The sequence below is a fragment of the Cygnus atratus genome, chromosome Z, assembly GCF_013377495.2.
Source record: "Cygnus atratus isolate AKBS03 ecotype Queensland, Australia chromosome Z, CAtr_DNAZoo_HiC_assembly, whole genome shotgun sequence".
Lineage (NCBI taxonomy): Eukaryota > Metazoa > Chordata > Aves > Anseriformes > Anatidae > Cygnus > Cygnus atratus.
Genome location: NC_066396.1, coordinates 74,851,472 through 75,083,968, shown reverse-complemented (window position 1 = coordinate 75,083,968; position 232,497 = coordinate 74,851,472). Strand labels below are relative to the sequence as shown.

Below are 232,497 nucleotides of genomic sequence, written 5' to 3'. Positions count from 1 at the left end.
ATACACAGGAAGAAAGAAAATGTCACATCTGACACCACAGTCACATCCATGGCTCTAACAGTATAAAGGGATCACAATGGTTTACTTGACATTAAGGCTCTCCTGCATTGGTAAATCAATGTAAAACAGAAGAGCCATTGATGAAGGCACACGAAGGCTGTGTTTCTAGATATACAACAGGTTTATTCATCTATGTGTACTGCCATCTTAAATTTTTGAATCTCCATTTTTATCAATTTTTTTGAATCTCTATTTTGTGGCTTTAATCATTTTGAATCCTGTTTACATTAGGCGACTTTACTTCGTAATCTCAGCTTTTTCCATCTATGGGAAACCAGCATCCAGGTTTAAACCTCAAATAAAATGCCAACCTGATCTGCCGCAATAGCACTCAATACCAGAAAGCAATATAATTCAGTAAGAAGCAAACATGAAAGAGACATGACTGTACTGTTTTTCCTTCTAGGATATGGTATTGGTCTTCCCCCTAACTCTCCGCTCACCTCCAACATCTCTGAACTGATAAGTCAGTACAAGTCCCACGGATTCATGGATGTTCTGCATGACAAATGGTACAAGGTGGTTCCGTGTGGGAAAAGAAGCTTTGCTGTCACAGAGGTAAGCGATGATCAATTGGTCACATAACTGAAGGTGCTGAGGATTTGCCCAAGTTGCCAGTCATTTCCCCTCCTACACAACGTGCAATAGACTTAGACACATGACAGTGATGGGCTGCAGCTGAAGGGAAGCATTAAGCTTCAGAAGCAAGAGACGTTACACCCAGCAGTGTTCACGTCAGAGCACAAGAAAAACATCAGCAAGACAGTGCTGCTAAGTTAGGCTTGCAGTGCATGCAACCAGAGAGCACTTCTGGAGACAAACAGGGTATGTAATGGTGCATTAAAAAAGTGATCTGCCCACTGCACAACAAATCTGTCTGATTCCACTCCATTACGCGTATCACCAGCAACAGAACCAGCCAGGGACTTTGGACTCACAGGAGTGATTGCTGAAGTAGCCCACACAAAGAATGACAAAAGCAAAAGAAACAGAGACAGCAGGAATTTAATACATCCCAAATTACTAATGTAACCCCGACCACTTCCTAACATGGGTCACAGGTGTCTGCACCAAAGACAGGACTGCAGCCTAGGAACAGCTCACCAAGATACCCTGCTAAGAACTGATGAGCAGCAGGTCTCAAGTCTAAGTACGGTTACAGGAAATGGAGGCAAATCCTCATGGATTTATGGCCTGGTATTAAATCAGAGGAGTTATACCAGCTCGTAGCAGCTGAAGATATAGGCATTATTTATGAGAAAAAAGAGTGCTCTTATCAGAATAGCAGTGTTTGCTCAAGTTCTCAAGACTGTCTAGTGAAAAAAGATAAAGTACTGAGGAATCAAAAGATCTAGCATGCCTGCAGATTTTTAACTCAAGGTGTTCCAAAACACATCAGTTACATGTTCTCACTGGTACAAAACACACAGCTGAGAGTGTGCTGTCTCCTCTTCAGAGCAGGTTCAGCCAAACATCAAACCAACCCTCCATGTTCCCCAAGGAAGTGGTAGCGTGGCTGTTCTCCCCTGAAAGGGAAGCCCAGTTTCCCAGAGCTCTGATTCCTGCTCTTTAGTGGCCACCTGAACCTCTTGTCTGCAACCTCTCATTGCTGACCATATCGCTAGAAAATTAGCATTTTCTATTTTCTAGAGGTCAGATGAAGAAAAACTTTGACTGCTTTAATACCTTGATTATTGGGGTATTTCTGCTTCTTCTATTACGTTTTTAACTTTTTCATTAAGATTATGTCAATATGAAATAAAATAAATTCTAACAGTGGGCATTTGTATAAGAAAATCCAATTTATTTTTATTCAACTTATTCAATTTTTTGTGATTGCTTCAACACAAGAAAGCACAGCTAAATAAAAACGTATTCACTGCTATTTTTGATCTGTATGATCGGAAGATTAAACTATCATCTAACAAGAAAGGTACAGGGGGAACATTCTTTTAAATGTAGCTTGCAGATCCGTTCCTGAGAAGCACTTTACTCAATGACCCTTTGTCACTCTACACTTTAACACAATCTTTTGAATTAAATCTCATGAAAATTACCAGATCATAACAGTATTAATTACCCCAACTGTTTTAAAACTGAAAACTTCCTTATAGCAGAGACAAACTTACCATATTAGTAATTCCCCAGTGAAACAATTAAATACTTTATTATATATTATATTTATTATATATTAAGTATTTGCATTTTAAAACAGGGAAAAAAGATAAAAAATTTGCCTGAAAAGTATCTTTTGAAACAATCCGCAGTCATAGCAAGGGACAGCATCATTTCTTTTGAATTAAAAGTGACCTTGCATTAAATGTGAAGCTGTAATCAGAAGCCTCATGAAAACCAGCTTCCTCTGTGGCTCGCAGGATTTAATCACATGAAAAGGTAGCTTTATCATTGTTAGTGTCACTTATGTTAATATGTCATACTGATACCCAAAAGCCTAACCATAGTATCCCCCAAATGATGCTGTCTGAAGTTTCAATTAAATGTGTCAAGGGCATAACAATGCTTAATATCACATCAGAGACACCTGAGCAGTCACACAGCAGCCATTAAGAGAATGCTCACAAGCCTGTGTCTTTTCCCAACCTCTTGCCTTCTAGGTACCTACAAAATCTCACATGCTGATTCAAACTCCAGCCTCACTCCACTGTTATTCCCAGTATCACCATGTCAGCGGGAACCAAACTTCGAGGACTTTCCTATCCAGCACATTAGCTCCACCCAAGCTTAGGAGAGACTGCAAATTCCTTTTTTTTTTTCTTTTTTTTTTTTTTTTGCATTTTGCATTTTTGCAAACCAAAATAGAGCGAATTGGTAGCTTTGCAACTTCCCACTCATGGTAGCAGAACAGCTAGGGACACTATGACTGCAGGCAGGATGGATAACAAGAATGGACAAGTTGCCTATCACTGAGCACTGTTACTGTTACTGTTAGGCCAAGCAGTAATGATCAGGGTAGAGTGTTTAGGAGATGAGCCAGCACAGAGAGGTTTCTCACCACAGTATGAAAGAGAAGGGCCCATTGTAATTCAGGGGCTAGACACTCTTTGTAAAGAGCTAGCTGTACATACAGAACTGGCAGTTCAATTAGATAGCAACCAATACAAGGAGTAAAAAGTTACACTTTTCTATATTGATACACGGCAGTAAAATTAAACAACTTATTGATACTTCATAGTAATACACAAACAGTATCTAACCTGACATTTACAACAGCAATATATGCAGACACATAGGTGATGCTGGCACAGACTGACCTGTTACAGCAGATCCACTGCTTTCCACTGGGGAAGCCACGTTGTTGTGCATGCCACATGCTGCTGGTGGTGGGGATCTGCCATTCACCATGAGTTCCTGTCTGATCCAGACCAGGAATGCAGTGAAGGCAAGGGTCCTTTCATCCTGTCTTCTCTCATTGGTGGTGGAATCCACCCATGGCTCTTCTCTGGAGTCTGTGAGGGAACTTGGTCAAACTTGACCTGCCGTAGCTTGTGCCTACGTTGGTGATCTTTGGCCTCAGTATCACACGGGATGCACAATCAGACAGTACTTTGTTCGGTACCGTGCCGTTCATCCTGAAATAATTTTACCCAGTTATCATCTGGCAAACTGCCTTTGTGCTCTTAGTTTTGACTAGTTTCCTTAAGGGTCAACAGTTACGTTCAATTTTTGTTATACCAGTAACATGACAACTCAACAGTTGGGTTTCTGTCCATCATCGTGAAGCCGTGGTTTGGCTGCTTGTCTCTGGTGCACTGCAGGTGTCAAGGGAAGGCCACACAGACTCCTCCACAAGGGAAGCACTACCCTGTGACAGACACTGCATTGCAAGGGGGTTGTCACAATGCAGGAAGATGCAGTGGCACCTTCCACTCAAGGGGCATCACTTGCTCTATGAGGAAAAATACTTTCCACCATAGTCCTGAAGAAAGGGATATATGAGTCTGGATTCTGACAGCATAGTCTGGAGAAGCACTTTTTGAGTATCCTGGAAAATGAATACCAGATTTAGATTCACCTGTCCAAACTGAGAAAAAAAAATAGTTCTCTATCTGAGGAGACAAAACTGTTATTCCCAATTCACCAGCCTGTAATATCAAAGAAAAGAACAACTCACCACCTAATTCCAATGGTATGTGTATTGTTCTTCCTGCTGCAGACAGGGCTTAGATAATGGATGAGCCTTAAGAAAAAGATTTACAACAAAAGAGAGTTTTTTCCAGTCCTGTGCAAAACTCTTCACAAGAACAGAAGGAAACTTGTCTTGTTAATGTGAGACAAAATGATTTACAGTATCTCAAAATTTAGCACTTGAAATCCTAAAGCCATAGTCACCGGTCTTTGCCAAAGATAATAATCTCGCTAAAGAAATTAAATACAGTGCTGCCATTTCTTTGAGAGCACACAAAGCCATAAGAAAGAATAAAAAAATAAATAAAAGCTAGTCTGCAGCTACAAGAAATGCCTCAATCTGAGGACAGGGACTGCTTTTTAATACTGTTTAGTTACCTAAATATATGCATCAGTGTCAGCGGCATTTTGAAAATCTACTGAGATACCCAAATGGCTTTAAAAATCTGCCTTTCATATCCATTTATCCCTAGTAAAGCTGGAAATAATTCCTTCTTCACAGAGGTGCTGCAAAATTTAACTTCCTGATCTTGGTAAAGCTTTTTAAAATCCTTGTGGGGAAAATGCTATCAAAAAGGGTAGCTTATTTTATTATTATAGCTAATACACACATGACATCCCTCCTTAGAGCTTGAGTTCAGCAGTGTACAGCATTAATAGCTGTGTGGTGCTGCCAACCTGCAAGGAATCCACAGAAATCTTTAGAGGCTTCTGATTAGTCAAAGCTGGACCACAAATGTATTTAATGGCCTATTCACAGCTCTCAGTACAACGAGGTAGAGTAAACTATTTGCAGTGTCTCAAAGCACAGAGTAAAGCAGGATTTTTGGACTTGAAATCCAATAATTAAACACTGAGTGCTGTTTTTGTCTCTGCTCTCCCCTTCAAACAGAACACAAACTCTTCTCTGCATCCTCCACCTTCTCTTAAGTGCCCAAAGAAAAAGCACGTAACTCTGGATGGAACGGACAGCAGGAAATGTTTAGGTGGCAATTGGAGATAAGGGCTGGTAAATCAGAAATGTCTTTCCAAGGGTATATAAAAAGGCAGATACCTCCATGTCTGCTCTTGTATCTGTTAGTTTTCACAAATTGCCAATTTGCCCATTTGTAAGCGGCAAATGACTCAGAGGCTGTTGCCACTGTGTCCTTGCCACCCTATCAGCTGTAATCATCAGAGGATTGACTGTGCTTGCTTATTGCTTCAGAACCACCACATGGACAAAACTGAGTTCCTTCTAAAATGCAGGGAGCTACCTCCTGAATTTATGATTACAAATTTGGAGCAAGAACTCTATCCTGGGTTAATAGAAGCTCACCAGACTGTGAGCTTTTATTCCTTAATAAGGACAAGATATTGCACTAAAGAAGTCATCTGTTGCTTTTATATTGTCAGCAAAGGACTAGCATACAAACCTGACCCACATCACTTCAGCAGCCAGGAAAGCACTGGGTGTACAGAGAATATAGTCTATTGCTGCTCTTTCACAATATAACCTGTATGCACACCTACAAATACATACACAAATGACAAAGTAAGGATTGGAGTTTGCTGCTGTGATACTGATCATCAGGATACTATGAAAATGAGAGATGCCTCTATCAGATGCTTGCCTTTATTATTTAATGTGTATGTGTCTTGAGTAATTATGAACAGCTGATAATCTGCCTTCTTACAAGGGTATGTACATCTGCTGACTTTACTACAGATAATAACTCCATACACTGTAACACAGACTGAGCTAATTACTTCTCCTCTACCTCTTTGCCATGCAATTTATTCTCAAGATTCCCCTTTAATGTGTAGCCTTTATCAGGTAGCTCTTGCAACGCATTATCTTCTTTATTGCTAGATGAAATACTGTTGAAGCTTTGTTTTGGCACGGCCTTTCCCAGTGAAAGATGTCTTGTTTGGGACAATTTCAAAAGCTATCCATTACAAGTGAAAAACATATCTGGGATGCCACTGCTGGAATTTCTTTCACCTGTTTCCAGGGAAGGTAGAAAACTATTCTATAGAGCTGACAGGACAGTGAGCCAGATTCTCATCAGCATAAATCAGCACAACTTTACTGAAGACAAGGGAGATATTTTTCATGCAAGGAGCTGGCCAATTGTTCTTTCTGCAGCCAGTGCTAGAATGGCATCAATCACCAACCTCAGGCTGGAGGAGACATCTCAGGTGTGCAGGAATCCCCAGTGCAACTGCCACTATGTCTCCTTTATCTTTTTGTCTTTCCTTCCTTTTTTTTTTCTCTTTGAATTGCTAGAGTTTTATCATATTCCATTAAACCTAGTCTCTACTCTCAAAGAAATATAAATGCTCCCTGGCATACAGCAACCTAACACTGGCAGATCAGCCTCTTTACTGATCTCCCATGCTTTTGGGGATTTCTTTGTTACTTCCCATGTAGTTAAGGAAAAGGACCTTTGCCCAGCTGATTCACGGTTTCCTGTCCCCAGGGAAATCTATGGCAAGCTCAGTGTCCTTCTGTAGACACCTCTGTGTGACACCAAACAGCAGCAGCCTGGGAGCATATATATAGGTGTGTTCTTAAGATGACTGAGCAAGTCCATTCCTTATCAATTATTTTTCTATTTCTCATTCAATTTATTCTTGTAGTTACTGTTAAGTCTACAGCTCTAAAGATGTTGTTTCATACTGGTCCTTGAACTTCCTATTTTGGGAAGCAAGTGATGCTTGATCTTGTTAATGCTTTGTGAAGGATTAACAAGAGTGAATGTCCTATTCAGCTAGCACAGATAGCAGCACTTTGGCTTCTTATAAGTACTTTTTTATGCTGAATTCAGAGATGGGCCATATTCAGGTCTACAGACTGAGAAAAAGATCAGATGCAGGGCCTCAATCTGCTTTTATGCTATGTAGGCTAAAACTTGTGCTTTACTGCTAATTAAAAGCAAACAAACAAACAAACAAAAACAGGCCAGTAACACAGAGCTCCAATGAAAGAATTTGTTTTTTCAGTGGTCTGGAGTATTACCACCTGTGATTTTTGTAACACTGTTTTTGCTAGAAGCCCTGTTTTGTAATCCTGTTCCCCTCACAAGAAGGACAAACTATAGGACAACAGATTCTTGCCAACAAGAAATTCCAGTGCTGAGTGGGAGTTTTGGTTTTAGGTTGAACTGATGAACTGTCAACGTGAGCAAAACCTTGTTTCAAGATTCTGACTCTTCTACCCCGAAGTCATTATCTTGTATTTTTCTTCTTTCCTTTCCTTTCCTGGCTGCAGTAGTTTTCTTTAGAAACTGTTTTTACACCCCCATTACAGCCCTTGAAGTGTTGATTCATTAGTAAAAGAATTCTCTTTTCAAGAATTCTGCTTGGGTCAAGAAGGGTCCTCAAAATGACGTTTCATTGCCATTTCTACATACAAGTGTTCACACTCTGCTTGACTGCTGAAGCTTTGTTCTTAAAAACCTGTGATATGCTGCCTCATATCATTGTGTTCTAAAGAGAAACCAAATAAAGAAACCGAGAGGGAAATACTATCAGTAACCTAGTAAAAGTATATAAAGAGACTTTAGAGTCTTCAACTTCAGTAGATTCATCACAAATCAATTCTGGCTTAAAATGACCACATAATAAGATCTATCCAAAAATGTGATTTATCTAACTCTCAACTAGATCTGGTTTCTTTTGTGGGTTCCACAGCTATAGTCATAACAGAGCACTCTCCACCCCCATGACAAAAACAACAAACTCAAGGCACACAAAGGTCAAATATTCATGGTGATAGCATCCCAGATGGCATCTCCTGACACGTAACCCTACCCAAGCAATTTTCTAATGTCATGGTGAGTAACATTCTTTAATAGAAAGACAGGGGTAGAATCTGTATTCTTGGAAATATTTCCCAAGAAGTCTGTGGGCAATAATTATTAGGAAGAGTTTTTAGTTGTTGATGAATTCATAACTGAGTTACAGGCGCATGACAATAAGTGTACTGAGACTTTGCATAACAGGCACGCCTGACCTATAAATTGGAGAGCAGGTTTTTGTGGTATAGACTGCTGCTGTACATAGTTCCTCAGTCTTCAGACATGATTAATGCCAATAAGAGATTCAAATTAATAAATGGCTCCTAAACTACATGAAAGGAGTGGGTCAGGGGAAGCCAAGGTGAGTGTTCATTTTTCATAATGGCGGTGATGATTCCTAAAAAACACAGTTTTAGTCGCGTTAACGTAGGGAGCAGAGAGACGCCATGTTTGTGCTACTACTTCAAAACACTTTCTCCACGACCTTCCATCAAGGGTAAAGCACAAAAAGAGAAAGTTAATGATCAGTTCTCAGAAAATATGAGCAGTCTTAGCTCACTGCTGATGAAAGATTCGCTCTACAGTTCATTGAGTATATTCTGTCAAGCAGTATGTCCTTTTACAAATGCAAATGCAAAGATACCCCAAGTACTGGATTCTCAAGTGCTCAGCACTTCATCTCATTAGGGAAATAGCACAGCAAAAAAATAAAAATAAAAAAAATCCCTGGTCTATGCCTGAATCTCACTCTCATTACAGGTCTTTCGCTCTGACTGAACACCAAGCTCTCCAGTGGCCACACAGCACAGAAAGGTTTTGCTGTGACCAAGATCCAGACTATTCTGCAATACTTCACTGCTGCGTCAGACCACATTTCCAAATGATGAAACAGAAGCATCTATTAAAATAAACTAACAGTCTCCTTCATTAACTTCCCCTTTTGATTTTATTCACAGACACTGCAAATGGGCATCAAGCATTTTTCTGGGCTCTTTGTGATGTTGTGCATTGGGTTTGTCTTGTCCATTCTCACAACTATTGGGGAACACATTGTGTACAGATTGGTTCTACCACGGATCAAGAAGAAATCCAAGATGAAGTACTGGCTCCATACAAGTCAGGTATGTATTCAGTAGTAACCCTATGAAAATAATGTCAGGGTGATTAGGAAAGCCTGGACAAGAGTAACGTATAAAAGGCTGTAAGAAGAGCACCACCAAGTGGCATTTGAAGTGTGACAGCAGCTACTGGAATTTGAAAAGTCTTACTTAAGGATAAAATCAAAAGCAAAAGGAAATACTTTCAAATATTTATTTACTTTATATTTATTTATTTTCAGATTTATAAGTGTTCAATCTTTCTTTCTTGGCCCTAGCAATAATATGTGAGTTTCCTGGTTCTATAAGTCACACAGAAAATGTTTCTTTATTCTCCTTCTAGGAACGAGGAAATTTTCTTTAAGCGTATTTCCATGTAATTCTAATTCAAAAATAATAATAATAATAATAATAAAGAAAGAAAGAAAAGTAAGAAAGGGAAAAAAAAATCAAGACCTCAAAAGCCTGAATGATACATCATGAGTTTTACTCCTTTAGCTTCTAACTCCTCTAAACTTCTAAACCTGGTCCGGAGGTGTTCAAGACCAGGTTGGATGAGGCCCTGAGCAATCTGATCCAGTGGGTGGCATCCCTTCCCATGGCAGGGGGGTTGGAGCTGGATGATTTCTGAGGTCCCTTCCAAAAGCCATTCTATGAATCTATGAAATGTTCACAGCTGCAAAGTCTACAGAAGGGGCCTTTCCATTTGTACTTTTAACCATACCACTCTTTTGGACACCAACAGCGTTATTAATTTGGCCTAGATAGCCCAAAGATTTTATCTTATTATAATGGGCTCCTAAGCTTTTTCATGCATGCACTAAGTGCTGGGTAATTTCCTCCATTACTCTAAGGAAAAAATGGAAGAAAATTGCTCTGCATGTTTGCGTTAAAGGAAGAGGTTACTTTGCAGCAAAAGGCAAAAAAAAAAGTAATAATAATAAAAGCTTCTACTGCTTTCAAGCAGTACAGTGAAAGAGATTTTTTAGAAAATAATGTAGTTTGCTAAGATCCACCTTTGTTCTCTGGAATTCTAACACCAGGGATTGCTAGCAAACTACTTCTCCACCTTTCAGATTGCCCTTCTTCAGGGAAGTATGGGAACATACATTTGTTGTAATGGCAAAGCACAGACATTGCTTGTATCCTTGAACAAGCAAAATAATTTATACTCAAGTCCATCACACAAAGCCCAAATTGTTTATGTATTTATGGAGCTATTTTTAATCTTGCTTTTAGTAATTTATTTTCTTCTTTTCCCTCTAGAGATTACATCGTGCTCTGAACAGTTCATTTATTGAAGACAAATGCCAGCCTAAGACAAAACGAGTAGAAAAGAGGTAGGAATTTTTGCATGCCTTAAAAACCAAAGTACAGAAATTACTTTTAAATGAAGTGCAGTGTGTCTGGATATCTACTTATGGGTCTAATACACTCCAAAGATAACAGAACAGGAAGAAAAAAAAAAAGGGGGGAAACAATAGAAATGACAAGAGGGAAGCAGAAATGAGCTGGTTACAATAGAAAGCATTAAACCCAGAAATCTTGTTCTTTCATGATTTCCCTTACAGCTAAATAAAGCGCTCCATTCTAAACACACGCATTGCAGATTTTAAAGTTTGCTGCCTTGTTTTTACTTATATATTAATGAACTGGCAGATGTGTAGGGCCCTGTGAGACAGCTTTGCAGTGAATAACTGATCAGGTGGTATATGTTTATTTTTTTTTTCAGCTTTCTTATTTTTCAGAATAAGAACTAAGCTGAAAAAAGGAAAATGCAGTCCTTTCAAAAACCTTTGTCTCTTGTTGGAGAAAAATGTAGGTAACAAACTTGCCTTGTGCTCTGAAGAGCAAACAGTCTGACTTATCTATGACCCTTGGGAACACAAGGCACTCTCTTAAAACTAAACACTTGCTCAGTAACTTAAAACTACTGATGCAGGCAACCGCTTTTATACCCGAGTAGAAAATGAGTAGAGACATGTAGAAAAGAAACATCTTCCTGACTGCTGCTGTGTATTTGGCATGACTGAAACTGCGTGTAACTTCAGTGTGGCCAGAACATGTAAATGAATGTCTTGCTCAGTTTGTTAGTCCTGCACCAATGTCAGCAAATATAAGAAATAAACACTTACAGGCTTCTACACTGCCTATATGTAAATGAGTTCATAAAAATGCATGCAGCTAATTTCCTCTGTTCGTTCCTTCATTTATTGCCCCAATAAATCCTCAGTGTAGCACCTCCTTGCCACAGCAGCTCCTTGCTTTTGATCTCTAAACGGCAGTAACAAGTGCTGCCTGCCGCAAAACATTTCTTCCTCCCACATCGCCCTTGCAGGGGCAGTAGCAGTCCAAGGGCAAAGGAGTCCTTCCAAGTGGGGGGACTCTGCATCTCTGATAATAATAAAAAAAAAAAAAAAAAAGCACTGGCTGAATTATTTGACAGAAACTGATCTGTGCAAAAACTTCATAACACAAGGAATGGTCACAAGCCTTACACTGTGGCTTAGAAAAAGAAGTACACAAATATTCTTTAATAATTCAGAGTGAAGATGTGCTGCTGCCAAAAAATCCTGCTTGTGCAACACCCAGCTCATGTGTGTGTTTCTGCATGCCCACCTACAGTCTTTGCTCTTCACGTGGTCTAAGCTGCCATTTGCACAGAATTGTGGTGAATTTAACTCAAGACACCCAGTAACATGGTGCCCAGCTTGTAATGAATAATAATGCAGCAAGATAGGACCGAGGGCTCTCAAATCAATTATATTACTGCACTTCATTTTATTCCTGCTGAGGACTGTGGAATTACTGAAAGCACCAAGATACAGAAAAGAGGTAGAAAGAATTTGTATTACGGTACTGCTATTTTCCTCAGGGAGGAAACTCCGCTGTTTTTTTCAGGTCTTAACTGTCCAAAACTCTTTAAACTCCATACTAGGAAAACTTCTCAACATCAGTAGCCAAACTCCATAGGATTTCACTTACTCGATGAAACACAAGTGTTGACTGCGGACTTGGGCCTCTGTTACATTCACCTCCCCAGATCACCTGAGCCACAAGCAGTAGAAGCTGTGGCAGTCACGAAAGCTTTATCAAAGAGCTGTGCTTTAAACTGTGAAATAAAAAATAATCTGAAATGACAGGTTAGCGATAATGACACTGATGTCTGTTGGGAAGCTCACATTTCTACACTGCAAGGTTTGGATAAACCATGTCATCATGTCCACTCCCCCAAAGGACTAATGCTGTAAAGAACTCTAGATGTTGCAGCCACAAAGGCTTTCAGAAAGCTTTGGAAGCAGTCCTAAATCTTTCTGAGCTGGAGTAGAGAGGACTATAATTCAATAACTAAAAAATAAAAATGTGGGGAACTTGAATTTTAGGATTCTGTTCGATTCTTTGGTATGGTTTACCACAGACATTTGGCCATCTGTGTTTATAATTTGTACTTCTGAGGAAAAATAATTCCAAAGATAAAGGAATCGTATTTAAATGTAATTGATAGCAGCAGCAGCATATTTTTCCAGTAGGATGACTCCCAGGGAGGGGTTGCATACTCACATGAGAAGACTATGATTTTGTATTAACTCTCACACCTCTGTTCAGGTCCCATGTAGGGAACAGCCAGCATGCTGTGTGGAATACAGCCAACACGGGCAACTGTCACCGGAAAAAATACGTTTGCACCAACGAGGGGCAAAATGAGGTGGTGATCCAACAGCACCAAGACATCCCACTGCCGCAGGTGAGGAGAGAGACTCCGGCTTGTTTAACGACCAACGGGAAAGCAGACTCCCTCAGCATTGCCAGGACCTCGGTGACGCAAGAGCTCACAGAGCTGGAGAAGCAGATCCAAATCATCAAGCAGGAGCTGCAGCTAGCCATGGACAGGAAATCAGAGCTGGAAGAGTATCAGAGAACAAACAGGACTGCAGAGCCCTAGGACAGCATACTCGGGCCCTTTCCCCTTTTCTCCCTTTCTCCCCTCCTCTGTAAAATTTTTAACGTGCTTTTGTAATGCCGGGAAGAGGCATGAAAATAAAGCAGGCAATATGCTCTTCATGAGAGCAGAGTTGCAGCAGCCCACAGCCACTGCCACCCTCCTGGGTCCTCCTCCTTTCCTAACAAGTTTTGCATTCTCCCAGCCAACTTCAGCCATTCCCAAGGGACTAGAGAAACAAGAACTGTCTGAACAGCAGGAGTTCCTGTTTCCTTCACTTGGCACTACAGTGAAGTTCCCTCTTTTTTAGCCCTCTCTGTGCATTAATTCAAAAAGAAAAGGCAAAAAAAAAAGAACAAGGAAATCTAAACTGCTCATTGGAAGCATGTCCCTTGTTGGTATGTTTTTGTTGTGGTACCTATGGGTTTAGTCTCTGTTTATGCTAAGGCTCCTTATGGTTGCCTCATTACACCAGGTGCTAGTTTCTATGTTGGCAACCCCTTCCCTCCTGGCACAGGCTGTGGCTCACGAGACAAATTCTTGGTGGCAGTCCCAGTACACACTGTTCCCTTAGCTCTGTCAGCACAAATGCAGATGTGGCTGCTCTGTGACTGTGATAAAGGAACTCAACCAGCTTAGAAATAACTTGGCAAAAAAACAAACCACCACCTCTGTCTGCTTCTGAGCCTGGGTTCACTTTGCACTCCCACCCAGAGAGAAGCCATGCAAAACCAGCTGCACTGGCAGATGTGAGGGGATGGGTTCACAGTGGCACAAGACAAGGATGAGGGGAGGGGAGAGGGCAGCAGTGCTGCAGACCATTATCTACGACCAAAGGTGAGGTATCTCCTCTGTGAAACCACTCCCTTAACATTTTCTGTCTACAATTGATGTTAAGGTTCTTTCTCACAGCCAAAGTAACATAAAGGGGATCTGGTCCACTGATTTATTCTGACACCAAACTCCCACCGAAGTCAAAGGGAATTTGGCACCAAAACCTCCTGGTGGACCAATGCTTACTGTAAAGGGGATTGAGATTTGCTGTTTCAAAGGCAATGTACTGAGTGGAGCTCCCTCCAACCTGGATGATGAGTAGAGTGGAAGGAAGGGTAAGCTGTTCAGCATCTGAATAAATAATACATCAATCCAAGTGACTGTGTTGTTAATACAGGATTTCCATGAGTTTTCAAACAACACTTCACAACACATCCTGTATTACAAAGAATGTTTGTCAGAATTAACTCTGGTCTCCCAGATACATCACTAAAATCATCTTTACCCTCCCTGTACCTCCAGCCAACTGTGTAAATGTTGCCAAGGGTGACAGTCCTAGCAGGCATGGTTAAATACGCAAGTCGATGGGGCCGGATGGGATCCACCCGAGGGTACTGAGAGAACTGGCGGAGGAGCTGGCCAAGCCACTTTCCATCATTTATCAGCAGTCCTGGCTATCAGGAGAGGTCCCAGTCGACTGGCGGCTAGCAAACGTGACGCCCATCTACAAGAGGGGACGGAGGGTAGACCCGGGGAACTATAGGCCTGTCAGTTTGACCTCAGTGCCTGGGAAGCTCATGGAGCAGATTATCTTCAGTGTCATCACGCGGCACTTGCAAGGCAACCAGGCGATCAGGCCCAGTCAGCATGGGTTTATGAAAGGCAGGTCCTGCTTGACGAACCTGATCTCCTTCTATGACCAAGTGACGCGCTTGGTGGATGAGGGGAAGGCTGTGGATGTGGTCTACCTTGACTTCAGTAAGGTTTTTGACACCCTTTCCCACAACGTTCTCCTCAAGAAACTGGCTGCTCGTGGCTTGGACTGGCATATGCTTCGTTGGGTTAAAAACTGGCTGGATGGCTGAGCCCAAAGAGTTGTGGTGAATGGAGCCAAATCCAGTTGGAGGCCGGTTACTAGTGGAGTCCCCCAGGGCTCAGTGCTGGGGCCGGTCCTCTTTAATATCTTTATCGATGATCTGGACGAGGGGATCGAGTGCACCCTCAGTAAGTTTGCAGATGACACCCAGTTAGGTGCGTGTGTCGATCTGCTCGAGGGAAGGAAGGCTCTGCAGGAGGATCTGGATAGGCTGGACCGATGGGCTGAGGCCAACTGTATGAAGTTCAACAAGGCCAAGTGCTGGGTCCTGCACCTGGGGCGCAACAACCCCAAGCAGCGCTACAGGCTGGGAGATGAGTGGTTGGAAAGCTGCCTGGCCGAGAAGGACCTGGGAATGCTGGTTGATAGGCAGCTGAATATGAGCCAGCAGTGTGCTCAGGTGGCCAAGAAGGCCAACAGCATCCTGGCTTGTATAAGAAGCAGTGTGGCCAGCAGGGCTAGGGAAGTGATTGTCCCCCTGTACTCGGCTCTGGTGAGGCTGCACCTCGAGTACTGTGTTCAGTTTTGGGCCCCTCGCCCAAAGGACATGGAGGTGCTCGAGCGAGTCCAGAGAAGGGCAACGAAGCTGGTGAGGGGTCTGGAGAACAAGTCTTACGAGGAGCGGCTGAGGGAGCTGGGATTGTTCAGCCTGGAGAAGAAGAGGCTCAGGGGCGACCTTATCGCTCTCTACGGGTACCTTAAAGGAGGCGGTAGCGAGGTGGGGGTTGGTCTATTCTCCCACGTGCCTGGTGACAGGACGAGGGGGAATGGGCTAAAGTTGCGCGAGGGGAGGTTTAGGTTGGATATTAGGAAGAACTTCTTTACCAAAAGGCATTAGAATGGATTGCCCAGGGAAGTGGTTGAGTCACCATCCCTGGAGGTCTTTAAAAGACGTTTAGATGTAGAGCTTAGTGATATGGTTTAGTGGAGGTCTTGTTAGTGTTGGACAGAGGTTGGACTAGATGATCTTGGAGGTCTCTTCCAACCTATACAATTCTGTGATTCTGTGAAAGGCTTCAGCCAGACATGAAAATGTATTATGGGGTTTGAATAAGGCATGCTACCTTTTTTTTTTTTTCTCCCACCTTTAAGCTTTCAAAAACACTTGCAAATGAAAAGCTTTGCACTGACTACTTAATGCTGATAGCAGCAATACCCAGATCAATTAGTCCCAGTAAGAGGAGCTCATATTCTACTCCCTGATCAGTCAGTCTTTGGCCTCTGCTTTTGGGCAGCAAGCACGGCTGCTTCTTTAAATAGTCTGTTACCCAGAAAAGAGTGGATTAAGACATAAAACAGGAATGTGGGGCCAGGTGACGTGACACCTGCACATCAGAGAGGTCTGAAACACCCAGGAGGTCCCTTCTTTCCCTGCACCTAAAAAACTACATGACCCAGATCAAGTCACTCAATTTGCATTTGTTGCCTTCCCTTACCCTCCCTCACTCATTTAGATAACCAGCTTCTTCTGAAAAGCTTTTTATCTGTGTAATATCCAGTATCTTCCAACCTCTGACTTCATTTGGTTAGAACAAATGAACACTATTTTTTTCATTATTACGAGACAAACACTAGGAAAGAAATATTCCAAGCCAATTTTATCAGTAGGTTTATCAAGTTTGTTACTTCCATATCTCTACATGTATTATGAGTCCAGGGAAAGTTGATCAATATTAGCTTTAAAAGATGTGAAATTAAAAATCGTAACGAAATCTTAACTGTGCATGTTCTGGTTCAAAGTCCAATCCAAACATCCAATCCTTCAACAAACCACTCTTTAAAGACAAAAACACAAATGAAGAAATGTCAGCCACCTAATAATTAATGGTAAACAAAAATCTGTGTTTCTGCTGGGTGTCTTAGGGGCTACTCACATGTCAAATGCAAAACAGGGATTGCTCTGAATTACCACAGTATTAACCAGAGGCCTTTTGGTTGAGGGTTGAAGTTATTGCCCAGCAGAGACAGGTTTTGCCAATAGGCAGCACTGAATGAGGATGTTCCTTTAAACAAAAGCATTCTGTAACGCTATCACGATGGTTTCAAATAGTCATGCAACCACGAAACAAATCTGAAGGCTACGTCAGTTTAAGGTAATCTGAACTTAATTGCTAAAGGTGCACAGTTTCCCTATCAAAACATCAACCTGGCAAAGAAAAAAGGGAAAAATGAAAGGTTCTTGCAATTTGCCTTTTTCACCAGACCTCAAACACACTACACGGAAGAGTGGGTTAACCCCACATGCAAAAAGTACACGACTTAGGGATGTAGAGGAGGTCAGCTCACACACATCTGACCAGCTGCTTGGTCCTTAGATTTCTCAACTCTGTACCAAGACCCAGAAAAAAAGAAAAACACAAGGATTTTTTTCAATCAGGTCTGCATTTCCATAGCCATGTTATTCTATTGTCTCTCATCTGAGAGAGAACCCAGCCTGATCCCACAGGGAACAATGTTTGCCATGGCTTTCAGGATGTTTGCCCATAATAGAATGAGGAGTATTGCACACAAGCCAATGCCTGCAGGCTGCATGGAGAGGTGGGGATTGGCTGTGTCAAGAGGCTGTACATGGTTCTGTCTCGTGCCTCAAGTTTAATTCCTCCCTCTCTCGGGACTCAAGTTTAATTCCCCCCTCCTCAGACTGAGGGAGGAACTTTAATTCCTCAAGGACTTCATCCTGTCTGGATTCCACAAAGCCCTACACATATTTACAAAGGCCACAGAGGAGAAAGCAGAAGTAGATTACAGCCAATGGACTGGAAACAGAGAGCTATCCTTAGGACTAACTTGATGTTATAGAAGAGGCAGACAGAAGATTTATAGGACAGCAGTCAGTTCAAACACTTTTTGAGCTTCTATTATCACAAGCAGAGAGTAACTTCAGTCAACAGATTTGAAGAACGGATGGCATCTGGACTGAGTAAGAACACAGATGACGGTTTTCCTGCTTGACACAGGGTCAAGCTAATGATATAAGTGACCTGTGATGTGTCCTGACATTTTTACACTCTGTATAAGATTGGTGGAAGGAAGGAAAATCAAAGAAAATTTCCAGACTTTGCAGCTGTACTTCTTTCTGACCTCATCTATTTTGAATGGGATTTTTTGTTTTTAAATTGTAATACTTTCAATTCATCATTCCACGCTGATTTATTTTGCCCATGACATACAACTGTCACCTTTATAGGCGACCTTCTTGATGGCAGTGCTCCTCAGAAACCATACCGTGAGCTCTTGCAAACTCTTTACACTCCCCCAAATCCACTCCACACACACACACATCACCCTTCCCCACCTCGTTAATGCTACAGAGGCTTTTTCTTTATTTACATTTGATTACTCTGGTTCAGTTACTGAATGTGGACAGACTTTCTCTAAAGAATATTTGTACCCCTTCCTTTTCAACAGAATTATTTTTAGCCTTGATATACTTTTTAATCATTTTCACTCATTCAGACAAGCCAAAACAGACTATCTAAAATATTCACTGTTTCTCAGTGTTTAAATTATAAGCACAGAAAGATGATTAATAGCTTCCACAATAATCTTCAAGGACTTACTCAGCTTAAACTAAAATATTATTTTATAATAAGAAGATATTTTTATCTTGGGGAGGAAAGAGAAAACGAGTGTCTCCAAACATCATCTGTGAAACAAATCCAGAGTGCTTCAAATGTTTGTTTGCTACTGTGACCAGACTAAACCCAACACTAACAGTATATGCACAGAAGTTTCCAGCTTGACTTAAAGTAGAAATGCAGAGTGACTTCATGACTTTAGGACTTTGTAAATCTATAAAGGCTGTATAATTCAGGTTTTTCACAGCTGCAAAAAAGTGTGCTGTTACAGCAAAGCTGTTCAAAGATCCAGGCAATGTTTGCTGGTGACCAAAGTCCTGCTTCTGATGAGCAGGCATTTGTACCACGAAATCTCCCGTAAGTATTATTATTCCTAACACATCCTCTCCTTTCTCTGACATGAAGTCACGAACTGTAATCCAAACAGCAACTTCTAATGAAAGTGAAGGTTCTGCTTTCATTCCTTCTGCACACACTAAGACAGCATATAAGCCATAACACAAACTCTCAGCACCCCAGCTTCCCCTTGCAAAGTCAGGGACATGTTCCTTCTCAATTTTGAGGATTCACAGTAATTTACATGGTTCACAGGGCTTAATTCATATTTTTGAGTCTTTTGGAAAGCTAAAAATAGCAATGCATACTACAAGATAGTGTGTGATTAATTACTTTCACTTCACTATTGTTTTTGTTGTTTTTGGTATAAGCACATACAGGAAGATAATTCAGATTTTACGATTCAATGAAGGTGCATGGATGAGACAAACCTCTGGCAGTTCCAAGAGGAACTTCCAAGAAAATTAAGTGTTACAGGAAAAACACCACACCTTATGAAAGAATGTTGTAAATAAGTGACTTACCTTTCATTTTTAGCAGCAGACTTCAAACGTAGCCTTACAGTACAGGGAGTATAGAGGCTACAATGTATAGTGTGTCTTTTCACAAAATTTCTATCAACAATGACAGAACGGATGCACAAATAGTCCAGCACTTTGGTACTTCTGTTGTGTTAGGAATAAAGTTGTGAATGTATAGCCAAAAGGACAAAACTTGTTCCAGATAACTATTTTTGAAGACAGAAGAAGTTCACCACTCTGCTTTACAAGCTGAAGGCTTTGGAAAAAAAAGTTTCCAATAACCCTGCAAAAGACAGAAGCATATCTAGATACTACCAAAGTCAAGAAAAAACAGACAAATAACCCAATCCACAGCTTTTATTATAGCTTGTGCATTACAAGATTAATCCTTGTGGCAAAACTGCACCAAAGAAACCTCTACAAAGTATTTTCTGGAACCTAAGGACAATGACAGCAATGTCAGCCTAGAAGATGTCCACATCAACCAGGGTCATCAGTGGTATGCTATTTTCAAAGATTTACCAACAGCTTCTTTCTTCCCTGATGAATATAAAGATGTGCGTATGCTTTTGGGTACAGACGACGTTTACTAATGCACCAGTCTTCACAGATTTTTGGCCTGACTCAGGAAGATACATGCCTAAGGAGTCACTCCACTGAGCTCTACAAATGTACCAGTTCATTCCTTATTTGGCCTTTCAATGGGAAGAGCTTCCCATTCACACCCAGTAATGCCACCATACTTTCACGGCATTTAATACTTGACAACCAGAGTAAAGTCCTGAAATAAAGGAGGGCAGACTTTGAGCTGTTCAGGACACTGCTTGGCAGAGTCCCTTAGGAGGAGGTTCTGAAGGGCAGAGGAGTCCAGGAAGGCTGGGCACTCCTCAAGAAGGAAATCTTAATGGCTCAGGAGCGGTCTGTCCCCACGTGCCCAAAGACGAGCTGGCGTGGAAGAAGACCAGCCTGGCTGAACAGAGAGTTGTGGTTAGAGCTTAGGGGAAAAAAAAGAGGGTTTATGATCTCTGGAAAAGAGGGCGGGCCACTTGGAAGGATTATAAGGATGCTGTAAGGCTGTGCAGGGACAAAATTAGAAAGGCCAAAGCTCATCTGGAGCTCAATCTGGCTACTGCTGTTACAGATAAAAAATGTTTTTATAAATATGTAAACACAAAAAGGAGGACTCAGGAGAATCTCCATCCTTTACTGGATGCGGGGGGAAACTTAGTTACAAAAGATGAGGAGAAGGCTGAGGTGCTTAATGCCTTCTTTGCCTCAGTCTTTAGCAGCAAAACCAGTTGTTCCCTGGATAGCCAGTACCCTGACCTGGTGGAAAGGGGTCAGGAGCAGATTGTGGCCCTCACAATCCACGAGGAAATGGTTGGCGACCTGCTACAGCACTTGGATATACGCAAGTCGATGGGGCCGGATGGGATCCACCCGAGGGTACTTAGAGAACTGGCAAAGAGCTGACCAAGCCACCTTCCATCATTTATCAGCAGTCCTGGCTATCAGGGGAGGTCCCACTCAACTGGCAGCTAGCAAACGTGACGCCCATCTACAAGAGGGGACGGAGGGTAGACCCAGGAAACTATAGGCCTGTTAGTTTGACCTCAGTGCCAGGGAAGCTCATGGAGCAGATTATCTTGAGTGTCATCACGCGGCACTTGAAGGGCAACCAGGCAATCAGGCCTAGTCAGCATGGGTTTATGAAAGGCAGGTCCTGCTTGACGAACCTGATCTCCTTCTATGACCAAGTGACGCGCTTGGTGGATGAGGGGAAGGCTGTGGATGTGGTCTACCTTGACTTCAGTAAGGCTTTTGACACCGATTCCAACAGCATTCTCCTCAAGAAACTGGCCGCTTGGACTGCCGTACACTTCGTTGGGTTAGAAACTGGCTGGGTAGCCGGGCCCAAAGAGTTGTGGTGAATGGAGCCAAATCCAGTTGGAGGCCGGTTACTAGTGGAGTCCCCCAGGGCTCAGTGCTGGGGCCGGTCCTCTTTAATATCTTTATCAATGACCTGGATGAGGGGATCGAGTGCACCCTCAGTAAGTTTGCAGATGACACCCAGTTAGGTGCGTGTGTCGATCTGCTCGAGGGCAGGAAGGCTCTGCAGGAGGATCTGGATAGGCTGGACCGATGGGCTGAGGCCAACTGTATGAAGTTCAACAAGGCCAAGTGCCGGGTCCTGCACCTGGGGCGCAACAACCCCAAGCAGCGCTACAGGCTGGGAGATGAGTGGCTGGAAAGCTGCCTGGCAGAGAAGGACCTGGGAATGCTGGTTGATAGGCAGCTGAATATGAGCCAGCAGTGTGCTCAGGTGGCCAAGAAGGCCAACAGCATCCTGGCTTGCATAAGAAGCAGTGTGGCCAGCAGGGCTAGGGAAGTGATTGTCCCCCTGTACTCGGCTCTGGTGAGGCTGCACCTCGAGTACTGTGTTCAGTTTTGGGCCCCTCGCTACAAGAAGGACATGGAGGTGCTCGAGCGAGTCCAGAGAAGGGCAACGAAGCTGGTGAGGGGTCTGGAGAACAAGTCTTACGAGGAGTGGCTGAGGGAGCTGGGATTGTTTAGCCTGGAGAAGAAGAGGCTCAGGGGAGACCTCATCGCTCTCTACAGGTACCTTAAAGGAGGCGGTAGCAAGGTGGGGGTTGGTCTGTTCTCCCACGTGCCTGGTGACAGGACGAGGGAGAATGGGCTAAAGTTGCGCCAGGGGAGGTTTAGGTTGGATATTAGGAAGAACTTTACCAAAAGGGTTGTTAGGCACTGGAATGGGCTGCCCAGGGAAGTGGTTGAGTCACCATCCCTGGAGGTCTTTAAGAGACATTTAGATGTAGAGCTTAGTGATACGGTTTAGTGGAGGACTTGTTAGTGTTGGGTCTGGACTGGGTGATCTTGTAGGTCTCTTCCAACGTAGATGATTCTGTGATTCTGTGAAGGCCTCATTTCTTTCTGCAGGACCACAGACAGCTCTCATCCAACCAAGCCAGGACTTCACTTAGATATTTTCCAACTTGACAGTGTGAAATTGATAGATGGAAAACATCCTCTGAGGCATCAAAAAAATCCACAAAAAAATGAAGGCGAGAATAAAAGAATATGGACAAGAACAGAACTAAAATCTACAATCTATTTCTTTCCATTCCCCAACCACACTGCCCAGAAGAGACCGTAGATGAACAGACAGAAGCACTGACTGCCCCACAGGTGACAATAAGAGAAAGTGAGGGAGGCTGGGTGGTCACGACAAGCAGCAACTTCCTGTGACTCCAGTGGAAAGAATCAACCGATGTAGATCCTGTGGAAGTCATTGGCTCCAAAGGCAGCATTGCACTTGGGGCACTTACGCTGCCGGGTGTCATAGCGTGTTTTCACACACTCAAAGCAGAAGACATGAAAACACTTTGTGAGGACAGCATCCTTTTTGCGCATGTTACAGCACGGGCAGGTCAGGCGGGCCTGCAAGACAGAATCATTATAGAGAGGGCTCACTGCATTGCACTAGATACAATAAAATGTGACTGAAGATGAAGGTCTTTCCACTCCTTATATAGAAAGGGTGCTTTCTTCTATGCAAAATAGGTCTACAGTGCCAAAGTCTAGACAAATAATATATACTGAAAGCATGACTACACAGCCTTTTGGTTAAAGCAGAGCTAAGAGGGAAGCAGGAGACAGCTACGCACCTTGTAATCCTTGATTTCTTCCATCAATATCTCATCACAGTTGGGAACCATGTCAGGCTTCTTAGTGGTCTCCAGCTTCCTGCGTAACCTAGAAATGTCTTCCTGTATGAAAACAAGAGGGCAAATAGATGAGCAGTGTCTTCTGTCACAACTAATCCAAGGAAGAAACAGAGGTAGCACCTGCCCAACAGTGCACCTAGCTAAGTCACTCCACCTATACTTTTATTGCTGATAGACCAAAAGAATTACGAGAGATGACATCATCATCTGGTGCCACTTGTATTGTCAATAATATCAAAACCTACACAGCCAAGAGGCTATTTCAATAGATTGAGCTGAAATCCAAGCGAATGGACAACAACAACAACAAAAAGTTTTAGCTAGGAAACAGTAAGGAAACTCATGTGGTTGGAATCTGCTCTGAGTTCAATGCAAAAGGAGACAGATACTGAAGGATTGATTGTGTACAAACTGCATACCTCAGCCCTTTTGAAGTTGAACATCTCTTTCTCTCTAGTTACTCTGTTTTCCACTATCTCATCCTGGAAGTCATGTAGCTTCTTCTGAGCCAGCTCTAGCTGGGTTTTCAGGTCATCTGCAAGCTGGGCTGCATCCATGGCCTGAAAAAGTAAACCAGTATAGAAGTAACAGACACAGAAAAAGTTCTAGTGATTTCTAGTCCCTCCACCAGACAATTCATTACTGCCCATAGAATACTTCCAGGGCCACTGGAGATTTACTTTTTTCAATCTGATTATGGCATTTTCAAATGGAAGACCTAAATTTATTCCCTAAACTTTACAAGAACAACAAATTATCTTCTTGTCAACAAGCTCTAATCATTTAGCTTGAACACTCCTCTTTGTTAAAGATAAGCCCTATTACACTGTAATGCAACTTGATTAGAAAAACATCAATGCCCCCACAATTCTTTTCTCATTCAAGTGTTTTCAGCCCTCCACTCCTACACTTTCTCAACTAAATTTACAGGCAGGCCTAAAGCTAAGCTAGAGAGAACTGCAAGATGAGTTCTGTTGTGGTTTTGTTTGTTTTTAATCTGTTTTCTCTCTTCACAAGTTTCTTAGTGTTCTCTAACTAGTATTAGCCAAGTTCTCTTAGTACTTCAGAACATATTACACACAAGTGATTGCACAGAAATCCCCCATCTCTTCAAAGTGCTATTCCTGCCTTCCTGTCTGTTATGTCATTCCTGTATTTCTACTAAAGACTCGATAACAACGGCAGGATCAGCCATGACACTCAGTTTTATTCCACTCTACAGGCCTACTTTGTTTTATGATCTTACACATTTAACAAGTGTCTCAACGTTCCCCAACCATAATTTTCTTTTATTTATCTCGTATTTCCTATGAAAGCTTTACTTGGTGCCAGTTAACTTAATCTGGCTGTTGCGTCTTTCATGATAGTCTGAGCTAAGGTGCCTTTTACAGGAAACCTATCACAGAAACAACTACACCTTGCTCATCTTTATCAAAGGAAACATCAGTCTACCACACCTTAATTAGAACTCTCTTTAGAACTCCTCAGCATTCTGGTATACTAGTCCAAAAGGAGGGAATATCAGGTACCATAACACCAATGAAAGACAGGAGCCTTCTATGCTTCCCTCAAGACCACCCCATCTTATAATCCAAGAGGAAATCAAGCAACTGCTCACCTTGCGTTTGTTCATTTCCAGGGCCTGTGTTCGGAGGCCTAGCTCCTTCTCCCCTGTTCCAATACTGCTTTGCAGTAAGTGTTCCTTCTCCTCCAGTTTACGTACAACTTGCAGCTGGGCATCCACCTTGGAAAGGGAGAGAGGAGGTACAGAAGGACTGAAATGCGTGCTCTGCAGGTCTTCAGAGATGGCAGAATATATACGTAGAACCGTTAACATAGGAAAATGACTACTGTGTTCAGCTCTAGGGCCCCCAGCACAAGAAGGACACGGACATATTAGAGTGAGTCCAGAGGAGGGCCATGAGGATGATCAGAGGGCTGGAGCACCTCTCCTATGAGGACCAGCTGAGGGAGTTGGGGTTGTTCAGCCTGGAGGAGAGAAGGCTCTTTGGAGACCTTATAGAGGCCTTCAGTACTTAAAAGGGGCCTACAGGGAAGATGGGGAGGGACTCTTTGTCAGGGAGTGTAGTGATAGGACAAGGGGTAATGGCTTTAAATCAAAAGACGGTAGATTTAGATTAGGTAGTCATTTCCAACCCAAACTATTCTATGATTCTGTGATTCCCAGTTTTCTCCTTCCTCTTGCTGTCCATAGCAATGAACCTGTAGGAGTTTATACTCATACAGCAGTCCCTTACTAAGACAGACCCCTTCAAAGTCTGACATGGTATACCTAGGATGATTAGGGGAACATTCCTTCCTGTACTCATTTTGGCTGAGATAGAGTTAATTGTCTTTATAGCAACGCGCATGGCACTATGTCTCAAATTTGTGACCAAAGCAGCATTGACAACACACTCCTGTTTTAGTTGCTGCTGAACAGTGATGAAACAGCATCAAGACCTCTGTTTCTCACCAGTGTGTAGGCTGCACAAGAATTTGGGAAGGGACACAGCTGGGACAACTGACTCGGGCTGGGCAAAAAGGTATTCCATACCATACGACATCATGCTCAGCAATAAAAGCTGGGGAAAGAAGGAGAAACAGGGGCGCATGTTCAGAGTTACGGTGTTTGTCTTCCCAGGCAACCATTATGCGTGACGAAGCCCTGCTTTCCTGGAAATGACTAAACGTCTGCAGGCCAATGGGAAGCAGTGAATGAATTCCTTATTTTGCTTTGCTTTTACATGCGGGTTTTGCTTTACTTGGTAAACTGCCTTCATCCCAACCCACTGGACTTCTCACTTTTACCCTTCTCTCTCGCATCCCACAGGGGGATTGTGGGTAAGCAGCTGTGTGTGGCTTGGCTGCCTACCGTGGCTAACCCACACCACCTCCACCTTCCTGTGAGTTTGGTTGTCCTCTCTACTTCTCGCAGGTTACCTGTGTCTTCAGTGTTAAAACTTGGTCTGCCAGCTCCTCCTTCTCCTCTTTCAGCAGCTTGTGGATCTGGTTGGACTTGATGCGTTCTGACATCAGCTTGAAGTTGGCATCATCCTTCTCCCGCAGCTGCTGCATCAGGCGGATGTTCTGTTCCTGCATGTCTTCAAAGGCTTGGCCTGTGACATCCATTTCTGACAGCAGAGCCTCCTCCTCCTGCAAGAGGATTACAGGCTCTGGCAGAACTGTTCCCTGTACCCCAATGGTTACCCTGAAAATTGTACTCATAGACACCAAAACTAGCACAGACCAAAGACGACTTGGTATCTTCCCAGCAACCACACAAAAGTACTCCCTAGAAGTCTGCATCACAGCAGAGATGCCCTGAACTAGAAGATGTACAAAAAAAGACTCATCTTGACAGGAATTCACAGACTCTAGCTTGTATCTGCTGGGGGGGGAAAAAAAAAAAAAAAAAAATCAGATGTGGCACAGGCCACCTCCTAGCTTCTGGCAGCTAGCTAAATAGCTGCCATATAAACTAGGCCAATAACACTATATATGGACAACTCAACAGTTTCCACATAGAATGATGACAAGGCCTTTATACTCACTTAGGCTGCTTCAACATTAATGGTGTAAATGACAAGACAGTGCAGTTCTGTACAATAAGAAAAAAAATCAATTCTAAAAGAGTACACATCAAATGATTGGCTTGCCTCTCCCCTGCTCAACTGGTCCCACCCTGTTAACATTAGATTAAGCCCTTTTTTGTGGAAAAAGACTTAAAGGGAAGGTATGTCACAGCACCACGCACATGCATGAATTGTATGAACTGTGCCAATAAAAATACTTCTAAAAAGAAATTACAACTTCCTCCTGTAGAGGCTGACCCAGCCACTTCTCTGTGCTCTTCACCTAAGCCACATGGACAACTAAGTTTCCCTACCACACCTGACATGAGCTTTGTGACAGCTGGTGCTGGGATTTTTTGTTTCTTTTTTGCTTCAATAAACAGGGACACAACTTGCACATCACTGGAATGAATATACAGAAACAGAAATTCATTCCCTCAGGTAATCTTCCTGGCTGTAAACTGAAGGCACCTACTTCCAATACGCTCAAACTGTGACAGAGCTTACCAGAAATTTCTCACCTGTTTAGCCATCGCTAGTTTCTTCTGTAAATACTCAATCTGTTCCTCTACTGCTCGAATCTTGCGGAGGGCATCCTCATCAGCCATCTTTTTACTCTCCTTTTTCTCCTTGTCTTCCAATTCTTTCACCCTTTGCCTTAGTTCTTCCAGCTAGAAGACAGACAAGACAGAAATGACACTAAACACAAGAATGTGGCCTGAACATTGTTAAGAGCTGTTTTTCCCCAGAATTATTCAAAGCTTCAGAAAAACTACCCTCAAAGTATGGGAAAATAAAACCCATCTCACTTCTACAAGACATTGTATTACTGGCAGAGAAAGCATTAAGTCAGGCTGTAAGACTGAAATCTTGATTTCAAAACTTCTGAAAACTCCATAGCACCTCTTACCAGAGTACATTAGTTATCTCTTGCAGTTGCATATATAAGGCTAAGCAGAAGAAGAATATCTGCTCCTTTAAAGCATCTGGTCAAGCATTGTTTTCAGTGCAAAAAGGGATGATTAAAAAGGAAGAAGCCATACACAAAACACACAAAGACACAACCTGACTGACAAAACACAGGAGGCAGCAATAGTGTGACTGACCAGGTTTGGTTCCTTACTGATGTGAGAACAGAAGTGTGTTTATCCCAGGAAGGTTATCTGGCTGGGGACCTTGTCAACTAGGGCAGCAAAGAGGAAAAAAAAAAAAGTGGGGGAGAAACCAGAAATAAATATGCAAAGGTGCAGACCTGACAAAACAGACATGGAGATAATGACAAGAAACAAACCTTGTCAGTCACACTAACTGTTGGGCTGTAAACAAACTACAGGTGCCATTTCCAGGAAGATCAACCTGGGCTTTGCAACCGAACAGACTAAACCAGAGGGGACACCAAACTAGAAGGGGTTAAGGAAATCAATAGAGTTCTGCAAACCCATGAAAAGATGTGCACTGAGAAGGGGAGCAAGGATCACCGAAGAGGTTTACAGACAGAAAGGGGTACAAAAGGATCTGGTTGCAGGTGAAATACAGCTGGTCAGTATGGTCATCTGCCTGATCATGGCAGTCTGGCTTCTCTACTTATACCTTCTTTGCAAATCTTTTCTTAACCACCTCTGTGTAACCTCATGCACGTGTATGTGTGCTGCAGGGACTAAGTGCCAGATACTGGTAAACTGGTTTGTGAGTTAGGTATGGGGCCGAGGACACAGTCAGAGGTACTGGGTGGACTTGAGGGATCTGCAAATGTGTACACACTTGTGAACCTGGATGGTGCTGTGTGCACACACACCTTCAATAGTGAACTTTCATCTCTACCAGTGGAAGAAGAGGAGGTAGACTTGGCTATTCATGTCTATGTTTCATTTGAGTCCTATGTGTAGGTGCTGTTGAAGGCAGTGGCTTCCAAGTGGCAATCTGTCTGATAGGCTGTGTCAGCATCCTGTGTCCTCTGCATATGTCTCGGATATGTGCTCAGTGTCACTACTGTTGAACCCATAAAAAAAGAAAGTAGCAGCCACACCCCTCAACCTAGGCAGAGATCCTGAGTTCCAGGCTGAGCTCCAGCGGCTGGACAGGAGGAAGTCCTGAACCAGAGGGGCTGGAGACGGCAGCCATGCTCACTAACATCACTTAATATCACAGTGTAACTCTTCAGTGAATCTGCTGCACATTCACTCAGATGCAACATTTTAAAATTTTATTCTCAAATCATTGTTCAAGCCTCATTTTAAATACATCAGGTGATGGTTCTTTGCCATGTCCACTGAGAAATCTGAGACCACACTGTCAAAATATTCCTGAAAGCATAGTTTAATTTTTGTCTAATTTGCTGCCTATCCCTCTTTGTCTTCAGGTCTTTCTAAATCTTGTTAATGATGTAAAGCTAACAACCTACATGTTACAGCAATGGAGAACTAAAAACAGCTTTGAAAGAACCACCGCCTTTAACACTGACAATGAAAATATTACCCCTCAAAAGGACATCCTGTAATCTCTCTTTTCATCTCCAGACTATTCCAATCTCTCTTGTAAGTAACAAACACAGGAAGAGAAACCACCTCCAGCCTGAAGACAAAAGCACCATAGTGCAGGTGCAGAGTACTTGAACTAGCATGCAAAAGTAAAAGAGGGAAGAGAAATGAAGTTTACCTCAGCTTTTGCTTTCTTCTCAGCTGCCATCAGCTGCACTTTGTCTCTCTGTTCTTTGGGGGCAGAGCGGTACATATCTAACAACAGCTTCATCTCCTTCTGGCTCTCCTGGGCCTTCCTGGAAACACAGAGATAGACAACTGCTGAGAACTTGGCAGAAAAGCTACACTTGTTGTATAACTAGCATGAGAGCCAGACCAGTATTTGCTCCATCTCCCACACTGCACATATACGGAGCTCTCCCTGGCTCTTCTCACTCTAGTAAATGCAAAACAGTCAAGGAGTACAAGATGGAGACTGAAAAGAAACAGGTTCAGGCACATATAGGTTGAAAAACTTAGAGAAGGCAGAGGGTGACAGAAGTATGTACCTAATGGAACATGGATAGCAACAGCTATCCATCTCTGCTTTGGTACTGTCTAAGACAGGGAAGACCACTGTGCTCTTCACTAACAATCTGCTGCTGTAAAGCTTTACACAATTGTAATGACAGCAGCAAAGATTACTTGACCCACATTAAGAAGTACCTGGTTTGGTATTCACGGTTTAGGCTATTGTAGAAGTGTTACTATGTTGTCCAAACCATTATCAGACAGAGAGGGTGCTAGAAACCTCTCACTTCAGTAGCCAATCTCTTAAGAGCTGCAAGTTATCTCACACAATCACTCAAGCTAGCTCAACTCACACAGGAAAGAGAGGATCAGCAACTCTTACTTGAGCTCAGCCTTCAGCTGCTTGATCACTTCAGCCTCTTTCTTTCTTCCATCTTCATGTTTCCCTTTCTCCTTCTCTTTGGACTCTCTTTCCTTCTCAGATTCCTTCTGCTTCTGTTTTTCCCGCTCCCGCTCCTTTTCCTTTTCCTTCTCTTTCTCTCGCTCCCTCTCTTTCTCCTTTTCCTTCTCTCGTTCCCTCTCCCTCTCACGTCTTTCCCGCTCCCGTTCCTCTTCATCTCGCCTGGCCTTAACTTCACTCGCATCTTCAGAAGCAGCCTTGGGCACAGGTACTTGGGCAGAAGGATCATCTGGCTCCTGTTTGATCTCTGGAGGCTCCTCCTTTGTGTCTTCAGTGCTGGACTGGGACTGTAAGATAGTACTACCACTGCGAGAGCGGATCTGTCATGCAACAGAAAGAGGGAAGACACAGAAGGAAATTAACCATTAAGTATTTAGCCAGAAACCTGTATCACAGTTATCACAGAATATCCAAGTTAGAAGAGACCCACAAGAATCATCAAGTCCATCTCTTGGGGCCCCCAAAGAACCACCCAAAAATCAGACCCTGTGTCTGAGAGCGATGTCAAAACGCTTCTTGAACTCCGGCACGCCTGGTGCCATGACCACTGCCCTGGGGATTTTGCTCCAGTGCCCGACCACCCTCTCAGTGAAGAGCCTCTTCCTGAAGGAACCTTATCCCTCTTCCCTCATTGTCCCAGATATCAGCTTGTGTGCTTTTACTGAAATTGCTAATACTTTTCACAGAGAACTGCATAACTACGAAAGGAAGGCAATTAATTTGTAAGTGGAAAGCAGGAGAATGTGGTTCTCCATCAGAAATTACACTACATACATACTGCATGCTGTAATAGAAAGGCTGATATTAAAAGCAAGGATGTGATATTACAAATAAGGAAGTGATTAATGACAGCCAACATGGCTTCACTAAGGGCAGATTGTGCCAAACAAATCTGGTGGGGTTACAGGACTGGTAGATAGGGGAAGAGCAACGGACATCATCTATCTGGACTTTTGCAAAGCATTTGACACTGTCCCCCATCATATCCTTATCTCTAAACTGGAGAAACATGGATTTGGTGGATTGACCACTTGGTGGGTAAGGAGATGGCTGGATGGTTGCACTCAAAACGTTGTGGTCAACGTTGTCCAAGTGTCCCATTGCTCAACGTTCAAGTGGAGATCAGTGACCAGACGTGCTCCTCTGAGGTCAGTATTGGGACCAGTGCTGTTTAATATCTTTCTGGGTGACATGGACAGTGAAATTGAGTGCACTGTGCATCAGCAAGTTTGCCAATGACACCAAGCCATGTGGTGCAGTCAACACGCTGGAGGGAAGAGATGCCATCCAGAGGGACCTGACAGGCGTGCCCATGCGAACCTCATGAGGTTTGACAAGGCCACGTGAAAGGTCCTGCATCTGGGCTGGGACAATCCCAAGCACAGATACAGGCTGGGTAGAGAATGGATTAAGAGCAGCCCTGAGTAGAAGGACCTGGGTGTGCTGGTGGATGAGAAGCTCAACATGAGCCAACAATGTGCGCTTGCAGCCCAGAAAGCCAACCGTGTCCTGGGCTGCACCAAAAGTAGCATGGCCAGCAGGTCAAGCGAGGTGATTCTTCCCCTCTGCTCTGCTCTCGTGAGACCCCACCTGAAGTGCTCCGTCCAGCTCTGGAGCCCCCAGCACAAGAACAACATGGAAGTATTAGAACAAGTCCAGAGGAGGGACACAAAGGTGATCAAGCAGCTGGAGCACCTCTCTTATGGAGACAGGCTGAGGGAATTGGGGATGTTCAGACTGGAGAAGAGAAGGCTCCGGGGAGACCTTACAGCACCCTTCCAGTACCTAAAGGGGGCCTACAAAAAAGCTGGGGAGGGACTCTGTGTCAGGGAGTGTAGTGATAGGACAAGGAGTCATGGCTTTAAACCAAAAGACGGCAGATTTAGATTAGATATACGTAAGACATTCTTCACTCAGAGGGTGGTGATGCACTGGAACAGGCTGCCCAGAGAAACTGTGGATGCCCCATCCCTGGAAGTGTTCAACACCAGGTTGGATGGGGCTTTGGGCAATCTGGTCTGGTGGGTGGCAACCCTGCCCATAGCAGGGGGATTGGAACTAGATGATCTTTAAGGTCCCTTCCAACCCAATCCACTCTGTGATTCTACAAAGGACTGACCAGTGTTCACCATTCCACTAAGCATTCCGTGCTCCCCTCTCCCATTTCCCACTCTGATACCTTGCTCAAGTCAGATTGGGCCTCTCTCAGTTTGCGCTTGTATCTCAACACCTCTCCCTTCAGCTGGTGGTTGTGATTTTGGAGGCTGCTGATGAGATGACGCATCTCTCGATTAATTGGACCTACAAAAGCAGAAACACACTACTGTTAACAACACACTTTTGCTGATCTTCTGTTAAGACTTTCATAGAGATGGAGAACAAGCTGAATGATAGTGACAAGGGATCAAAACAAGACTATAATAATTCTACTGCACAACAGAGCATTTAGAGAAAAAAAAATCAGGCTAGCTTTACAAGCTACCATAAGTCCGGGCAAATTCCCAGCCCTAGTTTTCCTTTAATATTACTCTTCCTTTAAGGTATGTGGGGGAAAAATATAATTGTACTGGGTCTGGCTGGGATGGAGCTAGTTTTCTTCATAGCAGCTCACTCGGTTCTGTTTTTAGATTTAGGACCAAAACAATGCTGGTAACACACTGATGTTTTGGTTATTGCTGAACAGTGCTTGCTGCTTCAAGGTCTTCTCTGTTTCTCACTCTGCCTCCACAGTGAGTAGAAAAGATGTGCACAAGAGGGTGAGAGGGGGCACAACCAAGCAGATGACCCAAACAAACCAAAGAGATACTCTAAGCTATGTAACATCAGGCTTAGCAATAAACAAGTGAAAAAGGAGGTGGTTAGCCATCTTCTGCTTGGGAACTGGCTGAATATTAACCCACAGCAGTCACGCTATAAAAAATCTCTATAATTTAAAGGCTACTTTAAGAACAACTTATTTCTTTCTTTTGGATAGAATTTGAGCATTACCAGCAGTCCTGTCTAGGTTGTTATCCCAGATTTGTAAATTAATCCTCCCAAAAGTAATTTTTTAACAATGCAAAATGCTCTGTCATAAACCAAATTATTAGCAAAATGCAGTATTTTGCAACACCTACAAGGAAGTCAGATTGCATGGAACTGGCCTGCCCTGAAACATGAGAAGAGCTTTGTTTTTGAAACCTGACAGAACAGGTATTTAATAGTGGAAAAGGAATGATATTGAAGTGTTGTGCTGCAATGCAGCCTTCTAATTTTATATTTTTTTAACATAGCAGAAAAGTTCCATACCTGCTTGTTCATTGGCAGCAAGCGTCTGTTCAAACTCAATCCTCAACATCTCATACTCTTTGCGGACTTGTGCTAGCGTGTCCTCTAGCTGAATAACTTCTGTGCGTAGTTTCTTGTGAAGGCTGACCTCATCCCTCTGTGGAATAAGAAATGGACAGAACTTGGTGCAGTGACCCTGGAGTATCTCTCACCTCATCAGTAGGAGGTACAAGAACAGATAAATTATCACCAGGAAGAAGTTTCCCAAACATCTCCAGAGCCACCCAAATCAGTGATAGTTGATGGGATGATAACGTTCCCCAGTCTGACAGAGCACAGGTGTTACCTCGATCAGTTCCACCTGGCGCTGGTGTGTGGTGCGGGTGCCATGAAGCAGAGTGCGGGCCTCATCAAGATGTGCCTTCAGCTGGAGACTCTCATTATACAAAACAGAAAATTGGGACTGCATGCAGCGGTATTCTGGAGTCTCCTTCACAGCCTCCTCCACTGCTCGTCGCAGCTCAACCTGGTCAGGACACAAGAAGATGCCACAGAAAATGACATCACGTCCCTGTCTTCGGCATCCATTTTGCAAGGCAGAATAACAGTGAATTAAGCTGCCACAAGCAACTTGACAGTGGCAACAGCACAAGTATCTTAAAAAGCAGAACTTTAACAGCATTGCTGTGAAGTAGATGCATATGATATGCTTAAGTATCAGCTAAAAAAAAAAGTCTGTACTTTCTCTCTACTGGTATATACTAGACTGTTTCTCTTACGTAGTCACTTTTTTTTTTTTTTCCTTTTCAGGTTTTGCAACAGTTTACCTCAAAGATACAAATTTGGGAAATACAATAAAACTTTTAAACTGATTTACTATAAAACCATAATACCTAAACCAATCACCACAGAAACACTAAAAAGCATGGCTGGGCACTAGAGAAACTAGGTGCAACTAGGCATTGTTAACTTTCTAAGAAAAAGAGATATAATGACAGAAAGCAAATGAAAGAAAGCATAGCATGTGAATTTTACTATAGAAAAGTTAGCAAATGGATGTGACTACCAGCAGTGAAGCAGATACACATATACACACATAAAGCTCAACACTAATTAAGAGAAAAGAGTTGTACACCAAATGGTCTCAAAGCAAACTCATGTGAATAAATATAATTTATATGTGCCTCAAGACAGCTTTTGGAATGTCATCTCTGAAACTTGACTAATCAGCTCAGGTGATCCTTGCAACAAGCTATGTTAAGTATATGATATATAGAATTAACTAAATTTTATCTACTATAGATTCACCACTTTTTGTGTTACTACCATTAAGATAGGAAATAGCATATGCTATTTCCTATCTAACCACTCTAACACCCGGAAAAGATTTAAGTTCATATACTCTAAGAGTCTAGACTCTCCTACACAAGTTCCCCAGTTCTACTCACGTGGGGTGAAAGGAAAGTGAAAGGGGTCAATCCAGAGATGTGGAATTAAATAACCAGACATCGTTAAAATATACCAAAGAAATGCATCAGAATGAAGAATGGAAATAAGAAACTAGTATAATTTCCACTAACGACCACATGGTTATCACTAATGCACTGAACTGTAAGCTTAAGTCGCACAAACGTGCAGAAGTCCAGTACACAACCCACCTAAATCATAGAATAGTTTGGGTTGGAAAGAACCCTTAAAGATCACTTAGTCCAACGTCCCTGCCATAGACAAAGCTTTCTTTCACTAGATCAGGCTTCTGAAAGCCCTGTCCATTGTGACTTTAAACACTTCCAGTGATGGGGCATTTACAATTTATCTGAGCAACCTGTTCCGGTCATAAAAAATTCTTCCTCAAATACAATCTAAATCTGCTGTCTTTCAGTTTAAAACTCTTGTCCTGTTACTACTAGTAAAAAGTATTTCTCGACCTTTCTTGTAAGCTCCTTTTGGGTACTGAAATGCTGCAATATGGTCTCCCCAAAAATTTCTCTTCTCCAGCCCTAAACAACCCCAGCCACCTCAGCATTTTTTCATAGGAGAGGTATTCTACCACTCTGGTCACTTTTATGGCCCTCCTCTGGACCCACTCTAACAGGTTCTTTCTTGCCTTTCAGATGCTGGGGACCCCAGAGCTGGATGCAGTACTCCAAGTGGTGATCACAATAGCGGAGTAGAGGCATAGAATCGTATCCCAGGATGTGAAAAGGAAGCACAGAATAGAGGAATACAATAAGGATTCCCAGAGACACGGTACAGCACAACAAACTGGACCTGACCACAGAGAACACCTTCATCACCACACAGGTACAGATATCACACCTTAAGTTTTTCATTCTGCGTTGTTACTTCCGCAAGATCCTGGCGCAGTTCCTCCAACTCATTGAGGCGGTTCCCAGCAAGCTCTTTATTCTCTTCCAGTTCTGCATTCATCTCCTCAAACTGTTGGGGATAAAATACTTTTAAATTCTACCATTAATATATTTACTGATGGTACTAATTAAGTGACTACTTCAAAAGTAATCGGCTGGTAACAACACCAACTGAGACAGAGTCTATTTCCCTCAGGTCTGTTTCACAGCAGGAAACTTTTATACAAACAAAATAGTTTGCCCAAGGTCACCCAGGAGATTTGTGGTAAAGAAGGTATTTAAATTCTGTTCCAACCTAAGGTTCTATATACTATCTGTCCTTGACTTTATCCTTCCCTCTGCACATGACCAAGTCCTTGAGATTACCTTGCGGGCATTAATAGTGATTGTGCCCCCATAGAGACTGCTCCCAGCTCCATACACCTTGTAGCCTTTGGAATTTACCTGCAAAAGAAGCAACAGGTTTCATAAACACTCAATTAAGCCCCAAGAATATGCTGCTACAGCATATTCAGAATCAAAGACGGTATAGTAGAGATTCTAATTTCTCATAGCAAGGTACCCTAGGAAGATGTTGTGCATCTCAAAACCACACCCATTTATCTGGATTCCTGGTAAAGATGATAGTGCTTACCCGTTCGAGAACATCTGCTAAGTGCCGGTTAAGACGCTGCTCTCTCTTGCGGATCTTGTCAATATTCCATTGAAGGTCATCAATCATAGTCTCCAGAACAGACACACGAGACTCTGCTGTCTCCACTCTCTCTTGCAGCTTGGAGAACTGCAATCAAAAGAGTATTTTAGACAGCAATACTAGATAGAATCAACAGTTTTTCAGAGTGCTAAATATTTATTTTTCTTCTGTTTTGATGTATGAATACATCATAGCCTGGATTCATGTCCTTTGCACCTTTTGCTATTGCCTTTTGCTACTGAGACAGATTAGTCTCAGTATCCAAATTTTGAACTATCCAAATTTTACACTGACTAAAAACAGTAATGAAAAAAAAAAGTACCTAAAACAGCAATGAAAATAAGATAAAACTGATAATGGAAAAAGGGCAAGAAGTTGGGGATATCTGGCAGAGTGTAAAAGCAGCCACCTCACCTTATTCAAAGGCACTTTTTTTTTTTTTTAATCTTTTAAATCCGTACAGTCACCTACTCTACAAACCACTGAAGTGCCTTTGGACAAACACTGAACAAGGCCATGGTTAACCCAAACAGGTATTAAAAGAACTGATGCCTCTGAAGCAAATACTGCCAATCTGAATTCCTTAATTCCTTAATTAATCCCTTAATTAATGACTGTGTTGATCTTGTAATTAAGGCTTTTACACTTTCATACGTGACCCAGAGAAACCAAGAAGGTGAAAATGACAGGGATATCAAGTCAAGCGTCTCATCTCAGATATTTACACAGTCATCTTAACATCACCTTACCATTTCCTCTGCTCTGCTTTCTAAAATCAAAACCACTCAACTCACTGATCCAGTTATTCTCTTTCCTTCAGCAATCAGCAATAGAAAAAGCAAATGAATCTGAATCACACAGAAAAACCTACATACAACCACCTATTCCATAACCTTTGTTCAGAATCTGTCTTTCAAATTCCATTGCTCCTGCCCCTCTCCAGAGCAATAACCTGTCTTCCAAACAATTTTTACCACAAATTATTCTAAGTGGGAAATAATCAAGCACAGAACCCAAAACAAAATTTCTCTCTCCTTTTCATACCTCCTGAGACATGATTCGATGTTTTTCCTGAAGAAGATCAGCCAGCTCCTGCAGCCGTCCATTTTCATGTGACAGGTAGGAATTAAGCTCCAGGACTGCTTCTTCCATCAGTGTAATATCTGAGAGAGGCACAAGAAAAGGAAATGAACAGAAATCAAAGAAGGCTGTTTTTAATTCTTAAACAGCAGAGAAAGGGAAAAAAAAAGTTTCTACTGTTAACTTGTGCTTACTACATCCCTCCAGCAGGTGGTTCCTTATCTCCATCCACACAGAGCACTCACTAAGCAAAAGGTTTTACAGTTTAACATACCACACATTCCCGACTGTCAGTTACTATCTCCTAATGCCAGAAATCATTCCAATCGTGTCAGCATCAGCAATATAGAACATGTATCCCACTGACACCCTACTGCAGGCCAAATTCACATGCAAACCTCCTTCAACAGGTGGTTTAAGCTAATATACCAAATGACAAATTATAACAACTGAGTCCAGGCTCACATGATAGCATTGGCACTACTTCAACAGAGTCTGAGACTGCCAACTAAGAATAGTAATACTCTAGCACACCAATGCTAGATTTGCAGAGCTCTTCAATCAGACCATATAAAACACTCCAGAAACTAGGAAAACCAAAGATGACTTGGTACTTCCATGTAAATTTGCATTCACATCTCTAAAAAGACTAGAATTCTAACCTTCAGCCAAGTTTTTCAAATATTCATCTGAGTGTAAAGTGAATCTTCTACACTAATTTTCAGATGCTAGTCATTTAGGTTTCCTCTGCAAAACTCTGCTTTTTGCATCCAAAAGACATTGGATGGGTACCATTTGGCTCAAAACCCAGAGGAAACTGAGCAGTCAGTTATTCCTAAGCCTTTTACTCAGCTGCAAGGGAAAAGTTCAGCATCAGTTTGCAATACTTGTTTGAATTCCTTACTTGAAACCTTGAACTTGGTGGCTAGGAATAGCTGGGTGATAAGGTTCAACTGCAATCTGTAACTTCTTGTGGTGCAGAAGCACACGGCAGGCAGTAACAGACCTCTCCTTAGCCCAACACTGGGCAGAGCTCTCAGCATTCAAAGTTAGAGGCAATTATCATATACTTCTTACATGCAGAACTTGGAGGTTTTGATTATTAGGAGTTTGGAAAGCTAGGCAAACTTATTTTGGAAACTAAATGAGATTACAACCTAGTCATTCTTAATGCTTACAATGCAGCATCATGTCTATGCTGGAGGCCAATGGGGGTCCTTGAGTATCAGCCAGTGATCAGCCTACCAGGTCATACCTCCACTATTCAGCTTGTGGGACAGCACATCCACTTTTTCCTGCAGCTTGTCATACATTGTGACGATCTGGGCAACAGCACGCCGGGAGGACTCTACACGTTCTTGCAGCTGAGACTCTATCTCCTCACTAGTGCTGCTGGCTAGGGTGGCTAGGAAGGAGAACGCTGGCTCCAGTCCTTCACCTAGGAACAGAAAGATATGCAAAAAGTAAATGTGCTCTGGCAGAAAAATAATGCTAGTCTTCATAATCAGAAAGCTAGGGACAGCCTTTAGAAAGAGAAACCAACATTGTCCACAGCTAAAAAACATCTTTTCCACTGTTCCCAGCCAGGTGCCTCACCTCGCTCTCTCTCATCTTTGCGCTCCTGATTACTGTCTGAGTCTGGTTCAGGTTCTGGTACCACCAGTGCTTTTCTTTCAGACAGGAGATCTCCAAGACCTTGGTCCAGGTCAAAGCGTTTAAGGATAATGCGGATGTTTTCATCAAACTGAATAACACAACAGGCAAGACAAGACAAAGTACAGACATGAATTAATGAAGAACAGGGGAATAGAAGAAAAGTGCAAGAAAGCAGTATTAACCAAGCATGTTGCTAACCTGATTCCAGTAACGATTGATGATCAGCAAAGAGGCATCATCAGTGGCCTGCCGACGCTCCAGCTTCTCTATGTGCTCCCGCAGCTCATCCTCAATGGCTTGCCGCTGGTCAAGCATCTCTGCTAGTTTCCGGTTCTTCGTCTGCAGCGTCCGAATGTCCATCTCCTCCTGTGCAGAAACACAAGTTAGTGGCACATTCCACACAAGCCAGATCACTAGATCAGGCTCAGCAAGGAAGAGAGATGTTCCCAGATAAAAAATAAAAAATAAAAAAAAATAACGAGAGGTTGAGTGGCAATACACAAGAAAGACATACCGTTGAAGAAACGCCACCGAGTTTAATAGTCTCCACTGTGGTTCCCGAGTCTTCAACCCCAGCCTTCTTCTCTGGAGGTGCAGAAGGGCCAGGGTCTCCAGCTGCCCTTTTATTGCCAATTCCAGACATGGTGACTGAGACATACAAGGTCCCCTCTTCTCCAAATTCTGCCTAAGTGTTAAAGAACACCATTAAAAACCAGCAAACACATGGACATAACCAGCTCCATTTAGGGGTTTTTATGTACCGACCCATCATGGCTAACAAGATGCCCAACACAATACAGACCGCGTAACTCAGAAGGTTTGGTCAAATACTGATCAAAAATCTTAAAAGACACCACTGGGGTTAGCACAGTGAACAGCAATATGATGGAAAAAAATATCCATCATTATTACCACTGATCTGTAATGTTCAAGCAGAAGCACTTTATTTTATCATGCTCTTCAGAAAGAAAACTTAATGCAGATTCAGTCTCTTTTTCTCTTGCTCTTTTATTAAAAGTGATTTGGGTTAGGATTCAGCAGGCTGCCATGTATGTCTGAGACTTCCTAAGACTGTGCGTACATGGCACCTGTCCACTTCACACCAACCAAACTGTTGTTACATCAACATTCGATCAGTCAAAGTCAACGGCTGCAACACTTCAAAGATGAGCCCTCTAAGTTTGCAAAACGATCCTACAAATCCTACTGAACTGAGCAGCAATTCCAAGGAAAGATTTGCAAAGACCCATTTAAAGAGTTTTCCTACATTTTAGCAGAGAGACAGGCACATTTGGAGTGGACTTATAACCAAATTAATGCAATTTTAAAAGTTCAGGACTGCTAGTTAGAAAATCACAGAGTAGCTGAGGCTGTAAGGCACTTCTGAAGATCATCTGTTCAGTGCTCTTGAATAAATCAGGGTCAGCTACAGCAGGCTGCCAAGGGCCTTGTCCGCTTCAGTTTTTGTTATCTCCAGACTCTACAGTCACCCTGTGCAACCTGATCCAGTGCTTGACAACCCACACTGTTAAAATATTTTCATCCCTCATATTTAAACAGTATTTCTTGCATTTTCCTAACGTGTTATTTAGCAATGCAACAATTATTTCCTTGAAGGGTTTCCAAACAAATATAGTGGTTAATGCTGGAAATCAAAACTAGAGTCTTCATTAGACATAAGCAGCATTCTTTCCAATATTCACAGGTCTTTTGCCCATTCAATCCACAGATCTCCCTACCTCTAAACTAAATGAAACCCAGAAATAAATGAAATGCAGAATGTACAAACAGCATTTGCATTGTTCCATTTTATTCTATAATAACATTTACAGAACAACTATGTTTTTCTTTTTGTAGAACAAACTAAACCAGCCAGTTCTCATGTATTTGCTTTACTTGAAAACTTCTACTGAAAGTAATAAGGTTATTGTATTTTTAAGATAAAGCTGGTACACTGACTGCTTTACCAAATCTTATTGTTCAACAAACATTTTATTATGACAACAGCTTCCACCATATACAGAATGGTGGCCGTTTTCTAAATGAGTTGCTGAAATGACACACATCTCATCCACCATTCCTGTAATCTCTCTTGAAATATAAGTATGAAATACATCTCAAAATTAAAAAATAAACAAAAATAACTTCCATTTAACTGTTTTCCCCGTTAGCAACGTAATTTGGTGGGCACTGATTTTTATCTAGAATGACTAAGCCATTGGGAAGGGCAGGGGGAGGAAGAACACCTCCTGATAAACGCATCTACTACCTATCAGCCCAGTGAGACACACGTGACTACCCCCTTCCAGCTGTTTTATCCAGACAAAGTATTTCTTTCATTGCCAACACCAAACCCTACAGCTGTAGCTCTCCTGTACACTACTCACTTCCTCACATACTGCATGCCACTAAGCATTCATGACCACAGACCCTCTCTTTTCTTCACCTCGATCCCAGCCTATTTATATTCAACCCTCCACAACAGACCGCCCTGACCAAAGACTGACAGACCTCCCACACCAGGGACTCCACTTCACCTTACTCTCACTCTTACTCCTAAAAGCCTCTTACAGAGACACATAATTCTACTTGGCGCTCCCCACACTGGCCCAAAGTCATCTATCCCAACCACCACCAGCCACCTGCTGAAAGCAAACTTCCCCATGCCTAATATTTAGCTCGGTCTGATCCAAACAAGCCCAGCCCCTCAAAACTTCTCCTCGATCACGTAAGTAATTCAGGCATCCTCCATAATTGTTGTTTATGTCAGTTCCCCCTGCATCCCCGCTATATGCCTCTGCTCCCTGCCCTGCCCTCCACACGCAGCAGGTACCCCAAATTGCTGCCACCGACCCCTCGCACCCCCGGGGGCCGCCCTCAGCGAGCCGAGGCCCCGCTGCCCGCCCGCCCCCCGGGCACCTACCGACCCGCGGCCGCCCTCCCGCTCCCCCGCACCGGTCCTGTCACGGGATCGCCCTCACACGGACCGGCCCCGAGGCCCGGCCCCAACACCAGCGGCCTCCGCCACCGCCCTCCAACCCGCAGGAAGCCGCCAGCCCCCGCGCCGCGACCCGAGGCGGGGCCGAGCAGCCGTCCCCCCCCACCCCCTTCCGGCGGCCATTTCGCCCTCACCCGTCATGGATGCTGCGCGGGAGGCCGCTTGCCCGCGCCTAAGATGGCCGCCGTTGCCATGGTGCTGCCGCCGCACCTGAAGCCGGCGCCCGTGCCCTTAAGCAAAATGGCGTTCGCCGGCCCGCCAGCTGGTGGCGAGGGGGCGCTGGTCACCAAATTTTTCGCCCGGTTCCCAAATGCTTCAAAGCTTGAAGTACTACCTAAACTAAAATTAAGATTTGGGGGTTAAACAGATCATGTTTTAGATAGGCACTCAAACTGGTCTTTTAGCTGTTCTTTTATACAGCTCATTACCAGATACAATTTGGGGTGTGCCCTAAAATGGGATTTAAATGGGAAAATTATTTTAGCCAGCCAGATTACAGTGCTAATAAAGGGATGCTGTCCTTCAAGATACATTGCACACAGCCTGCAAATTAGACGAAGATTGCCCTCCTCCCTTGTCCTCTTCTCCATTTACACTCTAATCTTGAACAACTCTTGAAAGCCACATAACTTTCATCTGGGCACTCAGACACTTACCTCCTTTAGAAGAAATGTGCTAATTTCCTTAGTGGTATTTATAGATTAACTGTCACATTCTTGTGAATTGTTATGCGCAGACAGTACAGCAGATGTGGGTGAGAATGCAAGCTTAAGTACTGGTGCTAAGGAAAGAGGAAGAGAGGGTGACTTAATACATGAGAAACTTTTGTGAAGAAACTGGGAGAACTGAGCAATCCATTGTCAGTGAAGAGGAACAGCAGAGAATGTTCTGCAGCAATTTGTAATTTTCAGTCTGTTAGAAAAGTTGGAGGTAGAGTTGCTCCTTCCTGAAACTGGCAAATTCAGCCACAGTCCTCCATTTGCAATTTCTGTAAGAGGGTTAAGCACATAATTCACTCAAAACTACAGCTGCTTAACCACTGGAATGGCAGAGAGTTTCTTGGAAAGGGTGTGCACTTGTGTTTATATGAGCAGAAGGGGAGACCGATATGAAGAAACATGCCAGAAACCCAGAGATTAACTGAATAAATAAAACTCTGTAAGGAACAGCCTACAGAGGGCAATTCTGAGCTCCTCGTGCCAGTGTGCTAAGGCTGTGACCACAAAAGGACTCCCAGAGTGACTGATTCTCCCTGCATAAGCAAGAGCTGCAGTCCTGTGCCCAGGGTTGTGCTGAGGATGCTTAAACCTGATGCCAGTTAATCTCTGTTCCAAATCAAAAGGACCCACAAAAGCCCCAATGTTGGCTCTCCCTCAAATTGCAATAGGAGTAGTGTATACCAAAATTGGTATGAAAGTCTTAGAAATTGACTTAAAATACTTCTGCTTCAACCAGCCAAGATGCTGAGACAAAGCGTTGTGAATTATTCAAACATTACCGAGATGTGTCTAGACAGGCAGTAGATAGATAGGTAAAATAATAAGCAAGAAAGATGTCATTTTAAGCAACTACTGTGAAAGAGATTAACTGCCCTAACAGAGCTAACCAGAGGCCAAAATTAAATCACCCATGGCATAAACCATTATGTGGAAAAAGTTTTTTTTTGTGTCAGCACACATCAGCTTTTCATCTGCTAGGTTGTAAACTGGAAGCACAGCAGTTACTTCATAGCGACGCTAACAATTCTAACCCTAACAATTCTAACAGATAGAGGGTACAAAGCACAACCCTTAGTGTGTCCTGCGGTGGTTTACATGTGTGCTCAGAGCCTACTAGTTTGGGTCACACGTGCTCCGGAAAAGTACGGGAAGTCTCAACAAGGGAAAAAAAAAAGGAAGATGAACAGCATTGGGACATACTTCCAAATAGAAGTGCCAGATCCTGTCTTATGTTTGTGCAGATCTTAGGTTTCAAATGAAATGTAGTTCTTTCCTTGGAAAAAAAAACTGCAATCAATAAATAAATGGGATGTGGGGCTTAGGCAGATCTCACCAACAGCTGCTCATTTCCTCATACACTGATTACACTCCAAGATTATTCCATCTTATTCTGCTATTTTGATCATTAGATTTTGAAGCAGAAATAGAAACATCAGCGCATTAAAAGACATCCCTTTCTGATTGGCTGATTTGTGTAACAGCTACTTTCATGTTACCAAAGTGTGATAAACAATAAGAAAATTACCATCTTATGTTTTAAATATGACATTTAAAGCACAAAGCTTCACTCAGTCCTTGATCAAAATTGTTCCAGCATCCTATCTTGTTGCATCTCTTTAAGGATGTGCTTTAAAAATAGGACATTTTTTGTTTTTCTCTCACAAATGTTGACAAGCAACTAACATTGTTGCTGTGGGCATGAAATGAAATGAAAAGGTAATGATGCAGTGTGCTGTGCTGGGTTTACATTTTTAGGGACTGCAGTAGAAGTGTATTTAATAACATCATGGGTACTGTACCTGATATCCATCCAATGCAGAATGTGCATCAGATCACACAAAAATGTACCACTGTACAGCATCCTGGATGTATGCAACAATTACTGTTTATATAATTTAAGATGCTACAATTTTCTTAGAAAAGCTGAACAGAGAAAGTTAACACAACTGCAAGTTGGTAGCCAACGCACTTTGACTTACTAAGTGGGTTCTTGCTTTACTACAATAAGGGTTTTTACTTTAAAAAAAAAAAAGTTGTTAGTTACAATTTATCTAAGTTTGTTCTACAGCATACAGCTCTAACACTAGAATACTTATGATGCATCTGGGACGGGATATACAAATGATATTTTACCTTGATTAAGGAATAAAAGTCCACTTTCACCTAACTAGAACTGATTTGGACAGAAATGTCTGTGAAACATGCCTTACTTACTTCCTGCTCCTGTTTAGTTACTCACAAGGATGGCCCTCTGTGTATTTTCCAGACATGAGTTTTCCATACGATCTAACTATATAGTCACAGCAGTAGCTTCTACACTGCTCAGTAAGTCATAAATACGATCGCCAATAGTAGCACTAACACTGTTTGCTCATACCACTCACTGGCGGTGCCTGAAGTACCGGACAACCCTGGAGCTATAAGGAGATAAATGCTGGAATCAGATCAATTAAAAGTCGGAAGAAAAGTGCACATAGCAGACCTTTGGTTCTAGAAGTGCAAACCTAAACATTTGCCATGAATATATATATATATATATATATATATATATATTACTTGTGCTCAGTGCTTTCTCACACAGGTATATATATATATATATATATATTACTTGTGCTCAGTGCTTTCTCACACAGGCATAGAATTTGTTAGTGAAATATGCCCAGCGACCATTCAAAAAAACTTGATTCCAGTTTGCAAGGGAAAATTAAAATCTTTCCAGAAGTCTGTGTGAGATAATTCCCATCTGATCCTCAGTTTGGAGTCTTGCCACTTGTGTCTTGTGTCTTGCCACTTCACCCCATTCTCTCTTTTTGCATTATGAAGGGTAACACTGTTCCAGACTGTTCTCCTGTGTTACAATGCAGAGCAAGTAAATGAAAGTCAGTGTGTTCTAACAGACAGGTTGGAGAGCTGTGTGGTTCCAATTCCAAGTTAAAACCTTTGTCCCTGTCTTTTGAAATACTCAGTTTGTGGACTGCAAGAGTCAGAATGTTGGAGCAAGATAGCTAGGAAGTTGGATCACTAGAGCATTACACTTAAGCTGATAAGATCCATACCTCTAAGTGTGATCACACCTGTAGTCCTTCTGAAATTCTGCCATCATTTAACACGTTAGCTTATGTCAATATATATATATATATTTTTTGCTATAAGCAGCCCCACCTAATGATTTGATCAGAGAAGCAAAGGAAGCATAGAAGAGCTCTGTGTGTGTGATATGCAGTAGCCTCTAAAAAGAAATGGGTTACGTTTGGCAATAATTGTGTTTCTGTCATCTTCATATGTGTACAGTGTAGGTACAAGAGCTTACACTAATGGTGTATTATAGTATATCTTCAAGATGAGTTAGTTATAGAAATAAGCCTGAAAAGTCTGAAATGCACTTATTTATAAAAGGCTGCACAGAGTGAAGGCTTGGGAAGTACTTGAAGTGTGCTTAGTCCTAAATAGATAACCAAATGTACAAACCATGGTGAAAAGAAGATCAGAAGATTCCAGCCCTTTCAGAGAACATTAATGTACCCTAGACAGCTAAGCCAGCATGAGTTCATCTGCTTTGGAGCTGTATTTCATCTCACCACTGTTGTCTAAAGTCAAACACAATAGCCCGGACAATGTGAGCTCGCTGCCTCCAGTATACAACAAAGGACTTTAAATTCTTTTTGTCCCCAGTGATTGATACTGGGTCTAAAAGGAAAACAGAGAAAGCCACTGTATGTAATTTGGTTTTCATCAATACTGCATTTCTATTGAAAACAGTGATCAAAAATGTTTGCTGCTTCCTACGAAGCAGATTGTAAGTAGGAAATATTTATTGATTTACTTTGTGATTTTTTTTTCTTTAAGTAAGAGGCAAAAGAAGAAAATGATTTTAAAAGTTAGCTTTAGAAGCGAGCAGCAGATATGTACAAGAAGATACCTATTGTGAAGTTACGGGAATAGCTGGATAATTATTATCATCTGCTAACTAAACGTAAATGAATAACACAGTCACCACACTGAAGACGTTCACAACCTTTACAACTGACCAGGTTATACACATACTGGTACAACGTGTAGTGCTAAACATACCATTCATTCCTTCTTTGGATTTTTCCTGAGGACATTAGCTTACAATATCTCTCTCTCTCTTTCTCTCTCTCTCTCTCTCTCTCTCTCTCTTCCTTCCTTTCCTCCCTCCTTTTCTCCCTGCTTCCCTTCCTTCCTCTCTCTCTGTCCATCTGGTCCATCTCTCTTTTTCTTGTCTTTTCACAGCTATCTCCCTGACCATAATACATTTTGAATACATTTGTCAAATGTCATTGCAGCTGGCTGAAGGAGGTAAGTTTCACATGTAAGTTTGCTACTTTATACCTCACGTAGTCCTGTGCAGAGCAGAGACCCACATCTCTGTCCTGCTGAACAAAAGCCTTCAGCATACCCTGAAGAGGTGCCTGTACGGATAATCAGCACATGAAGCTCAAAATCAACTGGAGCTAAGTGTGCATACACGCACACATGCACTGTTGCCTATGGCAGAAACATGAACAAGCAGGGCTTGCTGTGTGGGAGGAAAGCTAAAGAATGCAAGCTCAGGGGGGACAAGGAACATGAGACAGGAGCTAAGGGCATTTCTGAAAGTGATGCACAGGGCACAAATGACACATCCATCATAAACCAGGGTTCTCAATTCAGCTACCCCCAAGGCCACGAATTTCTGCTCTTTTTCTGCACATTCTATAAAAAGCAAGAGCTGTACCTGATCTCAAGCAAACCAAATAAAATATTAATTCAATTCCCTTGCGCAAATGCTTGGTGCTGTGAGAGCCGTTACACTAGCCAGCTGGATGGCACAGAGAAGACTCCTTTGGCAACAGAAAATACTTGTATCTGCATGGCTTCCCTGCTGAGACAATTCTCACCGTAGGCCTTTTTGCCAATTAAAACTTGAAGGATTGTCCTGTTGTTGCAGAAGATGAGTAGTTTCAGACGTAACTACTTGTGCGCATTTCAGGTTGCATTTAGGTTACTGTGGGAGTGTTCACGTCCCCAGAGGTTCATTTCTGCTCTCCAGACCCCTCCATGTTGTGCTGACATAGTCATTTGGCAGGGTGGGCTGACGAGAAAAAGATACAGGTAAGAAATAATCCACCAGAACAAAAGGTTTATTTTTCAGCCAGACCAGGCTCCCTTATGCTAGCAGGCATCAGGGGACAGACAACACTATGATAAGGATGCGCAGTCAGACATGACAGACTTCATTAGAACATGGTACTGCCCCAAAATTACTGGTGACTTTTCTCCTTCAGTCTTTCAGATCTAACAGGAGCTGTTTTACAGGAATAAGCCTTTAAGGGTGGATGTTTTTATTCCCCAAAAAGCAGGCAACTGAGCAAGCTAGCAGCAGAGAAGACTGTAAAGAAAGGCTCCACACACAAATACAATTACCTAAACATTTATCCCTGAAGAAAAGGCCTTGTGGCCCGTTCCTGTTAATTTGCTACTGCCAAATTGTTCTGCTAGCTGAAACCCCATCTGAAATGTAATACTGGGTGCAATGTGACATGTGTTTCTGCTGATGTCACTCAGTAGCTCTCCCACACACATGCTGTCACAGGAAGGAATAAATATTTTTTTGTTTCTCACAAATTCTGCAGTTCTCATCCTGCTAAGAGCACATTAATGGTCTTCCAAGGGATGTATAACTCTCTTTCTCACCCTCCTACTCTCGCGTGCCCTTTTGCCTCTGTTCTGTGCTAGGATCTGTCATGTTTCCAGTGCACCAACACTTGAGGCCTGATGACATCTAAGTGGAAGGTGAAGTATGAATCACTGTCATTAAAGAGTGGCAGGCAAAGAAAGAGGTGGAGATAAAAGAAGGATTTGGGAAAACAAATAATCTGAAAAATGTCTTCTATTGTCCTTCCTTGCTATTTCATGTATTAACATGCATCTGGGCAAGTGCCTCACATTTCACTGGCAGAGCAAGTCACTACAGCAACCAAAGCCTGATGCTACGATGCTCGTAGTACGAGCATTACTGTACCTTTGGCTTTTTGCCCCTTCACCCACATGGTCTCCACAATAAAAAGCCTTTCAGCTTTTGCCAGCCATATGAAGCGAGGCCCATAGGCACCCCTAACCAAACTGCTTATTAGGGGGAACGAAATAAGCTGATTAATTAAATAACAAAAAAGTACATTGCGCTAGAAGCATCCAACCAGAGGACTGAGCTCCAGCAAAATGCAAGCTGTGCTTAACTAGGGAGCCAATATTACAGTGAAGGACAGAAAACTTCCTCAGTGGCACGTTTGAGGTGTCTGCAGCTATTTCCAGCATGACGGGCACAACGTGAAGGCTGCGCACAACGGGACCGCGGGGAGAAGCGGGAAGCGATGCCATGCTGCCTCCTCTCCTATCCATTTTCTTTTTTTCTCCTTTTTTCTCCCCTCTCCCTCGAAGCCAGGCAGCCTGACTCGGCCAAAAGCCTGGGCGAGGGGCCGGGGGCTCGAAGAACGAGGAGGAAACGAGAAAAGGACCCGGGCTGCGCCGCACGGGCGGCGGCCGTGCCGCAGAGGCGGGGTCTCGGGGTCCGAGCTCCCCACCCGGCTCTCCGGGGCAGGGCTCCGGGCAGGTTTTGGGCAGCCGTAGAGGACGACGCAGCTCCGGCAGCGGCCAGGGTAACATTTCTTTCCTCGCTTCTTGCGAGAGCAGCAGGAGGAGGGGACCCCCCCTGCGGGGCAGCTCCCCCCGGGCACTTCGGCTTTCCGTTCACACGCGTTGCTGCGCCGCTTCGGTTCATCCCTCTCTCGTCCTTCCCCTCTTTCCGAGCATCTCTGTGCCGGCGCAGTCACATGTTTGGGCTCAGATGCCTTTAATCCCACCCTCACTTGCCCGAGAGGGAGGAGAAGAGGGAGGAAGGAATAAATAAATAAAAAAAAAAAAAAGAAGGAAAAAGAAATTGCGGGAGCGAAGTGAGCAACAAGCGGAGCGGCGGAGAGCGGGGCCGGACGGCTGCCCCGGGCGGGGGCAGGGTAATTAATGAATTAATTAATTGGTCGGTCCTCGTCACGATGCCTTTTGCTGCTGGAGGCGGGGGGGGGGTGTCCAGGTGGAAGGTGGGCCGGGGGTGTCGCGGAGGTGTCACTCCGCGCAAGTGCCGCGCATCCCTGGGTCAGCGCACAGGGGGATGCGTGGCCGGCGGGGAGGGCTTGGGGTGCCCGGAGACCCCCAGAAAAGTGTCCTTCCCCCCAGGGAAAGAGTGGGAGGGCACCAAAAAACCGGCACCGTGTTACGGAAACAACAAGAAAAAAAAATAGCCAGCTTCCTTCCTGTGGTGGGTGTCAGCTAAAGGAGCCCTCGGCATAAGTTTATTTTGGGGCAAAAATCAGGGCGAGGGGGGCGTCGGGACGGGGTGCGGTGGGATGCCGTCGGTGCGTTTTGGTGCTGAGGGCAGGGAGCTGGGGGGGGCTCTGCTCTGCTTATCCAACGCCCCCTCTGCTGTGACCATCCCAGTAAGGTAACTGCTGTAATCCCAGTGCTTTGCGGGTCACCTTGTGCTGCTACCTGGCAGCTCTCCCTAAAGGAAAGGGGGGCAGCTAGGAAGACTAAGGGCTGAAGCCACTGGCACCTAAAAGCATAGGTTTTGGAAGAAATGTGCAGCCGAGCTGACGGTGCAGCAAAATGTGAAGTCACACCAGTTTGAACTGCAGGTTCACAGGCTTGCTTGCTCTCATGCAGCTGCTGAGAAAACAACTTCGTGTACACCCAATGGCTGCCATAAAGACACACCAGGTTCAGCAAGCACAAAAAACAACTACCCTCCTGCCCGTGTGAAATGTGCTGCTTTCTGGTCAGCCCAACAAGGGCAGTACTAATTATATAACAGAATATTTTCCAGCTTCTGTATTTAGCCCATTTTCTTCCTGTGGGGATCAGACACAGCACTTTCCAGAACCGGGACATCACACTTAACAGGCCTTTCAGGAAAAGCAGCCTGTTTTATACATGGGGAGAGGAGGAGGAAAATGCTGAATACCTTGGTGTCAAGTGAATACAGAGGAAAAGGCTGTAGTATTTTTAACATTAGTAGATGGTGTCTCCCTAAAAAGAGAAGTGATGTTTATCAGAATGACTAAACAGTTTTGCTTTCAAACACCGGTCAGAATCAAAATGTCATGGTAGTCACCTGGTACAGTTTTGCATTTTCATTGTTACACAGGTGTGTCCCAACAGGAAACATACAGCCTTATCAGCAAAGGCCTTTGCTCGCAGAAGTAGTGTCACATTTCCTTATTACCGGGTTTTTATTCTTTGCAGTCATAAATGAAGAACAGTAAAGCTGCAACGTTCTCTGAGTGGTACAGCCACCACCACATGCATTTGCTTTTCTTTTCCCTGTCTGTGTCCATACACCCACACCCCCAGCCCTGTCCAAATCCCAGGTACTTGGGGATCTGTCTATCCATCTAACTGGCATGTTGCTCTTCCAGGCACTGTGAAATGTGGCTGGTTTCCTAGCAAGCCCCAGGGGTGCAACTGCACGTAGAAATTGCACAGAAAAGCTGTGGGGGATGAGCTATTCCGCAATGGCTGCAGTGGGATATCTCATTCCTGTCCCTTCTGTAATAGCTCCTGCTGGACAGACTTCTCCAGGAATGAGAATTCTCCTTGCTGATCTGTTCAGGTTGTTTTCATTTGCATGGAGTTGCTTTTACTTCAGAATGCCATATTTAGTAGCTGCTTTTTCAATAGTTACCTTAGATAACTTACCTGTGTGGGTTACCAATGTGATTAAAATATAAAATACCATTTGTGCGTGACAACAAAACCAGACTGATCTCTTACATTTCTGGGAAAAACAGATTCTCTCTTGCCTTTTATATGTGTAGGCTGAGGATCCACTATGGTAGAAATCACCTCTTGTTGTATTTATGTTCAGTATCTTGCATGCAGAGGCCATGGTCTCATTTTAATAAAAGACTGTGACATACAGAGAGTTAAAATAAAAAATACCTGTAGCACCTCTGGTGACTCAAATAATATTTAGCTTTGAGATTCCAAGAACTGATAGCAAAAGGTAATAGCTGGTGCCATTAATAGCAGCACCTTTGTTTAATACCATTTCTTTTTTAACAAATAGGGATGTAAATTTTATGATAAAGCACGAGTGGGCTGAAACCAAAAGCCATGTCTCAGATTTTGGAGGGCGCCAGGCAGATCTCTGTGACAAAATGCAACAGTTTTTATGCAGACTATCAAATTCTGTAACAATGTTGGGGGGTTTGTTTGTTTTTGTTTTGTTTCATTTTGTTTTACCTCTGTCACTGAAAAAAATGTAAATTTAGATGGATACAGATTGCATAATTAATTTTAAAGCCACATAAACGTTTGGTGCCATCTTCTAAAACACAGTTCCTCACAAAACCCGTTGCCTCAAACCTCTATGTGAAGCTATTATTTTGCAGAACTCGCTTCTCCAGACTGCTTTTTACTCCCACTTGCTCTTAATACTGACTGATGTTGCTGCTCAATAGCAACAGGGGAATACATTGCTTTCCCATGACTTTGCACAGCACCGAGGTGGCCAGCTGAAAGTCGACAGGTGTTGAAAATGGGCACTCTTCAGCTTTGTGTGGCAAAGGAAAAGTAACGTAACTAAGAAGGAAGAGAAAAGCTGGGGAAATAATTAATTAAAATACATTCAGTTCATAGCCTGGTTCACTGATGTTCCACAGTTTTACTATCTTAATTCAAGGAATATGGAGAAAGTGTTTTCCAGCTGCCACACCCACGTACCTTGTCTTGTAGTTCAGTAGCTTCCAAACTGAAGTCCCCCTATATCCAGGGATTTCTGAACAACTTGTGAAGTGAACTACAATTAGTAGACAAGAGCCAGCCAGCCTATCAGCAAATATACCTTCAAGATGGAATTCCAGAGTTTCTGAGGTTTACCAACAGGATAGAGTTACAAACCACTGCCTGTAGATCAGTGTATATATATATATATATATATAAAATAATGCTTAAATTCCAGCTTTCTGGACCAAAGAAGTTTTACTGTTCCTTGGCAGGCTGTGGGGAATGGCAGATCAGAACAGACTGCTGTGTCCTTGATTTCTATCTCTCATGCCATGTAACTCCTGCAGAGGACCACATCCAAACCCTTTCCATCTTCCTAACCACCCCTCTTACTCTTCCAGCTACCACTAATATGTTAGACCAAAACAGTGTTATGCCTTTAGTACATAGACAAAAAAAAAATAATAAGTTTTCAGAGAGAACAGAGAAGTCACATGTATCACCAGTAAGCATGCTCTTTGCCATAGCAAGGAGCATTTTAGATGAAAGCTTAATGAAACAGCCTGGCTTATTTGACATCCATTGTGTTAAAGAAAGAAAGGCAAGCAGAACCTTTAATGACTTCCATAGCAAATGGCTGCTTCATTATAAATTTGTTTGTTACTGGCTATTAGCCATTCTGGCCAACTGTTGGCACTAGCATGCTCTGCGTTCGTCTGCAAACAACATAAAGGCAACTGCCTTAAGCAGTGCTTGATAGAAGACATAAGAGATATATGTGGTACCTGCTAATAAATACTAAGAACAACTGCTGAGCTCCTTCCATTAGCATTCTGCTGAATGTTTTCAGTAGCACAGCTCTGGCCAAGTTGCTTTGTATTTTCCAGGGAGCCCAGCTCCCAGTTTTGTATTTAAATACAATGGTCAGATCTGCAAACACTTGGCTTCTACTTTTGACACTGCTGTTTTCAATGCAAGTCTGAACACATTGCAGAAACATTATCTGGCAACTGACTTACTGAAAACTGTCAGAAAACAGGGAAAGAACTGTTGCACGATGAATTGCAGATGAAAAAAGCAGGCCATCTGGTCCAGTGATACTGATCAGCTGGTGGTGGGGACCTCACTTTTCAGAAGATACAAGTATCCATACAGCATTGTGAGCTGACAGCATGAGTGTATGAAGCAGAAGGAAATTTCTGTGGCTCTTTATGACTTCGTGGAGCTTCAATCAGCTTCCCTCAGATTCAAGCGGGACTGTTTGCTGGTGCACTAACAATGCCATCCTCAAGACAAAGCTCTTGTCTCTCTGCCAGAGGAAATCAGTCGGTAGAGAGACTTGGTCCTGAGGGTGCAGTGAGGCTGGGGAGGCGTTTTTTTGCTCAAAGGTTTCAACTGGGGATGCCTCCGTGGGAAGAACACAGAAACCAAAGCTACAGCTTTGTATGGACGCTGCTGCTACTACCACAGTGGCCAAGGTGGGGACTTGAACCACAAACACGTTACTGTCCCTGTTTCATACAGCAAGGACGCTGTGGCATCTGACAACGTGATTTCTTACAGCTGTTCCTTATGTTAGAAAAGTCCTGTTTTTTTCCATTGATAATGATCAGAACTTCAGTTAGGCAAAGGATCATTTAAGACGTAATCATGAGGGAGTAATTATGGCCTTATCTCACAGAGGAGGCAGCAGAGGACGGAGATGCCCTCTCTTGCCTCAGCAATCCAGGAGCCTCCTAGAATTTCTCAGCTTTGAGACCCGTGGGAGGCTTTGTTCCAGGAATACCTGCCATTAGGACACCTCGAAGAGGAGTCTGGAGTAGGCAGAAAATCAGCTTTCTCTTTTAAAGCACCAGAACAGGTAACAGTATTCTGCATCCCAAAGAGGAAATTGGGTGTTTTTCTACTCTTCCTTGGTGTATGCAGAGGTAACATTTTCCTGAACAGTACAATTCAGCCAAGTAATTAGGAGGCTAATGAAGATGGGGATGTAGATTTTGGATGTGAATCAGGTGTTCTTGGAAGGAATCTGCATCATCAGGATCTAAATAAAGAAAAAAAAAAAAAAAAACAAAGCTTTGTATCACCACAGCTGTATGTTTAAGTGATGGCTCAGTTCTACACAGACCAGGTATAAAAATGTCTTCCCCTGCAAGCATTCACATGGCTGTGAAGTAACTATTTGTGAGTCATGCAGTTTGTTTTTAAAACACTGTAAAACCCCATTCCGATCTCTTTCTTTTCATCTCACACTTCATTTTGCTGTCTGAAATGCCACTTGAAAAAGAACGAACCCTGTAAAATGGTGAAAAGAAAGGAAGTGACAGTACTGACAGCTTCTGAAAAAAGAACATCTTCAGTAAACTCGGAACCATCCTAGTGGTTAGAAAACAGCCTGATGAGAAACTCCAGTCTCAAGTCCTGCATGTAAGATCAAATGTTATCTCTGTGAAAGCAAGAGTTTGTTGTCTCGATCTGGAGCTCCTGGTTCCCAGTGTTACAGCCAAGAAGTGGAGAGGAGGCCAATGCAGCATCCGCCTTCTTTTCTAAATCTTTCACCACATTTTTTTTTTGCATGAACTAGAGTATTCGGCCTGTCTTAGTATGGTCTTGACCATCGTTAGGCTCCTTGGCCATTCTGCTACCCAGTGAAAGCACCCTTTTCCTCTGGAGGTAAGCTGCCATTTGGCATGGCAGCCAATGTGCATGCTAACAGCATAGGCGGCAGAGGAAGTCTGGAGGAGAGGCACAAGTGCCTGTTAGATGGTTGTGCCTTCCTCGAGTTGCAAAACCAGTGCAAGTCCCTTAGCAAGATTGTGAATTTTGTTACTGTGGAGGCAAAGCAAAGCCAGGTTCATTCGGGAAGGCCAGTGAATAGGGACAACCCAGCAAGGTGCCCGCCTGCTCCTCCTTGTGTCAGGAGCCCGGAGCTGGGCAGGTGGAGTCCCAGGGCTGGGGTAGGACCAGCTGGAGCAGCAGACTTGGGGAGCCCCCCCCGGCACCTGGCCAGCACCATCCTGTGCTGCCACTGATCCTGCACCTGGAGCAGCTGTGGAGGAGCAGGACCCCAGGCGAGTCGCTCTGTGGTTCATAGGAGAGGCTGAAGCCTGTGGAGCTCAGCCAGCTGCCAGGCAGCTGCTCCCAGTGCTGCAGGGAGGATGCAAGATCCTCTTTTCTGTGTGAGAAAAAAAAATATGAAAAAATGAGGATTCCTGCTTGGGTGAGGGTTATTAATGCACAAATGTATATCCCAGAACCTACAGAGCTCACCACAGGCTCACAGCTCCCGTAGCGCAGATCACTGGCAGAGCTGGCAGATGAAAAGTCAGTTTCTTTACCACCTGGGAACTAAACTATCTTTTAGCTCTTCTGCATCTCCTTTGTATTTTCCCATTGTGGTCATCACTTTCACATTTGGAGCCTGACTTAGTCACAGTGCCAACAGTACTGCTTACATCACGAGGAGGCTTAAAAGTATGCCAGTGTGAGTTGGGACTTGTAGTTGTGTGTTCCTTTAGCATTTGCTATTGGTTAGCAGAAAAAGAGAACAGGAACAGCCCTGGGTTTTGGATGAATTAGTGAATTTAAATGTGAGATCTTTACATCTGATGGATTTCAGGTTTGCATACTGTGGATCACGATGGCTTGGATCTGGTGGCTGAAATGCAACCATCACCTTTAAGGCCTTTACAAGGTCCACTGGTGCAATACAATACACTGTGTATGAAACAAGATTGTGTAATCAGGAAGCAAAAAAAAAAACACCTATGGGAACACAACTGTAGTTTCCCGTGCATCGATGTGCAGATTCGTTATTTGTTATCTTTACTTACATTAATCTTTGAAATCTTGTGTTTTCATGACTCATGAGATAGCACAACACTGATGTCACAATCTATCCATGGACTATTTGAAGTGTCACAGTATGAAGGACCTGGTCTCTGACAAAGATTTGGAGTAAATCTCTTATATTATCCATTTATCTTAGTAAAAGGCCTTTGATATAAGATCACCAGATTGCCACACAGCAATAGGAAGTAGTTCTCTTAATAGTAAATATGCCAAATCTGTGACTCCAGTAATGAAAGCAGTTCTGAAGTAGTCCCAGATTCAAACACCGTTTACTGTTCTGAGTCATTCCTTCTTTAAGAAGCGTTTGGACTGTGCACTTAGTCACATGGTCTGAATTTTTGGATAGACCTGTGTGGTGCCAAGAGTTGGACTCGATGGTCCTTATGGGTCCCTTCCAACTTGGGATATTCTATGATTCTATGATTCTGTGTGGTGGCCCTTTCTTCTGAGATAGAGTAGAAATGTCATGGCACTGATTTCTTTCCATCCACACATCATTCCTCAGGATGCTTCAGAAAACAGGATAGAAGGAAAATGGGTAAAATTTTGGTCTGGGAGCACCATTTAATGGTTAGAACTTTGTGAAGGCAGAAGGTTAAAAATGGGAGAAACTCTCCACTAAATGGGGGACGGAGTCAGTCAACTGGGGGGCATGAATAACTCATTTCATAAGGGGAGGGAGTGGAAAGTAAAAAGGAAAGGCAAACGGCAGACTAAAAAGGGAAATTACTGGCACAGGATAATTTATATGAATAGCCTAAATGCCACAGTTTTTTGTAAGCCTGGCAGTTAGTTGTCCATAGCAGCCCAGAGAAGAACAGAAAAGCCGAAATGGCAAAATCTCATTTCTGTGAAGGTGGGTGCTTGGTTGAAGTGTGTGTGCGCATATGTGCATATAAACATATATAAATGCTGCAGATTCAAATGAAAGGCATAAGCTTTTAAGTTATAAATATGAGTAACTGGCTCAATTGCAAGTTGTTAATCCTGCTGCTACCATGTATTTCGCAGTGTCTAGGGAGGAGGAGACATTTGAGACACATTACACCTAGTGTACACATGCCTGTAGTGAAGTAAATTGGTATGTTTGTTATCTAACTTCACACTCTGTGGAGTAAAGTATAAACACATGCACGCTTTTGGAAGTGTGTGAGCAACAGAAGGGAAGCATGTGTCACTCCACAGAGGTAAAAGTTTGTCTTTCAAATATGTGCTAGGCGGAGATACCAGAGATCTGGCTTTGGTTCTTGGCTACAACCCAAATTTTACTGTGTCACTGCGACCAAAGAACGGTATCTCTGCTTTTAACATGAAGTTCTCTGTCTTTAACAGAAAAGGATTTCTTTGTCCAAACCTCCTGCACCCCTGTTGCCTGTTTGTTATACATTTCAAGCACAGTAACAAACAGCAAAGTCCTATCTCGGCTAACTCAGGTCGGAGCTCCTATGTGCTGAAAAGGCCGTGGGGCACTTTGCAGGTAACCAAGTTTGGCTCATCTTTCCTTGGCCTCCTGCAACAATTCTGTGATGCCCCCACCGCAAAGGACTCCTCAGCAGCCTTTTCTTTTGACCTACTCAGTGACTAGCCTCAGCTTTCCATTTTCTTGAATCGTGGTCTTCCCACTCTGACTGTTCCTATTTCACTAACCACCTTTTTTCTTCCTCTCTAGGAAGAAAAACTTTGGCAGCCACTGCTGCAGTGATGTCTTGCAATCCAGAGAAGAGGCAGTGAAGTGAAGGAGAGAGGGCATGAGTAGAGCAGGAGTGCCCCCCTTCTGCAGCAGCGATGTTACACCACGCCTGGCAGCTCTATGGGAGGTGGTGCCGTTGGTCCAGTCCTTTTGTCCACCTCCTCACACTGACTGTAGTGACATTCGGTGTGCTGGCTCCTTTGATTTGCCACCGGCTCCTCCACTCCTATTTTTATTTGCGGCGCTGGCACCTGAATCCCATGAGCCAGGAGTTCCTGAAGCAGAACCAGCAGGAGGGCCAGGCTGCCCTCCATTACTTTGAGAAGCTGCAGATACCAAACATCTCCAAGACCTCTGGCAGCGAGACCTTCCGGCCCTTGTTGCTGGTCACCATTATCACTGTGCAGAGGAGGAATGATTTCCACTACGTCTTGCAGGTGGCCTCTCGCTTCCACCACCTCCTCCAGCAATGTGGTGCACGCTGCCAGAGCCACCGTGTCCTCCTCTGTAACGTGGAGTCAGACCCCAGCCGCCACCAGGATGTCAGGCTGCTGAGCAGCTTCTTTCCAATGGTCAGTCGTGACAAAACTGGGGAGGACCCTGACCCTGGATTGAACCAGTTTGAGAAGGAGAAGCAGGACTATGTTTTCTGCCTTGAGCAGTCACTCTTGGCATATAACCCAGAATATGTCCTGGTAGTGGAAGATGACGCTGTGCCAGAAGACGAGATATTCCCTGTCTTGCAGCACCTCTTGTTGGCCCGATTCTCCAAACCGTACCTCAGAGATGCACTCTACTTCAAGCTTTACCATCCTGAGAGGCTTCAGCACTATGTCAACCCCGAGCCCATGCGAATCCTCGAGTGGCTGGGCCTGGGCATGTTTCTGGGGCCTGTGCTGAACTGTGGGTACTCCTGGGCAACTGGTCGCCCAGGCCTGAGCTGGCCCATCATCTTGTTCTTTGCTTTGTACAGCATGGCTTTGTCAGAGCTGGTGGGACGGCACTACTTGCTGGAGCTGCGTCGGCTGGCCCCCATGCTGTATAACGTCGTGCCGGTCACTGAGTGCTGCACGCCTGCCATGCTCTTCTCTGCTCCTTCTGCCCAACGTGCCTTAGGTTACCTGAAGGGGCTGCACTGCCGACAGGGTTTTGCGAAGGACATCGCCCTCTACTCGCTGCTGCACGCTAAGGGGGAGAATGCCTACGTGGTGGAACCCAATCTGGTCCGGCACGTGGGAATGTATTCCAGCCTTCGTCTAAATGACAACCCCAAACTGCTGTGATGGGTTCACGCCTTTCGTGACTCAAAGCCCTGAGAGCCTTGCCTCTGGGCTGAGAGATGCCGTGCAAGCTCAGATGCTGTGCCACTCACGACAAACATCAAGTGTCTCCAAGTGGCCAAAGAACACCCTTATTGCACAAAAAAAAAAAAAAAGTTAAAAAAAAATCATGTACACGGGGACCTTGTTTAATACATACTTTGAACTAATCACCGTACACCGTGGGGAGGGAAGTAGAGGCTTTCAGCTGAAGGTGTGGATTATCTGCTCTCCGCCATTCTTAGCAAAAAGCTCTCACAACAATATAAACAGCTATACAGCATACTCTCCACTGGTGACAGAAATCTTCAACTTAGGGCAACAACAATGCTGGACAAAGTGAATGTTTCAAATTCAACCTAGTGAGGAGGAAGAGCCTTTATTTGTCCATCCTCACTAAGGTCTGATGTGTGACCTTTCTGCTTCAAAGCTGTGTTTTTGAGCAGATCTTTCAGAGGTACCGTGGTTATAATGAGAACTTTCCCTGAAATTTCACGTAGATTCCACAAATTTCACTAAGCCTCTATTTCTTACTGTCTCACCGTACAGATCCTGTCCGTACTGCTACCATTCCCACTCCTTTTTCTTGGAACAGAGGCTCCTAAAAGCTTAAGTCTCTGCTTCTTTGTTAAAGGTCAACTCTGAGGGTAGGAATAGGAAAACGTAATGACAGCCATTAGTCACAAATGCACACTCTCATGGATACATTTCCAGATGTTATAAATAATACAGGGTGACTAACATGTTGCTTGGTATCACCGCTAGCTGTAGTGGATCCAGGTCATTAAAAGAGGCCTTATCAGTTGCTGATTGGACTTAGACATTCAACATGAATTTACCTTGACTTCCTATCAGCACAAAGTCAAAGGGGAGATTACATCAGCTGCCATGGTGCAGGATCCTTTATTTCATTTTGGAGCTACAGTTCCCAGCTCTGCTTAAATGGTTTGTTCACTGTTCCTGGCAACAAACAAAATGTCCATAAGCAGCAAAGCTATCTGCTCCTAAAACCAAGCAACAGTACCACAATAGATCAGGTTGCCACTCTTACACCAACCCACTAACTTACTGTGGTTGTTGGGCATTTGGAATGGGTATTTTGTACCCCAGCTGCGAGCACAGTTAAATATAAAACTGTGGGGATGGCAGAAATCTCATATAAGCTCAAAACTGTCACTTAAATGTTTCTGTCTGAAAATAACACACCCAGACTTCAGTGAGCTTTGAATCAAATTCACTTACTGGTGGAGTTTGGTTGAACTACATTTGAAACCATTTTCCTAGCTTCAGAATGAACCAAGTACAATATTTTCACAGAGTTTTGATGGGATTGTTTGTGTTGAGTGTTGTTTTTTTCTTTGTTTTTGGTGAAGGAAGAGCTCTACTTTGAATTTTACTTCCCCCAGTCTCTCCTGGGTGTTAAACCTTTAGCTTTTAACAAGTCTCGTTGCAGGTTGGAAAGGCATACAGCTCCTGAGAGATGAAACTAAAGAAAATATTTTCAGACCTCCAGCCGTCAGTCCACGATGGGTGCTGAACACACAAAACACGTGCATAATGCAAGCTAGCCAGTGAGGAACGTCCTCACCGCCCTGAGCAGTGCATGCTCAGGCACGTGAACTTTGCTGTCTCAGTAGATCAGCTGGGACACTTTGATGACATCTTTGGAAATCAGACGGGAGTAAGGGTTGCTTGTGGATTTCATGTCATTCCAACGGCAAAACATTTCTTCTGTCAGAAGACGAAGGAAAAATTGCACAGGCAGAACTAAGCCATTAATCTTTATGCACTGAAAACCCCAAAGATATCAAAGCGGTCACACAGAACCACCAGCGGCAGGGGTGCAAACCTGTTCTCAGGCTTCTCTATAACATGGCAGGATTTGATGGCAGGAATTGAGTGTCACTGTCTATTTATTCCACTAAGTGCCTGCACCTGCAAATACAAGTTGTTTGCTTATGCTCCTTCAGCTGTGAATGTTTCAGTGTGCTGTGCTTTGTCTTCACTCTTTTTTTATCTTTGTACTGTACAAATCCAGAACAATGCCCTGTTCTTTTGTGAGGGCCCACTTGTTATCACAGTGAAAATCTCACAGTAAGGTACAGTAAGTGGGATAGGAAAAGGAAAAAGGAGGGAAGGAAAAGGAAGAAAGGAATGTTAGAAAAGAAACCAACTGACTATATGGTGTTAATAAATGTTTTGATGTGGGAAATGATTAATCTGTTTGTCTTCACGTTATTTTCCTTTTTTTTTTAATTTAATTAAATTTAATTTTTTTCCCAGTAGTACATAATCTGTGCTCCAGAAGTCAATAATTTCACTGAACCTCATATCTGAAAATTGAGAACATGAACTTGAGGCATCCATTCTAAATTAGGAAACAATTTTCAGGGCAAAAGAGCCATGGGAAGTTGGCTAGGAGAATCATTTGCAAACAACATTTAGAGGGGCTACAGCTTTGCCTTGCCAGTGACGGAGTTCCTGATAAACCTGTCAGGAAAGAGACCCCTTCTGAAGGAACAGGCTAACAGAGGTTTCCGGTCCTTCTGGAGTTATTACCTTAAGTGCTCAATTCACCTTTAAAACAGAGGTGGGTCTTCTCACTGAGCCATCTGGGAGCTTCTGAGTCATTTAGGTACTTAGCACCCACCATGACACTGTGACAGCTCGGACAAGCATGCTCTCTGCTGCTCCTGAACTCTGAAAAGTGTATATATAATTTTTTGTTAATGTTTTCTTTACTACAAGTTTTATAAAAAATGACAAGCCGGAGAATTATACTTTGCCCTTGGAACAAAAATGGGTGGTTAGTTATTAATGTGGTTTTGTTCCATGGTTTGGGCTACAAATACCATTTTGGCTACAAATGCAGTTTCAAACACACAAATCTTTTACTTCTCTTTTGCATTAAGAGAGTGGAGCTGAGCTGCCATATCTCAGGCTATGTAAGTTCAAGGGTTCAAGGCTAGCATAAACTCCTTGAAACACAGCCTTGAGATTATTTTTACATTCAAAAAAATCAGGCTGACAATTTCTGAAATAAACAATACAGGTTTTTCCGGGTGTTGATTCATTCCCAGTAGTTCTGAGACTATTTTTCAGTGCAGCAGCTATTGTTTGCACAAGAGGATTCTTGCTTGACAGGACAGATCTCAGGACTCAAAATGCAAAATTATTCAATTAAACAAAAAACTACCTCTGTTTCCAAAGCATATCCAACATAAGCATGATTCCGGGCAGAACATAAAGCATAAATTGATAGGTCTTTCTTACACTGTAAGACCAAGCAGATTTTCTAACTATAACAGGTATCAATGTCTTAGTGAGAAGGCATTACATTTGAAGAGAGAAGGAAAAACACTTCCTCTCAGTTTTGAGGAGCTGTGAATAGCCAGACTGGATATTTCAAAAGCAGTATGTCTGGACGCAGGGTGTTTTTGTTTTAAATCTAGGAGTTTAGTTTTCTAAAGATATTTGCAAGCAAACTTTCTACAAAATAAACAATGTTTCTATTAAAACTCCATTGTCTCTGCTTTCTGTATGTCACTGTTAGTCTTCCTGACTGGCAGGTCTATCTCTTTTCCTACTATATTTGACTGAAGAAAGATACTTCTCCGTCTGACCACTTCATGCATATGCACGGACATAATAACTTGTCACTTAATCCTAGGATAATTCAGGTTGAAAAGGACCTCCAAAGGCTTCTGGTTCCATTCCCCACTCGAAAGAGGTCTTACTACACCAGGTTACTCAGGCCCTTCTCCAATCAAGTACTGGGGGAACCTGAGATGAAATCTAAGGACCTGAGATAAAACCAAGCTCAAAGTGCTGGTATTTAACTTCTGGTATAATTTTGTATAGTAAGGCTACATATTTCACAAAATAAAAAAGGGAATTTTGTGTGGGAGCAACTGTAGTTACAAATGCACTGGCAGTTTTTCTTGAGGAGTTGAGTTTCTTTTCATGTATTTCCACACCAGCTTTATAGATGTTGTATCCAAATTCAGCAGATGCTAGGGTACAGCATATGGTTCTGAATAATTTTCAGTGTAACATACATCTGCCAAAACTGCATATGGAATTAGGCACTCTGTTGCCTGTACTTCTTTGCTTCATGTGTTCCTCCATTTCTCCAAACCGCCTCCTGACCTGACAGCTCAGGCTTTGAGTTGTCCCCATCAGTCAGTTTATTCGTGCACCTACAGGCAAAGGGACAGGAAGGTCCATTTCCAAGGCTATGTCCTGCATGGCAAGCTATGAGTGCCACATTCCCAGCTGTGTACCTACTCATGATTTTTAAATGTTGGTGAAGAAAAGTAGTGTTGTATTTTCTTGCATTGTTAGTGAGCCTCTGGCCGGCTATGCATTTTTCAGTGCCCGTTTTCTCTTCTAATTTCTGTCATGGTGTGCAATGTGCCTCCTGCACAGTAAAAACCACAATTATAATGGGCTTTTCAGCAAATAAGTCCACTTCAGACTTCTGCTGTACTTGGTATTTTGCAAACTTTTTATCAACATCATCAAACAGCACATTTAAGTGTGCTTTTTGGGGACTATGTGCCACTTAGATAAACTGTTAATAAACAGGTAAGTGTCCCATTCTAGCAGCCAGTTATTTACCTACTTTCTTTTTAAAAAACAAAATGTCAGCAGAAAGGCACAGAGACCAGTGTCATTACTGCATTTTTCTTCACGTCCTGTACTCTACAAGTGGAAGAAGACCTGCAACAGCTATTTTGCACAGTCCAGAAATGTCACTGCTGACAGTTTGATTTGAAGTTGTATCCTCGTTTGCTGTCAGCAGCACTGAAATCATTACAAAATTTGTGTTTTGATAATAATCACCATACGTGCTCTCCTGTATTTCACTGCGAGTCATGATGTTTGCTGCAGCCTGGTTTTAAGCCAGAGGACTGAAGAGTGAGCAGACCCTCCCTGTGCAATCTTCTCAGTGCACATGTGGGCTCGCGCCAGTCCTGCCCAGCACCCTCCATGCACAACGTGTCTGCAGACACGGCTGAATACTGCAGAGCTAGAAATATGGGTGATTTCTTTCACCAGGGCTAAAGGCCAGGCTCTCTACATTGGGGGTTAGGAGGAGAGGTGAATGAGGAAAACAAACCACTTAATAAACAATACCTCTGATTAGATAGGGATGAACAAGCTGGACTTTGAGACAGTTAAGCAAGACTGCAGAGTACAGAAAACAGGAAACATCCAGCACAGTGCAGAGAGGTGAAGAGGAGGCAGAATCCACTCAGCCCAAGTCCGTCCTGATTAGACTTTAACCCCATCACGCAGGCAGCACTCACTTGGGGCACACAGAGGCAGGTGCTTATCATGTGGATGAATATTATGCTCAGACATTCTTTCAACTTTTTTCCACCCGTTGTTTTTTTCCATCTCATTTCAAATCTTTTCACAGGCCTGATCTTGCACACAAGTTTTGATAAGATTAATACTAAGTCATTTATTGAAGTGCAGAGGAAAGCTTTAACTTTGTTATGTTTTTGATTTTTCACTTGATTGTCAATTATGTAACCTCTGGAATTGCTTAATCCATTTCTTTCTTCTGTGTCTTTCTCAGGGGTACTACAATTTGTCTTTTTTCTCCATTTAAAAAGCATGCTACGATGAGGCCAAAATCAGTATCAGAATGATGCTGGTAGAAACACATATAAAAATACAATTAGCAACCTGAAGAACTGTTATGCAATTCTATTGTTTTTACCTGATGTCTTTAAACCAGGCTTTCCATTAAAGCAGGCTTTCCAATGACTTTAAAGTACTTCATCTATCAACACTCTTCACTCAAAACCTTGATGCAGAATTGAGAGATCCTTTGACAGCACGGATAATACAGGCATATTCCAAGGACATCTATTAAATTATCTTCTGCTATAAAAATCCAGTACTTGCAGATGATATATTGGGCATAGTCAAACTCAAGAAAGCAAAACCACAAATTAAAACCTAAATAATAACCCAAGCCACCTGTAAATATGGATTTCGATGGTCTTTGAACTTCTTTAATGTATTGAATAATTCAGTAAGCTTTTGCATTGGTAATGTCGGACTGAAAAATCGACATTAGCAAAACCTTCAAGCCATTCAAATATAAAATTCACTTACGTTATACTGCATTTGTGAGAGAGGAAATGCTAAATACTTGTGTTTTAATATCATCCATGGAGGGTGGCAACACAACTGACAATGGATGCAAGAAAAGGGCACCTGTTTCAGTCCATTACCTAGCCACCTTGTCACAAAGTTGTTATCTGTACCCGCTTAACATTCATCTGCATGCTTGTCTTTGCCTCCTGCCTCCTGTTTTCCTGAAGCCCTCAAATCTTCCCAACCTCTGTCCTTATACCTCTGAAGCCATTTCCCCCCAGGGCTTCAGTTCTCCTCCCCGTCCCCATCCACCACTGGTCTCCCAGCCTTCCTGTATTGTGGTGCATGTTTTGAAGTCTTGCTGTCCATGGCCACAAATTCAATCTCTTTCGAAGCAGATGTAGGCACCTCTACCATGGGTGTTCATGCCAGCAGACAGCCATCTTGCTAGCCACAGCCCTACGGCAGCGTTATGTTACTCTGAATAAGGCTTGAGCAAACAAACAAAAACAAACAACAATAGAAATCCAAAACAAGTTAGGTGACTAGAAAGCTGAAAGAGGTGCAGGCAATGCTATGATTTCAAACAACAGTTTAATGAAACACATTTAAATCTTGGCTAATACACCGATTTTGCTGTAGAAGCGTTAGTGCAGGCAACAATATCTTTTATGGGGAAGGTTAGTTTCTGGGTTGAATGCAAGTACACTGCATTCCCCTCACCATGTAAGCCTATTCCTCTTACTATCTATGGAGATACAATACCACTATAACTTAGTCTTTGGTGGTACAGGTATCCCTAAACTATGATTACAGAGCTCTGAAGATGACAGTACCTACTCTTTTCCAGTAAGTGTCTTTTAAATGTTGCTCCACTACTAATTTCTGCAGATCATAGTCTGCATTGTGGTTCTGCATGTTAATAGTACTGAATCTTACTTACAGGGACGCTATCTAGAGTGATCACTCATTCCACATGAAAAGGCTCCCATTCCTAAAATAAGTGAAAGTCAGCCATAATGTTTTCTCACTTCTTTTCCCCCTCAGAGCTCAGAATCTCTGCTAGGACCTGTAATCCAAGTGCTACAAGGGCTGGATTTTCACTCAGAAGAAATGGAAAGCCATAAACTAGTCACTTCCCATATGGAAATATATATATATATATATATATATATATATATTTCTGAAAGAATTAAGAATACAAAGTGAGTTGCATGGGATTATCTAAAGTGTTTTCCAAATATCAGAAAAGATTATTTTTCATGAAGACTCTCCTCCAGCTTTTCTCTAAAAGACACCCAATCCGTATCACAGACAGAACTGGGAAAGAAACACTTCCAAGCACTTTCCTACCTATGACAGCTTCTAACCAAATCAGGAATGGTAGGATTCATACTTGGATTTTCAATGGGGACCTGAAGAAGACTATCATTATAACACCTTATTTGTCCCAAAAGGGTCTTAGATTAAATATTTCAATAAAAACACTTTTAACCCATACAAGACACCTCTATGTTTGTGCTGGCAAAACTTCAATATGCCATTGGTTCCCCTTTCTGCTAAGGTGGGAGAAATGGAATATAAAGCAAACATTAGAAAGCAGCAACAGCTTTCTATCGGTGTCATGTGCCACGGCATCCTTCAGCAAAAAGGGATGATGGATCAGGGAGGAGAAAGTTAAAGAAAACAAAACATTACAAGCACAAGGCCCTCAGTTAGAAGCAGTTAGACTGTCCCTCGGCTTTCTGAGAGGCTTCTCTACTGACTGTGAGGGAGGGCTAACTGTGGCAGTGTGTTAGCTGTTGAGATGTCCTGCAGGCACTGACCTTGGCACACAGCTCTAGGACAGGCTCAGGGAGGAAGAGACCTAACGAAGATAGTGCTGCTCAGTGAGAGGAGAAATCAGTCATCTCACCGTGTCCATGTAAAGGCTAAAGGTGTCACCACTCGAGCCAAACAAATGGAGAAACTACGTCATTCTTCAGGCAAACACTGGGTCTTCGGGGTAAAGACATACTAATGTCCAAGGTCATAGAGTGTACTCTTGCTGAGGGTATGATGTTTGCCTGAAAGTCCTCACATTGTATTTCTCTCCGGGAATACAGACCTGCACTATGAAGAAAACAACATGAAAAAAATAAAAAAGAGGTCTATGTACTTGGATTTGGTGAATAGCTGTGGTGTGATTTGATATAAAATGGAATGCTGATGTATCATATATAGAGCTTTCGTATTTTTCAAAGAAAAACTGCACTAAGCAACTGAAAAGTCTGCATGTCATTGTAACATGGGAAGAAGGTGTTTCAATGGGATTTTGATGGAGAATTTGACTTGCACTTGTGCGTCTCTAAGTGGGCATATTTCTTCTTATAATCATCTTTCTCACACATACAGTATGTGAATCACACACATTAAAGGAAATCAGAACTTGCTGTTTCATTATCCCTGCTACCAAAGGATTGCATTTAGTCAATGTGTATACTAATTAGGAAGTAAAATATGTTTCTGTGCTAAATTTTCAACTCAGTAAAATCAGTTTAATACCTATAAAGCCACAGGAATGATAGTAAGGATCAGTCAAGGATCTGCCCCAGAGGTTCTGCATTTTGTTTCTTACTCTTCCTTCCTGAGCAGTGTAGTTTCCTAAGTATAAGCTTCCAGAAGATCTAAACCTAAACTGAAAGCATTATCCCAGATCCCTGTAACCAATTGCCATGCTTTAACTTGTAAATATTTGCAGTATGTTTTAGAAAGAGGAATAATTTGAAAAAAAATTGGAAAAGTCTCAGTTTCACAGCATCATAAATTGTGTTATATATACGGGGGAGGAGAAGTGGGCGGAAAAGTAGGGAGAGCGAATAGGTCCAATAATTGGTTGTGTGTGTGTTGTCTGGCAGCCAATCAATGATCCTGTGCAGTGACATTCCCCAACCAGCCTGGAGAGGAGGGAGAAAAAAGGAGTGAAAAAAAAAAAAAGAAAAAAAACCACACCTGTCAAGAATTTTATAAAAGTTAGTGACTGGAAGGGCTGGGTCTCTTTGCCTGCAGCCACCTCACCAGAAGCTTGGAGCAGCGGAGGCACTGTCCACAAGCAAGTAAGTATAATCATTTCCTTTCTAACTTGTAAAGGTGGTAATGCGAATCAGCAGCTGTGACACAATGTGTTTATCTACAGAGGGTGGCGGTGGGGGGTGTTTCTGTTTGTGTTTTTATTTTATTTTCCAGGAAAAGCTTGCAAGGAATAAGCATACAGCCATTCTGCAGTGATCTGCCAATGTGACCCATTTGCTGCTAACACTGGCTTTCTAACTTAGTTTAGTAATTCAAAACTCCTAGAGTAAGTGAATCCTTAGTCTGCGAGAATAGAGCAATAACATACCTGCATTGCTTTCTACCGCTTCATTTTCTTATGTGTTTATTTATGCTCGTGGAGTACATAAATTTTTGTTTTGCAAGGAGAAGAAAGAATCTCTGGAGAATGCAGTTGGTCCTGACAAGTGCCAGTGCTGACAAAAGCGTAATTATCTGTGTTCACTGTGTAGTTCTTCTGAAGCATTAGTGCAGTAGTGCCGATAAGATTCTTCAGCAGGGTATGTAAGATATAGTCTGCAATGCAGAAAACTAATAAATGGGGAAAGAGAGGCTTGGGAATATCATTTTTATGCCCTTGCAACAGGCTGTAACCTTTCTAGATGTGAACAGCTGGCTTCAGGAAATTGCTTGTCAAGTAATTTAGATCCTGACTGAGCCTGTGATCCTCCATCGCTTTCTCAACTATCCCATGTGCCTAGCACCCAAAACTATGTAGCCCACCTGAAAATGTCACCTCCACTTCCCTCAATCTCCCCTGCTGCCAGGCAAGTTTTTCTCAGGCAAGTCTGACAGCAATTTTTTACCTTTTCTAAGAAGAGCCCAGCCCTGAGATATAAGAACCTTCACCCTAATGAGCATGCTTACTTCCAACTAATTAGTGTTTGTGGCCACCTCAGCCATCTCTAGCCATCACGAGCTCTCCAGGAGTGCTGTACACCACATGCAGAGGCTAGGTCCCTGAAAACATATCTTCCTTTCTCAGTTGCTAGAGAGGGGAAACTGGGCGTACATTCACTCAGGTTCTCAACCTCTTAAGAGTCAGCAAAATCTACCAAGCAATTTGCCTTTAAATATGCCCCCAAAGACCTGTCAAAATGGTGAAATCTATTTTTTCAGAGTTTTCACAATAATTAATATGACAATCAAAAACATCTGCTGTTTTTTCTGGGTGAAATAGGTCTGAATATCTTTTTGTCTCACTTCTTAGCACCCAGAAGTGAAACATTTTGCTGTATTAAAACCTTTACTCCTACCACAAACATGAGGGGAGAAACATCCTGTTTTTCCCTCACAGCTCCTTCACCATACATACAGAAGTCACTGCTTTCTTTTCAGCTTCCAAAAGCAAGTACTCCCATACGGAGTCTCAGGATAATTCAGTCTGAAAGGGACGTTAGGAGGTCTGTAGCCCAACCTCCTGCTCAAGCAGGGAGTCAGATCTGTCTGCTCACGATTTCAGGCTGGTCTTGACAGCCTCCAAGGATGAAGACAGCACAGCCTCTCTGCCAACCTGCTCTACTGCTTGGCTGTCCCAGTAGTGAAGAAAATTTCTTATATCCATTCTGAACCTCTCTACTTTTAACTTATGCCTGTTGTCTCACCTTCCTGCCACACACTGCTGTGAAGAGTCTGGCTTTGTCTGCAGATCACCTCTGTAGGTACCAGTGGCTGATGTGAGGTGCCCCTGAAGCCATCTCTGCATGAGGCTGAACTAGCCCCAGCCTTCTTCTCTCAGGGTAAGCGCTCCAACCACCAACCTTCTTGGTGGCATCTGCTGAACTCACTCCAGTTTGTTGATGCCTTTCCTGTACCACAGAGGCACAAAAGTAGATACAGTTAGACATGGCATAACCAGTCCTGGGCAGAGGGGGATAATCTCTGTCCTCCCCTGGCTCTCTGGCCATAGCCCTACTTGCACAGGATGCTGCTGGTCCTTGTTGCTGGACCCTGCTCAGCTCGCTGCCTGATGGGCTCAGTCTCCCAAGAGCTGTTCCCCAGCCTCAACGGCCCTGGTGGGATCGCTGCTCTCCCAGGACACGGCTGGGCATCTGTCCTGCTGAACTTCATGGTGTTCCTGCTGGCACCCTCACTCCCTGACCTGGCTGCCCTGAACAGTCACCCTGCAACGGAGCGTATCAGCTACTGGTGCCAGCTGAGTGTCTTCGGCAGGCTGGGTAGGAATGCACTCTGTCAGCAAGATGGTGCCAGGCCTGTCCAACCATTTGTACCTCTGTTTTGCCCAGTGGCCAAGGAACCAAACATACTTAGACAAAGGTTTTTAACAGAGCTGCATGGTGAAGTGAGGCCAATAGATCTGCTGGCTATAAAGAGCATATCAGGTGTGTACCACGTTATGGGACTGACCCTCCCACGCATACATCTGTGAATGAGGAGCAAACCCAGTCAGGTTAATACTATGCCCAAATGTGACAGCCTAAATTTTTGAACACATTTCATTCTCCCTATCAACACCATGTATTTATCTGTATCTGCAACTTTTGCTTCTTCGAACCCTGTAATGTGCGCTGGCCTGAAGCAGAATTTCCTGAGTGCACAGTGCAATGATATGCACATGTGCTTCGTATTGCTAACTGTCAAAGATGGTGTTGAAGGACTGTGTTTACCAGTAGCTGAACAGCCAAAGCTACATGCGTTGGATACAAACTGTATTTTGAGAGTTTGGTCCAGCACATTTGGAACCAGTTTTATAAAAGATGGCAATGAAGAGACCAAGAGAAAACAGACACTAATCTGATCCCTCCCCATCTGCTAACCAGGACTCAGGTGAGATTTTCTGTAAGATTAGAAGATGCCAGTCACTTCAGGTGGCTGGAAATAAAAGAAGCTGAAGAATATTAATTTTTACAAGATGACCTGATGTGGCATTTAACAGTTTGTTTCTTCTGCTCTTCAGCTTGTCTCTGCCCTTTGGTTCTCACTATTAATATTAACAGGATGCAGTGTTTGTGCTGATATCCATGAAGATATTTCCCCTGCAGTCCTCCATTACAGTGGCTGAGAAAAACTTGAGACGTCAGCAACACAATATTTACTTTTAGAACTGTGCCATTCTCTTTCTCCCCAGCCCTATCCCCTGCTGGTCACAGGCTGTGGACTGAACAAAGAACTTGGTTTGTTTAAGTTGCTGCTGAAGCCTAACAAACACTCCAGGTAGACATAAACCTGTTGTTATGCATTCTGTGCAGTTCCATTTTTTTGTTTGTTCTTCCACTTTTTAAAAATACATTACGGGAGAGGTTAACACAAAAAGAATAATTGCTGTCCTGTACTTATATAAATCAATGTGAAATGACTTGAGCTTATGATACTTAGGACACTAGCCCACAGCTTAAAATGGGTAAATACAAATAAAACTTCTTGAAAAACTTTATTGGTGGGAAAACTTCTAGACACTGTTACTCAGAACAAAGTTCCTTTGAGCTTTTCCCTGCCTGGAAAAGTGGACAAATTAAATAAAGCAGAGTGATATGGCAAAGAGGCTTCATTCATGGAAAAATGAAGTAAGCTGCCTGCCTGGGTGCAAATGTTTTTCCTCAGGACATCTGTGGTGACACATCCGGAGAGACTGCACTGTCTCTTTAAAGGGTCATTAATGTTTCAGTGGATGTGCTGGGAGGTTAATCTTTAAAAGGCAGCTCTAAGAAGCGTTACTGAATTGTAAGCGTTCTCCAGCCCCCTTGATATGCTCAGATCCGTACCTTACAGCAGGGACACCCATTCCAGAATCCAGCAGGGAAGTTCCTTAGTGGTTATGCTCCTCATGAGAGATTTACAGGAAAATAAAACCCTAAACAAAGGGTCCTTGAACATCTTGGGCCTTGAGCTATCACTCCCCTTACAAGTGCTCTTTTGCACTCATGTATTCTCCATTTCAGTTAGACACACTGTGTGTTTTATTGCTCCTTGTAGCTCGGCAGAGCAGCTGGGAACCACTCACCACAGTCTTACAGATCACAGGCTTTGGGGAGCCCTTTGTCAAGTCTCCATCTACTTCTTCACACTTTATGGGAAACTTGCATGAAAACTGGAACAAACTTACTGTCTTCCAATTCATCTCTGACTTGTGGAACTACGCTTTATTGTTTTGGTCTCCCTGCGCACACAGTTGGACCACTATTATCCACTAAAATCTCGTATTTCCATGTTTCAGCAATTTGCATTGCGGGCTGGTTTTGGGTGATAACTGTCTTTGTTATCTTTCTGCAAGCACAAGTAACATGCAAAATACAAAAGACATTAGCATCATTGTTTAATGCATTACTGGAGAGAATGCATACCTGTAATAATGTAACCAGAGTGACTGATGATCTTGTACCTCAGCTAGCTGGATTAAAGATTATCTGGATACACCTGCTTATGCTGTAACACACCTCCAAACTGCAACTCTGAAATCCCTTTACTGGTTTAGCGATTCATTAATTCAACCTTGGACTAGGTCACATTCCCTAAAAATTTGGCAGTCTTTTCCACTGAGACTGTGAACTACTAGAGCTGTTCCTCATCATTTTGCACAGCAATTTACTGGTTTGGCTGAAGTGCTTACAATATTAACTATTATAGTAATCACAGTAAAAAGGTAGTTACCTTTTTCTATGAGTTCTCCAAGAGACGTATCAGACACAGAAAGCAGGTGATGAGGAAGGTTAGAGGTCTACTTTATAGCTGTGTAGCACAAACCATAGTTCTTCAAATTCTTTTAGGTGGGCCAAACGGGATAAAAACCAGGAGTGATGGAGTTGCAGCCATCATAGTAGAAGGGTGCTTCCCAAAGCTCTGGCCACAGAAAATTCAGCAAAGGCTGCTTTTGCAAGACCCCAGCAATGCACTTCAGCACTTGGGAGAGGAGGGAACCCCCTTCATTTAGCATACTCTTCATCACACCCTCTCTCAAAATTCTTCTAAACCTAGAATAACTCAGTGCTGCTAAGTCACATAGGATAAATTCTAGCCTCAAAAGACTCACAAAATGGTAAAAGCAAAACATCTGGATACTGACCAGCCTGTACTGACAGACAATACCAATTAAACCTTGAACAGTAACAATACAAACACCTTCAACTTTAAACGAGAGACACACGAGCAGTCAGAGCACTGTGACAGCATTGTTTCTAGGAAATTTGGGCAGCACTTGGCATGGCATGGTGCACAGAACTCCACTGATGTCAGCATCTACCACACCATTAGTAGCAGCCAGACCCCTGTTACTGTCTATTATGCTCTTCAATGGGGAAGGCTACACAGGGATCCTGGCAATGTAGTAGCTGTTTGCAGACAGAAAGGATGGAGGACTTGGCTGCATGTATGCTTATATGGGGGGTTGTACGTGCCTCCTGCCCCTGTAGGGCTGAATTAGGGAAACAGAAGGTGCAGATGCTACCCAGAGGCCTGTTCCTCTGGAATAAAACTTGTTATTGGAGATATTTGGTGTTGTTTTTAAGGATTCATCTCATGGATGTACCACTTGCTGATACTTGCACTGGTGGTCCTCTAGGTATAGAAGATGATGAACAGACAACAGAGTCTTCACAGGTCAAACTCACAGGTGCTTACATATAGTGAAGTATTGTGGACTATTCAGATGATAAATTATAATTTAATCTCATTTAATGAGAACTTTAATAAGATCAAACATGTTGTCAAAACAAGACAGAACCTGGATTTCAGGTGCAGGATACATGCAGCTGGTAAGCCTCTGCCAGAGCTGAGAAGACAGAAATGGATGGTGAATCCTTCTAAACTCCCACATCTTGTCCAGAGCAAGCAACATGGTACAGTTCTGAGAGCAGCCATGGGGGAGGAGAGAACTACAGAGCAAGGCAGGACAGAAGAGGCGAAAAGGCAAGCAGACAAAGTAGCAAATACTGCCAACACAGGCCAGGGAATGGGAGAATGGGCACTGTTAGGAAGAGAGGAAAAGCAAGCTATGTGATAACTGGCAGTCTTCTGATTAGGACCAACAGGTTGCAAGTGCTTTGCAAAGAAGTTTGCAGTGTCTGCAGTTAGCATACTTGTTAGTTTGGCACACATTTTTTTGACACACTGACCTTCCTTTAGTCTCTGAGCAAATCCATGCAAAATGCAGGCTTTCCCACTTCTGTAGTAGAAGGGTGTGTTGGGATGTGGCTCCTGCATTTCCCTCTTCTACTTTCGCCAGAAATACCAAACCAAGAAGGACTCACACTGGATTTCTGGGCATGTGTCTATGACAACGTGGACCGGACAAGCACCAAGAGGCCTCCAATAGGAATACTCAAACCTGGTGCCTCAGGCTGGTGGTTTCTGCATATAGTCTCCCATCAGCTTGTAACTGTAATTCTCTCCCACAGATAAGTCACCATGACTCACCAGTTCCCAGCACTGTCTCCAGAGCAGAAGAAAGCTCTTTCAGACATTGCTCAGCGGATTGTGGCTTCAGGAAAGGGGATCCTAGCTGCAGATGAATCAGTGGGTGAGTTCTGGATAGCAATCAATTAGCAATACCCAAACTTTTGTCCTCGTTTTGCTTCATCTTTGAATTCAGTGAAGTAAAAACAAAAAAAAGTTAAAATTCATTGACTGAGCAGGAACATCTCTGCCAACAGGGCTGCAAATGCTGACAAACTATGCACTTCTGCACTGAAGCCCCAGTTCTTTCTAATTAGTACATTTTGGATCCAGGAGAGCAGCCAGCCTAACACCTTTCTGCCTGCCCTTTGGCCACCTTTCTAGGTACCATGGGGAACAGGCTGCAGAGGATCAATGTGGAGAACACAGAGGAGAATCGCCGTGCTTTTCGAGAGATACTCTTCTCTTCCGATACTTCCATCAACCAGAGCATTGGGGGAGTGATACTTTTCCATGAGACCCTCTATCAGAAAGACAGCAGTGGAAAGCCGTTTCCAGCTATCATCAAAGAAAAAGGCATTGTGGTGGGAATAAAAGTGAGTATCTGTACATGTGTGGGGGCTATACTCATTCCCAACAACAACTTTTGTTTGTTTTGTGGTTTTGAAATCCCTAGAATGTCTCTGCCACCATTCTCTGCATTGCTTTTGTACAACTAACCAGGGAAACATTTGCACCCAATGCAGGACCCTTTCATCCAACAACACCCATCTATTCACTATTCACTGCAGTTAACATCCTTCCATGCAATAACCTAATTAAATCCTTTCTGCAGCTAACAGAGCTGTTGATCCACTCCCCACAGCCACCTGCATGTTGCCCCCATTACCCAATTCCCTCCTGTTCTTCCCCTTTGCTGCAACCCTTCTCTTCCTTCCACTAGCAGTCTGTTCAGCCCTATACTTTACTCACAGTCAATCTGCAAAGGCAGACTAGGTCTGGGGTGCAAGGTTCAGACTGACCTCCCTCACTCTGTAACTCCTTCTGTTTCTGCTGTCTCTTCAGCTGGATAAAGGAACATCGCCCCTAGCAGGAACAAATGGAGAAACCACCATTGAAGGTAAGGAGAGATCTCAGCTATGACTGGTATAGTGAAAGTCATGGGGTGACTCAACAGGAATTGCAGCCTTGGCTGGTGTCATGATACTTTTCAGAGGTATTTCTGAAAGAGCTGTTCTCACTGAAGCACTGTTCTTTCACCTGCAGGACTGGATGGACTGTCTGAGCGCTGCGCCCAGTACAAGAAAGATGGTGTTGACTTTGGCAAGTGGCGTGCAGTGTTGAGGATCACCAGCACAACACCCTCTCAACTTGCCATCCAAGAGAATGCCAATGCACTGGCACGCTATGCCAGCATCTGCCAGCAGGTATCTACCCTCCTGCAGCCTTTCTTGAAATGTTGTTGTCCCTTCTTCACTGTTCCCTCTGATAATAGACTAGGTATCGTGAACCGCAGATCTCTGTGAGGGCCTTGGGAAATGTGGAGAAAGGGCAGTGCAGCAAGCAGGCATGCCACCAAAGACTGTAGAGACAGCCTGGACAGTTTTTCTTCCACACCTCCAAAGACTTCCTTGTTTTTCCTTCCTTAGAATGGCTTGGTGCCCATTGTGGAACCAGAAGTCTTACCTGATGGAGACCACGATCTCCAGCACTGCCAGTATGTCACAGAAAAGGTAAGAGATTCTTCATCTCTGTCCCCTCACAAATCAGTAGTTAATCTTATGCAGCTTTTGCACTGGCAGATCTCAAGGAGTTTTGACCAAAAAGGTCCTCCATAACTGTATCACAGAAATGGGTCACTCATAGTCAAATAATTAGCTGGTAGCAAATGTGAGAGCAGAATCCCTGTTTTTGGATTTCCTATCAAACCGTCAATATAAGCATTCCTGAGCTCAAAAGGATACATTGGTGATAAAGGCATTTACTCCTTGTTCAGTATGTCAGTTTGTAAGGACAAACCCAATAAAAAAGGAAAGCAGTGTCCTAGTCATCACAAAAGTAGTGGTGCCTTCAGGGCTGCAACCCGTGACAAATTTCAAGAAATTCAGTTTGATCTTCTCCCACTCCCAAGGAATAAGCTGTCTTTCCACAGCAGGTTGAGGGAAAGCTTTGAGCACAGATGTGTATTCAATCCTCCTATTCACCCCCCAGGTTCTGGCTGCTGTCTACAAGGCCTTGAACGATCATCATGTCTACCTGGAGGGGACACTGCTGAAACCCAACATGGTGACAGCCGGGCATGCCTGCCCCAAGAAGTACACCCCTCAGGATGTAGCTGCAGCAACCGTCACTACTCTCCTCCGCACCGTTCCTGCTGCTGTTCCTGGTGATTCTTGATTTGTTCCCGTATATCCCTTCACACTGTCACTCTTACTTAACTGGCCTTGCTCCTCCATCTGACATGCTCACTCCTCTGGCACGCAGAGGTCAGGGATGGTGGCTTGGTGTCTGGAGCACACCAGTTTCTAAGTTCTGAGATCTCTTTCTTGTAGGAATCTGCTTCCTGTCTGGAGGTCAAAGTGAAGAGGAGGCTTCTCTCAACCTGAATGCCATGAATCAGTCCTCTCTGCCTAAACCTTGGAAACTGACCTTTTCATATGGAAGGGCTCTGCAGGCCTCTGCCCTGGCAGCATGGCTGGGCAAATCAGAGAACAAGAAGGCTGCACAGGAGGCTTTCCGCAAGCGGGCGCAGGTACAAGGCCTTCCCCTTGATGCCAAGAGGAGCTGCTCCCTCCTTTCCGTGTCAGAGAGAAGTCATACGTCTCTGTGTCATTTGGGAGATGTTGTCACCTTCCTAAGGTTCCTCTTATTCCTGCCCTTCCTGGTGCTTCATGTACACCGAGGACATTATTCTAGTTGGCATGACAGAAGTCTAATGCAAGAAACAGCAGAGGTTGTTACTAGTCACAGCTGGATAATTTTCTTTTGTAATGTAGACTTACATCCACGGTGTGTTTGTCTGAAGAAAAGTGCTCCCCTTGCTGTCAACCAGCTAGTGACTATCAAACAGGCCTTGACAGTGTCACAAAACTAAGCTCATAAATATTATCAGTGAATTCAGAAGCTGACTCCTTTTTCCACAATTTTGCACTTTGTTCACTGCTACTGTCTTTCTACAGTTGTCTTTCTTACTCCAAGCTAATATGATCCCCTCCTTTTTTGTTTCTTTTTCAGATTAATAGTTTAGCTTGCAGAGGACAGTATGTTGTGTCTGGGAAGACTGATGCAGCTGCCACGCAGTCACTTTTCACTGCCAGCTACACCTATTGAAAGCACAGGAATCTGCCTTTGTCCTGTCCTGCTTCATCTGGTGAAAGGTGCTCGGAAAGGAAAGAAAAACAAAGAAACCTAATTTTCCTTACTGTGAACAAAACTGGAAATGGATTAGCTTACTCTTCTAGCCTTGACTTTCACAATTTACAGAGGGGATATTCTTTTTTCATCTACACTTTCTAAAAATGAAGAATTATTTCCATATAATAAACAATAACTAACACTGAATCATGAATCCACTCTCCCTTTGGTTTAAACTTAGTCCCTAGAGTAGTAGGCATATTAAGTAGTTACCACTAGATACCCTTGCCCATTACCACATTTTTGCAGCCAAAATCTTAAAACCTGTATTTAATTATGTGAATAAAACAGTAATTCAAAACCAGTCTCTGTCTCACGAATATTTATTCTGTATAAACTTTTCAGTCTCTTTCACACCTCCGTGGTTCTCAGTCGCCGATGCAAAAATTAAGTTGAAGTGCTATTGTTGGTGAGTTTGGGAAATCCTGAGGAGATCTAAGTGAAATAATCCAATAGTGATAAAACTGGAGATGTTAATTCTGCTAAATGAAGTCAGAAACTGAAAAAAAGTTCAGAGATGAATGTGACAAGCACTACACTGTACTCCAGACTGTTAAACAACATTACCACAAAAAAACTTTTGGTCCTCTGCAGAATCATTCACTTGGTTCAGCTCAGCAAGGTTGCCATACACTGACTTAGGGTTGCACAGGCTGAGTTAGTGCTGTCCGAAGCCTACTTATCTTGGTGCTTATATTGTGGCATTTTCATGGTAATTAACATTAAACGTGCAGGGAAGGATCTTGGCCTACCCAGCTGGCATAACTTGAATAATTAGTTTGATGTTGAAGGCCCACATTTTGACCTTTGATATGTTGCCAACTAGTTGTTCGTGATGCTAAGCTCTGTTAGAAAAAGCACTGTCAGGCAGTTATGAAAAAATGCAGCTTTGCCATAAATGGCAGAAAAAGCAGAACTAAAGTCATATCAGGATATTCACTGGTTGACATGCTACACTAACCACCTGGTAAAGCCTTGGAGCAGCCCACCAAGCAGTAAAGACCATAAAATCCTGAAGATGCTATGTGCTCCGTCTCAGAAACCTCATACAACTCACCTGGAAGAGAGGCAGTATGACTTTAACTCCAGGGTCACCTGAACATGAAGGCCCTCTAGGGCCACGGAGGACTGAGCTTGTGCAGCCACAGCCACCAAGTGCAGCACTCGACTCCTCACTACCACTGACACCCGCTGCTCCTGCCAGCAAGGAAAGGGAAAGCAGGGAGAATCCATTTCTCATAACTTTGATGGTGGTGGTGGTTTTGTGTGTGTGTGTTAGCAACCACTGTGTTAGAGAGGCAATACATAACGAAACTCTTTCACAAAGGTCCAATCCTTGGGTAATCAGTGTGTGTGTGCATTTAGTCTGTCCTGATGTAACCATGAAGGAAGATCGAGTGACTTGCCAAAAAGCACTCCAGGAGCCCATAGCAGAGCCATGAACACCTCTTTTTTGGTTCATTTGTTGTCCTGTAGGTCTCCATACACCTGAGTTCAAATAAACTCCTGTTCCTGCTATGTATTTCATTGCTGTGCCATGTATCAGTGTGATGCGTCTCTTAAGGGTGGAAAAGAGTTTTCCCTGAACCTCTCACTTCAGCAAGAGAAAGCTGTGTCTTGGCTAAAGATTTCCTGCTCCTTTGCAGGACACCTGTCACCAACGCTGTGCTAGATGCTGCTGGAGGCTGTGCCTGGCCCCGACATTTATTTGTGTTTTGTGGCCAGGGCAAAGAGATGTACACTACATGGGAATCAAAGCACGGGTGTGTCTTTTGGCTGAGTTTTATGGCATCACCCCTCACTGTGTAAAACGAATTTATTTAATTAAATAAAATAGGAAAACGGGTCTTAAACTCTCGTGCCCATCTTTTATTGACAGAAGCAGCACCTCCCCTTGTTTCCATCACACCCGGCACTACAACTCCCATCAGGCAGGGCGGGAGCGGGCAGAAGTGGCGTCACGGCGGGCCGCCGGGAGGGAAGGGGAAGGGGAAGGGCTCCGCGAAATGGCGGCGACCGCCAGGGGGCTGATGGCGGCGGCGGGGCGGCGGCTGAGCTGCGGCTGGGGCCGGGGCCTGGTGTCGGTGCCGCGGCGGCTCTTCTGGGGCGCCCGCAGGTATCAGCTGGTGGGGGGCGCTGGCCGCCGGGGCTGCAGGGTTTGTCGTGGGCACCGGGGGGCGTTTGGGACCCAATAGCTGGGGGTAGGCTTTGTTTTCTGGTTGAAACCGATTTGCTTATTTATTTATTTATAAGCATATAGGAATTGTTTTTTCCTGTGGTAGCACTTACTGTTTTTGAGTTATCATCTTCACAGTCCACTAGAAAATTGAGCTGGGGCTGTGTAACAAGTCAGTAAGCTGGTTAGGATTTTTACTTGCTTATTTTAATAAAATAAAGGAGGCAAGTGATTTCTATTTAGAAAAAAACAAAACAAAACAAAAAAAAAAACATCTGCCAAGCAGCAGCTGGGGCAAAATCAATAGTCTAGCTTAGGCACTTTTGTTCTTCTGGACCTTTGTGGCACTTTGTTCATAGTGGACCTGCTGTGTCTGTAGGATGTGTAAACTCTTGTCAGACTATCATTTTAAGTGATTAGGAATAGAAACATGCTCTGATTTCAGCTTAAGTAGCCAAGAAACTGAAAATACTTATGTCTGATGTCAACAGGAAGGACGAAAAAGAAGTAGAAGCAAGAGCAGATGCAATCATTGAAGAGAAGACTGAACCCAGTGTGATCTGTCCCCCACCACGCAGCAGAAATTATGTTCCTCCAGAGGATATACAGAGCTTACTCGAGTCTCATGTCAGGAAGATTTTCGGACCCTCGCTTCCTGATCAGTGGCAGCAGGCGTCCCTAAAAGAAAACAAGCTAAAGTTTCGGCTCCTGGCTCAGCTGGCAGCAGAACTTGGTCATGCTGTCCCCAATTCACAGCTCCACCTGATGTGCAGTGCCCAGGATGTCTTGACTTTCTATAGCACTCCTGTGAAGGAGGGGTCCAAGTTTGATGAACTGCGTGCCTCAGAGCTACCCCCAAACCTGAAGATTTCGTGGGAGCAGTGAGTGCTGCTGTGAAGCACTGCTTTGTTTTGGTTGTGCTCTTAAGGCAGAGCTGCAGAGCTGAAACAGCCCTCTCACTGTGATATCAACCGAGTATACGAGTATCACCAATAAAACTTCATCTAGTTGTCATGAGATTTCATTGTTTCTGTTTGTTATATACTGAAAAAGCAGAAGTTCTTTATGAAACAGTGACACAGTGTGGTCAGTAAAGGTAAAAATGTCTGCTTTATGGCCTCTGGCCTGCTGCCTAACAGCTACAGAGCCTAGTGGGCATACATGGAGAGGACCAGCTCCTGCATTTCTTCCCTGCGCCTCATAAATGTCTTGCCTTTGGCTCTGAACTGTGTAATGGGATTTTACAAAGTGTGTATTACTGTATTTTGCTGTGGTGTTCAACTCAGCTACCAAGACTAGCCTGGCAGACTTTGGTAGGGGAACGTGTGGGGAGGTATGCCAGCATTCTCCCCCTGCCTTTTGAGACTCAAAATCATATCAGAAATGTTTCTAAAACCCATCACAGACATAGTCTTAAAATAAAACTCCACTTTTTCTACTACAAATTACTACATGGCCATAGTGGGTACCAAGTAGAACTCTGAAATCTATGAGCTCGTTAATGGTGAACTCTTTAACAGTCCCATTAGGGTGACTGCCATCAAAGCAGCTTGTAGCATTCTCTGGCTGTATTTTCATATTTCTGAATTCTGTTGATCCTTGCAATAACTATTACTTAATGTTGTTTTTTAATTCCTTTGGTACTGATTATGTAGGCTTGTAATCAGAGAAGACAGCAGTGGAATTAGGAGAAATGTGCTGGATTATACTGTTCACTCCTCTGAACCCCATCTCCACTTGAAACGTTTAGAAACTGCAGCTTTTGTCTTATGGTGCTCAGTTTCATTATTCAGCAAACTTCTTGCACTGCTTCTTTAGCTCTGAAGAAATTTAAGAAACCCGTTCTTGTATCCTTTAGAGTCCTGTGGAATTGCAGAGTGGTTTTAGCATGCTAAATGCTTGCTGTCAGGGTGAAAAAGGGGACAGGGTGTTTTCATTGGCACTGCAGAATGCTCTCTGTTAACAAGTCCCTTCCCTGTAGCTTGTGGAAGAACACAGTGTGATAAATAGATAAATCTGTGTGCAGAGAGGTAGTTGAGCACCAATTGTGCATTAAATCTGTGGTGTGTATGCCCTACACTAGGACATTTTCTACAATATTTAGTGTGCATATGGCCCATGTTGGGAGAGAAGAGACCTCTTCAGAGAAGCATTATGAGGTTGGTATATGTAACATCTCTAAATGTTTTTAAGTACCACATAATTTATATAACAACATAATTTATAATAAACCACAACACCGTTTCCCACAACATTCTCCTCAAGAAACTGGCTACTCATGGCTTGGACTGGCGTACGCTTTGTTGGGTTAAAAACTGGCTGGATGGCCGAGCCCAAATTGTTGTGGTGAATGGAGCCAAATCCAGCTGGAGGCCGGTTACTAGTGGAGTCCCCCAGGGCTCAGTGCTGGGGCCGGTCCTCTTTAATATCTTTATCGATGACCTGGATGAGGGGATCGAGTGCACCCTCAGTAAGTTTGCAGATGACACCAAGGTAGGTGCGTGTGTCGATCTGCTCGAGGGTAGGAAGGCTCTGCAGGAGGATCTGGATAGGCTGGACCGATGGGCTGAGGCCAACTGTATGAAGTTCAACAAGGCCAAGTGCCGGGTCCTGCACCTGGGGCACAACAACCCCAAGCAGCGCTACAGGCTGGGAGATGAGTGGTTGGAAAGCTGCCTGGCAGAGAAGGACCTGGGAGTACTGGTTGATAGGCAGCTGAATATGAGCCAGCAGTGTGCTCAGGTGGCCAAGAAGGCCAACAGTATCCTGGCTTGCATAAGAAGCAGTGTGGCCAGCAGGGCTAGGGAAGTGATTGTTCCTTCTCGGCGGCTCTGGTGAGGCTGCACCTCGAGTACTGTGTTCAGTTTTGGGCCTCTCACTACAAGAAGGACATGGAGGTGCTCGAGCGAGTCCAGAGAAGGGCAACGAAGCTGGTGAGGGGTCTGGAGAACAAGTCTTACGAGGAGCGGCTGAGGGAGCTGGGCTTGTTCAGCCTGGAGAAGAGGAGGCTCAGGGGCGACCTTATCGCTCTCTACAGGTACCTTAAAGGAGGCGGTAGCGAGGTGGGGGTTGGTCTGTTCTCCCACATGCCTGGTGACAGGATGAGGGAGAATGGGCTAAAGCTGCGCGAGGGGAGGTTTAGGTTGGATATTAGGAAGAACTTCTTTACCAAAAGGGTTGTTAGGCACTGGAATGGGCTGCCCAGGGAAGTGGTTGAGTCACCATCCCTGGAGGTCTTTAAAAGACGTTTAGATGTAGAGCTTAGTGATATGGTTTAGTGGAGGTCTTGTTAGTGTTGGACAGAGGTTGGACTGGGTGATCTTGGAGGTCTCTTTCAACCTAGACGATTCTGTGATTCTGTGATTCTGTAATAAAAATGAAGCAGTTGAGCAGCACAAAACTGAAAATTAGCAGTGGGTTTAGATGGACACACCAAAAGCAAGTATTAGCTGAGAATCACAGCCTGTGCCATAAAATTTTCTGTAGTTTTGAGTTTTGTTTTTTGAAGATCCATTTGGGGTAAAACTGGGGGGTTCAGCTGGTAAGGAAGTCTAAGCTTTCTGTGAACTGAAGCATACTGAACTGCTCTGCTATCTCCTCTGGGTAGAGGAACACTTCTACATGCTGTTTTTTTTCACTTTGATGGGTTTGGATGTAGTAAGAAGGTATGTAACACGCATCTGCTTTATGGGCTATCTGGGAGCAATGCATTGGAAATTACCATGAAATTATGTCTTTCTATCAAAGGAAAGATACTATTGTCTCCTTGTACATGCGTCTCCTCTGAGGTCTAAGCCTCACTCTTCCACCAGCACACTAGAGCAAGAAGCTGCAAGGACTAATATGAAAGGAAGAACGATCAAATGTGGGCATTTGAATTGAAGACTTTAAGGGAGGATCTGTAAATACGGCTTTCTGAGAAAAAAAGAACTGTTCACCAGGGAAGAAAAGCCAGAAAGTGAAAACATACAGTTGCCTTTTTGTGCCAAGCCATTGTAAACTGAAGTAACTGGCTTTATAGTAGTAGTTTTGTATTTTGCAGGAGTGCTAAAACAAATAACATTTATAACACATAGGAAACTAAGGTGGAGAACATGGTAAAATGAGGTACCAGAAGTTTCTTTCCAAAAGTACGCTTTAGGTCCAAATGTTGCTTGGCTGACCTAATTCAAGCTCATGCTCTTAGTAAAAGTAGACCGACATATTTCAGACACCAAAGGTGTTTCACAATAACATTGTACTATTTTCCATCTCCTGCAGAGATAGGTTTGATGGGAACTTATGATTTTGTTCTAGAAAGCTTCAGTCACTGAATTGCCCAAGTACTGCTATACTTCATGGTAAGAAGTCATTTTTGTAAAACAAGTGTTAATTTTGTGTAATGCAGTCACATTAAACTCCTATTATTAAACACAACCTACTTCGTTATCTCCTCTTCCTTTTGACAATGGAGTCCTCTTCCAGTACGGAAACAAACTTAAAATGGAATTATTTTTATTTTATTTATTTATTTCTTTCTTTGATGAAGAATTCCCCCAGGCTCTAGTTGATTTCACAATTTATTGAACTGTTCTGTCTTTTCGAAGATCCTGAGCCCTTTCAAGCCTTTATTCAGTGTTGCCTTCCTAATTCCTGCTGCAAAGTCTGAGCAAAACACAGACTTACGCTATGGAAATGTTCCCCATCCTGCACAACTTCACTCAGCTACTGCAATGTCTCTGTCTGTAGTACCGTGGTATGTCAGTAAATAGGTTGGATACCTGATTTTATGAGACTCTTTTATTCTGTGATTTTATTTTTATTATTTTTAATGCAGGTTTCACTCCATTCTATTTAAGTGTTTCCTGTTCCTCTTGTCCTTTTCTGCACTCTGTTTCACCTGCCACAAAGTGTATTTCTGCAGTGGTCATGCTTGCATTCATCCTCAAAGCTCTGTGACTGGTGGAGAAAGGGTGCTGAGTCCATGCCTTCTGTAAGTACAGTGCTGCTGAGGAGGACGTGGAACAGGCTGCTGCCCCATGGGGACGGAAATAAAAGGCTACACTGCTGTGCAGGGTGTGTGCTTGTTCCATAGCCTGAAACCAAGCTTTCACCCTTAGAAGAGAAAATAGCTGGCCTTACAGTAGCAGCATAAAGACAACCTGACAGAATCTTACAGCAGGGAAGCTGCTCCACTGGCTAGTAAAATAGGATGTGACTGTGAGTACCTTGCACATCCATCTGGACTTGACTCTGCCACTTGTTCACTACACACCATTAGCCTGCAGCCACCCAAAGCACAGAGAGGTAATAGGCAGCTCTGAAAACACAGGTTGGCATAACCTGCTCCAGGGGGCCCTCTGCTCACCTGTGAAGGTAGCATCAACGAGATGTCAAACACAGTGACACCATGTCAAATGCAGTGACACGTCAAATGCAGTGACATGTTAAATACAGTGCCAATGACTGACTTGAGTAAGTAGTGTCAATCTTTCATCCTCCTCCCAGGAATCATTTTCTTGCTAATGAAAACCTTTCTCTGTATCCCAGTTGGCAGTCAGTTAGCCTTCCTAAATTAAAACACATCAACTGTTATGAGTGCATTTTATAACTAGTGGTGGCTGATTCACTTATGCAACATGTAAAGCCTATTTTCCAAAACGGTGGAACAATCATTATCCAGAGGAAGAATCTTTTCATGATATTCAGGGGCAACATTAAAAGCAACATTAATTCAGGTGAATTAAACCTGAGGGCTTCCTTCCTTAGATAGGAATAAATATGAATTTACTCTATTAAACAGTTACAGTTTTAACATGTAGAATTGGTACAAGCTCTTGAGGTCTCAGCCCTTGCCCTAGAGTATTAAAGTTTGCATTTCTGGCTTCTGTAAGAACTTGGTTTTTTGTAGATAGGTAGTAGATGGAGGAAAACAAATGGGACCTGATCAGATGGTATGCAGTCCATAACTGCATAGCACGTATCATTGATCTTCAAAGCTTTCATGTGATTATTCTCTTTGCTTTGGCTCAACATCTGTCCTAAGCCTTAGGTTTGTGCCTCAAGTGAGCTTGGAAGAAGTAATGATGCTCTTCTTACCAAGAGGTGCAAGGTTGCAAACCAGGCAGGCCTTGTTTGTATCCATTTGAAATGCGGTCTGAGTTGTCCGTAGCATAAGATGCTGACCAACACCTGAGGCTTTTCAGTGAGAGCAGTTTTGTAGAACATGCCCATTCAAGTCTAGGGGAGGACAAACACTTTATTTGTACTGGTTTTGGTGAAATGTGCCAGTTTTCCCTTCGCACAGGTACTCAACCAAAGCAGAAGAAGGCTGTTACTGATACCGAGTCATGTTCCAAAGCCTTTGCACAGCACAAGACACAGCTTACATGCCGGGAGGAGCCAGAACAACAGTTGTGGGTACAGCAGGAGTGCTGCCTGGGGGACAGAGAGAGGCCACAGCCCTCCAGAAGGGTCTCTTCTGCCCAAACGGGCAGTTCAGGCACTGCTGCCAGTATTTATTTTAGACAATATGTTTTTACAGTAGATTGCAGAAGCCACTGTTGAGTGCCTGTACAGAAGCTGCCTAAACTCGCTGTACACGGCACATTGAGATAACTCTTCCTCAGAACAGGAACTGAAAAAAATAAAAATCCAAAGGCTATTTAGAGACTGATTTTTCACTGGGTCATAGGTTCCAGGAGGTGGATATGTTGTTCCTGAAGGGAGAGATACACATGGAAATAAAATGTACTGTTAGGTTTCAACTGTCCATAAAGGGGGGCATCTGTCAACTGGAAAAGGCTGAGGGCACTGTAAATCTAACGTGAGACAGGCCCAGCTTCATCTCTCCAGTCATCCGGAACGTAGGTATAAGCGTGCTCATGCTTATGGACCTGCATCTACCTGCAGACTTCTCCAGGAGGAGGCATCCCTACACATCAGAGAACAGAGCAGGGCTCGCTTGTTTCATGGTGGAGAGCGGGGGGCTTCTTACCACCCTGCACGTTAACTGTAAGGATAAAGCACTCCTTCAGGAAGTGGAAAATCCTGATTCAAATAATTCTTCATCCTCAGGGATGAGGAGGAAATTCAAAAACATGTTTTCCACCTTCAGGAAGACTGTCCATGCCATCGTGCTAGCGGCTAAACAGTGGGGGATAGCGTCACTACTAATTTTGTCGATGCCATTAACCAAGAATGCAAGATGCACGCTGTGCTAACAGCACACTGAGAAGACCCATAATGCTGGGCACTATGGCTGTGAAAACTAGGCTACAGGATATAAAGGGCTACAGAACAGAAAGAGTATTTACAGAATATAAAGAATATAAAGGATGTAATATATTTTTTATTTTAGAATTTAATCCCACTGATAACCTCTTGCAGTATGAATGGACTAGGTGCTGCTGACTGGGCATATTAAATGGAGTGTTCATTGCTGATGAGCTTTCCTAATGTTATTACCTTCCTAAAGCAACAGGACAAGGACCGGCTCCAAAGCCAAATTTATTCAGCAGCAGTCTTCTCCCAGCTTCAGTGGAATTTGGATCAAAGTTGTAGTGGGTGACCCAGCACACAATCAGTGATTCGTCGTGGCTGCAGAAAGCTTGCATGGTCCAAGTCTGATCTTTGTATTCCTAAGACTGAACCAGACATCAGTAGAGTTACAAGAAAATACCAACCTAGAAGAATCACTGCACTGTGTCAAGACACAGACATCCCACATTTTCTTTGTGTCACAGGCAAATAACTGAGACCAGGCTACACTTTTTTTTTTTTGATTTTTCTTTTCATCTGTTTTGGAAAAAATATACAAAAAAAGCCAAGAAGAACCAAAATGGAAATGTGAGGTAAACATTCCAGTAAAAGTACAGACAGAAGCTCCATTCTTTAAGGGAGACACACAGCAGTTATCACCATGCTAGAAGAATGAGATGCAGGAAAAGCCTAGAAACAGTGAAAAGTCATGTAATGAAGCCTTTGCCCCGGTACTAGCCATGGCATATGCGCTCTTTTTTTCTTTTCCCCTCTGCATGTCCCCTCCCACCCCCCATTATCTTTTTATTCCTTGAACAATGTTTCTGAATTTTAAAATAGCAGTATTGATATAAATTCTGTATGGCAGGATTTACAAAATATGCAGACTGCTATATTACAGACTGTGTCAGTTTTAGTATTTTTTGTTTGTTTGTTTGTTTTTATTTTTGATTTGCCAAAGCCCCTTGGTGAAAACTACAATGTCGGGGCAAAATTGGCTTCTTGGTCATGCCAATCTGAATGCCCAGTAATGCCACTTCAGCGAAGAAGTGGTATCACTTTTCCTTTGCACCAGTGTTACTAGTTACCCCACAAATCTATGATGAAGTTATGAAACACTTAAAGCGCAGCCTCTGCTCCACAGTGATGGCTGTATATCCCCATAGTCAATTCCTGAAGCCAGGTTTCACTGGGAGCTTTAGCTGGGCCTCAGGGAGGAACAGAGATCTAGTGACATGATATAGTCAGCTCACATGCTATCAGCTACTACTATAAATTTTCACGTCCAGTCTGTCTATATTGCAGACCGAGTATGTCATTTTAGTTATTCTTCAATAACTAGCACAATCACCCACACCAGAACAATCAGGCTCTGATTCAGTAAGATGCTTAAGGATACACTTCCGATCCTGCCAATTAGTCTGGAAACTGCACAGCTAACTGAAGTCCATAATGCTAAGGAATGTTTAAGCAGCTCACTGAATCAAGGCTGGATGCTTATTACTTGTTGATAGTATCATTTTCATTTGGGTTAGATTCCTGATCACCATTATTTTCATCTGAATTAAATGTACGCAATTACTTCAGATCTATGCTGAGCTTACTAAGATCAGAATCTGACCCACCTGTAGAAGCACTTTTTATGGTAAGAAAAGGTAAAAGTGATTTTTTTTTCTCAAGATATATAAATTCAAAAATGAAAAAAATCTGTGTACAAATATCACATAACAACACCAACAATTCCATAGATGTAGTTCCTCAGTGCACACTTTAAACAAGAAAAGTTTTTTTTTTTTCTTTTTTTCTTTTTCTATTTTGCTTTTAAATTCTGGCATAATAATATTAAAGCTGACAAAAAATCAGGGCAAGCTACATCACTTCCTCATACAAAAAATGTACAAAACATTAGCCTCTAACTAGACATAACATAATACTGGTCTTCACAGTTTGACATTTAGTAACTGTGTGTCTTGAAGTATTGTACTGGAGGGTAATAAAAAATAGCTTCTGTTGCCAGTTGTCCATCTCAGGTTACTTCAGTCATAGAGGCAGAGTGGTTCTGCAAAGAGGAAAATGCATACACATGAACATTTGTATATTTTGTCACTTACGTATACTAGTGTGTGAAATGGATGCAAAAACCCTTTGCTAAATGCAAAGATAAAATCTGTTGTCCAACTAACAAAACACCTTAAAAGCAAGAAATGACTGCAAACATGAAGTCTGTTCTGAGCTCATGGTGGGAAAGACTGAAGTTGAGCCTTGCTTCTGAGCTATGAGCGCTCACTAGAGGGCTTGAAAAAGAAGGTGCCACTTTTTCACCAGGGATTTTCGAACTGGACTGAATTCTGTCCAAATAAATGTGCCAGTATAGGCTCAAAATACTACATGGTCACACAACTGATGCCATCTAGTGTGTGTCCTTGTTCAGAAAGAGTCTAAAAAGTACACAATATAGCTTCACGTAGTTTGGCTTCCTGTGATGTGTGCATGTAGTTCCTATGTAGTTTGAGACTAGGCAACATACAGAGTTTAAAATCATACATAGGTGGGGAATTATGCCAAAACACAGGCAGACACAGATATATTGCAACACAGAAGTCCTCTCTGGATGGAAACTGTGTTGATTCTTGGAAGCTGAAGTCCAGGACTTCAGTGGCAGCACAGGGACATCCCTGGATCATGCTGCACCTGCAGTATGTGTGTGTACAACGTAAAACAAGAGTGGGAACAGATGGATAAATCTGCACAAAGAAGGACAGTGCGTCTCCATTATATCTGAAGATACAATAATGAGCAGCCACTCACAAGGACTTATTTATAATGGCTTATTTATAACAGTAGGATCACTCTTTTCCTACTCCCGCATGGTAGATTTATGGCCATTTAGAAACTGATACCCTGAATCAGACAAAATCATATTCTTGATTATAGAAGACATCAACACTTCAGGCCTAGTTCCCACCTGCACCTTACAGTTCAGAAGCTTTAAACAGCTGACTAGACAAAAAATTTCTGTGTGTCAATATTTTTACCTCTTCAGCTCTTTTGTCATACACAATGCAATGCGAATGCATAAGTAGGATTTAGTTTCTGGACTCTAAGTCCACCAAGAGAACCGTTAATGTGCACAGTTAAGCAGGATCATTTAAAAATCTTCCACCAAATCTTTGCTGGAAATCAATCAAAACTGACTCTTCAATTAAGCAAAGTATTTCCAGGTGTTAGAAACAACATCTTCTCCATTTTTTTTAAAATGCCCGTTTTCATTTAATTTGTCGAAGGTTGTTACAAAAGTTAGTATTAACCCTGCCATGCTCAAGTACACAGCAATGACATGCCACCTAACACAGGAAGTATAACTTAAAGGAAAAACAAATTACACCAGGGCATTTCAGACAACTCCTCCTTGTTCCCAGAAATTCTTGGCAGGTGGCATTTGCTTTTTTTTGTTTTGGGTACAGTTCAGTTGTGCCAACACAAACCATTCAAGATTAGTAGTTTTACAAAAACACCATCAACAATGATGCTCATGGTAGCTTACCTTTTTGCAAACTTCAGAGAACGTTATTAGCATCTTCTCTGATGGCTTAGAGAGTAGTTAGTATATGATTTCTTCTTACAGAAGATACTGAACAGTAATAAGGATAAAAAACTAATTTCTATCCTAATTTTTTGGGCGGCATAGTTTATCCTCAGGATAACAAATCTTAGGGTAAATCTTTAAGACATCTCCAAAGCATTCTTAAGTGTAAATACACAGAATTATATTCACTTTTCTCTTAATTTTCTGTTCTTCTAAGCCAAACTTTGTTATTGCACAGGACACCTGAAATCCTACAGATTTAGCTTTGGAAGTTCAGAGGGGCAGGAGGTCAACAGAATTTGTTGGTTTAAAAGACAAATGCCTTTAAAAAAAATCTCCCCGTTGTATCATTTCTGTTCAATGGGTTTAATGTTGGGAATGAAACCAGCTCCCCGTGTAGTTATGTATACAACTAATTTTTAGCCTGTCATAACAGAAAATGTGTTTTGGTGATGGCATGGGTGAGTGAATTTACCGTACCTGTGCACTCAGTGTCTCCAGCGGACTTTCCACCCTTGGAAAAGCCATTAGTGGCATTCCGCGTGGGTCTTCAGGCTTCGGTTTAGAAGGAGCTCCATGGGTGCCTTTAAAGTTATGGACAACACATATCCCCTGTGTAATGCAGAAGAAAAAAAAAAAAAAAAAAAGAAAAGTGAGGTCAGCACGTTCTGTCCACAGGAGTAACTCAAAGCAATTCCCACCAGGGTCTCTCAGCTGCCAGTTTTGGCAAAGAACTTCACCTGGGGTTTTGGTTAAAGACATCACCTGTCTCAGCCTTGGGCAACACAGGATTTACTGACACAGCTGGGTGTGCCAGGCAATCTTAGTAAAAGGGTTCATCTTTCCTGGCTGAACCATCCTCAGCTTTCTTATGTTTTATATAGCAGAGCATCTCACGCTGCTCACTTTTGCGTGACAGAAACATGGACCATCCTTTTGCCACATTTTCTTGGCCAAAAATTCCCTTGAGACTCTGACCAACATTTCCAAACAATGAAAAGAGCTCATTCAGTGGCTTAATCTACCTCACATCGGGATGCCACCAAGCTCCTTCAGTATCATTCCCGCATGCTTCCAGCACAACTTGTGCAGAGTTTATCCCACAAGGCCTTCCCCTGTGCGTGACCAGACTCACTGCACCCACCTGGTAATGCTGGTATGATCATACCCTGCACATACCTTCTAGGAGGCTGGGAACAAAGTGAAAACAAGGCATGCAGGAGCTCACACATCAGCTGTCAGAGCAATTCCTGCAGCCAGTTCCTTGCTGGCTCTTCCCCTTTACTGCTTTTCACACCTGAGCAAGGAGAAGGCTGCAGCCTGGGTGAGTTTTGTGCTGAGAGCAGCCATCTCACAGCAGCCCTCCCCTCCATGCTCTGGGGAGACCCCTTCCTCTGCTTGGCAGGGGAGCTTATGCCACTTGCTGGTGGCAGAAGGGTTGCAGGGCCAAATTGTGGCTACGAGTAGGTTCCTAGAAAGAGGTACTGGGAACACATACATCCTGATCAGATGTATGGGGTGACTGCCTATCATATTACATGGGCTACTTCTAAACTGACTTTCCCAGTGGGAATCAGACAAACTGCTCACATTAAAGCCATGGAGATTCATGTTACAGTTTGGAGACAGCTTTTTATTTAAAGGGAACAGGGGAATAAATGATTTGTGAAGGCTTTTTTTTGGACAAAATCCAAGGAGTTTTATCCTGATCTTCCTTTCTATTGAACATCTTTTGTAGCTTGAAACAAAATGGAGAATGAAGACCATAGCTTAGAGATGCAGACAACACCCTGTATCCTACATTTTTGCCCCCTGCTAGGCAGCCAGTGGGGTTTTGCAATACAGGGATGTTGGAGAACATCAGTCTCAAGCATTCCTCCCTTCTGACATTAATTAAAATCTACATCATATTTAAAGCATTTTTTCAGGACAGGTCAAGTAAGAGTATGGACAGTAATTAAAATAAAATAATCTTGAAATACACATGATAGAAAAAATGTCACCATACTAGCCTTATTAATTAATATCAACCTGATTTTATATTAGGATTTTCTCTGATGATACATCTATTAGATGGGGCTAGAATTAGTTCTTAGCAACTGGGTTAACTAGCTGCAGTAGGACACAAGAGAGGAGTAATTTTATTTTCTATCTTTTTAACGTGTACTTTTAAAAGGAATGGGGAAGGACTGATAGGCTTACCAGAAACAAAGCTACCGCACTTCCCAAGATGAAGCCCGCGATCACGTCTGAACAGTGGTTCCGATACTCAGAAACTCGGTTTAGCCCAGTGAGGAAGGCAGCACACAGGGTACCCAGACACAGCACAGGTTTGGCTAGCCTGCTACTCTTTGTTTTAATTGTGCTTGTGATGTACATCTGAAAAAAAAAGGCAAATCAAAAATGAAAAGAGATCTGCCAGAAACAAATCTTTTGCTATCCAGACATATCATAAGTCAGCAAGGATGTGTTTCACAGTTCATGAAAAAAAATAAATTGAGAAATGGAGGAAGAGGTTTAAGGTAGCTCAGAGAATATTTCTAGGTGAATAAAACAGGTACTGGAAAGTGATGTTTCAGGGTATCAAATATCCAATCAACTGCACTTACACTGGACTTTCTGAGCTGCTATATACAGGCTCAGTTTTACTGACTTCCTAACTTCTGCAAGTGCTTGCTCATATGCCAGCAAACACACGCACCAAATGTAAATGACTAAATGTTTTCAAAGGGAGTCAAGTATTTGTGTTTGTACTCCTGCAGAAACTAATGTGCATATGATGGAGTACCTAGCATCCATATGAACTGCAGCTACTCCAGCCTCCTAAGCAGCATTCAGATTAAGAAACAGATTGTTGGCCTTAAGAGAAACCACTACAGATGTCCTCTCTTCAAGGTAAAATGAAGTACAGAATGTGAGGAAGATTTCTTTCAAAACAAAGTTGATTATGAAAATGTCATTCTAAATCATGAGGTTTCATGGTGCTCACAATACTATTTAATGAACTTTACATGTTTTTGGCAGTTCATGTTTTATTTTAAATGCATTTTGTCAAAAAGAGTAAAACCATGTGGGTTACAATTAACAGCTATTAGTTATTAATTCCAGAGCCAAAAATACTGAAGATCAAGCAAACCAAGTCTGATGACAAAATAATACAATAAAATACTTTTCATCAAGTATAGATGCCTGTAAGCATTCCCAAGCTTTGATAAGCAAAGCAAATACATCAAACCACAGTCATTTTTTTTTCCCAATATTGTCTTCAACATGCACAAAGATGACACATCACCTCCCATACATGAATTTTCAAATTTTCCTCGCCCATACTTATTTTCCCTTCTCATTGACTGGGCCATCCAATGACCCTGTTGCTGGCTTCCCCTCTCTGGCTCATGTTAATAATGTCATCCCCCAAACCAGTGCAATACATTTGCTCTGGAGAAAGGGATGGGATGCAGCAATAACCTCCTGGTAGGTGAAGTGGTAGGCCAGAGCAACTGGCCAGGGGCCAGCAGGTAAGCTTGCCTCCTGGCCTGTACTGAGGCAAAATTACATGTTCACCTGCCAAGCCACTGCAGTACTACTTTTAACAGCTGAATTTGCTAGGTCTCTGCCTGGGGAAGTGAAGTCTTCACCCCTAAATGTTCTGGAGAGCACACGATTTAAAGGTGAATTCAATTCATGAATTGGAATATTATGGTGTGTCATAGCACTGGGAATGGGACTCAGCTACTCTAGAGGTTCCTGCATGCTTTTTATTTTTTCCTCTCCCCCTCTTCCCCCCATCCCACCCCCAATATGTGAATGCAGTACACGCCTTGAAAACACAACAAGCAACTGAGCACTAGGCGGCAATGTTGCCCCAGTCATTGCTGCTACGTTGGGCTGCACCTATCACGAAAATTCGGCAAGGTTTTTCTCTGCAAACAATAGGAAAAAAAATACCGAAGTGAGGTGCCACAATGTGAATAACTACTGCCCATCCTTTGTCTCCTATACATTTCTTCTCGCAGACGCCTATGGAGACGAGCAATACAGAGAAGGATTGCGCTCCCATTCCCCACAAAAGCACTGCTGTAATTTACAACACCCAAAGGAAAACCAAAATGTCCTTAAAGTAACAGTGCATTACGGCTGTGACAGCTGCAAACCCTAGCTACAGACTGTAGCATCCACTTATGCTTGTTTTCTTAGAGGTATGAGATGGAACTGGATCTTTGGGTTTCTCATGTGGGAGAACTCTCCTTATTACAGATGGGATGTTACCTAATGCATTTGAAGCTTCACACATCTCGGCAAGCAAATGTAAACTTGTAGTAAAGAGAACATTTTTAGCAATGAGGGTAATTAACCATGAAAACAGATTGCCAAGGGAAGTGATAGATTCTCTAGCATGAGGAGGGTTTAAAACAAGACAGGCTGTTTTTCCAGAATGTATGCTCCAGTTCATCCATAAATTACAAACTGAGCTCAGAAATAACTGGGTGAGATTCTTCTTTCTGGTCAGACCTCCTGATCACTGTGGTTTTTGATCTTCATTGCTTTAGTCCCTAAAGCAAAGACATTTTTGAAGATTCTCACAATATGTTTGCCCCTGCACATACAGGACATTTTCAGAGTCTTGTGTAAGAGCCCGAAATCCCAGTGAAAGTCACTTATATTTGATTTCCAGTGCTCTGCAGATGTTTTTGGAAATTTCCTATGTTGCTATTCATGGGGTAAATGTATTTACAGAATTCTAAGTGTCAAAACCAGTTGTTTGATGGCTGGGAGAGGGAGGGACGAAGTGAATATAAAAAGATGTGAGAAACAGAGAATAAGTCATTACAAAAATAAACTACATAAGATTTATCTATATAAATAATCTATTTGGCTTCTTTACTGCACTCTTATCAGTACACTCAAGCAGTGTGTTTAGCAATGTGCAATGTGTGATAGTAGCACACATCCTGTGTGTAACTCCTCTTCCATCTATTTCAGACAAGTAAGGAGTCAAGGAAGCTTTTTCGTTTGCAAGTTTAAAATAGCCAGACATATATATATATATATATGCTCGTATATATATGTGTGTGCAAACATATGCTTACATGTATTTATAATGTATACTATATCTATGTTGAGGAAGGCAGAGTGAAAGAAGTCTGTTCAGTCCTTTCAGTAGAAGGGGAAGATTTATTTTCACTGGAAAGATCACAATTTCAGCCCGGAACTGGAAAATTCTGTGTCCTACAATTTGTATAGATCTTTTCCTTTTCCATAGAGATTTCTACAGTAAGAGCCACTGACAACAATCTGTGTTGCAGAACATGATGCAGCCTCCTAGATGCTCAGTGAACCTTCCTGAGGTGCCAAAGCCTTTAATTTCGTCAATTAGTCTGGCAGGTGTTAACGTAGAAATGGAGGAAATTGACAGTGGGGTCACAGTGACCTGGGTTGCAGAAGGGACTTGCTGTAGTGTTCTGTGCTATTCAGAACTTCCCATATGTTGAAAGTTTCATGTCTAGGTATATTGTATCGTTGTACTCTAGCCAAGAAGCAACCCAGGTGTAAACAACAGATGCCAGGTCATGATCAACTGTCATGAGGCAGAGGCTTCTAGCCAGATGGAGGTGACAGAAAGCATTACTTGTGGATACTGCTAGGCTAGTGCTCAGCTTAACAATCCTAAAAATATTACTAAACTGTCAATGAGAGTGCCTAGTTGTAGCTTTTAGCCATAGAGATCCTCTTGTAACTGTATAAGAGTTCTCCTTGCTTTCAGCCCAGAGGCAAGCAGGAGGATCAGCAAGGCTGTCTCCCTTCACTCTACAGTAAGAGGTCATTTAGTTGTACTTACGAAATACTTCGGTTTGGCATGTTCAGGTTGAATATCACCACCTGTTAGATGCCCTTGTCATCGGCTTTTATGTGACCTTTCTCACAAGAGCATGATGTAACAATTGTTTGAAGACATGTAACTAGGATACCCAGCTATAACACATGATTTTATCTTTTCTTTTTTTTTTTTTGACAGAAATGTTAATAAATTAAAGAATGTTTCCAGCCTATCATTATCTCCCCTTGGGCAGTGTCTTAGGAGCACATTTTCTAACTGTACAGCAGCTTGTACAGTGCACAGAGACTGCACTGCTTCTGGGAGAGTAATAAAATTGCATTAGATATCATTCTAATTTTGATGTAAGCATGGAAACCAGGGTTGCTGCCTTTTTTTTTTTTTTTTCCTTCCCCTGTTTTAGACATACAAGTTTCATCACTGCCTGAAGAGATCACAAAAGTCATGCTTTGGGTTCCCAACTTATTTGGCAAGTGACAAGAAAAAGCCTAGCTGATTAAATATAAAACCTAGATTATAGAAAAAAAATCAAATAAAAACAAAACAAAACCAAAAACAAACAAACAAAGCCAAACCAACCACCATGGGAGCACTGTCACTAGCAGAGTAATGAACAATGTACAGAGACATCTCTACAGGATACTTGAGGATCAGTGATTTGACAACACATTTAGTGCCAGAGGGTGTTTTCAGGCAGAGACCCGGGGTAAAATTGTACTGCAGACTGAAAACTTGTGGCTCAAAAAGAACTGCATATCCTGGCTCCTCATGATATTTTCCTCTGTGGCCCTTTACAGTCCCCCTGCAATCTCCAGCATTGGCTGAGTTGCAGGGGCTACTGTAGCAGAGAGTGGACATGAAGTGGGTGTAAGGGCTGTGCCTTAAACATTAAATGCAGTCCTCTGATTTACACATCTGTCCCACTGGGGCTCAGGGGTCTCATATCTTTGTGTGCCATTCGCTGTCCACCCGAGCCATGGAGAAAGCATCAGAAGTACTCTTGAAAGCCTAGGGCTGAGAAACATTTAACTATTAGGGCCTTAAGCCCAGGAAGTAGAAGTGTTATTCCCCTTCTGTAGGAATCAGCTGTTTGTAGAAGACATGGCTTCCTAGGAACCAAAGGAGGTTGGGCAGGGGAAGTCCCTGGAAGGATTACCAAGCCTGGTTCTGGAGCAGCTATCTTAGAGTTCATCATGATGGAAACAGCTTCTACAACAATGCTGACTTTATTGGGAACTGTATTTCACATATGGTTGCTTATTGTTCAGAAGTAATGCATGCAAAACATGATGGGCTTTCCAAGCACTTCTGAACAATTCCTGATCAAAGGAGTTAACAGTTTATATCTCTATCATTATTCACACAAAATTCAATGCAAACAGATGGTAAAAGAAACAGCAGTGGGTGGCCTCTTCTTTTCATAGCAATAATGTGGTGTTTTTTCATCTGGTACCCAAATCAGGGTAAATACCCTGTCATTAATAAGTTTGAGGCTTTTCTCCAATTCTGGTGACCTACAGAGAGACTCTGCCAGTCATTTGGGTCAGGCTATGGAGGGAAAATATCCCTAGTTAAGCCACTTTAATGTTGATGAGATAGGCACAGAGAGAAGAAGTGGTTAAACGCTTACTCCGTGACCTCTGGGAAAATCAGCAACAAAAACAAGATTAGGACCTCATGCCTCTATATCACATAATGCTGCAAAAGCAATGAGAATTTGATTTGCTTATACTAGTGTATTGGGTTTAAGTGGCAAGGTTTTGGTAGCGGGGGCAGTAGGGGTGGTCTCTGTGAGAAGAGTCCAGCAGCTGCCCCATGTTAGATAAGGGCCAGTTTCATCTGGCTCCAAAAGGACCTGCTTCTGGCCAGAGCTGGGCCAATAAGCAATGCTGTTTGTGCCTCTGGGTGAGCAGATTTAAGGAAGGGAGAAAAAACTGCTGCAAAACAGCAGCTGGGAGAGTGATGAGTGAGAAGCAGCCCTGCAGCCCCCAAGGTCAGTGCAGCAGGAGGGCAGGAGGTGCTCCAGACACACAGCAGCAGTTCCCCTGCAGCCTGTGGAGAGGCCCCTGGTGGAGCAGGCTGTCCCCCTGCAGCCCATGGGTCCCACACGGAGCAGATCTCCACGCTGCAGCCCGTGGAGGAGCCCCCGGTGGAGCAGGTGGATGTGGCCTGGAGGAGGCTGCGGCCCATGGAGAGCCCCCGCAGGAGCAGGCCCCGGGCTGGAGCTGCAGCCCATGGAGAGGAGCCCACGCAGGAGCAGGGGGCCTGGGAGGACCCCCCCATGGGGGACCCGTGCTGGAGCAGTTTGCTCCTGGGGGATGGATGGACCCCGTGGTACGGAGCCGTGTGGGAGCAGTTCCTGAAGAGCTGCTGCCTGTGGGCAGCCCCCACAGGCTCAGTTCGGGAAGGACGGCATCCCGTGGGAGGGATCCCATGTGGAGCAGGGGAAGAGAGTGACCGTGAAGAAGCGGTGGAGACAAGGTGCTATAGACTGACCACAGCCTGCATTCCCTGTTCCCCTGTGCTGCTCAGGGATAGGAGGTAGAAAAGGGTGGATGGGGGAAAGGTGTTTTTAGTTTTTCTTTGTTTTTCACTTCTCTAGCTTGTTAGTAATAGGTAATAAATTTCTGTAATCTCTCTAGGCTGAGTCTGTTTTGCCTGTGACAATAATTGTTGAGTGATCTCCCTGTGCTTGTCTCAACCCTTGAGCCCTTTGCATCGTAATTTCTTCCCCTTTCCCTTTGAGGAGGTGGAGTGAGAGAGTGGTTGTGGTGGAGCTCAGCTGCTCAGCTGAGTAAAACCACCACAGCTAGCAGTTGTAAAATAGGGAGAGAGTGAAGGGGATTTTCCTCTACAGGAAAGGATGAAAGCCGTTCCTGAAACAAACCTATTATTCTTAAAAAAGACATTGTAAGACAAATAACCTCGTCTAGATGTACAGGCAGAAACCAGTGATACATATCAGCAATCATCAGTCGTGCTCACCGTGGCATATAAAGCTGAGTAGATGCTCAAAGCAGCATGTTTGGATGGAAAGGATCTCCTTGCCTTTTCAATCACCTCCACATCACCGGTGCAGATGTTGCCATTGTTTATGAACTGGTGGTGGGTCCGACAGTCGTTTCCAGTGTAGTTGGGTTTACACACAGTCAGGAAGTATGGAGCCAAGTTCCCAGTCACAACCTGGCCAGCATTTACAAATATGTCAGTAGCAAAAAGTCCAAACGCAAACACTCCTGTGAAGAAAGTTTAAAAATAAGTATTATTCAAAGAAGTTTAAAACAGTCTTGGTACCTGGAAGGAAGAAACATAATGAGAGATAAAGGACAAAACCCTGCTGTCATTACCTGGAAAAAGCCCCTGTTGACACCAGCAGAGCCCTGCGTGGAATGTATCGCATGGAAGAGTGTGTGCTCAACTATGGCAGGTGCTTAACTCAGTGTCTCCAGAAGGACTCAGAAAAAAGGCTGAAAGTGGTAAGTATATGCATAGGTACTTTTGTGATTCAAGCTCTGAACAGAACTGCGAGCTACAGGTTTCACTGCAAACCCTGCATCTGTATTACGCCTGCAAAGTTTCAACTCTGACAAGGGCTTGCAGCCTGCAATCAAATGCCATGCACATGAGCTGTTAAGATGTTTATGAATTTTTACTAGATCTGAGCCAAAAATGTTAATATAATAGCTCTGAGCTACAAAAGAAAAATGTGAGGAGCAGTGTAGCGCTGAGACACAATTAACCTTACCTTAGCATGTCACGTATCTTTTGGATTGTGACTATTCAGTATTCTGATGTTCTGATTAAGATTCTGATCCAGCAATATTTGCCAGGTCCTTTGGGATACATCCTCAATACTTCTGTCCGAAAGACCTTTCCATACAGTTGCAGTTCAGATTATGCCAGTGGGAGCACATACCCTCGTACACTACAGCTGAAAGCATGCACTTGAACCCAGGAGCTTTTGCAAGGTTGTGGAGCATCCCTTGCTTGAAACTGCAGTTGTCACATCCTCCATTGACTCCCCATGAGCGTTATCAGTATCTGCTATGGCTGCTATGAACATATATGTGGATCTTTGCTTGCAAGTGTTCCCTACACACCAAAGGAACAGAAGCGCAGGTTTGCAGTAATGCCAAACCCAAATGTTTCAAAAGACTAAATCACCTCAGTTTTCCTCCTACCCATCACTAAACTGGTCTCGAAATGTTGGGGGTCATATATTTTTGCCTCCTCTCTCCTATAGCTTTGTAGGCAAAAGTCATTTAAACTCTAACTGAACTGAGATTCCCACGTATTTAAGTACAACCAAAATTCGGATATCAACTTATCTTAGGAGAGCTGTAAGGGTTGCAGTATCTGTACTGCTTATCTGTACTGAGTTATAAAAGGAAAGAAAGATTGATGTATTCTGAGAAACAAAAATATCAGGGAGTCAGGAATACAATGCAACTGAAAATGCCTTACATCAAATTAAGAAGAATCAAAGATAGTCCTGCAGATACTGTAACCCTCCATGTAGAAAACAAAAGCAGCAGGGCCATAACTGACAGAGTTTGGTCCTTTCAAACATGTAGGGCCTGTCTTTACAAAGGACGGTGACATGAAATAAAACCCTTAACTACAAATGGATTAATTGTACACATGTGCAGTGGTACTTCCTAGCGCTGCTCACTCACAAAGATGGTGTGACTGATACAGCTATGCTGCAGCACAAAACCATCGCTGGGATATTAATGGAAAGTGCCTTCTACTTGGGTATCAGCCTGGAGATGCTGCAGGAGTGTGGTGGTTTGCACTCAGAATGCATCCATAAGGTCAGGAATGAGTGTTACCACAGTGAAGGGGATTTTGAGGACTGAGTTTATTACCAAATCTCTGGGACATGGGTTAGAACTGAGCACTCAAGAAAAGGCACACCAAATCCATGGTGCTGCCTCAATGAACTGGTGTGTGCTCATGGGTTTAAGGAGACAGTGGTGGTCAAGGAAGACAGTAGCTTCCTCCCTTTTATCATGACTTGCTTTAAACAGTATTGTTTTGATGTGCTGTGCAAATCACGGGGAATGCAGTGAGGATTATTTCCCAGCCCTTTTCAATGCTTAGAGGAAATCCAAGAGCCAGACTGTTGTCTGGCCCATGGTCTTTATTGCAAAGTCAGTACAAGTCAAAAACTGAAGTATTTCAGAAAAAGCTCCCAGGTTTCATAAAGTTATTTCAATCTCTATGCAGTGCACAGGTACAAAGGCAGTCTGGTGTTTTGCTCTGAAAGAAAGAAATTTCAACACCTCTATTTTCTCAATATTTGGAGGCACTGAAAGTGCTGGCCCAGAGTCAGTGCTGAGGGCTGCCATTGTCTGCAGAACAAGCCATGGTTGAAACCTTTATCATGTTCTCCATTATGATGTATATAGATCACTGTAATTCCCCTCTTGCAGCTCTGCCAAAATGCACCTTATGAAAATTACAGCGATGTGCAGCAACAAATTCAGCTAGCAGGAATTTAGCCTTGCAGACTGATTACACATCACCTACTCTCTGGAGACTTTGAAACAGGGTTGGTTGTAACTGATTTAAAGGCTATAACACCAGTGAGCCTTGGTAGCGGTGGAGTCCCCTGATGGGTTTTGTACCTCAGGAATCCATCTGTTCAGCTGATTTGGTCAATGACCTACAGCAGCTAAGTTAACTAACCAGAGGATGGGAATGCAGTGAGGTGACTGAAAGGTTTTTAGAGGCAGACAGGCAACTGCTGACAGGCTTCATGGGAAGGGTAGCTAGTCCTAACTCTTTACGGTTATACAGCTGAAGTTTGTGATATCATGCCACAGAGAGAACATGAGAATTTGTACCTCTTGCATACTTTGATGCTAGATTTAATGGGAGGTGATACCATCCTGCTAAACAATGGCACTTTATTGCACTGTGCTCACTCTGGCCTAGAAAACCTGAGAGCGAACTTTAGGCCAGAACTTGACATATGCTGAATAAGGATGTACCCAGCACTAGCCACATTCAAAGGAGACCTGTAAAAACACAGCCTGTACAGATGGTTGCTAGCACAAAGGATGGATACAGGCTAATTTAAGTTACACAAAACCACTCCTTCCCCTCATCCACATGTATCACATAGTCTGGCTGTAGGAGATCTTAAGCGAGGAGCAGAAGGTGTACTATTTCTGATAAAGTAGCCTGACTTTTCTTCACTGTCCTGGCTCTCTGCTGTGCTTGTGTGTGTAAGGAGCTGCCAGAAAGAAGAGATTGAAAAGCAAACCAGTAAGCAGAGTGTAATTTGGAGAGACTAATTTAGACCATGGATCCAGGGTATACTTTACACCCGGCTACTCCCTTTAGCTACCCTAGATCCCAGGAGGAAGGAACTGAGGCTCAGATTTGAACCTCTCTTCACCTCCTGTGAGAAAGACCAAACAAAACAAACAACAACAAAAAAAAGGAATGACTTTTTCAAAAAAAGCTGAGGACAGACAAAATGAACCCTAAGTCTTTCTACCTCCATCTCACCTGACCTAAAACTTGACTTGGAGGAAGCATCTAAATCTTCATCAGCTTCAATTTTGAATGCTTCAGTTTTAATTTCTCCATTTACACCCCCCATAAACTGCTGCCAAATTATCCTCCAAGCACGAATCCATAATTGTTGGGCTCTCACTGACATACAGCTCCAATGGTCTTTCTGGTACTAAACTCCCCGCGTGGCTGTTCGTCAGTGTTACCATCTCCAGCTAAGTCTACTGCTTCTGCTAACAGAAATGCATGCCTTACAGAAGGGTCTAGCTCTCCTCCCTCACCGTTAACCTTAGCACTAACTTGTTTTCTCCCGGCAACTCTTGCTCAAGCTCTTTCTTCTTCCAGCCTGAATCTCTCTGACATCAGTGACTGCAGCTGCCCGCTGACTCCATGGAAACTCTCACTATTACAGACATTTAAAATGTCACTGATTTGAAACAAAACAAATAAATAAACACACACAAAAAAACCATGGGAGTTGTAGACAAGCTGCTGAAAAGACCTTGGGAAGAGAGAAGTGAGAAGCCAGTGGGTGGAAATGAGAATGAGGAGGCAGAAGCCTTTATTAGAGAAAAACCATGAAACCGTTAAGTAAAGTGACAAAAGAAACAATGCATTGAAGTGCTCGTGGGACATCAGAAGCTATGCTCTTGGGTAACATATCGTCATGTCTTCCACAAAGTGCATTTATTTAGGCACGCCTCCCTCTCCCAGTGCCCAGACAATTGTCTGAGTTTGTCACACTCAACCTAATTTGCTGGGAAAACTTTCATATTACACATGCACACTCACATTCCCACAACCTCTTTCCCCTCTGATCTTCAGTCCATTTCTGTGGGTATTCGTCTAATTGACCTGTGCAGCCAATTAAGCCATCCATTGTTAGTCCTGTGACCCAGACTCTGCTAAACCACCCTTCGTCATTATATCTTAAAGGGTGTTGTTAAAGGAGATCTGTATCATTTGCCATTTTGCAGCTGGAGAGATGGGCATTGCAGAAAAATGTACTGCCTGTTGCTGTGGCATCAGAAACAGGCTCAAGAGCAAGCTGCTTCTGAGCACTTATAATCTGATCATGGGATTGGTTTTAATCTCCCCACAAAGCCCACTGCTCCAGCCATTTACCACCTCTTACGTCTACCTGCTTCACCTGTGAGCGTCCTACCTGGGTACTGTTTATTCAAGACATAAGAAGGAAGACATATGGTCTGAAAACACAAGAAGAAATTCAGTAGCCAGTGCAAAACCACTCCAGAGCCTTAAGCCTCCTCCCCACGGATACCCATGACTTCTTCCTGCCTTGCTGCTTCATAACTATCAATTTTCATCTAGACAAGAGTCATCTCAGAGCCCGGTGTAAAAGGGAGCAGTAACGTTTGATTTGTCTGCAGCACAGAGACCTCTCATTGTGGAGGTTCTTCAGTGATAAGAAGTGAGACCTATGGTAGTTTAAGCCTCACCCAAACACAGCTTGAGCCCTCCGAAAGGCAGCCAGTTAATTACAGAACGTGCATTGTTTCATTTTGAAGGCAGACGGAAGGATAAGGTCAGGCAAACTATGTCCTGCAGCTGCACAGGGAATTGACATCAGAGCTCTGGGGTTTATCTATCCTATTACAATAAACTCAATGTGTGTGTAAATCGTGTAAACCTTTATTTGCTGAACTAAAGCCTTAATTTGCCGAAATAAAGCCTTAATTTCATTATTTAGATGCCCACTGTGAGGTGCCCCCATGGTTTAAATTAAGCTGTCAGCAGCAGCTGATCTGTGCCATTCATTAACTGCAAATTATGCAGCTCCAAAGTAAAAGCCACTGGTAACAAATTCACAAAGCACGTTGCATTTCTGACTATCTGGAGAGAGGCTACTTGCATGTTATCAGGGCTTTGCAGGTATACAACTTAATCACAGGGATTAGAAACCTAATATATTGAAATGCAACAAAATACACACTCTGGTCACACTGCCAGACTGAGTCAGTGAGGTCTGAATCCATGATCCTGGGGGTGGTACAACTGCTGTATATAAACACACTAAATCCTTGACTAAGACCATTCTCAAAATAACACTAAAATAACGTATAAGCTCTGTTTTCAATACAAATGAGGAAGTGAAACATGCAAGCAAATGCAAGATGGCAAGGTGTTAGCAGGGGTACTGATTGGGAAATTGCCACAAGAAAAGGTGAATAAAAATACAAAAAGCTGTGTGTATTCAAGCTGGGTGGCAGGGAGAAGAGGCAGAGGCCCAAGAAACAAGCTTCTCTTCCTCACTGGTTTTTCAAAGGTCCAATACAAAACCTGTGAATTTTGGTAGCTTAAGTTCTTAATAAAACTCCTTTGAGGGATGGGGAGGGGAGGGAAGAATGATGATGGCACTAAAGAATAGCAGTGCAGCACCAATATTTTAGACAGAAAAAATTACTCCAAAGCAATCGCACACCTCTTGTTTGAACTGAAAATCTTTAAAATAAATGTCTGTGGAAGGAATGTAAAAGATAAAGAGGAAGATGGAACAAATTGCAACATATATCAAAGTCTGATGTTTCCAAGCTAAGCCAGCTTTATTTCACTGATAAACGAATTGATTTTCTAAATACAGGGAACACAGCAGATTTCACCTGTCTGGGATGCAGTAAAGAACTTGATATACACTGAAGCTAGTTGAGAGACAGTTTTTTGCCACTGATGGCAAAATGCACAGAATTTATGTTTGGGCCAGGAAGAAAGAAGAAATTTTGGTCCAGCTTTCTAAGGACAAAGAAGCAGGGAGGAATTTATGACAAAGCTCAACATTCAAGGCCCCCACTAAACTCGCGAGGGGAGAACTCTAGAGACAGACAGCTGCTGAGGACTTGAGGAAACAAAGGGCAAGTAAGTAGGAAGCACAGCAGGCAAGGTACAAAAATGAATGAAAAGAAACATGGGGCATTGTCAATATCCCAGAAAAGCTGTGGGATTTTGATTCTGATTAATTCTTTGCACCAGCACTAGAGTAAAAAAAAAGTGCCTTATTGTGAGGCATATGAAGAAAAAGCATGAGGAGAAAAAGCTCAAGTCCAGCAACCAAATCCAACATATCCCATGGTGATAATGCGACAAGCTTGATTACCTTTTACACCACCAAAGGTAGTCTGAAACTCTCTGCTTGTTCTGTGGAAAGCAATAGTCCACTGTTCTTCAAGATTTTTTTTATTTTTATTTTTTTTCACAGCATCTCTAGTTATGGAGTCAGGGAGGGACAAAAAGTCTCTTTGCCTTTCTAAAATTTGGAAATAACAATTCACAGAAGCTCTCCGTGATGTGCCTTTCAGGGTCAAAAATTTGTGTTAATTTTTCCTGAGGCATAAACATCCAGACACACTGAATGGTATTTCTCACCCTTTTGAGTAATATTAACTGTGATGACATAAGAGATAAAGCATTATTCCACAGAGCTCGGTTGCTACTTTTTGGATGTACTCATTGAAGGCTCACTAATCTGGCCCAGAAAGGGTTATCAGGTGTGGATATTCAAATGAATTTGTACCAAGACTAAACTGGTTTCCTTGCAACAAGCCAGTCCACTTGCTAGGATATCCTAGTAGAAAAACTATTTTATATTTCTGTAACTTATGGTCTTCGTGTTTAGCAAGAGAAGACGCATGCAAGAAAATCCATGTGCAAGCAACCTCCATATCCAGGTATCCTCCTTCTGGAGTGAGCAGCTGTGTGAAGATAACTTCCCTGATCACCCGGCATGGGCTACAGCTGGTCAGTCCATTTCATGTTTTCAGATGCATTTGGAATTTCAATGAAATTAGTGTGGTTATTTTTAGTTCCTTTTATAAATGGTTTCAGACACTTTTCAACAAGCTCTGCTTCTCTCATTTCACTACAGAGACAGGGAGGTTTCTGACAAAAACTTGCAATCAGTGGAGTTTAAAATGAGACCAACACTTTAAGCCATTTCTAATAAGGTTAACTTTCTTTTTCTCTGCAAGATAAATGAAGCTGCAAAGCTAAGACTGATTTCTCTAGCAGGTTCATATCCTGCTACTCTCCAACAGTCCACAGCATCATCTTGCCTCCTCCACCAGAAGAAAAACTATAGCATGAATGCCTAAGAATAAAGATGATTAAAATGAAAGCAGGGCAGAAAAATATAATTATAAGAAAACATATAGAGCAAGTGCTTAGCCACCATGGTTTAAGCTCTTTTAGTGCTGACCCCGCAGGCGAGAGTATTTGATTAGGACTTTGCAAAACATGCTGAATGTGCTGCAACAGCCAAACAGCCCTGAGTGGCCCAGTGGACCTCAGTACTCTGCTTTTCTCTTAATGGCAGTTTACTATCCATCAATATATCCTAGAGGTTATCTGAAGTTCAAGGGTATTTTACTTTAATTACATTCCCATGTCTTTCATTTTAATGAGCAGCACACAGGACAGGCCTGGATAATGAACCACAGGTGGTTTGTGTCTCCATCCTCAGTGTGGGAGAGGGTAAAAAACCTATTTCACTTCCTAACCTCCATGCAAAAAGCAGGAGGCACAGAAAGAGGACAGGGAGAAAGAAAATCACAGTTCTTCATCCTTTGCAGCATGTATTTTTCACTGATGAAAATCTGAATGCACGGAGTTTTTCAACTCCATGCTCTTTGCAAGAATCCCTGCCTGCAGCCATGGCTATGCTCCGTGGAAGCCATAGTCACACCAGCCCTTTTGTTTTTTCACATATAAAACTCAAAAATTCATTAATGACAAGGAAGATGTCATTCAGGTATTTTCAGTGTTTTATTCAGCTGTTTCTTTTAACTCAGACTGTGAATTCAGACCCAACTCTCTTAAAAGGGGTATACATAAGGATGATTTACCTCTGTGAATACATGGGAAGGGAGGTGCACAGATAGCCTGTGAATAAAAACTCCTGGTCAGCGGAGAGTCATATTCACCACTGTTCTGTGCAGGCAGTGAGACAGCTCTCCCTGTTTCTAAACACTCAGGGGTGCAGCTTGGGCAGCCTTAAATAGCTGTGAACTGGGAAGCCTTCAGAGAACAGTAAGATCCCTTGTCAGTGCCACAGCAGATATTCAGTTTGCGCTGCTGCTCCTGCTCCTGCAGAACCACGAGACGGTCCCCTTGGTGAGGTCTCCTGGGCATTTTTCCACTGATTAAGCTTTGTGAAAAGGGTCTAGAGGTCTTTAAGTACAGTAGAAAACAAACTCCAAATGGTTTTGTGACAGAATTTTTTCCCTAGTTTCTCAGCAATTAACTCAAAAAAAATCTCAAACAAAAAAAACACAACACAAATACAATAAAAATAAGAATGTTATTTTAGTGGACTCTGGGCTTTTTTATGCTGTGCTCAGCTGAACATTATGTGCTAGAGCTATAGATGTTAAAATTAGACCTGAATAAAAAAATGCAAAAGAGATGGGCTGCTGAGAACCGATTTGTGAGTAAAATGGGTAGCTTATACAGAATAGCAATGATGGAATTATTCATATAAGAATTTGATTGGCATAACCTTTCTTCAAGGGTGCAGAAGAAGCATTAAGCTCAGCAGAACAGTATATAAACCAGGTCCAGATAGCATGACATGGCACATTTCAAACATTACCTTGCAAATCCGGAGGGGGACTATCCCTGCAAGGTGGAAGATGCCTGCAAAGATTTCACAGCTCAATTAATTTTGTGCTGTAGATGATTAGGATCTTTTGTTCTGTTTTGGTGCGAACAGGGACTAAACTTGCAGTGCTAAAGATGCTTACCTATAAAACGTATTATTCTTCGAAGCAGTGGGTTCAGGTAACAGCACTCTCCAGTCAAAATAGTTTTCTCTTGAATAATTAGGGTTTCTCTGGTTGACTTTATGAAATACATGGATATCTCACCAATAAAAATCTGTCAGGAAAGAGAAAGAAACAGAAGGTTAAATAAGCAGACTTTAAAACATATGAGTCAGGTTCCAGCCCACAGAATCTACTACACACCATAGCGTCTTTGGGACGCTGCACTTCCACGGTGAGGGTACACCATTCAGTTGGGATGAACTGAGATAGACCCAGCTCCCAGCCAAGAAAAGGATCTGCTGTTCTTACACTCAGTGGAATGACACATCAAGTACGAGGCCTCCTTATACTAACTTCTGGGATACAGGGAACAAACAGAGCTTTATCATTACCGTGCATCACAAAACCTCCTATTTTTACTGCCATTAACACAGAATTTGCCATGTCCTGGGATTAGCATTTAAAATTTACCGGCAGGATTGTTTTCATGGATGGAAGGCTTCTGCCCATGGAGGGAAGTGGAAGCTAATGTTACAGACTTCTACCCCACCATTTTAGCAGCAAGCGTCGGCAACACTGGATGCTTTTTACAGCCTTCACAGCTTCTCAAAAATACACTTGTCTGAATCTGCCACAAAGGCAACAGAGCTCCTGCCAACTTTCAAAAGAAATTTAGATGAAGGACGTCCCTGAAGTGGAAACTTATCAGAAGTCACAAAACTTTTGAGGAGGTCGTTGAAAATTTTGGAGGTCATACGCTGTTATTTGTACTAATGAAGTAAAAAGCGCCAGGACATGGAGGCAGGACTGGCAATCACCCATGCTGTTAGGTTGTTAGTATGGTCCCTGCCATAGCCTGTCCCAGTCTCACAGTTTCTCTGAACATGCCTGGGCCAATTCCCACGAGGAAAGCTGGATACAGCCACTGCTCTTTATGACAGTTTGGCCACTGATTTCACATGCTGGCCAGTCTGAAGACCAGAGGATGATTTCTGAACTGTTTTGTTTGCTAAATGTATGGTTTTATTTATTAAAACATCAAAATGTAAGTCTCCAGGGATTTACCAATCTTCATGTTAAATGTGTTTATGTAGTAAGTATATAGTTTGCCATCAGAACATTTATTCTTTCCATGAAATATGATAGATGTTTCCCACAGGGGTAGGATCACTATTTCCTAAGTACTCAGAATTAATTTAACTCTGTTGCACAGAAGTCTATCTGCCCTAACTAAAGCTGGACAGAATCTGATCATCGGCTTTAGCAGCAGTAATGGTCCACTCACAGCAGGCACTTCTGCAAATCTCACCTATCATGTTCTGTCAGCAGGCTTCAGAAAGTGAAACTGAAATTTTGAAAGACAGCATTTGTAATGAAAGTCTTTAGGAAAAAAAATAAAATAAAAAAGCCAGCCCAAAGTGGAAGAAATGAGCTTTTAAGAAGGAGCACCCAAAGGAATTAATTGAACTACATTTATGATAACACAAAAGGAATCCATGATGTTAAGGAACGGCCAAAGAAATGCATTACAAAAGTGTGCGCATGCATGCGGGCAGATACAGAGAATAAACCTCAAGGAGCGAGCCCTAGTTTGCTTTGCTGTAATGGTATGTATGCTGTTTCAAGGGCAACAATTTATCCTTATTAAGCCAGATGAGCATCCTTATTGATTATTGACATTCAAGCCAAGTATGCTCAACCTTTTTATAATTCTAACCGCTGATGGTGAGAGATGTAGAGTTCTAAAATGTATGTCGATAATGGCATCTGTGGGTAGGAGCCGATGCATGGGAGCCACACTGAAATATTGCCTTTATCCTGTTTCACTCCATCTGCTCTTAACAGAATTGGCAAGCAGTTCAATAAGCTCAGCTCACTAACTATGGGGCTGGGAATTAAGAAACAGACCATCTGCAGTAAAGCAGTTTAAAAGTGACACTCTGTTTCAAACCATTTATTATTTGAATTATGATAATGCTCAGAAGTTCGAGTTAATGCTTTGACTCTTTGTCTGCCTGGGGCTGTACATACACATTGAGAGACAATTCATGCCCCGAGGAAATTCTAGTTTGTGAAGAAGATGAGTTAGTGGACTTGAAAAAAAATACAACACAAACTTTTCAAATAAGAGTTAGGTATAAAACATAGTAATAATCCTTCTTTAAGAATACATCATTTTTAATTTCCTTTGCACCAGAAGTTGACTGAGCATTTTCCAGCTTCAATTCCCACCTTTGTTTCCATGAACTTAGCTATCTGGCACACTCCTAGAGACCCTCATGTGGACAGATTAGTTCCACTTAGATTCAGGAGTAAGTTTTGCCATGGAATAAATCTGTTCAATCTGTGATTTAAGCAGCACTATCCCAGATTTCCTCTGACATAGCAAAATGTGACTTTTAAAGTGACCAGTCCCTTTGCTTCAATATAGACTTTAGATATATAGTAGTAACACTGTATTTGTGAGGTGACATAAGATGATTCAATATAACTGGACTATTCTTGTGGTTCTACCTCTGATACTGAATTTAGTTGCCTGAATTTGAGGGTTTTGCTTCCTTGTATGCTTTATTTGGGCTCTAGAAAGTGGTTCAAGGCCAGGGCATGCTCTAAAAGCCCAAGGTGAGACTGGGCACTTAATTCTGATCTAGCTGTGCAAAACTGAATATGGTCTGAATATTCTCTCAAAAAAGTGTTTATTTATTTATTTATTTATTTTTTCCTCCAGGCATTTCTCAAATTGAATAACTCCACTAATTTTCATGATTTAAAATGCATGATTCTGCATGAGCAGTGTCCACATGCAGCCAAGTTGTCCAGCTGGCCTCCCAAAATCAATCACTGACACTGTTAAGTGCCTTAGCATCTGCCAGAACAGAATCAGCAACCCGGGAACGTGTACAATTCAGTCCTAAATCTGAAATCTAAATATAGATACACATATACAAGTGGAAAAAACAAAACAAAACAAAACAAAAAAAACCCAGCAAACTACTACTTTAATGTCCATTTGGGAAAACAATGCAAGGTTCATTAACTACTGTATCATAGTGGTTTAATTATATAGTAGAAATGGCAAGAAAATTGCATTGGAGGTTGGGTACTGAAAGCTCAGCTTATCCACAGTCTGAGGTGATGTATATAACAGGGAAACTAAGTAGTCATTTTTCCTCTGCTTATTTCAACACATCCGTTGAGAAAACTTCCTTCAGTTTCATCTGCCTTCCTACTATTGGCAGTGTCTCCAAGTACCCGATCCTCAGCATTCAGCTTTTAAAAAATCCTCTGCTGTGTGTTTACTCATTTCCTGGCTCCTACTTAGCAAACAGCTGAATAAAATAATATCTCATATTCCTCACCAACAGCCTTTTGTCCATGACAGAGTTGATCTTTTTTTCTAGCTGTAACCTGGAAAAGATAGTCCTCCAGCTTGTGAACTGACATCTTCAGACAGTGAAATATCACATCTCCCCCCTTCAAGTTCTCAGCACAATAGGAGCATGCTATCCTCCTTGTGCTCCTGAAGAGTTTTTCATTTGTTAATTAGTTTAATTATCAGTTTAATCTATGTAACTATTGATTTTAAAGGGAAATGGGATTTTTATCTTTTCTTTTAATCTTTGTATCTTACAACACTTTGTTGTGCTCACAGTCTCTTGCCAAATGATTCTTTGCACAACTACACAACTACAGCTAGTTGCCAAGCCTCCCTCCATCCTATTTGAAAAGTCCTGGCAGTCAGGTGAAGTCCCTGGTGACTGGAAAAAGGGAAACATCACTCCCGTTTTCAGAAAGAGTAGAAAGGAGGACTCAGGGAACTACAGACTGGTGAGCCTCACCTCTGTGCCTGGCAAGACCATGAAACAGATCCTCCTGGAAGCAATGTCAAGGCACATGCAAGACAAGGAGTTGACAAGCAAGACATCCAGCATGGCTTCACCAAGGGGAAATCATGCCTGAGCAGTCTGGTGGCCTTCTGTGATGACGTGACTGCATCAGTTGGCAAGGAAAGACAAACAGATGCCATCTACCTGGTCTTCTGTAAGGCCTTTGACACGGTCCCACATGACATCCTGATCTCCAAATTGGAGAGATATGGACTTAATGGCTGGATCATTCTGTAGATCAGGAGTTGGCTTGAAGATCACACCCAGAGTGGAGGTCAATGGCTCTATGTCCAAGTGGAGGGTGGTGATGAGTGGTGTACCTCAGGGTTCTTTCCTGGGACTGGGACTATTTAATGTCTTTATCAGTGACATAGACAGTGGGATTGGGTGCACCCTCAGCAGGTTTGCAGATGACACCAAGCTGAGTGGTGCAGTTGATACAGTAGAAGAAAGGGATGCCATCCAGAGGGACCTGGACAAAGACAAGCTGGCAAAGTGGGCCAGTGAACCTAGTGAGATTCAGTAAGTCCAAGAGCAAGCTGCTGCACCTGTGTTGAGGCAATCTCAGACATGAGCATGGGGATTGATGTTTACCTTAATGAGAGCAGCCCTGCAGAGAAGGACTTGGGGGTTCTGGTGGACGAAAAGCTCGACATGAGCCAGCAGTGGGTGCCTGCAGCCCAGAAGGCCAACTGTGTCCTGGGCTGCATCAACAGAGGGGTGGCCAGCAGGGCAAGGGAAGTGATTGTGCCCCTCTGCTCTGCCCTTGTGAGGCCCCACCTGGAGTGCTGCGTTCAGGTGTGGGGCTCCCAGCACAAGAGGGATGTGGGGCTGTTAGAGCAGGTCCAGAGGAGGGCACAAAGATGATCAGAGGGCTGGAGTACCTCTCAGTCTGGAGAAGAGAAGGCTCTGGGGAGACGTCATTGCAGACTTTCAATACTTGAAGGGGTCTTATAAAAAAGACAGAGAACAACTTTTTCCTCAATCGGATAATGACAGGACAAGGGGGAATGGTTTTAAACTAAAAGAGGGGAGATTTAGATAAGATGTGATGAGGAAATTCTTCACTCAGAGGGTGGTGAGGCACTGGAATAGGTTGCCCAGAGAGGCTGTAGATGCCCTATCCATGCAGGTGTTCAAGACCAGGTTAGATGAGACCCTGAGCAACCTAATCTAGTTTGTGGCACCACTGCCTATGGCAGGGGGCTTGGAACTAGATGGTCTTTGAGGTCCCTTCCAACCTGAGCCATTCTATGTTTCTGTGATATACTTTATAACTAGATTAGGGGTGAACATCAAGAAGAGCTGTTTCTATAAACTGTCCGTAAATGGATGTGGGATACAACCATGAGGTGGTTTCAGAAGAGTGGCATCCTAGAGCAACTCTCCTGCAGAAACTATGCTGTGGGGTGAGGGTGGGGAGCCTTGAGGAGATGTATTTAATTTGGCAAATTAATTACTTGATGGTGCAGTTGGGACAGACAAGGATGGGATCAAGATTTAAGACTTATGTTCTTTTCAATTTGTTTCTCCTATTCAGTACATTAGCCTTGTACCTCACTTCAAATAAGTCTTCTAGTAAAGGTGAGGGCTCCATCCCTACCCTGAAGTTGTGTGACAGGGGCTATGCATTTTCATCTCAGCTGCAGTTCCACACAGATACAGGCGGAGGAGCATGAGCCAGGGCACACACACGAGACATGGTCAGCAGAGTTGTGCCTGCAGACTGGGGCTGCCTCTGTGAAACGACAGCCTTTTGCTGCTTCCCATAAAAATCGTACAGCTAATGGCAATTCTGATCACAGCAAGCAGAAGCAGGTCCCATATTAGGAAGAATTATTTGAAGTACAGACAGGACCTGTGTTTTCTAAGCACAAAGTTTACATCATTCTGATTTCCAGGAGTTTTAAAATCTCACAGCTTGTTTGCTTTAACAACATTAACAGCAGAGTCAATCACTGTTAACGCCATTTAATACATGAAAACCACATCCAGAGACATGCTATTACACACAAATATCTCTGTCAGCAAGCAAATCTGTACTCGGCTCTCAGGACATCATCACTCTCATCTCTGAGCTGGCTTCAGCAAGCTGCATGACATTTCCTGAATCATCTACAAGAATGCGTGTGGCTGCATTTTTAATGTCACAAATAGAAAGAAAGTAATTAATCAAATCCACAGCATTCAAACAGCAGCCGAGGGAAGGAGCAGATATCCGAAAGGCACTGGCTGGGAGACAAACTATGTGCAGAGCGCTCAAAAGTGGAGAAAACAAGCAGCTGTGGGTTATGGGGACCCCAATCAGCAATTTTTAGAATGACTCCACACAGCTCTCCCTGGGAAATGCATGCCTGTCCACTGAAAGGTGACCTTTGCAAAGTGCTCTAGCAGGCATTTCATCAGCACTGCCCTGGGTTGAGCCCAAAGCAATTCTGCCCTTTTGCACTGTGGTGTATCTCAGGACTGCATCAGCACAGTTGCTGGTCAGTAGGGACACTCCCCAAGTGCTGCACAGAAGCTCTTCCTCCACTCCTCTGCCATCAGTTAAGCAGTAGAACATTTACACAAGCACCACAAACCGTAAAGGCTCAGGATCACACAGGGATTTAGCTGGGAAGGAGTGCCAGAGGTCTCCAGTCCAAGCCTTACTCATAGCAGAGCCAGCACTGAGCAGGGCCTTGAGCAGTTTTCTAATGTCTTTGAGAATGGAGATCCCACAGCCTGTAGGGGGGCACTGTTTCGGTGTCTGACTACTGTCAGCATAGAAAGATTTTTCCCTAACAATCACAGTTTCTCTTCTTGCAGCTTGAGTCCATTGCAGCGCTGCCTCTCGTCCTTCAAACAGTCTGGTGGCATCTTTGTAGGCCCCCACTAAGAACATGGCTCAGATCTGCTTTCACTTCATGTTTCTAATTCCTTAATTCCTTTGATCTCCCTCACATTTAGCCACAGGACTTGTGGGTTATTGATCTGCCAACCTGCCTGCTGCCTACAGAGCTACATATTGATGCGGCACATCTGATACTTCATAGTCAAGCCTGGGCAGTAAATGGTAAGCAGCATTCATGCTGAGAAAGACACCTAGGGCAGCGAGCAGTCACAGAAGCAGTCACAGCCTTAGCACCCTCTCCCGAAACAGCATTTCTACTGTCTGCGGCAGGACCCTGGCCCAATCCTGCCTAGGAGGGCAGAGTTTTTCCCTAATAATACTAGCACTGTTGCTGCTAATGAGGACCAGGGATCAGTCAAGAGTTTTCTCAGATGCTCTCTCAACTTAAGTCTGTGAATCTGTGTTCAGTTAATTATTACCTCCTTTTTTTTTTTTTTTTTTTTTTTTTGTTCAGTGAAAGCAACATCAAATAACAGTTTTTAAAAAGTTATTTTGCAATAAAAATAAATTTGTTCCTTTCATTCCCCCAAAGTCGATAGGACCAAAGGCCACAATTTGGATCCTGGTCTGCCCACAAAACACAACTGTTCAAAAAAGCAATTTGCTGTGGGAAAACTGCCTAAAACAAATAGATTCTGAAACTTCAGTATAATCAAGAGAAGAAATTTCCCACAGCTCTGCGGTATTCCTCAGAAACTGACACGTTGTGAGACCATTACCGAGTCCTGCGAGACACTGGCGGCAGAATTGCCTGCAAGTGCTAGAACAAACAAGGTGTAATTATTACTTTCCAGAATGGGGTATAAAAGCAAGGATATAAACTTTCACCCAGAGTAATGGGCACCCTGGCCTGACTCCTACATATCCCAGCTTGCCAATGACAGTACTGAAAAAGAGAATGACAAGCCACGGCTCATGGATGACACCTGCCCAGCCGTGAGGCTCTTTCTCCAGCCCAGCCCTGAGCAACCTCAGCTTTGCAACCCGACAGCAAGAGGAAGGAGCAGCAAATGCCCTCAAATGGAGTCCTCCCCCTGCAGCTAAGCAGAAAGGGAGGTCAGCCCTGAAAGATGGGACCACGCGAGCACGGTGCTGTACACCCTAAAAGAGGGACGTGCCGTCCTTAGGCGTGAGGGATGGTCCAGGCACAAACAGAGCCCCCTGCTCCCCACTGCTGTCCAGCCTGCCTGCCTAGCACAGGGGAGTCTTGTTATTTCTGCCTGAAAAAGCCAGGAAGTGCTGCTGCAAGAGGGCTCTGAGCAGCAGTGGCTGCTCCTGGTTTTCACAGCATCTGCTGCTGAGCAGCCACAGGGGACTCGGCCAACACAGCATGAAATTCCCTGGCTTCTTTTCTAGAAATAAAACACAGGAATAATGCACCAAAGACAAGGAAGGGAACTGGTGGTTAGAACAGGAAAAACATCTAAAATAATAATGTTTTTAAAATTTGGGAGGTAAGCATAAACTCTTGAGAAAAGTTGGAAGAGTTTCCTCCTGCTTCAGATCAGTTTGATCAACGCTAATTCATCTTCTAATTAATAACTGGACCACTGTTTGGCTTGACTGATTCCGAAAACACTATCTTAAAACAAATACTCCTTTGCAGAACTAAATTGCACCATACAATTAAAAGCTACATGTAGGCTGCCACTTCCCTCCTGGAAAAAGAAAGAAAGAAACTAAAGATTGCATGAAAACAGCAGAGGCACTTTCCATTCTACTTTAAGAAAACGAAAAATGGTGCCCTTGAAGCTTTCTGCTGCTGTTCTGTATTCATTTCAGTGGGCTGCCTTCATTCCTAAGCCTCTCTGCTTCTCTCAAGTGGCCAGACAAATCACACTGGATGGAGCAGTGCAAGAAGCAGCATCTGGAATGATTGTTTAGTACCAGCAGGGGAACTGCCTGATTTGTACTAACCACGTAACAGGGTAAAGCTAGCCTTGAGGGACACTAATGGATGTGGTTGAGTTGTACCAAAATATTTTTAAGGAAATGGCTTGAAAATGTAGTGTTTGTGCAAAACAACTTTTTCCAATTGAAACATTATTTTAATAAAATTCTCATATTGGCAAAAATCAAAGAATTATTATTTCTGCTACAAATTGGAATTATTGTACCTCCCAACATCCCTATTTTGGAACTGATGATGCACTGGAATATTACACTTTTTCTCAGGCTCTGCGAAACATGTTGCTGCTGGACAGACAACTTTTAAATTCACCAGACTTGTGATCATGGGACTCAGGGTCCCCTTTCAAGTTGCTTTTAATATTTACATTCCCGATCATCAGGAAGCCAGCCGAGTGAAGTGTCTATACTATGGTTATCTCCAGAAAAGGGTTTGCAGCCTAAGACCTCCTACTCTGAAAAAAAAAATAATTCTTGCTATTTTCACCCTTCCTGAAGTACTTACAATCACCAAAAGAGGGGCTGTCCACTGAACGATCTGTAATGCAGAAGTCAGCTGTTTGAATGTGTTGCTGTAGGCCACCCCAATGCCGAGACAAAAGCAGTTTTCTGTCATTTAGGAACTTGTGATCCTTTGAAACTGGCTGAGGCAAAGACCAAAGTTCTGTGCTATTCTCACAAGGCCACGGAGGTGAACATGCTCCTTCTCACTCCCTTTCCCTTGTCCACACAGACTGGCTGGCCACTACCTCACCCAAGTACTTGACATGACAGTCAAGGGACTGCCAGGGACACCTGGGTTGCCCTGCCTCGAGAAGAGGAGGCTGGGAGGCGGCCTCATTGCTCCCTGAAGCTCCTGAGGAGGGGAAGGGCAGATGGAGGTGCCAGCCTCTGCTCCCTGGTCACCCATGGTAGGAACCAAGGGAGGGCACAGAGCTGGGCCAGGGGAGGCTCAGGTTGGGCATCAGGGAAGATTTCTTCACCATGAGGGTGGTCAGACACTGGAACAGGCTCACTGGAAAGGTGGTTGGTGCCCCAAGCCTGTCAGTGTTCAAGAGGCTTTGGGACAATGCCCTCGGTAACATGCTTTAACTTTTGGTAGTCCTGAAGTGGTGAGGCAGCTGGACTCAATGGTCTCTGCAGGGCCCTTCCAAGTGACCTGTTCTGTTCTATTCTGTTCCAATCCATTCCACTTTACCATTAGATAGGGTAGGAACGCAAATGAAGGCATTCCTATACCCATCTTATCATGTAAGCAGGACAGCTGGAAGCAGCAGTTTTCCAATAACCAACCTTCAATGTCAGCACAACTGAAATCTGCCTGCAAGAAGGGCAAAGTCTCTGAAGATAAAAATAGGTATTAGAAACAACTGTACAGTTTCACCTTCGTCTCATGAAGCTCTTTGTGTCACCAGAATATACTGATAACTACAAGTTCAATCTAAAACAGACAGGATTGTGGTAATCCCATTTTTCTACCAATGCTGACAGCATAATTTACTACTTGAGTTTGACTGGATGGATGGATGGATGGATGGATGGATGGATGAGGGGAGAGCAGTAGATGTTGTCTACTTTGACTTAAGCAAGGCTTTTGACACTGTCTCCCATAACATCCTCCTGGGCAAGCTCCAGAGGTGTGGGATCCAGTGTGGACAGGGGGATGGATCAAGAACTGGCTGGGTGGCAGAGCTCAGAGCTCAACAGTGCCGAGTCTAGTTGGAGGCCTGTTGTTAGTGGTGTCCCACAGGGGTCAGTACTGGGTCCAGTCCTGTTCAACGTATTCATCAATGACCTGGATGAAGGAACAGACTGCACCCTCAGCAAGTTTGTGGATGATACAAAGCTTGGTGGAGTGGCTGACACACCTGAGGCCTGTGTGGCCATTCAGAGGGACCTGGACAGGCTGGAGAGTTGGGCAGAGAGGAACCTCATGAGGTTCAACAAGTGCAAGTGCAGGGTCCTGCACTTGGGGAGGAACAACCCCGGCCACCAGTACACGCTGGGGGCTGACCTGCTGAAGAGCAGCTCTGCGGAAAGTGACCTGGGGTCATTGTGGACAACAAGTTAACCATGAGCCATCAGTGCACCGTTGTGGTCAAGAAGGCCAATGGGATCCTAGCCTGAATCAGGAGGAGTGTGGACAGCAGGTCGAGAGAGGTGATCCTCCCTCTCTACTCAGCCCTGGTGAGGCCGCACCTGGAGCACTGTGTGCAGTTCTGGGCTCCCCAGTACAAGAGGGACGTAGATCTTCTAGAGGAGGCCCAGCGTGATGATTAAGGGATTGGAACATCTGTCCTATGAGGAAAGACTAAGCGAGCTGGGCCTGTTTAGCCTAAAGAAGAGGAGATTGAGAGGGGATCTTATCAACCTCTAAAAAAACCTGAGGGGACAATGTAAAGTGGATGGGGCCAAACTCTTCTCAGTGGTGGCCAGTGCGAGGACAAGGGGTAATGGGTATAAATTAAACCACAGGAGGTTTCATCCCCATATGAGGAAAAACTTCTTTATGGTTTGGGTGACAGAGCACTGGAACAGGCTGCCCAGAGAGGTTGTGAAGTCTCCTTCTTTGGAGATATTCTAAACCCACCTGGATGCCATCCTCTGTAACATGCTCTAGGTGACCCTGCCTGAGCTGGGGGGGGTTGGACTAGACGATCTCTGGAGGTCCTTTCCAACCTCAACCATTCCGTGATTCTGTGAACATGCATGTTTCAGAGGATAAACCACTAAATATGAAATAAAATGGCCAGTTGTTTCTTTACAAATAAAAAAAAGCTTGCCCTTTCTTTATGTGTTACTTATCACTAAAATGATCATTTCCCTACCGCTTTGCAGCAAAGACGCTAATACTGCCACACTCAGAGAATCAAAAATGAATAAGGCAGATGAAAACATTTGACCTGTTCTCAGTGGAACATTTGGGAGAAAAATGCTTTTCACAGAATGGAGTCAGGCGTACATGATTTTAATTTATTTAACAGTATCATCATGAGATTCAGGCATCTCCCCTTGCAAGAAACTCTCATTAGCAGAGACTAAAAGGTTATCAACAGGAGCAATAAAAGACTTTTGTAATTCTTAGGTATGATGATTAACTACCCAACCCAGCATAGCAAAAAACCAGGCTGATCTCATTTATTTTGCTGCTACAGTACAGGGAAATGCACATACCATATTACCAAACAACAACAGCACTTCTGAAATGTGTTCTCAGGGAAAAAATAAAACACATATACTCATTTCCCCCATGGCCACTGTCACAACCAAATGACTGAGACATGGGGATATTGCAATACATTAATGAAGATGCTCCCTTTTGGCTTTCAAACATTATAGCACCTCATAGCTATGCTAAAATCGGGGCTTGGAGAGCTGTTCAGAGCTGTGTACACAGGACTGCACTTAAACATTGCTCTTGACTAATCAGAGAGAGGTTGTACAGACTACTAGAGTACTTTCCGTAGCTCCAGAAAAAAACTATTAGCTAGAACCACAAGCTCTTCCCAGCTACTGCTGGGATCCTCCCATTCTCCCTAGCAATAATCACTCCCCTCCTGCCATGAGGTGTCAGAGCAGTGGCAATATGCGTGCAACAGGCAAATCAGACTCCCTGCCGTAAATCCTCTCAGGCAAACCAAGCAATTTGCTGTCAGAAAATGAAGCAGCAAGCATCTTACAGAGGAGAAAAACACAGTTGTAAAGAGGAACTGGCATTACCTTTGACTTAAGACAGTCCTTCACACTGGAGCTGCAGGTTGTCAGTGATTATTCCTGACAGCAAAGTGCACAGAGCGAAACTACTGCTTAGCCCACAGTGAATGCATGCAAAGTTCCCTCCCACAAAGCACAGCTGTGTTTTCTTCTTTTGCTCTTTTTATTTTTTATTTTTACTGGGAGAGAGTACAATCATCACTGTATAAATAGAAATGGTTGCACTTGCTCCTTTCACTGAAATCTCTGGGACATTCAACTGTATCAAAAATCTCTGCCTAGTTTTTGACTGTCCGAATAACAGGCACCCATTTGGGTGCCAGATGAAAGGTGCAGATACTCACACTCATACTCAGATCGGTAATGCAATGCAGGGACAGAGCTTATGGAGTCTCTGAGCTCACTTTTTATCTCATTTACTAGCTTTCTGTTAATGACCATTGACAAGTCAGTTTGCAGAGGGAAGACAGGGTGAAAACAGGTGCCAGCTAAAGCAGAAATTTTAAATCAGCCTGCAAGGAGGGGAAAGTCTCTGAGAAAATGATGGGTATGAGAAATATAGTGAAACTACTCTTATAAAAACATTGTGCTGAGGATCTGTAAGGAAGACAGAAAAAGACCCCTTTGACACATTCTCTGGTTGAAGATTAGCCCAATACTAAGTAATTACATATGAAATAATTAAATGATGTATTAAGAACACAACAAAATAATACAATCAACACATTAAATAATGTATTAATGCATAATATATTCAGAATGAAAAGAAAAAAGTTTTCCCAAGAAGTCTGACCTACTGTCTCCTTGAGGCTCTACAAAGAGATCGTAACGACACATATTGAAAAGAGCCCTGCACTGTCCCTGACCAATGTTTTCCCTAGACGAAGCGGTAGATGGGCAGTTCAACAGCAGAGTGTAACCCAAGCAGCACTGCTTATTACCTTTGATCCAGTACTGGATCTGGTCATTTAGTGTGACTGCTGTACTTCTGGATCCAAGCTGGCATCTCCGCACAGCTTGTATTGTACAAGATAGACCTACCAGCTCCACACAGCACTTAGCTGAAGGTCTCTACACCCAAAAACTTTGATGTTCACTCCAGCCTTTCAGTTCCTATGTTTAACATGGCCTAGGGATTTACAGAACCAGTGTCGTTCATCTCCTAAAGAAGATTCCAATCCAGCTTTTCATAAATAACTAGAGAAAACTTCTTGGGCTTCTGAAGTGAAAGGAAATGTCGATCCAGTAGAGAAAAACCTGAAAAGTTTGCGACCCACTTTGCCAGAGGAAGGCTTTAAATAGAAGATCCAACTAAAGAGCAACATTCTCAATACTGCTTGCCCACCTAATGCCGTATCACTGAAACAAGGGACAAGCCTCCCACTAACTCCAGTGTTACTGCATCCAGGCATGGATACATCACTCGATTTTGCTTTAAAAGCACAGCCTGTGAAAGTTACTGTAAATATCACTATGGAGAAATGTAGTAATTATTTTTGTCTATCATTGCAGAACAAAGCAAAGCAAACAAGATTTAGCATTAAACTGAGTTTCAATACAGAAAATAATAGTGTTACAACAGAGGATTTTCATAAGCTCATGACATAATTCATTTAAAAAAAATTACTCGTTTTCATGAAGTGTCCTGTACAAAAACTGTAGACTCTTACACAGATCTCTGTCACATTTCTTATCACGTTCTGTTAAACTATTTCATGCATTAATACTCATACAGACCAAAAATTGAAACTGACTACAGTCCAGCATTTATCTCTCATGCACAGTTTTCATCAATTTTTGAAAAGGTTGCGAAGCAAAGTTAAGAAAGAAATACTAAAGATAAAGAAAGAAGTATAAGAAAACAAAGCATGTAAAGACAGAGGCTGGTAGGAATTTATTAATGTAATTACATAGGTAGGAAAATTAGCTATTGGTGAAATTTGTAACTTTCTACACAGAAAATGGAAAAGGGCCAATGTTTCGCTAATCAGTGACTACAATAACCATTTTGGAAGTGCATGTACTCAGCTAATTGTATATTTTCACCTGCTTGGAACAGCTACATTGTAGCTGACTGGTTGGGTCGAGTTAAAAAAAAAGGTAAGGGGACGTGGCTGCCAAAAGATGAACAGATTCTAAATACCAAGGAAATAGCACTCATGCTTTTCTTCATATTGAACATCTTTCTGCTCATCTAAGCCTTTTAAAACCCTTTAATAGTCCTCTTAATATAGTAGCAAATAGACCCAAATATGCTGCATGTCCAACCCAGGTTTTATTCACACCTTATCCATTTTTTTTTATTATTATTTTTCTATTTTCAGTAATACATCACCTTTGCATTCATGACCCTCTGGAGCCCAGACAATTCACAGCTAATCACTGAACTGGGCAAGCTATTGTAACAGGCTTAACAAGCTCTACCTCTCAATCCTGCATTAAGATTACCTCAGAATAATTACACCTGAAGATAAGCAATGAAGATCATATTAGGCTAAGGCAAAGCAGAGATCCAGCTAAGTGTAAATCAATTACAGGTAATCAATTACAATCAATTACAGTGTAATTGATTACAATCAATTACAGTGTAAATCAATTTGTAAATCAAATCTATTACAAGACCGTTGCTGTTATTTATGGAGCGGTAGTAGAGAATTCAAACAATTTCTTATACTTACAATAGCTGTTGGAGTTGAAGCCAGCACACAGTAGAGCACAAGGGGTGAAATGAAGCTCTCATCCTCCGTTCCAGGGTACGGTTTCATCAAATTGCCATCCTGACAGAAGAAACCTTGGATATGCACTTGAAAAGTATCGGTGCACTCGAAGTAGTAGGCAAGCAGAACAGTCCCAGCCATGATGACAAGCTGAAAATACAGCATGGTGACACAGAGGCATTAGATGCTTTTTTTAACAGATGCAGCTATGCCTTCAAGCTACTCTAGTCCTGCAGACCATCCTCCCTTCATCATCACCCCGACAGTCCTCGCAACGCTGGGGTGTGTGTGTGTGTGCATGTGCGTCTCTGCGTGCCCGCTTTGCAACATCTGTTACATAAACCTTTTGGCAAACGACACTAATGAATGTTTCAGATAGGAGCGGGTCCTTAACACAGCTTGTAGAGGGACGGGAGCTTTGACAGCTACTTTGTCAAAGGGCATGTGAGTGTCAACGGCAGCAACGATCAATGGAAACTAGCAGGACGAGGGGCAGCACTGTGAGAGCTGACAGTGACAAGCTAAAACCTGTGCACAGCGGTAGGCAGCTGGAAAGGATTGTTGCATGGGATAAATGAAGCTAAAGCCAAAATGCTTCCTCGCTGCAGCTGCAAGCCCGCAACGGGGAACATGCATGCTCTGCTCATCCAGAAGAGCCCTCGGTGGGTCAGGTGAAGCAGTCACCAGATCTGACAGATCCAGAGGGAAATCTGACTCCTGCCGCTCACCTTTCCTTTCAACTGCAGCTTACCAGGAAAGCTTTAGAAGTCTACTCAGAAATCCTGTCCCCCCAGACAACTGGTTTGGGCTACTTTGTGTTGTCTGGCTACCCCACTCCATCACAACCACTTTTGGAAAAGGCTCTGGCTCGAGTCTGGATCATCATCTTTACACATATATACCACAAGGAGCCTTTCTTTTTCTCTTTTTGGTAATTTACTGCTGACTAACAGGGCTGCTTGGAAAATCTCAGCTATCAATATTTCTGTGCATATTCAGAGTTATTCTGTATAAGCTGTGTCAGTGTCTGTGTCAGCTTCCCAACACATCTCAAAACAACCTCACCAGGGCTGTCACTAAACCTAACCTCTGAAAATTAAGTGGATATGATAGTTCATTGTTCTTGTTCCCTCTCTGCCAGATTGCAAAAGAAATCTCACGTCAAAATCCTCAACGCTTACAAAAACAGCGATATTGTTCTGGATATTATGACAATTCCAGGGTTGGATACAGGGTGGTCTTTATAGAGAGGAGCGCCACTTACCACTAGTACCAGAGTTGACACATATGAAGGTTATTTTAACATGCCTTAGGGGGAAAAAAAAAAGAAAAAAAAAAGCAAGCAATAAAAACAAAAGTGAAGGAACAAACACCAAAGTGGCTTGTTTGTACCATTTTGTCTCCAAGATACCTGCATCAAAACTGTGTTGCTCTGAGATTATTATAAGAACAGACCTTTAACAAATAATTTTGTCAACTTGTTCTCAAAGATAGACTTACAAGCTATCCATGTACTCCTCAGACCTAACCTTACATGTAACACTGATGCACAGGTCATGGTATCTTTGGGCATGTGTTGGACCAAAATTAAGACAAAACCCAACCAACCAACCAACCAACCAGCCATCTGAACAGATGTTCAGTTGAACATGAGTGAAAGTAGATCCCAGAATAACAGAATGGTTGAGGTTGGAAGGCATTTCTGGAGGTCACCCTGTCCCACCTCCCGCTCAAGCAGGACCACCTACAGCAGGCTGTTCAGGACCATGTCCAGACAGATTTTGAAGATCTCCAGAGAGGAAGACTCCACCACCATTCTGAGCAGCTTTTATGATAGATTAAAGCAGACCAAACTGAATCCAAAACTGAAGATTTCTGAACCCTCCCCATTCAAAGCTAATAATATCATTTTGTAACCAGACTCTGAGGTCCACAGATTAATCCCACACCTGTAAAATACAACCTGGATTGTTTAGCGTTTTTAGCCCAATCAATTATCTGTTCGGATTCAAACATCAGCTTCTGTTGATTACAGAATTATGGTACCAACTGAAATTTACATAGACAAAGTACACAGCATTTTTTAGAAGCTCGAACAACTAGTAATCCACAAAATTATTTCCTCCAAACATGCATATTCTTTCTTTCTCCCACCCTGATTTAGAGAATGAATTTAATATATAAAATGTTAATCAAACATTTGTTTTCTCATGATTTTTGCTTCCTTCTGATGATTCAGTAACTTTAAGACCCTAAACTCTGAAATCTACCACCCTGTAGTGAATTGCAGCTATGCTGACCCTGCACAGTCAGTACATGGTGGCTTCTCCCCTGCTCCTTCCCTCTCACGCTTCTCCTGTGTCCTGCTGTGGGTCTACTGGAGATGGCTGTAACTGGATGGAGAATCAAAAGATTTAGTCTGTGTATTTTTTCCTGTGCAATATCTACCTCTAAAGGTGTGTAAGCAAGTGTATTTTCTTACTTCATCAGGATTATACAATAATAGATTTAGAATGACCTGCTTTGAGTATTTCACATCTAAAATGTGTACCTGAAGAAGTCCTTCATTTGTTCAGCTTTCAGTATTTATCCTGTTATTTTGAAGACACAATAACTCCCTCAGTGGATTATTTTTTTTACAAATGTAAAGCAAGGTGCTATTATTTACGAATTTCCCAGAGACCTTTACAACATCCTGGTTGAGTCAGTGAGATTTCCTATAAACAAACACATTTCTGTAATTAAGGGCCTAGAAGACATAAATTTACCTCCCTGTGCAGCTATAGATTTCCTTACCAACCTTGGGCAACTCAGTTTTATAACTTAACACCAGAGGAAGGCAATGACACTATCACTACTCTACCTGACATAGACATAAACACAGATTATAGAATGCCTGGACATAGAGGTACTGAAGCTCAGTTCCAGCAGTGTCAGTAATAAGCTGACCCATCCGTCCTATTCCAAACACACCTCCAGACATGCTTTAGGTTGCCAGCCCCAGCCAGCATGAAAGGAGACAGTACTATAAGAGACAGGCCAACAGGAGCTGCTTTTCCCCTTGTCAATGGGAAAGGGAGAAAACAGACACTGAAGTTATACCCTTCTTTGGGTGCCACAGGAAAAAATCCTTTTCAATATTTATTTTTTTATTTTTATTTTTTGTTTATCCCCAAAGCACTCTCTAGCCAGCGGTTGTACAACTGACTCTGACCTTCCCAGGGCCAAGCATTGCCTCAGTGCTGCATGAAAACACTGCTTGCATATAAAATGCAGCTCTAGTCTGACTTATGTCAATACTGACCTACAACACAGACACCTCAGTAATAAATCAAATCCTGGTCACACTTCAGTTTGTGTGTGTGTTTTGGCCTTTTGAGAAAAAAATTAAACCAAAACACATGTAATCTGAAAAAAAAAAAAAAAAAAAAGATTGTAATCCTGAGAACAGCAGATCCTGTAGGTATTCCCAACATTTTAGAGAAATAGCAACAGCAGGGCAGCAGAAATTAGACCTCCAGTTCAACGGACCCTTCCACAGACCCACTATGACAAGGGATGATGTGAGGTACAGAAAGGACAGGTCAGTTATTACAATGAATGTGGGTAATCTTTTGCTGGACATAGAGTCAGTGAAGTCCCGACCATATGTGTGGCATGTTCCTGTGCTTCATGTTGAGTATTCACTGCTGTCAGAAGCTTCTCAGCAAAAGGCAAACTTTCCCTTTCCCTTTCCCTTTCCCTTTCCCTTTCCCTTTCCCTTTCCCTTTCCCTTTCCCTTTCCCTTTCCCTTTCCCTTTCCCTTTCCCTTTCCTCTTTCCCTTTTTATTTCCCTTTTCTGTTCTGCTTGGTGAAAATTTCATGGTTATTTCTAGTGGCAGGAGTGACTTTTATTTATTATTATTATTATTATTTAATTCTGTTTTACTAGTCACTGATCAGCTTCAGTCACCCACTCTTTTTCAATTTTTAAAGCTAGGACCTAAAATGACAAGTGCAGAAATCCCTGATATTTGTAGTCACAGTCAGGTTGTAGAAGATAACTTTCCCTTTTCTCATTATTTTAAGTTTTAGAGTCTTTGGATGAAGTGTTGAAGAAGAGCAGGTAGGCTGACAAGATAAAGATACAGAATGTCTAGTTACATAATTCAGAAAACACAGTGCAGTTTAGCACTGACATTTTGCAGACATTACTTATCAATCCTTATTGATACATTTCCTTGATTTTATTTGGGAAAAAAAAATAAAAATGCTCAGTAATTCAGCTTAGAAAAGCAGCCAATGAATAGAATTGTCTAAGGTGCTTAATGGCCTTCATTACCACGGTATTTAAGCACATCATAATCCTTAATGTTTATCATCACTACTCCATTGTAAGATAAGAAAATGCTCTTATCACCATTTTACAGAGAGGAGACAAAAGCAGGAGGAGATAAAATGACTGCCCTTAGGTCACAGTAGAAGCTGTGGCATAGTCAAGATTTATCTTCCTGCAGGACTAGATTTTTCTGGTTTAGTCAATAGTCTGCACATGAAAAAGCTTGATGATGTATGCTCAGATCCTGATTCTGCAGAAGCTCACTCACGATGCCGTTAACAATACACACCACGTGTCTGATTCCGCCCCATTAAAAAACTCCAGTTTGACTTTAGATCAGGCTTGACAACATGGATTCACACAACTGCTTTGTGTTTCTTCCTCGAAGCCAGCTATTTAAATGGATTAATTCTGTAGTACCTCATTCAACACCTGTCCCTCACCACACCAATAAATTCTGTACCTCTAAAAGCCCGCAATGATTCTGTCCTTGCAGACCTTCCCATCACAGCACTTATTCCTCTTTAAATTGTGGGGGTTCTATGCAATCAAAAAATTACATTCTTAAATGTCCAAGAAATATGAAGGAAAGCTTGCAGTCTTCTTTGGGCAATCAGTAATTATTTGGTGCAGGTGCTAAACAGGTATTAGTGTAAGAGTGTGTCCTAAGTATGGAGAAACAGCATCTTCAATGTAGGAAGTGTGATTCAGGCACATTAATCCCAGGGATATTGCGATACATCCAGAAATCCTCCCCTTCACCCTAATACTGTGACAGTACAACTCAGAGACCACTGAAAAAACAAACAAACAAACAAAAAAAACCCCAAAGCTATTGCAATACCTGGCAGTGGGACTCAAGCCCCTGACTTGGCACACTCTCTTCATTTACTGCAATCTCTTAATCACAGCTGGAAACCTTCATAGGAGTAGCACCTTTTTCGTACTGCTGTGAACACCGGAGAGGCCACCACTTTGCAACCAAGAAAGCAAGAGGCTAACTCCATTTGGGAAACGGACGTAAAGCTATAAAAGACAGAGACTAACGGAAAGAGACAGTTGACAGCAGGAGGCAAAGCTTTTTGATCAGCCTTCCCCGAAGACTCCCTAGAGCTCTTAATAAGGGACCAAGAAACTGAGTGAGAAAAGGAAGTGGCTGTAAAAATTTCTCATATACTCTCTAGCCATACAATCCTGTAAGACAAGCATACAGCCACTGCAAAATCTACTTCTGTTGTGTGTACTGAGATACTTTGTCACTTGTATAAATCATAGCGCAAAACCATATGAATGAACATAAAAAAAATACAAACCCTGTTGTTCACATTTGGATATGAATAGGTAAATTCTTTCGGCTTATCAGTCTTCCCACATGTTACTGATAACATATCTTACAATGCCTTTAATGTGCATGACTGATAATTGGAAAATTGTTCTTGCACATAAATGACACGTAAAAGACCACATTTTTATTCCTTCTGAAAGAAGCCTTTCAAACTTTGTATGAGATGTTCCTTAGCGGATAGTCAATCACATAACTATTGATACCCTTGCTCAGTTTATTTGTTTCTAGCAAGCTTCTGTGGTTTTCAGTTTATAAACCAAAACTCGCAATATTATGAACAGAGCACCACAAACATGCCTAAGTGCTTTCAACTGTGGACACATGCTGTGGCTCACCCACAGCAGGAAAAGGTTCCAGCCTTTTTAAGCAGACTTCCATCTCCCCTTCCGAACGAGGTCTAGTGACCCATTGCTACACAAAGTCCGAAAAATCTTGTGCTCTTTTAAGCCAGCTGGTAAGAGCACATAATTCCCAGAATAGACACATTGGGGCATCTGGCAGACACAGTGTATGTATGTCGTGAAAACACAGGTTAACTATGTATAGCACTCCCGTGTTACTGCTGGAAGGAATTGTTAGGAGTGTTATTGCTCTCTACTGGACAGCATCAGTAATGTTCAGCTGTGTGTCCTAGACCTGGGAGCTCTCGTCCTGCTGCTGCAGTAGAGGGGTGTTAGAAGCACAGACAACTGGAAACAATCACATGCATCATGAAGCTTCAGGACACACTTTCACACTTCTATAAAAACACAGCAAGCCTCCATCTAAGAATTACTGAGACTGTACCCTGAAGCATCCTGATTAGAGTGAAGCCTCAGAAACTCATGCTGGTGCAGGGGTCAAGAATTTTCTTTTTAAGTGCTGCCTGTATTTATATGTGGCCAATTGATACCCACTTAATAAATCATCCTTCATCTGATACAGATTTCGTACCTCTGGTGTTTGTGCCTGAAAAAAACCCACAATATCTTATCAGTACAATATTGTTTTCTTAAATAATCTAGCCTCCTTCAAATACTGTCAAAAGAATTGGGTTTGTGTTACTACATGACAATTTTACTTAAACAATTACTTTGACAGGTGTTTTCATGGTATGTCTCTGGATATTTTTGCAGGACTCCTGAAACTGACTGTAATCCTGACTTCACCTTAAATAAACTTATATAAACCCTGACTGTACCTGTAAATAAGCGGATCCAATTTTTCATGTTGTAGATGGTAAAGTGGTAAGAAAAGAGTTAAACAGCTCCCCTCAGAAAAGCCTGTCCTCACACATAACAAAGAAGATGGAGACAACAATTAATTAGAAGTCCATCTGATCCAGATGTGCTAGTAGCTAAAAGGCCTATTCTCCCACTGAGGTGTGAGGGTAATAGGTACATATCTCCTATTAGCATTAATGGGAGTTAGCAGCCTGAATTCTTCAGGGATCAACAAGAGCCTCTGAAGCAGTTTGTTAAGCATCTGTTCTATACCCTTTTATCACAAATGACATGCTTTAAAAGTTTTCACCTTGGTACTTCTACAGCACACCCACGTCTGCAGAAAGAGGAAGAGTGTATCAGGACAGTAAAAGCTCTCATCATCTCTGACCACAGTGAGTGGATGGCAAGGACCTGGCTGACTGTGCAATCTTTTAGGCTGCAAAGAGACTGACTGGATGCAGCAAATCATCTTTACTGTTCATAAAAATATCACAAAGTAAAGTCACAGCTGCTGGAGGGATGCATCACGAAAAAATACTTTACTTGGAGACAGAAAGACAAATAACCTACATTGGAATTCCACCTAGTATTAAATATCTCCAAGTGAACGGTTTCATTATGCAGAATAGCCACATATTTTATGCTGTGTCAGAATAAATATGAAACCAGTGATCTTTCAGAGCTGCCATTCCTCTGATGTGTTTTCAGTCCCTCACCTGACATAACTGACTTCGCAGTCAGTTTTCTTAAGGAACTGAGGCACACAAGTCACGATGTTCTGAGAGCAGCCAAATTCAGGGCATGGCTTTGTTACGGGAGTTTTATGTCCAGTCAGCACGGTGACACAAGCTGGGAAGCAGCTCAGAGAGAGTGCTAAAAGCACCCAAAGGCCTTTGAAGCTGGGGTTGTATAGAAAACAGACTGGTCTCTGCAGAGCTTCTTGTTCATTTCAAGAATTAATTGCATTATTATACAATTTTGGCAATCAAGTTTGGACTAGCTATAGCTTATAAGGCTGAAGAAGACATTCATATACAAAAAAAAAAGGGTTTTAACATGTTTCAAAGGCATTTGTTTCAGGAAAAGAAGTATTGTGAGATTAGCATGGCTTCTGAAACACTGACATATGGTTAAAAACAATCCCAGCTTCCTTTTTATGGCACAGTCCTTGAAGAATTTCTGTCCCTTTACACTACAGAAACTTGAACTTACCTAAGAGTTCATCTGTATACAGAAGCCGGATTTCTCCAAACCTAGCTGTGTAGTTAAAATGGTACAGAACTCTAATGGCAATGCAGACATAACGATGCTGTAAATGGAATAATTTTTCGTTCAAAGAAAATCAATTGAGCCTCAACATGAGGCAGCTTGATTATCAGGTGTAACTCATTCCATTCTACACACTGCTCCAAGTCCCCATTTAAAGCAAGCTTTCAGTCTTTTAATTTTTAGACCCTTATATTTTGCCAGTGATTCCCTTGTAATAAATCTAAGCCTACTTCATCAGGTGACCGCAACCTATAGATCACAGGCTGAAACTGTCAGCTTAAAGGGAGGAGGAAAGCCTACCAACATGTTGTGCTGTGTATTTTAATAGTATAATAGCTTTTATGAGGCCAAGGTCTGAACATGAATATAAACTAAGCCCACAGAACCAAATATTCTTCCATTTGCTGAGGTAACAGGTAAGGCAGCAGTAAGTAGAGACACTGGGTCCAGTGTGTTGGAAGGCTGATGCAGGGCTGTCAGATTTCTGAACTCCAGTTGCACGGGCCCACTACATCTGTAATCCTCAGATACTCCTATTTATTAAAAGCACATTATTCTTCTGACATTTTTGTTTTCAAAGGTAATAATTCTCCATATTGACACAAAACTATAACCTGCATATGATTGTCAGTATTATTTTCAATTTCTACTACAGATGTATTTGCTTGTAATGGCTTTTGTTTCTGTTTGATACTTTTGGGACCACTAAGAAAACAGGAGGAAGATCACCTTAATTCATGGTACTACTGGGAACTCCTATAGGTATTGTAGCAGTAGATGGAAACATGGGGGCTGTTGCAGGAGCAGGGAGAAGAGCTTGGAAAACATCACCACTCTTCTGAAGGAATAACAACAACATGCTGTGAACAACCATGGTGCCTCCTTGGCTACCTGCTCTGTCAGACTGCTAACAAGGACATGAGAGCATGTTCTAACGTTTGGGATAATTCCTCTGATACCAGCTCTGAAGGTGTGTAACCTTGTGAGGAGACAAGGAGATGCATCAAATGAATGCATCACATGATACTGCCCTGTCAAAAAAAATCAGAGTCAACAAATTTTCCTAGATCCACTGTCTTGATCAACTAAGAAAGATAAGTAACATCAATAATAGCTTGCCCTCCTCTCTCTATCCTACATACCTTACTTTTTTAGCACAATTCTTGTTCATGGTGGAGAAAATTCAAGAGATTGACATATCCTGTTTCAAATCCTGGGTTGATGGCTATTGGCCACAGAAGAAATACATGTGCAAGCATTTGTCATCTCATGCTGTGGTTGTCCAAGAAGCACCTACCTGCTCCTGACCCAACAGTTGGCAAATTATTCTGTCCTGTTATTTTTTAATTCCTTTTCTCACTTGCAATTTGTAACCATTGGCTTTGTAATGAAAAGGCATGATAATTCAAACTATATAAAAATGCTTTCTCAAACAATAAAGGAGACTTCTTTATAGATCCACCATACTGTTTACTGAGGACACTGGTGATGGTGATGGTAACTTGCCTGTTAAGAGCCATGGAAGAGAAGCACGTATGTTGTAGGCCCAATGTTCAGCTGCCCTATTTGTTTTTTATGTTGAGGTAAGCATAATATGGGTACGTCCCAGCCAGTCCTCCTTTCTTCTCAACTCTTTGTGTTAACGACTGAGTGCAAGATGGTGTAGACATCTATGTAACTCCAGGTCTGCTCTTGCAGCTATTGTGTAGTAATTGAATCCACAGATGTATCGAGTTTATGTGGCAAGGTTTTGGTAGTTAGATAGGAGCCAGATCCAGCTGACTCCAAAAGGACCTGCTGCTGGCCAGGGCAGAGCCAGTGAGCAATGCTGGTTGGGCCTCTGAGAGAGTGGATTTAAGGAATGACCAGAGCTGCAGACCATGGAGGAGCCCCCGGTGGAGCAGGTGGATGTGGCCTGGAGGAGGCTGTGGCCCATGGAGAGCCCCCGCAGGAGCAGGCCCCGGGCTGGAGCTGCAGCCCCTGGAGAGGAGCCCACGCAGGAGCAGGGGGTCTGGGGGGAGCTGCCGCCCACCCGTGGGGGACCCGTGCTGGAGCAGTTTGCTCCTGGGGGATGGATGGACCCCGTGGTACGGAGCCGTGTGGGAGCAGTTCCTGAAGAGCTGCTGCCAGTGGGCAGCCCCCGCAGGCTCATTTCGGGAAGGACGGCATCCCGTGGGAGGGACCCCGCGTGGAGCAGGGGCAGAGAGGGACCATGAAGGAGCAGCAGAGATGAAGCTTCAGGGACTGACCGCAGCCCCCATTCCCAGTTCCCTTGTGCTGCTTGGGGGGAGGAGGTGTGAGAGGGTGGATGGGGGGAAGGTGATTTTAGTTTTCTTTTAGTTCTCACTGATCTAGTTTGTTATTAACTGTCAAGAATACAAATTAATCTTCCCTACACTGAATCTATTTTGCCTGTGATGGTAATTGGTGTTTGATTTCCCTTTCCTTATCTCAACCCGCAAGGTTTTTTTTTCATTGTATTTTTTCCCCTTGTTCTTCTGAGGAGGGGAGATGAGAGAGTGGCCTGGTGGTGCAGAGCTGCCTACAGGTGTTAAGCTACCACAACAGGCTGACACATGATATGCATCAGATCCAGTACCAGATCCAGAGAAGTTTGGGTTTGGATAACAATCCTAGTTCTGTTTTTGGTGGTAAGGCTGGGACACCATAGTGCAATGCTCCACGGTCTTCTCTCATTGATAAATTTAGTGCTTTAATGCTACAAAATTTACTGGCCTTTTCCCACACATTCTTATTTATTAATATCCCCATACTGTTCCACACTAGTAAAAGCGTACCACATGTGTGACAGTGCTGCATGAAACGCTCATGTGGCTGTGTGCTGCAGCGGGCTTTTCCCCATCATGATCTCCCTGAATTCCTGCTGGAAGAGAAGAATGCACAAACCTCTGCATTCATATGGCACAGTGTATGCAAGCTATTGGTAATGACCGGGAGCAGAACTTGCATGGACAGGTACCAGTTTTCCTGTGAACTACCTGAGGGACAGGGGCACGACAGGAGCACCAGGACTGCCTCAGCCCCGTCCCAGCTCAGCTTTTGGCTGGAGGCTCATGGGCACAGTACTTCATCTTGTAGCATCCTGACTGTTTTCACTGCATTCACCGCACTCCTGACGAGCTGGGGTGCCTTTGGAAAGCCTCTTTACATGATCCCTACCTGTGAAAGGCTGTGCTCACTCGTCTCTCATGCCTGAAAAGGACAGCAGAGGTTTCCTCACTCTCTTCAGAGGGAATGGCACAGAGGGGTGGATGTCCCTACAGGCGTTAGGTGATCAGCCGAAGCAATGGACACTTGCGCAAGATTTTATGCACCTCAGACAGGCAGGGAGATGAATGAGCCAACAGTTAAGGCTCAGCACCGCAGGCATTGCTGCAAACTGGAAGAAACACAGTGGTGTTCTTTTAATCACTAACGGCGGAGGAAAAGCACTTCCCTCTGTGGCTTAGAGAGGGAGGGAATGAATCCCTGGCTATTTTATGGAATCATGTAATGCCCGTGTTGCCAAATGCAACAGAGTCTGTAAAAATCAATACTAATGATATCTTTTCCTAGCTAGAAGATAGATAATAAATGCCATGAAAAGAGCTATCATTTAGCTCCCTGGAGTTCAACCCTGAATGGCAATACATCTGCTCAACCTCTTGCAATTTCTTGATTTTGGCAAGCTATATTTCATTATAATAATCTGCTTACTTTATGGAATTTTAAAGATACCTTTTCTCCTTTAAGATTTATTTCCTATGTAGCCATGCTACTTCACTGTGTCTTTTTTACTAAACAAACAGTAGAAAAGGTTTGTGTATGTAAATTATAAAGACATTTTTGTTACTGTTTTTCATAGCACAGGCTTCATTATAAAGCAGACTTAAAAGCAATCTGATTTATTTAAGCTGAATCCAGTTTTGGTAGGATATATGCTAGATTTATTTTTTTTTTAAATTTAAGACAAGTATTGATGTACAGTACAGTTAAATACTGAACATGATGTACCCCTGCTTCTCCTTAAATCCAAAGTAGATTTTCAAAGGCTTATCAGCAGGGGGCATTAATGCGACATTAAATTCCAAATGCCAAACTAACAAACAACTCTTCGTCTTGTGTATTATTTATGTTTTTACTAAGTTAGGTTTCTCCTCTGTATTTTTCACAATATTATTTTTATTTTTATTTTTAAAAAGTGTAGCTGCAATTCCAAGTCATTTACTGACACTAGTAATCTGTTTAACAACCTACTGTAGGTTTTATCCTCATGGCAAAAAAAAGTCTTTGTCATAGTTTTATGCAGTTTAGAGGAGGAGAACCTGATTTTATGACCACTAAACATATAGAAAGCGTTTTCAAAGGGGAATATGCAGTAGAAAAAATCAGTGGGTTTGACACATGCAGAGATTACATAGTCATGAGCATCGGTTAGTCCTTGACATCCTTGACATGTGTTGTCATACACATTCGAGGAAATGACTGACAACAGCCCAGTTTCTTAGGCTTGCACTCTGACAGAAGCTACAGACCTGGAGAAGCGATGTATTTCCATAAGGCAATTTTTAAACAGCACCATTTTCCCCTTGGAGTGCCCATTTTACTCTCCACTGACTACAGAGGGAAAAGAAACCACACCTATAATTTAACTGATCAGCTACAGAGAATGAATCTAGGTGCTCATGTTAACAGGATTTTATCTTGCTTCTATTCCCACACTAAGAAATAACACAAAGAATGTACCTTTTTCCCCAAATCTTATAGGAGATAATTCACAAAGGTGCTTTGTAGAATGGCAATCTAGCAGTGAACTTAGGAATGAAATGTCCAAAGTTAAAAAGGAAAAGATAATTGGGGCATTGGCTCTGTTCACTGGTCCTTCACTCCAGGCTGATCCTTATTCCAGAGCACTGTGATCTAGTTCTTGCTTTGTTTACATTACCTACTGTTAGCGTAAAGTTATTGAATCTTGCCTGATCTTCCTGTATTAAACTCTATGCATCTTTTATAATAATCCACAGTATGTCCATATACATAGCGTAAAGAACCAGTAATTTAAAATTTTAACGTGAATTACACTCTTTGGGCTAAACACAGAAATCTTTTTCTCCACAATAACAAGCAAGAAGTTTAGCCGATGTTTTTAAATGAAAGTTGAGATTGTCACATCATCACCTGAGTGGAAATTTTAAGAAAAAAATAAAGAAGATATTTAAATACATAGTAACACTGGGACTTTAAGCAAGATTCAGATGATACCCACATCAGCAATGCGTTCATGCAGGCTGCTTTCTTTGTTAGGCCAAAACATAGTTTTTTAATAGTGAAAGTGTTTCTCAAACAGTTGTAAAAACAAAGGCCCTCTTGACTGTGTGAAAATTAAAATTCCTCTCTTAGCAAAACTTGATGTTTATACTGTAATTTTCCTTTAAAACCTCAGAAACATGGAGTAATGTTGGGTCTGATAGCCCTCCTGATAAATGTCAGGAGGTTTACAGAAGCAAGGAGACATGAGAATTAAACTTCCATCTGTCAAAAGGGACAATATATCACATTTTTATTTTGCTTTTTTGTACATGAAGAATGTTATCACTACTACTAAGTATTATACTACTAAGTATTAGTAAAATCTCTGAACCCCAAGTCTGTAATATGTATTTTCCCTCAAGCAGGTCCCATGAGGCTTTTCAGCAGGTGGCATTAATGCTCCATCCAATTCCAAATGGCACACAGCCAGAAAACTGCTGATTCCAGCAATTAACACCTTAAAATGATCAACAAACTATGGCAGAGAGTAAGTACTTTTCTTATGAGAAAAAGCTTGTGTTAAAATGGCATCTGTTCTAAATTTTATTTTATTTTATTTTATTTTATTTTTTATTGTTTTATTTAGCAGCAGAAGCAGAACATAGATGTATTTTGACTACTCTGATGTTAAATTTGAAGAAGCCAAGGGCATGTTTTCTTTTTTCTTTTCTTTTCTTTTCTTTTCTTTTCTTTTCTTTTCTTTTCTTTTCTTTTCTTTTCTTTTCTTTTCTTTTCTTTTCTTTTCTTTTCTTTTCTTTTCTTTTCTTTTCTTTTCTTTTCTTTTCTTTTCTTTTCTTTTCCCCATCAAGGCATCTGCAGACTTAGCATTTTCAAATGAAGAGAACATGACTAAAAAATTCAGCCTTCAGGGGTGCACCAGTATCAGTAATACCTACACAGTCCTCTCCCAAAGAAAAGAAAAGGCACATTTTTTCTAGCTTCCCCATACAGGTTTCCTCAAATATAAAGACTTGCTCTTGCAACTAAGAAGAGCAAGACAAGAGAGGTAAAGAAGATATACTCCAGTGGCAGACATATATGACCACTTAGGGCTGAGTTACACTCCAGGGATGGTTATCCTACATGTCCTTGTCCAAAGCGAACAGTAGGAAATCCTGGGATCATTTTCAGGACTTGAAGAAACTCTTAACTACTGCATGAAATCCAGCACCTAACACACTACAAAAAGCTTTCATGTTTCAAGCATCATACAGCTGGCCACTGCTAGAAACAGACATTTAAAGAGCTTGTTTGGTTGGAATACTCAGAAAATTTGTTGCTTATTCTTCAAAAGCCAGGCCAAGTTCTGTCTATACCATGAAACTGCCCAGAGAAGGATTAAGAGAGTTAGGAAATAGAAAACAGTCTGCCAGGATGTTTTCAAAGAATTATTCTCCAAATTATGTTTCAAAGGATTCTGGGTTTGGTCCTCTAAAAAAACATAAATATTTTTTTTTCTTCTAAAATATCCCCGGGCTCAGGTCAGAACTGACAAATGACTATAGCAAGAGCAAGGCTGGTTCCTAACAATTTAAGTTAAATTAAGTTTATATAAAAAGAATTATATATATATATTTTTTTGTTAGAAAGCAACAGAGAAAATCACCCTTAGTTTTCACTCTCTCTATAACATATAATGTTATTGCTTTAAACACAGTAATTCAGATGTACAGCAAAGCTGTTAATTGTTAAAATCAGTCTTTGGTTATAACATGAAGTGTTAACATTTTGGATTGAGTGAGCAACAATGAACAAGAGGCATGATTCAGCATGATTATGTCTTCAAACATTCACACAATGGTGGAACTGAAGAGAGAACACCAAATGTAAGATATAATCATCACATGTTGCAAAGTTCCTCTAACTGCAATCTGAGGCAAGCTGATATTCTCAAAAGCCCCAGTCACTTGGTTGAAGTACTGGTTTTTAATGTAAGTCATCACAAGATAAAAAAATGCCCCAACACGTGCAACTTGGAAGATACTTTTGAAAAATATCTCATGAATCCCTATGCCCTCCCCAGTAAACATCTCATCCATCTTTCTCACTAACCACTTGAAATATACATAAGTAATTTATAAATCTCTAAGATAATAAAGTTTGGCTTTTACTAGTATGAAACATTATTGCTTAACATGTTAGTGGCTTGGGGAAAGTGACAGCTACAATAACGAAAGTGCTTACGATTAGCTTAAATACTATTAAAAAAAAAAAAGTCATAATAGGAGATACTCCTCTTAATATGAAAAAAAAAAAAAGTTTTCAGACCCAGGACAGATTCAGATCTGATCACATTCATAACTGCTACTTAAAGCCATATAAAATTACTTCAAAGAGCAACTGAATAACTGATTTAGACCAATGGTTAAAAGGAATCAGATCTTGACACTGGACTACCAGGATATCTCAGACTGAAAGGAACAGTTAACACAATTGCTTAACTTACTTTTAATTCTTCATAAAAAGTACCTGATTATAATTGTACTTTTGCAACACAACCCACCCACGAAAAGCAAAAATTTTGATTATATTCTGTACTTTGTTCAGTGCCTGAGAATTTCACTGCTGGATCCAATAACAAAGTTATGTCCTTGATCACATGACATAATCCAATCCCTTTGGATCTTCTGTACAGTTTCTCTGCTATATTTTTGTGATCTCAGTTCAAACTAGCACCAAAGTGTGCTTTAGGATATTATTAACCAAACTCTTACTCAACAAAACATTTAAATATATACTTAAAACAAATAAGCACATGCTTAAATTGATAGGTACTTTAGTGCTTTGTTAGCAGAGCCTATATTTGTATAAAATTATACCTTCTTTTTTCATATGTTAACCAGAACTCCTCAACTCCCTTGTAAATTCACTCTCTATATCTAGAAACTCCACTAGCGGTTGTCTTAATCTTAACTGTTCATGTTCCTTTTTTCTTAAATTGCCCTCAGTCCTCTTTCCTTTCATCTTCTACACGTCAGCTACAATTCCTTCTTCTCTACAAAATGTCTTTTTTTTTTCTACACTTTACAGTTCTACTCTTATTTAGAATTAACTTTAACAAACTATCACTCGTGCTTTCCACAATTTTATATTGGTTTTCACAATTAAAACACCTTTCTCCTCAGCCACCTCTGGCATCTACTCAAATGTAAACTACTTTTTATATGGAAGCACCTACACATGTAAATATTCCACATCTATTTCACTTAAGACAATACCTGTTTCATTGAATTGGGACTTTAAATAATAATAACAAAAAATATAAAAATCCTGCATTTAATTCAGAAATCACCCCTGTCATTGCAATGTAGATACTTATGAAACCATGATTACTAGAATATCCTTACTGTGCAGTTACCTCAGCCTCTGTATTTATCTTATTTGACAATACTGAACTGAAAATTTTGCCACCTAACTGCCCATAGCACCGATAATACTGATTAAAAAAGTCTGACCTAAAGTAAAACAAAAAAAAATTCCCTCTGCTTTCATAACCCAACACTTAAATGTTCCAGTCTATCTCTGACAAACTGAAATTCCCCATTAAGCCTGTGGTTGTTACATAGAAAGGCAAGATACTCCCTCCAACATCCTTGAGAAAGCTTCACTGCCCATTACCTAACAACTTAAAAATTCTTCACAGAGAAACAAAAGTTGCACATGCCATTGCCCTAAGCCATTCCTATGCCAACAAGATCACCAAGAAGAGGTCTTGTGAGATGCAGAATTCCATTTTCCAAAACAAAGTGCTCTGAAGATAGCAACTTGCTGTGCAGGGCACCTTAGGTTGCAGTGCAGCAAAGCCTAAGAACGCCCCTGTGATTATGAGGATCACCTACAGCGGCACCCAAATGAGGTATGCACATGGTGGAGCATTGGGACAATTGTCCTCTCATGCCGTTTTTGCACTGTGTGAGGTGTTTTTATGAAAGAGGTGTTTTAGTCATTCATGAGTCACTGTATTCAAAAAATGGGTTTCTGGATAAAGCTCTGCCATTTTCTTTTCACTGGAGATCAGTCTGGATCTATCTAATGCTCTGTTCCAGCCTCAGAAATCTCTGAATATATTAAACTTGTTGGAATACTTAAATATTACAAGACAGCAACACAATAAAACTCTTGTAGAATTCAGAGCAACTCCCAAAAGATTTAATGAGAATTTGGTCTTGAATTTTGTCTTTCTAGCTTGAAGCAGGATTTGTTCTTTTGTGAAAAGGCTGTTTTTTTATTTGATCCTTTTTGACAGCAGACCTTAACCTGGACTATGCTGACATGAGTCATCCCGTGCATTAGAAATACTGGAATATCTTGTCATAATTTATTGCCTACCTAATTTCAGTAACCCAACACAAAACTGTGGCTTACTTAGTTCTGAAGTAGCACATTCATGCCCCACAAAATAAAGATTTTATTGGCACACACACATTATTTGCATAAGGCTATGTGCTCCAGAATTGTCCAACACAAGGTCCCCCCCTTGAAAGCTGAAACCCTGCCCTTGGCTAAAACAATTTCCGAGTTGCCATACAAAACTGAGACTGGTTCACTGACTGATGGCATTTCACTGTACAAATGGCTCATAAAAGCTGTTAAATCTCTCATGTACTCTAAAGGCATTTTAGTCTAACGACTGTTTTCACTTACATAGGAGCTGTCGGGAAAATCCATTCCTCACACGACAAGAAGCATCAGATCCTGGCAAGACACAGGATTCTGGTACATCAGACTAATAAGTCTTTTCAGAATGGTTTCCTTGACTGGTCTGTGGTATCTTTAAGGTGAGCTTTGCACTGAGAGACGCAGAGATGTATGCTGATTTTTGAGGTGTCCTTGCAGGGAGAAAAGCAAGCATCCTTCTGCAGATTGAAGGGACTGCCAGTGGGAGTATCAGGTAAAAATGGAAAATTAGGATAAAGTAAAATAAAAAGGGAACAAAGATCTGAAGGAAGTGAGAACCAAACCACACCAAAACACAGTCATTTACCTTAACCACACCGAAACACTATCATTTATCTTGCGCTTGTTTTCAGACCGTAAAACTTAAACATTAATGATGGATCAAGTGACATTCCAAAAAAAAAAAAACACATTTGAGTAAAGTTCAAGGGAAAACGCAGTCACAAAGTGACTTTTGCCAACCCTGACTTCTAGACAAATGCCAAGGTGCACTACAGCAGAACAGCCTTCTGCACTGGAGTATATAAACTCCTCCTGTTGAATAAGAGGAGTTCATGTCCAACGTGCATCTTTCTTTTCCTGAAAATCATTCCCAGCTTTTCTGCACTCAGAGAAAAGGAGCTACCTTCCTGCAGACAACTGTCATGGGGTCAGTAGGCCACTGCCTCATCCACATACCATTATTCTTCTGGCATTATTCTTCTACCAGAGAAACTAGAAAAAAAGCTCCCCATTAGGCAGACAGACTGAAAAGCTGCTGGGAACATATCTGGCCAAAGGAAAGGGAAGCTGTTTTCAACTCCCCAGCACTCCTGCCCTGCAGGTCCAGAGAAGTACCTGCCCAGGGAGGGAGACCTTACACAAGAACCACAGAGTTAGGTTAGGAAAAGGTTAGGTTAGGTTAGGAAGAGCATGGTTAGGAAGAGCAGCTCTTCAGAGATCCCATTCTCTTAGCTTCCTCACACTGAGAACACTCTCCAAATCTGCTTCTCCTCAGACCTTTTTCCCCTTGTTTTCATCTCTTTTGTTCTGGAAATGCAAAAGGGCCCTCTGTTCATCTCTATTCATCAATCTGCCTGTTAGGAGACAATCTCAAGCGCAGACTGACCCTGTGAGGTCCTAAAAATGTATCCCTTTGGACAATGCAAATTTGAATAGAAAGAAAGCCTGGCTCCAAAGCAAATCAGCACATATCCCCACCTTTATCTTTTAGTGAGCGTTGCAAGTAGAGAAGAAAGCTGAAAAGCTGCAAGGTTTTGAGGAGCAGCAATAACTTCTGTTTAGTTCTAGATGGAATAGAACTAATGTTCCACTGTATTTCACAACCCAGAAAATCCGAAGGTAAATGTAAAGCCTCAGAGAAACCAAACACCTACACACTACACATTTTTTGGCCTATTTCTACTGCCTTTGAAACAAAATGGTCATGCCAACTTTGATTTCAAAAGGCATTAACAGCAGACTTTTTTTTTTTCTGACAGTTTTATTAATCATAGAAGTGTTGTGGGCCAGTGTTTTGGGTTAGAAAGGAGTAAATTTCCCAGAAGTGAACTTGTGTGAAGTGACAAGAGTTGTCTTTCCACAGATGGAGGCTTTCCCTCCAACACGCGGGTGACCACTCCACAAGCCACCTAGGGACTATACTAAAAAGGAGCACATTTTATTGCTCTTTGCTAGGAATCAAGCTGCAATGCACTGACAGGAAGATTATGACAGGCATTCAGTTTTTTACACTCCTTGTCCTCAGAGTGCTTACTCCTGCCTGCCTGGACTGTTCCTTTCCTTCATAAATGAGGCTCTGATAGTTTCATCAATTACAACAAATGACAGTTTTAAATTCTGTGCCCTGCTGTCAAGTTCTTCATTTATTATTATTAACTACTTCTTGCAGCCGTCTAATATTCTCTCTCCTTTCTTTGCTACAGCAGCATGGCGCTCTGACATTTTAAGCATCTACTTAATCCCCCTTCTTTCCCATATACACAAAAACACTTTATCACATTTTTAAATGACTAATACTTCAATATTCTTGTTCTGCTACCTGCTGAGGAAAAGAAGAAAGGGAAAGGCTGAGTAATTGTGTTTCTGAGACAGCAGCCCTATAGATGACTAAATTTATTTATTACTAAAATATGTTTTAAAATATTGCACCAGTGCAATGGAGATATAACTTGATAAATGTTTAGTTCTGTGAGAAAACTAATTTCTTTACCTTTCAAAAATTCTGTTGATAGTTCAAGGCCATTAAAGAAAGAAGAGACTTATAAAGAAGGGAAGGGGTAAATATTCAACTAGCAGCTGCTGAAATGCACTTGCAAATGTGAGAGTCATGTCTCAAACAAAAGTAGAAATCACAATTAAAATTTTATATGTAGATGCTGAGATCCTGACATAAGCCTAAGGAATCACTGTAGGAAAGTGTCTCTGCCTTAATCTTCCCAGCTTTAAAACTGAAATACAGCTATAACTGAAATATAACCCAGGTCTCACAGCATTTATTTCAGCACCAAGGAGACCCAGCAAATGAGAGAACGACTACATGGGGCCACCACCAGCTACAAACAAGTCTGGACGAGATGCCAGGCTGTGGTCTGTAGTTCAGATAATTGCTGTGGTTGACATGCACAGGATCCACCCAGTCCTCCTCAGGCCCTTTCCTCCTTACTGGCAGTATGGAGAAGACAACCGACTAAGCTCCCATGCCCTACAATCCTGCACCAGGAACCATGTAATATGAATCATGCTTCATATTCTCCAGTCACCCCTGGCAATATCATCAGTGTCTGGGTGGAAGAGTAGCATGGAGTCTGAGGAATGGAACACGCTTTCCACAATGTCCCACTCCTGAGCCCCTAGCAAGCAGCAAACTTCCCCAGTCAGCAGTCGGGTTGGCAGTGGGGGCCTTCATTCCCCAGGAGCAGGTAGTCTCCTACCACCACCGCTCACCTTTTCCTCTTGCCTCTTGATTCAGATTCAGCTGGCTGGTGTGCTTCACTGGACAGAGCTCCAGCCACATGGGAAATCTAAACCTACTTCATAGTTGCATGTCTGCAGCCATGGACTTGAGTAATTTTATGGGTTTTTGTCAGGTGAAAAGCTGTACCACAACAGTAAATCATAAAAATCTAGGGTCTCTATTTTCATCCTGAGTGAGCAAGAGGCACGACATGGGATCTATTAGAAGAGTGAATACATCAAATTAGAAAAGACAAGAAAGAACTCAGTCCCAAACAATCAGTGTCTTCTGGTACAAGTTTTCTGACACATGCTGTACTTAGTTATCTTGTGTTCCATTATCCTTATGCCGGACTGCTGTACCTAGTAAAGTCACCAAGTCCCCCCGTATCATGGCAGGCTGGAATTTGTCATTCCAAAACTGTCTGCAGAAGATGGAAAATCAAATTTAGCCTTACTCTAACAACATTGACCTTATCACCTTCTTAGTTGCCAGTTCTGTTGCGTATTTCTTCCATGTATAGAGGTTTTCCCTGTAAGTTGACAACCTGGGAGGTGGCCGGAGCACTGAATCTTTGTCATTAATGGAACAGCTCTCATTAAAATTCATAGAACATGCCTGTGCTTCCAGATTGATGTTATTAAATAGAGCAATGCAGGTTTACAGTAGTTAGACATTGATGAATGCAGCAGTTGCTGCCAAAAGAAACTGTCTGCTGATACCAAGAGCGCAGCATGCTTAGATCAATCAGAAAAACCAAACGGAGACAATGTTTTAAATTAAGTAGGAAACTATCAAAGACACTTTACTTCACGTAAATGGACACAGTCTTATTAATATGTATACTGCATTATAAAATCCATTTTATTTGTTCAACATTTTTCCAGCTTAGATTAGGAAACTTTACAGAACAAAAACCAACCAAACAAAAAACAAAAGACTCAAGCAAAAAAATTACCTTATTACTTTGAATCTCATTTGCTGCTTCCAAGTCATGCTGTGTCTGAGCCAACCACTTAGTACCACTTTCAATCATAATTTATAATCTGATAGTAACAGTAATAAATAATTTGATAGTAGTGGTAATAAAAATAGCATAAAAAGTAGTGGTAATAAAAGTAGTGGTAATAAAAATAGTATAAAAAAATTAACAGTTTTCGGAACAGTTTATTTTCGGAATCTGGAATCATCTTGCTACATAATTGTGAACGCAGAGGATGGAAGAAGAGAAAACTTGGGTTTTGAAAACTTGCATAAAATCACTAGATTTCTGTGCTCACTCATGTCTCTTTTGCTTAAAGATCCCATTCTCTCTTCAACTGTTAGCCCTGTCAAAATAAGTAGAAATATTCACTGCTATTTGCTATGGCCATTTATCATGAAGATTGGTTTTACTCCAAGAATAGTCAGTCTGTTTGAAACTGAATTTAACAGTACTTATGTTCCTCTAGAGTCTCTTTTAACAAGTCTCCACATGAAAGAATGGCACACCTTTATCTTCTTCAGAGTCTTTCTAAACCTGGGCAGCAGGAGCATTAAGATGTACATTTGCTTTTTGTAAGAATCTGAACAGTAGATAGTATGGAGAGTAGTCCAATGGAGACTACTTGGGGATACAGAGGTTAGGAAGAAACTGCACACTGCCACGACAGCTCATTGATTTACAAAGCAGACTGATGCAGCAAGGCTTGGAATAGGAAACTTTATCTTCTATTAGTGACTACAGTACAGAATTTGGGTAAGCAAATCAACAGACTGACTATCAGTAATCAGTGGTCATTCTCATATCAGGCATGTAAATACCTAGGGCAAGTTATTGCATGAAAAGTGCCTGGGCAGACAAAAATGTCTTGCACAACAATTTCAAGGATTTTTTACATGGTTCATTCATTTACTGCTTTCCTTTGCCCATCCTCTATGTGTTGCATCCTCCCTCTTCTTTTGCCTGCCACTGGGCCTGCATTCTTTTTCCTTCACATCAGGTTACATCACTGTATTAGAAAGAACATTAGGACAATTTTTTTAACATTTTTTTTCCCCTTTGAGGCTGGCCAAAACCCAAACAGGTTGCCTAGTAAGGTAATAGGAAAGATCAACTGGACAAGGCCCAGAGGAACTTAACCAGCTGCTATTGCTCTGAACCATGCTGTGAACAGGGAACTCCAGAGATATCTTCCCATCTGAATTTTCCTGTGAGTCTACGACCTTTCTTTTAACTCTCAGAAGTGTATACTTGGGTCTCTGACCCACCTGGTTGACCCTGGCTGCCTTCCTTATACAAATTACATCAGCTCCGAGTACTCCAACTTTCTTCCAAGTCCCTCAATGCTTTTTTCCTTTCATCTCTACAGAAAGATTTTGCAGTAAGAACGAAAAGACTGAAACTCATGATAAACCAATTCTGGTATGAATTCATATGAGACCAATGCTGTACAAAGCACTCCTGTTCCTACAATTAGTCAGTTTGAGAGTTTCAATGTTTCCCACCCTTTTAACAGAACTGGAATTATTTTTGATTTGTCTGGTTTAAGTGGGCTCATAAAGATCACTGATGACTACTGATTTAACTGGCTCCAACTCAAACATTAGCAGAATCGTAAAACTAATAAAAGTGTAATCTGCTACACAGTCTCTTTGAAAGGTTAATTCACTCCATCATAACTGGAATCTCATATGGGGCTACCTAACAAGAAACTTGATTACATTTATGAGCTACATTTACACATTTTTTTTTTTGCTATTGTTTTATTAGAAGTGCGGTATTTGTTATAGACAATAAATCAAACACAAATCTGAACAATAGTTCTACTATGAAAAACAGAACATCACAATCTACTCTGATAAGATTTTAAATCCCACTAAATAGAAATAGTATTAAATCCATAACACTCTACTGATGCACAAAATACATACGATGAATTTCTCATTTTAATAAGTTATATAAGAGGTATCAATGCATTATTACTCTAAAAAGCAGCTTCCAGGTAGGCAAAGTCTACATTCCAGAAATAAACTGCTAAGTGGTGATGAACAATGGATTATTGACTTTTAGTATAGACATGCAGCTTTTAATGTCAGATCTGGGAGAAGGAAATGCAGGAATAATTCAGCTAATACATGACCAAATTTAGCCATCTTTTTTATTATTGAATTTACCCTGCCAAAGTCAAGGACAAAACTGACAGCAACTCCAGTAATAATTTTACTATTATTTCCAAGCTGTAATCTGATTGCAGCATGCTTTTGGTAGTCCCTGTCAAAAATTACTGTAAATCATAACGAGTTATTAATTGCTACAGAATAAGGGAAAGTTAATAAAAGATTCAAACTTATTTTAAACTCATTAGAGCCTATCCCCCCAAGTGTCCCATTACATGGGTTCTCCATTCATCAGCTCATGTGATCAGGTCGTAAAGGGCAACAAGAGAAGGAGGCATATACCAGGGTTTTGAGGTGTGCATTACGATTTTGAGCCTGGCTTCTAGCACCTCCACCACCTCTTTGCACCAGCACCAGCCACCAACACGACTGTTGCTGGCCTGACTCCTGATGGAGTGCAGAGGCGCTCCCAGCAGCAATGGTGCAAACTAACACCCACAGATTGTGCTGCAAGGCCACTAGAGATCACAGACAGCCATGGGTCTCTAGGTAGGTCTGGTGTGATGCAGATATTAATCCCACTGAGTACTATAAACACATCATCCGAAAGTGAGAGTGACAGACCATTATGAACAACCACTTCGTTTCTTGGACTGTGTAACAACTCTGTAACAATCAACTAACTGCTTAGTAAAGTATTGATTAATCATTTATCTAACAGTCCTCTCTAAAAATCTATCCGCAATAGAAATCTGTTCCATTAAATCATTCTGCTTCACGATGAAGATGAGTCTTCATTCCTGACATTTAAGTTAGGTCTGGAGTGCTACAGGAAGAGCTAATACAATTTATCATTGTATATTTATACCAAAATCACAGATATCTCGAATTTTACCAAGTCTGAACTTGTTAAATTCATTAGAAGTATTAATCTAGGCATGTCATCAAGCTGAAAGAAAATTTGTTAAGACCCATGAACTCTAAGCCTGTGGGTCAGCCTCTAATCACTGCTGTAAGCAAACATCATCATGCATGAGTAATGATGTCATGTACATTAAATTTCAGTGCCCATTTAGCATCATTTGCACAACATGTAACAAATTCCCAAACACTGATTCCCAGCAATACCACTCTTACAGATTTCCTACAAATACATCTGCATATGAAAGATTCTTGTACAGTCTCTTGAATAGCTTCACGCCGTTCACAGCTGGGAACAAATATACAGCCCATGCAAAATTACCCATGAGAGAGAGTATATGGCCAGGCTTCAGGAAGTCTGAGAGTTATCTGAGAACTAGTTGCATTACAGAATTACAGAAGCTTTACCTCTTTTTTCAGTGTTATTTGCATGCTGGCAACCAGATTATCCCTTTGTGATTGGAAAGGAGAAGATAGCACACTTTACCAGAAGATACCACATCTTGGGGAAATGCCATGTTGGTGCCACATCTTAGGTTTGTAAAAGTAAGTACAAGTCTTAGCAGGCTTATTCTTAAAACAGTTATTTAAACTCTGTTGGAATGTCTGGAAGTACTGGGAAGGCTGGATAGTTGTTGTATTTAGGGTTACTTATGATGGATTTCTGAGTCCCTATTCATTCGTTTCCACTCTTTTTAAAGATTCATGTAACATGCCAATTAAGTATCATGCTACCAGGGATATCCCCCCAGATTAAAGAAAACAAATAAGCTCAGAGATGCAGATCAGAATAAACAGTGCAAGTGTGTAATGGCAGAGTCAGTGATATGATATGTATGCATCTACAACAGTTGCCAAATTTTCATACTTCTGAGTAAAACAAGAGCTCAACATTGTGTGCTTGGGAGAGAAAATATGAAAAATCCTCAGGTCTTTGGAGTATGCAGAAAAACATGCAACAACAACAACAAATTCTGCTCTACCATAATCTGCAACAAACATTACAATCTAAGCGTATTTCTGACAAAAGGGAAAAATTCAGCATTGATTTTCATTGACAATGACTCTCTGTCCCCACATGTTACATCTGCCCATGTTATGTACTCTGCTATATTTATTTTCACGTTCATCTTGGTATCTATTTTAACCTTAAAGTTTTCCAGTCATTGCTAGAAATGCCCTCTAACTTAGAATGCTTCAGCATTGGTTTGCAGAGGTCTGTACATGTAATACAGGAAACCCGATTTAATGAACCCTGGTTTTCTAATTCATTTTCTTAAAATTTATATACATACTATCTCGATTGGTAGTTTTTCTATCAGTAATCTCCCAAAACTGTGATTTTTAACTTACAAATCTGCAATGTGCATCTCTACTTAAAAAGTGAAGCAAATTCAATCTCCCTAGCTTCTTCATGATTAAAACATCATAATTCCTTCTCTTAGGAACATGGTTATATAGACCAACATAGTATAAACTGAAGTAGTTCTCAGAAAATATTGGTGATTTTCAGGATACAGTGAAACAGATAGATCAGTGTGTCCATTATGTTTTTCTCTATTACCAAATATTTTTTTTTAGTCACTCATAAAGGGAAAGAATTTTTGGTATTTTAAATCTATTGCTTGAAAACTGCACCACATTAATTGGTGCAAACCCCAAGACATTACTCAGACTGTCAAAGCGATTATTTGCAGTGGGAAATTTTCAGGATAAAGATGGGGATATAAAATTGCGTTCACATGACTGTAAGCAACAATATAATCATTTTTTTTTTCATTTATGTTTTACAGAAAAATGCAGTAAAGCGGTTAATCCCTCTTAGGTAGGCTCTTAACATTAATTTTAAAATGTACTCAAGAAGCTAAACAGAATGAAATAGCATCTTTTTTATTTTTTTTTTATTTTTATTTTTCCCCTGGGTGTCCATCTCAGCCATGAGTTTTCTGTCATAGAAGATTTCATACTTTTTGTTTAATTGTGAAAGACCTGGAAGGAATATCTTTTCAGAAAATTGAGTTTCATTTTGTAGCCAGCTAATATTAGATCTGCCTAGCAATTCAACAAAACTAATCCAATGTTCAGTAGACAACTATTCACTGAGATTAAGCCAGTTCTACATTATGGAGTTACCTCGTCATCTGGAACAAAGAGGTACGTGGTGGAGAGAAAGAAAGCAGACAATAAGGAATGACTGGCGAATGGGGAACATTAAAGAGACATTTAGAAAAAGCAACAAAGAGAAATGGATACATATGCTGAGGGAGTAAGAAAAGAAACAAGGAATCCCAGGAAACAGAAGTGACTGAAGCATAGGGATTATTCAGAAACATCACCCTGCTCCAAGAGATGTGCCTCCAATTCCGCACAGCATCTATCACCACCAATTCACACAGCCATCTAACTAGAGATTTTAATGATGGGGAGTTTATACAACACCAGCACACGACACGTCCCTTAGGGTATTTTGTCCTCCCAGCATCCCCGCGTAGCAGCCTACTATTTAATCCTTCTTGCAATGCACAGATGGAGAAACAAGGCACTGGGACTGAAATAGCGATGTGCAGGACCATGACAGACACCGATGGCAAGGGGACTCCTTGAGCCCACATAGGTGAACCCCTGGAACATCTTTCCTGGCTGCCTCAGTAGGAAACAAAACCAAGAAGCCCCACATGGTGAGTACTGGATACCTGTACAGAATACAGTTGCTGATCATTGCAACTATTTGGAGTTAATTAAACTCAAGGTACCTCTTCAGCTGGCCATCAAACACCTGCTTGGAATTTTTTTGGTGCTTTCTATGAGAACTGGACATTACCTTGCCAAAACTGAAAACTGTATTTCAACTATCCAAAACTGTGATTCTATGATCATATGTCCTTTAAGTACTATTAATCATATCATTAAAGCTATGATTTATTAAAGATAAATCTTTATTAAAGATAAATCTTGTCATAAAATCGGTAAGCTTTTCTTAGGTTAGTTTTTCTTAGGTATTTTTATTTTTAAAGAACACGTTATATCTGATGCCTCTTACAAATGTTGCTTCGAGGACCACAGCACACAGCACAAGACCCTTCACAGTGCACTGGTAAATTCTGGCAGAACTTCTCTATCGCCCCCAAACGCTCTGCTCAAAAATAGAGCACCAGCTGGTACACCCAAATGGGCAAAAATCTTTTGAGTTTTCAGAATACCTAAACAAAAAATTAGAATTAAAAAGTGTGCCTCGTATGTCATGACTGTTCTAATTTCAGTTATTTTTTTTATAGCTTCCAAATCCCTGCTGTGATGCTGATGACAAACAGGAGTTCAAGAGACACTTGTCTCACTTACACAAATGATCTCAGTATTGAAGGAATTCTCCTGCTAAAGAGTAGTTCAGCTGTTGGCTTGACTACATGGAATACTGTCAGGAAAATGCAGGGAGGCAGAGAAAGAGAACAATTTATTTTATTTTTTCTCCTCTGTGCCTCTGTGTAAGTTAAAACTCTCTCGCTCTCTTTTCTCTCTCTCTCTTTTCTCTCTCTCTCTCTCTTTTTATTTTTTTTTTTAATAAATTAGGTTAGAACTGGTATTTGAAGGTGATTCAATCTGTCCAAAAGTAAAATTACAAAAAAAGTAAAGGAAAATTTACCCCACTGCCTGTGGAAAAAGATCCTATAAGGCTGTAACACACAGTTCAAGTCAAAGTTTGCATCAGAATACATACAAGACTAGAGCTTTGTATTTTGCAATATTTTTCCTTTTCTTCATGATGAGAGAGAGAGAAGAGATTTTTCTTACAAAATCTTCAGTTCTTTTCAGTGCACCATATATTGAGTTGTCAAGAAGATACTGTTTCTACTCTGCCTGCAAAAGTTTTCCTGAGGGCAGAACAATGGATTTAGCATGAAAAGGCAGGATCTTCAGATTAGAGTCCAATGTTTCAAGTTTTGATGGTTTTGATTATTTGAGTCTGCCCTAATCTACCTTGTCAATGTGAGGATTACAATAATCCACAAAAAAGCACAATGTGAGACACACATCAGTCATATTAAAGTCACTTGGTATTCTGTAACTCTTTGATCATTCTAAGACAATTTAATTAAATCTGGTGCTGGAAAATTGCTCTGTTTTCATGTGTGAAGACACACCTCAGATGCACCCTTAAGAAGTAAAGGGTAATTCAGAAAATTAATCCTCATATAACTCCCACCGTAAAGCAACTCAAGCCCTCAAACCATTGCGAGAAGGAAGAGGAAAAGGAAGTAGAAAGTGCCACATCAGCAGAAATTCCTGAATAAATTTCTTCTTTTATTATCTACAGAACCATTATAAACACAGCCACTGGTGACTCACAAGAGACGAGAAGGTTTTATTTAAATAAAAAACAAACCACAAAACAAACAAAAAAAACAAGAAGGTGCTGCTTGCTTATTGCTTCTTTAAAAACTACCATTCACACAGACACAACATCTCAAAAGTCTTTTTCACACCTAGACACATAAAGTTGTGAGGATGCTGTTTACTCATGGTATCTAACTATATTCCTCCAACATCTACTAAGAGATACAATTGTCACACTGCATTACATTCCCTGTCACTTATGATGAGCATCAAATATGCTGTAGAAGTACAAAAAAGTCACTTTAACCTCACCAAATTCAAAGCCAGACTATACTCAACTCTCCTATACCCATCTAACACGAGTTTTGCCCTAGAAAGCTAACACCCAAAATGAGAAGGAAAAGAGAAAGACCAGATAGCATGGAAAGCACTGCTAGATCAAGACCTCCTGGCACCTCACCAACCCCCAGGAAGAGAACTGGGATTTGCCAGGCCCTGCACTTCTCCCACCTCAACACCTTTTCTCTCTGCTCACTGATGTGCTGCCTACATCCGAGGGTAGCTTGGTTGTTCTGACAATGTATTCCCTGCCTGCAGAGAATTGGGGCACTGAAAACAAACCCATCAATTGTGGTTTTACCTTTCCCCACCATCATCCACCTGTACCCAGGTGGACAAATGCTGGCACAAATGCCAGCTCTGAACTCCATGGAAGGCATGTAACAGCAATCTTTGGACCAAGTTCTGCAAGGTGGGGTTGTGAAATAATGAGACAGCTATGTTGAAGCATCATTAAAGATGTTTCTGACACAGCTTTGTCACTCATGTCCCAGAGGGTGAAGGAGGGAGGTGTCCCACAAAGAGCTTTGGCAACAAATGCCCCCATAAATTAAAAGCATGTGAAAAAAGAATAATGTGAGAGAGATTTTTTTCCTTGCTTTCTGGATGTTGCCTCTGCTACTTTCTTTTACACTTGTCTACAACTCTTAAGATCACTTCAGAGATTAGTTCTGGCCACCAATAAATCCTCAGATGAGCTGCTGTGCACCATTTGCACTTGCTGGGATAGATCCATGGCCCACACCCAGCTAATTGCTCTCCAGCCTTTGCGGCATGCTGTGGGTCCATCATTGACCCCAAAGGGCTCTTGAAGCTACTGCAATAGGGCATCGTGGAGTAGCGTACTTGTATTTAACAGCCCTTCAGTCCTCGTGGAGCAGATTCTCAGCAGTCTGTACACCGCTGAAAGCAGTGATGTGTCAGCTGAGTGAGGGACAAAATCAATCTGATCTTGTTGCAGCATCTTACGTGGGAACCATGGCTGGATGAGGGCTTCCTGAAGTCTCCCTTCACTGCTGCTGGCTGCAAACAATGCTCCAAAGGGAGGGGAGAACATCAGTCTCTTGCACTTCCTCATCAATTGCTTCCACGTTTAACAAAACATAATATAACAACTCATCATGGACATTCAGTGACAAATGTCAGACTGCAATGATACCTCTTACGGTACAATAAAAGACCATCTAGAAAACTGCCTGCATTATTTGGGAGAGGGACTCAGATCTGCTAAGTGGCTAAAAATTAGTTTAATTATTCTGTATTTAGCCTTTAAATCTATACTTAATGTGACATTGTGTTTCTAATTAGGGACTGAAAATGTTCATTTACCATTTCTGTCATTACAGATTAGACATCACAAGCTATTATTAAAAAGTTCATATTTTGAATATAAAAAGGAATTTGTAGACTCAGACATGGACTGTAAATTCTTATAATGAGCCATTCATCTTCAGGTCAGGTTTTATAATAACTAACTGCTACAAGTTAGTTGGGACTGAGGAAAACGTTAAAAGAAAAAAACGGAAACCACGGAATGGCTTGGGTTGGAAGGGACCTTAAAGATCACCTAGTTCCAACACCAATGTGAATAAACGCTAGAATTGTAAGTGTTGCATTTAAACAGATTGAAGCCTAATTGTATTTAAAATGCCCAAACTGCTCGTGACACCTTGTTTCCACCTCTACCACCAAAACTTATTTAAAGGCACACTGCATATTGGGTAGTTAGCAAATAATATGGGCAGGGCATCTGACATGACAGCCAAGACTCAGCTAAGAAAATGCCACTTTTTCTTAAGAGCAAATATCTCAAAAATTTTAATCAAAGGACCATGCTTTATGGAAGATGGTAGGGGAGGCAGCATATTCTGGGAAACAGGCATGTAAAATATTTCCCGGCCACCTCCTTTCTTACTTATGATCACCTAACAGGTCTGCTGCCAGATTGTTTTCACCATGGAGAAATGTTATGAGGAAAGCAGGCAACATATTTTTAGCTGTCCTCCATGCACCTTTAGCCACGGCAGCCAAGCAATATACAGCTTATCCATTGTCATGGTGGCTTCAGACCAACAAAATTGGGGCCTATCCTAGCTCAGGTAGTCCTGCACAGGGTTTTGTGTCTGGCATAGCCCCTCTCAGTTGAATTCCTCTTAGTCCCAGGCATGTGGCAGAATGAAAAGAAAAGTGGTTTCAGTGTGTTTTAAGATTTACAGGGGCTTTTCAGACAGAATAGCTACTATCAATTACCTCTGCATTCCCTGCAGGAAATTAGATTTCCTGTTGTTTAATGCTACAATGCCTGATAAAAGTCTACGAATGTGTAGTTCCAACAGTGTTACATTAAAAATCTATGCCGTGGACAAAAAGGCAGGGAAAACACATGTTTTCACCCAATATAGCAGAGAGAACGTCTTTTTGGACACTACCTCTCTGATTCTGACTGATTTTTCATTTTAAATTACACTTCAATAAGCAAGGCAAATATCTGAAAGGACAGGGAAAGTATACTTGGAGGGTGAAGAATTCTTTTCCTCCTGTCAATTGATTTATTGTGTTCATGTCAGTCTTGTCTACAGGAAGGACAATTTATAGTTCTGTCACACACTGTCAACTGGGCTCATCATTCTTACATTTAGAGGACTAAAAATCTTCAGAACAGCTTCCTTCAGGCAATAAATTTGAGAGATCTTATTCTTGGTGGTGTTCATTGTGTTTCATCTGAGCTTATCGCTGTTTGTTTGCCATTTTTAACCTTTCTTCCTCTAGCTGATGGGATGAAGTAGTGACCCGTTTCTCAGTATGAAGAGCCTTTCAGTTTCCTCAGGGAAGGAAGGCAGAGATTCCCCAGAAAGCTGGACATTATGTCAGTGACAAATCCTTGTGAAGCACTGAAAGGCTCAGCCGGTGTGATCGGTACTCCTTGCTCCTGACCCCTGGCAGTACGCTCAGCACAACCAGCAATAAGGCAAATATCCACAATATTTAGTGGGCTGTCAGTGAACACCTCTGCCCACTTCTCTCTTCCTCTCTCTGGTGCCCACTGTATGTGGGGACACCCACAATCAGGGTGATATCTTTATCACCATGATACCTTTATCACCTTGGGATCAAGACCCAGGTGCTGGGCCACCAAGAGGGTATGGGGAGCACTGATTGACAGGGTGGTTAAGCCCATCAGTGTTATCAGTACCCAGGTGCTGGGCTGCCAGCGGATGGTGACGCCTATCCTGGAACAGGGAAGTGCAATGGCACAGGGAGCATTGTCTGTAAAATCAAGCAGCTACAGGCTCTGAGTGGGACTTAGACTGGAACTGCTGCTGGATGGCAAAATGGGATTCCCCAGTGGCCAGGGACACCTCCACTGTTTTCTTCCTCTGAGGAATGAGTGAGTGACTCACATGTTTTCTGTAAAGTCTTAGTTTAGGTTATGATCACATTGTGTGCTGTGATTCTACAATTCTAATTTTATCCAATTTGCAGAGGGCCTATCTAAGTGTAACTGAACAGACCGTGTAACTATCCTGATTGCTAATTTTTTTTTTTTTAGTGCAATAATAAATCTGTAATTATAACTGCACAGCCATGGTCAGTCCTCATTCATCCAAGGATCCCTAAAGATATTACATAGTGTTGGGTGACAGCCACTTTCACACAACAGCATCTGACACAGCTGCATCTGGCAAGTCGTGCCAAGCTTTACCACTCTTTTTGTTATGCTTTTCCTCCATCCTCATCTTCCAATCAGTCAGACTCCTCCTGCAAGGGAGGACTGATCACAGCCCTTTCAGGTCAAAAAGAAAACCACTAATGACTTCAGACTAAACACCCATGGATCTTCTGACTGCTTTTGGGGATAAGTTGGTAGTAGAGAAAGTAGAGAATATGTGTAAGGAAACTTTATGTCCTGTCTGGAGAAGATCCTACAAGAAGGGGACTCCAGGTGGGCAAGGGTTAGAGAGGTTCTGGATATCAGTGCATGCTTTTTCCATGTCCCAGAGGTAAGATCAGCATTCAGGAACTCTGAAAAGAAGCCATTTTCAATGCCCGTTGCACCTGCTGCAGCAGCACATCAGAACCTTTCCAAGATTTCAGTGGAAATGAGGTAAGTCTCACAGGACTTCCAGCATTACAGTTAGTCTTTTTACTGTTCTTAGTGGTTCTCTTGTCAATAAGCATGAGTCACCCCATAATTACGACCAAAAAGAGAATATTGCATCTGATCTACGTCAGAGAGGTAGTTCTATGGACAGGCAGTCACAAGCAGGTATGTCAATCTCACTATCAAAATCTGCCAGAAGTTTTCACCTTCCCTGCAAACCCGGAGGTACACCCTTGCTGAGAAAGCCCTCACTGACTTTTGTGTACCAGTTGAATATTTATTGGTTTCAATATTGATTTTGGTCACTCTGGCAGTGTTAGGGTAACTAAAAGAAACACAAAAAAGTTGATTCTACAGAATAAAATAATGAGCTAATTTAAAAAGAAAACACATACACCTAACAAAGATGTAGAGCCATATTCCATTGTGGAAACATTCACTCCTGTAACTTCACTGATCATCAATTCCCAGACCTTGTGCTAGCTGGCTCCTTCATCAAACCTGAAAGATTGCTGTGCCTCAGCTACATTTTATGTTGCAGCTGAACTAAAAATGGAGCTGAGCCTATGAACTTCCTAAGCCTACGAACCATTAGACTGTGAGATCTGACATTTATCTAAATGTCTAGTCCTTGTGCTACCTTAAGGTAACAGTTCTGAAGAAAACTGAGATTTGAGTAGTCACTCGCTGACCTACACCCACAGCTACTTCTCCTTCTCCACCAAATACCACAGGAATAGCCAGCAAATTGGATGGAGGCAAGTCGAAAACATGGCATCTACTTCAGACCTAACCTCATCTTCATCTACATGAGATCACACCTATGTCATACCTATGTCATACAGTTTTCAGGGGGATTTGATGCTACTGAGCATGATGTTGGGTATGAAAGTTATCAAATAAGAAAGCATTCATCCTGGCAAACAATATTGCCAACAAGTGACTTAATTCCTGCAGGGCAAAACTGCCTTCTGTGTAGGCCTGGCTCTGCCCAGTGCTTATTTTTTGAGTCAACTGAGTGCTGCACTCACCTCAACAAAGATGAAACAGGGGATGATGGAGTAACTTCTCTGGGTGTTGTTTCCTAAAGCCATTTCTCATCACACTTCTTGGGGAGGCACCGTTCAAAAATGTATTATCCTGAAAAAGAAAAGACAAAGATACTTCTTCAGTATGTTTTGCCTTTTTGCAAACTCCACATTTAACATAACAAGGTTCATAACATGGAGCACTGACATACCAGACCACAGATACAGACTAAACAGAGCACAAAGGTCTAACTTGTGGCTATACAAAACAATGTGAGAAGGCATTCCCTCTGCAGCAAAAAAAGCAAGTGACAGTCAGGTCACAAATCTACAGAGCAAAGAGCAAGCAACAACTGTTTTCCTGAATGACAATCCTCCTTCAAGCAAAGGCTTCTTTACCAGAACATATTGTAAAACCACATTTCCAGCCTACTAACCTGCCTACAGTGTATTTTGAATCCAGAGATGGTGGTAACTGACTTGAGAACTTGCACTTTAAAACACACGCTTATCGTACATTCACTGTACACATGATCAATGTTTATTTGCATGAAATGTGAACTACTCAAGAAGGCATCACGGCTCATGTACCCAAAAAATAACAAGCATATACAACATGAATGCAGTGAAGGATTGGGCCCATACTACAAAGTCTTTCTGGCCTGCTATAAATTAGCATATTAGCTCACAACCCCCCATCTATTTAGCATTACTTCAGGCTACTGGCTATGTTAATTAACATAGTCTTGTAACACTCTGTGCCAAGACATTTAATCTCTTTGCAGCACAAAAAGTAGGAAAGGAGAGAACAGAAGACTAACACAGAGAACTTTTACTGAGAATGTGTGTGCTTTTGTGCATACATGAGGTAACACACCAAGAAGCTGACGTAAACAATTTAAGAGAGAGGAACAGGTAGTGACCTAGGCCAGCAGGGAAGTAGGTCTGGAATAGCAGCGTGTAGCTGCCAGGTGTGTGAGACACATGAAGATGCAAATCATTTATATCAGTTTAAACATGGGCACATCAAGAAAAAGCACAAATTTCACAGAATCATAGAATATCCTGAGCTGGAAGAGACCCACAGGGATAATCGAGTCTAGCTCCTGGTTCCCACGCAAGGCAACCCGAGAGTTGAACTATATATCTATGAGTCTTGAACATTTTTTGAACACCAGCAGGCTGGGGGCTATGACCACCACTCTCTCGGTGAAGAACCTCTTCCTTATATCCGACCTGAACTTCCTCTGTCGCAGCTGCTTGCCATTCCCTGGTGTCTCACCTGTTACCAGAGAGAAGAGATCAGCACCAGCCCCTCTGCTCCCCCTCACGAGGAAGCTGTAGGCAGCCATGAGGTTACCCCTCAGACTCCTCTATTTAGGCAGGCCCAACCTCATTTCCAACAGAAATCAACACCCCAACCATTAGAATCTCCATGGGCCAGGGCCATGGGGGAGGAAGAAGGTGAAAGCTGGTGTGTTTTCCTGAATATGCTTTGCACCATATTTTGGTCCAGCTCTTTGCCCCCACTGTTGTCAGGCTGACGACAGGCCCCGGCATATGGAGCCTGTGAGGCTCACAACAGGTGTCAGTGCTTTCCCACCAGCTCTCAGTAGGGGAACTGGAAAAAAACAGCAATTAGCAGAGCATGCAGTTCAGCAGAGGCTATGAACTGTGGAGCTGGGTCAGCTGCCACCGGGTTGCTACCAGCACCAAACTCCATGTCACCACAATGCAGGCTATAGTTTTGCTGTCTATGAACTACTTAGTATATTTTTCACCTCAGCTCTCCATAATTTGACCCAGAGTTGTAAAACATGTAACGTATATGAAGGTTTTGGTGACGCGGTTCTAGGCTCAGCACAGCTATACTGTCTCCAGCGAAGCCACACTGTGTGCCAAGAGGGCTCCTTGAACTCTTTAACTATCGAAAAATGCGGTTCTGGGTCACACATAATACTCAGGACATGTTACTTCTGACAGGCTTCAGACCCCCATGCTACACCGTATCCCGGTTCTTAAAATACAAATATTCTGAATTTCAAATTGCCTGTTTTTCCAAAACACACTTCAGCGTTACCTAGGAGGTAAAATGGGCTTTATCTTAGAGATTTGTGTCTTTTTTTTTTTTTTTTTTTTTTAAGACAAGCTAATCCAACTCTATTTGAGTTGTAGAAAAAAATTCCAATTTTTTTTTTAAAATACTTTTCACACTGATGGCTCTTGTGCCACATGCCTCTGCCTTTAACCCAGCAAACACATGGTGCCTGGTAGTATTGTAGGTTAAACAGTTAGAGCTGCTTACAGAGCTTTACTGTACTAACCTCATTTTGTGCCCTGGGGATAGACTGTCAGCACCTTTTTTTGCAAATCCTGTTTTTCAAATGGCTTAGTGTAAAGATGTTAATGCCATGGCACCTTCATGAATGCCTTCCCAGACCAAGCTTTGAAATAAACAAGATTTTCTGTAACATTGTTGGTGACATAAAGCCCTGCCTTCAGTTCCAATGGCTGTGATTCCTGTGTATTCCTAACAAAAGCAGAGGGCTGCAAGCAACCCAAGAATTTAAGAAATTTTCTCAACAGATGCATGAAGCAACTGCACAGACTGGCAGAGAAGCTCAGGGTTCTTAGCAGGCATACAAAATTGCCTAATTGAATGCTAGGGCGCTCCTGATGTCATAAATACGTACCACCATGTCTGTTCTTTCAAGGTTATTGTGAAAAACTGGTTTAAAAACTGCATTTCCTATGGGGAAGCGTTTTGCATGTCAGCTTCTCTGTGATGACACATTTGTGTCAGACATGAGTAGTACGAAACCAAACAGTTGCCTGATCAGGCCAGTTAATTCCACATTCTGGGAAAACTCCCAGCCAGCCTGTGCTTGTCATAGCAGGTCTTTTCATCGGCTCCGTCTCCAGAAGGGCAAGGGGGAGGAGCAGTGGCATCCTAGTGGGAGCACATTACCTTTTGTCTCTCTCCAGCTGGCAATGAGTCCTCTAGGGATGCAGAGAACTGTGAAACACAGACCACAGCAATCCCTAGCTGCTTCAGTCTGCAGGCAGTAAGAGATAATGCACTTTTGCTGAAAGAATGGGGGAATCCTAATAAGATGTAAAACAAGTGTTCAGGTCTGACTGTCCCATTTTATAATCCACAAGTAATTCTGCATTGAACATATTTTCACAGTACAAAGTGTCTGACCAAAGCAACAGGAAATAACAGCTATAATATCAGCATCAGATATTGACTTCTCATTTTTACTTTTTTTTTTTTAATCAATTTGACTCAATTGTTAAGGAAATCATGCTAACAAATCTATAGAAGGCTTTTTAGATCCCACACTCTGTGACCTTTTAATGCCTGACACGTAAGCACTGCAAAGAGAAAAGAACTGGTTAAATCTAATCCAACTAATTAGGGACCCCAGTATAGGTAACATTAATAGTCTGGAGCTCTGGTATTATGAGGTGTTTCTACTCTTTAAACAATGTATTAGATATTACATTTGTGAATTAATTAGCATTAGGTAGTTCTCATCTTTCTCCATTTACCCTACATGCATTTTCAGAAAGCCCCTGAACCACAGCGCAGGAGGTTATTGTCTGACATTTCCTGGGAGAGCAAGCAGAGACATGGAATATACATAAGTGAATTGAAAATTAACTAAAAAAGACAGCAAAGAAAGAAGAACTCATGCTGAAGAGACTTTGTAGCTCCTGGGATCCATCCAGGGGAAAAAAAAAGAAAAAAAAGAAAAAAAAAAGTGACAGTCAAACAGCAGAGGAAGGAAAAATGTTCTAAAAAAGGCCTTTTCTTGCAGGTTACTAACTAGCAGAAGAATTTCTAAAAACCCCATTCAGGTATGCTCTAAAACTTTTTATTTGAGCATGTAGCACATAGCAAAAAGGACATGTCTAGGATAAATTAGCATTTGCTGAGTCTTTATGGTTTAGCTCCTGCAGCAGACACAGCACACCTCATCACTGTTCAGTGTTACCAGTGCTCAAACCAACAAATTGCTAGTCTGTTCCTCAGAAGTCAGTGGTCACCCGTAGGTTTTTTAAGCTTTGTCCTGTGTAGGTGAGAATTAATATTATGGCCTTACGTACTGTTACAGCATATAATGAGTACCTGGGCAACAGTGGAAAACACAAAACTCAAAAATCCAGGAGAGCTAAATCCCAGAACAGGTACCATTTATTGCAGTTTTCAACCTCTGTCTCATTTATCAATACCAATTCATGTTTCTTTTGACATTAGCTCAGACTGCCAGTCTGAAATGCAGGACATGCTCTGCAACTTAGACAGTAGTGTAGCCACTGGCATGTGTTGGACACCACTTCACCGCAGAAGGCCAAATCTGCTTGGACCAGAGGTGAGGAGAGCTACCATTGATCCACTTTTCACTTGATCCCAGGACCATGCACAAAAAACTAGAGTGGATTTCCTGTCCTTCTTAATCTAGACTGTTTCATGATCTTTTCAGCAGCAGCTAACACTGTTTTAAAATAAAAATAAAATGTTATATAAGGAGAACACAGATCTGGTATTTCCATAACAAAATTAGAGACACTTAAAATGCAAGCATTTGGTGGTTTGTAAATTAGTTTAACCTTGCATTAACAATTAGCAGCCCTCTGTTGGTAATTGGATTCAAATTATAAACATCTTCATTCTCATTAAAATAAGGATTCTGTTTACAAGTAAAAAAAAAAAAAATCACTAAAACTTCTGTGCCAGTCCATCAAGGATCAATTTGCACAACTGAAACATGAAACTGCATATGTCAAACCCCCTTTCAATTAAGAAAACAAATTCAAACTAATGCCACTGCTCAAGATGATTACCCAAGCCTTTGCAGATCACTGTGTCATTGTAAGCATTACTTATTACACTTACAGACCTTATTCTAAAGCAGAGTCCTCTGTTTCCTGTGGGGCAACAGAGCCAGAGAGAGTTGAGGCAGTTTTCCCAAAAGTCACACAATGACTCAAAGTCTAGCTTGAAAAAAGACATATTAATCTCAGACTGCTGTCGAGCATTCCATCCACTTGACTGTGGACACTTCAAATGTATTTGATAATTCCTGCACAAAAACTTTGTAGTTTTGATTGGACATTTAAGTAGTACAGGTTTCCCTTGGCTTCCTACTGAAACCAAACTGAGTTTTGAGACTCAAAACACAACAGAAAACACATCACAACTCTGCACAAGCACTGACCAAACATCCAATCTGTGGCAACCTCACGTCCACTCTATGCAGCTTCACCCCAGACATGTCCAAAGGCACCTCACTGTACCCAGTAAAACCTTGGCATGAACATGCATGTAATTTCAATCAGGTTGCAACAGGATAACAGAGGGTTAAAATATCTTTCCCAAAGCTCTTTTCAACATAAACCTAATGAATGCACACAAAAGGGCTTAAGGAATTAACAGTAAGATTTTCCTGCAAAAGACAGTCATGGCTGTTCAATGTTTTCTTGGCTAAAATATAGATATTTTTTAGTGCTTATTTGCAACACTGTGTGGTGGCATGAACCATCCCAAAATCTAAACTCTGTGAGGATAGAGACTTGTTTGTGATTCGGTTTGGATGCAAGGCAGACAGGCATACCACAAGATTGCTGGCTTGGTATCAGCACATAAAACATAGCAAAACTAGGGTAACAGCACCACATCTGCAACTATTAGAAGGTACCAGACAACTGGCACTCAATTTGCTGTCTCGAAGAGCCAGAACACGCTGCTTTCGACCTACAAAGGGGAAAGCAATCACTGGGATCAGACTGCACTCAGTCTGTGGAAAAGTGCATATAAACACTGGTGATGCACAGTGGAGCCTGGGCAAAAGGGAAGACACCCACTGAGCTCTGGTTTCCCGTCATCAAAGAGCTCTTGAGAGGCAAAGAGCCATCAGAAGCAGTAACGTGCTGTCAGACTGCTGACAGTGTATGGCCACAGCCTGACTAACGTCTGAGTCATGCTTGAGTTTTACTTGCTAACAGAGAGATTGCCTACTAGCTGATCATAAATGGACGTGAGTTTTAAGTTTCAAGACTTGCCTAGCATCTGCATCCCGGAGCACTCCCAGCTTCCTAGTTTGCAAGAACACTGAGAAGATTAGATGAACAGATGAAACAGGAGCTCAGTGCATAGGATCTAAATCTCATCACAGAATAAAAAAATATTTTAAACTTTCCTAAGAGAATAAATGTCTGGTTTATACCTAATCTACAGCCATTCAAAGAAAATGGCAGGTCAGTGAAAGTGCTCTTACCTATTTCTCTACAGAATCAATGATAAGAAACAGATTCTACATCACTAAAGATAGCAGGTAAAAGAACAAAAAAAAAACCAAAACACTACCAATACATGAAATAAACCCACACATGTTCACCATCACAGTAGACAGCACAATTTTGCAGCATTTGAGAATTAAACCAGAGGAACAATTTTTCTGGTGACCCTTTTCTGCTTGCAAAGGTAACATTTTAAGATATGTGCACTCGTATTAGCAAACCATTTTACACCAAACAATATCACCTACATATTTAAACTGGTGATCAGACAATACCATGTTACGAAGACAGCTACAGGAACAGCCATCGGGATTCACAAACTACCAATCTCTTAAAAACATGTTGCTGAAACCCAAATCAGGGTTTGATCCGCAAAAGGAAGTAATGCTAGAGGTTTTAAGAATTCCTTTGGGAGTATTTTCCCTTGCTACAAGGTTCATGTGGAAAATTGTCCAGTGCCTAAGTGATAAGCAGCAGTATAAACTCTACAGGCAGGCAGACTGATAAGGGATCTGCACCACTTACATCTTCAAGAGAGTTCAAGAGGTATGTCAGCAAGGCAGAGCTCAAAACCACTTCCTATTGCAGGCAGGAAAGTGAAATGCCAGATAACGACAAAATTTACATCCATGCCACAGGGCTGGAATTTCATGCAGGGATATGCTTCACCCCAGAATAGATGCTGCCTATGTAGAACCCAACATCGTGTAAATATCAGGTATGTGTGTGCTAATATCCAGAAGGCAAAACAAAACGACCATAAGCCTTATTTTCAACTATCACGCCTTTCCTTGCCCTGCAGGTCTGCAAAGTGTCATCACAGTTGATCTGTTTCATTTGGTGAATTCCTTGCCAAAATGCTCAGTGTATCATTTACTCGGTGTTACTTTGAATAATACCTACTAAAATGTGATATCACATCAGCAAATGACATGAATAAAACTTTTATCCTGCTACAGCTGATAACACTTCTGCCTTTCTTCTGGAAGGATTAGCAACGCATGATAAATGAAGTAGAAACCTGATGACGAGATTCATTAGGAAATTCTTTACAAATATCGAGCAGTCTGCAAAACAAACCTCACTGAATTTACCCATGCAATTAACAAGACTGATCCTACTCCTAACTTTCAATTAATTAAAAAATGCTAATTTTCTAGCTCTCACTTCATCCCTTCAGACTTTCAAGTGAATCTAAATGAAACAGCCATGCATTATCTTGGGCAAAATAAAAATACTATTTCTGGCCTTTACCCATCCTCCTGAAGGCACTTCATCTTGATTCACACTAACTGGGCTTGTAAACTCCTCTGAATAAATGCAAAATGTAATTGGTAATTTCTTGTACTTCTAACTGGCTAAAGCTCCATGAATATCTAAGGACATTTATAGCAATACAATGGCAGGTATTGTCAGCAATAAGATAACAGTTTGTAGACATAAGGAACTCTGAATTCCAAAGATAAGTAATATGATTTGTTTAATGAAAATATAGCAGTCTGTAGTTACAAAATTAACATATTCAAGACCCAGAACTGCAGCTGATTGATTTCATTAATAATGGGCACAAGACGTGTGTACTCTGCTTAGATCTATGCTAATCACTGGTTTTAAAATGTTGTACAGAGTTCTAATTTCAGTGTCACATTTGTACAGCCTACAAAGAAAATGGTCAAGAACATTTTTTGTCTACAGCTGACAGTCTTGCAAGTACCCAGGCTGGAAAGCAAATATTAAAGCATGACCTCCCAGATACTTGGATAGTACATGAAGGGTTTGTGACTAAATTTCAGCCTACAAAAACAATTCCTTTTCACTTGGTGCCTCTCCTTGCAAAGCACTGAAAGGCACTTAGGAAATCCAGGACAGTTTCAATGGAAAAAGAGACAGATCTGCCCTCTCCTCAGGCTTTTGTGGAAAAAAAGGTGGAAAAAAGAGGAAGAATTTGAAGAGAAAGAAGAAAGCAAAAGAAAACAAGGTTGTGGAATACAGAGGGTAACAATGCAAAAGTAGAGGACAATTGAACGAGATACAGAAAACTGCTACAGGATGGAGTGCAGACAAGGAAACCAATCATGAATTCTGCAGTGATAGGAAACCACAAGCCTGAAAATCCTGTCTACTATAATAAAGGGATATCAGTGTAACAGGTTCTAGAAAACATTTCTCATTTCCCCTCCCAGATTTATCAGGATTTTGCAGAAGAGATTTTAATACGAAGAAAAAATTGTCCAAAGAAATTTCCCTTGTTCAGAAAAACACTTGTATTTTACTCCAGAAAACATCTACTGTTGTTGTTTGTTTTTTTTTTTTTTTCCTTTCTGCAACACCATTTGTCAACAGTCCCATTGAAATTTGTTTAGCTACTCAAAAAAAACATTGGTTGCTTATGTGCCAGCAAAACCACAAATAAATGGTCTTTAATTTGTAAGAGGGTTTCACAGCTATGCACAGAAATAATTTGGGGAATCATGATATTAAAAACGTATTTCAAAAATAGATGCTCCATAGTCTTTTTACATGCCATCTCTGCTGAGCCTAAGTCCAAGTATGCCCCTGCTTCACGTCTTCATTGTATTTTAATTGGGTTGTTTTAGTAAATGATGCATCTCATCCTCTTATTTGCAGGATTTCATGCTCTGCTGAACAAACCAGGTCACCAAAGATCACAGTGCCACCCAAAGAAGGAGGACAAGAACTATATTGAAACCTGAAAATAAAACAAAACAAACAACAACCAAAAACATACACACTTTCCCCAGTCCCAAATACGGACAGAAGGTAAGTACTTAAAAATAACTGCCCAGTGAAATTCAAGTAGAACGCAGATAAATATTTCACTTCAAGCTCTACAGAAAAATGTGTAAATTATACTGGGGTGGGGGAATGAGGAGGATCAGGGTGAGGATGGGAATGAGGAGGATCAGAGTGAGGATGAGACTTAGAAGTCTGAACAGCTTCAATTTTTATTTATTTTTAATCAAAGCTTATAAACATGGCCCACTGACAGAAAAACATGATGATGATGTCAAAAGAAGAGCTCCTTCCTGAAATGTTTCGGGATTACTTCTGATTTTCTCAGCTCTGAATTTCTGTTTGAGTCTAGGGTAACAAAATACAGTTTCACACAGAGGTGGTTTTATTCCCCAGTGTTAAGAAGTGCCTCTTTCCCCTTTTTTCCCCCCTCTACTCTCACCTGCTCCACACCTCATGGTCCAGCACACATTTGAGTGCAATCACAAACACGGTTATGCTCTGATTTTGCAGCTTTTCAACTGCAGGAGGAAGCAAACTGGTTAGCAGGGACTTCCCTGCTGCCACAAACAGATGCACTGGAACAGATCTAAGGCAACCAGTCCCAGCACTGATCTGCCCATCTCCCTGCTCCCTGGCACTGCCACACACCAGCTTCTTTCCCAAGCTGTCCAACCAATCCAGCTGGCAGAGGTAAAAGAAGAGTCTATGGGATGCTCTGACAGACACTTGAAGGGAGAAGAAACAAACAGCCCTTTCACATCTCTCCATAAAGAGCAAGCAATGGCGTATCCATCTCCTCCTTTATTTGAAGAAGAGGCTTGTGCAAGGTGCTAGTGACTCTCAGGCTTCACATGGAGATCTCCAAGAAAATATCCAGACCCCACTCTCTCTCCTCCCACTTTCCTACTACAATGGTTGAGGAAACCAGTGCTTTTGGAGTATTCACACAGGTCACAGTGTAAGCATGAAACAGTGGGAATATCGATGAGCACAGGAATGAACAAAGGGCACCTAAGGCTGATAGTCTGGAGGGAAGAAAAATCAGGTGAGTCACATGTTTTGATTCAATTCCAAGCCTTTTTTTTTTTTTAAACCAGATGAACGCTACATTGAAAATTTCAACCCTGAATCGTGGTGAGCTAATAGTAAACACCAGGCATTTAATAAGCACAAGAGAGTGCACTCTGGAGAAAAAAATGCATTCATTTTCACCCCTCAGGGCCAAGACAGCAAGACTAAGCAAGTATTGTTAAAGCTCAATTCCTGTAGCTGAGACCACAACGTTACTCCTTAGAGTCTGGTGTGGTTAAAATCGCATTCAGTTAAACTGTACATAGTAAATTAGCTTATTTTATACTTTGTGGACACTTACAAGCATGTAAATTGGTATGCACTTGAAAACAACTTGAACCTACATAGTGTATCACAGATGATGACTGGAAATAAGCAGAACAGATTCACAATTGCACGTGGTTAAATTATGATTAAACAGTCATCTAAACACTAAAAGCTGACAATTGCACATAAACATGCCTATCCTGCCTTCTGTTGTTTGCTGGCATCCCTTTAAAGACACTACGAAGAACACGGTGTCTTCTTTAATATCCTTTCATTGTTGGCGCACCTCTAAAATGCTACTATTCTAATTTACTAAGATTACTTCATCAGCCCTTTAAAAATGAAAAAATCCTTTCCAGCAAATTGGAACACTGCATATAGAGTGTTTTGCGTTGCAGAGGAACTGGTTTCTACCATCTATTATTTTTTGTCCAAGAGCCACCAATTTATGCATTCCTGTTTTGAAAAATCCCCAATATGATATCATAAAAAGATGCAGTCACCCCAATCACAATGTTGTAAAGCTATACTTACACAATCCATTGAAAAATAAAGTTTGCCGTAAGAAACACTTCTAGACTTAGCTGATCTACTATTGCTGCTTGCAGTGATCTAAACTTTGTTTTATAAATGCACAAAACTTCTTTTCTCTATAGATATGTATACACAAGAACTCGCACACTCACTAAAAGAAGCTTTTCTCCCAGTTTTGAGATCAACGTGCATTTAAATTATACCCAATTTTCTATCTTCTGTTAGTTTGTTCATTTTTTCTCTTGCTGTGACTTCAGCCATGAAAACTGGCCTATCCAAAAACTATTGCACTACTCTCTTCAAATATATTTATATATGATAATACAAACAAAACAAAAACAGTCAAAGCAAAGATAAAAAGTGACAAGTTAACAATATCCATAGTGTTGGAGTGGGTTACATATTTTTCTGTGCTATGGAAGACAAATAGCAAAGATTGTAAAGATTGTAAACTATTTCCACACTTCTATCATTTACACTTGCTCCACTTGATTCCTTTGTTTTAGTCTAGTTGATTCTTCTCTGAAAACAATCAGATATTCTTTGCATACTTTTCCACCTTTTCTTCCAAAATGTTCCAGAAGACATGCTGGGGATGTTACAGAGGTACAAACGCTACATTTCTATTCCTTGTTTCCCTGCCCTGGGGCTCACTCCATGCTGGAGGCTCTTGCTTTCACGCTGTGCTTCACACATCCTCTCTGCAGCAGCCCATACTGCTGCAAACCCCTGGTTATGGCTAAAGCAGTTCCAGTGTATATTGCCCACTGCCTGCTCTGCAGCTGCTCCCAGGCTGTTCCTTACAGCCTGTGAGATCAGCCCCAGCAGCACCTCAGCAATGACAGCACCCTGGCTTCTGCTGCTAGTACGAGCATCTCTTCTTTCTCTGTTTGCTCCTGCTGTAAACAAGTCTTTATCTCTCATCCTGTTTCACTACCTGCTTCCCTGGAAGAGCTGTCCTAATTGCACATAGCATGGTCTGCACCTTGCTAACCAGTATTTTCTGGTGTATCAATGGCTGATTGTACTGATCAATATCAGTACACATCACCTTCTAAGAACCTCCCTGGCCAATGCTTACTTCTACCACAACTGTAGGCTTTCCCCAGTGTCCAGATGCTAATTTTGCATGAGCCCTAGAAAGATCAGAGAGATGTTCGTAGGACGAGACCAAGAGCCTGGGTGCACTTGATGTTATGTCTTTTCATGCACAAATCTCTGCCAAAATACCCACTTTAACACTTACCAAGCACCGCCCCCACAAGCACCACGCTCAGCACAGACACCATGTTGTACTGACATGCTGCACCCCTCCGACTATTATGTGCATTTATTTGTAAATCATATGCTTGGAGTACTGCAATGATACATGCACATTATGCAGAAAAGCAAATTAAAAAAGAACGAGGTAAAGATGAAATAAACACTCTTTTTTCTCTGAAGTTTTATGTACTAATGGTAGAAAATATTTTCTTCTACACCCCAGGAGACTGCCTTATCCATCCCTTGGGTTGCCTACACCCTGCTTTAGAGATCCCTGACAATCTTTTCTGACCCAAATACACTTTCATTTGGCATACTCTTTCTTCCAACATAACTTCCCAGCTTTTTGTATTCCTTTTAAAGCTTGCACAAGTCAATGCACCTCCTCAGAATGATGATTTGTGGCTGCAGGGGACATATCTGACACAGCTCTTGCAGCCACCCACTGAGAAGCTGCAGTGGAAGCTTGCACAGCATTTTCTCGTGCAGAAATGGTACAGCAAAATAGTTCTTTTTTATTTAAGAAGTTATTCAGTGAACTTATTTTTTTGTTTAAAAGACTTAATTTTGGGGCCAAGCCTGTTTACAGTCCTGGGATCAGAGTGATAGTTTCATTAACAACTTGGTCTGATTCCCTTTCATCCCTTCTTCTTCAACCTTCAATTTTACAGCAGCAAAGGGTGCTCCAAAATTCACTTTAAAGATTCCCAGTAACTCATTAACAGGAGCACTGCGGCTTGTGATGATCTGAGTAGAGGATGGGGTTGAACTAAGTCGAACCACAGGCCTCTGTCCAGCCTCACGCCCCCCAAACAACCCTTTTCAAAGAGATTATGCGTTATGTCACACAAGTGCTGCTTTTGACGTTTTCATGTCAGCTTCATAGCCTGAGCAGTCAACACCCTTCTCTCTCAGGACTTGCAATGTCCAGACCAGTATTCAGACTGCTGTTTGAGCCTCTTCTGTAGCTGCTGTCCCAATGCATGTGTGTATAGGTGGGGTGTTGCAGGAAGGTGTGCTTGGACCCTAATTTTCCATCCTAACTGCCTTTTCTCCTGTCAGGCAGCCTTTAGCGCCTCATTCTCTTCCTGCATTTCCTTCCTTAGAGTACATGCTTACAGGCTTTAGGGAACTGCACAGCACTTTTAATTATTTCACTTAAAAAAAGCATTCTTGAGTTTTATCCTCTCCCTATTTACACTCATCTCTCTCTCTCTCTCTTTTTTTTTTTTTTGGTGTCCTTTTTTTTTGGAACTTCCTTACTTGCTCTCTTCACCACCAACTCCTGCACATCTGATCTCTTCATTTTGATTGTGATTTTTTCTTCCAGTTCTACAAGCTCTTGGTCGATATCCAAGATAGTCCTGCAAGAACCTGGATCTGAAAAGAGTCAGCACACCACTACATAACCCATGTCTGCAGGTGGGTCATCTTTTCCAGTGAAAACCAAGGAAGTGGACATTTAGGGAGCTCAGTGAGCAAGCTTCTAAATTCAAGGTACAAAGGTCTTCTTGGAGCTGCCCGTGTGGCTAGGCAGAGTTGCACCATCCCAGATATAAATCTAGGCATCAATCAAGATATGGCCATTGCTCTGCTCACAAGCCACCGTTACCTATCTGCTTATATCTTTATATGTTACCTACCTGCTTGAGAAAGAAGCAACTACCACCATGTGAAGGCTGGCATCTTGGCCATCAGACCAGGCGCTGACCCTCATTCCTTCAAAACCTGAAAGCTGCTTTAGCCCACATACACTTCTCCACGGAAGTGTTGCAAAAACACACCCAAGCCCTGCAGATTGGGCACAGAAGAGGCCTGTGACACTTTCCTTTCATAGCTGGTCCCAACAGCTCATCATTTAAAAGCAGCCAAATGCAGATCAACTCCTTGCCCTCCACTGCCCGTGACACGTGCATCCACAGGGAGACGATTCTGCTCCTCTTGCAGCCAGAGGCATTAATGACCTCTGCAGAGAGCACAGCTGCCATAAAAATGGTCGGGGATGAACATTTGAAAGCACTACTGAGCTAAATGCTCAGTTACTGAAGGTAGGGGTAAAGATCCCATAAAGAACAGAGTTCATCAACAGCTAGGACTGTGTCTCAATGTCACTACAAATTCAGATTTCAGCGTGCCAATTCCTGGATCAGAGCTGTGTGCCTCGATGCATTGTTCAGGTATTAAGGCTATTAAGGTTCATGGCTATAATTGAAAATTATTCAAAAGAGGTTCACTGTTTAACTCTATGTTTGCAAGCTGTGTGCTGAATTGAGTATTGTCTGACCTTTTGCAGACTCGAAAAAGCCAGGTAAAAGCCAGACTGTGCATGCAGTGAATTCAGCAGAATCAGAGTCACAGGCCCACCACCCCACCCGAATGAATTTACCACTGCTTGCCAGCACACAGCGCACTGATTTGGCATTAACGAGTGTGCAACCATGCTTCTCAGTGCTGACAAATAAGAACTGGACCCCGAGGACGCTTGTACGAAGTACGCTTGGACTGCTTGTATGAAGCAGTTGAGATTTTTTACCTGTTCCTCCTAGTAAAACTGGAACGTCTCCAAACCCCACCTCCCTGCACATCCTGGCACAAAGGAAATAAATCAGCAGGAAATTGACACAGAGATGGATGACAGTGGGGAGGATGAGATCCACTGTAATGAGTTTGGTCCCATGGAGCAAAGCTCACAATAATACTGATTGGCATAAAAGAGTCCCAAGATAAGCAATACAACGATTATCACAACAGGAGATATTTGCTCATAAGAGAATGACTGTGACGGCTAAATATAGCCGGCTTCCCTAAGCAGTGAGGAACATATGATACTGCTATTTGAGTACCTCGAAAGTATAAATTACTTTAGAGCTCCGCTCTCTTGAGAGTTACTTGCAAAAGGATCTTTTCATTTCAGGATTCATTTGCAAAGACATATTTGAGCCCCAAGATGCAAAACAGCGATGAGCCTCCTCACTAAAGCAAGGAAATATTTAGTGTGCTGCTGCTGATGACAGGTAGCGGGACAGAATTCAAGCCAGGGAAATTGTGTGAAGTATCAGATTTAATATACCATGGATTTCTAGAAAGTAAAGCTTTAGAAAGACTTCAGCACACTTGCAACCACTGCATCTAGCCAACCAGACTAAACTTACAGCACTAAGGCAATGGCTGCTTATATGTACAAGCTAATACCTTTTGCCATCTTTAACTTGAGTGATGTGGTGTGTAGAGGGACATCTCTTCAACTCTCAGGGTACATACCGATAAACAGCTGAAATGTAACCATGTTCTCATCAATCTTAGACAGCTGAAGGGGCTGTAAGAAATATCATCTCACCTAACCCAAAGGTAAAGGGCCTACCCTGCCCCAAACACTCCACCTAATATGTTATAGCATTGCAGATTTTTGGAAAGGTAGCTAGATAGATATATGGTGGTTAAGAATCCAGAGTTAATGCAGATGATGATAAAAAATTTAAGAGGGTTTGTAGGCCTCCTGCTTCAGGATTTTAGCCTGTTTCTTGTAAGTGGAGATCAGGATGAGAGCCAGTGGCAGAAAAACTGAAAAAGGGACACAAAGATGATCCCACATTTGCCTATTAAGGATTCTTTCACCTTTCTTGAGCATCTCCTGCTGGCAACTGTTCAACATGGGACACCAGACGAACAAACCTTTCTGCATAATGTTTTCACCATGGCAGTATCCACATAAACTTCAAGACAAAATGAACAGGTTCACTGTCCAAATCTAACACTTGAGACTGCTTTTGCAAATGATCCTCTCCCTATCAGTTGTGGACATAGTAGGACTTAGAGAAACCCAGAAAAACTTTTGAGATTTTGGAAAAAGGAGTTCCACAACTTCTGCACCTGTTGTGTGACAGTCTGTCCACTACCAGTGGCTGCCTGAGACTTCAGGTGTGTGGGATTTCCTACTTACTTCTTATCAAGTCATTGCTGTCAGAGGACTGAATTCATCCCTCTGTTAAATTGGCATGCTCTCTATCAGCAGCCAAACTTTTGTAAGAGATAGAAAAAGGCAACTGGATTTATATTTCTCTCTGTTCAGGACTCTTCATGGAGGAAGTTCCTAGTCTGTACAGTCAAAAAACCAATAGTTTAGGGAAAACATTTGCTTATATATAGCTGCCTTAGATGACCTCCTAAGAGCCCCTAGACAACTTTAGCTGAGCATTCTCATGTGAAGATACCATTAAAAAATCAACACAAATGATATCAGCAAGCTGTCTTCCTTTGAACAAAGCCTCAGCCTCTAACTTTGCAGTCTGAACCTGCCAGACACCAAAGGTATGCACAACTTCACTCTTAGACCGTGTCTAAATTGTCCTTCATGGTACCATCCGTACTGTCACAGCAATGAAAGTGAATTTTTACTGACACAAACATGCCAGAATAGTTACACAGCATATTCAGCTGTGTACATTGCCATGTCTGTGTTTCTGCCAGCACACTTGAATTTGCTCATGGGCCATAGGAATGAACTATAACCAACAGAAGTCTGGATTTCTCCGCATACCTTGTGTAGCTTGAATTAATCTAGCAGATTGTTGCCAGTCGAGGTAATCCGCCAAAATAATTCACTACCACTAACCCAAATCAAATTAAGGGCACTCAGGGCAGTGCACGAAACAACTGCACATTTTTACTGAAGACAGAAGTGAGTCTTGTAGCCAAACCACAAGTGAACTCCAGGTTAACACACTGACTAATGGATTTAACAAAGTTATTCTGAGTGCCTGGATTGGTTTGACCCTTGTGACATTGATTTCATCCGTGCAGGCATCAAGGTCAAGCAGAGACTTGTCAGCAGAGAACATTTACAAAAAGCTAGAGATTTGCAACAGAACTTTTAAGATTTGCATGAAGAAAGTATGAATGGAAGCAAGTGGGGTGTGGAGGAGGCAGGCAGGCAGCGAAAGTACCAGAAGAAATAACAGAACAAGGGTTGAAAAGACAGGTATGCATTAACTGCCACAAGCACTGCAAGCATGGTTTCATTCGAATAGAAAAGGTAAGCTGCTGAGAAGGTGAAGAACCTATCTGGAGCCACAAAATACCCAGAAAAGGGAACACAAGAACTGTGAAATTCAATAACTTTGCCTAAGACTTACAAGAAGGTTTAAAAGAGTGAAACAAAAATATGGAGGTGAAAAATCTTAAACTGAGACCCACTCCAAAAAATTACAGAAGAAAAGCAGGTTCAAAACCCATTCACCGTTGCCAGTCAAGCAGAGCCCTAGAAACGCAATGGGACTCAGCAGCCAGTGTCCCAGCCAGGCTCCGTGCCTGGCTGACACGGACCCACGCTGCTTAACGCATCCATCAACATGACACAAACTTGTGTTAGCCATCATGGAGAAAGGGCTCTCCTATTAAATGCGATGAAAACATACACAGTTCTGATAAACACTGCTGATTCTTGTAAAAGTTATAACATGCACATAATGCACCTACAGAATTTTTCAATAAATCCGCGAGCTTTGAGGGATTCAGTGAATACAGGACTATAAACATAACAGGCAGCTTGAAGAATAAATTCAGTGAGGTAGAATTACAGAACTGAAGGGAGAAGCGTAGCCTTATAAATCTGATATTGCCATCACCGGTGACAGGCCACGGGCTTTGTATGAACAGTGCAAAGGCCTCAAGCCCTGTCTGTTGTCTTGGCTGGCCTGTGGTTTTGATTTAGATCATGTAGCTGTTGTAGCAGTTGTCTGACAACCAGGTAACTGTTCCCCTGATCCACTTCAGCTCAGCTTTGTGCACTTGTGTGATGAAATGCTTATTGCTACAGTACTTTTTATATATTTCTGCAACTAAGAGTCACACTATATAACTATCTGTGAACCTGGGGTACAACCACTGCACACAGTGTCAATCCAAAACTATATTGGTGGTGCCAGGGCTGTGAACAATGCACTAATAATCAAGTATTGGCCACAAAAGCAATACTGGGGGGAAAAAAAGAAAAACAAAAAAAGTTTACCAGAATTACTAGGGAACAATGAAGAAACACACCACAGACTGAAATAAGATGTAATGTGAAATTGTGGACCAATAAAGAAAGGGTAAGTATTTGCCTATGCCTGGACAAATATGAAAGTAACCCCAAGTAAACCCAAGACAAACAAGATTGAAAACCCCACCATCAACATCAGTGTCCTCTTCTCATCAGAGACCCGAGATGTGGGTGGCTTACCATCATTCTCCCTTCTTGCTGATGAAGACCAATGCCATTGACCAAAGGACTCAAGGGCAGCATTGGATGGGCCAGTATAACACAGGGGAAGGGACAGGTACTGGGATGTGTATACACAACAGTTCAACAGTTTTACCTCTGTTATTAAATGGAATTACTTTAAAAAACAAACAAACATAAAAACAAGTAACTTGGCCTGCTAGTATAATTTCAACCAGAGCAGTAACAGTTTGGTGCATGGTGATTAAACAGTTAATGTTTAATCAGTTAAACTGATTAGAAAATAAATGATTGTCTCTGCATAGAATTTACATTTCTTTAGCCTACATAAACCACAGATTAACAAATGAAATCATCCCATTATTTGATGAATTAAAAAAGGAAAATCCTAACTGCCTGATATGGTTATTTCTTTTAAACTTTTTTTCCGAGTTACTAGTCACAGAGTATTTCATTAAGTGGTGCTAGGGTTTGGTGCTATCCAGTGCTCTGTATTTTTTCCCAAGATACTTTAACATTTTCTCACCTCAGTAATTTCCATCTTCAATTTCTACTCTCCAATACATTTTCCACACCAATTTCTGTATTATTTGTTGATTTTTGTTTGTAAGTCATGAAGCTTAACCATTATCCAGAAATCAAACTATTTGAGAACAATTTTGAAATGGGATAAAGCAAACTGGTAAGAAATGACAAATTACAAACAAGAATTCTAAAAATCCGATACTCACAATTTACTATACTTACTTGAAAATCTTTTTTTTTTTTTTTTTACTATAATAACCTTTTATTTTTATTCTGTTTTTGGAGCTTTTGGAAGCTCTGTTTAACATCACTCTTTCACAAATGACAATTTTTTTTTTTATATTTTTTTTTTTTGCTGAGGCACGTCAAAAGACAGCTCAGGATATGAGCTGGCTAGAAGAGGCTGCCTAGCTGATTTAAAACCACTGGAGTGAAACGTGATTATTTTGTTTATCTCCATAAAAATCAAATTCCACCATTCTTTCACCCACATTTACCAAAAATGCATCTCACTAACAAAGCCTGCTGTCCTCTAGTTAGGATGATAATCAGGAAGGTCTAACTGGTGTGTGCGTGTTTGTGGGGGTGCAAAATGTCAGTCCAACCTGCCAGTACGATATTGCAGCAGAAAAAAAGATTGAAAATAAGTTTAATTATCTGGATAATATTATAAAATTATCCTTTGTTCACACACAGACCCACAAATCTAAGGTGTGAAGGCAAATTTATTTTGTTAAAATCAGCACAATTTTTATGTACTTGTTGCCTTTATTTCACCTTCAGGTTAGATAAACTTAATACAGTTTTTAAAGTCCTATTTTCTAAGCCAAAAGAAACAAAAGACACACAGAAGTAAGTGTGTCACCATCATAACCTCCATTGCTCTATAAGAAAGGAACTTCTCAGGCTGAAGGCACTGACCTCTGTTCCCTGAGATAAGGAGCTAAAGGGTGCGGGGTCAAACAGTCAATTGCCTCCTACACCAGCAGAGTTAAAAAAAGGTGACACAAACTGTTTGTCAACCTCAAACTTTCACCAGCTACATTTTCTTGGCATGTTTTTTTTTTTTTTTTTTTGTCCTTTTAGGTGTGAGCACAGGATATGTGCAAGCATAGGCTTGCACACTGTAGGCTGTGAAACATCCTCCCAGAGGCCACGAGAAACCTTGCCTAACATTAGATGGGGTAAAATTGTAGAGAACATATGCAACAGTGCCACAACAGCCAAAATTTAGCTCTGCAAAAGCATTATTTTCAAAAACATAACTTTTCAACAGAAAGCTATTTGGGCTTTTAAAACCCTTTTAACTATACTGAGTTGAGGGAAAGTATTTTGCATATATGCTTGCCAGAGAAAATAGAGGAAAGAGTTGGAAGGAACACAAGCCCCTGGAAGTATTTGTCTTCAAGGTAGAGCAGTCACCTTCAATTTTCAGCTTGAACATTTTGTAAGTTTACTATGGATAAAAGCCTTTTTTTTTTTTTTTTAATTAGCAAAAAAAGACTGAACAAGGTCTAAGTTTCAAAATGCCAGATTAAACAAATAAGCACAGTTTTCCTCTCCCTTCCCTGTTCTCACACATTCCTCCTGAGAGTTTATGCATTTTATTAGTGGATCAACAGTGTTTTCTGAGTATGTCAAGCAGCAATTTTTTCACATTTCCCTTTGTTTCTTTTGTTTTAAATATTCATGACTTTGTATATTCTAAATGATAGGTATAAGCTTAGGAATCCTTTAGTTGGGTTGGTGAACATGCCTTCTGCCTAACTTTAGCATGAAGATTTTACCATTCTTATTCACTTCAGTTCTAAGAAGCAGAGGGAGGGCTGTAAAAACCATAACCAAAACAAACACAAATAAGCCTTAGCATAACTTTTTAGAAAGGAAAGGCAAGTTGTTCTGCAAAGGCTGGTTTGACTAATGGAGGTGTTCTCCTAGGTGATATTTGCAAACCTACTGCAGTGCCCCAGAAGTCGGTGAAACATACTGAATGCTGAGCTGCTGAGCATCATGGCAAACAAAACAACTCACTTCTCCCCATGTATACTGTATTTCCCCATGCTACTCCCTAATGAGTGAGATGGAGGTTTTGTACCTCTGGGACCAGATTTTAATTCTCTGCTTGTTCTACTCCTGTTACAGTTCTCCTCTGGGAATTTGATGGGTAAATCCAGCAAGAGAAATATTTTAACAAAAACAAACCCAAAACACAGAAAAAAAATCCACTTTCCATACATCCTGGTCTTCCTAAATACTGTTTGCATTGCATCTTATATTTATTCCTATTAATGTGAATCCTGTCTCACTTGGAAATATGTATCCTGTCTTCTGGCTTTTCCTCCCTGCTTTCCTTCTCCTGTCCCTCCCTTCCCTCTTTCCTTCTTTCGTTCAGACTGAACAAGCAAGGCACCAGCCTGCCCCACCACAGGGATATCCAGCATCAGGACAGTTCATAGATTTTGCCTGTAGAGAAAGAAAGAGTAAAAGCCCAGCTCCCTTTGCCCATCCATGCTCTCTCACAAAGGCATGACCTCAGATGACTGCTCACCCTGCATCACAGAAATGTTTCTTGAGCATGATGATGAACCAGATCAGACCTTCTCCAGCACAATGCATGGAAGTGATTTCTCCACTCAGAAAATGACATAACCTTCCTTCCCAGGCTACCTTCCGATGTCCTGCCAGCTTTGTTCTCTGTTGTGAGCTACCATGTTGCTGCAAATATCTATTTACCAGAAAACACACCACTTAATTCAGCATGTCTTCACTGAAGCTATCACGTATGCTGCAATCTTTAGCAATTTACTGTCAGAGCCTCTGGAGCTGGGAAAGAGTAAAAGATGAGGTCTTTAATCATAATTTTTGCTTTCTATATAAGTTTTGTAGTCCTTACAGCTGGACAGAAAGAGATACATCCCTCAAATATACATGTTCAAAAGTGAGTAAAAGAAGGTGTTTTTTGGAAGCAGCTGGGAATAAAGTTGTTTCCCTCGTTTTCACAACCCTGCAGTCAGTAACATTCTGATTTCAGATTTTTGAATCGTGGAGACTGATACTTGTTATGCTCATATTTTGGAGAATGCTCTCAGTCTTTGGAAACCAGGAACCTTTTAAAAGCAGTTGCAGCCCATTCATGACGATGAACTGTCAGGAACTACATTTTGGATAGTATATCTATCCTAGGATACAGGTTTAGTTTCAGACTCAAATGGAACAACAGATTATACCTAATCCTACCCTAGTTACACTAAAAACAAATTACCATCAGAGTCAGTAACAGCCAAGCTTTATGCCCTTTTCCAATTTAGAGGCATGTAGAAAGATAAAAGCCATCTAAATGCATTCCTCATATGAATAACCATTGTGATAAATATGCCCCCCCATTTATTTTTTTAACATCATGCATTTTTCTGTTGCCATAAAGTCAGAAAAACTGTCACAAGGATATATTTGCAGTGGTGGTGATGTGACTCACTTCGCTCTTTAAGGAGCACATATTCCCACCACATTGCAGGTGATAATAACCATTTCAACATCTACAAAGATCCTTACCTCCAGCAACAGGGAACTGAAAATACTTAAAGAGTCAGTCTTGGGTGTTCATGCACGTGCTGAAAATTTTCCAGGTAGTCAGAAAAAAACACAGACTTTCCAGTAAGCAAATACAGCCCTAAGCTTAGTATTTAAAAAACTAAGATGTGTGAACCTTTAAAGCTAGTAAAACACATGATTCTTGACTTCAGAAGTTCATTTAGCCAATGTGGCATAAAACAAACGATGGGTCATCTGGTGTGAAAAGACAGACACTGACACAATGTCAGTGCAAGAGCTGCAAGAGCTCAGCATCATTAGTATCTCTGATACTCAACATGAAATTCAGTCTCTTTCCAAGTGAAGAAGGAACCTCCTCTGCTGGCCCTTCAGCCAGAGCAGACCTGTAATCGAAGAATAACCTGAAAAATAGAGCTCTGTAATAGAGAAAACTGCCAAACTTTCAAGATAATGAAATTAGAACCTACAAGTCTTTCACTTTCTCAGGTTTTCCTTGTAATTATCATTAACAAGTTCCAAGAGGAATTATTTACAGACAGAAAGGTTGGGCTCTTTAGACTCGATGGCTTGCATCCTATCTGATTTGGTTTAAAACAGGTATAACATCTTTGATGAATTACTGACAATGGACTGTTTTAGCAGGAATAATGGGTAAAACTTGAAACACCTTAAGCTAACTGAGAAAAATGATTTGATGTTAGCAGTATTTGCTCAGTCCCAGGAGTGACTGAAAGGGCAAAAGCAACAAGAAACAGGAGAATATTAAAACATGTTTTACAGCAGATTTGAGAAAATCAGTACAGAGGCTTACTTGTCCTATGAACTGTCTAACGTCACATACTACTAAGCAATGGAAATGAGATTAAAGAAACTGCTGATAGACTCTAGCGCCTTCAGTTTTGCATGTAACAACTGCTGCATACATACAAGCTCCTGTATGCTTCTTTGGATAACTTAAATGGTCTTTACTTTTGCTCCATTTTCCCTCATGTCCCCAAACACAACTTCTGAACTGAGAAGTACTTAAAACCACAACAAAGTCCTTATTATAAAAAGACTTTTTGTTCAAGTGTTTGTCATTACAGTCAAGAATTAAAGAACAGTAATCCAAGATTCTGTTGGAGTGTGATTTCTAAATGGTGTTCATTTGCCTGCCATCAGCAATGGCATTCTTTCTACTAGCTTCTTTTCATTACCCTGTAATCATTTCTTCAAACTTCATGCCCTCAGTACTATTTCTGCATCTACCGTATTCAGACTGAGCAACACTATTTGCCTGAAGAAGACAGAAAGGCAGTGAGGTAGTAAAAAAAGCAGACTGCATCCCAGAAACATCCTCAGCCCTACCTGTTTCAAACAATCAGGCAAAGTCTCACACTCTTGGAAAATAAAAAACTTGCTCCCAATTTATATTTTCACTTTTACTCATCAGATTGTTCATTGAAGCCAAAAACACAACTTCGTCTTTCTGTGTGAACTGTAGCACCATTGTAGCCTCTGTTCTATAGATGTCATTCAGACCTGCACCACATCACTATGATGCCAGCCAGCTGACACCTGCAGTTACTCTGTGTTTACACCAATGCGCTGAAGGGACAGGATGTGATGTTTCATGAGCAATTGCACCTGTAATGCCATAAATGGTACAAAAAGATTACATACTACCTAGGATAAAGCAGGCCTTTATACACCCTGTGGCATATTAATGAGAGCAACGTGGACTTCTCTGTAGCTGCCACCCCAACTTTTACAGCATACTCTGAGAGTCTAATAAAAGTAGTTCCAAGTATCACTAACTTTCCCTTGCTTTTTTTTTTCTTGGGAATGTGCTAAACACTGCCTGCTGCATTGCTGATTTCTGACACTCATGATGACGGTGAAGACACCAGCTGACTTCAGACTTCAGATTGTCTTCAAACAGCAAAGGATTTCCACGTGTGGGAGATGTTCTTACATCTGTATGAAGATAGCCTCTTCACACAAGACACAAAAACTCATTTAAAACAGAGGCTTCATCACCCTGAAGGTTTTCAGAATGAAATCCAGCATGGGAGTTAATGGATAATGTAAATGTTCAATAAGATTAGCTCTAACCCATATATTTCAAGCATTTAGCCTGCAATAAACTGAAAAATACTTCTGAAAGTCAGCATTACAACTTTATTTTCAGCATTTGACATATTTTTCTGCATTAAATTTAGAAGAGGAAGGAGAAAAACAACCCATAAAATTTTCTTTTTGAAATTGAAAAAATCCCCTGAAACAATGACCCAAAGCAGAAATAATGCACCTCCCTAGGAAGGTCAAACTGCAGAACAGCTCAGCCTCAGCATTTGGTTAGAAACATGCAAGGACCATGATGAAGAAGAAGCCACTTTGCAATTAAAAAGCAAGTGAACAAAAAAGTGCCAGATTAGATGAAATATCTCATATTAAGTATTTTTTCCCTAATTTTACAGGTTTATAGGCTCTCAAGAAGCACATCAAATCACAACAGTACCAACTACAAGTCTTAATTTTTGAATAACAGCCCCCAGTAGGACACCTCTAAAGACCCTAAAATATTCTAATCCTCATTTTAGCAAAGAGGACACCAGAAGGCTGTCAGGACACCCCTGCGAAAGGTCACATACAGCAGCACTGAGCTGCGTGGTGAGTAGGAACCTTGCCTGCTACATCCTAGTCCAGTACCCTACTGCTACACTACCAGGAAAATCAGACCAGAAAAAATGTCAGAAGCCTGTTTCTAGATGCATTCACCTTTTTTGGTTCTGCTTATATAGCTGAAAGTGCAGTACATGGTTCTGTAAATAAAGACGTGGAGAATTCAGAAATCAAAGCTGTAAAATACTTTCAGAGCTTCAGGCATAGCACGCTGCTCAGTTCCAACGGTCTGCAAAGCTCTTGCTGGGAGAGGATTATACCATGAGAAACACCACAAGAAAGTGCGAGATGAAGGAGGGAGAGAACAACTGGATCATTCTTCTAAGGTTCTGAGCTAGAAAATTTGAGAAACAGGGCAGTAATTGCTGAGCTGACAGCTGTGGGACAGCCAGTTAGACTGAACAGATTGAGCTGTGTAACAGAAACATTAGGATTGGTATAAATGACATAAAAGTGTAAATGTGTGAGTCTGAAAGGGCAGAAATAAACAAAAGAAGACACAAATCCCCAGAGCAATACAGGGGAAGGCACACTTTTGCCGAGTCTAGAAGGTTGTGCCCTGACACAACTACAACATCGACCACTTCCATCCCCATATCAGGAAGGTGGAAAGAGATCTGAAGAACACTGCCTCTGCCATTACTCCAGTAACTGAAGAATTTCCTTCCAACAGCCTACCACAGAAGCAGAAAAGTATTCCAAACAAACAGGGGAAAACATACAATGGGCAGCAACCCTGCTTGGCATAATGAAACCAAAGGAAGCAAGACCCTGATGCACAGCACAATCCTATGGTACCCACAGCCTCCTAAATGTTACTACAGACCTGACAGGTTGCTGTCCCCAGCCCAGAAGGATCCCAGGGCACAGCGAGACTCTGACATTTGGAGCAGGTTTTCACTGAACATTCCTAACTTTTTCACCTGAAATTTGAAAGCCTGCCTTTTTTTTTTTTTTTCATGGTATGAAAAGAAATTACGCTCCGGGTAATTTCTACCTAACAGTTCTGAGAAAAATACCATCCACTTGCCAACATTTTATTTAATCTTTTCCACCTTTATTGTGGATTCTTTCTTTCAGTCACAGCTGTCTAGTAAAGCAAAAGAGACAACAATGGAAAATATACAATAAATACAGTGACTGGGAAAAAAACAACAACTGAAAATACATTGAATGTCATTCAATATTTGTTCTTATTTCAGGTGAAATTATGAATCTTTCAAACAAGAGACAAGTTGAGATTTTTGGTATTCATTCCTGTAACAGTGAATATGAGACCTACCATTCCACCCCATTTGTTCCTACCATCGATTTTGCTTCTGACAGCTGTAATTAAGTAGATATCAGCAAATAAACATTTTGTACGGATTTCATTACAGCAGTGGAGACATAAGATTCTTCATCCTAATGATTCACTCATCAGCTTAAGTTACCATCTGTAAATTCCAAGAATCAACTTCAGATGTAGTTGTTAGGCAACCAAGTGACAAACACTATCCCAGTTCTTTGAAATTGCTGCCTTCATTTGTAAGCCGCATAGCTACTGTCCTCCCTTCCCACCCAGGACACAGAAGATGCAATAAACAAGTTTGTATTAGTCAGGCACGAGGAAAACTGAAGGGTGGAAAAGAGAAAAATTAATTTTGACTTCTACCAGCTACACTTTCAGTCGTCTCACCACCTTAGGAACCACTGGACACACGTAATTAGATGCAGTGGAGTCCATAAACGTGTGTTAGTTTTCTACAAAATTCAGAGAAGTTGCACAAGTATGTTCACACACCTGGTGAATCGCTTTTCAATATGGCAACATGCTGTCCCTTTTATTGTTTTAAGCCATTTCATTTAGAAAAGTCAGATAATAATTTCTAAGTGGAATTTTGGAACAACAAATCTATTCTTTTCCATTAGTTAAGCAACCGTATTTAGAATACAAACAAAGGTCTGAAACAGACCCTGACATTTTGAAAAGGATGCCATTGATTGTACAGGTCATTACACAGCAGATATTTCCTGAGCCTGCTGAAATCAGTTGGAAAAATATTCATCACAACAGTTCTGTATTCAGTAAGTACAACAATACCATGGCATGAGGCTCTTTCCTGTGTAGAAAATACATGTAACCTGATGAGACTAGACTTGATCTAGGTATCAGCCACATCCTAAGTGAGATCCTAAATATATGTTTCTAGAAAAAAAAATGCTTCCGGTGGTGTGGAGCTTCCCAGAAATGTTTCTTTCTCACCGTACAAGAAACACAGCAGTAAACAAGGAAATGTTGCAATTAACAATTTTAAAATACAGATTTTAAAATAATCTTCAAAATATTATTTACCTGGAATCTATGCTTTCCAGCTTCATTAGAAGGCTCAAGCCTCAGAAGTGGGATGACATTAAAGTTCATTACTTTGAATTAATTGTAACCCCTTACCACTCTTTGTCTGGGTTAACAAAAAACTGAAATCAAATGGCATGATCCTATAGGAAAATATGTACGCTAAACATATTTTACTCTTATTTGTTCTGACTAATTGCAGGATTTTCATATCATTAAGAAAGTTATGATGGATGATACTTTTGAAATTTTAAGTTGTCCTGAAAACCAAAAAGGGTTGAAAATACTGAGTTATATTAATGATCCCAACACAAAGCTGTCAGTCTGAGATCTGTACATATTTTGATTTCATTTATATTTACTTCTGAATTACTCATGGAAGTTTCTTCACAGAATCATAACTGCATAAAACTTTTGTATTACATTTCACATCTTTTCTCTACTAGTAGATTTTCTATGTCAAATCCAGATTCCCTTCCCTCTCATCAATACAGCAAAGAGAGATGGCTAGGATTCTCTAATATCCATGCATTAGATCAAGAAACAGCTGCCAAAAGCATGAAATGTGTCCTGGGAAACCATAAATTTGTGGACACATACATTTGTGGTTTTGTTCTGCACTGGAAAGAAAAATAAGCCTTATGCAGGACAGGAATACTTATTTTTCTTGAAACAGGCCATTTTCAGGTCCAGGAGTTCAGGATCATGTTTTTACCTAGAGACTTCTTTTTTTTCCCTGGATCCCTACTTGGAAGTGACCATCTGTAAAACATACCACAGTATCCAAAGATCTATGCTATGCACTCCTAATAAAAGGCCTACTTGTTCCATACATTTGGGACACCAGACTAGGACTCCGGAGACACAGCACTTGGCACTACAATGGCAGGGGATTTCATGAAAGTCAAGTGAATTCACCTCTGAGCTTCACAGCTTTTTTATTTTCCACAATTCAGCATTTTTAATTCTAAACAAATTTGTACAAAGAACTCTGTGAGCTATATACTACATGATTATCCCTCAGATCAAACCAGAAAGCATGTTACAACTGCTAGGCTATAGCAACTCAACACTCAGCAAAGTGCAGTGATGCATTTCTTTATGTTGTGCCATGCTAAAAAACTACCAAACTCTTTTTCTTCACTACAAACCTCTTAGAGAATGGTAAGATATTTTTTTCCCCCAAGTTATTTTAGTAGCAATTGTCAACAATGCTATTGCACCACACGGCTTCTCGTGACCTGGGGTGACACTGCTGAAACAAAAACAGCAGAGGAAATAAGTCCTTTGCAGCCCTGCTTATGTGACTGCTTCTATCTTGTCTGACACGCTGGAGACAACCGCCAAAGTTAAAAGGCTAAGTTGTGACAGCACGAAGAGAAACTCTCACTCAACTGAGACAAGTTCATACCACACTGAGAAAAAAACATGGATATGCAGCATACACTTTGTACTGTACTAGCCTCTTAACTTGCAGTCAGATTTTTTATTTGAACACACAGACTAGCTTCTATCCAAAACCTTTGAAAAAGACCCTCAAAACCACCTTCTGAGGGAAGAGGAAAGGGATGGAAAGGAAGGAATCCCAAATAAAAACCCAGCCCACACAGCTACTTGCACTTCCCTGGTCCAGCTAAGTTTACCTCTGTATTTGTGTCAGTAACTTGTTTGTCTAGCTCACAGAACAGCACCTTTTTCTGTGTTTCTCCTCAGAGTTACATGACCAGGACTCATCTTGATCCTTATCTGAACTACCAAACTACAGGCGAGCAACAGCGCAGGGCAGGTTACACTGGCATCCAGGTTTCAAATGCAAATTTCACTGTACTCCTAAATTATTGTAAATATTCAGGTCAAAACAGGTAATGCCCAGATTGTGACATCCTCCACAGAAGATCTTGATGGAACCACTCCTTGCGTAAGATACTGCCAAAAGTGACTAAGAGACATAACATCAATAGGTTTGCTTAAATCACTTTGGATTATTTTTCCCAAAGACACCTTCCTATGTATTAGAACAAAACACAGATTCTTCCTGCTCTGTTACAGTTACATTGTTGTATTCTCCAACAAATGAAGGACAAATAATCTTCACAAAATGTACACTAAGTAAGGACACTGCCACAGTAACAGTTTATTATTCAACCAGACAGGAGTTAAGATTAAATGTGACCGACAGTTGCTGTTAATTGTTAAAGGTCAGCAGCCTTCTGCACTCTAAAAAAAGTAATCCTGTAATTAATGAAGAACATAAAGCTCAATTCTAGTTAGGAACAAGAACAAACCACATTGGCTCATAGCTATTGTATTAACTGAGTGAAAATGCTGGATTTTAATCGATGTATTCTAACCTGTCCTGTTCGAGATCATGGCCTTATTAAAACACCTGATAGTTCAGTGGTGTCAGATGTCTGTTGTGTTTCTTTTTTACTTCTTCTACACAGACCCACTGCTAATAATAGACTTTTTTTTTTCTTTCTTTTTTTTTTTTCTTTCCATTAAGGCATTTCAAGGAAAGTCTGCAATAACACCATCATCTGCTAGTGTTTTTGCACAATTTAAGCCATGAACCGTACTACTACATTCAAATAACAACACATATTAAATTTCATTTGGCATGTGGGAAAATAAAATGAAAGGATGAGTTCTGAAACATAAACAGGATCAATAGATAGGATTCTACTTCATCATACTGAATAATTACATCCTGGCACGGTGCCCAAAGCATATTCATCGTGAAGAGACTACAGTGTACAGTGCACTGCTGAAGTCTGACTTCCTCGGACAAAGGCTGTAAGACTCTGACAAATCAGCAGGTCTTACAGATTTTCTTGCTATTGCTGCATCTTAGGTTCCTGGAAATTGTTAAACCAAAGCACTGCAGTTCATTAGCAAGGTCCATAAATGCAAGAGCTTTTAATTACACGTTGTGCAAGAGCTCACATTGTACCGACTACATTCCCCATGTCTCACATCTTGCAGTGGGTTGTTTCCCTTTCAGGGCTGCTCCTCAGCCTGGGTTAATGGCTGAGGAAGGCTAACCCCAGCATCTGCACCACAATGAAACACCATATTGTTCCCACCCTGCTGCTGATGTGAGGCTGGGCCATATGTTCAGCTCAAAAATAAGAAAATTTACACTAGGAGACCTATGTCTTCTGTTGCTTTTTTACTTTGGAAATACGCTTTACTTCTGGCATTGCCTAAACTACTTTATCCTGGCCTACAGGAAGAATTCCAACACTTTACCTTATTAAAAAACAAAACAAAACAAAACAAACAAACAAAAAAAAAAACGGAAAAGCAGCAAATACCCAATGCACAAACCACGAAAGAGAAGGTTTCACTTCCTGGTTGTGAAAGCTGCATTGTCAGTCCTGCAGCAGATGTCATTGTTGGCTGCATTTGCTTGCCTTGCAGAGGTTGCCAAGAGGAAATAAAATTTGTCATTTGCAAAACGCAAATTTTTTGCTTTTCTCAGAACCATCACCCTGCTGTATGTTATCCTCCTGACATAACACCATTCATCCACCCTGTCAAAGGTATTTTACCCAACTGTCAAGGTTAATTCTCATGGAGTACCAATCACACGCTCTACTGTACAACGCTCATACTAAACATAAACATAAAGAGTTTATAATCCACCTAAAGACATTGCATTAGAATATGCTTCCATCCAAATCAATGAGATATGATACTACATCTTAAAATGAAGATCACATAACCTACATGTTTGTTTTATTTTTTTTTCATACTGAAGTGAAACACAAAAGACCGAATTAATTATACTTAACTATACAAAATACTATTTTCACCACATTTTTTTTTCTCAGTATAACAGCCATGGCTTACAATGACTATGCTTAAACCTGAGCATGAGAGCCAACACCATGGTAAAATCCCTCCCTCCTCCAAAGCAGGAGCAGGACTGAAACGTGCTCATGGCATTACCCCAGGCAGTTACCGAGGTACTGCACTGGCCTGCATGGATCCACCCCCAACTAGGGGCCAAGAGCCAACAAGGAGTTCACAGGAGAGCAAGGGGCTTGCACTACCTTTCCTGGGGAACAGGGTTATCACAGAGGAGTGCATTTTGAGATGTCCTTTCTCCTTGTGGCACTCCAGCCAGGGGTGGCACTCGTGACAAGCTGTATGGGATATGAGAGGGAGCCATGGGGCAGCTGGCTCTGAATTAAAGAATGGTGGAATGCCATGAAATGGGATTTCCTGTGGCAGAAGTGAGGACAAACCTCATGCCTATGCATTATTCATTTCTTAGTAGACCTCGGAGAGATTTCTTGTCCAAGGCCTTCCCAACAGGCAGCAAGCAGAGGTGATCTGCTGCCCAGTTGTTGCACTTCCAAAGGGAAGATGAAAAACTTTTTCAGTCTAGCACCATAGTATCATAGAATCATAAAGGTTGGAAAAGACCTCCAGGATCATGTTCCAACCATCCCCCTACCACCAATGTCACCCACTAAACCATGTCCCTAAGCACCATGTCCAACCTTTCCTTGAACACCCCCAGGGACGGTGACCCCACCACCTCCCTGGGCAACCCATTCCAATGCCTGACTGCTCTTTCTGAGAAGAAATGTCTCCTCATTTCCAACCTGAACCTCCCCTGGTGCAACCTGAAGCCATTCCCTCTAGTCCTATCACTAGTCACCTGTGAGAAGAGATAAATCCACACTTCCTCTTTCTCTATCAAAAACAATTTATTCTTTATGGAAAGCCACAAAGCCTGTAGCTTTACTCTTTCTTCCTACTGATACTCAAGGACTTTTCCACTATGATTGCCTGTTCTGAAGTTTAGCAATGTAAACATTTCTGAAAATTATGTAGCCAGCTTGGACAAAATGAGTGTTTCTTTCCTGACAACACATAGATGCACACAGAGCAGCTCAAAACTGCTCATTCATATTACAGGAACTGCATACTGAGAAAACACAAAGACCGAATGGTCAGTCAAAGATCTCACTCTTTCTTGCCTCATCTAGGTACTTGACTGGAAAAATATTTAAACTACAAGTGCAACCCTATGCCAGTTGCACTGCATCTCTTCCATGAAATAGAATGAGAAGACTTTGGTTTTATGTAAGAGGAAAAGACTCATCAAAGACATGGCACTCTGAAGAACTAGAAGGCATAGCTTCATTATTTCATAGATCCATTCTTTTATAATTGAGATTTTTAAGTTCAAAAGCTTGTCCACATTACTAATTCTTTATGTGACAGACCTGAACAAGAAGAAAATGTTCCGCCTATTTAAGGCAAAGTGAAGAAAAAGGCAAATTTCTCTTGTCTAAAGCACAGGAACTAAGTGGTTATTTACATTACTTTGGTTTACTTTGATGGGACAGTAACTTGAGCTAATCATAGTCAGTTACTGTTCTGACATAGGACAAGATTAACAGGACTGGTACTGTTTTTTTTGCAGGCAGCCATCTACACCTCCACATAGCAAGACTATAAACTCACTCTTCCCAGGTCACATACCTATCAGTTACTGTGTAAAACACCCACTAAAATCAGTGACAGCTTCACAAAAATAACCAGGGTTATACCTGGATCTCTTAGCGCATATAGTAAAGCTTGAAGCTCAGTCTGGTTCAGTTCAGCACATATCCAATACATACCACTGTTCACTGAAAGGAAAAGAAAATGTTAAAGATAACACAGAATTTTTAAAAAGCTTTTGGCAAGGGCAGACTGATCTTAAAACTGTTTTTATATTAATGCTGTAATGGAGGATTTGAAAGTGTGCTGTACTTTCTTTTTTTTTTTTTTTTTCTTGTCAAAGTCTGAACAAAAGCAATGCAACAGGAGTACTATCCTGTGGACACTATGTGTATGGACTCACAAATTCCTCAAAGCTTGAAATGTCTCTTTTGAATGCAAACAAAACTAGAAAGTAGAAAGGCTAATACTCTAGTTACGAACATGCTGAAGTACTGTTAATGATCAGAATAAAAATATTCAGTTCTCTAGCCCTTTGAAAACATAATAATGCTTTGTTCCTAACCTGGCATTATGCATTACTCCTTCCCAATAGAAACAAACAAACAAAGCAAACAATCAAACAAAAAATACTAGAAAATTGTGTATCTAGATATAATGTCAGTTGACTATAACTATTTCCTGTTGCCATTTAGAAATCATGGCAATTTTAAAAGACATCATACTTTCATAGAAATTCTGAACTTTGCCACAGCATTGTTGAAAAAAATGGAATATGAACACAAAGAGACCTTTTAAGGTGCTCTGCTGGTCTCCCAAATATAAAACTAAAAAAAATACAAAATTTTATATCCCTGCCTGATTCTACCTTCTCAAACAGGCAAAAGGATCTCCACATGGAGCCAAACTTTCCTTTAAGGACAGAAGGGTAGGGTAGGGACAGGTGCCTTGGCATTTGAAGGCAAGCAAAGTCTGAAGATGAAGAGCTACCCATTTAAAGCATGTTCCATTTTAGGTCTGAGAAAGCATTACCCCAATCTGACAGCAGGGGATCTATTTTGAAATTTGAAATGGCTTCATCTTTTGCTCAGCAAGGGCGATGAGATGAAAAGGATTAGAAATCTGAACTGCGACTGAGACTAGAATCAGTTTCTATTTTCTAGCAGCTTAAGAAGACAGCATTGTCCTATTGCTATTCCTTTACAACATCTGCAATTTACAGCAGTGCTGCTCTTCTTTTTGTCTCTCAGTGACAACACTTCTATCATTATTGTGTTTAAAGAGCATTTGCTGAGAGATGTTTAACAGTCGCATTTGAACTCTCTGGATTGAAACACTATTATTTTCATCAGCTATCAAGAAACTTTGTACCTCTTCTGGAAATTCACACTTTGATAGAGGCTGTCAGCAGATTTGTGTGTATATGTGCAATGTGAGGAATGAGATATTTCATAGCGTTACACAACACCAATGCAGAGCATGACAGCAGCTTGTAGCTAACTATACAGGCAGGCAGGCTGGCAAAGAACCCGCACCTCTCACTAGGGTTATGTACTGCATCTACTTCCACCTGCAAGCTCTGAGACTGCCTGTAATTGACATTGCAAAAGGACACTCCATACAGCCAAAGGGTAAATGGGAGAGACCGCAAAGCCTGCATTTAGACATGCATCACTGCCTAAATCAAGATCTATTTACAGGCCTCCTATGGGTGCAGAGTAACACTATCATTAGTGTCTGTCTGTTGTTCTCTAGCACAGATAAGAGGTTGACCTCTAACCAGGACATAGCCCCAGTGACAGATCCAGGTAGGCAAGAATTAATTGCTCTGAGCAAGTATATCTTTAAAAAGTCACTGCTCACTTTGTGTCTAACCATGTATTGTAAAAAGGCAAAATCCACATTTAAAAGTCTCTTCTGATGTCAGTGTGTTTTTCTTGTTAGTTGGGATTTTAAATAAACACATAGAAAAGTATTCTTTTTCTAAAAAAAGAAAATCGGTAGCAACTATACTATGAATCAGTCACACACGTGTTTGTTACTCCCCAGGTGTTAGCAGAGTGCTGAAAGAGATCGTATGGGGTTGCATGGGGCCATGACCAACCTGGTCTAGTGGGTGGCATACCTGCCCATGGCAGGGGAGTTGGAACTGGGTGATGTTTAAGGTCCCTTCCAACCCAAACCATTCTGTGATTGCATAATTGGGATGCACCTGGTCAGCAAGTCCAGCCTGTTCCTGAAAGTGACCTTATGACCAGAAGAATTTGGGAATTGCTGTGATCATGAACTGTTTCAGAAAAGAAAATGTATCTGTCTCTCTAACCCTAAAACTTGCAGTATCCTTAAGCACTTTTGAAGAACAGTTTCACATAAATCAATAAAAACAAGTCTTTTTTGCCTAGAGACATGGTCAGCCTCTAGTCACATGCATTTTTCACAGCAGTTTCCTGTTTTATAGTTTTGTTTTCAAAGGCCAGACTAGATTACTGAGATCAGCTACTCTGACTTTCCTCATTCAGCTGATGAGAAAACTATATTCTCTGGGTCTTGACTAATGACTGAGCAGTGTTACGCTTTGTTAAATTAGTATATGTTTTTCCTGTTAAAGAGCATTAGAAATCATATTTTTGTAGTACCCTAACAGAGTCCAGATGAATGGAAGAGGTTTTTTTTTTTTTTTTTTTTTTTTTTTAAGAGAATAAGCTGCTTCCTTTATAGAATATGGTGGAGAGTTAACTTGGCTCAGGGGCAGACTCCTGCCCAGCTCCTCAATCACTCCTGGAGAGCGGGAGAAAATCAGACAAGAAAGAGTTGAGACAAAGGGAGATTGCTTAGCAATTACTATCACAGGCAAAATGGCCTCAACTTGGGGAAAATTAATTTCATTGACAGGTAAAAGAAACCTAGATAGTAAGAAAAAAAACAACCACCACCTGCCCTCCTTTGCCCAGGCCCAGCTCCATGTCTTCACTCCAGAGCCTGCTGTGCCTGGATTGGTGAGAAGTCGGTCAGGTCCATGGCGGTTCCTCTCTGCACTCCTTCCCTCTCTAACCATTCTCCTCTGGTTCTCCCCACCGCAGCTCCTGTCAGAAAGGCTCTAGCCCACCTGGGCTCTCCACACAGACCACACCAGGTGCCTACTCCAGGGCCACACAGCTACTCCTACTCCTCCGTCTCCGTCCATGCTCTTCCCTCTGCTGTGTCACACACTTTTCTCCTCACTCCTCCACCTGTCCAGCATTTCTGCCATGTCTTCAGAATGCTTTGACAGAGGCACCGCAGCTGTGGCTGACCAGCCTGCACCATTTGGAATTGGCCATGACTAGCATAGGGCAGCCCCCGGCTGCTGCTACGGAGCTCTGCAGCCCCCAGGCAGGGCACGGACATTTTGTGTTGGTCCCAGTTCAGGCCTCACATACAGCTGACACAGACAAGCCACACTGAAATCTGTAATTTGTTTAGGATGTGATGTGTGTGGGGAAAAAAATAAATCAAGCTGACTGTTGCAAGACTTGTACGCAAGGGATTTAAACGATTATTTTTTTTTTTCAGCTACAACACACAACGCTTTGTGCTTAGGTCAGGTCCCAACAGGAACAAAGGAGGCAACAGTCTCCTATGTACTTGTTCTAGCCTTACATTTCAAGGGCAGCAGAGTGAATTGACTCATTTTGACTTTCCCCATCCAGGCAATGGAAGGACAGACAGAAACCTGAGTCGCGGAGCTGGCCTAGCCCAGCTACCGCCACCTTTGGCAGTGGGCAAGGACCTCTAGAAACATATCTATATCTATATATATATATAATTATTCTTATTATTTATTTGTTTATTATTTTCAAAAAGGAAGCTGTGGTAAAACATGTCATTCATACTGTTTCACGGTGAATTCCCTTCCCCTGTTTCCCCCATCAGCTGTGCTCAGGAGATCCCTGGAAATCTTCCCCAAAACTGAAGGTTTTACAGTTTGACAGCCTTGCTCTTCTGGAGCTCAGCAAAATGAGAGAAATAGCACTACCCTTCCATAAGGTCTTTGGAGAACCAGGTGAATTGTCTGGAAAGCACAGAGATAGCAATAATTATCTTTCTGTTTACACTGAAGGTGCAACACATTAAATTTAATCTACATTTGACAAGAAAACAAAAACAAAGAACTGAAAAGTTATGTCTCTGTTAGTTAGAGACATTTCCTCAGATCATTGCACTGCTGTTGGATTTGACAAAGTGATGCCAGCATGAGTGGGCTAGTAAACAAAAGCTACAGATTCATAAAAGAAGGTAGAAATGGCCAAAATGAGGGCTGCAGCCATGAGGTAGCTGCTATATCTGACTCCTACAATGCCTGTGCTACCCCAGTGAGCACTGCAAAGGCGCCTGGAAGTTTTGCCCTTGATTTCATTCAGTGACATCAAGGGAATCAGGGTCTCCTATTCAGGATTCACACTGTAGCAGGCAGCCTTCTTCACCTTCTAACAAGCACTTACTTTAAAAGACAAGGAATAGATTAACACTGTGGCATTATTCACAACAGACTCTTGTGCAGTATTAAAGACAAAGGTGATTTATAATATAATCGCATGGAGCACCTGGACTGATCCCAACAGCAAGACTGACACTACTCTAGTGAGTGGGGGTTGACCTGAAGAACTCTTCATTCAAACCACATCCAATTTTCAGCCACAGCTAGGGAAGATTAACATAAATAAAGTATCTCAATGTTACTCTCATAAACAAAAGGCATTTAAAACTAACAGAACATGATACCACTGTCCTGGGGTTTTCCTAACTCTCCGTTAACAAATTGGGATTTGTTATTCAAGAAACTAACATTCTTTTGTTCCACTTACTTAAATTCATTCCTTTGTTTTACTTTCTTAAGTTCTGTGACACTATCACAAAGCTTAAAGTTAGGATGTGTTAAAGTAGTTTGTTAAAATTCATATACCATTTGCATCTCAATATGCTGTACTCCAAACACCATAGTATTTTATGCTATTACTTGACAGTGAATAGCTTTTGCTGAAGGTCTTTCTTCTGACAATACTGTGTTGCTGTTGCATTTACCATGCAGGGATTTCAGAACTCTCACTCTCCACTCATTGTGATGTCTGAGTGCATGGTTCAGTCTCCCTTTACAAATGGTAAAGAATAAGACAGTCTAATATGACAGTGACAACGCTCCACTATTGTGACAATACTTCTCTATATAGGATTTTCTGCAGCACACAGCTTATACTCAGACCCTTCATTCACTGTCATCCATACAGTTTTACCATTGGTTGCTATGGGAGGAAGGTTAGGCCAAGGCTGAATGCTTCAGAAAACCTTGCCCACAAAGCACCGGCCCATGTTCAAGTGGCCCATGTTCAAGTGACATCGTTGTAAGTAGCAGCACATACTCCAAAGCATTTTTTTGCTACTGTACAGCCAAGGTGAAATACTGCTTCTAATGCTATAGGCCAGCTTCTGCATTCTTATGTTGCTGTTCATCTGCAAAAAACAGCGCTTCTAAATAGATTTCGGTTCTTATCATTTATCTGAAAAGACTGGCTTTATACACACATGGCTTACAAAGTCTTCCAGACATACTGGTGTTTGAATAAAGGACAAAAAACCTTTTTTGTCACCCCATTACTACTGCAAACACAAACCAGAAGCTGTTTACACATAAAAACAGAATAAATTGTGCTCTATTCTGGGGCTTTGGTCTTGGGCTATAAATCAGGCTGGCGCCAAATCATTTGGGGTTTGTTTCTGAGACTATCACATTAGAGGTGTTTACATACTCCTGGCTTACAATGACAGGCATCTTGTGATCTGGAGAGCAAGGTGAGTACAGCAATTAGATCTACATTGAACTTAAGCTCCAGGTGTAAGCACACAAAACCCCTGGAGTGCACCCTCAGTAAGTTTGCAGATTACACCAAGTTAGGTTCGTGTGTCGATCTGCTCGAGGGAAGGAAGGCTCTGCAGGAGGATCTGGATAGGCTGGACTGATGGGCTGAGGTCAACTGTATGAAGTTCAACAAGGCCAAGTGCCGGGTCCTGCACCTGGGGCACAACAACCCCAAGCAGCGCTACAGGCCGGGAGATGAGTAGTTGGAAAGCTGCCTGGCAGAATTGGTTGATAGGCAGCTGAATATGAGCCAGCAGTGTGCTCAGGTGGCCAAGAAGGCCAACAGCATCCTGGCTTGCATAAGAAGCAGTGTGGCCAGCAGGGCTAGGGAAGTGATTGTCCCCCTGTACTTGGCTCTCGTGAGGCTGCACCTCGAGTACTGTGTTCAGTTTTGGGCCTCTCACTACAAGAAGGACATGGAGGTGCTCAAGCGAGTTCAGAGAAGGGCAACAAAGCTGGTGAGGGGTCTGGAGAACAAGTCTTACGAGGAACGGCTGAGGGAGCTGGGATTGTTCAGTCTGGAAAAGAGGAGGCCCAGGGGTGATCTTATTGCACTCTACAGGTACCTTAAAGGAGGCGGTAGCGAGGTGGGGGTTGGTCTATTCTCCCACGTGCCTGGTGACAGGGCGAGGGGGAATGGGCTAAAGTTGCGCCAGGAGAGGTTTAGGTTGGATATTAGGAAGAACTTCTTTACTGAAAGGGTTGTTAGGCATTGGAATGGGCTGCCCAAAGAAGTGGTTGAGTCACTATCCCTGGAGGTCTTTAAAAGACGTTTAGATTTAGAGCTTAGTGATATGGTTTAGTGGAGGACTTGTTAGTGTTAGGTCAGAGGTTGGACTAGATGATCTTGTAGGTCTCTTCCAACCTAGATGATTCTGTGATTCTGTGAAAACAAAACCACCCTCATACATGCAATTGTATTTCCACAGAGCATTATGGATCACCACACCTAAGGAACAATTCACCCAGACGTGCACCCACATAAACCCATAATGGATATTTTGGTCTCCCTGTGCTTCCTTCCTGGACAGTGCTGTCCTCCTCCACATCTGGTATCCCAAAGGGGTAAGCAACATGCCCTGTGACACGAGGCAAAGGACATCGAATTACTCTTGGTCTTGCTGTGCTACCATACAGCCGCCACATGAAGCCACAGCTCTAATTGTTGGATTTTCATACAGGGCTTCTCTTCTTTAACCTAGTTTCTAGCTAAGAGCGCAGTCAGGTCCTTTGGTCACATGTTGGGACATTTGCAACATGTCTGCCTCTTCTGCCACTGGAAATGTTAGCAGCTGCCGATCTCATGCTTAACAGCAATGGAATATAAATATCTTGTGAGCTGGAGATGCTCTCCTTCTCTCCAGGGTTAAAACCCTCTGCTGACAACCTTCCTTCCCCAGCTGCAGCAAGCATACCCTTTGAAGAGAGAGAAAACATTAAGTCCACTTCCTCATTAGTATTTCTTAACACAGAGCAAAAGGTTTCCCACAGAACCTTTTAGTTGTGATTTATGCTGTGAAGACATTGGTAGGCAAAGCCTGGCCAGACAAAAAAGCACAGATCATTTTTCACGGATGTCACCTCCAATTCTAAGATATATTTGCTTCAGCTATCTCCCTGTGTCTCCCTGCTCATATGGCTCTCTCTCTAGTGAATTTAAGCCTAGTAAAAATATTCTTGCTCTTTTCCTCTGAGCTAAGTACACAAAAATTGCATTCAACTCGGGAAGTCTATGGACTGAAATGGTTGGAGGTGAAAGATTATTATAAAGAAGTACTGTATATGTGCCATTCCAAGGCAGTGTGGTACCCCTTCTTGGATGCCTGACTGGATTACATGAATGTGGTCTGACTAAAAACCCAGACCACCAAAGAAAATAAATGCAGCTCCAGATGGAAATAATTTTTCAGATGGTCAGTCTTTAAATAATAGAATGCTTTTGAAAGAAAGCAAAAAAAATTTTTTTTTCCTAAAAGCCATTAAACAAAAAATATTTGTGTATCAAAAAGACCTACTTTGTACTTTTGAACAATCCTAGAATATTCATCTGTGTTCATTGAAAAAACAACAACAAACAAAACCCCCAAGCCCCAAACAAACAAGCAAACAAAACCAAATCAAAACAAAACAAAGCTTGCATATAGCATTCTCACATTCTCACAGCAGCAGAGTGTGTGAGTTTTGTATATGTGCTTGCCTGAAGACAGAAACAGAGGGAAGAAGGCAAAATAATACAGTGCAGAATCATCAACAGAAACAATCCTTGGGAGATGAGCCAGCAGAAGGAGTTAGAAAGCTCTTATTTGAATCTTGTGCATCTGTTTGCTAGGATAGAAGAAAAAGATCAACCGGGAGAAAATCCAATGTCCAACACGTGCCTTCTAGTCTGTGCAAGTGTCCATCAGTGTCACTTGGGCTGATTAGACTTCTAACCTCCCCTTCTGCCACTACTGTTGCAATTACCTTACAGTTTCACATGCCCTACCCTACTTAACAACCTAGTTTCTTTTCAAAGCCACAAATGTTGGAATCATATTAGGACGATCAAATTAAGTAAGGTTTTTAACTCACAGTTACAGGGAAAATGCTCAGTAACAGGACACTTGGAGAATTTGAAACAGAAAGCCAAAGAAAAGACAGCCTAGAAGAACAGATCTCCTTTCTAACTCTTTTCCCAGTGCAGTATCAAGTAGATATGAGAGACAGCTAACAAGTGTACCCAGATAAAGTCAATAACCTCATCTTCCTTGTTGTCCATTGAGTGTGATGACTTTCTTCAGTTTGTCCTCATAATTCCTTGCAAGGGAACAGTATCAACTCTTTTTTTTTCACAGACCAAAATGCATGAAAGTAGTTCTCAACTAGCATTGAAGGACTAGGACACCAATGACTTACCAAGGTCAGAGGCATAGTTAGGAGCTGAGCATGTACTTCTGATGTTGTAGGGCAATATTTTGATCCCCACACCTATCCTTCCTTCCCTGCAGACAGATGTAGAGTACCATTCACTGAGATCTCCTTTCTGTTCAATGAAGCCATGAGTGGGACAAGTATGGATGAGAGAATGAAAGGGCACTAGAAGAAGCAGCCTTCTGCTTTACTGAACTGTTTAACTGGCCTCCCTGCTGTTTCAAAGGTCTACCTGCACACAACTGGAAGAGGAGGGACAGCTTATACTCTCTGTGCTACACAAATCAGCAAAGCTTTTTGCTTTCTCTTTTTACACATTTCAACTTCTTCACAACTAAGAATACAGTCTTAAGAGTTAAATGAAATAACAACAGGGAAAAAGTCCCCCACTGTTTATATACATATTTATGTTTTGTTTTGATAAATCCATGCAGTCAGGAGTCACAGCATGTGCGTGGAAGCCTATGGGAGTTCACCTGTGAGAGGCATCAACAGATTAACATGGCATGTTACAGACTTAAACATTTTATATACTTCATCACAGGTATAATGCAGAATACATAATTTAGATGAAATTCAGCCCGGCTGGAAACAAGATGCAGCCCAAATCCAGCCAATGTAAAACAAATTTCAGCAGCACAGATCTGGAATGAAGACTATAAAATAGCTGGACCAGAGAACAAGACAGTTCGGTGGATCTAATGAGTCTGGTGGATAGCTGGAAGAATAAAGAGGACAACAGGACAGGCAGCAAGATACTGAAGCTCAGAAATGGAATTTCTATTAAAACATGGAATAGACCAAGTACATCCACCTGAGTGAAGAAATCAATGGATGAAATATTAGGTCCCAGGTGTCACCCTGTACCCTGCAAGTGAACAGCCTAATCTCAAATCACCTTAGATCTTCATGGATCAAATCCTTGCTTTCCTCTCCATTTGGTTCCCTACTGCATCTTCTTATACACCAGAATGCTTCATGTAACACAAATGCTTACACTTAGTATTGAAACAGGAGCTTTTCTTTCACCTCTTGCCAACTGGACCTACAAAACATGGTACTCAGTCAACAACAAACAACAGTTTCGGTTTAAACCACACCACTCCTTTATCCCATGAGCTGTAGGAAATGGCTGAATATGGGGCAGCAGCTTGCAGAAAGTCACCGCAAATTTCTGACAAGCACAGTGTTAAGTGACATTCAAAGGCAATATTCAGATAAAAGATTTTATTCTCTATATACACTATATACAACTTAGCAACATGCTGCATATCTCTGTCTCATGCGAAACTTCCAAAATAATTAGCCAAATGAACAGCCTCTTGCAAGAAATAAAACATTTAAAGAACGGATTAAATCAGTTATCCCTTGGAGACTGCTGAGAAACTGGATAGTAAGTAATTTACCCTATACTATGAGAATTCCCTGAAAACTCCTCCCACCAAACTATTATCACACCTGCTTTCGTCTTCACAAACTGATTATGGCCAAATACAGCTCCTGGTCACTCAGGACTTTGCTCTCCGCTGATTAAAATGGCAGAACTTAGCAAAGCCAGGACTTTGTTCCTGACTGAGATTTGGGTGCTTATCAATTAAAAATAAATTTTTGAGTCCACCCCAAGGCAAAAAGTAGCTACATTTCCTTTAGCAGCAAACTACGTGCTTTCCTATTTGCTAGCTTGCAAAACAATGCTAGTTATGAAGCTTGCCAAAAAGGAGGAAACATTTCTTTTAAAGTTAAACAAGCATAATTAGGCTTCAAGGCCCTGCCATAGTCCAAGGTGAGCCCTGTAGTGGTCTCTGACACCCAGTGGTGCCAGCAAACAAGGAAGCAAGCAAACTTCAGATGAGGAAGTTGGCCAGAAGTGGTATTCAGATGACCTGCAAGTACTGCTGTACCCTGTTGCTGATTGCTTAAATCATGATAGGGAGTGACAAATTTCAACATCAGGTGACTGCCTTCAGTGCTCACTGTACTTTTAGTCTCTTGCTCCCTCCTTTCGAGTCTCTGGGGTCTAGTTCTTCATTTTGACACTTCAGAAATTCTGCTCAGCTATCACCCTGCCTTGTGGGCTCAGTTTCCTACAAACATCTCCATTTCCCATGTGGATGTGTTTACAGCTGCTGTACGCTTGGGTCTGTTTCAAGCAGAGCCAATTATCTGTTTTCCTGCATGATGAGGGTCATGTTCACAGCACCCCACGGCCACAAGGAGAGCTGAGGCACTGTTCTGGAGATGCATCTGCTCTGCATTTCCACCTCAAATCCCATACTACATGCTGCTTTTCCTCAAGGTGGCCTGCGTTCAAGGCAGCAACAGGCAGGTGAAATTAAACTCAGTGCTTCCAGCTTCCAGACAAAGGCTCCCACCACTGTCGTATGTGGGTGTTGAATAGCAGTGATGGAAAAAGGCCACTGGCAGAGGTCAGGCATCAGTGTTGTCATCTGTCCAGGGAAACGTAACTACAGTGGCCTTCTGCTACTATTGTAAGTGGCTGCTTCCACCTGACCTAGGTGGATGGAAGCTGGGATGAAGCAGGAGGCTTTGTATCCCCAGAGACTTTGCCTGGACAGCGGTCACGAAGGAGCAGAGCTTAGCAATATTAAAGAAAAGGAAGAGGAGAGGAGTAAAAGCACCGCCCATATATATTACTCTTTGTGCATGCTGAGCATAACCAAGCACACAGAAATGAAGAGAAACTGGATCTGAGAAACTTGGACTCTGAAAAACTGCATTTCTAAAAAAAATGAAAATAAAAAAATTCACTCTAAGCTCCTTGCTGTCTGCAGTACTATTTCCTGTGAAATGTGCTTCACCAGAACAGTCATCACTGGTGCCACTTCCCTTCTTTAGGTCTTAGGTAAGCCATAGGCACCCAGGCTTTTCTTTGTCTGGCTCCTGTAGATCACCCCACTGTGACTCTGGTGAAATACAAATATTTCACAGTTTAAATGGCTGCTCTGGAGATAAGTTGTAGATGTTAGTTTTGTCATCACTCTTAAAAGAGTACAATGCAAATAAATTTATATGGTGAAGCAAGAAGGACAGAAAAGATTATTTTTTTTTCTGCATATTCAGGAGGAGTCAAAGTAAGAGGGTAGCAGGTAAGAGCAGTAAGAGGGTTCAGGATGAGGCTTCAACAAAGACAAAACAAATCCCATGGCACAGACAAGTGAAATCCATTAGAGAATGCAAAGGTCTAAGTTCTGCTCTTCTTTACAAGCCTTCAAATAGATTACACAGATGCAAGTGTCAGCAGAGCATGGCCCTGTGCATCCAGTCGGGCTTGCATGCAGCTATGGTTGTAGAAGGTAGTAAGATTGGCAGCAGAAAACAACACTGACAGAGCTAACCCTCGTGGGGCTGCCAGAGAAAGGTCAAAGAGCAGGCATTCAGACTAAAAGGAAAACACATCCTCACAAGGAACAGCAGTGATGATAAAAAAAAAAAATAAAAAAAAATTGAGTGTCAAGATGATCTCCCACATTTTATTCAAAGATCACAGGCCCTGGAAAGGAGAAGCAATTTAACTGCCACTGGTTAATACTTCCACTTGAAGTATTTGTTCATGTGAAGAGCGGTGTGACAATCATGTCCTCTGTTATAACAATCTTATGATAAAAAAGGAAATCTGCTACATAGGAACACACCCTTGTGTTAGGGAAAAATATATATAAAAAAAAAACAAACCTGTAAAATATGGCATATCATCAAATTTCATGTAATGCCAATTATTTCCTAAAATTTCAAAGTCTTATCCTTTTTCCTTTACATCAGGCTCAGAAGGGAACTGCATTTCAGTTTAATGTATGGAGTTTAAAAATACACGCATTAAAAGAATATTAGAGTTGGTTTAAAAATACACACATTAAAAGAGTATTAGAATTGGCTTTTTTTCCCCCCTCATTTTGACCACAGTAATTGTCCTTTCCTCATAACCTATTTTTCAAAACCATTTTAAACAGGAGTATAGCTTCTTTTAAATAAAAAGAGAAAATTATTGACCTTGAAAACCTTTTCCTTTTCTACTTTCTTTGAGAAAGAAAACATCTATAATTGGCATATCTCATTAACAAACTCCGCTACGCTATCATAGTAATAAGTGGTTACTGAAGGGAGACTAACATTTTAATTAAGTTCTTTTAATTTCTAGGCTAATTTTCATTGTATTATGTGAACATTTTAGTGTTACAGAAGCCTGTCCTATGCTCAAAGTCATGCTAAAAACACCATTCCTCAACAAAATCTCTTTCAGTTGCATGCCCACTTCTTTTGCTTAGAGCATTTTAACTTTTTACTCCTATTTTTTTTTTTTTAGTCCAGTCTCTCACTTTATATATATATCTAGTCAAAACAGTTCTCTTTTAGCAACCATCTCAAGGTCCTGACTTCTTAAAGCTCAGAAAGACCACGTTATTGTTGACCTTCCCAGGTACCCTCTTCAGGATGACGCTTATTAGGCAGGGAGTTATTGGAAATTGTAGTAGCTGATCTGTATTCACTCAGCAGTGGATAAGCTGTGCTTACAACCACAGATACTGGTGCTGGTATGAAGGAATCAGAGCAGTCACATATCATGCTCAACACCCTGCCTGGCAGTGGCAGCCTCCAGGTGTTCAGTGGGTAGTAGCAGACTGCAAGGTAACAAACCTACACACCACTTCTTCCTAGTCCCTGGACAGACAGATGACCTAAATGCATGACTCGTGACCTAAATGCGTCAGAGCATCCATTCCTTCCACCTCTGCCAAGCTATTTTATACCTACTCATTTTCCTTTCTGGCCAAATCACCATGATGTGTAACTTCCTGAAGAAGTATGTCAGTGTTAGGAGTTCTTTGATAGCAGACTAAACATTTGAGCAAGCCCTGGGGTCTTTTTGTTGTCAGAGGGGCTAATTTGATTTGATTGTCTTCCAGCTAGGTTGTGAGACCAATACACAAAGGCAGCAAAACAGAGTAGAAGGTGGCAGGAAAAAAAAAAAAGAGCACATGCTGAGGGCTGAGTTTATAGAGCTAAACACGTTTGGCTGGAAAAGAAATACCTTAATAAATTGGTGTTTATTGTACATCAGTGTGTACAGCATAAATGCTTATAAACAAATACAAGAACTATGCTGTCTCCTGGAAAGCATATGAAATCCAGGTGAGATATCCAATTCATTTATTTATCTTTTTTTTATGTTAACCAAGATTAAACTTATGTTCTTTTTCACCAGCAAACACTGAATCAAACCTTGATCCCATTGAATCTGTAAAAGCTGTGCCATTAAACTCAAGACAATCAAAGATTTGTCAAATTCCATCAAAAACACTTCAACAACAGGGGGAAAGATGTTATGAGAAATCTCTGGCAGCATAACTTCTCTAGAACATGAAAGAGTTGACATCAAAAGGTCCAGCACATATCTTGAAACATGGTCACCCACAGTTTTCAGTTTGCAATTTATTTTTGGTTCTGTTTCATTTTAGAGCTGTAAGAATGACCAAGATGGGAGCTGAGACTTCGTCAGCAGAATGAAGATTTCTAAAAAATGAAAAACTTTAAATTAATACTGCAATTAGAAGAAGACTGAACACTTGCATTACTTACTACTTAACTTGAGCAAGCTGGAAATTAAAGCAAAACTCAAGGAGTATTCTATTTGACTTGATTTCACCCAATGCTGTATAGTGCATAGGGCTAGGCTGCCTGACCATGGTTGTATTACACTTTCACAAGGCACAGGCCATCTATAAATTTGTATAACTCTACTGGCTGCAACAGGCTCAGCTATCATCAAAGGATCAACATTGTAAACTTTAACTTCATGTACAGATGGAAAGAAAGGGGAAATGAATGTTTTCTTGAAGGTACTTGCCCAGCTTAGTTGCCTTTTCAGAGGATGCACCTAAGACAAACATGCAGTAAAGTGATTAAAAGATCAGCAAATAAAACTGAAACTCCCTTCCTATTTGCACAGGGTGTCAAACCACATGCATATTCCAAGGGCAAAAGTAGAGAAGAGGAGAGCTAAGACGGCTGTTGACACACTAATAAGAACAGCAGCTCTGCAGTATAGGATTGGTCTGGAGAAGTGAAGGTTTGTATTAACATATACGTGAGCACAGACCCCTGAACCAGCTGTGGGTACCCCATCTTCTCGTCAGCCTGAAAGATATACAGAAAATGGGAATGAAACAGTGACAAAGCCTCATTCCTACAACACTCTTCAACAACTCCTGATGCTCACAGAACCACTACCACTTATACCACTTCATTGCCTTCTTTCTCCACCCCACTTTTATTTATCAACTGCCTTCTGCCCTTTCTCTCACTGAAAGTCAGTCCAGCTGTTTCTACAGTAACTCACATTTGTCGTATATGGATGCATTGTGCACACATCACATGTGAATTTTTGTGTGACTTTCAAGATAACAGCTACACCCTCCCAGCACCCCAGCATTTCTTTGCAAGCTGTCACTGCTTGACTGTTCAGCTACTGTTTACAGCAAACTGATAAACAGGGCACGAACTCTTTCTGCTACATTAAGGCAGAGGGAGAGAGAAGTTCTGAAAATTAGTTTCTAATTCCCATCTGTCACTCACCTGAACTGAAGTATTTCAATTACCTCCTGCACTCCACAATTCATCAGCAAAACCTTCCAGCAGCAGAATTGTTTGAAGGCTTAAAAGCAAATCATTTTTAAAAGTATCAATCTTGAATCACTGATGATTTGACTGAAATTTGGAGTCTCTCACTAAGGCTGTTCAGATCTGTTCAGACTTAAAACACATGCAGCATTGCAATTGCTACCAAGAATGCCTTAACCAATTCTTGCATGTAATCCCAGTTTATACTTCTGACATAATGCAGTTACTGAGGAAACATCAGTTTCCTCCTGCTGTCATCATCACATGAAGACCAAATCAAAGCTATAAGACACAAAAATAAATGAGGATTGAGAAGACCAGTAAAAGAAGGAAGGCCAACTGGATGTGCAAGCAAGGTCAGAGAACACCATGCTCCTCTGGAAGCCAAGCTGGGAACCAACCTGAAAAGGACCTTACTCCTGACAGTCAGGCTGTCGAAGGCTTTGCTATTGAATACACACACATAAACAAAACCCAGAACAGTGTGTGGCTTGGACAGTCACAGCAAACCAGTCACAGAAAGCAGAAGAAGCTTGCAGGTATGGAATGACACTTTGTAAACAAAGGGTATGTTAAATGTTGTTGAGGAAGATGAGGGAGATAAACATCACTGTGTCCTGAGATGGACACACACATCTGGTTTAAGGGCAAGGTCACACACAGAGGAGACAAAGTTTTTTTTGTTGTTGTTTTTTTGTTTTGTTTTGTTTTGTTTTGTTTTGTTGGAGGACAGGGAGGATGGAGGAGCTGGCAAGGCATAAAGCACCAAGTAAAGGAAATGGCCTGGCCTAAGGTCTAGGACAATGCGGGTAACCTGACCTCACATCACCCCTCTTTCTCTCTGACCATGGAGCCAATCAGTGCCAATGAAAACACACTTCAGTGTTGACAACACCTCCACCAAGGCAGAGTGAGTGCAAAATCTCAAAATGTGCTTTTCTGTCCTGTGATTTGATATGAGTTGTACTCTAAACTTGCATTGTGCTCCCTCTGCTCTCATTAGCATACCATTTACTGCCTGACTCACCTCTCCTTCACGAAACACTGTAGATTTTGTTCCTGTCTTTCTGTTTCCCCTGTTGAATGCTAAATGATAAATGCTTTCCCCTCTTCCCTTTTGTTTATTACCTACATCATTGACTGGTTTCTGCTGAAGATCACACAACTAAATCAAACTCTACAAGCAGAAATACTTAGTATTTTGCTATGGCTACCTATCCGTATCTTAAACAACAAGTAAGAGGAATGGGAGTTTTAAGATAGTTGCTCTCATTTGTATAGTAGGACTTTTAAAACTCATTCTACCTCACATCATTGCAGGTAGCTAGCATGATCTGCATGCACTCCATGGTAAAATTCAATGTGAGACCTAGTCCCCTAAACCAGGGCAAACTTCCTGGAATCAGGAACTACTGTGTTCTGAACGAGAATTTAGGAGCCAGACAAGTAAATATCAAAAGAATAACAAAAAGTTGCCTCTACTCAATGAACCATTTTTTTTTGTTTGTTTATTATGATTACAATTTTCAAAGTCATCTTGTCTTTGGAATTTATGTTGCTCACACTTAAAAGTATATTTTCCTGCCCAGTAAAAGCAATAAAGCAGCCAAACATTAACTTTTTTTTGAACTGTGTGTGAAGTCATTTCACTGAGTTCAGCTAAGAACTCCATGATTACTTAGGACCAGATTAAATCATCTTTAAGGGCTGTGAGGTGCATCCATCCAACCAAGTCACTGACAACAGCAATAGCAGTCACAACTGTATAAATGAAGCCGGGGGAGGAACACCTCTGAAGATAAAAGACTTATCATTATAAAAGGACAGCAACATTGATAATGTAAGAAAGTGTTACAAAAATATTTGTTTCCCAGGAAGACATGATCGAGGGAAGACAGAGTTGTATGCTAACCAGCGTAAATTCTGGTAATCAAATGAAGGCTTGCAGAAAAAAAAAATCCTAAATCATTAGTTAAGTAGCTATGAAAAATTACTTCTGAAAATACTTTAAAAAAAAAAATTGCAAATTTAGTCAGAAATTTCCTTCCTGATAATGCTGAACTGCAGCCCACAGTTGAAAACATCTGTCACTGAGGGCACTGACATTACAGACAAACATCTTCATATCCTGCCAGGAGTGTAGCAACATACAATTCCCTCACTTGGCACAAGCACTTTCAAGCAGGAATCTCACACAGCACAGCTCAGCAGTTTAAGTTAAACTAATGATAATCTATGCCTTGATGGTGGCACAGATGAGTAATACAAATTTCAAAGTCATGTGTTGAAGGAACAGCATACACCACCTTTTGTCCTGACTCCAGACTACCAGGAAAGGTACTAACATCCACCTCTAAGTTAACTTTGTCTAACCTGAGACAGAATACAGTTTATATCAAATATTAGTTAACACAATTAACGTTAATTACTTTCAAACAACATTCATTTTTTGACAATAATTATGATTTTTCTGAGTGCAGACAGAATACTTATGGGGCTACTGGGCTGAAAGTCACTGCAGGGTGAACTTCTTCTTGAAATGGATTAGTTGATCTTGTAAGAACCTTGTTTTTCCTTTGAGCACCCTTGTGGTGTTGATTCCAAAGACATGAGCATTAGATTGGATAAACGACTGCAGACTAATTGCAGAGCTTTACAGACTGGAAAATACTGACTGTCAGGAGAGGAAGTGCAGATCTATGGGTATTGAAAAAATGTCAGCAAGTTCATTTACTTGACCTATATCTTCATATTTAGTGAACAAAGCCAACAGGAGCAAAGAAAGGTCAATGATATTTACTCATTTTTTGGAATTCCATGTAGGACCTCTTTCTGCTACTCTTTGTTTATCCCAACATTAATATTTCTTCACACAAATTGCTTATTGATGACTCATGGTGAAAGGAAACAAGGTCTGATGTTACTCCTAGGCAACAAGACCATTACAGGTTAGGAGAAAAAAAAAAAAAGAGCATCACAAACTTTTAGATGAAGAGCTGTTACACTGTAGCAGGAAAAATCTGTCTTTGGTGTTCCCTTTTCTCTATGGACAACCACAGTCACTTGCAAGGAACAGAAGTAATATTAAATGCAATCAATTGTATTTATACAACTGGTACTGTGTTGAACACCAGCTGCTTGTGCTCATTTCTTTTAAGAGAACTGATAAATCTGAAGAAAATAACAGGCAAGCTGAAAGTCAGCTCAGTGTTGGGGCTTGAGGACATACTTTTAGTCAATAACTCCACCATTTGGTTTCAAAATTGAAATCACCTTTTTTTTTTTTTTTTATTTAAAGAAACTACATACCATAAAGACATAGCACAAAGCAAACAAAATACTTCATTCTATCTAAAATTACACCACATTTTCTTCATGTTATCAACAAAAAAACAGAAACAGCTTGTTTTCAGTCACCCCCTAAACAATTTCCCCCATGGTTCCCTGCTCCCCTACTTTACTTCTTATGTCCACCATACATCCACAAACCAAAGAAAATCTCTGTAAAAATCCACTTGATGAAAAGAAATACGTACACAAGCAGAATTGTGGAGGTAGGGTTCATTGACCGCATCCTTAATCTCTTTTTGTTACTTTAAGCCACAACCCTTCTCTTATTCTAGATAAGTACAAAAGTAGTATTGTCTCTACCAAACTGAAGACAGTTACATAAAACTGAAAAAACGATAAATCCTCACATGCTCCTTTGGAAACAAACAAAGAAATAAAAACACACACACAAAAAAAAAAAAAAAAACAGAAACAATCAACCCAAACCCAACACTATTGCAACTCAAAATGGTTGTTCATTTTATGTTTGCAAATTAAAGTAAAAAGAAAACAAAACCTCCAAAAAAGTTAGATTTTTTTTTCCTGTGCATTGTATTTCTTCTCACTGTTTTGGGTCAAAACTTTTCAGTTGCGAGTAATTTTTGGCAGAATTCTGTGTTCCAGAATTTTATTTTGCTATGGAAACTGTCTGCATAAGAGAAGCAAAGTCATAAACCTGCCAGTTCTAGTCACAATTTCCTCTACTTTTTTACAAATCATACAAGTGAATGATTGGCACGTAGTCTTTGAACAGCTTCTCTTGGAAGATCTTTTCTTGTAGCAAAGACAGTAGTTTTCCTGCGAACACCTGCGAATTATATTCTGCAACTATCTTGCATAATAAGCTGTTAGCTGATGCAAGCTGCATGCAGTCCAGCTCCAATACTCTCTAGGCGAGCAGAACTTAGTGACAGCCCATGGGTGGTTGGCCAGGTGTTGTGCTTACATGAACTGCATATCCCCTAGGAGGAGGTGGCACGACAGGTTGATGTGGCATTATGCTATCTCTGCATTGTCATTATAGTTTCCATGTAAAGTTCAAGTTGAGTTGCACCAAACCTCTCATTGCCTTTCCTTTCAGTTGCCCCTGTCCTTATCTAATATCAGATACTTGAATATTTCCAAGTTGTTTCTCAGATTCGTGGGTCACTGGCTTGCACAAGAGCAGAAGCAAATGTATTTGGCACCCCCACATAAACAATGGCCTCTCTCTATTCACTGCTGCAGTGGCGCCTGAAATGATGATATACCAATGATTTTCTTGTGGTTTTGTCAGTCTCATTGTAGCAATGTTGTTGCAGTGCACAACCCCGTGGCCTGCCTCTAGTTTTCCCAATACCACAGGCTGCTACAAAAGGGTGACCTCTGTTCTGTGCCCGTCTCAATAAAAGTTTCAGGAATCTGAGTATTTCTTGAGTGGTATTTAATTTTACTGGTGTTTTATTTGCTGAAAGACATTACTTGCTCCTAATGGTTTTCATGACTGACAAATTGTGGTATATCATCTCATGTCTTTCCAAATAACATTCTCGGTATTCTCAAGATAACAGAGATTAATTTGCCTAAGTGATGCAAGGATGAGAAACCTCTGTAGGTTTCTGGCTTACATTTGCACAAGGGAGACCTGAAATTCCCTTGACTCAGCCTAGTGTTAGAAACATACCACTGGAGACTGGTGTCTTCTGACTGACCTTGTCCTGCTGTTGAGAAACATACCAGCTATCACCATATAGTTCACATGGTGAATCCCTTGCTATTAACAGCTCAAATCCCAAAATACCCCACTTGCAATGGTGATCCACCATCAGATAGGTTTTCACACCCAATTCCTTAAAATCTGTTCCACTTTCAGCTTTGTAGGTTACAGCCAACAGTTCTGCAGCCTATTAAAGATTTTGAGCTACCTGATGTATCTCTAAGTCACACTAAGAAGATGTTTAAACACTCCTGCTTGACCCACACATCTATTTTCCCTCCACCATTGATGCTGGTAAGACACCTCCCCACCTCTTCATGAGGAGCACAGTAGTGCTCAGAGCTGCTAGCAAACATGGTCCTTACAAAGACACAAATGGTATTAGGGGTCACGTTCCATTCTATTAGGGCGATAGTATCACACCCCTGCACTTTGTAGGCTGTCCTCCTTTGTTTGACCTCAGGTCTACTTTCTGAAGCTGGCGTGGTGACTTCTCAGCACAGGTAAGGCCAGTCTGACAAGTGGGAAAGATTTTTAGCATATAAGAAATCGAGTATGTACAGAAAGTCTGCTCTGTGAGAGGGCAAGATTCCTGCATGAGGCTGTGTAAACAGTTCTTCTGACTTCATTTACCCACATACAGTACTGCCATCAGAACTGCATTATTCTCACAGGTTACTGAATGTTTCATTGGTATTGTAAGCAAGCTTCTAGCACAAAGGAGTGTGATTTAGGTGCTACAGGGAAGAAAAGACACAGTTTTATGATGACTTTTCATTCTTCCAGCACTTTTCCTTTCTCCTTTAAATTGTTCTCATGGGATTCTCCAGAAATCCCAACTGTGTTTTGCAAAATATATTTTTCAAGTTTCTAGCCGCGTGTCTCAGTCAATTTAAAAACAAATAGCTAATACAAACTGACTTGCTTTTCAGTTCATGAGTTGTTAACCCTCCCATGCACAATGAATGGAAGAAGTAGAAAAATAAGTTGCTGTATAAAAGGCACCAGTAATTACTCAGCAAATACAATAAATTATTGTATGTGGGGAAATTAAATGTACTTCATCTTGTTTCCAGTACGTATTTTACAAGCGTGGGTGATAGAAGCATGCAGCAGAATATAAATGTGATACAACTGCCTTTTGCAGTATGTGTGTTTCCATCAAAGTTGGATTTTTTTCCTCCTCCTCTTCTTTTGATTGATTTAAACTGATGGGTTGTGAAGCAGGATTCTGAACTCACTGGTGCCTCAGCAAAGCAGAAAAAAAAGAGGCATGAGAAACATTTACGAAAATGCACATTGAAATCTCATGCTCCCATTTGAGTTACTGAAGAGGCAGCTACTCCAAGGGGGTGAGACCCCGAGCTTCCCTAGAAACCCATTAGCTCTGACAAACTCCAAGCAGGCACTGAAGTTAACTTGGATGAATCTGTATGTGGAGGACATCAGGCATGAGATTCAGATACGTTTATTGAGACTTGTACAAAATCCGTCCTCAGAGAAGATTAGGAATGAGGTTCAGTTTTGCAATTGTGCAGAGCTCAACTCCAGTTTTAAAATCAGTGTGCGTCTTGAAACTGAAATAGTGGACTTGGCTTGACAGTCAGTGTCTCACGGATATTTGCCATTTTTACCCTGTGAATTCAGCAAACTCTTTATCACCAATAAGAGACATTCACTTTAAATGTTGTTATTCCACTTTTTTGAGCAAAGAATCAGCCCTTCACTTAGGAGAGTGTAACAAAGAGAAAACAAAAATCAGAGGAAAGGTACATCTTAAAGGCTATTTAAACAACTAGATTAAAGGAATTGAAGAGATGTGGTAACACAACCATCCTATCTTGTCGTGAATAAAAATGACACCATTTAAAAAAGAAAAGAAGAAACCTTACTCCAAATACAAAGAATGGCCAAATCCATGGGTGACTTTAAACCAAGATCTTGCAGATACAATCCTGTTAGTTGGCAACAAGCAGCATACCTTTACATTCTTCCAGGTCCTTAGATCCCTAGAGGACATGCTAAATCAATGATTAGCACATCTGTGCACATGGATCTGCCTTGGAGCTGATTCTAGTTGTGGTTAAGATATGAGGATAATGCAGCATGAAGCTTTCAGAAAAATGGATCAAAATACTATCTTATACATGTAAGCCCATTCTGTTCCCACTCTGCTGCCTGTGGCCACCCCTCTCCAACTAATTATATCCTCATACACTCGTGTATGATTTTCAATATAATTAGAAAGATGGCAGCTGCCCAAGACAAACCAGACATCGTAACGGGATGGCTTGCACCTGGCACTAGCAAAGCTCTACACTTTGCTAATAAAAGCATGGGCACCCACCTAGGGAAGGGAAGTTACTCTGTATTTCAAGAGGATGGACAGACTATGATATTTAGGAAAAAAAATCATGTAGCACAACAAAGATTACCATATGCATGAGGCTATCCTTCATTCCCCACAGCAGTGGAATTGCCCATGAGTATTTCAGGTAATCAAGGGAAAGACAAGCTGAGAAGCCTAAATTTACATTCTTCATTCAGGACCTAACATGAAAGGGCCAGGGAGAGATCCAGGCAGTGATTCTAAGGAGCTCTGACTGCTAACAGCACAGGAAGGGTGTTTAGCTCTATTTTGGCAATGCATAGGTAGGGTACAGACTGCCAAAAGAACAGGTATCCCAAAAAAAGGAGGAAGGGGTGAATGCTGACATCCAATCTAACAAACAAATGATTGCTCAGAGTACCTACTGATTGTCACCTCTGTTTTTCATCCCTAGTTTATGTCATCGAGTAGGCAATAGTGGTAACGTGACTTTAACAAAAGCATGGGATCTTCAGAATCAGTGCATGCATAGCAACAACAGTGCCACTCAGACTGCTATCTCAGCTGCTGCCATGCAAGCATTTCTGAAAAACACCACTGAAGAGCAAGTTTTCACCCTGGATATGCAAAAAATAGCAAACAGTGCCTAAATAGGTATGAGTAAGGGAAACATAAGCTAGTTGCAACACCAATTTCACACAGTAGTAGCAATAAACACGTTGGTCTTTCAGTTTATATTTATGCCCCATCCAAGTATCTACCTATTAAAAACACCAAAAGCTTTGGGTGTTCCCCAGAGGAGAACTGGGTTTTCAGATGTGATGTTTGCACACAGTCTTTTCTATCTGTGACCAGCTAATTTTTATTTTTTTATTATTTTAATTCACTCAGCATCCCAAGAAATCATGACCCATGAATAGTACCAGGCTAAATCTGCAGAACTCAGTCTGACATCAAGACGGGGTATCAGAAAATACTGGATTTTCTCCAAAGCTTAAAAATTCAAAGCAGACAGCATCACAGACCCCCATTTAGACCCACAACAGACACTATGTGGCAACTTTTGGAGAATAAACTCTGGGCTGCCAGTGAAGTTAACAGAGCAAATCTGAATCTGATTAATTCAAATGGGATTTTCACCCAGAAAATAATAGCTATAAACAAGCAAAGGACTGAAAACAAGCAAAGGCTTCAACATAAAGACTTTTTACCATGGCTTGTAGTGGCAGAACAAGAGGCCAGGGTTTTAAATTGAAACAAGGTTGATCTTGATTGGATATAAAGCTGGGCAATTGCTAAGGGTTCAAAGTCAGGTTGGACAGGGCTTTGTGCAACCTGACCTAGTGAAAGATGTCCCTGCTTGGGGCAACTGGATGAGGCAATCTTTAAAACTGTTCTCTCCAACCCAAGCCATTCTATGAATCTGTGATTTATGCTATAGTACGTAAGGGTGTTTTCACTTCCTATGGAACAACCATGTGATTTCAGTCACTCAGATCACGCAGTCGATTTCATTAAGCTTGTGTGAAAACTTATACAGAACTGACCAAGTATCACAGATTCCTTTCGCAGAAACCAGAAGAAAGAGAAGAGAGAGGCCAACAAGGACTTCTGTCATTGGAACCACCTTTGTTCGACCTTCATTTTCATCAATGAAGGGGAAAAATAATCTCAAAAGCATATCTTTTGGGAGATGTTAAGAAAATGAAAAAAACTATTTCTTTGTTTTCCCACAGAAAGAGCAACACAAGCCTTTGGAAGTGTTTTACATTTTCTACCCCTTTTTAAAAGTTCATAGAATCATAGAATATCCCGAGTTGGAAGGGACGCATAAGGATCATCAAGTCCAACTCCTGGCACCGCACAGGTCTGCCCAAAAGTTTAGACCATGTGACTAAGCGCACAGTCCAATCGCTTCTTAAATTCAGACAGGCTTGGTGCAGTGACTACTTCACTGGGGAGCCTGTTCCAGTGTGCAACCACCCTCTCAGTGAAGAACCTCTTCCTGATGTCCAGCCTAAACTTCCCCTGCCTCAGCTTAACACCGTTCCCGTGGGTCCTGTCACTGGTGTTTACAGAGAATAGGTCACCTGCCTCTCCACTCCCCCTTGAGAGGAAGTTGTAGACTGCGATGAGGGTTAAACTATATCTGGACTTTTACTGATATACCTACATCTATTTAGCTAAGATTCCATCAGGAATTTCAGATCCTTTATGGATGAGTCACCAACTTCAAAAAGTTAGTCTTTTGGTATCGATTCAACCTGTACAAGTTGTTGTTGGAGTATTTTCTGTAGGCAAGTGTTGTGGTTTAGCCCGGCTGGCAGCCAAACACCACACAGCCGTTCGCTCACCCTCCCCCCTCCCTCTCCGGGATGGGGGAGAGAAACGGGAAAGTGAAGCCTGTGAGTTGAGATAACGACAGTTTATTCAGACAGGAAAAATAATAACAATAATAATAATAATAATAATAATAATAGTAATAATGTGTACAAAATAAGTGATGCACAATGCAATTGCTCACCACCCGTTGACCGATGCCCAGCCTATCCCCGAGCAGCCGGCCCCCCCACCCCGGCTAGCCACCCCTATATATTGTTCAGCATGACGTCAGATGGTATGGAATACCCCTTTGGCCAGTTTGGGTCAGCTGTCCTGGGTCTGTCCCCTCCCAGCTCCTGCTGCACCCCCAGCCTGCTCGCTAGCGGGACAGAGCGAGAAGCTGAAAAGTCCTTGGCTTGGTGTAAGCATTGCTCTACAACAATTAAAACATCAGCATGTTATCAACGCTCTTCTCATCCTAATCCAAAACATAACACCCTGCCAGCTACTAGGAGGAAAATTAACTCTGTCCTACCTGAAACCAGGACAGCAAGCATTAGTGGATTAATTAAAAAACAAAATAAAACAAACAAAAACCCCCACAAAACTAACAAAAAAAAAACACAAACAACACACTTTTGTGCCTTAATGATATGTAGCTGTTTTTCATTAGATCAGCTTAAACGCCTTGAAGGCCCAGTTTTACGATTAAGTGACAATCCCATGATGAAATCTCAATCAAAATGATATTCAGAATAGGTCCAGTTGAACAGAATTGGACAAACACACTTCTTCCATGCTGTTGTATTATCTGCAGAGCAGTGTCTGCAGAGTATTAAGAGGAAAATTAGAGCCCACTATGAAGTGGGCTAATCAGTTCAACTTGCTATCTGATGAAATAACAATTACAGAAACATTTTTAAATTAAAAAAAAAATCCTTTAAAGCAACAAAGTGTATCTAGATTCCTACCATTGAACAATGAGGAAAAGAAGAGTAAGCAAAGAAATGAAAAAAATTACATGATTATCAAAGCTGTCAGAGAAAATGTAGATACAATATTAAAAGAACAAAACAAAACTGGCAGGTAGGATCCAACTGAAAATCCAAAAATCTCCTTCTTCTGCTGCTGAACTTTCTCAATTCAGTGAAAATATATCCAATTACTACAAGAGACCCACCAAAATGTTCTGTAACTGAGCAGAGGTTGTTGCATGCATAAAGAATTACTGGTACAGCTCCCCACCAGTTCTTTCTCTCCTCTGCTGTCTCACCAAGCAGAAAGAAAAAGTATGGTCTTTGGTGTTTTTAACCTGTTTCAACACACACAATAACAACAGGCACAATTTTGCCCAGTTAAGTCAGCACATTCTGAAACAAGCTCACATCCACCACCAAAGGAGAAACAGCACTGATTATCATTCTGATTTAAAAAAATGTGGTTTAGCAGGTTTTTCATCATCACCATTTTTCCACCCAGGATGGGCATAGCCTACTATTGAAATATGCCATGAAAGCTGAAAAGGAGAGGAAGGAATACAAGTAAATAAAGGGAGGTAGTAGGAATTTGTTGTCATGGCTCCCAGTACTCGACAGATCCCCAGCGGATGTAAATTTTGTCCTTTTCTTCCAGGGTCAAGTCTCCTAATCAGGTTCTTGTCCTGTACAGTACCTTCGAACTTATCTATGGATAAATGCAGAAAAGGTGCAGGCTTTCAGAGCTCACTCTTTTCTATTTTTAGAAATAGCCAAAAATATTGCACATGAAAGAAATGAGGTGACTTTAAAAAAAAGAGGGAGCTCCACAGGAATGTCCTCAGACTAAACTCAACCTTTAAGTTCAGCGGCTGAGGGCAGCCACACAGAGCAGCCCTTGGCTTAGAGGTAACCTGTCCTGGCGTAACTCCCCTGGGAACATCTGTCCCAGTTCAAGCACAAGAGCACATTGTACAAACCGTAAAACGCTTGAAACAAACAAACAAACAAGCAGCCAAGCAGCCTTCCTTGTGCCCAGGTAGAAACACAGGCAGAAATCTGAGCTCGGAGCCATGAATGCCTCCTTTTCCTCACCATACCCATCTCATTTCCAGCAGGGACAACGCAGCCTGAAGCCCCTGCTCTTCCCCCGGGGTCTTCACGCACCCGCTCCCAGCAAGCCTGTGATGAGCACGTTATGCTGCTACACTTACCGATATATTTCTCAAAAACTCACCCAGAGGCACCACGAGAACTATTGTATAACCTCATGCGCCAGCTATCAAACCTCTCCTCACCACCTGCAAGCTTTAAACGACACCCGACCCAAATCCCAGCACCTTTTCCCTTTTGCACCATTCAGGTTTCCTACACATGCAGAACGACTGGGGACCAGGTTTCCGCAAACACCGCGGCATTTTCACCTCAGCTCCGCAGTCTATTTTCCCGCATCCAATTCAACACAGCAACACGCAGCTTTATCCCCAAACTACCCAACACACAAACTCTGTCGCTTTGGGGGTGAGTGGAGCGCAGTCGGGGGGACGTAGCAGCGGCGACATGGCGCGACATGGTGCGACATGGTGCCCGCCTACGCTCGCGACCCGACGGCTCCCCGGGGACGGGATGCGGGGCTCCAACCCCCCTCCGGGGGTGAACCTCACGTTGTGCCCAAGGGGGGCAGCAAGGCTAGGGGGGCTGCGGGACCCCCGGGGGACCCCAGCCGGGGACCGGCGAGGTGGTGGCCAGCGAGGGGGGGGATGCGGGGAAACCTCCCCTCTCAGCAGGGGAGGGGATGCGGGGTGGTGGGTCCCCCCCCTCCCGGCAGGGGGGTTTCTGCGGGGAACCGACAGCGGGGCAGGGGCAAGGGGAAGCCCGGAGACCTGCTGCTGGAATCGCGCCTCTCCGTAAAGCACCCGCGGTCCGCAACGGCGCTTTCTGCGAGCACGCTCCTGACCCCGAGCCTGTTACACCCCCTCCTCCTCTTCCTCCTCCTCCTCCTCCTCCTCCTCCTCCTCCTCCTCCTTCTCCTCCCTCCTCCTCCTCCGTTCGCCATGTGGAGACCACCAAGCACCGGCTCCGCAGAGCCCCCCTTTAACGCTCTCCGGGCGCCCCCGCTCCTCCACCTCTCCGCTGCTTTCGGCGCACGTAAAGGAATCACATGTGGACAAAAATAATAATAAAATATAATAATAATAATTTTTAAAAAAAAACACCAAAAAACCCCGCAACCTCCCGCACCGAACCCCGCATCACCTCGCAGACAGCAGCAGGGGTGCTCGTCCTCCCGGCTCCCGCCGCCGAAACGCGGCTCCCCCGGCCCCTCCCGGTCCTCCCCGATCACCCCCCGACCCCCCGGCCCCTCCGGCCCCGCTCACCCCGCGGTGCGGTGCGGAAACCCCGCTACGGGCTGCGGTGTCCATGCGGGCGGGCGGGCAGCGCCCGCAAGCCGGGCATCGTGGTCCGCCCCTGCCTCCTCTGAGCCGCTGGAGAGGGGCGGGGGACACACACACACACACGGGGATGTCTTCCCTATAAATATATATTTATTTATTTTTTCTTGCACCACTCCTCCCGGCCTGCTTTATTTATTTATTTATCCGTTTATTTATTTATTTATTTTAATGATGCCAAGAGGATAATCGGCGCAGCTCCTTCCCCATCGCCCGCCTCTTCTCCTCTGCCTCCCCGTGCTCCGAAGCCGGGGAGGAGGAGGGAGGGGAAAGGGGCTGGCTGCGGAGGGGCGGGCGGAGGGGAGGGCAGGGAGCGAGGACACCCCCCCCCCCGCCCCAATCCCCAGCTCCCCCCTTTCCCAGCCGTGAGTCTCGGAGCCCTCTTTTGTGCCGGATCCGTTCGTCCCCTGGGGTTCCCTGGTCCCACAGGGTCGCAGGACGGTGGGGAAGGGGCGAGGGGTGGACAAAACGCCCCCCATCGCAGGGGAGGAAATTCCTACCTCCCATTTGCAACTGGCGGCCAGAGGCTGGATGTGGCCCGGCTATTCCTCCCCTAGCCCCAGCTGCTGGGAGCTTACAGCTCCACTGTCTTCATCCAACATCACCGCAGGCTGGACTGCCCCCTCCCCTCAAAAAGAAGGGGGGAGAAAAAGGATGGGTACAGGGAGCAAAGCAAACAGACAGGGGGCAGCGATCCTGGTGACCTGTAACTGTGCGTGTCCCTGAGCTCCAGAGGTGCTTGGGGTTAGGTGGCAGGCACGGCATAGAGCATGGCCCCAAAAGACATGGCCATGGCAGGAGGCTGGGATCCAGGACCCGCTTCAGGCTCTGGCATCAGCATTGTGCCTCCGCCCCCCACAACTCACCTGCAGGTGCCAGGCAGCGGGCAGGATGACCGAGCATCACTGCTGCATACCCTTACAGGTCACACTCAAAAAATTGCCCTCATCTGAGCAGCCTTGCTCTCATGCCGAAGCTTCTGGGCCACTCTGAACTACTGGAACCGAAAATAACCTTTTCTCAGCAAACTATCACAAATGAGGCTCAGTGAGTACACAAACAGTGGCTCGCATCTTCTCCATGTCAAACTCCAATTTGACTCCAAGTCACAGATGTGTTATAATAAGTGAGAATGTTACCACCCCAACCGCTCGTATGTGAGCCAAATTCCTAATTGGCAGGGCAAAGACGAGGCGACCCAGTAGTTATTCTACTGAAAATGAGCACAGAGTCCTGGCTTCCCACAAGTGTGTGAAGTCCTCCTGCCAATATGGTTTAACAGAAAATTGGGGGAAAAAAAAAAAGCAAAAAAAAAAGCATCCACAAGCTAAAGTAAATCAAGAAAATAAAATTTGTATCTGTGGAGAAATGGAGCTTCATTTCTCAGTTACCAAGGTATCTACAGAAGCCGTACTGGATGCTTCTTTGTCCCCTCACCTCACAGAGAGGGAGCACAGTGTCACAGGGCCGGGACTTGCCCAAGATCACGAGAAGCCCCACACTGTGTCTGGCCTGCGTGCACGAAGACACATTGACTGAGACAAGCAGTGCAAAGTTGCCCACTCAGGGTTGAGAAGTGTTATTTTTTTGTCTGCTGCAATGCAGAGAAAAACTTTATTTGTGCATCTAGAGCCTTTTTCCCTTGTAAGAGTTCAGGAGCACAGACACAGCCTGATGAACATGTCTCAGTCGAGGTATTCCTGCTTGTTTAAGCAGTGTGACAGCATGGGAAGCATTCACCTGATCATACCCAAACACCAACACCCAACAGATTTATCAAAGTTAAGTTAAACTGAAGAACAACCGCTTGGAAACTAACCATGAAACTCTCCGATTTGCAGTTTGACATCACTGCAGTTTCACCTTTTCTTTCACTTCTCTCCATGAAAGAATGGCATTTACGGACCTTGGCTGGATGTGGGAGGAGGCAGAGGGAAACCAAAAAAATAAAATGCCTTTCTGCTGTTTTCCCACCTTGTGCCATGAGCAAGCTCTGTGGAAAAAGAGCAGAAAGGTGTGATTTTTCTCCTGCTTTTTGGTGGTGTGGCTTTCTGACCTGCTTGTCATTTCAGGGAAGCTCAGCAGGGCATGAGGTTGTCCTTCCTAGTGTGGGAGTTGTGTGGCTTGAATGGAGCTACAGCAGCATCAACAATGGCTATTTTTAGCCTAAAGTCGGCCAAGCAGTTCCAGAAAGCATATTAATAGGAGAAACATTTGAAAACAAAACAAGTAAACAAAAGTGAAAACAAACTGAGAAACGTAAACAATAATGATCTTTTACCAGAGGAATTACTGAATGACAAAAATGTAGAAAACTGCATGCTGCATCTTAGGCAACATGACTCAACACCACGAAAAACAAACAAACAAACAAACAAACAAAAAACAAACAAAGGCAACATTTCAACAGTACCTGTTGCATTTAGGACAATCAGAGCATCTTCTTTTAGCACTGTACATCTGGACTAGGATTTTTAGAGATGCCCAATTCAGCAGTTCTCATTAAATATGGATATCCCAGATAAAGCATACCCGACCTGGTAGTTTAAATAGACATTAATCACCTTCTTAGGCACATCTATGTTTTGACTGAAAGCATAGCTGGTACCCAAAATGCAATGAGATTCGGTGAGAAATGACTGCCTAATTCGCTTGGAGAATAGCTGCCCACGTTTGCTAGTGAAATCATGTGGGCAAGGTGTTTCTCTCTATGTGCTACTCTCTAAAGTAGGCAGAAAAAAGAGATAAGGATATATATTATAGAAGAAAGATTCATTTTTTACTGCTAAAAGCAACAAATTTTAGTTTCAGATCAATGATAATTCAGTGGGGGCATGGATATCTGTCAGCTCCTTCATCTGGTATTGGATTTGGAGGAATCGATTGCAATAATTCAGCAGTCTGTAAATCTTCACGGAAGAATGAATGCAACAACATTCACCACAGCCAATTCAGGTACTTCCCTTAGCAGTTTTTTTACTGGTATTAGCTTCTGGCAGCAGTTTCTCTCTTTCCAGAAGAAATCCTAATAGGGTATCTCATGCTCTGACTCATCTCCAGGCGTGAATAATTCCATTGAAGCCTGTTGCAGCACACAGTCAAAATTGTTTGCTTGCACGAGTGTTTGGCTAGATCCAATCCGGAAATTCAGAACAATTTGTGTTACCACCAGCCATTAAGAGCTTGCGTAGTGCAGTGTATAGGTTAGAAGCAGTTTGCTCTTCACACAGGGGAACATCGCAGCAAAGCTTCATGTTCTGATATCTCTATCATGAAAGATGCTACTGAAGTCCTATATTCATACATTATTCTGTCATGTCTTGTAGCAAGATGATCGTAATGACAACAAAAGTATTCACTATGTTTAACATGCATTTGCTTGCAGCTAATTTCATGAGTGGATTTCCTCAAAAAGAAGAACCAGCACTTGCTGCTTTGTCCCTCTCATCCTTAATCACCTCGTTGTTGACACCATCTGACTTTTTTCTACACCATTAATAAAAAATTTCAAATTAAGTGACCTCAGAGGTTAGTGCATAAGAATTCAGCATAAGGCCTCACTAGTAATATCTATTAAAAGATTTACCCCAATACTTTCTTCAGCGTGCAAAGTGTAGACTTTTGGCAGACATTTTTTATTCTTCTATTGACCAGAACATCTGCATTTGATTCATGAGCCCACCTATCTCTGCACAGAGCAAGCTGACAACAATCATACACACAGAACAAGCTGCATCTGTAGGATTTATGTGTAAAGAATGGAGATGAAAAGTTTGCAACCAATACTGCATAAATAATTTTGGGATTTATTTGGGGATTTTGTTTAAGCTAAGTATCTTCTACCTAAGAACATTGCATTTATTTAACTATCTTTGATGAAATGACGTTACACAACCCTCTACACTAACAAGAGACTTGACCATACCATTTATTATTTTGTCAGAAGCTTTTCACTGAAAATTCAGTGCATTTGTCTATGTCAGTCTTAGTAGTCTCAATACCAGAGCAACTGTTGTGGTACTGCTATTTGTTACAATCTGTATTAAAACATCTTCTTGAGATCACAGATTGAAGACTCATCTTCTTTAAATCCGAGATGCCTCAATAGGCAGTTATTTTATCCAAGGATTTTCTGGTGGGTCAGAAAATGAACTGTCCTGACCACACAGCATACACCGTAGAGGTGCCATAAGCCCATCTTCACAGCAGTCAACATGAGACACCATCCATCTCAGATGTGCTGAGCTGAGCTGTGGCCAAAGTAAGCCCCTTGCTTGAGTATAATCATGAGTAATGCACCAGATCATCGAAGTCCTGCAATAAGTCAGGACCGATTTGCACTGCTCGTTATCTCACCAACAGTCCCTTGGTCACTGAGGTCTGCAGAGGTGTGCTGTGCAGACAGAAGGCCTGGGGAGGAAGAGAAAGCAGCAGAGAGTTGTCAAGGATTTCCTATCACTCTTTGCAGACTATACACTGCATGGCTAATTAGTCACAGGAAAACGTACCATCTGTGTAGCCAACGTAAGATAGCGGTATTCCACTTCAGTTTCAGGGGAGACAAGTTTCATAAACAATCCCAGTACTCGAGTCTCTTGTGGATGAAGGATATTTTTGTCCACAGGGAGATATGATAGAAGTTGCTATTTCTTATTACACACTAAAGACAAAGTCCAGTTTCCTATCCAATAACAAAGGATTCAAGTGTAAAGCTTGCACAAGTTAAAGCCCATGGAGAAGGAGTAAACAGATTTTTAACAACTTATGTTGCTACTTACAGGTCCAAAAATCTTTTAGCCGTCAACAATACAGAAGTCTTCACTGTGGAAGAAGATTGACAGGGAAGGGCAACAAAGCAACACGGAAGGAGGGTAGTGAATGCAGCGAGCAACCCGCCTTGCAACACTGCCACCAAAATTATTCAGTCTTCAGGGAGTGGGGAACCATTTCTCTGCTTTGCAACAGCAGATTGATGCTTTCTAACAAAAACACCTCTATACACAGACATACACACACACAAGGCTGGTGATAGAAGGTGATACAACTAAGATTGCGAAAATCACCTCCTAGCTTTACATATGTTGTGATAACAAATTACATTTACATAATGAAGTGTACTGGCAGTCAAGCCCATGCTAAGTGGGTGTAAGCAGGTAGCATGTCTCAGCCATAACTCAGAAGGCTATCTTTGACACACGGTGGAGTTGCATGCACCACACGTTCTGTTTGTTTGTTTGTTTGTTTTGTTTAATTTTCTGGCATCTCTCTACTGTGAAAAGAGAAGATTCTCTCTCCATATTGTTAACAGCAAGTTCCTAATTACTGTAGAACAACAGCTGAGCAAACCAGAATTTGCACCTGAGCAAGAGGTGCTGTGTATATTTTTTTCTTGTATATGCCTAAAATCATCACACCAGGCAAACAATCCTCAGGGAACAGAACTCATACCACAGCCCAGTTCTCTAAATTGCCCTTTATCTGTTGGCTTAAAGCTTCAGGTCAGGACGCGCCCTCTATTTGGACAGTATTCGAACTCTTACTTTAGGTTGCTTAAACCAATTTTTTTGGCCTCTGTGCCCATCTAGATTTTTTTTTCCTGTCTTGTTTTTATCTTTTGAACTTGTTAATGGCACTGGGTAAATCCTGCCTTTAAAACACAATCCTACTGTAAATAGGATTCCTCCCATAAGATTTTCTAGCAGCATTCACATTTGGAAAACAGATATAGCAATGGGAAAAAGTTATCCACACGTTGTGTAAGATACAAACAAATACAAATTCATGTCATTAGCTTCCCTTTCCCATCATTTTGTGAACCTTTCCAAACATTGACGTTCTATGCCAGAACAGCTGGGCTAGCTTTTTCACAAAAGTATGAGCTCATCCATATGGGCTAGGATGCTCCACACAAGCTCAGGTCTTTTCTGTACACTTCAGAAGGCATCTGCCTCTTGCTCATCAGCAAAAAGGTAACAGAGAAAGACCAGAGAAAGCAGAAGGAGTGATCCACAAATGCTGGCTTTCTGTTTTAGAGCTAGAACTATTTAAGGTGCAGCTACTCAAGTATCGTAAGAATAAATTCTGCTTTTCCCCACAGGATTTGAAAGACTCAATAAAATTTACAGGAAGTTTTGGAAATGTATAGTGCTTACCTCTTAGATGGAAGCAGGAAAAAGCCAGCAGTCATAGTCCTCAAATTGTTGCTGAGTACTTCACTTGCTACCTGCCTGAGACCGCCTGATGAATAGACAAAATTTTTTTTGACAAGAATAAAGGCAAGAAATCCATGTATATGACAGCAGTGAAGACTAAGACTATTTCAGTATACCTTGACAATTTAAGCAATTAATTGCTCAAGGCACTAGTTAAAATGTAGTGAACTTTTAGTTTTGTTGAGATGGAGTCTCAACTTTAAGGTTTCTGAACACCATCAATTGTACTAGACAGCGGTGATTTTAATCTCATAAGTGGGACGGCTCCTGCTAGACCTAATGCCCAGAACAGCTGGCAGGGCAGGAGAAAAGCCTTATGGGCTCTTCATATTCTTGGGCATGAGCATTTAGGGAGGTTCAAATAAGCAAAAGTGTAATGTCTCTACACACAAGAGAAAAGGCGTTAGCAAAATTAGTAGATTTATGCTTTTAGAACAACCAGATCAAATCTGTAGAGCCTACATCTACAGACCATCTCACTAGTAAGCAAATGAGTCAGTGTAGCATGCAGCATTTTGCTCTCCAATTTAGTGTTTAAATTTCAGAAACAAGGGCAACTCCATAAAAGTTTCAGGTTCTGGTGAAGGTTTTTGTGATGTTTGAATAAGCAATCTCAAAGCACAAGCAAGGCTCGACACTCCTAAAAATGAAGCTCCTCCTAATTTTCTACAAGTAGGAGTTCAGATGTGTCTGAATAGCAGATCTCAGAAATAGGAAGGTCTGTCCTGTAGAAAGATGTACAAATTTACCTACATTGGTAACCCAGCTGTTTATATATTTTTGTATCAACTCACAGTAACTTAGCTTGTCTGCCTTATCTTGCTGAACTGGACTTTATCTTCTAGTTTCTAACCAAGCTATGTGAGATTTGCCTTGGTATAACTTCATGTATTTCCATTTTTCATTAGGTTTTGTCATTATAGTACAAACATGTCAAGCTGCACTTTCTCTTCATGTAACATTCACACTCAACAGGATCCCATCTTAGCACTTAAAGCCAGGCACTCCTTTTCCATCACTGTGATTACTTTTGAATATTGTTTTAAAAAGCACATTTCTATTTTGGGGGGTTGAACATCCCCTGTGCCAAACAGTAGCCGATTGCATTCAAAGTATGAATGAAATTTTAAAACAAAGGGCCCTAATCTTGTGGCTTACCCCATACACTGCTTGGTATTTTTTGCTTGACTGGATTTGTGCTACAATTACACCTTGAGTCACAGTCCAGCAGCAGTCGTGTCTAGCAAGTCTTTCCAATTATGAAATCCACAAATGTATCCTTAGACCTCTTCATTCTTGAGGAGAGGCAAAACCAGCAGCTCTTCTAAGTGCATTTGGTTCTGGTCTCCTAGGGCAAAACTTTGAGCACACTTACTAAGCTGTTTTGACTTGTGCATTAAGATCTGCACTGAAATTCACTGGTAGAGCTGCAGGCAAATGACTGGAGCACTGGCTCGGCTCTGGCCTGAGGTTAACCAGGATGAACAGGGCATGGAAAAATATCAGACATGACATGAGAAAATTGCTGAACATAACAAATAATAGCAGGAGGTGATGATGGAAGTTACAGCAAGTGTCAGGAAGAATGGCTATGAATCACAGGTGGCTAAGGGTGAGTTGGATGAGGCATGGCCAAACTGCACGGGTAACTGGGGGAGGACTAGGGGCCTTTTGGGGGTGTACAGTCTTGGAAAAAAAAAAAAAAAGCCACTGTACCCAGGTAACAGTATTGGGAATAGCACATCAAATGAAGATTGCCTAGGTAACAGTATCAGAAATGACAGGTTTAGTGTCTGTGGGTAAAAAACAAGTAGATGTTGTCTGGGAGGAGATGGAGGTTGGCAGAAGGAAGTGCCAGGATGGGAAAAAGGAGGGACAAGAAATGGGGAAAGAGGTAACAAGGTATGCAGGCCATGTGAGTGCAGCTGTCTGGAGGCAGTCCAGCACTTGATCCCTGAAGCTGGAGCAGGACAGTAAACAAAACCCCATAGTTTCATCTGCACCATACGAGCAGGGTCAGCCCACAGCCTTGGGAGAAGTGTGTGGGAGCAGGGCAGGGTGCTTTTCCTGTACAGGGATGGACCACACTGAGCATCCTTTTAACACCTCGTTGGTGCCTGTTCCTGGTGCAGCAGCATCAGCTCCTAGCAGAGGTCCCACCTGTCTGTCTTTGCTCTCTGAAGCTGCCCCAGGGAACAGCCAAGAGATGAACGCCACTTCCATTGCACTACCCATGTCTTCGCCTCTTAAATGTTTCCAGCTTCTGCTGCCTCATTGTGCCACATCCCAGCAGCCAGTCGTTTGCAGTACTAATGAAACAAGAGAATTTAAAGGACCAGGAGCACATTTGGGAAGCCTGACTTGCCAACATTATGGTCAAAATGACTTGTTAGATATATCAGCCAGTACCTATTTTTATTTCCTTTTTCTTCACTGTAGAAGTGATTTTAAAGGATTTTAGCAGGGAGATCACTTACATCAATTTAAACAGTGTTGCTTTTATACCAACAGAGAACATGATCTCCCTTTGCCCTCTTCTCAAAAAAGGAGCCAAGCCTCTGTGCCCATTTTTCTACTCACGGGTCCCCAGCAGATCTCAAAGGCAGGTGTGGTGCCTCTGTGCAACCAGCTTTGCATCATATCAAATGCCAGCGTGAATTTGTTTCCATGTGCTCAGCCTAACAGCAAGATTAGCATGCAATGTCACAGAGCCTGAAGATTAAAACCAATCTGAAGTTTGCAGAAAAGCTCTAGAGAAAGGAAGTTATTAAAAAGGAAAGCAGCTATTGAGTTTAATTACATTGTCATCTGATATTTTTGTTAAGTCCAACTACATCTGTATGCAGCAGCTGAGAATCAGGTTCTCAAGTTGTAACAACTGTTTTGGTGGATCAGAAAGCTGGGACCTGAAGTAAGCTGTCAGTTGGACAGTGCTTACATCGAAGAGGTTGTGTAGCTCTGCTGGGAAACCTGGTATCACACACACAAGTACATTCAGGGTTACTGTTTCATTTTACAAGGCTTGATATTAACCTGCTCATACTTCTGGTAAAGCAGATTTTCTATTGTGCTTGAGGAATGAAGCTCCAGAAAGGCTTCTTGTGAAATCTGTATGCCTAGCAATTGGAAATGCAGCCTGAACAATAACTTTAAAGGTACTTCTCGAGAATAACCTCATTCTGTCAGCCCGGGCTCATCATGACACAGGAGCAGAAAAGACAGACTCTATGTTTCTTTCCCACTTCATGAAGTTATCTATGACTGAGCTGGCACTGACTCTTTTTATTTATTTTTTTTATTTTCATTAAAAACATTTTTAAAAAGGAAAGGGCCAGAACAGGAGTTCCTACAGGCCATTCCAGATATACCAATAAGTGCATGGCTACTGGCAGCTGTGATTTAGGAGGATTCTGTTCAACACTTTGCATTATGTCAGTGCAATCTGGTCACACAACCCAAGCCCTCCAGCTCTAGAGTCAGCCATGGTCAGGCTAAGATCCAGGCACACACACATTTTCTCGATGGACAGAACAACATATTGGGTCCTCACAATGCAGGGTTCCCATGGGACTGCGCACAGTCATGACAAATATGTAAGTGACATACTCGGAATATCTAGCTGCTGCTTTCTCTTCCCTTCAAATAAAATTGTGCATCTTTTGAGGAAAAAAAAAATCAAACTGTATTTTTTTTTCAGTAATACATTTTCTGTAGAAATAAAAGGCAACAGAATGCACTGTCTTAGAAGACAGATCCCTGCTTTCTTTTCTATATACAAGAAAGGAGGACAGCCAGTGACTTTTGACTCTGGTATGATTCAGCAGCTCATTAAATAAGGGATATGCATTTGACTGTCTCCATTTTTGGGAAAAACTGGACTAGTCCTCTCATTACCACACAAAGATTGTGTGGCATCCTGAACAAAAATAAAATGATTAACAAAATCTTTAAAAATATAGAGGTCCTTATATACTCGTACTATTTGTATTGAGGTGACAAGCCATCACCAGTCAAATCGAAGCCTAGGCAGAGTAAGAAATGTCGTTGCAGCTGCAGAGTACTTTGGACAGCAGCCAACAACCACTTACTACCCTGTGAAGGTGGCTAATGCAGTCTAAGTATCAAGAAGAGGGTAAATTGTAAAGGTTTGACTGGTTTGTTCAGCTATCAACCAACCGAAAAAAATAATCTATTTCATAGCAGACCCAAGGCACTAACATGAAGCAGGAAGACATTTCTCCTTTGAGAATAGTTTCACAAGTAAGACTCTTTTAGTTTTCTTCTGATGTGTTTGATTGTGCTGTGACTTGCCAAGGTGTGCACTCAAGAACAAGGAGGATGCACCATTAACTTGACCAGAAAGACTTCCAGGGCTGTTTCTGAATTGTGACTAGCCCTCTCTGCTTTATTCACTGCAGTAATTCAATTGATTTAAGGTGGTCATCCACAATGTTTGGAGGTAGAGGGGAGGAAACAAAGGGAATTTGGCTCCTCTGAAGTTTGGTTTCTCAGTTTAAAAATGCTTCCTTTGTGAAAAAACATAGTAACTTATGTTCCTGCAATGTCTCTTTGATGAGGGAGGTGGTAGAAGACAGTGAAAGGTGTGGAAGAACCTATGGTCTTTTATCTCCACTTTGTGCCTTGCTAGGTTTAATACAAGGTTCTAGATTTAAAATCTTGAAAAGCCTAGAGATCTTTTACAGTTTCTGACTGGGAGAGGAAAGCCAGAGTCTTGGGAGGGTTAAAAGAAAGTTGCAGTTAGAGACACAATAGTGGTATTTCTGGTCAATAACAGTAGGGATAAGAAGTTAAGCTGTGCATTTTGGCCCTGAATTTGTTGCTGTCCTAAATGGAATCTATATTAAATGTCAGTTAAAAGTAATAAAAAAGAAAAAAAAAGGAAAATGGAACAAAAAATAAAAGTTAAGACACAGTATCCACTGAGTAATGTCCCCTCAGATATGGATTCCCAGAAGTGGGTCTTGCTTTGAAAGAGCATTAAAACCCAATTTGTGTAATGGCAAGTTCAATTCACATAGCTCTTCCAGCATAAGGAGATCAATTTAGAAATGACGAATATAAAGAATGTGGATGCTAAGCTGTTGCATATGATCTTAGCCCAAGTAATTATTGGATTTATTCAC

The 232,497-nt window shown here is 41.9% G+C and overlaps 6 protein-coding genes across 18 annotated transcripts in view; 4 read left to right on the top strand and 2 right to left on the bottom strand.

Moving 5' to 3' along the window:
• Positions 1-13,028, top strand: part of GRIN3A (glutamate ionotropic receptor NMDA type subunit 3A) — a 73,029-nt gene extending 60,001 nt beyond the window's left edge. Inside the window, 4 exon segments of the mRNA XM_035564514.1 lie at positions 467-618; positions 8,945-9,109; positions 10,352-10,425; positions 12,692-13,028. Coding sequence (XP_035420407.1) covers positions 467-618; positions 8,945-9,109; positions 10,352-10,425; positions 12,692-13,028 — 728 coding nt within the window.
• Positions 13,029-19,669: 6,641 nt separating this feature from the next.
• On the bottom strand, positions 19,670-42,508 carry RNF20 (ring finger protein 20). 7 transcript variants are annotated; one of them, XM_050716153.1, is made up of 20 exons: positions 42,297-42,508; positions 39,679-39,845; positions 39,363-39,530; positions 39,105-39,252; positions 38,764-38,946; positions 37,473-37,591; positions 36,369-36,515; positions 36,101-36,178; positions 35,685-35,804; positions 33,712-33,891; positions 33,387-33,522; positions 32,278-32,399; positions 30,021-30,418; positions 29,307-29,424; positions 27,173-27,322; positions 26,020-26,232; positions 24,695-24,820; positions 23,496-23,636; positions 23,017-23,118; positions 19,670-22,789 (listed from the first exon to the last, which is right to left on the bottom strand). In XM_050716153.1, exons 1-20 carry the CDS (start codon positions 42,301-42,303, stop codon positions 22,613-22,615), a joined length of 3,000 nt encoding a protein of 999 aa, XP_050572110.1. In that variant the 5' UTR covers positions 42,304-42,508; the 3' UTR covers positions 19,670-22,612. The 7 variants fall into 7 exon arrangements, with proteins under 7 accessions (XP_050572110.1, XP_035420411.1, XP_035420408.1 ...); XM_035564518.2 differs by having other exon boundaries at positions 39,679-39,849; positions 42,297-42,311; XM_035564515.2 differs by lacking the exon at positions 42,297-42,508 and adding an exon at positions 42,088-42,266 and having other exon boundaries at positions 39,679-39,849.
• A 6,703-nt stretch (positions 42,509-49,211) lies between these two features.
• PGAP4 (post-GPI attachment to proteins GalNAc transferase 4) lies at positions 49,212-61,977 on the top strand. 2 transcript variants are annotated; one of them, XM_035564523.2, is made up of 2 exons: positions 49,212-49,540; positions 58,183-61,977. In XM_035564523.2, the coding sequence occupies exon 2, from the start codon at positions 58,299-58,301 to the stop codon at positions 59,484-59,486; it is 1,188 nt and encodes a 395-aa protein (XP_035420416.1). In that variant the 5' UTR covers positions 49,212-49,540; positions 58,183-58,298; the 3' UTR covers positions 59,487-61,977. The 2 variants fall into 2 exon arrangements, with proteins under 2 accessions (XP_035420416.1, XP_035420415.1); XM_035564522.2 differs by having other exon boundaries at positions 49,235-49,894.
• A 6,554-nt stretch (positions 61,978-68,531) lies between these two features.
• On the top strand, positions 68,532-78,792 carry ALDOB (aldolase, fructose-bisphosphate B). Of its 6 annotated transcripts, XM_050716158.1 has the most exons (12): positions 68,671-68,731; positions 68,862-68,973; positions 69,093-69,226; positions 70,375-70,465; positions 75,077-75,198; positions 75,459-75,670; positions 76,140-76,194; positions 76,341-76,501; positions 76,724-76,807; positions 77,286-77,460; positions 77,627-77,826; positions 78,309-78,792. In XM_050716158.1, exons 5-12 carry the CDS (start codon positions 75,087-75,089, stop codon positions 78,402-78,404), a joined length of 1,095 nt encoding a protein of 364 aa, XP_050572115.1. In that variant the 5' UTR covers positions 68,671-68,731; positions 68,862-68,973; positions 69,093-69,226; positions 70,375-70,465; positions 75,077-75,086; the 3' UTR covers positions 78,405-78,792. The 6 variants fall into 6 exon arrangements, with proteins under 6 accessions (XP_050572112.1, XP_050572116.1, XP_050572114.1 ...); XM_050716159.1 differs by lacking the exon at positions 69,093-69,226 and having other exon boundaries at positions 68,670-68,731; positions 70,356-70,465; XM_050716157.1 differs by lacking the exons at positions 68,862-68,973; positions 69,093-69,226 and having other exon boundaries at positions 68,670-68,731.
• Positions 78,793-80,445: 1,653 nt separating this feature from the next.
• On the top strand, positions 80,446-81,683 carry MRPL50 (mitochondrial ribosomal protein L50). The gene is made up of 2 exons (XM_035564524.2): positions 80,446-80,604; positions 81,156-81,683. Exons 1-2 carry the CDS (start codon positions 80,495-80,497, stop codon positions 81,547-81,549), a joined length of 504 nt encoding a protein of 167 aa, XP_035420417.1. The 5' UTR covers positions 80,446-80,494; the 3' UTR covers positions 81,550-81,683.
• Positions 81,684-89,929: 8,246 nt separating this feature from the next.
• On the bottom strand, positions 89,930-159,753 carry PLPPR1 (phospholipid phosphatase related 1). The gene is made up of 7 exons (XM_035564526.1): positions 159,648-159,753; positions 124,705-124,893; positions 109,604-109,736; positions 100,311-100,561; positions 93,692-93,868; positions 91,970-92,101; positions 89,930-89,962 (listed from the first exon to the last, which is right to left on the bottom strand). The coding sequence occupies exons 1-7, from the start codon at positions 159,708-159,710 to the stop codon at positions 89,930-89,932; spliced, it is 978 nt and encodes a 325-aa protein (XP_035420419.1). The 5' UTR covers positions 159,711-159,753.
• Between the last annotated feature and the right edge of the window lie 72,744 nt (positions 159,754-232,497).

Coding starts and splice junctions, on each gene's coding strand:
- PGAP4 (XM_035564523.2), top strand. CDS start 58,299: ATGTTACACCACGCCTGGCAGCTCTATGGGAGGTGGTGCCGTTGGTCC.
- PLPPR1 (XM_035564526.1), bottom strand. CDS start 159,710: ATGGCTTTAGGAAACAACACCCAGAGAAGTTACTCCATCATCCCCTGT. Junction 124,894..159,647: donor CCTGTTTCATCTTTGTTGAG/GTGAGTGCAGCA, acceptor CTGTATTTTCAG/CTTGTCATCATGGCTGGGAC. Junction 109,737..124,704: donor CTTCAACTCCAACAGCTATT/GTAAGTATAAGA, acceptor CTTTCCTGACAG/ATTTTTATTGGTGAGATATC.
- RNF20 (XM_050716153.1), bottom strand. Junction 35,805..36,100: donor TCACTATTAATGCCCGCAAG/GTAATCTCAAGG, acceptor TATCCCCAACAG/TTTGAGGAGATGAATGCAGA. Junction 32,400..33,386: donor TGCTGCCAATGAACAAGCAG/GTATGGAACTTT, acceptor CTGCTTTTGTAG/GTCCAATTAATCGAGAGATG.
- ALDOB (XM_050716155.1), top strand. CDS start 75,087: ATGACTCACCAGTTCCCAGCACTGTCTCCAGAGCAGAAGAAAGCTCTT. Junction 75,199..75,458: donor AGCTGCAGATGAATCAGTGG/GTGAGTTCTGGA, acceptor CCACCTTTCTAG/GTACCATGGGGAACAGGCTG. Junction 77,827..78,308: donor CTTTCCGCAAGCGGGCGCAG/GTACAAGGCCTT, acceptor TTTCTTTTTCAG/ATTAATAGTTTAGCTTGCAG.
- MRPL50 (XM_035564524.2), top strand. CDS start 80,495: ATGGCGGCGACCGCCAGGGGGCTGATGGCGGCGGCGGGGCGGCGGCTG. Junction 80,605..81,155: donor CTCTTCTGGGGCGCCCGCAG/GTATCAGCTGGT, acceptor TGATGTCAACAG/GAAGGACGAAAAAGAAGTAG.